We start from the raw sequence: 288,358 nt of genomic DNA, 5'->3' as shown, positions 1-288,358 counted from the left end.
TTTGCAACAGAAGAAATCAAAAATGTTTTGTGTTTAGATCTCTTAACACCTATTGTTAAGTATCTTATCAGCACATAGGCAAGAATATGCAAATAATTTGAATCTTCCCTACAAGAAATACTTGTTTTAATAGTAAAAAAAATATACATGCCTACATGGGCACAAATAGATTTCCTTATCCTTAAAGCATGTTTAAGTGTAAAGTTTTTCAGCTGAAAAGGACATCTTAGAAAAAACATTAATGTCTAAGGATTTTACACTAACATAGACTTTTAATATCAATTTACTTTTGATTTACAGTCTTGCAAGCTAAATGTGGGTAGTTCCTACATGGATGACAACTATAATTTATATTTTCTCTTTATCCATTTCCCTGAACACACTTCAATGTGCACAGAAAGTACAAAGAACTTACTAGTTCAAGATGAGCTTTTGGACTCTTGAGGACACACGAAACTTTGTTTCCTTCAGCAACTGCAATTCCTCTAAAAGATTCCTCAAATTCAGCTTTCCGTTACAGTAAAGAAAAGTAAAAGCAACCTCCTGGTGCTAGTCTGGGTATTCACCAAAAGTTAACGTGATATACATTTATTTAAAAAAAAAAAAAAAAAATCTACCTGTGTACCCCAAAGGTGTGTTCTGGTTGCTATGGAAATGGTAATCATGAATTTCCTGACTAGAGTGTGATCAAAATCCTAACTTTCAACACTGCATTAATGTCGTTTTTCACACTTGCAAGATACTGATTATAGCTGTAGTTGAGGCATTCCCAAATGGAATAAGCTCCTTTCCCTGACATTTTGCTAGGATGTTAAATGAAATAAACAAAGAAACCCCAACAACGACCAAAAAGAAAACAACAGCAAATTTTTAAAAAAGCTTTTAAAAAATAATAGTCACATACAGATGAAACCCTCACAGTGTTACCTTCAACATTCCCAACAAACCCCCACCAGTTTCCATTCAAACTGGTGGCTCAATGTACCTGAGACAGCTAATTAAAAAAGGAAGTGGTCAAAGTCATGCTTCTTTTTTTTTTTTTTGTAAACTTCAAAGGTGATCCCTCTCCTTCCTCCTCTTTACATTTTACTGTCTGGCTCTCTGCCCATCCTGCAGCTGTTGGCTGAGCCTGTGTTTCATGGCGTCAAACCTGCCTCCTCACGGTCCATAAAGTTACAGCAGGGATCATGATACGCAGGTGTGGAAAAGCCAGAAGTGCAAGATGGGCCCGTTAATGATTTTTCTGGCACCCCATGCTGAGCTGCTGAAAAAAAGAGAGCAGCCTGCAGAAGGCAAGGGACTCTTTGTTTGCGAAGGTATTTGAGATCGTATTACTTCTCCCACAGCAAAGGTGTTGGGTTTTCACTTTAAGGGCTGTTTACAGAAATGATTCACCTTTTATACAGCTTTTAAAAAATGCTTTGAGGCTTTAATTGGACACAGGATTTGCATCACACCAGTATGAAAACTCTTACTTTTCATTTAACCACCCATTAAATCATTCAATGATCTTACTCAATGATAAGCAGCCAGCTCCCGTTATATGGACTTAACAGAGGAAAACAAAAAGTCAAATCATTAGGGGTTCATAAGCTTTATATCATAAGCTTTAATCTGGGAATTTCTGTAGCCATTTACATTTGGACAATTAAGGTAAAGGGAACCAACTGCTGGGAAACAAACAAACAACAACACAAAACAGGAAAAAGTACAACAAATTGCTGTTCTTGAAATAATTGAACAATTATATCTTAAATTCTTAGCTTATAAAAATCACTTGAAACTCTGCTTTGTTTTAAACATTGCTCGAGCTGTGATCTGAACTGTGCCCAAACAACAACTTTACACAACTTCAATTTTTAGAAATGGGTGCCTGAAAATAATAGCCTACAGGAACCATTTTCCAGAACACACAAGTGATATGTGATATTCTCCACCACTCAGAATCAATAGGACTTAAATTTGCAGATCATCCGAACACGAAGGCATGGTCCAATTTTCACAACTTGAACTAGTGTCCCTATCTCCTACTAGGAGAGAGAGCCTGAACAGTTGCATTTAGGCAACCGTCCCCAAGCCCCTAGTTACATGTGGGACGCTAGCAGTTCTGCAACCTCTAGGTCCTAGATTCTCTAGCACCCCAATCTTTAGGCACCTATATTTTAATGCTGGCCTTTTGCATCAGTGTTTTAAAGCTGGGCAGTATTTTGGTGCTAACAAAGAATAAGCCGTTAAGGACCGAGAGGAGCAGCTAGTGAGGAACATATCATGTGGGAATGGGAAGTTTAAGAGGAGCTACTGATGCAGAAAAGTGTGAGCTGCACTGTCGTCTCTGCTGTTCATCCATACACCATTTACTTATATCAAAAGTTAGCTCAGTAAGGATTTGTCTATGCATAATTCTGTAAAAGAGTTATAATTTCTGTTGCTACAACTCCTAAAGACACAGAGCTGCTGGGCACTGTTTAAAGGCCAAAGATATAAGTTCAATTCTGGAACTGTATATCTATTTAGACCTACATCATGGATATGCCTGCTCTGACAAGCAGCAGTAGATGAATTTCAGGTTCCTGACCTGCTCACACATAATCCTCCTAATATTTTATTTCCCTGAACAACCATTTCTGATGCGTTGTTTCCTAGAAACTCAAACCAGGACTGGGAGCAATCACAAACCTGAAGAAAAGCAGTGTCAACCACAGACAAGGCAGAACCAAGAGCATTATGCTTTCACTACCACTTCAGCTTTTGTTTGTGTTACTGAGCATCATTTGAAGCTGTGAGATAGCAGGACATCTCTTTAAGAAAGGCCAGTGGGAACCAGAATGGACCTTATTGTCTGCAACAGTGAAGAATGCAGTGTGGTTTTCTCTATGCCTGCAGTTATCACTTGCTCAGAACTGGCATGGCATGGCTTTGCTGACAAACAAATGAATCAGGTGGCCTTTCTGAGGACATAAAGGAATAATGTGCATGTGTTTCATGCTTCTCCTAAGTCCACTTCTGACAACAGAATTTCAAGGGTACTTGGTACACACGTAAAACCCTGTCTCTCCTCTCTTCCATTGACTGCTGTGGAACCTGTGCCAATACCTTCAGCATGGAAATAAGACCAGAGTTGGTCATACCAGGACTCCACAAACAAAAACACAACCAAAGCTCAAAAACCTAACTCAGGAACAGAACTGTCAGAGTATCCACATACAGTAGGGAAACAGAGAAAAAGCTATTGAGAAGGTAACAACTCTCTGTATTTTTCCTTGAAAATTATTTCCGAGCTGTCAGAAAGAAGAGTAAGGCAAGCTCATGAATAATTGCTTTTGCTGGTTACCTCAACCACCAGACTAATCTTTAGCTTTTCGTCCTGCAGCAGTCTGTAATGACCTTCCCATTTGTGTCAGCAGATATAGTTTAACAGCAAAGCACAGAAAACAAAATATTATTTTAAACTCAACAAATCCCAATAGCATTTGTGCCCCACCCACAAACCACCTAAATTACATGGACTGGCCTTTTTCATTATGTTTGTGATGCTGAAAAATGTCTTCGCAACTGTATGTTACATAGTTCATGAAATCCAACCTGCCATCAGCTTTTCAAGAAGCAAGCTCTCACCTTGCAGCTCTGGTGGGTGATCAGCCAGTCTTCTGTGCTCCCAAAAGAAAATACATTTTTAAAGAAGCCTCTTAGAAACTTAAAAGCTGAAGGACACTGGGCATGGTGAGTGGATGCTGCAGAAAGCTATTGTAAATTATCTGCTCTGCCATGGGAGTCTTCAAGGGCCACAGGCATGCTGTACAGTCTTTTTGCATCACAACTCCTTTCTCTGATGTTGACAGCAGCACAACCCTCCTCGCACAATGAGAAGTTGCAATGAAACAAGCAAACAATCTTAAGGGTTGTGAGGTGCTGAAATGTAAAAATAATTGAGAGAATAGATTTATTTCAGACTGATTTTTAGGTCCTGCCTTTTCTAGGCTCCTGTAGGATTCTTTAGTCCAAGATTCCCAACCTTCTTTTTTATGTATACTGCCAGCAACAGTGAGTGCCATGAGCAGCATCCTGATTTTTGCTGCCTTACACATCCCCTTTGAAATGCAATAAATCACAGTTTGGTAAAGCCAGCTATAAGCCTCATGGAGTAAGTATCTCACCTCCAGGTGTAGTCACCTGTTCTTTATGGGTAATTAAGGACTCTGTCTGGCTTCAGCTGCTGAGCATCCTACTGTGACAGTGCTATTGGGTTTTCTCTGCCAGCCTCAGCTCTGCCCTCCACAGCACAGCTGGGGCGGTAGCAACTGCAGCTCTCAGCCACATGCTATACTGAGACAACTTGTATGCCACAAGTGACACGTACCACAGCAGGGTATCCCATGCTTTACTAAATCCTATAGGCTACTTTAAACACATAATGGTTATCATCGTTGCACACTGGCAAAATAGTTTTTGCAGACCACTGTTGCCATCTCTGCTCAGGATCAGTGTAGTGGTGGGATATATTTTGATTTTAAAAAGTACCTTTACAGTATCTAACTCTGATTTCTACAAGTTTATCTGTCCAACGTTTAATGTGATGTCATTATGACATGCTCCTCCTTTCTTTGAAATCAAAGGTACTAACCCTAAAGCTGAACGAGGCACAGCACAATGCAGTGAAAGGTTAAATCCCCTATTTGAACCTGGAGCTGTCCTGCTGCTTATAACCCTGCTAACTTACTCAGAGAATAAGAAGTCTCCAGTAAACCCTGATTTTCCCAGACTTGTTCACAAATTTTTCAATTAAAACTATTCAGGATTTGCAATTTTTCTTGAATTCTGATTGGCCAGCTTATAACAACTGAAACAAGTGTAAGTTATAGCCAAGTCTATGTGCGTTTATTTTTTAATTGAAATATTGTTTTCAAACAGTAACAATTTCAAAACTATTAAAATGCTAAAAGTGTGTGAAATTTAAGCCAAATAAAATACACTGGAGTTCAAACATATAACAATTTCCCATTTCTAAATTTCTCCCCTTTTCAGCCAATTCTAATCAAAGAAACACTGAAGAACATTACAACTTGATAAATCCATGATAATATAACAAGGGCTAAACCTTGTCTGATCTGGCAACCGAGAGGAAGGTGGAGGGAATCCTGAGGGAACAGCTGGAGTGAGAAGTGAAACTGCAAGATCATGAGATGGTGATCAAAGGGAATGAGGATTCCCAGGCACAGTGAGAAAAAGCGTTACTGTCCTGGAGAGATTAAGGAAGAAAATCTGTAAAAAACAGGATCCTCTGTGCTGCAGTTCCCCCAGCACTGTTCAGAAGAGTTGATTTTTACATGTTACGTTAACCCAATTCAGATAATTTCATTAGCTTCCTTAAATTTCCCTTATTTCAAATAATGTCCCAAGCTCTAGAGTGCACTTCACTGTGCACTGGGTGCAAACACACCACCAGATATGACCACATTTTTGGAACTATCCAGCCAACTGGATGTCCAAAGGCTTAATAAGCTGATGTTTGAAAAATGTGTCATCTACAAATCTTGAAAGGCAAACAATAGTACAGCACCATGTAACAAATACATCAAGCAAAAAAACTTTCAGACTCAGGAGATCATTGTGTTTTAAAGCAATAGTTAATGCTATTCATATTTATCTTAGATATGAAATGACCTTTATTACAACAGTAAGGGTTTTTTTGAGGCATTTTCTACTGTCAGTTGGAGCATACCCCTTCAGGTATGGTACAGGCAGATATCAAAGCAATGGTAGGGAAACCATGTAAATTAAAAAACAAACAAGCACACAAAAAACATCCCAAAAAACCCAAACAGTAAACCAGTCTGCTCCTTAAATCTGAAGTCCTGATACTGGCCATTTTTTCAAGGTGACACACCTCAGTGTTGCCCCTTAGTTCTCATTCATATAATTTTTTTCCTGGTGTTCAATGTAGTAAAGATACAATTTCTGAGAACATAAAATATTTTAGATAACAGAATAGGATCATGGTGAGGAAGGGGAAAAACTGTATTTTTTAGTAAAGAATTAAAAGGCATTTTGGAAGACTTGATCACTTACAGCTGGAGCTGAAATTTAAAATACTCTTAAGATTCTATTTTCTTTTCTGCTCCTGACTAAAGTAGCCATCTGTTTCTATGAGTAACATTTCTGGTTTGTGTATAGTAGTTTCTACGTAGCAATAATTGTTTTTGATGTTCAAGAAGGAGCTCTACCTCTCAAGTTGGTCAAGAGATGGAAACACAGAAAGAAATCAGTGAAAGGAAAGAAAAAACTTATAGAGGGCTTTGAGACCTGCTCCAATCTGGACAGCTAGGTGGGCTATTAGAATGACCATGGTCTGGGCACTGGATGAGCTCAGAGAACTTGTGCAATGTTTAGGCAGCAACATACAGGCAGCAGTGGAGAAGAAGAAAATAGCTGAGGATATTAAGAAAGCAAGGCAATATGAGGTACTGTAATGGAAAATAAGAGCTTTAAGGAGCTTTGAAGATAAGAAAATGTGGGGATCCAGTGAAGGATCCTCCCATGGGAATGGCACAACTTAAGCAATAGGCCAATAACTTCTTTTTGCTATTATGCTCTGAAGGATGGAAGTAGCTGTTGTAAAGGAGAGGAAGGGCTAAGCATAATTTTATTATCGAGGTGGGACTAAATATACCTGAACAAAGGTCCAGTATGACAAAGAGATGACCTCAGCAGCAAGGAAGAAGAAGGACAGCCACAATGGTTTAAAACCAGTATATGCACAACATTTAGAACTAGTGATATAAAATGTATTTTTAAAAGTTTTTATTTATTTATTGAGACCACTAGAATGGGGACACTAATTGGAAAGCTTGGAGGAGGGGAAACAGTATAGTGACCACTTGAAATCCCTCCTTGTGTACAAAGCACAGGCAAGACCTTCACAACTCGTGATACACTGGCCTCATGTTATGAATGGCTGGACTACTCCTCTTCACCTTATGGGTATATGAATAAAGCATGATTAAAGCAAAAAAAAATATGCTTTGAATGACTTGGTAAGATTATTTTTTTAATTATTTTTTTAAAAACACGCCAGAGATATATTAAAATTAGAATTTAAAAAAACATCGTTACCATATAACTGCCTCTTCAACATGTGGGGTTTGACAAGTTATGAATATTTTCCTTTTTAATTTGGATAACTTTTTACAGCAATGAAATCAGCTCTTGAGTGCTTTGAAGCCAAGCAAAACCAAACCACCCACTGACTTATGAATAACTCTGTAGAAATGGCTACTAAGTGCAACTCCGGTAAGGCCACTGGAAAAAGCTGCTGACATACACGGCCTTTACTTCATACACTCAGCTTATTATAGAGGGAAATTCAGCTGAAAGGACCCAGCGAGGGCTGGGATTTTCACACTTGCTTTAGGAAATATTTGCTCAGTTTCTTTTTGGGGTTTTGTGTGTTTATGACGACGAGGCGGACGTTGGCAGCGTGTCGGCCCCCACACTCTGCCTGGGCGCTCTGGGCAGAAGAAAGAAAATGAAGTCAGAAGGATGTGTTTTCTAAATGGAATATTCAACCCACAATAGTGTATTTGCCCCCGATGTGTCATCCTAAAGTGCATCTTCACCTGGAGAAAAGTAACTAACATAACAAGCAGGACTGTTTTAGAGATTATATTTTCCTTATTCAAGCCAGTCTTCATTTCTCTGAAAGAAAACAAGACTTCTGAACAGGACCACATCCTGGTTTACCTTACTTCACTCTTTTTATCCTACATATTTTCTTTCCATTGGTCTGTATTCTGCTCTCATTTATCTTCAGTGGAAGAAGAGAATAAATGCCCTACTATCAGCAAAATGGGTCCAGTTTTACATGGGCATAGCTGAAGTAGCCCTTCAGTGCTCTCTGTCAGCTGAAACAAGTAGAGGTTACCAGCTAAAGGAGGTCCTGTCCTCCTCCTTCTAGTATTTTTACCGCTAGGTAGTAAGCTGTATCAGGAAACCAGCTCAAAAATAACCTGAATTAAAAATAGGGAGCAGAACAGGGAGATGATTTTCCTTCAGGCTGGCACCAAGATCTGCCTCCCAACACAGGTGGCCTGAGTTCCAGCGGTAGCACAAGCAGAGAACAGCTGGGGTGACACCTTCGTTTTGCACAGCACACTTACATCAATCCAAAATTATTGTGAAACTACAGTCCTGGCTTAGTTCAAAATTAAGGAAGGCAAATCAGTAGAAAGAACAAAGAAACACTCATTGTTTTATTTTAGTTTGACCTCTGTGAGTTGGCTCACTTTAGTGTCAGGCAAGCACTAGCAGGAGACCAAGGACAGGAAGGGGAGGGGAGCAGACTTGGCAGCAGTAGCTGTTCTATCAACTCAGCTGTAAGCACCAACCCATCACAGCATCTGTGGTAAGCTGATTGTTAACAACAGCAAAACCTCAAACTCTTGAAAAGGGTTTTTTTTTTTTTTTCCTTACCAGCTAGGAAGTTACAGTGGTTCTTTCTGAGGTCTTTTAGAAAAGGCATGAAGATACAAGATCTGGCTCAGAAACCAGAAACTGTAACTGTAGAGTTTGGAAACAGATTTAAAGCCTTTTTCAGGCCACCTACACCTCTTTCAATAGAAAAAGGGGAGCAGAGGGAAAGTACCTTATTAATCTTTGTGCAAAGGCTGTTCTGATGAGACTTTAAACACAGTCATTTTACGCCAAGTGCTTATTACACTTCTATGAGACCTACAGCAGTGCAATTGCATTGGTTCACTGTTGCCATCGCTTCCTCCATCTGCCGCAAATCACTGTTGATCAAGTGGCTGCTACCTGCAGCTCTCAGAAGCAGCATACAAGCACACTGCACTGACATTCCAGAAATGCCAGGATCTGGCTCTGCTGGAAGCAGCGTTAGTGTAAGCTATTTGCACATTTTCACTTCAAAGCGCAAGCCAGAGGTGCAAAGGTTCATGGCTGAGGAAGCAAAGGAAACCTCAGCCATGAAGCAAGTTTAATTTGGATCAGCTGATGGCAAGTTTCATACAAAAGTTCATGTCAATGACTCAAACCATTTACAGACTCTTAGATGAAAGAGTTTATTACAATGATTTACTAAATAAAAGCATAATGATTGGAGTCAGTATATTTTCATTTTTTGACAAGTTAGGCTGCTTCACTTGAGTATCTTTACCAAGAACATTTACAAATAAATAGCTGAAGTAATTACCAAAACCAAATGCCTCTCTGGACTGCCTGCTTTGGCCAAACACGAGTCACTGCCCTGTATGTGTGACAGCTGGGTGAAATCTAACGGACCCTTGAACTGAAGACAGGGTCAATAATCAGTTGGGCCCTCCTGGTCTTAAAATGAATAAAGACAGGATTAGATGAAGAGATGTTGGGGAGAAAACACCCTTTGAAGTTGAGTTAGCATTCTTCAAACTACAAGATTATTAGTCTTAGCCTGGCAGAGTTTGTGTGCCTCTGAGACCATCTCCTTTTTCCCGCTGGGCTAATTAAAGGAACGTACAAACAGTCTTGTCTGTGTCTTTCTGACCACACAGTACAACACAAGCTGCTACTGAGAGGGAAAGTAACTACAAACATCCCAGTGACAGCAGGCAGATTAGGCAGGAGGCCAGCTGAGCAAAGAGGAGGCAGCGGACCAGCCTCCTGGCCCGGGTGCCAGAGGTTAGTTATGTATTGTGCTTTGCAAACAACACCGGCCTTGTAGTTCTCTTCTTGCAGAAACCCCATGCAGCCTGCAAACGAGAGTTAAAGTAAGAAAGCGGACTTATTTCCAGCAACCTCCACAAGCATGTGCATCCCATAGCTCTTTGTCAGATGCACACTTGGCCTTAACTCTGAGACATTCATTGCTTTAACTGGGTGTGTTCATTTTGACAAAAGGAAAAAGTTAAAGAAAGGTCAGTCTCAGAGCAAAGATATTCGTTATAACTTCTCTAGTCTTCTTTAATATCTTAGGAGCTCAACTTCAATTTCAGTCCTGTGAAAAAATAAAAATCAAAATCTTACCCAAATGCATAACTTATACTCTAAAAAAATTGCTAAGTGTTTGGAACACAAGTAACACCTATATTTCCTGCATGCAGGAAACAAGGGGGAAAACAAGACATCTAAAGAGGGAAAGGCTCAGGCATTCTATCCAGCCTCCTGAAAAGAGGACTATGAGTGAGAACTGATCTTTACGCTGCTTGCTGCGTGGTCCGTCAAGTCAACGCTGATCCCCACTTCTTGCTTCAGATCCGTTTCGGGAGAGATTTTGCACTCAGCAGGCAAAGTGTGCCAGCACTGGAGTGAGCAGTGTTATCTGGTGTTAGCTGCAGCACTCTGATACATCCTTGAGAACTAGCACATCATTAGGGATACTTTCACAATGGAATGTGTGGGTCTTAGGTCCATATGTCAGACAAAAGTGAGGATGCTTTTAAGAAAGAATTTAAAAAAACCTCAACAACAAATAACTTTAATTAACTGTTCCTTTAAATGTTCCTTTTGTATTTGATTTCAGCACTGTTACTGAGGTTCTCAAAATGCCGTTTTGATAGTGTGTCTGTATGCTTTTCTGTAAAAGAAACAAACAAACAAAAACTAAACCAAATCCCCCAGCGTCATCTCCCTTCCCCCCCAAAAAAAAGCCATCACAAGATGTAGCTATTTGTTTTAAAAGAGCTCTGGAAGATAAATTAACAGGGAACATATATTGCAGTGCAATACCAGGTATTACAGATACAAAATCTGATTCTCTCATCTCTGCACCTTGGTCAGTCATTGCCACCTCCCTGAATTAGCAGCAGTTTACACCTACTTGCACTGATATAAATGACAACCCAAGAGCAAGGTGATAAAAAACAGGTCTGCAATGTGTAGCCTCAGCCAAACACACCTGCAACCCTTTTACAGAGCAACGTATATACTGTTCTATGTCTAACTGTCAGTATGTGACAATACTATTAATAATAAGTTATATGGAACTACATAAAACATAAATGGCACATTATATACACTGGACTTTTAAGAGATTTAGTAATGACTGATACACATGCAAACAGTAAAATGCCCCGTTGAGGTTACAGTCCAAGCACATTTCAAAATAAATTGGGATTTGTTCTCTGGCACAGCTGAAGCAGGACCTGCTCCCCCAGCAACCACCTTGATGAAGAAAACAGTGAGAGTTCACACTGACCAAGGACTTGGCAGCTCAAGGCATCACAGTTCCTAGAGGTCACTTCCAATTCCCACGAGCAAGTACGTGCCCCAGTGACACAGCTTCAAGAGCACACCACAGACAGTTATGAGATTAAATACGAAACTCAGTGACCACACTGGCATATTACCTCAGCCATTACTATTTGTAAACTACATGGCTGATTAACTCCAGGTTTTCTAAGAAAGAAGTGATACTGTAGATTGCTTTTTCACTGTGAGGTTGCTGAAAAACATGAAGACCTGTGGTGTTCTCCAGCCTTCTTTACCCAGGCTGCTGAAAATGAACTAGCACAGGTCTCCCATTCTTCACATAAGTCATCCCTGCTGGGGTGTCCCTGAGATCACTAATACCATATCCGAGACTCTTCCACCTATGGAAACATTTGTGGTTTACAACTCTAGACTTTTTTCCTGATTATCAAATTTTACTCCAGACATAACTGAAAATACTCATTTTGAAATAATGTCTATATTACAGAATAGCTATTCAGATTATCTCCCTGTATTAGCCTTGCATAAAGAAGCTTATTCCTTAACAGTCCCAAGCACGTAAAAGGAAACCCACTGTCAGAAAAGTCATCCGTGTATTCACAACATACCAGCTACCTTGTACCAATTTCCATATGGATTGTTTTCCCTCCATAATCCATTATGAGTAGTTTCTGACTATCAGCAACTGCTTTTCAGAAATTTCTGTACCAAAAAATGAAAGAGAATTTGGGTGACAAGGCTGGTCCTCAGAAAAGGCAGTTCTTCAAAAGCTATGCTACACCAAGAGGGGCTGCACCAAGGGGCCAGACCCCACCATCTGCAGACTGCCTCCTCTGAAGACAGAGGCGTTTCAGTGATATCCAAGAGGAAGAAAAGCCAGGGGCTTTTTCAGGACCAGAGGGACTGTGCACATGTAGAGTGGTACTGTTCTGGGAAAGGAAGGCTGCCTGAAGCATGCAATGTCTGGGTTTTTATTTAGTCGTGATTAGAAACAGGAGTGGGAAGGGAGAGGGGAGCTGTAGTCTTTGTCTACTAACGTTCAAGTACATTGTAGCAGCCATCAGATACATACACAAAACCCCAGGTGCCAGGCCTTTCTTGGTATTTAAATTTCTGCCTCACCCCTCCAAAGCCCAATATCCCAGCTGACAACCAATGCCTCTTCCTTGACTGATCCTGGCTTCTTCCTTTTCACCTCTATGGATCAGTTTTGCTGAATCCTGCATGCATCTCACTCAGTTTTGTCCCCTTCTCAGCCCTGTGACAGCCTGCACTATATTTCTTCTTCCTGGGTTCCACCTTTCCTTGTCACCCTTTTTGTCCTTTAAAACTCACCTTGACTTTGGCCCCTAGTTTTTCAGTTGTGTCTGTCCTGTAAGGAAGAAATATCTGTTCTATTTTTAACAGACAAGCTCAAACACCCCTAAGCCAGATCTAGGCTCCAAGGAGCAAGCCATGGGCACTTCTGATGCCCCACGGATATATCAAAACTCTTTGAGCATTGCAGCCCAGCACATATATGGATTTCTCATCACCCTCTAACAGCTTCTCATTTTCCTCTGTCTCTTGACCCCTGTCTGTAAGAACTCTTCAAAGCTCTATCTTGGGTCTCATCTTCTGTATCTTATTCTCAGGGAGCCTCCTCTATTCACACTGATATAATTATTACCTTTAGGTAAATGGCTCACAAATTTACATTTCAATGCCAAACTGATCTCCCTCAGTTTAGCCCTACACATCTAATAACACTTCTGATCTGTTGCCCCGGAAGGATGACTTATTAGTCTAATACTAAACTTTGCAGCTTGTATTTTTTCTTTTTATGTTATTTCTTTTTCTCCATTGCTATTAGCAGGAACATCCCTCCCATTTCTAAAACTTCAATATTTCAAGTTTTGCTATGTCTGCCTACCAATGCTGACATATTTTCTGCCTTTCGGGTCCTCCTCCACAAGAAAACAAATAAATCCGGACAACATGCTGGTTAAAGTCTTGGTCATCTCGATCTACTATAAGTATTTCCCTCTTCTGTTCTTCATTGCTTCTGTTTTTCTGGACCTGTGATTGAACGAATGATATATACGCATCACACTCCCAGGACCCGGTGTACTTAGATATATTAAGTTAATCAGTCCACAGCAACTTTAGTTACATTAAAAATAAAATGCGGTAGCGATAACAAAAATACTTGTTTCATATCCTCTATTACTTCCATTTTGTTTCTGTTTATCCATAAATTCTATGCCAAGAGCTGGATAAAAGGTTGCACTTGCTGGTTCCCCACAGTGCGTGTGCTGAACATGCCCACAAAGTGACAGCAAAAAAAGGCAAGGCAACTTAAACTTGCACTGAAATCTCTCCTTCAAATTTGTGCCTGACGTGTTCCTGTTCCTAGATACCAATTTTCAGAAACCTTTTCAGAACCTTTAGATGAAACTGGTTGGTATGTTCAAAACTCCCTGAAAGAGGCAGTAGGCAGAAAGAGGGACAGACAGACAGCAAAATTACAAACAACCTTACTTCCTTAGAATAAGAGACTGAAGAAATTATTTACTTACTTATTTAATTTAACCCATTCATTTTGTGCCAATCTTGTATCTTCAGCTTTAATGTAGCATGGGGTTTTGTGTTGATAGCCCATACAAAATGTTTCCAGCTCAGAATAAGGACCAGGCCACCAAACAAAGGGCTTCTGGCTAATCAGCAAAAACGGAGATCACCACCCACTCTCAAGCCCTCTGAGAGCTCGTGCAGTACTTTAGAACAGTGTGACATGAGCAGGCTTCTTCAGTTAAAATAATTCCAGCGAAAGAGGCAACAATTGTTAAACTGTCAACCTTATACTTCAGGTCTTCTGAGAGGAATGAAACAAAGGCTACTGATTCAGAATATATCACTGTTTCAGAGCTGATGCACACCTGTTCATTCTCAGCATTTTCACTGCTTTCTTCACACATCAGACTACATTACTTAGGGGCTGCTGATGCTCTACCAACTCTAGTTAATCAAGTGTGCTGAGAGAAGCTTTCTAGCACAGAAGCCAAGCAGCATGAAGCAGCTGGTGCTTATGTCAGGAAGATCTCTCAGCCTTCAAGCCATGGTGGCTTCCTGGAGCACCGCAGCCATTGCTTTCCACAGCAGGACTGCCCAGCATGTTCCAGTCTCCACAAATGTACAGCTTAATGTGGGTGTCTTTACCCAAACAAATATTACAGACTGCAATTCTAAGCCCAAGATGGATCTTATTAAAACTCCAGCTTTCAACAGTTAAATACATACAGTTCTGCTTAGACATAAGCAGTGTTCTAAGTAACAGCTGAAAATAGAATCTATTTTCTTGCTTAGGACGAGAGGAAATGGCCTCAAACTGTGTCAGGGGTGGTTTAGATTGGATATTAGGAAAAAAAAAAATCTTCATGGAAAGGGATGTCAGACATTGGAACAGGCTGCCCAGGGAAGTGGTGCAGTCACCATCCCTGGAGGTGTTCAAAAGGCATTTAGCCGAGATCCTTAGGGACATGGTTTAGTGCTGGAGTTAGGTTATGGTTGGACTTGATGATCCTGAGGGTTTATTCCAACTGAAATGATTCTATGATATTCAGCTAGATGTCATTCACTTCCAGAGTTTACTATGCATAATGGCATCATGCAAAAAAAAAAAAAAAAAAAGAAAAGAAAAAAAAAAGTCTCATTGCCTTAATTTTAATTGCTTTAATAGCTACAATTTGGGACAAATTTGCAAGAATTATAGTTTATTTGTAAAATATTTTGCATACTGATTTTTTTTTTTTAGCATAGTTATAGGCAGTCGAACTAGATCATGGGAGGTGCCTTTCAACTGAACTATTCTATTCTATTTTGTATTCTATTTTAATAATCAGCAAAACTATTAAAATGTTAAAACTAAATTTTGAAAAGAAATGACATGATGCATTAAAGACTCTGGATCTGGTCCTCCTCTATTCTAGGGTTGCTCCCTACAGCAAGTCCATAAAAATGTTCCTTTCTCAGAGAAACAGGAAGTTGACCTTGCTGTAAACCAAAGTCAGAGCTGGAGAACAAGAACTGCAGAGGAAAATAACTTTAAAGAGGATCTTCATCTAACCTATAGCTGAAGCGCACAGTTGAACCAAATGAAAAATTAAAGAAGATTTGGCTGTCTTTGTATGATGGGAGCAGGGAATTAAAGGAAAGTGCAACGGCACTAACATTTATAAAGATTTGCACTGTGAACATAAGCACCTAAGCAAACGAGCAAATTTTAATACAGGGGTTGAATATACATATCTCTAACCCTAGTGGGCAGGAATACAAAATGCTCTAGGCGGTGTCTATGTAAAACCCACATCAATTGTCTGTATCAGTTACTAAACACAGATACATTTAAATTAGTGCTTGTTTAGGAGCAGACATAGCCTTGGATTGAAAGCCATTTGCATTTCATGGAGAAAAATGAAACCTTTCTGGGACTGACTCTCCATAGGCTTACACCCAAGTGGCTACCTATATACTTACATGGCACAGGTTTATGGTTATCACTGTAGAATTGCTCAGTATTATAACTAGTTTCGACTCCTACGCAACTAGAAATACATTCCTAAAATGCAAACTACTAGGGGGAAAGAAATCAAGCATCCAGAAGCCAGTCTGCATGTGTGCCATTTTATGCTTTTGCTTTTCTTTCCCTTCCCCACCCTCAGGATGCCAAAACGAGCCCCTGTAAACTCCTGACCTGAACTTTCTATTTTCCATAGAGTATAAATCTTCTAAAATTCTTCTAAAAATACTTTGACTGCACTTCGTTGTCTCTTCTTATCATTCTGCCAATATAATAGCTTGGAATTTTGGGAGTTTTGGAGTTATTTTCAAGTGGCATTTTCCCCTTTTCATGCATAAAAGGCTGGTCCTTCATTTCTTTATTTTTCTCTCACATATTTGTGAACAATCACTTCTGCTCCAGTCAAGCATACAGAAACGAGCACTGAGCCAAGACATATTTGCCTTGGGTCAGGTAAACAGGGCCCATGTGGCCCACCCTTAGCCTGGGGCAGGATGAAAGGCCAACCAGGCCTCCTCACGGTTTGGTGACATCTGAGCTAATCTTCCCTTCGTTTGGGAACAATTACAGAAAGTCACCTGAAAGTATCTGCAAATAAACCTCTTTCCAAAAGCTAAGAGAGAGTGATTCTTCACCTCCAGCACTTATGACCTATTTTCTGTCCACTGACACTGGTAGGAGCCCCAGGTGCCTTCACTGAGTGAAATAATCTAGGACTTTCTCTTGAGTGCACAAGTGGGTTTCCTTGCAGTTAATCCAGACTAGATAGTAGTTCAAACATGCTTTTTTTTTTTTCTCCTGAAAGAATGATACAAATGGTAGTTGTGTGATTTCACTTTCACTTTGCTTATAGTGTAAACTTCACCTTTCTTTCATGCTGCTTTTTGCCAGATCCACACTCTGCATACAAGTTAATCTAAATCCTCCTAAAGCTCTCAGCTGGTGGCTAAATCCTATGCATAGGGAATTTTAAGATTAGACAAAACTGTGGTTTATAGAAGCAACATCTACCCGTATGGTAAAGACAGAAAAGAGCTTGGCCTCAAAGCTACTTTTAATGGGAATGGAATAAATCAGTTTTCATCATATATGGCTGCCCAAGTAAGCCTTCTTGTGAGCCTACACAAAACCATAAAGCCTGCCCTAGACCCACTGTTCTGCATAGGATGTCTGCTCATTGGAAGCGGTTCACCGTAAACTACTTCTGGGTTCGGCTTGAAGAGTGTAGCTGTCATATAAAAAGAGAAAGCAGAGTGAAATTTGTTTACCCATGCCCTTTTCCAGCCTACAGCCAAAAGATACCATTTGGTATCTTCCAGCATACAGTGGGCCAAAGGCAGCAAGTCCACATTAGAGCCAAAGCAGTGCTCTAACAAAACCTGAGTTCCAATGCGAAATCCTACCCACAGCTCAAATAACTCTTCATTTATTTATTAAAGTTCATTTATATAAAGTTCATTTATTATTTTCCAGAGCATGTTGTTACCTGCATGGGGCAATACTTGCGATAACCAGATATTTTCCCATCTTATAGTGAGTTACAGTGCTACCTAGGAAAGGCAGTTGATACTAGGGAAGAGGACGGACAGTCAAAAGAAATAACAGGGTTATCGCCCTTTCCCTCATCTACAGACACCCACTTTTCAAAAGCCAATGCAGTGCTTCACTCTGAAGTTCCCCATTACCCCTGTGGTGGTGGCTGTGAAGGCAGCCAAGGTGGCTGAGGGATCCTCCACACCAGGTGATGCTATAGAGGGGATCCTGCCACAGGGAACTACAGCTGGGAGGGGATGGAAGCATCACACAGCTGTTGTGCAGTGCTGGCATTTCTTTCCATCCCTGGAGATGCTAAAAGGAAACCCTATTGTACTGAAAGTAGTATAGGGGTGAGTTGTCAGCCTCACACCTGAGAAGCAGTAGATGGCAAGAGTGAACTAACAGGAGAAGCCAAGTCTCTCTTCACCACCCTTCCTCTTCTTTCTGTCTGCACTCAGGTAAACCCACACCTGACAATGATACCTTCTTCCATTTTCAATCTAACAGAGGACACCTACACAACTTCAGGGCTATCAGAACTTCAACTTGTAAAGTCTACACTGTACATATTTCTCTAGTCTAACTGGGAGGAGAGAAGCTGTATCTTAAGCTGGACAACAGGCTGAAGACCTCTTTTGATCAGAAGAAAAGTTTTCATCATATCAAATGAGTCAGCTCTTCCCCTCACATAAGAGGCCACCTTCAATGCCTCAGCATTATTGCTTAAATCTCTTAACTAAAATCTATCTTGCCACAGGAAGAATGTGCTGCCTTGACAATGACAGCAACTGCCAGAGATCCAGATGAAGTTGTACAAGGAAATAGCTGGAGGTTGGCAGGTCCATTTTTCACTGCTGGACATACAATCATAGAATACCTCAAGTTGGAAGTGACCCATAAGGATCATAGAGTCCCACTCTCTGTTCCTCATAGGACTACCTAAAATTAAATCATGTGACTTAAAGCATTGTCCAGACGTTCCTTGAACTCTGACAAGCTTGGTGCTGTGACCACTTCACTGGTGAGCCTGTTCCAGCAACCAACCACCCTCTCAGTGAAGAACCTTTTCCTAACATCCAATCTGAACTCCCCCTGGCGCAGCTTCATGACAAAGGTGGACCAGCATCAGGGCTCAGTGTGTCTGCCACTCCTCTGGGATGGAAACATATATTCATAGCTTCTCTCTTCAGTCAAAATAGAAAGAAACCAACACTATATGAGTGAGTGGTAGGGGGAGAGAAGTCCTCTATACAAACGCTATTGCAATTGCTGATGTTGTAACTCTAGACTTTTTTCCTGATTATCAAATTTTACTCCAGACATAACTGAAAATACTCATTTTGAAATAATGTCTTAAGGGTCTATATTACAGAATAGCTATTCAGATTATCTCCCTGTATTAGCCTTGCATAAAGAAGCTTATTCCTTAACAGTCCCAAGCACGTAAAAGGAAACCCACTGTCAGAAAAGTCATCCGTGTATTCACAACATACCAGCTACCAGCTACCTTGTACCAATTTCCATATGGATTGTTTTCCCTCCATAATCCATTATGAGTAGTTTCTGACTATCAGCATCTGCTTTTCAGAAATTTCTGTACCAAAAAATGAAAGAGTATTTGGGTGACAAGGCTGGCTATTGCAATTGCTGATGTTGTAACCATCACCTGGGCAGCAGTGATGAACACACTAGGAGTCTGGAGAGATGGAAAAAGTTGTTTTGATGATCAGCTACTACAGTGTCTGGTTTCAGTTGTTCTGAGAAGAGGAAAAAAAGCTGTATCGTATCACTTAAGAACATCTGCCTCATGTTAAGAAGACCCAGAAGAATATTTTAAAATTAAACCAAAAGATGGTTGAAGTTCCATCTGAAAACATTCCCTAGCCTTTTTTTTTTTCTTTCAAGCCAAATAACCTTATTCAGAAGAAAATTCACTTCCATCACTGGAACCAGGAAAAGAAAGAAAAAAAGAAAAAAAAAAGAGGTAGAGAAATAAGATCAAAATATCAAAATCTCATCTTCTCTTACAGTAAAACGGCCTTAGCAGACCAGATATACCACTCTTCAGTTTCCTCATTTACACAGTTATTCTTTACCTTGTAGTAACATTGTCAGAATCCACCAATGGTGACTCCTTCAGAGTTGTTAAAAGTAGTGTAATACACTTTGTGTATGTGCAAATAAAACTTCAAGCCATATAGTCAACTATACAGGATAATTCCTCATTTTTTATTCTAGAATTCCCAAACCAAAAGCACACATCTTCTCTCTTAATTCCAACTGTTTCATTGCCTAGGTTATCATTTGGTGAATAGGCTCTAAATTTGTAAAACACATTAAACAAAATATTTAATATGGAGCTGTGTATCTAATTTATATAGCAAACATAGGAATGTATACAGTAAATTATATGCCCCAAACAGGTAAATTCAGGCACAAAATGACCACACGTATATCTATATGCAATAAAAAGATCTGGATTTAAGATTAGAATATTCAGTCTGGCAGGAAGAGACTGAGGCTCAACACATTTTTCATTCCTCTAGAAATGGGATGTTATTTTTGTCCCTTGCAATATAAATGAGCTTAGTGTGAAATACCTTTTGGACAGAACTGACTTTATTAAACTGAAAGACAGATGGATGGAACTGTTGATTTCATAATCATACGACTGCTTTTGACTTCTCTCCCGAGCATACAGTACTTAGGAAAAGAATGCAAACTGCAAATGAAACCCTCAGTTATCCTCAGACACCTGACAGTCTGGCCTAAGAAATATTGCTAAGTTTGGCAGATGGGGAGAGCATCGCACAGAGGTGTGAAGAACGCAGCCCACCCCAGCTCATTTCGCAGGGCACAGCTGGTGAACTGTACACAGAGGGGAAGAAAGCAGGTTTGAGGGGAGGAGGTGAGAAGTGGCCTGAAGTAAAAACAGGAGATATTTTTGCTTCCCTTCGTATCCTGCTACTGTTTCAGCCATGCACTTTTCATTACCAGCTTATTGGAAAAGTGTTTTCTACTCAGTTTTTGGACTGCAGAATCAATTTACCTGATTAATATAATTGGAACTAAGAGTGCTATCAAGTCTCTTCAGGTGCTCTTCATTGCTGTCCTTTAAACATGCCCTTTTTGCATTTTCAGTCTGCAGCACCTTCACACAGGACACCTGGCAATAATGAGCTGGAAGGTAAGGTGTTCTACTAAGAAGATGGGGGCAAATACCAGTAAAGCTGCTTCTTAGGATTTGCACCCTCCTTTTCTCTGTGTCATTCCTCTTCGCTTTATATACCCTCAAACTCCCTCCCTGCCTCTGTACCACTTAAGTATTGTGTGAGGCATCAAAAAACTTGGATGCTTTCACCAAGTCTCTTTTCTTTAGCTCTCTTCTTTCTCCCTAACAGCAGCAGCAGGTCTGTGAATCTGGCAGAGAACTTGCCCAGCCAGGAAACATTGCCTGTATAATTAATATTTCTCTATTCTAATGTCTTATGGTCCCTTCTCACCATAAAGCACAGTGTTATTCTTGTGGTATGCAGGTGGACGTGAATTCACTCTCAAATTTGCAGTAAAACGAAAGCCTTCCAAGAAAAAGACAAGGGTGGTAATTCTCATTCTTTACAACTGGGAAGTTACAAAGAACAGAGAGGCCTGATGAGCATGTTCTTACAGCTAGGTCCACATTTTAAACCTTGCCAGGCAAGAATACTGCAGGGAAGGCAGGGAGCAGTTCTACTACGGTGGGACACAACTGCTCTAGCAAAACCATGGTCAAGACACAGCTTGACAGGCAAAAATGCTGTTCTGCAGGAGAAGCTTATTCTCTCCGGGGAATATCTATCAGCAAAAGAATTATTTTGCCTGTGTAAGCATTTGAAGCAGGGAGGCAAGTCTTTGACAGGGATTGAGGCAGAGCAGACCTGCCGACAGTAGCTGCCTTTGTTGTTTTCCTTTACCAAGCACAGCTCAGACACAGAGAGAAATTACTTTGGATTATGTAATTTCAGTCTGAGTAGCACTGTTTGAAAGGACAAGTGTTTTGTTTAATTATAGTATAAACTGCTTACTTCTTTTTTCAGCTGTCCACATCTTTGGCTTAGACAAATGACAGCTGGCTGCTCCATATGGGTTCTTACAAAGGCACAGGAAGGCAAAGTTTTGGAAGCAATCACTGTAAAGTCAAAGCAAAACCATGATCAGAAGTATACTGCTGGCTTGTGAAACAAGCAATAATGGTACAATCATAACAGTTTTTTAACTCTTGGGTACTCAGTTTACAGACTGGCATCTCCCTCTATTATTTTTTAATATCATAGCAACCACATATTTGTTTAAGATATTTCATGCCATAACCAGAATGTAAGTGCGAAGCAATCTATGCTTCACGTCTATAGACATCTCTATAGAAATCAAGGGATCAGTATGGATTAAGTAATACTCTCTTAATTCATAGAACTGGCAGTCTTGACTCAACAGCCAAGTTTAGATTAATGAAATAGCTACAGTGAACCAAGTACATATTTGCAGAATCATAGCAAAAATTAAGGTACAAAATAACATAAGGGTATAAAATAAATAGGGAAAGATTAAGAGAGGAGCAATGTAGCAAAGACTGAGAACTGAATATGCATATTTCAATGACTTTTAAGAGGATCAAAATGAGCAAGTGACATAAATTATCACAATCAAAAGTCAAGGTATTTCTCATCCAAGCCCAAAGATTACTGTACATGAATAATCAGTTTAATACTGTATTGCAGTCAATAATGAAAGCCACTTGTTCAAAACACATATTGGGCAAACTAATCAGACTTTCTACATACTCTGGCATACAGGCTTCATTTTTATTAAAATAACTGAAAGAATATCACTTTGGATTTTATTGTTTTGTATCTCTATTTGAAATGTATTTCAGTTTTCCTTTTTCTAGAGCCTGGGATATTTTTTCTTTAACAAGCAGAAAAAAAAATGTGATAGAGAGAAGAATTAATCTAAAGAGATAACTCCACATTTCTGGGCTTGATTCTCAGGTGACACAAATGAGCACAGTTGCATTGATTTTAATGAGTTACACACTCCTCCAGCATTTAAAGGTCTGGCTTCTTTTCTTGCTGACATTTTTTACAATCAGTTTTCATTTGGGGCAAGTATCTAAAAGTTCTTCTTTAAACAGAGATAAGCAGAATAAGAATTAATTGCTAAATTGGGACCTAGGTATTTTTTCTCAAAAGTCTGTAGTCCTCTCTAGGATTACTGAAACTAATTCTCCCTTGACATCAGTCAAACAAAAAACCCAGCCCCACAACCCAGTGTAAGAGGTAGAGGAGATGCAAGATTATAGGATTAGGATGTTTTCACTAATTCTAACTCTTTCTTGATCAGTAGTGTGTGTACATGGTTATTCACCACAAACTATTTGGTGGCCTAGCTAAAAATAGCAGTTTCACTCTTTTTTCCTAGCAGGGAGGTGTTCACACCGTAGCTGGCACTAATAAGCCATCTGGTTAAGGAAACCAAGGACAAAGCAAGTGAGGGATCTGAAACATTGACCTGGATAGTTTTTATTTAGTTCCTTTGGATTTGAACAGGAAAAAAAAATAAAAATCCAACACTAAACCAGTGTCTGTGTTATATGTGAGAACTTTTTTGTAGGTAAGTTCTGAACATGCAAAGTTTCATTCTTCCTTATCTTTCACGGACCACTTACAGATATCCCACAAAAATTGAGATTTATGGGAGAAATAGACATTTTAGGAAAACAGAAGCTTAAAAATAGACTGGTAGTAGCTGAGATATTTTTAGATGTTTAACCATGCAGAGCTTTGCAGTAGACAGAGCCCCAGACATTCGTATTGTATATTTTTCTTGGTTATATAGTTAATATAGTGTAATAAATCAGATCATTTTCTAAATTCCAAAACAATATCCAAAGCAAATGTAACATTTGAAGCATACCAGATAATGACAGGACCGAGGAACAGACTTGAGGTACTTAACGTCATGGGACAATTTGCAGTGCAGCACTTGGATGTTCAGGGATGTCCACTTAAAAGCAAAATAAAGTTTTGGTCAGTATTTTTTTTCCTTCCAGTAGCTGGGAAACAAAGCACAAAACAAATGACAAGTAAACATTCAGCCACAGGAAGCCATTAACAACAGTGGGCACCAATTAGGCCCCAGCAGGTATCCTTTACACCGCCTGGTGCTCTAGCTCCTCCTCAAATACTTTGGCATAACACTCAGAAACTCAGGCTTAGGAAACAACAGGCTGTTTCATTTACTCAGCAATTTGTAGCCACATATTCCTGCTGATAGGCCCATAAACCTGTTTGTAGTCTTCTTGTGTTTCCCTTCAAGTTTGTGTCATTGGAAACTGCAATTACTGTCTGTCCAAAGAGAATACTTTTCAGGAAAGAAAATAAAATTGAGATACTATGATCCTTTTCCCCTTTGTGTCTCTCTCCTTTTCAACTTCTTTTTCGGAGGAGAATGCACAACACAATGGCTGAGGTCAGGAAAATGGGCTCACCGGGAAAATATTTGTGAATTCTCAGATTCTGCAACAAGGACTTTATTTTTTCAAAGCAATTATTTTTCCTGTTTGGGAGAATGAAGCAAAAAGGATATTGATCTTAAAATTAAGCCAAGGCCCTAAATAATTAATAAAGAACCACAGAAAAATATATTCTACCTCAGTCACAAAATTCCACAAAACATATGCAATTTTGAGATCCTTATAATCCACTGTAAGTTATTTTGTATCTGCTATCCAAAGAACCTCAATAAATTATCCAAGCCTTTTAAAGTCACTCACAGGAAGTACAGAGTTTTATTGCCATGTTACACAAAATAAGATTCTTACTTTTGCATCTTATGATTGTAAAATAAATTAAAAAAAAAAAAAAAAAGGAAGGTTGGATCTCCCAAACCAAGATTTTGCCACTATTTTGCCAAAATGAAGAAGTACTTTTGCAGCATTATACCACTGCAAAAAACAGAGGAAAGTCATAATCCAGCACAGAGAAGTAAGAGCTCTCTTTAGTTTCTGTCATGATACAATGTGATGTGGGTGGAACAATCCATTAAATTAACCTTGTCTTATCAACCACCCACAGCTGAGGTGCTCTCATGTGCCATTTCTGCTTCCATCATTGCTGCTAGATGAAACTTAGCCAAAACATCATCAGCTGATGTTTGATCATTTCTCGATGCTTTTGGAACTACAAGAAAACAAGGAAAGTGGACCATTATTGTGCTAGTTTGGAGCTCTCCATGTTTCTTTAATTTTCCTTCATTTTTAATAATTCCCCTGCCCCAACCCTGCCATTTCAAAAAAAAAAAAAATCAAAGCCCCACGGACTGTTGGCAGAGCTGTGCCCATCCCCGAGCTCCCTGTGACAGCTCTGCCAACAGTTCTCACCAAGGCTCCCAACTCCAGCTCCTCTGACAGCCTGCAGGAGCCATTCATGTGCAGCCTCTGCATGCAACGACCCCACAACCTGCACTCAAAATCATCAGTGACAGTGGGATGAACTCTGCAACAGAGCTTCCAAGACACCTGCCTGATGAGTTTCAAAGAACAGCCAGCTGTATGCCTGAAACCTTGTGACATGCGCCTCAGTACTGCCATGCAGGTACGTGGTGCAGAGGTGCCCTTATGGTTACCAGATATTGGCAGCCTAGAATTCAGAAAGATAATTCAGGAAAACCCAGCAGTTCCTGTGTGCATCCGTAACTCCCCTGGCCAGTGCTCAGGTCATGGGAAGTGTCTGGCAACACCAAACTTTTTCTGCTGCTGCTTTGCAGTTCACCTCTTCAAGGAGACCATGTAGCCACCAAGGCAGAAAAATTCAGTACCTGATCTGTTCCTCTCACCTCAGCAAGGAACCAAGTGCTCAAAGGTCTGCATCACTGTTGCCTGGCAGGTTGGAGGACAGAAGCTCTGAGGGTTAGGATACTGAAACTATCCAGACATGGGGGTTTCTCAGCAATACAAAAAAACAACACACATGAGGAAAGACAGGTACAGAAAGCCTAACCAGTTTGCCTGTTGCCATAGATCTAGACTTACAACAGAATTGAACTAAGATGTGCTCTGCTAATGTGCTGCCCCATGAATACATGCGAGCTCAGACATCCTCCTCCACAGCTGAAAGGATACGACTGTGGTGGACATCTACTGAAGTTTCAGAATGAGGTTTATTTATTCCACTTGAGATCAGACTTTCCCATGTGCCAAACTGGTGGGAGTTTCACTCATTACAGTGAGAGCTGCCCTGTTCCATGATGGAAAGGGAGCTACCATGTCTGCATAATTGTATCTGCAAGCACATATTTCAGTTTTGTCTTGTTACATATAAAAAAGAAATCTGGGGCTAACTCACACAAAATTATATGCTTAAGTACTGATCACTTAAGTGTACACAAATCCATACACAAACCACCGATTAATAAGAAAAGTGCTATTATTTGTATAACTATGTGCATGTGTGTGTATGCATACATATATAAGCAATCCTTTCAGCACTAAGAAAACACCAAAAAGATCAAAAGAGGTAGCCTCCCCTGTCAAGAGCCACCTACAAATCAGGTAGCTCGTCAAAGCCAGTCATCTAGGCTCCTTCTGTAGTAAAGCAAGAGAGATAAGTGCCTCCAGATTGCCATTTATCCCATTCTAGGATAGGTGAGTAAAACAGGTGAGATCACTGTGGCATTGCTATCGGCCATATGGGGGAGGAGGTGTTTTATATCACTAGTTTAGGAGAGATACTTAACTTGTAGCAGCTAATGTTAAGAGAAATCCCATGCTACGAGATTGGGGAGAATTATACAGAATGACACACTTGTGAAAAGATCACATTATATTTGAGTGAAGAAGAAAGTAAAGCTATAAATTGCCTATGAAAAGAGTCATCCTACAGTCTCCATCACTCAAGCTATAGGTCACTGAATCCATTGCAGACAGTTGTTTCTCTTTTCTTTCTCTTTTCTTTCTCTTTTCTTTCTCTTTTCTTTCTCTTTTCTTTCTCTTTTCTTTCTCTTTTCTTTCTCTTTTCTTTCTCTTTTCTTTTCTTGCATGTTTTTCTAAAGAAATATGGTTCATACTGTTCTGCTTTCCCAGAAAAATGAGGTTCACATTCTGGGTGTTAAGAAATTATTTGCTGCAAATCTGTTAGCTGATTTCACCTAAATATGACAGGGATAATTAAAAAAAAAAAAAAATAAAAAAATCACCAAAACCACAAATTAAACATTTTGTGGGAGCGGGTTACCAAGTAAAGGACAATTCTGTCAGTGCTGGCCAAAGGGGAAAGGCGGGAACATGGCATCACCCCAGAGAAGAAGCCAACAGAGCCGTCTTGAGGCACAAACCCACAGGAGGAACTTGTTCAGCTCACTGCCCCTATTCATCCAGCACCATGGTGTCAATTAGGCACAAGTCTTTCACATCAGTTGTTCTTCAGCAGTGCAAGATTTCTGTTTAGCATAATATTCATGCAAACAGTAAAACCAGCTTTTGTTAGTAGCAGCTCTCAATTGTACCTCTTGCACTACTGAAACAGATAGCACAGTTTATTTGTCTCCATGCTAGCTGAGTATATGCCACCATTTACCACTTATAAATGTAGGTAAAAGTCCACACAAACAATAACCTCAGAGGAAAATACTACTCAGGTCAACTGGACACTGATTTTCTTCTACTTCCTTTAGTTTGCAAGTTGCTTTAAACCACTAATATTTATTTTAAATAGGGAAATATGTTTAATACTTTGATGAAATTCACACCTGGCATACTTGCAAGGCTAGCTGTCAAAGGAATTTAAAAATTCAGATTTGTGCCAGTAACATACATAATCTTCAGTCATCAGGTGCCCAGTTTCTCCCTGCATAGGAAAGGCAATATGCTGCTTCATAAGCCCTGAATTAACTAAACTCAAAACCGGGTTGAGAAAGGGGCAAACAGTGCATTTACTGGTTTTCTCTGTTAATTTCCTACCACCTACGTGTTCAGGATTTTCTCATGTCAATTATTTGCAAAATGGAGAGAAAGCTTAAAAATGTGATTAAGTGAGCACCTGACTGAAAATGGCTATCAATTCTGGAAGTCAGAGCCTGGTCTCACAAAGCAAGTAAAATGTAGACATGCCATTTGCCTTTCACTGCATTACTGTGGCTGGTTGAAAACCTTCGCAGATACCTACCAGCACTATATTGATATTTAAGCATTAATAAATAACTGTCATGGTCACAGCTAAAACAACGGCCTACATACAGTATTTCAGATTTTGTGTTTCTGTAAACATAGCTATAACCCTGTCATGCTAATAATCCTAATGAAACCCCAAATGGTTGAGGAGAGGAGCAAAAGCTTTGATTTCCTTGTTAGTTTATAACCATTTCACCTGCCTTATCCCTAAGCCTGGTGCTGCACTCCAGTAATTCAAGCACTGGGAAGTCTACAGAGATGTAAAAGGAACATAAAACAGAAACATTGAGAAACACCATGGAGATCAACAGCTCAGAGGCTACAGTTTCACAGCTCCAGTTTCCGACGGTGCAAGCTCACAGACAGCCCCAGCCTGGGCATCTGCAGGCAGCGAGCGCAGCAAAGCAGCGTCTGCGCTGTTTACACCCACTTCTTTCCGCTCTCCATAACCTGTTACATATACACATTCCTATGCAGAGCAACTGTGAGGTTTGGGTTCAGAAAGGTAGTGAACTTGAAGCATTAAAGCACATATTTAAATGCCTTGCTTCACTGCAGACATACTTTGTGAGGGTTTTCTCGTAATACCCACTACAACCAGAGAAACAGCTACTGCCAGGTCCTCTACTAGAGCAGAACCCTACACTCAGTTTCCCCTGCAATCAGTTTTTCCACTTCCTCCTCAATATTCCCCCTTTTTTTTTTCTTCTGAAGAAAACACCTGAGGAAAAAATTCCAAAGTTACCATCCTTTGCTCCTATAGACTTTTATTTTTTTCTAACACAAAGTGGCACAACCAAGCCTGTAGTGTAGGTTATTTTATTTGCTCAAAGTAAATATGTGCCAAGATTAAAAATGACTGATTATTTGGTCATGTATCAATGTATCACACATCCAAATTAGAGATTTTAAGTCCTAATACAGTTTTACAGAGTCCATCTTTACAAATGACTGAACAGGACCAAGAGTTTCACACCTCCTAAGATGCACTGCAGACACTTTAAAAGCAATGAAATTAGCAGATTCTGGGTACACATCTCTGGCTATGTCTACATTAGCACAGCACAGTGGAAGCTGAACCTCCAGAATGAAAGTCAGTGCTGAGGACCCAACATCTGCTTTGGGATTTTCACTTTGGGCTACCCCCAATCTGGATCTACGGACAGAAACACCCTCTAGCAGGTGGCATGCATGAGGTGAAGCACATCCTCCACCCATCTGACTTCAACCCCGCTCTGTGATGTGAGCTGCCAAGTGCCAAGGGGGGACAACTGGAGGCTCACTTCAAAGTACATTGAAAGTCTGAAATAATTAGCTCTAAATACTTTTGCTATGTAAATATTAGTATTTTAATGTATCCCAAGTATTTCCAGTTTTAAATGGTAGGGATAAAACTGATTTGAAGTTTGTCAGCAACCATAGTCACTTATTTAAATAAGCTTATTTTCATCACCACTGCTGTTTTCCTGCTCTGTACCCAAAACCATCCAGGGCCCCCCATGTCCATGCAGACATGCTTGTCAATGAACAGAAGTGCAATTAGACACATACAGGCCTTTACAACACCTTACTTACTTACACCTACTCACCTCTACAAATGTGGTCTACTCCATAGATAGCTCTTGAGCAGGAAAAAAAAGAAGTGTGATTTGTTTTGTTTTTAATTTCATTTTATTTCCATATTAGTCTGATGGTGAGATATTGATGCATACAGCTCACTGTGGAAAATATTCACTTTAAACAAGCTTAAGACGGTGGAAGAGAAAAAAAACTTGAGCTAATGTTTTTTTAGACTTCAAGGCCCCCATGACATTGTTGACAAGGCTACAAGTTCAACCATTTTGTATATGCAGTCCCAGGCAGAGGAAGCCTATATTTCCCGGTCACCCACGTATTTATTTGACATTAACATACAGTGGGAAACAGCAACATGAAGCCCTGAGTAATAACGTGTGAGGAACTCCTGTAAAAAGAAGCATTAGCATACTTTCACAAATCCGAATTACAACTTCGTAATTGGATACAGTGACTTTTCCACGCAGGCTTCCAGAGCCATTGGCACACTGGTGTGGGAAGAGCTTCCCTGGAGGCTGCTCACACTGGTTCTGCAGCACAGTCACCAGCAGCTACCAGGCCGCAGGCAATGCAGGGGACACTTTCACTGGCAGCTGCAAGTGAGGGAAATGAAGGGGAAAATGTTTATTTAAAAAAAAAGAATTTGAAGAACATACAAAAATAGATTTTGGGTGGTTTTTGGAAACTGTTTCTGAAATGTTAAATGAAATGTTTAAATGAAATAAATCAGTGGTCTGATTTTAAAGGCACACACTTCACCTTCCATTACCAAATGTATTTTCTCTCAACCCTCAAGCTTTAACAGAATTCCCTATTTTTTTTAAAACAATTCCTAATAGTGCATGAGACACGCTTGAGATTTTGCCATGCACCAGATAAAATAGCCTGTGCAAGGATCCATCCTACCCGCTCCCCACCTGCAACTCTCAACTTGCTTTGCACAAATGCCATCCTGGATACGATTCTCATTCTGGCCACACCATGCATAGAGCACCACAATTCCTGACAGTTCATCCAGATGGTTCTGGAGCCCAGGCCAGGCTCTCAGGCACAACTTCTCAAGCCAGCTTGGGCCAAGAACAGTTAGGAAATGCACTTTTCCACAGCCAGCTGCCACTGGACTCCTACAACATCACAGGTTAAAAAATAGTAATAGTCAAGTGGGAGTCTGACTGCTAGTGCAGGGAAAAATGTTATAAGAGATGCGTATAAGCTGACAAAAACATGCTTACCAGATTTCCAAAATGCAATGTGAATATAAAAGAGTCAGTAGTCGGAAAGTATTTTTTCTTTTCTGCCTGACAAAATTAACAGGGTGTTTCTGCGTCTGCCTGGGAAAAAGACAGTGCTTAACCAGCATCAGACTGCAGTCTGCATGACTTTACAACTGTAACAGCCTCTGTCTGAGCACCAAGCTGTGCTGGTTTAGAAAACACTTAAAGAGTGAATTTTAAACTTGTATAAATCTCTTACTTTGGTTTGATAGTGACTTACACTAATTCAGTCTAAATCAACTGCTTACTAACAGAAGCTACACGGAAGTAATTTTAAATGGCAAAGAGTGTTAAATACGCATTTTTTCCACTGCGTTATCTAAGTTGGTATTAAACCAATCTGAGTTTTAGAAGTAATTTTGCAGTATATATAAAGCACTAAAGTACTCAGAAACAAGTATGCTGCTATTGTTTACTTAAATGAAATTTGTAAAAATGCAGTCTTTACAGTCCTCTCATTACAAACATTTGATAAAATACAAGTAAATATATTCTCTACTCAACATGTCCCTAAATTTTTCCTACAAAGAAAAAAGCCCCAGATCGTTCAATACTTTTTGAAGTGATTAATATTTTACACAAGTCAAAATTAAGATTCATATGTCATGATTAAAACAATTCTCTCTAAATGGTGACTGTGTCGCTCCAAAAATAATTCAATGCAGTATTCCACTGTTAAGTATGGAGGAAAGTGTTTCCTTTAGAAGAGGAAATTCTCTTAAGGAAGTTGTTTTAAGATAAATAAAAGTTCAGGATGAAGCCAGCAAAAGGTGTGAAGGATTTCTCTTTGATTTCCCAGCTTGTGTATTTGGGCTCAGACACAGACTACATTTTATGCACATATTAATAGGATGCTAATAAGCCTACAACTCTACTTTAACAGGGACCTGTAGAGACAACCTGATATGTGGCACCAGATATATTAGCCCTCTTAAGCAGAAGATTTATTTCCCTCTCGCACAAGGAGAGAATCAGAGTAAGTATTTTTAATTAAAAGTTCAGACAAAAATGTCTTGCAAAGTTAGACTATTATTTTTGTCAGTGTTTCTCAAAGTAACCTTCAAAACATCAAGATGGAAGCTAAGCCTTTCTGAGTAACTAGGAGAAGCTTTTACTCTTCACTGGTAATCTTATATGCAAAATAAGGCCACTCAGTTGCAAACGTGCTTAAATTACTAGGACATGAAAACAAACCTGGTATCAAAGTCATGGAGCACAGAAATTGGCAGCATGTATTTCAATAGCTTGCTACATCTCATGGAAATCTTTGAGAGAGGTCTTATTTATTTGTAAACTTCAAAGATATTTTGAAGTTAAATCTTTAGGTTTCATATAAATGACACCTGCAAAACTTACAAAAGAAAAACAAAGAGGAAAAAAAAAAAGTAGGTAAGACTAATCTCAACCATGTATATATCCTAGTTTACAGTTACCATAAAAAAATTCCAGAAATTACATGTAGTAGCATCTTAAGAATTAAACCACACATTCAAACAAGTATTCTATACATCATCTCCCTCCAAACAACTTTGTTTTTCACCATTTCAACTTTCTTTTTCATATTTCTTGAACAACAAAAATAGATTAGAACAACTTTACTTTCATAATCAGCCACTAAAAAAAAAATAGTCTTCTACTTACAAATCACAGATGAGAGAGAAAGGGAGAAGAAAAAAGGAAAAAAGAAAAAAAAAGAAAAAACAGGGAAAAAAAAAAGAAAAAAAAACACAAGTGATTTCCATTTGAACTTGAACTAAAAATCCTGGAAAGTACTGACTTTTCTTAACCTGTTGACACAGAAATATCGTCCTTTTATTAAGTGTTGTTTTAATGCAACTTAAAAAAACCAAACAAACAAACAAAAAAAAAACAACAAACCAACAAAAAAACAAACCAAAACAAGGATTTTTGTGTTATTAAAAAAAACAAAAACAAAAACAAAAAACAAAAACGTGTGATTTAAGCATTTTACAACTTTTTTTTTTTTTAATATACATTCATATTTCCAGCCTGGTCAATTGGCCACCACGTATGTGCCCCAACACTAGTAAAACTGTGTTAAACACCTCCTCATATCCTGGGAAGGTTCTCAGCTTTAAACTTGTTTTTATCATCCCAAGGCTGTACTGACAATAGTTAGTCCATTTGATTGTGCATCATCAGTTACTCTTATTTGTCAGCTTGAAGAAAGTCTGGCAGCCTTTCCATTTTTGATGCAAAATCCAATAAATGAGCATAGTTCTGAAATTACAAAGCAGTTTATTAATTTGAATGTTGGCTAATGATGGATTCCCCTCCCCTTCCCCACCATTTCTACAGGGCAAGTTTCATCTGTTCACCCAAGCCTGCCATCTTCAGAGCATGAGAAGAGCAGAAGCAAAGTGCCACCCAAAGGTGTCCCATGACTGCATTGCAAATGATTCAAAATGCCCTTGTGTCCATGTAAATGGCTTCAAATGATTCTCATAAAAGTAATGAAGTGTTCTCTGAAATGAGGCACCAGCACTACTACAGAGATGCTGTTCCTCGTGTATATACTGTAGCCATCATGGCACAACAGCTTACACAAAGTTGTTCTGTTTCAAATCTCACTCGCTCACATGACCACAGTGCTGGTGAGAAGCCTCTCACCTTCCTCCAGGTATTTTATGCAGTGTCTAGATTTTAAAATCTGGAGAACAGAAGAGGAAGGAAGCACTCTTCGTTATTTACAAATATAACCACCTTCTGTTTGGAGACCTTATTTCTCTGGTTTTACTTCAATTTTATTTTTCAAAGGAGTTTCAATCTAACACTCAACCAGAAAACCAAATCCCAACTTTTCAATCTATTCATTTGTCTTACCATGCCCCGTACAAGTTAAGCATTCTATACTGACCACTGTAAGGTTTGCCTATGAGAGCTCATGCGCTTTGTCTGTCTTGCCCTACACTGACCATCATTCCTTTGATGTTTCAATTCCCCCTGTCAGGACTAGGCTTATCTGAAGATACAAACAGCAACAGATATCCTGCAAACTGGGAGGGAAAGTCAAAGCATAAGAAAGGTGAGAGAAGCTGCTGGTCTTCATGGTCTTGAAATGAAAGAGATGAAATTATTAGAACAGGAAGCTGAAAATGAACATTCACAGCTTCAACACAAATGACCTCCATTGCTAGGTTTATATTTCTGATATTAAATCTATAATATATCGCATCATTAAGAATGTGGCCAGACCAAAACCAGCAGGAAAAATAATTAGCAGAGTCTGAATTAGGAATGTGCCACATAAAGAGCTCTATTTATGCAGGATTTGGAATGCATGCTGAATGTCAGGTCTATAGGCATCACTGCCCAGAGCAGGTATACTGTCCCTTCCTGAGCTGAGGCCAGAATGATTTCTCAAAAGGCTCAGTAAAGATGCACAGACAAATACTTGCACTTCTGGCAGCAAATGCTCTCTTGACGTCTCCATTATTTTAAAGAGTAAGTATCATCACATATCAGTTTTGGTTTACTTTTTTTTTTTCTTCAGAGTCCTCATGTTGATTGGTTATATTTGATGTTACAACAATTCACCTAAAATTTCCAAACAAAAGAAATACTTATTTTTTAAAAAGGTATGTATGATGCACATAGGCTTAAAAATAAAGATTAGTTGATGCCTATGAGGAGATTATAAATGTTTGGAAGAACTTGTACTTCAAACTAACACAATTTACTGAGTTAATTTTTTCCTTTTTTATTTGCCATAATAATCCATGTAGTTATTTTGAACTTAAGTTTCATTTTTAATGTAAGAATATAATGGAATTAAGAATTTCCATCTAAAAACCAAAGATTACTCCAGATCTTTTGAGAACCATGTAATCACATGTTTAAAACCCTCCTACTCAATGAAAGGATCACTCAGATTCACACATTTTTCCACCCTGCTTTGTGTTGCATACAGTACTGCAAAGAATTGTAAGAATATCACACACAAAAAAAACAAAACTGAAAAAATCAAATAATCCTGAAGCCCACAGGCTACACCCAAAATGCTTTCAGAGTAAGCAGGAGATACTCTCAAGTGGCCTGTAACATTGAGGAAAATATCCACTTACACTCTGCATTAGTTTTTGGGAGCAAGCCTCCAAATTCTTGGATGTGGGGTTTGACTGTTCTGGTAATGCCAGAAAAATACTTCATACATGACGGGTGGGCTTTGCTGAAGCATGATTGGAGAGACAGAAGAGCTTTGCTGAAGTGTTAGTCAAAGAAGAGCCTGTGGAAGCGGTGAGCAACAGATGAGCCACCTGCAGAAAAACCATGTTAACAAGAGTAGGACAGTAAACTGCAAAGTCCTGCAAAGTAAGTGGCAGGTAAAAAAGGAACAAGGAAGATAATTATCGCATGCTGGTGATCCAACATCTGTAGTAGGAATGGAATATGCAAATGGAGTTCAAGGCACGTGTCCACGCCATTTTAGTCAGCACTGTTTTGACTAAGGTATAAAAACAGAATCAGAAACCATGTAAGCTTTGTATCAGTGAAACGGCACCTTTTGGATGTGCCAAGACCCTTTCACAGGTACACCTGCTGCGTCTGCCAGGTCACATGTGCACAGAGGATCAAGTTGGCAGAGGCATTGCCAGTGAAGCCAGCCCAGGGTCATTTTCTGGGACACGAATGTTATCACCCTGGAGCCTCTGAACAGGAGAGCCACCACCCCAATGGACCCACTACCACAAAAGACAACAACCATCAACACCAACTGAAGGTCCATTTCATGTGGTCACAAGAGCAGAACTCAGCTTGCCGCTTTCCATTGCAACCCACCAAGTACCCAAAACACAAATAACGCTGCAGATATACAAGCAATACTGCAACACCACACTTCCCAGCACAGGGAATGCCCCTTGCCTCCTCTACTAGAGTAGTTCAGCTCTTACCTACTTTGCAGTGCTCAGGTGTCTGTGAACCCTCCAAAGGCTCAGTGCAAAATTATTCAGACAGAATAACCACATGGTACAACATACCAGCTCCTCCCCACAATGAGATGGCACAGCTGTGGTTTGGCCACAGCACTTTGTTATCAAAATGCTTGTCCCACACTGTTCAGGCTGCTACTGCAACACGCCAGGCTGCTGAAAGCTGTCTGCAGGATGAGAAATACCCAACAAAGGCCGAAGAGTTTACCCTGGGGTAAAACATAAATACTTGCTATGATATTATCCATTAATAAATGATAAGCCATAGTACTACCTTAATGATTCTTCCCTTCCCTCCCTAAGTGACTTGCAAGGATCATTCAGGAACTGGTATTTCTCATCTATGTTTCAAAATATTGCTTATGTAGTTTATGTCTTGGGAAAACTGTAGTAGTCCTCCAGAACAAAGTCTCCACTTCAAGTAACAGCACACAAATTGATTAACACACTATTCACCTACAGAGACAAATTTAATTTTCAGTTTAAGACAAAATTGAGATAGCAAGAATAAGAAAATAATAATAATAATCTGCATACTTTTAGTTATACTCTCTAAAGAAGTGTGTTTTAGCAGTCATCTGCAGCAATTGCTTAGAACATCACATCCCATACTCAAGAGCAAGTTTTGAAAGGGGAAGATGCAAGGTAGGGAGTGAAAAGTCCGATGGAAGAAGCTTGAAAACTAAACATGGTGTTTGGGGTTGCCTTTTTTTGTTGAGGCTTTTTTGGGTTTGTCTGTTTGTTTGTTTTTAGTAAAATAAATCCCTCCCACCAAACCAAATCTAAGAACAATAATAGATACAATAAACCTCAAACCCAAATGCTTGGCTTGGCACAGGAGTACTGAGTTTGGATGCTACAGTATCCATAGGCTTTGTATGAGGCTGTTCAGTGAAGCTGCTGCTCACACTGGTCAAACTTTTTGTTGCAGGTTTCCTTAAACACTGTGACTAAAGTCTGGGTTATAAAAGAAAAAAAAGAAAAAAAAATAAAAAAAAAAAAAAAGAAAAGAAAAAAAGGTGTAATAGCTTTGGACACCTAGTTAAGCAGCCTGTTTCCCAAAAGTGCTGATGACCCAGGAGCTCCTATTCACTTCAAAGCATAGGATTTGGGGATGTTTGCTGCATTAAGATTTATGGTCTCCCTACATCCTAACTGAGGGATTAAAGAAATTACAACTAGTAGCTCATCTCCATTAAAATTAGAATGAAGTGCTAGACTGATTTGTGGCATCTGTTCCAGAGGCCAACGTGTTCACGGCTTCACAGACCCTGATGGAGGAATAACTAGTGTGAAGAAACAAGGATACCCCAGAGAAAACTTTGCTAAGGGGCAACAGGGCATCTCACTGCAAAACCCACAAGCTGACAGAAGCAGCAGCAGCACATGAGAAAGAGGAAAGGACAAGAGCTGTTTCTGCCTGCAGGCTAGTACTAAATGAACAAAATATTGTTCTGCTCACTGCTCTGACTATATTCCTGTCAGCGAGCCAGCTTAACAAGATTTCGTAAAAACAGAATCACAGCCTGGGCAATAACAGTCCAGGGCAGCATGTGGAAATTCATAGCTAAACAAAATAATACCGTCAGGAGCAAAAATCTTGATACCTACAAAGGGCAGGCGGGAGGTGGGGTGCAGGAGGGAATTCTTACCACGTAACAAAGCTGTTACACAGCCAAGCTGATAGACCAAACCTACCAAACTTATACAAACCCCCTAACATTTATGTATTTGTCCTGGTTTTGTTAAAAACAAGACCAGTTCTCTTTTAGTGAATTTTTCCTTTCAGCTAAGTTCTTCTAAGTACCTTCTAAGTAACTGCATGTTTTCTCAGACACTGTGTTCCGGACTGATAAGAGCGACCAGTGGAATGCAGGAGAGGCTCATGTTTAGATTTATTGCTATAACAACTAAGAATTCTGATAACATCCCATAATTAAGAGGGGTCTATGTGCAAGGAGGGGTGAACAGAACAGGTGGCTAAAACTGACCAATTGAGTATTCCATGCCATCCACATCATACACCCTATAAAAGAGTGAGATCACGAGGGTCTCACTCTCTTCAGCCATGGCCAGCATCTGATGAGGACCCTGCCAGTTGTCCCTACAAATCCCAGGCTTACTTCCAGGCCCTGCATCCCTGAATCCAGTTCCAGTTTGCTGTGAAGTCCTGCCCAGGACTTTGGGGTGCCTGCCCTGCAGCCGCTGGAGTTATGCCAACTCCACATCAGGCAAAGCTGCTCTACCCCAGGACATTTAAGATTGGGTTTGTATATTTTGTATCATTTTCTCTATTTATTAGTAGCATTAGAAAAGCCTTTAAAACCTTTCTAACTTGAAGCCTCTCTTCCTTATAACTTTTTCCTATCTAAGTACAGGGTGGAAGGGGATTAACAGAGAGCATCTGCCACAGTGTATTGTCACCTTGTAATTAAACCTTGACAATATTGATATCCACTGGGATTTTGGGGACTGTCAAACCCCTCAAATAAATGTGTTATTTCACTCAAGGAAGGATTGTTCCCCAATGCTTCCTGAAAATATGGCATGCTCCACCATGAAAATTTTGGAGGGCTTTCTTCTCCTCTGAGGAAGAAAAATGTAGCAACTACGAAGGAGTAAGAGTCCATAAAAGGCTGCCAGCATTATCAGCCTGAGTGACAGACAGGAAGGAGATTTCCACAATTGGCACTTGGTGAATTGCAAGCTATAAAAACTGTTTGGAAATTGCTGGGTTGTCTGCAGTTTCTAGGCAGAACAGTTTAATTCTGCCTGTTACTAAAATATCTTAGTTTATTTAAAAGATTTATTTCAGAATTTCCTTGTATACTGTATTAAAGAAAAAAAGAAAAAAACCCAACAAGTTACACTCCTCACTCTTAGAAGGTTACATTTTCAATGACTGCATATCTAGAAAAGTGGTTTAATAACTCACATATCTTCACATCTATCGTTGGAAAAAATAGTTACTGTTACAAGCTGCCTTCCCTTTGGCCAATTTACTTTGCTTTTATTGTGCTTGGGTGTTGTATACAGTCACTTTTTTCTGCTTTTAAATTTGCTTAGCCTTCATTATTAAGGCATAAAATGCCAAAACATGTAAGCACCTATGATGAACTCATACCTTAATAATCCTGGCCCTCGGTGCCAATTTGTCTATTTGAACTGAACTGGAGATAGACAATCCTTTCCTGCACCAAAAAAAAAAAAAAATTCAGACAAAACCAGAAGTCTTTCTGAAAACAAATTTATTCTCCTAATGTGAATAATTTCATACATCTGTTGCAGTGGAGTTAGGGAAGAGGTTTGCACCTTCTCTTCAGTCAGCACAAAGTCATTTTGTAAGAACAGACAAAAATCTTGAGAAACACAAATGGATTTTTAAGGCTTAACTTTAGGCATTAGAAAACAAGGTAAAAATAAACAAACTGTTTTCTTTGTTGTTTTTCTGGGGCTGTTAAGTGATATAGCTCCACCTCCACCCTGCCAGGGAATCCTTCTGCAAGGCAATGCCCAGCCATCCCAGTCAGACCAAGAGTCATGAGTACAAGTGTCACTGCTCTCTTTCTGTCAAAGGAAACACCTGTCTGACCACACATCAGCTCTGCTTAACTGCTGACAACTCTACAAAGGCAGGTTTTTGACATCTGTGTTCAAACTGGCTCTCTTAATGGGATTTCTCAGTCTTCTGGGCTATTTTCTTTCTTGTAACAAACTGGTTTTCCAACAGAGTCAAATCACTAGAAAAAAAAAAAAAAAAAAAAAAAGTAATGATTTCCAGTAACAGAAAATATGTGGATCCTTCCATGAATACACCAATCTTATTAAAAGGAATAAATATTGGCTACAGCATTCCTGCCATGTTACCCCCTCTGCTAACATCCTCATACCCCTCAACTTCATTTTTTTCTTTTTCTTTCTTTTTTTTTTCCTGTTCAAGATTTTGTTTGACCCTAAAATGAGACATGGGAATATGACTTCTCTGCTTTTGAACTTCCCTGTTCAGCAAGTCCCTGTCACAAGCATATATAGCATTTTTCTGCCTGTAGAGATCCTTACACACTTTAAGGTGGCACTGGGCGAGGAGGAGGGAAAGTCTCATTAACTAATTTATACTTGGCAGGTTTTTTGTTAAATAAATGTATTTTTCATCTTTTGTCAACACATATATCCTGGGTAGGTGGAAGATGAAAAGCTGAAGGAGCTTGTGTAGCTTAGCAAATTGAAATTGTTTAAATTATAAAAGGCCTTTGAAAAGTCATTTCACATAGTTGTTTTATTGTGTCTTTAAAAGGGAAGACTAAGGCTGATATGTGACATATACCCAAGAAATACATCTGCATTATATATTAAAAGAAACTAGTTAATGCATCTAAGAAGATGACACCTAACTTTCCTCATAGGTTATGAGGCTCTTAGAAGCAGATACATACTAACACTTCCATTTCTTATAACCACCGGTTAGCCAAACTGGAGATTGAGATGTTCTGTGCACAGAGCAGGTGAACATGAGCAAAACCACCTCATATAGAATACTTTACAAAAAAGACATATAGACGAGTTGCAGTAACCGCTTGTCCATAGCGGTGGTGTGATTGTTTGTGTTTTGTTTGTTTTTGTTTTGTTTCTCTGTTTTGGGGTTTTTTGTTGTTTGCTTGTTTTTTCTCCTGGGGGGAGGGGAAGGCACCAGCAGGTTTATCTCACGAACTCTTTTCCTTCTCCAGTTTCTGGGAGCCTCTATTCTCTAAACTCCACTAGAAAAGACTTCGGCAGAAGGTTTTTCTTTTTCAGGTGGGGATATACTGCTAGCTTGTATCTGTATCACACTATTATCTGTATACTTCCAAGCTCCAGATTGTAAGTATCAGAAAGTTGTATTTTCCAGCTACACACCGCGGGCAACTCCTGCCGTTCCCCAGTAGATGGCAACGTTGATCTGACTGTCACTCAATAACACCTGCTGCCCACCCTCCTGCCCATGAAAAATTTATCCACAGCAGCACTTCTCTCCTTTGAGCTTCAGACACCTGCATGCCTTGGAACCCACTTCCACGCCATACATGTGTCTTTTGAGTAACATTTATGGCTTGTTTCTATACGCTACCAGAGTCTCTCTGAGTTGGGACTATTAACTGCCTTAATATAGGTGTTCCTGTATGTTACATATCCCCAAAGAAAATGTAGAGAGAAGTGATTCCTGCTACCTAAGTGCTAAATAGCAATGTATACTCAGAGATACAGTAAAAGCAGGAAAAGAAAAGCCATGGGACTTTGCTTTCTGAAAGAAAAGTACATTCAAACTTACAACTGACTAAAAGGTGTCTTTTCAACTGTGTACAACTGCAGTCTCTGGCATTCCATAATTCTAGCTGTTACATTACTGCACGCCACTGTCATGCAAATGACGTGATGATAACTTGAAGGCAAATCTCTTTTAGTTATCAGCAAGGAATGAGTCGAGATAGGAAAGTCAGCTGCAGACTTCTCGCCATGTTCTGCTGGAGGAAGCGCTAGAAGTGAGCATTAAGCACAAGAAAACTTTGACAGTATCCCACAACACTGACTACAAAAGGCTTTTTAAAACATCTTCTGACATACCATGTTTGCATATGCCATTATGCAAAGAAATACTGATGGATACCATCCGTCCAATCTCTAAGTTACTCAAGGTCAGCTATCATTTGATGCTCACAGGTGAATATTCTGAAAATGACCAAATAACCCCTTACCAGCCTTTCTCTGCAGACTCTTGTCTGCTAGCTGTTGAAAACAGCACTGCAGCACAGTAAGAGCAAAGTAGCACAACCAAAAGTTTCATTTCCCTTTGAATGTAGGTACAGCAGTTTTTAAGACCATCTTCAGCATTAGGATATATAGTCCAATATTTCTCTTTCTCACACAGACATAAGCAAAGAATAAAAATAAACAAATTAATTAAAGATACAGGTAGAATAACCAAAACTGATATCAGAATCCATTCTGTTACTAGTTAAACCAAAGAATTACCTCAGTGCTCCACCAATACAGAAAATGTTTTGGCATCTGGGTGCTAAACAGGGAGCTCCAGCCCCCGAGCAACAGGGGCCATTGCATTGCTACTTAATCAGAACTCTTGAAACCCAGTACTGTCAGTTGTCAGATAACCTGCTATAATGGCATTATCTGATCCATCATGGCTTGTTCTATCATACCTTCCTCATCTTCCTCACCAACTGCTGATTCACTGTTTCTTCTCTTTGCCTCTGCTTGTGGTTATTCCATACAAAGATAAATCAGTGTCAAAAAAGAGGGGTTGTGCAATTGTGGTAATGGATACCTGCTGGGATGCTTGTCTCTGCCCATGTACTAATATAATTCAGACCTTGCTAAAACACAGGTAATTCGTGCACATGTTTGAGCACGTAGGTTTTATTTCATAAATACTTTTCACTTTGCTACTATGAAGCAAAGACACAGGCTAATGAACTACATCAAAATACAAAGAACTAGTGTGAGCACGGTGTTTCCAAGGCTTTGAGTAACCAACTCAACATGTGTGCCTGGTTTGCTACCCCCAATTATGAAACTCAGGGCTAACTTCATCCAATAACCAGAATGAAGCTAGAATACAGGGGGTCATAATACTCTTTTCCACACTACCTAGACTTCCAAAACCAAGAGCCTGTTTCTAGTTCTCAGACATCTCTAGTGAACTGGCCTTGAAGTTATGCATACTTATTTACAAGTTGTCATACTCAGCAGACACACTTCGGACAGAACTGGGCAGTCAAAATCCTGCAGGTTGCACCAGGAAATCACAAATATGTCTTCGTACATGTCCTATAGATCCTGCTAAAATGCAAGGCTTCTTGTGCCATGTGTGATGCAATCAGTACATCAGGGCCATCCATACTGGGTAGGCAGGGATGACCCAGGACTTGCATGACAGAGGCAACAGCCAGTGGTCTGGAGGGATATCCTGGGGCAGTAAAACAGCTCTGGTGCCTCACAGGTAGGCAAGGCTTGCTCGAAGTCTTGATGTAAACCATGTTAGTTGGTTGAGTGTCTGTTGCACATTTTGAAAAGCAGAATTTTATCACAATATCAAAGAGTCAAAGTGTTTCTTAGAGTGCATATATAAAAAAAAAAAAAAAAAAAAAGCAACACACAACAAAAAAAACCCAAAACCCACACAACACAAAAAAAAAAAACCACAAACAAACAAACATGAGCTCTTAAAAATGTTTTGTTAATGTCTCACTAAAACTAGACTACTCTGGAAGAGTTGTACTACCTGAATGAAAAACGTATCTGTGAAACCTTCTCTAAGCTTCAGAAAATGACAAACATTCCAGGCAAGAACAACATGCAAGTTCAAAGTAAGCCCCTGACGTGCTTTCATTTTTGAGGTCTGGTTGGAATGGGTTGTTTAATGGCAGGATTGCAAAGCAGGTCAGATCTTTGTCCTGCACTGATCTGTGATCTCAGCTCTGGTTTGAAGAATGAAAGTACTCACATACCAGACACAGGAAAATCTGCTGTTATTTAGGCAATCCTGTCTGTGACATGTTGTTTTTTCTTGATTTATTCTAAACTGCCTACAGTTCAGCATTGAGCTCTAGCTAACCCTGATACTTTCCAGGGCTCACCAAATTTCTAAGTGTCATTCCAAGAAACAGATCCTTCAGAAAATATCCTCTCATCTCAAATCATACATGCCACAGCTTTTGTGGCAATGCTCCACAGATCAGTGGTCAAGAAGAAATATAGACCAGTTAAGAACACCTACATTCACTTGCCCCAAGCAAGTGCTATTTGAGACGAAGTGTGAACACACCTTTCTTGTTTGCAGGAGACTGGCATCTGCAAGGAAAATAGTTACCATCTCACAGAAATACCTGGAATTACTGAAAATATTCCCACATAACTTCGCTTCTCTCACTAGTACAATTTGTTGCTTTGAAATCTCAAGAATGCCAGTGATTGATATTGAAATTGGGTGAATATCTGATGTGTATCTAATAAGCAGCAAAATGAGGCAGATGTGACAACAAGCAAAAAGACAGTAAAATAAAAATGACTGATATATAAAAAGAAACTTTGTTTTGTTAAAAAAAAAAAAACACACACACAAACAAAAAGCATCACTACTTCCTCCTCACACTTATTTGCAAAATCTGTCTCACTGACTAAACACTAAAGGCACACTCAATAGGCACACTGCTCGCAGTGAGAAGAATCTCACTTGCATTGTAAGTAATCCTTTGCTACCAAGGATACGAGCAAACATGCACAGTCCTGGCGGTTCCCACCCTGCAGAAAGGCCTGCAGGCACCCCTGTGCTGAGAAGGGTGGAAGCAGTCTTGGCACCCACCTCGCAGCCCTCACCTGCCAAAGTATGAGGCAGCAACAGTGCCTGGAGTGAAGAAACACAGCAGTGATACCTTATAGTACTGGCAGAATCTTGTAAGCGAACAGGTTAAAAAGATAAACTTAATAGCAGTAATTCCACCCCTGCCTGTTCTCATCTCATTTTTGAATCCAACATTTGAAGGATCCTGAGCAGTAAAGCAAAGCAAATCCTTACAGTCCCGTTAAGGGGAATAAACACTGATTACACTATGGATTCAGAAGAACATACTCCCACACTGAGTTAACACTGAACAACACAGGGATCTCCTGCCTCAGAGAGGACAAGGCTGACAGATGGTGCAGACGCTTGTGTTCTCCAGAGGCAAGATGATGCTACTAAGAACCATGTGGACAGTACAAGATTTATGAGAGAGAAATGGAACCATGCCATAAACTGAGGTATTTTGTTGTTGTGCCGTGTCTCTAAACTCCTGCCTACTCTTCTTCACAACAAGTCTATTTTTTCATTTCCCTCATCTCCATCTTGCAGCAGCTCGCTGGTGACATCCCATTTGCCTCTTCCCACACACAGGTTCCCAGCAGCACCACTCTGAGACAATTCTGTAAGCTTCCTAGAGCTGAACTCACGTCTGTAGTCTACAGTGGACACTGACATACAGAACAAACATATAGATTAACTTTGATGAAAAGGGACTGTTTAGAGTCTGTTGCTATTCACCTATTCCCTGCCAACACAGTTTTGAAGTTTATTTCTGATCCAGCATCAAAGGGGCTTGAATGTACTGCAACAAAAATGCAGAACACTAAACGAAGAAGCAATTAAACCACCATGAGAAAACGTTTTGGAACAAGACAGCCTAAGATTCCTTTAAAGCTCATGCAACTCCCCACCTGCAATGGTGAAGATTTTGTATGCTCTATATCTTTTACCATAAGTTTCCATACCTCCTGCAGCATCAGCTGAGGGTAATTCAGCTTCAAGATAGGGGAGGAACAAGTCAGTGGGTGGTTGTTGGAAGAAGAGGAAGTAACATGAGCAATACAGGGCTGGCATCACACAAAGGTGAGTGCAGCATCCTGGCGTGTACACCAGGAAAAGCAGAAAAAGTATTCAGCAGATGAATAATCAAATATATGCATACATACCTGTCCTTCCCTTATGTAATCCAAATTTTGCCTCATGTAAACACAGCTACTGAGAAGACACTGTACATGTACTGTTAAATCCAAGTATGAATCTGCCTCTAATGTTCTTAACTGGTTAGTAATGTGTTGGATGAATTGCTGGCTGTACATAAAATACCATGTTGAATTCACACAAACCAACAGTGCCCTGTGTCAACACTACTTCTTTCTTCTGTAAGGTGATACATTGTCTACCTTTTCTAAAGAATTTAAACAAAGCTCCATAGGAAGTACATGTTATAGTCCTAACCTCAGTACTTTATCATTTTGTCACACACACAAAAAAATTTGTTGTGCAAAACCACCTGAATCACAACTCATATAAATTAATGCAAGAGCCTGAAACCAAAAAAAAGAGAGGGTCAAAAGAGGCATACATTTGCAGTGAGGCAGCACTTGGCATTGCCCCATCTAGTTTTAAGGTATTCAGCTCACAGACTGGCATTCATGAGTCCAAGTCAGACATCAAAACCCACATCAATAGTGTCTGAGAGAGCCTGGGGCTTAAGTGCTGAAGATTTGCCATCTCACAGGTGCATTGACATTTTTCATGCCCTGGCTGCAGAGGGGGCAGGAATAATTTAAAAAATCTTAAAGTGACAAAGAAATACTCAGGAATAATGTTGCTCAAATCTACGCTCAGAAGTTTCACTAAAAATTATTTTAGCTACAATTAGCTACTCAGCCATCTATAGAAGCCTGAGCTCCCTCAGAAGCAGCAGCATTTCCCTATCATCTCTCCAAAGGTGAAAACTGTCCTATGAAATGGCAAATTTTGAGTAGTAGGCTAGTAGTAGTGACCTCACTCACTGCCTCTGCATGAAGGAGTTTCTACTCCCATCTCCTCACCTTTGAAGAGAGCGATGTAACAAACCGGCTGTTGACTACACTGAGGGAGAATATTTTACTTCTCTTCTGAGCCTACTAGACAAGGGAAAGAGGACACACATGAAGCAATAACTCTTCCCTAAGACAGGGACATGAAACAAGAAGGGAGGAATCCTACCCTTCGTTTACTTCTAAAACTAGTTGCTTTTTGTTTTAATTATGGTAATCTGACAAGAAACAATAACCCACAAATAAATTTTCCCTCTTCCAAATCCTAGTTTCCTACCTCCACACAAACGAAACTTAAGGTCTCCACAAGTCAGATAGGACGTGGTCTCACAGAGGAAGAAAAAAAAAGTATTTACTACTCACAGACAAGTAATAAAAATACCCTTCAGGCAACTGTTCCAACTGTGAAAAGAGACCAAATCACATGATCTCTATTTGTTCCCTTCACACACACTGACTCCCCAGCAGATGAAACACAGGAAAGCCCCCATTAGTATGCTCAGGAGGCAAATGCTTGGGTTTGCCAGCCTTTTACCAGGCAACATGGTCAACACCAACCAGAACACATCAACAAGCAGCACAACAGGCTGCATAATTACATGAGTTCTGGCATCTTCCAGTCGCTGGTGCAGGGAGCTGTTGTAAAACCTACCACAGCAAGGCATAATGAACTCCTAGAGGCACAACTGCGCTGCATGAGGAAGGGCAAATCTGAACCAGTAAGTAATGTTGGGATCACTTATAAAAAAGCCTATATGAACACATAAATAAAGGGGGATGGATTAGTTACTTCATACCTAACTGTAGCGTGCTTGACCCCATAACCATGGTGTGCATGTGGCTTCCCAGGGAGCTCTTTTCAAAGAGGAAAAAGCAAGTGCCAACCTTCCTCCTGCCTTCTCAAAGCAATGGCACCACCTGTGTCCCCTTGCCTGCCCTGCCAGCACAGGTGGGACTGTCCGAGTGCCAGCACAGAGCTGAGAGAATAAAGCAGCTCCATCTGTGGAGCCACTTTGTCATCTGCTACTTGAGTCAACCTTGGGAGAAGCTGGGACAGATAATTTACCTTTGGTTTTCAAGGGGACTTGTCAGCACTCAAGTCAGTCCCTGCTTCTGCCAGCTCCACCAGTGACAGTCTCTAGCAATCACTGGGGCTTCCCATCCTTTCAGCCTGTCTCTGACCTGAATCTCTACCATTTCCCCAGGCACCTGAGGACAGATCACTTTCCCCAGATCTGTTGCCTCCAGCTCTTGTCCTTCTTGTGTTTTAATCCAAAGCAGAGGTGTCATAGGCTGGCAGAGAGTTCTCATGGTGTAAGAAAAGCTGTTCCAGTGGCTGCTTCCTACCTCCTCGTCCCAGGAGGCAGCCACAGCTGCTAGCAAAGTTCTGCTCCATGCTTCAAGCCTTCATTTTAAACACAATTCAGGCAGAAAAAGCCTTCAGGAAAAACTAACTTTTAAATTAATAAAGTCTTTGAGAGTATGTGCCAAGTAACATATTTTCTTTTTAACCCATCAAATATAGACAACATATTTTTTTTGTTTGTTTCTTTAGGAAAAGCTCTTATCAGACACAGAAATACAACAAGTTAAATGTCAAATTCTTGCTGAGAAGCCCACAGAAGTTACACTAGTAGTAGTGCACTGAAATGGGTGCACTTTTTTGTTCTTGAGTTTTACTCTTTAGAGTGACCCAAACTGGTTTTTTTCCACAGAAATTCCAAAGATACAGATTTTTACCTGATAAACACACCTGGAACAGAATTTCTTCCTCTCTGGAGGTTGTTTAATGGTTAAAAAAACAGTACCAGGATCTAGAAAACATCACGCAAGCCTAAATACATAAAATACTTTACCCGCTTGTACTTTAATCCGGATTAGAACATAGCCAGGCAATGCTGTCGTACAAATATTTGCCAATAACCAGAGCCAACCACCATGCCAGAAATATATTAGGCAGAAAAAAAAAAAAAAGAAAAAAAGAGAGCTGTTCATCTCATGTAAATTTAATGTCAGAATATATTAGCTGTGACTGCACTTCACAACTCAGCATGGCTTTGTGTGGAAGATAAAACACTCAGATTTACAGCATTATAAATGTTTGCTAAATGCCTTAATTGCCCTCTCTTCTTTCAAAACAGCACTTTATTATTAGCTTACAAAGTGTTCTGTGTAAGGCAGATCATTTTTACCTAATTCCTTATTGACACCTTAGAAATCTGTATTTTACTAATATTCCTTTGAATAAAAAGAGTATCTGCTTTACCTTGGCATCCAGTGATGAACAGCCACATTCAACTGCTCGTTACTATGGCAATATTACGTAGGAGGTACAGACACAGACTGATGCTTTTATCTTCTCCCTTTGTACTTAGAATATACTCTCTTCCCCTCCTTTATTTTTGAACAAAAACAGCCACAAAGGGGGATGGTGAGTCATTCAGTGAATCAAAACAAAGGTCGTTTTATTAACTTTGTTGTTATATTATCTAAGGATAAATTGCAGGACTATGAATGAGATATAAACACCAAAGACCTTAAGATATGATATTGCAAAGTATTTTCTTTCTTTTCACGAAAAAAACCGAAGCACCACTGACACTCTGCTTGCTTCTCAAGCAAAACCAAAGCCCTTTGCTGTTTAGCAGTGCCCAGGCAGTAGTGAGAGCAAGGATCACTCATACAACTTTTGGTTTCCCCTGGAAACAACTAAAACAGTAATTGTAGACAAATTTGTGAGAGTCAGGTGGGATGGAACCCTACTTCTTATGTGCCAAGAGGCAATGGAAATAGGCTGTTGCATAACTGCTGAAAACACCTTCCCTGGATTCATTTGCTTCTAACTAGCAGTGGTTTAAAGGCCCCTCCAAAATCATGGAATACAGGGTAAACTCTTCAGGTGGTCAATGCAATAATCATAGAATCATAGAATAGTTTGGACTGGAAGGGAACTTCAAAGGTCATCTAGTCCAATCCCCCTGCAATAAGCAGGGACATCTTCAACCAGATCAGGTTGCAAGTATTCAGTCCTGCTGGGTGTAATCAAGAGATGTATAGCAAAACATCTCATTTCCAACTATTGACTCAGCCACTGACAGAAGTTTTCTCTCGTTATATCAGTCAAAGCAAACCAGATGAGCAAATGTCCCCAGGTGAGGCCAGCCTGGATGTGGTGGCTTAGGGAGCAGGCAAACTTGGCCACAGCTGGAGATCCGTCTGCAGAGCAGGTTTGATATGCTCTTCCTGTTCTGCTTACAGTCTATATTCATCCATCAGAGGTTAGTGATACAGTAGTTGCCTGCAAATTTATTTTTGGATTCATCACTTTGAAGTTTGGAGAGAAAAGAAAAATAGCAGAATTCCACACCCACACTCACCTCATTAAAAGAAAAAAAAACAAAGAAAAATACCCCAACAAAACCCAAACAAACAAAAACCCCAACAGCAAACCCTTATGCACAAACCAAAAAAAACCCACACAACCTCTTCAAATTCAAGGAAGGTATGTTTTAGGACTCCTGACTTGATACACTACAAAAGCGTACTAGCACCACAGTTCTTCAGTTGCTTGTGTAGAGAACAGGCCCATTTGGCAGATGACTTTTTGTAGTCCACGACTCTGCTTCCACTTCAGCACTGCCCTAGACAACCCATTTTTCTTTCTTCTTTGCCCCACAAGGTCTGTAGTTTTGACAGCTATGCATTCTTCATGTATGTTCCTGCAGCTTTCAGCCTTTTCTAAATAGCTTGCCAGTAGAGGTAGAGGTTCCTGATTACCAGGTTTAAGCCTCTGTGCCATTGCTTACTCTACTTTCAGAACTTTCATTAGAACTCTCAGAAATAACCTGCAGATTCCAAGTAATCCTCAAACTTCAGTTTTTTTAACTCCTGTTGGTATCCAAACCAGAGTTTATTTTGCCATATTACTGTAAGTAAATGCAGGGGGAAAAAATAGCAGAAAGTGGACAGGAAGTGGTTAATCTTAACTTTGCAGCAAGGCATTCCACATGGGCAGCAGGGAGCACTGTAGAGATTTATATTTCATAAGAACATCAGAAAAAGAAAACAAGAAAGACACCCCCCAACACTAAACTGTTAGTATGCCCCATAATGAGGTTAGCAACAGGGATGTGAATGTCATACCTTACACAATAATCTTTCCCAAAAATGCCAGGAATGGAAAACCAGTCCAAAAGGTATTGTAAGCATCAAAAGGAATTCAATATTTGCTATTTCACAGTAATTCCTCCCTGCAATATTGCCAGTTTTAAACTAAAGATATCATGGTGATCACTAACAGTATCTGGGTCAGACTATTCCCCATTTTGACAAAAGCTTGTTGTGGGAAAAATTAGGGAGCCGTGAAACCGAAAGTGGTGGATTAATATTTTTCTTTTATTTGTAATTTAAAGGAATCACTTACTAATGGCATCTTGTGTCTCAACCTCTAGATACATCTGCCAAAACAAATTATTTCTACTGTAAAATGACCTGTGTGAAGTCTGCACACATTTTCCTAGAAGTTAAAAGCAGTGGATACTTATGAATTGAAGAAAAAAAAAAAAATCATTCTCAGTAGAACAAATGGTTGAATACAATGACTAGTACAAAATATCTTCATAACAAGTACTTAACACCAGGGCATCGTAGTGTTCCTTTTTAATGACATTTGTAGAGAGCATTTGCTCAGTAATTGCAAACTGACATGGAGAAGGCATGTGAACGTGCAAGACATGTTAGAGTAATGAAATTCACTCTCAAGAGCTGTTCAGCATTTCACACGGTGGTAAGACTATAAATCCTAATGACACACAGCCCCACACAACAGCCTTCCAGAAACATTCATTCAACAGTTTACTCTTTTTCTCTTTACTTTGAAACTTCGCACCGCGGAGGCTGAGTAGGAGCACGGGGAGATGTGTTTAGCTCACCATCAGGAACTGTACGTGAAGTTACAACGGTGGTTACCACAGGGAAAAAAAAAAAAAAAAAGGGGGGGGGGGGGTGGATTGTATATGAGCTATTAAAATGGTTGGAACTCTGACAAGACCTTCAGATACTAGGCAGTAAGTAAGTAAATAAAAGTGTTTTCAAAGAACATAACCATAATTACTATAAACATTGTGCTTTCATTAAAAACAAAACAAAAGTGACTTCAGCTTCTTACTGAGCACTATTGCCTGTTCCTTGAGACGAAACTGGTAACGAAACTGGTAACTACCCAGAGCCGGAGGATTCGCCCTCTGGGTAGTGCCGTGAGGCACTGTCATAACCATTCCTTTCCTTACTCTTCTGTCAAGAGAAAGCGGAGAGACGGACAAGACCGCCCCAGTACAGGACCGAACCGCCCCATCCCGCGGGGTGCGAGCAGCCCCGCCACAGCCCCCCCCTCAGGCACACTGAGTGTCTCCACGGCCCCGCACTGCCCTTGCCCTGGGCCCTCGCCCACCGCTCCGCCCGCCGGCCCGCAGCCACCTCCCCTCCCCTCCCGTCGGCGGCACCGGAGGGCTCGGTCCCGCTCCCGGGTACCCGCGTTCCTGCCTCCCGCGGGCGCGGCTCGGCGTCCGCCGCGGAGCCTCCGCACCCCGGGCTCCCTTCCAGCCACCCGTCAAAGCCTGACAGCTTTCACAGTATCACAGTATCACAGTATGTTTGGGATTGGAGGGGACCTCAAAAGATCATCTAGTCCAATCCCCCTGCTGGAGCAGGAACGCCTAGGTGAGGTCGCACAGGAACATGTCCAGGCGGGTTTTGAATGTCTCCAGAGAAGGAGACTCCACAACTTCCCTGGGCAGCCTGTTCCAGTGCTCTGTCACCCTTACTGAGAAGAAGTTTCTTCTCAAATTTAAGTGGAAACTTTCTTCCTTGTTGGCTGCAATCAGGTGCTTCACGCACCTAGCGCCATCTCTTGAGAATCTGGCTTTTATTTGCTCCTACTTCTGCTCTAGTCGTCAATAGTCTCTGTTAGTATTTAAAGTACCGGGGGTTTGGTCGCTTAGCCTTGTCCAAGTCGGGTTTTGCTATTCAGACAATACCCTGCAAAGAAGTGCTGCGAATCACTTCCGACTCCCTCACTACTTGATAAACCCGATCGGCTGTTGGTACTGCACTGACTGGTAAAAATTCAGAAATCCATGCAAACGCTTAAAAATCCATGAAAACGCTAATTTATTTTTATGCTTAATTTGGAACTTTTTTTTTTTCTTTTCATGCAAAGCTCAGCTTTTACCAGTACTCAGAAGTGTGATAATGACAGGGAAAATGATGAAACTGTTAGTTTCCTTTACTCAGAGTGCTGAACATCAGTTGACCTTTACTCAACAGTTAATTTAACCACAACGTTAAAGTAATTCAGGGAGTGGAAGTAATTCTTAAAGATTTTATTACACCTAGCACTTCCACCCAAGATGTGAGCACTCACAGTAAGGATGACCTGAGGTCATTATCTCAAGCCACCTTACTGAGAAACACAGACTGGATGTTTCTGGTATCTTCAGTTTTACAAAAGCAAACCAATCAAGACAAGTTTAAGCCATTCCAGAGCTCTCAAGTCTCCATCATACGTGAAAGAAGGAAAGGAAATGGAAGAAGAGGAAAAAATGACTTAAAATACCGTCCTTCAAAAAAAAAAAAAAAACAAAAAACAAAACAACAACAACAAACCCTTTAACAATACTCAGTAAAATTAAAAGGGGCCAAAAGCCCTTATTTCATCATCTATGCACTCATCTTACCGTTACCACTGGAGGCCAGCTTCTTTCTCATGAAGACCCTCCTCCCCACATCACGTCCATTTGCTGGCTTGCTCTTGAAGCTGGGTGGAGGTTCAGTTTGAGCCTATATTCTCAAAAGTAGCAAGAGCATCTTTGAATAACAAACTACCAGCACTATTTCGAGAGACTGTTGCTTCCGGTATTCCTTCCTGGGAAGGGAAAAGAAAGGTTCGTGGCTTTCTCAGAGTCCAGCTACTGAGCTGGGCAGAAGCGCTGGGTAATCCACCTGGTGACAAAGATGCCAGCTGGGAGCTCTCACATGGCTGTAACTGGTCCTTGCAAAATAGTGATTTGTCTTTCAGGAAGTACCAAAGCCAAACCTTTTCAAAAGCTCTTCCTCTCTTTATAAAACCACTGCTTAAGAGAGGCTTTTCTTGAGAGAAAACAGAATGCGCCTTAAAGTACCTTACAAAAACAGAGAAACCACCTCCCCAACTGGAAGGAGAGTGGCTGCTCATGACAGACACTACTCCATTACCCTCCTTGGGGAGCAGCTGACAAATGCTGCCCACCCCCCACTGTGAGGGGCTTCACCAGGCACAGCTGGGGAGAGCAGCTGGGGCTGTGTGACCCAGCTCATTGGGAACACACTTCTCTGGGCTTCACAAGCGTTCTGGTGAGGAAACACACGAGATAACATAAGAGCTGGGCAACAATGTGCTCTCCCCTCAACTTTGAGAAGACAGTGCAAATCATGTCAGTGAGGAGGGAATGTTAAGATTCTGGCTAGAATCTGGGAGCAAACTCAGCAATGCATGGGGCTGGGGTTGTTCGGTTAGAGAAACATGGGCTTCACCTGTCTCTGGCTCCTCCAGGCTTCGTCAGAAACAACAGTAAGGCTGACACCATTTATTTAAAAAAAAAAGACATGTGGTGTGTTGGGTTTTTGTTTTTTGTCTGATTATTTTCTTTTTTCCACCATGTCATACTGATGTGTTTGGAGGAAGAAGGGAAGCTACCTACCCTGAAGCAAGTATCAATTATTTTAAGCATCCATAGCACCAGCTGCTCATAACTCTCTTTCACCAGCTAAGAGGGCTATGAGTGGGAGCCTTAGGTTGAGGCACTCTGAAAATGGCTAATACACCACAAAAAGCAAACGTAGTGATTTCCAAGGTGCTTGTTGGTTCTTATTGCAAAAGCAGATCTGTCCCGCTGCGAAAGTATTCCTTGAGCACATCTAATGTGTTCACCAGTACAGAAGAGCAGTTCTCACTTACTTCAATACTTACAGTGGGGGGTATAGACAGCTCCAGAGGCTGAGAACGAGGGTGGAAGCTCCCCTGGCCTGGGCTAAGCACAGGGGCAGCAGAAGAGATGCTGTTTCACAGCATCCCGCTTGTGTTCTCCAGTTGTGCTGACTGCACCCTGCCCTGAACCCGTCTCAAGAGGAGGAAGGCTCGGGCTGACTGGGGACCAGTGGGATGGGGGTGCTGTGGTGGGAAGTTTCAGTTCTCAGCACTTCAGAGAGCTCCTGCTATTTAAGTAAGAAATGGAACCATGATCGCTTCATGATATATTGACATTTAATTACGTAATGGTTCTTAGCAGTAGTGATGCTACACAAAGGCCAACACGGTGACTTATTTGAGGGTTTTCACTGCTGTCTGAATCTCCACAAGCACTTTTGTCTTTTGAAGCCTGCCACTGGGCTCAGACATCTATTATACATCTTAAGGAAGTAAATTAGCAGTTTTATTATGTTTATTTTACCTACAATTTTTGGATACTAGAATCTATCAGTTTTCTTTTCAACAGAAAAAATACCAAGATGTAAGCTACATGGAAAATTAACCGAAGTTACTGTTTGTAGGAAGTAAACTCCTCTGTCTTGCCTAATATCACTTGTAAGATTTATGGGCATTTCACATGAAAGTATTCAGAACACTAGGGGCATCATTTATAGTTAAAAGACAGCAGCAATGATAGCAAATACTGAAAACAACAAATCTTGATGGTAACATTTAGTAAAGGATGTACTGTTCTAAGCAGACAACAGTTCCATGGCTCCGGAGAGTCCAGTGGCTGTTAACATCCAGCCCAAAACCAGGACTGCATATCCCGATCTCAGGGTGAGCCTATCTCAGGCCCACTTCCCATTACTTTGTACAATGACTTATCGAACACAAAAGATCTTAGCTGCATCATCTATGGGTAGTTTTGTTCAAAATAATTCTTTAGGAAAAAAATATATCCGGGCAGCTCCTGAGTTCTCCAGTTCTTCTTTCTAGTGTACTTTGAACAAATTCCTCCTTTGTTTGCCTTGGCAGTCCTCTTCAATTCCCCACTCCCCCTCCAAGTCCTACTGTATTTGCTGCTGTTGTGCACTCAAATTTATTGATTTTTTTTTCTGCACTTCAGATCTGAAAAAAGCAGCTTTCAGCCTCGCAAGTAAGCTTTATGATACTGAAGCCCTTTATGCGTGAATCACTTTTTTGTTGCAGTTTAAGATAGTGATTATAGTTGATATGAAAGCATGGAGCAGTTCCATGGAACAAGATTTGTGAACATCCAGGATGCTTCCTTATAAGCTCACATTCCCAAAAGAGATGCAAGAGGAAAACTCAGCTATAGCTCAGCCACTACTGTTTTGCTCACTGTCAGAAGAGTCTTGCGGGGGGAAGACAGTCTGACATCAATCCAGCATAAATTAAATTTGGCACCAAAATTGCAATTGTTAAGGAAGATCTGTTTGAAGATGCTACTGAAAATTGCTGAATATGGCAGAACAACGTGCAAACTCCGTTAAAATGACATGAATACATGTGTTTCATAGCTAGCACTACAAATGACTCTACATTTTCTTAAACAGAATTACTATCCATATATTCTCACGCACCATGCTTTTCTCTCTGGCTTTCAGGATTGCTATTTTACATCTGTATTATATTGGTTCATTATTTTTTCAATGGCTGCATCAATGCATTTAATAAATAAATATTTTCTCCATGCATATCCCTGTCATTCCTGAAGTTTCTGGGAAAAAAAATGGAAAAAAATTACTTGAAGAAGCGTGGAGCAAAAGCAATACTGTACAAAACATTGCACATCACTACGGTATGAACTAATCTACAGAAAGGTTTCTATCCTGTAATTTAATGCAACAGTCAACACAGACATCACTTGGTGTAAATAACTGACATTCATATAAAATGTGAAATTCCCAACTTGTGGCACTAAACTGTGTTTTACTCTGCCAAGTAAGTTCAACTTCAAATTTTCCTACATGCTCAAACATTCATTTGCTGAACGTTTGCCACACCATAATAAATATTTAGGTCTTTTGTTCTGGGAGGTTGGATAACAACAACACGAGAGTGGCAGTAGGTGGCCGAGACAACAGCTGTGAGCATATTAAGCCTTTTGCTTTCCAGTAATTTTTATACACTTGGCCAGTCCCAGCACACACAGCTCTGACGACCATCCGCCACGGAACGGGGGGAGGGGGAGAGCTCCGCACGTCCCGGGGGTGGGAGGCCGGGGACCCGCCGGGGGACGCTGACAAAGGATTCTGCCTCTGCGCTTCCCGCTCGTTCCTCCACCTCGTAAGGTCGGATGTACCTGGGAAGCGGCTGAAATCACGCAGTCCACGCACACACCCACCCTCTCTCCTCTCGTTTACCGGCGCAAACGCGGCCCCGGGCGCAGGGGAGCGGAGCAGCCCCTGCTCACGCCGCTGCCGCGCACAATCCTCCCGTTCTCTGGAAGTCCCCCCGGCACCGCCACGATGTCCCTCCGCCAGGGCCTGGCCGGGAGGGGCTCGCCCCCTCCGCTCGTTGTCTTGCCTTCTGCCGCCGCGCAGGGTCGTTCGTCTCGCTGAATCTCCGGCACTACCCTTCTTTGAAGAGGCATCCTCCGGCTTCACCAGTTTAGGGTTTTGTTTGGAGGCGAGTTGTCGGTGACTGTATCACCAGCATCCTAAACAAGCAAATATTTGCACTGCACCCGCTCTCCGTAGTGTTAACCGCCCGCCATCCTTGGCTTGAGGACACCTAGACAACAATGCACACTCTAGCAGTCACAGACAGCCCAACACGAAGCTAAGGCACTAAGGCTACTGCATCACAAAAAATGGGTCATTTATTCAAATAAATAAAAATGAGCTTTTATATACAAATATACAAAATCATTACGCACACCTTACAAAGTAGTCAGAAATCTTTTAAAAAAAAAAAAAGAAAATAGGGGGCGAGGAAAGGCGCCCACAGCCGGCCCCTATCGCTCCCAGCACCCGGGCACTGGCGGGCGGAGGCCGCCGCTCCTTTGTCCCTCGCCCCAACGGCGGCGCTACTCCGGGCATCGGCTCCGGGCCGTGGGCCCCGCGCCCAGCCCTCACCGTCACCCGCCGAGTCTTCCCGGCGCGGACAACACCACAAAGGACACAACGGCTACGGATAACGGATAGCGCCGCCACCGCCCCCTCCCCGGACCCCACCGCCCGTTTCGGCGGCGGCAGCCGTGCCGCTCCCCGGAGCCCGCGGCGGGTCTCAGAGGGTGCCCAGGTGCGGCAACGTCTCCAGCCTTTCGGGTCCGTCCCGCCCGGCAGCGCTCTCCACGCCGCGCAGCCACTCGGTGCACTTCCGCACCAGCCCCTCGTCCACCGCAGCCACCGCCGTCTCCTCCTCCTCGTACTCCTCGTCGTCGTAGCGGTGCCTGTCGTTGAGCAGCGAAATCTTCAGCAGGGCGCGCAAGTCGCCAGCGCCCGCCCGAGCACCGCGCCGCGCCGGAGTCGCTCTGCCGCCGGGGGATGGGGCGGGCTGCCCCCGTTGCCGCTCCAGGCTGCGGCGCTGCAGCAGCCGGACGGCCTCCGGCGGCAGGCTCAGCGAGAGGCGCAGCGCCGTCTCCCCCGCCGCCCCGCTGAGGCTTTCGCACGGGCGGCTGCCCGCCCCCGGTGCCTCTGGGCGCCCCCGCGGCTGCGAAGGGGCGGGCTGGGGCCGCGACCCCCGCTCTGCCGGCGGCCTTCGCGGCGGCTGCCGCTGCAGGGAGGAGCAGGGCCAGGAGCTAGAGAGGGGACCCGCCCGCTCCGGGGGTGTCCCCCGCGCCTTCCTCGTCGTTTTATCCTCCGCGGGCCGAGGCGCTGGCTTCTTGGGGACCGCCAGCGGCTTCTTGGGCTGCACCCGGGCGGCGACAGGAGAAGCAGCGGCGACGGGGGCCGGCAGGATGGGCGGCAGGGACGCGGTGCGGCCGGGAGCTCCGTCTGTCTCCTCGTTGCGAGCCCAGGCAGCCGTGGTGCGCGCCCCGGGCAGGGCGGCGCATCTCCCCGCGGGCGGACAGGGCCCCGCTGCGCGCCGGGGCTGCAGCCCCATGGCGAGACACGAACCGAGACCCCCACCCGCCGGCCGCAGCACGGAGTATGGGCTTCGTCTGCACCAACAGCCGCTGCTTTTCCCCCTCGATAACCCGCCCCCCTTCCCGCCCTTCGCCCGCCCCGGCAACACCCTTTCGCCGGCGCGGGGTGGGCGTGCGGGCGGGGACGGGGGCTTGCCCGGTGCTACTCGCCCTTCCCGGACAAGCCGCGCTGGTCGCGTACGCCGGCGCCTTTCCCCGCGTGTCTCCGGCCCGGCCCCCAGCAGAACCGAAGGAAACGCCCGGCGGGGCTCATGTCCCCGCGGGCAGGAAGGCTCTGAATTCCTCCCCCAGTCCTCAGCTGCCTGAGTGTGAAAAGGCAGGCGTTTAATGTCACGTTAAACTAGCACCCCCTTGCTGCCTTCAAACATCAATGATATTTTGAGCTCCTAGACTGGTTGAGTTACTATGAATAAGGGCAGGCAGACAGGACAAAGAGCGTACTTTCAGCCAAGAGCTAGCAGACTTCACCTAATGTGAAACTCCAAAATACACAAGCTGCTTAAGGACAAGAGGCTTGGTAATGAACAGCATAGTCCAGAGATCCTTCTTCCCAGCCTCAGTTCCTACGGTGACTAAGGGTAAGCACAGTGCTCAACACTGAGTTGTTGATTTTTTTTTTTTTTTTTTAAATTTTAATTTTTGGAGGCAAGGTTACTACCACACTCAAAATTTTGTCTAAAAAAGTCTTGGCATATAATTTCTATAGATTCTACTTCAAAGTACTGTTTTAATTATGGTACCAGAATTTTAGCAGAAGTAGGTATGATGTATGCAATCCAGAGTTATAGAGATCTTCACATCTGTGGTTTCACACTGTCATAAAAGCGTATCATACAAGGAGGATGCATCGACTGTGAACTTTTGGAATATTAATAAACAGCAAAGACAGGATCTGAAGGAGCAAAAGATACCGACAAAAGAACACAGTGTGTGCACTCTATGCAGATGAAGTAAGGGAATCCTCTAACGTTCAGGAGAGAAAACAAGAAAGCACACAATATATTATAACAGACCCAAGTGCATATAAAAGCATACCAGTACACGGAACTTTCAGACTTAAGTGCTTCAACCCATTTTTGTTCTGGGGATCTAATACTAAGTTTTAACTGATGAGAGTTGTTATTTACCACAGCACATAAACAAAGAAAATCCAAATGATTAATACTATTCTAATTGAAGATTACAGTGATGGTGATGATGTACCAGAACTGGTGGTTGGGCAAAACCAGCTCTGGAGCAAACAACCGCCCAGTTCTGAACAACCAACTAGGGGGATGGGATCTTTCCAGTGCCCATTATGGTCAGTAGCAGCAACTGGGGAAGGGGCAGAGACAGTCATTTCCAGGATGACACCCAGCACCATTGACACACATACTAGTTCATTTTTAGTGCAAACTGAAAACTAAGAGGAACCAAAAATTCACTTCTGGGTCCCCCCAGCCCCTGGGGCTGTGGTGGGCAGAGAAGGAGAGGTAGTCACTGCACCGTGCAGCACTAACAGCCCAGGAGCTGGCCGCAGTGAAGGATGCTCACTAGCAGTTTGTTACTAATCCATTAAAAGGTATGGCTTGGTTGGCAGTTTAGCTGCAAAATGGTGCACTCATCCTTTATACAGCTTCCCCAAAGATGCTGCTTTTTGTGCAACATACGCTACAATTTAACAGGAATGTACTGCGGTTTGTCTCTTTAGCCTGAACCCTGAACACCAAAAGACTGGGGTTTTTCCCCTTCCTGATGCTGCACCTCACATCTTTTCAAATCTATTCTTTCTATTTGTGGATTAGTGGGGAAAAAACATAAAATCAGAAACAACTGGGGTTTAGAATGCAAGTAATCAAGCACATTCATCCTGTGCTTAAAGAGAACTTCCTGTAACATGCTATCAGCCACCAAACATTAAGGATTTAACTTTGATCCCAAATAACTGGATAGGTCTTAGCGTCAAAAAAATAGAAATGAGAACATCTTATTGAAGCTCGGTAAAGTATTAGATTATTTCACTTCTATCTGTTAAGAGTTTAATTTAGAATGAACAGCTTGTCTAAATACAAACACAAAGCTTTAAAGTGACTTCTGCAAATCTAAGAACCAAATTTTGATATAGTCATATACATATCCCTCTTTTTAATATATTTTCATATTTATTCAAGTGTAATGCTAAAATTTTCATCCCTCTATAACAGACTGCTAAATAAAAATAGTTTAGGCACCTTTAAAACTAGTTTATTTCACAAATCTCATTTATACATCAGCCATAAGTTTGTTTAGTAAAAAGTATTTAAGTAAAAAATCATTTAAAATATAGCTTTTTAGTACAATCCAACAAGTTTTAAGCAGACCTTTCACATATTCTCATTAAGCTTCTTCTGTAAGGCACGTATAGACATTTCAAAGAAGTAGTTAATTATAACTTACCAAATCTTTACAATGTTTATAAAACTCTGTCTTTGGAAATGCATACAATGAATCATATACAAACATAAACAGCATATTGCAAGTTTTAGACAGAACTGTAAATGAAATCTTTATGCATACTACCCAGATCTCAGTGGTCTGCCTCCACTGGGGAATAACCTGCGTCACCGGATGCAAAGTAGTTTCAAGACTACTCTGCTCAAAGTATTTAAATGTACTTTTTTTTGTTGTTAAAAAATCCTAAAAGTTCCAGGGTAAAGACAAACAGTTCACCTAATTTATTTTAAAAACGGTTTCAAGTAAAAATTACTTAGTCCCCAGATGCAAAAGGCAAGCAAAACACTAAATTGTTACCGGGTATTTCAGGAGTGAAAAAGTATAGTTTTCCAAGCAAAATTCACAGAGGAATAGAAGTTGGCTTTTAAAGCATACAGTGGTTCCTGGTTTTAATTTACTCTAAACAGGCTGAGAAGCATTTAATCACAGCATCCCTTTAAAAAGAAAAAAAAAAAGAGAGTCAGTTAAGATATTTTTTTCTTCACATACATACCAACCATTACATATTTAAAAGCAGAAATATTACATAAAGACAAAAATCAATAGTTTATCAAATGCAGGACCTTAACAACGATCGTTGAGTACATCTACAGCAGCAGCAAAAGCAAAGGCTCGAGCCCACTCTGAAGCTCAACTCAGCTCTGCCCATATTGCCAAAGTCTTCCTCACTGTTTACACTCAAACAGATGCTAAAATGCGGAGACAGTGTTAAAAATGGTTCTGCAGCACACTTGGTGGCTCAGCAAAGGTCACAGCTTTATTTCACTGAGGCTGGCCAGCAAGGGCAGGGCTGAGGATGCTCAGCCCACGCAGTCAGCAGCACACAAGGTGCTCGGTGCCCAGGCTGTGCTGGAGTTAGACCATCACGGTGCAGGGAAAAAAAGCCCAGGCTGAAGGCTTTGAAGTGCCTGTGCTTACAGCACAGGATGAGGAGCTGGCTCAGCCTTAAGGTCTGAAAGATCTGAAGGGGTCTTTTTCTTTAACCTACAATAAAACAAACTGTTTACTGACTATTCTACTTACATCACTCACTTTAGTCTCCTTTATTTTTCATTTTCTCAAAAATGTAACAACTTGTTAAGGAGTGGAGTTTGTATTCTGTTGTTAGCCAATTGGAAAAATGAAGAAAAAGACTATCATTACTCAAAGTCACTGGATGCATGCCTTTTTTTTTTTTTATGCCAGCAGGAGAGCCACAATTAATAAAAAAAACCCCAAACAAACAAAACCCCCAAACAAACAAAAAAACCCACAAACAAAAAAAAACAACCCCAAAACCAATAAAAGACAAAACACAAATGAGTAAATTGTTTTCAAGAGTAAACCATTAACAGAGTTAAATCAAGTAATGACATTTTTGTTGAAATAAAGATAAATGTGTACTTTAAACAAATTACATAGTACTGTTCCCTGGCACTTAACATGGTTTCCACTGTTTCCATAAGAAAGGCAGCCTATGTAAAAAAATTTATGATAGCATTCCACATAAGCAAATTACCAAATAATCCCTGAAGAAATCACTGTACTACTAAAAGCAGCCTGTGTAAAATTCAGTTCCTTGGCTCAGAAAATCTCATAGACAAATAAAAACAAAGAAATTAAGTGATGCATGTAACCTAATGTTTTTCTGACCAGAACTTAAAGTACTGTTGGTAGGGAAGAAAAGATCAGTGACCAGTAGCTCAACTTGTTTTCTCTGCAGAGCAGAACATAAAAAGTGACCCAACTGAAACTGTCACGTGGCCACAGGAACTACAAGAATTCAGAACACTACTTTTGACTGGTTAGCTTGAGATGTCAGAAATATTCAGATGATAATTTGAAGCCTGAGTACAGTTAAAGTATTTAAACCATTGCAATTATCAACTACTATATTAAAAAAAAAAAAAAAACAAAACACAACAACATAATATGGCTTAATTCTCCCTAGATCAAATCTGAAGCTTAAAAAAAAATCCATAGTACAGAGTTTTTGGCAAAGTTACAGAAACATTCCAGGAAGCTATGAGATGAAAGGGATAGACAATACTTCATGTTCTTCTCTCCCCCCTCCCCTCTCTTCCACTACAGAGAATCCTCATTAAGTAATATACAGACATAGAAGCACTTTATTTAAAAACTATACAAATAAATACAGGGCTGAAAGACCAAACTGCATTTTAGGTGAAACATTATAGAAAAAAAAAGATTCTTCAGTTTGTTTACTTCCATGGGGTTTCACTATGTATTTGGCCAGCTTTTGTGCCATTTTTGTACACAAAAGAGTGAAAAGGAAGACAGAAGCTTGCCAAAATGAAAACTAACATGAAGCATTGCCTGAAAGTGACAGAGGAATTCAGAAGTAGACTTAGCAGCTGAAACTACGTTTTTGTTTGTTTGCTTTTAACTAAAACCTCAGATCTATAAGTTATCTTTAATATAAGTACTAGAAAAGTCACTATTGCATCAATGCATTTTTTAATTACTGGAGAGCTTCAACAAAAACTCAATTTATTTTCAGCTATTAAAATTAAAATGAGATTTAACAAACAGAATTACTATGCACTTTACACGTATTTAAAGCTTAATATTAAGCATTTCTTTGAATTCAGCTATATAATTTTCTAAAAATTAAAAGGGAGGTTATGTTTTTTCAGAGAGTTAATTTAAGGACTTCTCCCCCTGACAAGCATAAAGATAACTGATTTTTGTTAAGATGGAAGTAATTATGCAGACTCACCTTGCAAAAGGAATATATGACAGACTATACCTGAAAAAGAGAGGAAAAAAGTCTATTTGACAGTGTTCATGTTTCTCCTAGAACCCAATTATTTCACTACACTCCAGCAGTAATAAAAGCAATCCATTGTAACAAAACTTTAATAAGATTACCTATTCAATTGAATGCTTACCTGAGAGAAGATGACACTCTTGGATAATAACTAAACATACTGCTAAGGATTTCCTGGTTTACTTTATACTTACTGTTTTTTTGTTATTGTTGTTAAATATAGTTTGTAACTTCTATTGCACATAAACTTAAAAAACAGATTTGCTATCAACAGATTCAAATTGAATGAAGACTTCTGGGAAAACTAACTGTTCTTCAAGATGAGAGAGACAACTTTTACCAGTTTATAAGACAATATACATTACTATGCAAATATACATCTAATTGTATTATTTATGTAACCCTAAGTACAGATATATGCTGTACTATGAATAATACACAACAATTGTGACACTCAAACAGCTGATAATTCTATTATCCTCTGAAACTTGCTTCTCACAAGCCTCCAGGCTGTTTTGTTCTCATGCCCAGCCTGATGAAGCTCTAAGACCCTGAACAGATGTGACGCTGTCTGCTGCGGACATGCGGAACGCATTTTGAGTCAGTGGTCTTCCCTCTACCTGGTATCAAGCATTTACCTGGACCCAGCACGATGCCCAACAGCCCCTGTCCTGAACAAATGCTTATTTGTCCTCAGATCCAAGTTCAGCATAGACACTGTGTATTCAAGGCATGTTCAAACAAGAACTGTGGTAAACTTGGATCACCTAAGAGTTAGTACCAAGTAATTCATCTGGGACAAGGAGACCGAGTATGTTCTGTTGTATCTCCATGGAGAAAGCTGTAACTTCTGAAACTTCTGCCAGACTTACAAGCAACTCACCCAACTGTGCTCACACATTCTCAAGCCCAGACCTTGAGCACATCTGGATGGTCAGCACTGTACCTGCTGCACTAAATTTACCCTCTCACATCCACCCACTCTTCCCCCAGTGCTGCTGAATATTCTTGGGGCAGCATGCATCCTATGAAAATGTTATTTAGTTTCTTCCACTTCAAAAATCAAAATTTAGTTAGAACTCAAAAAAAAGAGACAGTAATCAAATGTAGAGCATATTAGTATACAGTTACTTTCATAACAAAGGCATGAGATTTTTTTTTTGCATATATATCCCTCTCATAATGCCTCAAATAAGTTCACACATTGCAGAATATAGTTAAAATGATCACTTTTGCAAGATGACTGCATACAGATCTCACTGAAGTTATACAACCTAGCTTAGAAAAACAGATTGAGGCTAGCATTTGCACACACTTATGCTATCCAAAGCATTTATATATAGATTTATAATATAATCACGCGGGTGTAGGGACACAGCGAAGAAGTTAAAATGAATTTTAAGGATCTTACCAGGTCATTGCCAAGAACTGCAATATGCAGAATAACACCGCCAAGCCTTTTTTGTTCCACTAAGTAAAAATAATACAAATAATGCAAGTTAGTTCATTTTCCACCAGCCTATACTGTAAACTATTTCAACAGCCTATTCAGCCAAAAATTTAATTAAGTTAAGACAAGGAAATTTAGGCATCATCAGTTAATTTGCTACTCCTTTCCACTCTAACAGCTTTCCATTCACTTTGTTCATCACTCCATTAGCATCATGCTATGAAAACCTTCTCTAGCTTTGAAAACAGTTAACTGCACCACTGCTAACACCTTCCCTTTCATTCATGATACTGTACTGCTGCAAATATGGAAGTTCACTTCAACTACATATTACTTCTATGGAACATAACTACAGCTAGTTTTTCAATCAAGATGTCTGAGGGTAGCTGTTCTCTCTCCCCCTTCATCTTAATCAGTTTAATGTTCTTGTATCCATGGTTTCTAAAGATGACTACATATTCTCTGACATAAGTACATGTTACTAAGATGAAAGTATATTTTAAATTGCTTTTCTTAGTTCTCAGTCCAGAGGTCTGCTGGCTGAACCTGATGCTATAGATTTTGTATTCTCATCTACATGACATGCAGGTGCAATGCTGCGTTCACTTTGTAGCCAGCAGGCTAACCCCTCCACCTAAGCTCAACTGCAGCTGAAAACACAAATATGACACAGACAAGCTCATCTTTCCTCTACAACTGAACTGTATGTTAAAGCCATAATACAATTAATAAACTAACCAAACTACAGAGGAACAAAGTATTCTCACTTACCCAGAATACAGCACACAGAGTCAATATTAGGCAAAGCTGGTGGGAGATGAAAGGAGAAAGAAAAAAAGAATGAATACTCAAATTCACAATAAAGAAAAAACAGTAACTGTTTTCATGTTTTCAATGGGTAACCAGCATTTTCAGAATTGAGTCATGAAATAAGCGGAGCCAAAGGCTGTCACTCAAGTGACTATATGCTGAACTTTATGTAAAGTGGTATTTTCCGAAGCACAGCATGATGTGCTCCAGGGCCAGAAGGGCTGGGACAAATCTTAGAAGAGGAGGCAGAAACTGACTTGAGGAACTAGGAGTTTAACCAAGTCTGTGTAGCCTTATGTCCTAGGTCTGTTAAGAGGTGAGCTTAGATGACAAAGCTTGCTTGAAAGTAACCAAGCAGTTTGGGAACTGCTATTCTATTATTTCAGTACATAGTATCATTTTGGATCTAGTACTCATAACATCAATATCTGACAAGGATGGTATGTGCATCACTATTAACAACCCGTTATTAAAAACACTCACTCACTATTATGGTATTTGGCAAACACAGGCTCTGCTGCTTCTGCCAGTGTTTCCTCATCTTCTGACAGTAATTAAGAGCCCACCGAGGAGCAGCAGCCTCATACACAGTGAAAAAGCTCACATGAAGGTTTATTCAAACTACTTACACACCTTTGATGGAACATTACAATTATATGGTTTACTATGCCAAATTAATCACACCATTTGTACAAGCAAAACCCTCACTGAACTTCTCCACTGAATCTTGTCTGGCTCCCTCCATTTGTCATTACACATACTAGAAAACAGAACAAAATTCTAATTTAAGTTTCACTGGAAAAATTTTGTTGGCGCTTCACTGAAGGAAACAAAAATAACAGACTCTCTTAAAATTTTCCAAACATATTTGTGACTCCAGAGTTGCCTACAATTCTAGCTTTGTGTTAGAATGGGGAAGAAAACAGTAAAATTCATCAAAAGTTTTCTAAACTTCAGAAGTTTTCCAGCTCTTCTCCATATTACTGACATTTTCCCTCCTAGCAGCCCTAGCTCTCAGCCCATGTTCCTGTTTTCTGTTAGATGAAACCTTTTGTTCTGTCTTTTCCTAACCTGGTTGATAGTTTCTCTGCACAGGTAGGTATGTCCATGGTATTTTTTCCACTTTCTGTTTTCCTTCCATTTCCCTGATGGGTCTTGTGTCCACAGCCTTCAAAGCAATTTATTTTCTTTGCCACCATGTCTGAGCACAGTGATAGGATAACAGAGCCAATAATTTTTCTGCTGACTGTTTCAGTGTCTGGCTTAGGCTCTCAGCTTGACCGGAAAAAGCCCACCAGCTATAATGTGTTGGAGAAATCATTCTCAGCAAATACAGACTCTTAAAAACATGGATATATTCTTGGACGTTTTTACTGCAGACCTATGAAACATAACTTCCCTAGGATCTATAACTTGGTATGATTTGTAAGAGATGGGAAAAAGTAATTTCTTTAACAAAGCCTGGAGTCCAAGAAAGGATCAAGTCACTTCTCTGAAAGATGTGGGCAAACATGAACTTCTCAGATGAGATTGTAACTTTATTTTTTTTATTTTTTAAAAATTTTTTTAATGTGGGTGTGTGGGAGAAAGAATATACAACCCATATGACAACCACACAAAAATAATTCATAAAGGGTTTCTTATCCACATCACCTGTAATCAACTAGAAAGCTACATGACAGCGAGAATAGGAAGTCAACTACATCTCAAAAATAAAAGTTGAAACAAATTAGGAAGAACAAGAGAGAAATTCAGTACAAAACAGAGAAGCAGCAAGGGCAGAATCTTGTGCGTATCCACCTAATATGGAGTTTTGGGACAGGAATTCTGAGTTTGGGGACAGGGCTGGTTTTTTCCATCCTTCTGGAAGAAGAAATGGTGGTCATGGAAGTAAGAGAGCCAAAATCCTCACAATGGAGGAGAGTGACGCAGAACATGAGGCTTCCTGGATTTTGGGGACAGAAATCAATTTTCTTCATTGCTTTGGATGTGCTGAACCACTAAGCTAATACAAACAGAGCTGCAGCCAACAAACTGTCAAGCCAGACTTGGTAACCACTGACTTTTCATGGCAGCTGGAAAATATCTTTAGCCTTGTTCTTGAAGAAATTGTTTTAGAATACAAGTTAAAAATAATCAACCTAGTATTAGCGTTTACTAAGAAACATCTAGTGAATAACATTTTACTCCAAATGTTTAATTTAAAAAAACATCAGCAACAAAAACACAGGCTCACAGAAAGGAGTTAGATAATCTTTGATACACAAAGCTAATCAGCTTGACTGTCACTCCTCAGTAAAAAGAAACAGTGAACTGAGAAATAACCTCTCTTTAGTAAAGCCTCAGATTTAGCTTTGAGGTTAAACTTTTTAGCAAAAGGAAGTAAAGGTAGTATATTTACCAACATCACAACTGTAGCTATTAATCTTTTTGGCTCAAACATTGTTTTCAATTGCTTCACTGGCCCCATCAGGAAACATGTACTAATAGGAGGGAAAAACAAAACAAATGGTAAATCACTTTAAAATAAATATTTGCAAAAGACACTAGGTAATTAACCAGTTTTTCAAACAGTTAGATGCGTACAAAGGCTTTTAAAAAAGGCATCTCAGTGTTTAGCAACAAAGACCCACTAGAAAGGTGAAATATTCAATTAATTTAGTCTTGGAAACAGCTTATGTATTGAGTCACCCTTGGTCATGAATTTCCTTCCAAACCATTACCATTTACAGCACAGTGTTGTCAAGTTGAAATCTAGTGAATTTCATGTTGAGGCTGTTCCAAGAAATGACTTGCCAAAAGAATGCAAAGAATACAAAGACCAAACTTCTGTAGAAAATTTCTGTTTAACAACAAACTTCTTACCCAGGCAGTGTGTCAGTAGCTACAATCAAGGTTACAGGGAAGCTCTAACTCTTTCCCAAACTCAGCAAGCAAACAAAGAAGGAAAATGTTCGGTAGTTTGTGTTAAATTCTCCTGCCCCCTTCTACCTTGTAGTTAACTTGACGAAAATGAAAACCATCGGCAGTGCTATGCTCTGCCTGTTCATGCAAAGAAATGTGATGTGAACCAAGAATTCACAATTGTAGGAGTGGTTATCTTGCTTCAAATATTCTGAGATAAGTCTCCTCTTTCCCTGTCACTGAAACCATTCTGCTTTGTAGAAAACATTTATTGAGAGAGTGAGAATGTCTGTAACCTTGTGTTGGTCTGAATGCTTTACTCAGAGCAGGAAAAACCTAGATTAACTCATTTTCTAGTTAATATTTATTTCTATAAAATGAAACAATCAGTAGCAGGCAAGAGTTTGGCTCCCTCCTGAAATCAGTCACAGGCCTGGTGAAGCATGCATCTTCTAAGATAGAAGAAAAAGGGGAACCCACATCCCAAACAGTAAACTAAACCCATGATCTCCCAGATCCAGATGTTCCTACTTGGAACTTTGTATATATATACACCCCTTGTCTCCACATATTTTTTCTCCTTTAAGTTGCATGCACAGACCTCAAAAGTCAATACTAAATGGAGAGAAAATGTTTTCTCAAATTAGTAGAAAAAAAAGTGTTAAATTCACTGTAATCCAAACTAACATTTTTTTCCCCGTATTTTTTAAATCTTGGCTGGGCCATAAAATTAGATTAAGACCAAAAAAAAAAAAAAAACCACAAAACAACCACCAAACCTGAAGAACTAGAATAAAAAATTAGTTAGCTAGTGGAAGGATATGGATGATGAAAATATGGTTGTAAAAATGAGGGAGGTTCAGGCCACATAAAATAGGCAAAAAAAATATAGAAAGCAAAATACATTGATTCCAGTCTGATTAGCACTGAAGGACAGACATTCTCTAGAGATGTGAGAGAACCCATAGTAAGCAGAAAGGCCAGAAAAAAAATCTAGAGTTCCTTCACGTAGACAGGATTTTTCTTATATACAACACATTCTGTAGAATCACAGAATGTGCGGGATTGGAAGGGACCTCAAAAGATCATCTAGTCCAATCCCCCTGCCAGAGCAGGAACACCTAGATGAGGCTACACAGGAATGTGTCCAAGCGGGTTTTGAATGTCTCCGGAGTAGGAGACTCCAAAACACCCCTGGGCAGCCTGTTCCAGTGTTCTGTCACCCTCACTGAGAAGAAGTTTCTTCTCAAATTTAAGTGAACCTCTTGTGTTCCAGTTTGTACCCATTACCCTTGTCCTACCATTGGTTGTCACCGAGAAGAGCCTGGCTCCATCCTCATGACACTCACCCTTTATATATTTGTAAACATTAATGAGGTCACCCCTCAGTCTCCTTCAAGCTAAAGAGACCCAGCTCCCTCAGCCTTTCCTCATAAGGGAGATGCTCCACTCCATCATCTTTGTTGCCCTGTGCTGGACTCTCTCCAGCAGTTCCCTGTACTTCTTGAACTGAGGGGTCCAGAACTGGACACAATATTCCCGATGTGGTCTCACCAGGGCAGAGTAGAGGGGAAGGAGAACCTCTCTCGACCTACTAACCACCCCGCTTCTAGTACACCCCAGGATGCCATTGACCTTCCTGGCCACAAGGGCACAGTGCTGACTCATGGTCATTATGACAGAGAAGAATCAAATAAGTAATTGTTTTCATGTTTGTGGCTAGAAAATCATCGTAAAAACAGGCTAGACAGGACTATTTAATAAGGGTGGTTTCTGCATTTGTTTCAAATACAAACTTGCAAACAAAAATGAAAAAGTTTAAGTCTTCTTGTCAATTTGGGACTTTTTCATCATTTCCTACTGTTCTTAGAACACAGTTGCCTGTTGTTTATATCTAAAAGGGCTACTGAAGGGGAAGGGGGCCTCTTTTTACTTCTAATTTTAGTTGGGAGTCCAAACTGAAGTTTTTCAGCATTCTCCTAAAAGAAATATCAGTCTGTAAAAGTTTTAGTCTTAGTTCACTGACAATTAGACTTGATTAGTATCAAGTTTCTAAAATGCTAATTTAATTTGAAGCAGTATTAACTTTTCATCTTGTTTTAGTACAAGACGAAATAGTTATACAAATATACAATAGTTATACAAACTCCAGTATAACCATTTTTGCCTTCTAGCAAATTTGTTGAGGAAACGCAGTACACCATCACATTTCTCAAATGTTAATATCACATTTCCTTACTTTTAACAGATTAACAATGCTTTGACTCAAGAGCTAAGTGACTTGACTAAAGTCATGGAGTCCATCACAGTCAACACCAGATTTCAAGGGTTCTGAGTCCCATGACCATGTTTCAACTATGCTAAGAGAAGGAGGACAAACAGAAACTGAAAACACTTTATCAACATTAAGTTGTTTCTTACATATCTTTTGAACAGCGAAATAAGAGTTTTAGATCCTAGGAGGTCCACTCTGCAAACCTTTTAAAGCCAGCTGCTATGGAAAACAATGCAAAGAACCAAGCAGAGTTTAAAAATACACTGTGAATGATTTTTAGATTCTGCCTGGCCTTACAGTCAAAACAAAGATTTCCTGAACCTCTTCCCTTTCAAACAATTTTCCTAGAGACAGGATCAACTTGCTCTTAAAAGCAAAAAGCTCCTTCCAGTAACAAAGTATACACACAGTGGGCAGACTACCAGCTTGTCCCTGAAACTGAGGTACCCCTGCACTTGGTGTAATGACTTAGCTGCAAAAAGCACAAAATTCAGCAAGCAATTTGTTATTCATACTTCAGATAGCATTTGTGATGTGTCTACAAAACCATCACATAAGGCATTATAATGGGGCAATAAAAAGTGAATAACTGATATTCACTAATTATGACAATTTTAATAGCATAAATTCTTGTCCTACAGTTTTAGCATTTAAATATGAAAATTATGTTGCTTCTACACAATATAAACAGATACCATCCTAGAATAATAGCAAATGCAGATGAAGAGAAGAGCACTTTTCTAATAACAATAATTAAGAAATCATACCTGGCTAATGCAGCAATATTTCCCAGGGTGTAAAACACTGCAAAAAGTTTGACCCCCTTTGGGAGCCATAGCAATGCTGTTCCCTATAAAAGAGAGATTATTCGTATGTTTGTAATTAGTTAATTCAATTTATTTAGATTTTATAGTTTATAAATATATTTTCAAACTATGAAGAGTGTCATTCTAACATATACCAGCACAGTATATTGTTCTCAGATTTGTAGTAGTCAATATTCAGCAAACTTCTGTTGCCACCTACTGGCAAAATAATGTATTGATATAGTATATTTTACAATGTTTTTACAACTAGACAATGTTTGTTTATAACATTTATTTGTACTGTTTATATTCTATTTATGACACTTTCAGTTTTGTTATAATGCCTCACTATACATCATACACCTCGGCATAAAAGGAAAAAAACATCATAAAGCCAAACTAGTATCCAGCACCTCCTTTCTCCTCCAGTCAACCATCTGGACTTGCAGCCTAGATATGCACTGAGGCCCAATAGAAATATTATAGAACTCTTACTTCCAGACATCTCTTATTTCCACTAAACACAAAAAAAGCCAAAGTCTGTGACAATCAGGAAAAAACACAGCCAAAATGAGAAGAAAAACATGGGTTTTTTTTTAGTTTGTTTGATTTTTCCTTTTAAGAAGGAGGGAAAAAAAAGCAGCTGTGATGTGGTCACAGTGCCCTAAAAGAAAAAAAAAAAAAAAAAAAAAAAAGGCAAAACCCCAAATATATTCTACCCAATTGCAATTTTGCAATTTCAGTGGGAATCTGTGGCGTCAGTTTGCACAGACCACAGTACAAGCAACCATGGAAAGCTTCAAAGCCGCAAGAGTGTAATTGCATACTACACAGAAAGCCAATGGACAATTTGCAAAGACTAGGTTAAAGGAAAAACATCTGCAATATTGTCCAACCAAGAACATAACAAATATACCAGGCTGCAGATATATGAGATCTAAAAGTCAGGTACACACCCGTAAGGGAGAACTTGAGTGGTTCTATGAGTGTCTCTCTAACGCTGCAGCAAAAGCTCCCTAACCTGAAGCAGAAGGCAGAGTTGCCAGCTCTCACGTTTCTGTGGCAAAGCTTGGCTATGGAGCTGCCTCCAAACTCTCCAAAATACGAAGTCCACAACCACACCAGCAGAGTTTTGACTCCTATCTATCAAGATAACTCAAGGAAACCAAGATCCTAAAGCTGCTTTTTCCTGTCATTACATGCGTCTCCTCGGTTTAAAAACTTTTCATGGTGAATGAAAGAGCAGCAGCAGTCACTTAAATAATAGCAGAAACCAGAAACTAAGGCACACAGGACATGTTTCTCCATCCTGCTACCAGAATGCATTAAGAGTCAAGACAATCTGCCTGACAGCCTCCACAAAAACTGCAAACATCATCCACACACATTAGCCAATTGCTGCTGACTAGCTTACATCAAAAGTGTGTGAAGAACCAACATCCTACTGCATAATGAAAAAAAAACCAAAACCAAACAAACACAAAAAGAAAACCAAACAAAAAAACCCCACCCAACAAAACAAACCAAACCAAACCATCAGCAGTCTGGCTGCTTCTGCAACATTGTTTCACCTGTTTCTGGGACTTCCCATGCATATAAAGAACTGCTTTGCACTGCCAGTTACATGTGTCAGATTTTGGTAGACCCACTCAATTAACAGATTTCAGGTTTTAACTGCAGGCTTGAGTCTCCTGCCAACACCTCAAGTTCAAGAATGAACAAGTGATTTGCTGGCCATAAGATCAATAGGAGTGCAAGAGGTTTTTCAAGTGTCAACACGCTCCCATAGTCATCAGCTACCGATTTGTGAGAGACAGGTTCCACTTGCGGTTTCTTAGCCTTTAAAAACCTTTCAAGCTTCCCCCCTTTTTTTTCTGTTTTATGGGAGAGACTAAAAAATCAGATGGGTACACACTGAAAAACAGCAAAAGCTCTTTCCTAGTATACCACTCACAAATCTAAGTTAAAAACATAGCATTTTTTCAGTGTTCAAGCCTTTTAGTATGAAGTTTTATTACACTACAATAAAAATGCTCTCTGCTGTGAATGGAAGAAAGATGGTCAACATTATAATTTACAGAATAAAAGCCACTACATGCTAATTTTAAGTGTAATGTCCAGTTAAATTTATGGATACAAAATTTAGGAGACAGGATAAACCAAACACAGCATTACATATGAAGCATGAATATGAATCAGGTTCTACTGTAGAACATTAATAAAATACAGGGGGGGGAAAAAAAGTACTTACAAGAATAGAACACACAATGCCAGCAATAAAACATATGGCAAACCATCTGAGTCGAGTACCAAAGCTGAGTGTTGAGGCATCGAGGACCTTAATAAGAGAAAAAAAAAAAAGCATATTACAAACCCAGCTCTGAACAATCCAATGGACACTTTTTTCCTTACTATCAAAATCCTTTTTCTCAAACAAAATAATTTTTTAGCCAGAAACAACTATTTTACTTTGCTTAACAGCTGCTTTGCATACTAATTATTTCAGTTTAAGAAATTATATTAGCAATGTGGAAACATATTTCCAAAACAAACAAACAAGACAAAAGATGCGAAGGTATATCCTGGCACTCAAGTAATACTGCTCTACTTTCATAAACTTCCTTTTCACCATGCAATTACAATTGAAAATTCTCACAGTTGTACCAAAGCAGAAGAATGAATGGACCTTCCAGCAATTTGCAGAAGAACATTTATCTATTTGTGCAGCACTGTATGTTCCCAGAGATATTACAACATTTTTCTTTTACTAGACAGAATCCATTATACATATGAATACAAGTATCCACCGCAAACCTTATGATTCCCCTTCAATTACTGTTCCTTACAGGGTGAAGGTGTAGGAGATTAACACAGCTTGTCTCACGAGACATCTAACTTGCCAAAAGGGATCATTTTACTTCCTGCTTCTCCAGTGTGACTCCAGAACCTGTGAGATCCACTAATGAGCTCAGCTGGCTTATACAACTCACCAAGTGGGTAGAGAACAAGTGTTCTTCCTATTCTGATGACTTAGTTCTGTGTTAGACTAACAAGCCAAACCAGCTCAGCAAGATGTCAGCAAAGCGGTGGGGCTGATACAAGGAACAAGGCAGGGCCACAGAGCTGGCAGAAGAACAGCCCCTTTCTGCAGAAGTGACTTGCTAGATATGCTCAGCTCATCTCCACCCATGCTGTAAAAACAACATATTTCAGCTTCCTACAGGTCACTAAACTTAAAGATACTTTCTATTCTAAACTGGCCTATTGGGTAAGCTGAAGCAACACTTAAGATGACTATAAAAAGCTAACTTTCCTATTTGTTCAGGTGACACAAGAAAACTTGCCCTCTTGTTATCTCTTCTACAGATATTTTCAAGCAAGTATAATTAACCAAATACACAAGTTAGGGCTTCCCCAACCTATTAGTTTGATGTTTCTTCTACTCTCTTGAGAAATTTCTCTTTCAGGCAGTGGTAAGTGAATGAAATTTGGTTACTACTGAAAATTTTGCATCTGTACAAATGAAGAATCCATACCTAGTTTAATAAAAAATGGCCACACACAAGTACACATTTATGTGCTGTGATGAATCAGTGTCTGAACACATGTCAACAAAAAATAGCTTGGACTGTTTTCTACTTAGACAAAAATTAATAACCTTATTTAATCAAATTAAATGCTTTAAATATTTACTTAAGAAGGGACATCAGAATACTAAAATTAATCTTTTACACTTGCATACTGTCTGAGCAGACATGGAGCTGGGATACAATGATATTGTGAGTTTTCTTTCCCCTTCTCTGTGTTCAGCAGTAAAGATGGAACTTCCCAAAGGTCAGAAGATGTAGCTTACCTTGTTGGGTCCAACTCTTTATCCTTATGCATGCATTAAAAAAATAGACAAAAAACAGTAACTGAAAGATGGTTTAGTATTTGAAATCATATTTGCTAGTCATATTCCTGAATGCCTATACATGTTAGAAGTGGAGGTAGAGCTGGTAGGACATAACTGAAGATACTCATTTGAATCGTGCTTTTAGTTACACCTATTCATGCAAGTAATCACATGTTCACAAAAAAGTAAAAATCCTTTCCACCCCTGCTCAGACGTGAAGTGTGGATGGGCCAATCCAATACTATTACTACACCCAACACGTGCATTTCAGATTGCCTAGAAGACAGGAAAAGCATGAAGGCAAATAATTTCTTCAGGTGTATCAGGCACACTGCTGCCACTTAATGCTATTCTACTTCTAGTCTTAATATCTGATGGTATTCTTGAAACAACTACTGAGAAATTTCATTTTTTATATAAATTTGAAAATAGCTTTATCTTCATTTAATCTCTAACAGTTAGTAGGTGGAAAAAAATAACACCACCATAAATAAGTCAGTCACACAAAGGCTCAGAACAAAAAAGGCCACAAAATTTAAAATATTATTTTAAAACTAGTTTAATACATTTTATGGATTTAATTCTTAAAATCTTAGATTGAAAATACATTCACATGAACTACAGGAAGATAAGCTATGGCATGAGGGCTGCCAGAGCACCATAACAAAGCCTTCACTGTAATAATAAAACTAAATAAATTAAATGGCATTAAAACGAAGGCTGATCCTCCAACCATCCAATTTATGTTATCAAGCTGAACCTACTTCATGCAATGTTTGAAATAATGAAACTGGTGATCTGATAATGCATTTTCTTAGTCCCTGATACCCAAGCCTTTTTAAGTTTCATGGAAAAAATGGAACAGGTCACCTTTCTGAGACACCTGTTTCACCCCTGTAGTGAAGCACCTTGTAGCAGCAGTTGAGTAACAGGTACATAGTTCAACTACTTAACCCAGAGAAGTTCAGCTTGTGCTAAAATGTCTGTAAAAGTTGAGGACCTGACACCAGCGCCTGCCTATTCTGCTCTATGTGCTGCAAAAGCAGTCATTTCTATAAGAGCTGCTGTGAGACACCCTGAAGTAGCAGCTTACTTTCTTACACCTACACCCAGAGACTATGAACCAGAACCCTAAGAAAAAAAAAATAGTAAAGTCTGAGCTGCCTATGCAACAAAAGCAGAAAAACAACATAAGGGTGATTAGGAATTTTTTTATTGTCTGACATAAGCCATACAGCTAATCCTAGATTTCAGATAAAAAGAGCTGGCATTGCATTCTACCGTATTTGCATTAGCAGAAGCTTTCACTTAGAAGACTGAAAAAACAGCCATGAAACTTCTACATCTGGGGAAAGATTCATATGGAGAACTGTGCAGTGGCGGCAGCAAAGGAGTTCCTGTAAAACATACCCTTGTCGCTACACTGCTTATCACCTTGTTTCTATGCAATAAGAAGAAATAAGAAAGAGAAATCAACAGAGACCCTCAGTTTTCTATAGCTAAGCTTTAATATCAAACTCCTGGGTAAGAAGCAAAGATTTTTATTCACAGAGTATTCCAAGAAAATATTACACCAAAGAAACAACCAAGACATCCAGAAATCAAGTGGAAACTGGAACCCGGAAGGCAGATTTCCTGAAACACATGGAATGGTCTTGCAATACACAAGTTGCAAATATAACAGACAACAGTGTCTTTACTGAACAGATCGGCATGGACATCTAATAAATCACATGAATGACAATCTGCACGACTGCCTTTGTTCAAAAATATTTACTGTGGTTTTGAACATCCACCTAGGCTCTCTCCATAGATTAATTATCTTATAAAGGTTTTCCATGTGGGCAAGGAAGGAAAAGAGAATCACCTTCTTTTACAGCTTTTAAGAAAGTAAATTTAAGAATATGCAAGTAATGGAGAAAACTGAATTTCAAAGAAATGTTGAGTACGCTTTCAGAATTTAGTTCCTAAGCAATATTTCAAAAAACATTTATAGAGACACATCTTCCCTAAGAGGTTTCTATCAACACTTCAGACTAAAATATAAGAAATCTAAATATCTCGTCTATTTCTCCTTGCTAAAATATTGTTGAATGCTTTAAGCAGTTGTCAATCAACAACTATCATGAAACTACAGTCAGAAAACAAGCCAATCTGTCAAATGGACTGATTTTATATTAGTTTTGCTGTTGATAAAACTAAAGAGCATAATGCTGCCCTGACAACATCATTACACTGGTATATTTGCAATTCATTACTGCCTTTTTTTAATAAATTCCTTTAGCTAATTTTTACATTTAGAATTATTTTTTAAGTTTAGGATAATTGATCTAATTGCAGCAAGAAGTGATGGTCATCTGAAGAGTTTAGTGCAGAAAGACTACATTGACTCATAACACAATTGTCTCACTATATACCACTACTTTACTTAACAGGAATTGCTTCTGACTTCGTGGTAAAGGTTCTGCAAAAATCAAGGAGCAGAATACAGAGACATCTATGAACACAAACCATATGGTGGCTATTACACAACTATCAGCTAATCCAAAGAGAGGGTCATTGTTTTTAACCAAACACATGACCCAGTTTCAAAAGGTCACCAAAAACAGTTGAAGATTTTACACACAAAATGCATAACTGAGCCTGTGCAGGCAGCTCAGATCCAAGCTGCTCTATGTTCCAGCTTCCTCCACCATGCTCCAGCATCCTGCAGCACACAGGATCAAGATACTCCATGATATGGGGCATTCTCACCTGCAGTCACATCAGTTAAAAGAGAGCTGATGCTATAAATCATTCTTTATAAGCACGCACAGCTTTGCTTTAGGCTAAAAGTCTCAGGAATGTATGGTGTTCAAATCCAGTAAAGAAACATAACTGACAATGAGGAAGATGATGGAGAGGAAACAGAAAAATTGAATTGCACCTGAGCAGGGGGAAAAAAAAAAAAAAAGAACATCAGCACAATACACTCAAAACGATCAACGATCTCTATCTAGAGAAAGTCTTTCAGAGGTTTTACAAATACAGGAGTATAAGGAAATATAGAAGTGATATAGAAAGAAAACCTACTGTTTAATTGATGAGCAAGTCAGGAGGAACTGAGTACACATAAGAAGGACGAAGAGTACACACAAGACAAGGAGACCCTGTTATCTCGAAGCAGCTAGTGGAAAATGAAACCAAAGGACCCTAAATCACCAACACAACAAAGTGTTTCTCTACACATCGAAAATTCGCCAAAACTCTTACTCCCGGGCAGGGCCTGCTGCCCACAAACCTCGTCTTTCGGCACATGCAGCAAACTTTCGTCTCTCCGTTGCCTCCCCGCCTCTCCCCGTTACTGACGCGGCCGGGCGTGCGGCCAGACACCGTGTGCAGGCCAGGGAGTGCGGGAACGCGACGGCACCTGAGGCCGCGGACACCGGAGCGACCCTGTGGCAGGGAGGCTTCAGCGGCCCCATCACAGCGATTCTCAGCCCCCGCTGTCGCCGCGTGGGAGGGGGCGCCAGCCCTGGAGCCGCAGCTCGGTGGCCGTTAGCGGCGGCCGTCAGGCGTAGGGTGCGGGCAGGGGGAAGAACAAGAACGGGTCCCCGCGGGGAGGTACCTGCGCCGTCAGTCCCTGCTCCTCGTCGTCCTGCCCGCTCAGCACCCGCCGCAGCTTCTCCATGCTCGGGCCGGGCCAGAGGGGAAGGGACGGGACTGACCCTCACTCCCCTGCCCGGCCGCTGGGGCAACCGGAAGTTACGTGCAGGCTTCGCCCCTTGGCGGTAGGCAGCGCGGCGTCGGGAGGGAGGTCCGGCGCCTGCGCGCTTGGGCAGCGGGCGGTGCGGTTGTCGTGGCGGTGGTGGCAGCGACGGGGACGCTCCGGGCCGCTTCCCCGGGAACCACTGTAGAGTGTCGCCGTGTCACGCAGGTGAGGGAGAGGCGGGTGCCTGTGCAGGCCTCTGTGGAGAGGAAGAAGGGCTTTTTCAGTGTTCCCCGGCTCCATCTCTTGCTGGGGGACTGGCTTATATCGATACGGGCAGAAACTGATTTGGGTGAGGTGGGCAGTATGACTTGGCGATTAAATGAAGCCTTTTGTGTAGGTACTGAATGGCAGCACCGTGATCACACACGGCCCTGCTAGAACCGCAGCCTGGGGTGCACTGGCGCTGCAGAGGGAAGGGCCCGGGGCTCTGGCAGGGGCTGCCTCCCCCGGGTGTCTGTAGCGGCGGGGCCGTCACTGCATCAGCCCTGGTTGTGCCATGGGAGCCGTGCCCGTGGGCCGAGTGTGTGGTCGTGCAGCTACCAGATGGTAGTTGTGCTGCAAACACCGTGTAAGCAGCCTCGCTGCTCCTTGAATTAGGGGTGCTGTTGCACCCTGCACATCTGCGAGCAAGCCAGATGGTTTTCCAGCTATGAATTGGCGGGGCAGAGAGAAATGGGATTAGCCATTAAGACTTTCTTCAATGAGTAAATGTAACACATGTATTAACACAGAGATCTGCAGTATGGCTCTGTGCTGACTGTTGACCTCTGCCCCTGGGAGAAAGGGTATGGTGGAGGCCATCGTGCTGCCCCCATGGCTGCTTTGCCTGCTAGGTCCCAGCAGCACTCTAACCTCCATCCCTTCTGTTCAAGCACAGTCACTCCCCATAACTCTGTCCTGGTCTGTTCAGACACTGCCCACCATGTGCTCTTCAGCCTGTTCCTTTGTCTTGGCATGTGGCTCCGCTGTGTGACCAGCCCTCAGACAAGCACCACAGCTCTGGCTGAGTGGTTTGCAGGGGGAACAAGGCTGGTGGCTTGGGTGAAATACTTGGACACAGGCTGTACCTTTCCAGCCTCATGAGAGGCCATCAGCATCTCAGGAAGCTTTGCGTTAAGGCCAAGAGTCTAAATGGAAGAAACACCTGCAGACATGGATGTGTGAAAATAGTCAAACACAGCAAAATATCACCCCCCTGAGCTGGCCAGCATAGCCGTTACCTTGCAAGGACCTGAGCAGGGAAGGGAGTGTGTAAGGGAACAACATGACTGTAACACAGGGGAGGAGAAATGAGAAAAGGGGTGGGGGGAGAGGGCTGATGGCTTTCAGAGTATTTGTGTGTGCAACACCACTGCCACATCATCATCCCTAACCCGCTGTGTTTGGGGAGGAGAGAGGACAGTGCAGCAGCTCCATGCAGAGGCTGGGGGGGCTGTGCACAAGATGCGTTTAACCCACATGCTGGGACCCTAGTCCCTAACATGGGTCATGGGGCATGCTCCGAGTATGTGTTCTCTGCCTTTGCTAGCTGCTAGATGCCATAGATCCCCAGGGAACATATTTTTAAAGACCTTTGTGGTAGTACCAGTGATGTATGTCACCTCTCTATAGCTCTGAGACCGACACAAGAAGCTTCACACCCCTGTTCTTCCCCATCTTGCCTGCCCATGTATTTACAGAAAGGCAGTACCTTTTTGTTCAAATTGGACACTGACATACTAATACCAAGAATTACTGAGGCAGGCTGTGGTGGGGAGCAGGCCAGAGAGGTGTCACTGGTTGTGCCTTCACAAAAGTCTTCTGTGGTGTCCAGGCATAGGAATCCAGCATAATGCCAGAGAGCACATTCTCCTCTGGACTCACCCTCAGTGCAATGCCAGGACTCAGAAATGTCCAAGCAGGCACTAGATCCCATCTGATAATCTGTCCAAGACCTTCATAACAGGGGCACATCTCCTGTGCTACCTCCAACCAGCAGTTTGGTTTTCAACACCACAGCCACCTTCTTCAAGGCTTTAATTTTCATTTATTGTATTAAATTTAATGAGATGCAGCCAAAAAACCCCTAAAATTTAGAGCAATTTTCTGGATTGCTACAGTCTGTGGAGCAAGAGTGTCACTTTCAGGGGGCAGTTCTCATCTAAGGCAGTTATTTTAGTGAAGGAGAGATTGCCTTCTGCTCTCCAGTGACTGTAGAGGAAGCATGGAAGACTAGGTCAGACCAGACACTTAAGTTTCAGTCTGATGAATCAGGGTGATGAACCGCAGCATTATCTATTTTACATATAAGGCAAGATCAGCCTTCATATATAATTTGTTTACTTTTATAAAAACCTATGTATAGTAAGCATGATAGGACTGCTACTTTAAGCAATGGAAAGGTATGGTGTGGTCTGCTTAGAAACTTAATTGATTCTTTAGCTCACTAGTTTGCATGTATCCACATCTAAATATGAAGCTAGCTAGAAAATCTGCTAAGTAATGTTGTCTTCCTGAAAAACACATTAATTCAGCCAACTTGCTGAATTTATGCAGTTGGTGGCATAGTTTAAACATACACAGAACTGTGTCTGTACCCTTCAGTCTCATACCTCTATCAGCTGGAAACCTGTAAACCCCTATTCTGTTCTATTCTCCAAAAATAAGACAGGGTCTTACATTATTTTTTGCTCCAAAACTTACTATTTTTTTACATGTATAATAATTAACATGTTTATATATAAGCATGGGTTAAATGCTTTAAATAATATTAAATACTTTCAAAATTTTAAGCAGCTTGCTTTGTACCTTTATATATTTCTACATAGTGGACCAAATAGAGCCATCACATAAGTACTGGCAAGTGCTACCATAATTGGCACTGCTTTCTCTTGCACCAAGGGCTGAGTTTGGGCCGGTTATCCCCATACAGTAGTTTCACTTAATGTGAAAGACTTGACCCACATTTCAGACTAAAGGAATAAGATTAAAATTCTCAGGCTTGTTGCCATAGTTACTTGAAACCCATTGTTAAAAAAAGGGAGAAGGAGAAAATGTAGAAAGAGAGCAATATCATGGTCAGGGTCAGGCCATGTGATAAAGAGAGGCAGTGATCTTGAAGGAGCAGGATCTTGGTGACGACACTAAGAGCAGGTTATCCAGGAAGCCAGTAGTTCTGCCTTCTGTTTCCTATTGGGTTGGTTCTCTGGACATTGGTTATTTGTAAGTGGTTACCACAGCAACTAAATGCAACACAGTGGCAGCTATCAGATCAGCAAAAGCAGAAAGGGATTGGGTAGGGAGGGACAGACTTGGCCCTCATTTAATAAAGAAATTGCCTCAGTTTAGATCACCAGACTGCTTGCTTTTCCACTTGACAAAAGACAGTGAAACTTGCAGCAATGTCTTACTCAACCAGAACAAACTTTTTAGGTTCTGCATAAGATGACAGCAGAAATACTCTAGCTTTATAGAAGCAGAACTGCAGACATATTACATTAGGTAGTTAGCACTGTTCTTCCCCAAAAGCAGACAGGATCAAAGTATCTTGTGAGACACAGGCAGAAAACCTGAGAGCTGATAACTGTCCTTGTGACTCTTTCATATATTACCATTTAATATTGTTGACAGTCTGCCATGTTAGCATGAATAAACCAGCCTTATTCATAAAGGGCTTCCTTTCTTATAATTGGCATGTAAAGCAATAACATGTGTCTGCCAGTAAATACAGATTCACATACACTGGAAACATCCACAGCTGAAGTAAATGCATGTAACTGCTCTACATATTAGTTAGGCCATAATGCAATTAGCATCTGCATTCAAGAACGGAGCACTGGAGTAGCTGGAGGACTGCTCTGTCCTAATCCAGGACTGCATTTTCTAAACACTTCTATGTTAAAACCTGTCTTGAACCCAGTGAACAAACCCTCTCTTGCTGCCTGCTCAGTCTGTAACCTTATTGAGACTTTCATCCTTCTCCCCCGCCCCCTCAAAGTCCTCTGCATTGCTGTCCTTGCGCAGATGGCACCATTGTGCTTTGTATTGAGGACAAGATAACCCATACCACTATGGAGAACTACATTTTACTAGGAATGGGTTTTCTCTGAGAGCTGGTAGATTTATTTGCAGAGCTCTGGCTAAAGGGAGTTTTCTGCTGGTTTTAGAGTAGGGAGAACTCACTTCTGCATACAGAAGTATTAGAAGCAAAAAAACCCAAAAATAGTATATACCATACACAGCAGCATTAGCTGAAATTATGTAGCATGAGACACTTGTGGAAGGTTGAACAAAATTCAGTATAGGTAGCCGTTCTTACCCTAATTAAAGAAGCCTTCCAAGTAATTTCTTCTGTTTTGACTCCACCATTATGGTTACTGCTTTTTTTGCTATTTATTATTGTGCTACCAAATGACCTCCACATTTTAATCATAAATCAGCAAGCTTCCAGACACCTATTCTTGCAACAACAGAAAAGATTGTGAGCTACTGTAATGCCATAGTAAGTTATTGTCTGTTTTCTCTTTAAGAAGTGGGTCAAGAGATCAAGCTCAAACTAGGGGAAGAGGGGAACAACAGAGACTGAGAGCTTAGCTGGTACTGTTTCCCACTTGAGTCCCTGAGGGCATCACATTCTCTAACAGCAGCCTAGCAGCACTTGCTCAGGAAGGTGAGAAATTCTTTTCTGTTTGAACAAGAAAGAAAGCAGGACCAGCCACGGCAGCAGGACAGGAACGGCTATGTGGTTCCCAGTCTTACTGTGGTTGTGGAACAGGAGCAGTATGCACAGGACGGTGTGTGGGACCAGAGCAGGACCAATTTCCAGTGGAACTGAGAAGTTATTAGGATTAAAGCAAGCTGTGGAATTAAAAACAAATACCTATTCCGGAACGACAGCATGTAGAGACAAGCCTTCTAGTCTTAAGTCAAATGCAAATACTGAGCTCTAATTTTGCATTATTATTAATCAGTTAAGCTGGCATAAACCAATTATTTTATCCAATGCTATCTGAATTAGAAAAAAAAAAGCAAGTCGTTAGCTCCATTAAGGTATTCAGACTCAAGAACATAAAAATCTTCAGCATCTCTTTAAAATGTTCTATTTTGGGTTACCACAGCACCATCTCAAAATGGCCATATGCCAGCATGTCTCAGGATTCTGTGCTAGAGAAACTGGGTGCAGATTAACTACACAATTATTTATAGAAACAATTCCTCATTTCTGTTTAAGGTTTGTTTGATGGTATTTTTGTTTCTTCTCTCCTCAAGCACCAGTATTTAAATAGAGAAATAGTAGGTAAATGGCTTGATAAATAACACTCTGAAGGACACCAGTCACAAGCCACTTGGTAGCAGTCTGCCCATACAAAATATTTTGTCACTAGGCGGATTGACAGGCTGTGGAACATCCATTCCAGCCCCAAGCTCCCCATCTCAGACTGCGCTTTATCCCTTCAAGTCCCATTAAAGATGCTTTTTTCCACTCCTTCCCCTTTTTGTCGAAGCCCGTATGGACTGCAGGAAGCATCACTGGTTTAAAACCTAATCAAAGCATATCAGAGCGCACTTTCCACCTGCAATTCACTCTTGTGCTATTCCAGTATGAAAGAACTTGAGCTTTGTCACAGTGAACAGATAGGAGGAAGAAAAGAGAAAGGCAGACAGAAACACATGAGAAAATACAGTGCAGGCAACTATCAGCAAAATGAAGGACAATAAAAATCTTGTAAATGGTATTCCCTAGTTATGGAAGCTAAGACAATCAACAGCTAGTGAACAGTGCTGAAAGCACTGAGTGAGAGTACAGTACAGTACTCCAGTAAGCTTTGCTCAAGAGCAGCCCAAAACACTACATTTCATAACTATGAAGAACAGACTCACCTATAAGTTATTTTATCTCCAGAAACAAGATAAACTATAAGGTGCTAAACTATAAGGTAACTATACTTACTGCTTGTATCTCAGTACTCATTTATACAGAAGTTTAAGGCTTTTTTTATTCCAAGAGACAGGGAAGTAGAGAAGATGACTACTTTTATGACAAGACAGCAGTACTGAAGAAGCAGCTTTATGGATTAACTTTTCTCAAGCAATGAGGAGCAATCAGTACTAGTTTTATCTATCCAGTAGGACATGCCCTATAAACCTCTTTCTTGTACACCTGTTAACAAAATTTAGCTATCATGTAATAGGGAACACAATATCAGCCCAGGATTAAAGCTGGTCTTTTAATTGACTAGCCTATAATTGCTAGAAGACAATATGTAATATTTACGCAGCTGCATAGCGAAAGCCTATTTGACCCTGCCTACCATGACTGAGAATGAATATTCCTGCTAAGTACCCACACCCCTTTTTCCTTGGCCAAGGCAGAGAAAGAAGTGCTAGGTATTAGAATTGAGAGGACAGTTGTCTGAAATCAGTACATACAAAGGATAATACCATTTACTTTTCCAACCTGTTTTTCTTCATGTTATTACAGTAATAGAATTACACTCCATGCTAAAATTTCACTTCAGGATCTGGTATCACAATATAATAAACAAAACTTTTCAAAATGTTGAAGGGATTTGCCATTTGGGACATGTTTATTGTTCAAAAACACTGCACTGAAAATCCATCACATACATTCTTTGTCATCTGTATCTTTACATCAATGTAATTTTCAGGCAGGTCATGCAGGAAAACCACTCTCCCAATGAAGTCAAAAACTACTGAAAGGCACCTTGTGTCCTTCAGATCTTAGGCTCCAGACAAGTCAAGTTTTTGCCTGTGTAAGGATTACATACACCTGGAACAACTCAACCAATAGGAAAAAAAAAAAAAAAGTAAAATCCATTTAGAACTTCCTAAAGAACAGTATTAGACTTCGTTGTCTTCCTTCAATCGGTGCTATGATTTTGTTTTTCCAAGTCTTCTTTAAATAATGTGCGACTCAAAAAGGTATATTAATGAAGTCTCCTTATTGAGACAAGGCATGCAATAAGGGAAGAGGGAAAGCTGATAACTTCCAGCCTGCCTATCTACACATTTGTTCCTGTAGGTTAGCAAGTCACTGCTTGAGTTAAAAAGGAGGCAGAATAGGAACAAATGCACCCTGGTTAAATGGCTTTTAAGAATGTTAATACATAGAACAATGATACCAACTACAGTTCTGCTTACTGGCCTCTGTTCATGTTGATCTGAAAATAAGTTTTGTCAAACCATCATGGGCCACTTTTAGACTGTTAGATTAAAAGAAGTTGGCTTTCAAATATTGCTTGTTATTTGTATGACTAACTCTTTATAAAAACAGTAGTTACTAAGGACCTGTAAGGCAGCAAGTCTTTAAATACATTGCTGAATAGTACTTTTCAAAAGGCAAGATAAAAAATTAGTAGGAGGATTCTTGATGGGGTTAGATTCATAACAGGTCTTTGTTTTATCTTTAAATGTTTTATCTGTAGATGGCAAGTCTTCCTTGGTTGTCACTTGGGATGAACACATTCCCTGGCTTATTTCGAGTTAGATATTTATTTATTCTCCATCCTGCCAAGAGAAGAACAGCTTTTGTAAGAGTGAATATTGAAATGCAATTACTATAAAAAAATCTGGGTAAGTATATAACTTTAGGCATGAAGAACATTTGGACAGCAAAGGCAGGTCCACTTGCTGTTTTGCTCGGTCTCATTTTTTTTAATTTATAGTTCAGGAGGCTTCATCTTCCCATTGCTCCACATAGATTTCTTGGAGCAGAAGATAAAAAAAGCCAGAATCCTGACTCATCAGGATTGCTTGGGGCAGTGTCTGCACTACTTGCTACACAAAGAGGGTGTGAGACTGCTTGCAGTCTGTTTCTCATTCACACTCAGTTGGATCTACCCCATATACAGAACAGTCAGCTTAGAGAGGTATTGCTTGATTTTTCTTTCAGATGTACCACCTCTTCCCAGTTTTATAGATGTTTCCATCTCAGGAGTTACTTACAGAGACGGACACATGTGGGCTAATCAACATAATACATGAAACAAATCCCAAAATAGCCAGCAGCTGCTGAAAGCCCTGTCTACATCCATGACTATAACAGTTTTCAGCTTTTTCTATGTACACCCCCTGAGAAGCTTTAAAGGAGGTACAAGACAACAAGTCATAGTCAGCCTCCTGACAAAAAGCTTGTTGATCTTTGCAGAAGGTATTGAAGTTAAACAAGTTGCACCACAGATAAAAGCCACCAGAGTATTCCAAGAACCATCAGTTTGACTTCCCCTTTTTAAAGCGTGACTTGCCTGTGTTTGATCAGTCGTGCTCCTTGACCAAGCTGTGCAATTTCATTAGTGAAATGGCATGCAAAAAGTAGCCAGTTCCTTGGCTGCACTTTGTAGGCAAATCTCATGAAAGTCAAGGAGTAACAACACAGTGCTGCAAAACATAATAGTTATTGTTAGTAGATTATTTAATATCTGCTTTTTATTGAGGCTTAATTTTCATACTAGTGGAATGTAATAAGTATAACGCTTATCACTGCTTTTGATTTTTCCAATAATCCTACAAATTAGCCCACTTTGAGGATCCAATGCAGGAAAATATGTAACAGTGCTAATTTTTGCTACACAAGAAAAATCTGCAGAGCAGCAGCTTTCCACAAAAACTCATTTTCCTCATACACTTTCCTGTGATGAAACAGAAGCCTTTTTAGTTTATTGCCTAAACTATCTCAGCCAGAGAGTAAGAGTTAAGCCCAGTGAGACACGGCCTATCTTGTACAAGTCTGACAATTTCTAGGACAGAGTATTTTTAAACACACTAATTACTTACAGTTCTTATTTGGAACATTCTAAAATGGACTTTAGGAGAAAAGAAGTTTCCATCCCCAGGAAACCATGAACATTCAGGAGCATAAAGCTTTGTTACCTGCTTTCCAGGAAGACAAGAAAATTGTAATCTACTCTCCTGCCATAAGTGCATATAAATACAGGAAATTACAACTTGAGTCACAAGTTTTGCAAAGTTCATTTTTAGCTTACTGACAGGCTTAAAGAAAGAAAAAATATCAGGAAACTAATTGTTCAAGAAAACAGCCTTTTTAAAGGTACAGAGCCTAAAAGATAGGAGCAATCCATTTGTACACACACCATCATATGTATACTTACTAAAATTTAAAAAGTATCTTAACTTTATGGAGCTGGGTAGCTGCCACCAAAGCGCTATTTGCAAAACTATACTAGAGACTATTCAAACTGGTCTTTCATCCCTAGGAAGCTGTTTAAGAGGCTGAATTAGTCTAACCAGAACCTACTGAGCATGAGGCTGTAAGTTTCCTTAACCCAACAGTATTTTGCTTTAGGGAGAACGATTAGTCAGAATTAAGTTATTAACTGAGTTAAGGAAGAGACATAATGCCAAAATTAAGCTAATAAATTAAAGCTATGAGATTTATAATCCTCGAGAAGTATCTGAACAATGAAATACAGACATAGTCATCTAGGCAAAAGCTATACATGTTCCAAAAAAGGTGGAAAAAATACTGCTTATGCATTTAAAAAGAAATTCTCACAATATTCCATTAGAAGTCATACTAGCCTCTCACAAGCAACTACTTTGCAAGGAGTTAACCTCCCTCAGCTGCTTTTTGCACCCTGCAGACCAAGCGTTACCATTTCTTCACTTTATCAGTGTTGCTATTCAAGTCTCACACTATGCACAAGGGATCATTGTTTTTGATACAAAGAATAAAGTTGTGTAGAGATGCATTCTGAACCAGTATATGCGGTAGTATAACACCAAAAGACCAATACTTTAGAAGTGTGTCTGGTGATTGAAACTGCTCAAGACCCACCTCCCTCCCCAAGAATTACTGGTAAGCCCTCTGAAAGAAAGCTCTGCAACTTTTCAGTACCTCAATTTTTAAGTGGCCTCTAAAGTTATATAACAAGATATTTGATATCTGTATCTGCTTTGATCACAATTTTGCAAGCAACTAAAGCAACTAAGCAACAACTAAAAACATATCACCGCCTGAAGGACAGGATCTGTGTTCTGTAGTCAGTTTACTGACAAGAAGTTTGTCTCAGGTCTTACCAAATGTCATTCGGCCACTAATGATTTCTGGAGATTTCTTCATGTCATTAAAAGCAGCAATAGGAAGTCCCCAGTTGGCAACTGGACCCCAAAAGTGCTGTAAAGAGGCAAAAAAATAACGTTATACAGAAACTCAGACTTCCTGCAATGTTCATACAGGCTCCCTTAGCCATGCAAAGCTTAAGAGGATGGGATTAAGGGTAAGATTCCAAGTTAAGGCAGAGACTACTGTTGATGTAAGGGAGAAAAACTAAACCCTTCTTTTAGCAGGATCTAGTCTTCAGGAGGGAAGGAAAAGGAACCCACTCTGCATCTTCCTGCAACTGGAAAGGAACTATTGTGTTAAAAAGCAGCTTTGTGTAATTATGCCTCAACCATCATTAAGCAGTCTGATTGGTATAGTCATATAATAACCTCAGTTTTACAGCTCAATTCTGTGCAGAGAATTAGTATTCATCTTTCAAATAAGGTTCCTCAAAAACGTAATTAAGCACAAGGACTTGCTGAAGTGAAGAACTGGAACTGTTTTCATGTTATGGTTAGAATGAAGAAATGCTCAGCAAGTGTCTTCTTCCGTGTGCTTCCACCATCTCTTTGAAATTGTTACCTAGAGCTTCATTTGCAATTGCTGAAACAACTTAGTGACTATCTAAAGCTCAGTGATTAGACAGGTAAAGAGTAGAGCAGTTAGGCACAGGTGTGTACACAGATAGAAACAGAAACAAAAAGTGGAAAGAAGTCAGAAAAACTGATGAGAGCTCCATTTGATGAGTATCATCTAAGAGACTCCAAACTGAAGCAAATAGTGTCATTAAATCTAATTTCCCCTACTGTTAGAAGTAACAAGGCTTCAGTGGAAAGAACTCTTTCCGCACAAGATGCATGCAGTACTTGGGTCAGCTTCTCCTAATGGGAAACTAAGGATGATCAAAAGTAATTTGGCTAGATACAGCAAGAGACACATTTTGCAACAAAAAAGCTTTGCAGATACCAACTATACCCATTATTTTTATACTTCCCCTAACTATAATACTGCAGATATTACAATGATTTGGAATTGTCAGGGGATGCTTAAGTTTCAAGTTTCTTGCAATTTTAATTCTAAGATACTCTTGCTAGCCTGGATACTAGCTTGTAACACTACAATAAAATTAAAGTCACACTTGTTTCCTGCAGATTTGGGTTGCAATACAAGAAAATGAACTAAAAAAAAGTTGAGATTAAGTTGTACACACTGTTTGTTAGTTCAACCATAGTGCAATATGTGAAATAATGTAGTATTTACGCAAATGTCTACAGAATGTGCATTTTATCCAAACTCAGATTTATATTAAGAGCATTTTGAAGAGTACAATAAATGCATTTACTATATTCCTACTGATAGGGAAATTGACATCTGTAATGCTTAGAGCCTTCAAGCACATCAGAGAGATTATGGCATAACTGAAAAGAATTGCATAACTACATGGTATTTACATTGTACAGCTACAGTTAGCATAAAGAAATGTACCTATAATGCCACTTACACACAAGATGTTGCAATACAACAATAACATTCACAGAAACTGAAGTCAGTACCGTACGTGATATTGTGTGGCTTTAATGAAGCTATTTAAATAGTTCTAAAGGACAATAAGACCAGAAACAAAATTCTAGTCACATAACCATGACTATGTGCACAGTAAGACAGCAAGCATAACCACACTGAAGCAGACTGCAAAAGGTAACTGGTGAGGCAGTACATGTACTTGGTGAGGCTTTTACAGCCATTTCAGGAATCTCATTTAAACAACTGTAGTTTTAGAAAAATAAATATTTGAGGCTCTAAATGTGTTGATTTTTATGAATCTATGAAACAATTACAGCTTTGAGAGTTTTAGTGGTGACTTCTGTTTTGAAAGGTAAATCAGGTCAACTTGGCATTTTTACTTAATTCACCTGCCATTAGAACATGAACAAATGGTACACTATAGACTAGGGACTGCTTCAGGCTGGTCAAGCTGAAGAATCATCTCCCACCCCAGCAGTGCTGCAGCAGCAACTTTCCTCTTCTGACCAAGGAGGTAGATTTGGAACCTTCCCACTTGAGATGTTTATCAAGTTTTAAGTGCCTCCAGGCATGCAGCCCTTTCAAGTCTCCACACACAAGAATTAAACTACACTACACAGTTTGTCTTTGGTCTACATAGAAGAGCAAGTCTCCCACAACATTATGATTCACAATATTGTGAAATAAAATACCCACTGTCAGTTTCAGCAGTAAACCAAGGCTGAAGGAAAGAAGAGTCTGTAACGTGAGTTACATAGTACCGTTAATTGCCTGAAGTAAAGCTAATTAAAAATAAGAGTTCAGTTATGTACCAGTATTGTTGCTATGCAGAAGAAGGGTCCCAGATTGATCTGATCTCCTTAGCAAAGAGTATCTGAGGGGTGGGGGGGAAATGAAGGCCTGTTAATTTTGTAGTGATTACTTTGCATGGCATTCTGAAGGAGCTAATGTTTGTCCACCCTTAGCCTCAGACTTGTGAATAAATATTACTAGTGCATCACCCCTGGAGGTTCCTAGCATGCTTTTCAGATGCAGGCAAGGTCACAACAGTGCTGAGGCAAAAAGATTGCAAGTTACTGAAGTTAGGGAGAAAGTCCCCTCCCCTCAAGAAGTCCCCTCCCTTGTCTTACCGTACTGTTTGAGTGAACCGTCATTTTCCATTCAGAAAGCACATGGAAGAAAAAAGAAAAGAAAAATGTTCATTTCTTTCATAATTGACATGAAGAAGCATACCACAAAGACAGGCAGAAGTCAGGAAATTGCTGTGGCATTAACCTTGATTAATGTAACAGTATTAAAAATGCTGTTTCCTTCAAGAGCTGTCATTGTGACAAGTGTTGGCTGCTCAAGTACCTTTTTCCTAGCAAGATAAAAATCCTAATATGGTCTGTGGAAGACATTCATCCCCTGTAGACTTCAGAGCATCCAAGATTGCACATCAGCTAGTTTAAAAGGATGTCAAAAGCAATGAAGGTTTGCCCATGACAAAGCTAAACAGCTACAGTTACTCAGTGGAGGCTTTGAAGAAATCTCTTGGAATTCTTTGTACACCCACATAAGTAGGTCAAACCAAACACTGCCAGAGATGTTACTGTCACTAAGCTCAGGCCAACTGTGGCTGTACCAAAAATGAGCTAATGCATTTTCTGTAATGTAACATGCAATTACACTCTGGTTGTGGATAGGGTTCATTTAAGTGATCATATGGGTACCAATTTATTTACAGAATAAGTTAGCCATCTATGCATGAAAGCTAGACAACAGCTTATCTATAAGATAGTTTGCTATTATACCTTTTAAAATGCCTCAGAACTTTTAAAACTTCTCTTTCTAACAAAGATACTGATAGGACTCAGTTCTGAATTATGACTGACAAGAATCTAGGTACTAACAGGAAGCCTACTGCTGAATGATTGCTGCTCACCTACCACTGCCCCAAGCTGCAGAACACTTCCTAGCAGTCACTTCCCCTCACACTGATTTCCATCTTCTTAGAGAACTGTTTTACAAATAACAGGAACAGTCAGGTCTAGTTAGGAAATTGCACTGGATGTGCATTTCAGTGAGCCTTTGTTACAATCCACAGGCTCGTTCAAGATGCTTTGTTAGGGCATCCTTGACTAGTCTAAAAACTTCCTTTGTTTTCTTATTAACTAAACTGCAGCAATAACTGAAATTCACAAGACAAGTGCACACCGCAATTTTTCCATAAAACCTTAACTAAACAAGTTCAAATGTGTCTCTTGGCACAATGTTTTTGTGCCAACAGAAATTAGCCGTCATTTTTAAAGTGTAAGGTGTTTTCAGGCAAGCCAAAGCCTAAAATAGAATCAAACTGCTGCTGTTTTAACACAGTAGACAGCTCTGGCTGACTGGAACAATTATTATGCTCCTATAAGAGTGTAGATCAAGGTCATTCAGATGCTTCCAGAAGCAAGCATCCAGCCCCAAATCTCTGCAGCCAATACAGCTGCAACAAATGCACTGTATTTAATAGTAAGGATACCATGGCAAGTGCATGCATCTGTTCCTGAAGTGACACCACTCCAAATTAGGAGTTTCCAAGAACGTTTTGGTTTTTTTCCAATCCCTTGACAAAGTAAACACTTTGTATTAAACTTCCCAGAACTGTGGACAACAGTTGTTGGATTTACTTCTGTGTAAGTATCTAGACACCAGAAGAGGAACCATCAGCTGATCAATACCATGTTTCTACTACAATGCATTTAAAAAAGGTGATATTGGGGAAGATTTATTTTTCCAAATTTTTTGCAGGTGTTTTCTTCATACCAGCAATAAGGATATTAATAGGCCAGAGAAAATTCTGCAAATATAGATGAACTGTTACTACTTGCTTCCCCCACACTGCCATCCCCTAAATGGAAAGAGTATTACCCTTCTGCAAGAGGCAGATCATTCAGTTCTTGGAGCATACAGAAAAAAACCCAGAAGGTACTGTGTTCTTCAATCTCTGGCACAAACCAGTAGAGGACTTTTTTTAAAGTTCTTACGTCCTTCTGTTTAAAAATTTACTAATGAAGAGAACTAAAGATCAGCTAATTCTAGTTATACTACTGATGCTACCTCTTTTCAAGTGCATGTCAATTAAAAGGAAGGTCCTAGACAGCTTACTTCAACATAACTGCTCAGGCTTTACAAGGAATGAACTATGTATTTCAAAGCCATCTACATTAACAGGGTCAGTACATTTGCATTACTGCTGAGTCATCAGGAAGAGACATTTCAGAAGTGCCCCAAAAGGTGGCAGTCTCCATCCCTATTTTTCTATTACCAGAAGATTTTGGGACACCTTGGGATTCATTATGTGACTAAAGTAATTCAGATTACTTCTGAAGAGGATGCCAGAACTTGTCATGAGTGGCCTATAGGCTTTCTCAAGAGAGGAGAAAGCTGTTTTACTAGATATTTTTCAGAAGATATTGTTTTAAATCTTTAGGATAGGAAGTAAGAGGACGACTCAGTTGCCTACTATCAGTGGTTCAGATAATACAACTTCAGTGATATTACAGCTGACATTTTTAGGTTATACAAAAAAAATTATGCAACTTCAAGTTCACAATGTATATAGCTACCAACCTTTCATATGCTAGTCAGCTAGTTTTAAATTAAAATTATTGCTGCATTTTAAACAAAGCAGGAAAAGTCTACCTATCACTTACATTCTTACAATGCTCACTTTAAAACATTGAGACATGGTTAGGGTAAATCTATACTTACAGGATTTACAGTTACTCAGACCCTATTAATTACCATTGAAAGAAGCCAAATGTGAAAAACTGGCAACACATTTAATTATTTATGACAGTTTTTAAAGTAATTTATCTTGTTTCTTTGTGCAAGATCCGAAAGCTAACATTTGATGTAATGCAATCCTAATGCCAGATATAACCACCTGAGAAGAACAACATGCATTCATGATGCTTGCTTTCATGTTTTCAAGTTCTGAAGCTGAAACTACTTATTCCGACAGATGTCTGCAAATTCTGATTGCTCCAAGTAATAACAATAGAACACTCAATTCCACCATTTTGGGTAACTTCAGTTATTCTACTTAGGGTTAAGCAATTTAAAACACAACACTGGTATCACAAACAACATCTAAATTCGACCTTCCCCCACAAACAATTTTAACTTCTATAAAGCCTTGCTTCACTGCGGTGATTAGATGCTGATTTTCTGAACAGATACCCTAGTCTCAGAGCTTTGAGAAAACTCTTAGTCTGTGAGCAAGGCAAGAAGGGAATCTTCTTTAGGAGAGAGTTCTGCAGCCTGGGGAAACAAGAGCCTACAGGAAAGGATGTGAAGAGATATAACTCTAAAAAAGAACTCCAAGCCAACAACTTAGACACTCATCTCCTAGTAAGACAGGAACAATGCTGAAAGGCCATACCAGATGGAGCAGCTGACTTCAGCCCTTCATGACAAACCCAGTAACAGAAATATAAATAAGCAGGTAACTTTGTACATAACAAAGCAGAACCCATCCCACAAAAGTATTATCCTGGGGAATGCTCTTTTTAGATAGCTTATTTCAATACTAGAATTAGGATGAAATACAGCTGAAAAAGCTACCTTTTCAGTCTTTAGTAAAGAGATACTTCCTACAAGTAACTGGTGGTGTTAGGAAGCAGTTGTTATCTCCTCCAGATTTTTCTTTGCTTTTCTAATTAAGAAGCTGATTGCTGTTTCACTGGCCATTTATATGTTCCACATGAATTCTGGTACAATAAGCTAAATGTTAGCATTAAAATGCATCTATCAAACTTAAACAGTATCTTCAAAACTTTCAAAAGGAATCCACATAGAGTCCTGCTCTGACCTTTCATCATTTCACTTCAAGGATATTCTCTTCCTTCTCAGATTTTACTCATCTTTTTGCCCCATGATTTCTGTGGGACTTGATTTTGCAAATGCCAAAAAAAAACCTTCTGCTTCCCAAGTCTTTATATTACAATCCCTCCTCCATGTAGGCTTACACCATCTCCTGCTACCTTAACAAAGACTAAGTTTCTCAGATAAACAGATGTCCTCCTACTTGCTTGCTCAACATAAAACATCAGTTGCAATAGATGTAGGTAGAATAGCAAGCAACAGCTGTAATGAAAAGTTGCTCAACAACCTTTATTAGAAGCACCCATTTTTATTTGTCTAGTTTTGTCAAGCTGCTTGCCAGCCAAGACAACTTCAACCTGCCTACTTGAGACAGTTCCTATATAAAAGCAGTTCAACCAGATTTAAGCAAGTGTGCCACAATTGTATCTTTGAAGCATTCTTGTGATTTCAGTTCAAGGTGCCATACCCCTTAGCACAGCACACAAACTTGAAGCTTGAAAGAAGTATTGAGCTGTCTGGAAGGTGCCTTGAGCCACATTCCCATGACAGTGTGGCTTTAACAAGCCTCTGAGAAAAGTACCTATTTAAATATCTGAGGACGTTTAAGTAAGTGATCTTAAGACTGCATCTGTCACCAAGCTCGCTTCCGCCTACAACCGAACAAAGCTCTTTCTGCCCTTGTTGCAGGCAGCGGTCAGAGTGTCCGTGCCCCCGGCTCCTGTGGCTGCTGCCACTGCTGCCCCCTCAGCGAGCACCCGCCTGCCGGGGGGCAGCGCTCCGGGCTGGGACAGGCCGCAGGCCATCACAGCCGTCAGAAGGCACGGGAAGGTCAGCGAGAGGCGCAGCTGCCGCGGCAGTTTCAAACCGCGTGGCTTCGCTTCAAGGTCAAGCCCGGTCTCCCCGGGGTGGGGCGGGCGTGAGACTGACAGCCCTGACAGCCTCAGGCCTCGCCGCCCTTGGTACCTCCTTGGCATCTCCGGGCCAGCCTCCTCCTCGCCCAGGGGCTCCTCGCCCCGCCCCCCCAACCGCTGGCGAGAACGAGCCCGGCAGAGACCATAAAAATCACAGAATGTTCTGAGTTGGAAGGGACCCACAAGGATCATCAAGCCCAACTCCTGCCCCTGCATATGACAACCCACACCATGTGTCTGAGGGCCTTGTCCAGTCTCTTCTTGAACACTGTCAGGCTTGGGGCCGTGACGCCTCCCTGGGGAGCCTGTTCCAGTGCTCCCCCACCCTCTGGGTGAAGAACCTTTTCCTAATGTCCAACCCAAACCTCCCCTGGCACATCTTTCTGCCATTCCCTCGGGTTCTGTCCTTGGTCACTAAAGAGTTCGGTGCCTGCCCTTCCTCCTCTTGTCAGGAAGCCGCAGACACCGCCGTCCCAGGCGCCCCGAGACTGAGTGGACGGGCGGTTGGGGAAGGGACGCCCGGTCCCGGCAGCCTCCCCGGTCAGCGCGGCGGGAGGGGCCCCCCGAGGCACAGGTGGGTGCGGCAACTGGCGACGGCCCCCACCCGGCGCTCACCTCATCAAGTAGTCCCTGAAATCCTTGCTGCGCAAATAGTCCACGGCCTTGCGGACCACCGACCCCGCCATGGCGGCCCTCGGCGGCAGGAACGCCCAGCCCACCCGCCTCGCACACCGACGCTACCGGCGCCGCTGACAATTCCTTCGCGCCGCCGCCCGTCGCCCACTTTACGGCAGCGCACGCACCACCGCCCACTCCGTCAGAAGGGCGCTCTCGGCGCCTATTGGTCGCGGCGGCCCCGCCTCCCTCCTCACGCGCCTCGAAACCGAAGAGCTGGTTGTGGGGATGGGGAAAGGCAGACTGCCGTAAACCAAGGCGGCGGGAGCAGGGGGGGGCAAATTGTCGCAAAGCGCGACGAGGAGTCGCCATCGGCTGAGCTGCCAGCATTCCTCTGCAGCCTGCAGATGGGAGCCGCGCGGCGGCTTTGCCAGCCGCCATTGGCCGCAGGACGGCGGCTTTTGGTTTCCCATTGGCCGCTGCGGGGCGCTTCCCGCCCACCCCGCCACGGTGTCTCGCTCTGCCCCTATCAGTGGCGCGTGTCAGGGGCGCCGGGGGGGCTGGGCTGCGGGCGGGGTGTGCGGCGTCCGGGAGGGGTGTGCGGCCGCAGCCCCCGGCACGCTCTGCCTGTGTGCGGCACAGCCTGCGTGGGGTCGGCCTTGTGCAGGGCGGGTGCCCGTTCAGGGCCGGTGCCGAGCAGCGCCGATCTCGGCAGTTAAATCCGTGAGGACGGGGCGGAATGGGGTCCCTTGCCAGCTGCTGCCAGTCCAACGGCAGACTTGTGTCTGCCCCGCCGTTCGCCTTCAGCCGGAGCCCCGCGGGAAGTGAAGGGGCGAGTCTCTGCTTCCTCTCCAACGAACGGTGTTTTCCTCATGGTGGCTGAGATGGCCGAAGAAACAAAAATACCTCAATAGCGCATGGAGCAGAAGCATGAGGTCCCACAGTTGTTTCAGTGATTTTTTTTTCTTTTTTTAATAAAAATCCTATGGGGTTTTGAAGAGTCCAGAGCCTCGTATTTTTGGAGTTGTGACTACAGGGTTATGACAGGGCACTGCAACAGTTCAACCTTTACCTCTGTACCTGGAGTGGTACAAGATCTCATTTCTTTGTAGTACTTTCTATTTCGTACCTGAGCAGAGGTTGCTTATTTAGAAGGGAAGATAAACTCTAAGCCTACTAATACCATCTTCATAAAATTTGGGCCGTACAAACAAACACCTACATGTGAATTACTTCTTTTATCTTCGCTCAGTGCGCTAGAGATAGTGAAAATTGGTGGTTATCTCTTCTGCCTTCCAAAGACTTGCAGCCTCAGTTTTTACAGTCTAGAACTGGGCTGAGAGTGCAGCCTGGGACATATATACGCTGCCAGAAGTCCTGGAGGGCACAGCTGCTTCATTTCCTTCTGATTCCCTCCTCCCTGCAGGATCTTGGGTTAAAAAAAAAAAAAAAAAAAAAAGTAAGAGCTCTGCACCCTTCTTCTGATTGCTTGCTCAGAGAGCAGCAGGTTTGCACTGTGTATAGACATCCTCTCCTTTGTCTGCAGCATATGATGTGACACCCCACAACTACCCCCAGCTTTTCTGTGTAGGGAAAGGAGTTTTAATCCCTTTGGTATAGTGCATTATGGAAAGCCAAAATGCAGCCTAACGTATTTCTGTGGCCTTTTTAGCATCCTTATTTAAAAACAGCAATGTGAATCTGAACGAGGTCTCAAAGAATAATTTTTTCTAGTTGATTCAACTTCCACCAACAGAAGCAAGGTCTATGGAAATAATTTCTGTAGGTTCATCCAAAATATATTTTCCACAAAATATATATTCCACATATCCTATATGGCCAGGCTCAGTCACTAATATTATAGCTATAGTTTTACCTAGAGGTATAGCCTGATTCTCCTTTACTGAAAATTCACCATTTTTTTTTCTTTAATCTATGTATGGAGAAAAGAAAAAAACTCTTTTGTCTTCATTGGAAGGCATTGTTCTTTCAGCGTTTTCTCACAGGCTATACCTTTTAAATCTTTTAACCTTTGCCTTACTCCATTTTTGTTCACAGCTTTTTTAAGGCATAGCCCTGTCAAAGGTCATAATGTCTCAGTCAAAGCCTTGCCAGCAGAGCAGTGCCCTTCTCTAGTTTTGAGAGTATCCAACTTTGTTTTTGAAGTAGTTAATGGAAAAATCATTAGCTAGAAATGCACCCAGAAGAAACCAGTCACATGTGGCAGGCCCCACCAGTTACACAACAAAAACAGCTAGCAATGATTTGAAGTTTCGTTTCGCTGCAGTTCTGTAGGTATTTATAGTGGTTTTATTTGCATACCACTTCTTAGGTTTCTTATAAGGATATCAAAAGCCATACAAAAGACCCCTTCAATTTATCCACTTCCCTTTTAACCCTTTAGCCTGTTCAATAGTGAAATTTGACTGGATTTGCCATGAGTTGCTCCTGACAAGTCCATGTTAGGTGTGCTTTTAAGCATGTTGTTCCTTGAGTGAACATTATCTGTTTGTTTAGTAAATTATTCTAGCAATTTTTTGGGGATATCAGAATTAGGCAAATAGACTTGTAATTTGCTAGGTTGTTGTTAACCCCTTCTCTTCAGACACGTGCTCTTCTCCAGTGCTAGACTGCCCTGTCCTCTCCATGAGCTGGAGGATAATCACCAATTAGGTCCTGCCACACGTTTTTTCTAAAATACATTTCATCTGTTCTTTTCCTGGTCTGAACTATGCTTCTATCAATTTTTCACACTGAATTTAGACCTATTTTGATCTATTTTTATCATACTTCTTCCTTTACCTGTTGTGGACTCTTTCTGCATTAATACATGACTACAATTTCTTTTAATTTCTAATGCTTTTATCAAACTTTAGTTGTCTTTTATGTTCCATGATAGCTGAAAGTGATTTCATGCCTTAACCTTTCTGATTCTATCTGCAGGCTGACACCATTTCTTTATTTTCATCTATTCATATGTCCTTTTGTCTATTTACTGTATGTTCGCTTTCGATTTTTAGGTGCTTGTGAATAAGCCAAGCCCCATATGTCTAAGGATGGCTCCTGTGTTTCTTCCAGTCAGAACAGGTAATTGTACCTGGCATGGTCTTCAAAGAGACAGAATCCCTGCAGTCTTTTATGCCTTAAATTATCTTCACAAAACTCCTACCTGCCATTTCCTGGGATTTTTTTTCCTGGAATTTCTGTTGCTTTTGCTTATCATTAGCCTTTTGCTTCCGATTATCAAGCCGGTACGCTTGAATTCCCTTCCTTGTTTTTAGCAGGTAGACTCTAGGGTTGTCCAGCAGTTACTCTACATGAGATGCTCTCTAAAAACAGAGGCTTTATGTAGATACTTCTTCTGCAGCTCATCATCCCTTGCTACCAGCACACATCTGCGCTCTCCTGAACTGCTGCCTGCAGCTGGGGGGGATGGAGAAGAGCATCCCTGGCTCCTTCAGCCTTGGTTCCACAACTCCTCAGTACTACCACACCTAGCGCTGGCATTTTTGGCCACAAGGACAGGTACCTAAGGTAGCCAAGGCTGGGTGAGCCTTAGTAATTTTTCACAGTATCTTGAATTTTGTCTCTGTGAGCAGGTGAGCTGTTGGACGATGGGTCTGTTTAGCAAATGAATACTGTGTCTCCCCCAGCAGGGAGTCTTCATATCCAACATTCCCCATTTCTCTGTCCAGCTGTGGGAGAATTATGGCCCTTCCAGTTCCCCACATCCCAGAACTGTAGATCAGGACTTGGCTTCAGATCCAGCTGTTGAGTAAAGCAGTAGAGCAGTCTGCAATTATTCTCCTTTTAGGTCATCTCTTTCTTCCTCTTGACATGCCTTTGCAGGCACATGCATGATGACATGTCCCCATCAAGGAAAGAGTGATGTACTACCTGTCTGGCAATAAAACCAGTGAAGAGAAATGTGTTACGGACGTTGCAGAACAATCTACTTGTGCTATGCAGTAGTTATGCTTCTGGCATAAGACATGAAGTCAGTTCTAAAGGATGTATCTGATATAACTGTTAACAAACATCTGCAGGGGAAAATGATGTTACCTTTTCTCAGCTGTGAAAAGAACTGCAGGAAAACATTATTTGGAGTGTTGTATGACAGACAAGAGAGCAACAATTAAACAAGATGTTCAAGAAACTATGTCCTCAGGACAGAAGTAGTTATTATTTCCCTGCTGTTGCAGAAAAATAGGAAGAGAAGATGTATTGCTATAACAACCTCCTTATACCTTGTAATGAAATACCTGTTCATTAAAGCGGACACAAAACATCTGGTAGGTAGATGAGAAGATTGAGTAGAGCCATTGACTATGACATTTAGTCAGCCATCAATATCAAATGGACCCAAGCAAGAGCACAGTTTGATGTGACACATTTATTTTTGCATCTTTGATTACAGATTTATTATCCCTAGGTGATGGCACGATGTTTGAGGAGTTTTATTCCATGCGGAGCACACAGCAGTAATGAAGTAGATTGAACACCTGAGAATACAAACTCGGGAAGCTGCCTTATGTAAATAATGAACAATCTCTGTAAACTGCATGGTTAGCCCTGACATGTTTGTAGAGATATCCTAGTAGAAATATGAATTTAGTATGATATTAGTCTAAAGAAGACTGAAATAAATGCATAACAACTAAATCTCTCTAGAAGGAGCTAAAATGCAGAAATACTTTTCTCAGTGCTGAAAAATAGAACAACTAAGCAGGTAACAGTTCTGAAACTGACTGAGGAGCTGGCACACTATCACACAAGATCAGCATGTATAATTTGTGAAATTAATAGTTTCTATGTAAAATCTGATCAGTTAGGATAAATTATTACATTATAGAGCTAGAGGCATTTCATCATCTGCAGTTCTCAGTAGGATCTGGAGTAGGATCAAGCATCAAAACAAAAACATGTATTTCCAGCTGAAGACCTGCAAATAAGGCAATGGTGTAATATTTATAAAACCACAAGAAAAACTCAGACTCTCCTCTATTAATGGCCAGAGGAACACTATGTTACAGGGATTATAATGGACAAAGTCAATAAGTGAAAAGTAAAATAGATGCAAAATGGATCTGGAAAAAAATTGGATTGCTGAGACATAAATACTGGCAAATTAGCAGCTACTGCAATTAACAATCGTCGTTGGCAAGCCAAACAACACCTGGGCAGCAGGAACTGAAGTGAGAGGTGCTACCTGTAACAAAGAAAAAGTATTTTGTCAGCATAGAAGACAGCATTCCAGACAATTGTTGAAATTATCACTGCTTCTCCCTGCCTTACACGCAGAAGGGGCTGCCTGTCATGATTAGATTACAGTCGGGTGGGTCTGAACTCGTGAAGCTTTTGCTAACGTAGTTGTTCCTTTTATTCTAACCTCTATATGTAGGAGTCACACAAGCTCTGGCCCAACATGGTCTACAGCATATGTGCAGATAGCCCTGTGCTCTGAAAAGCATATAATGCCTGAAGTCAGGGAAGCAGAGAGCAACACTCTGGCAGAGTGGTGCCCGGGTGTGCAGTGGGGTGTGCGGGTGCAGTCTCTGCGTGCCCAGGACATGGCCTGGCTGAGCTGGGGCCACTGCTGCAGGGTGGGAGCAGCACCCCACTGCTGGGCTGGCTATAAGCTCCAGGCCCTGAAAGGGCAAAACCAACCCAAACCAACAAAAAAAAACCCACCCCAAACCAGTATCTTCACCTATTTAAGCTTACAGTACAACTATTCCTAAGGGTGTGTTTTCTCACCACAGTGGTGATGGCTGTATCCTCCTGTGTTTTTACTGTCATGAAGACTGAATGAATTTCAAGTGTTTTAAGATCTTTTTCTGGGCTGAAGCTCATCTCTACAGTTTACATATTTAATAATGCTTCAAATGAAATTATTTTAGATTCTGTTTTTAAATATAACACCATATTGCTAGGGCTGTTTAAATGAGTATTTACAACACGGGGAAAAAATCCAATTAATGGGTTTATTCACAAGTTACTTATATTTCCAGTTGGTAATGCAGATATAGATGCTGGGCTACAAGAGCATAGTGATTAAAATAGACCTTTATAACAGTATTTGGCATTTAACTTATAAAATTTTCTTAAGTAAAGAAATTATTATAATAAATGATCGCTTTTTAATAATCATGCCCCCACATCCTTGTGAGAAGAAGCACCAGCTGCTGTTTCTGGTATTACACCACTGCATTGCTGGAATCCTTGAAGCAATTGTTGATGATTATCTTGTTTGGGAAGGAAGGGATGAGGCTGCTTGTTCAGTCAGGTGAACTCTGTACTTTAGATTGCTAAATCGGGTCAGCTGGGGTTAGAGAGCCTCTTATTGTAACACCGCCTTACAAAATTCTCCTCTACTCAGTTAGGAAAATATTCTTTTACAGTTAAATGGCATATATGCAATTGCTGTAATTTTTACCTCCAGAGTAGGAGGGCTGGTAGTGCTCACTTGACAGGCTGCACCTCCTAGCAGGTGTTGAAGTGGGCTGCAACACAGGCTTGGTTTCCTCACTATAGAAAACCTGCCTTGGCAATGAATCCAAAAGGATTTTTAAAATGTATAAATAGTTTTCTATTCTATTTTGAAAAATTGTTTCCTTTTTCTGCATAAGGAGGATCAATGATGTGGCATGAACATCTCAAGTAAGGTTTTGAGGAGGCTTACTTCTTCCACTACTGTCTTGCAAAGTGTGTGCTGAAACCCTTGTATTGCTTGAGGAGAGCTAGTCACAAAGTTTTCTGTGTCCTTCTTAAAGTGTTTTATACAAAAAAATGTCACACGGGTTTAAGGAAGAGCCTAAAATCAAGGTTCTGACTGATGGCAGAAAGTGAAGGGGTCAAAGTTGAAACACACTGTTAATTAATGACAGTCATTTTAGCTATGTAAGCCTTTCTCAGGACTCATGGGCCTTCATTGAGCTGAATAAATATAAATTTAGTAGAATATGACAAAAATATAGGCTCCTGGCATGTTTCAGTACTAATACATTCACTTATCATATTTAAATATACTTTTTCTTGGTACCTTGGCTCTCTCCAGCCTAAATAACCCAAGTGAGGCTGGAGGATGGCCAGGAGTGGGGGGATCGTTCCTGGCAGAAAAGTACAATTCTGTGCTTCTCTCATCTTCTAGACTGTTAAAGAACAACTACCCAAACTATGGCCACTGGAAAACCTTGAACATAAATATTGGTAGGCTAGATTTAGAAAAAAAAAAAGCAGATTAGCATGCTTAAGCCAGAAAGCCTGATTATACCAGGGCTTACTTTGGTCTAATTACAGTATTGACAGTGGTGTCAAATCTGCTTAAGTTAGGATCAGTCTTTCTGGACTGAGAGTGGACTGAGATTTCTCCCACTCACTGAGTACCCCTGACTTACAAGAGGAAGCCAAAGGTTGTCTTTGATCAAATTGGTGATGCATATTCAGGTAGGGACCCTGAAATCACCTTTGGCCTATTTCTTTACCTAAAAGAAACAGTGGAATTTTCAGTAGACTACAGTGGATAAACAAACTGTGGGCATACAAGATGAGTAAGGAAGGTAAACATGCCAAAGTCCCTTCCAAAGCTACAGGGATCAGAGTGAAATAAACAATAGGTCCTGGTGGACTTCTACAAGGCCATTCAGGACTGAACAGGGAGTCATTTGGGTTTAGACAAGTTCTAACAGGAAAAAAACAAAGTACTGATTCAAGTGTGTGTACTTTTAAAAAAATAGATGCATTTTACTCATGTACCCAAATGTGCACGTGCAAAAGGGAGATGGGTGGTTAAAAACAACTTCCAAAGTCTGTAGTGAGGGTCCTTTTCTTATCAGAAATATTTGAAATACTGTGCCCCACAGACTTCTGAGGCCATCTTTTGTGTGGGTATTCATCTTTCCAATAAACTTTAATGTTAGGTGGTGATGCTACAGCTTCAGTTCATGGGGACTATCTTGTTTTTTACAAGAGATATCTTATTTTTCACACTGAGAGCCCTATCAGTTAAATACGCGAGCCTATATCTAAAAGCCGTGCAGCACCTAGCTGCTGAACCTTGGCACCTGGAGCGGGCTGCAGCATCTGCTTGGCACACCCAGCTTGGCTGTGTGGGTGAGGAGGCAAGGGCGAGCCCTGCCAGCGTGGGAGCCAGACCTTTCGCACTGAGCAGGAAGCTCAACAAAACCTAACCAAGAGGGCACTTGGAGTAGAGATTCTTATTTCTGCCAAGAGTGTCCCTCCTGAAGGCTGTGCAGAAGTACGTTTTTACACCCTGTGGAGAGCAGCTCCTTCCTCTCTGTAGAAATCTCAGGACGAGGCAGTGTGATCATAATCTCTGCATCATGTGAAAACCCTGTGGTCCCAGTACTTGCCAAGGGTGTTGCAGATCAGAGCAGGGAACTCCATTAGCTCCTTCCTCAGACTGGTCTTGGTCAGACCCAGACATCCCACCTCTCAGGAGCATGACACAAGGTTCCAACTGTGTAAGCTCTTGAAGGCTCTTTGGGCTAAAAAGAGAGACTGTCACTCTGCAACAGGTCACCCTGACGGGAGTGGCTATGCAGCACTTCCATACTGAGCGGCTGCTCAGCACAAATCTCTGCCACATCAGACCTCAGGGAAGCTGCTCCAGCAATGTTTGTCACAGAAGTGGAACAACTCTCACTAGATGTGATCTTCAGTGTTTAGGATTTACCAAAACTAGTTCCTATGGGAATTGCTAACATTTACAACCTTGAAGCTGAGGAGGAAATGGGGTGGTGTTTTCCCTGGAAAAGCACCTTCTTCCGTTGTTGCTATGCATTATTATGAACAGCATTTGTTATTGATAATTTACTTCCTGTTTTTCTTTTTTTTTTTTTTCTTTAATACTCAGCATACTGTGATTAGGATCTTGCAGCCTCTCTATCTATCTTGGGGTACATCTTACGGATGTGCAGAAGCTGCATGAAGTCAGTTCACAAGTCATCACTCAGCTCCAGGCCTTGAAAATTTTAAGAATTCAAGGTTTTGTGGTCTAATTTTCACCCTTTTAAAGCTTAATACTGATTGGAGATCTTATTGAAGATTAAAACGTTCTTTATCTTTTTGTACTGGAAAGTTTCACTCGTGTTTGACATCTGCTTGTTTAAAGCCCTCCTGTGGTTCACAGGATTAGTGCACTGGTAATGCTGTTAGTAACCTATTTTGGTTTTAAAGCAGTGAGTTGTTTACTTTTTTTGAGGTAACACCATTTACCCAGTCTTGCTACAAGTTTTAACAATATTGCACCAATGGTGTGAAACAGGTTTTTCTAAATTAACATTATAGATAGTCGTAAATATCATAAAATTTCAGAGGGGTATTCTATATTGTCGAAGACAGCAAAGGTTGTCCACGTGTACCACAGTAAAGATACAGATTTAAACAGAGAAGTTGATTATTCCAGTTGTTTGTGGCCTAACAATATTCAAATTAATCTCAGGAGTTCATCCATCAATCCGATGGAAACCTGATCTGTTCACTCGCTGCTGACTACTTGTGGTAGGGTGATATAAATATGTGTCATATTTCAGACAAAAAGAGATCATCATAGAATTTAAATTTATTTCCAGATTACTGAAGACTATTGTCTTCCACTTGCTTCTGTACTAACCTTTTGTCTCTTATGGTGTATCTACTGAAAGTGACTGAGAGGAACAGAAAACTCCTCTTTTGATGGTATTGTTCCGACGAATAACCAGCTTCACTTTTAAAACTGCAGTTGGAGCTGTGTGGACTTTGCACCCAGACATCTGCTCATTTTTGTGCTCCGATCTGTCTCTCTGTGCTTCCAGAACCTGGGATTTCTCTCCCTGTGAAGATTCTTGCAGGCAATAATCAAGTTGTCTCTCTGTCATCTCCAGGCTGAGCTCAACAGATCAGGGTGTTTAGTCATCTCCATGGCAGGCGTTTTGTGTTTTTCCCTGCATCTGAACTCTGAACCCTCGAAGTATATTCAGTGACATTAGTTGGTGCATTTTAAAAATGGCTCTTGAGGCCTGAATGATGGGGTTTGCATGACATTTTCTTACCTTTGACATATACTGCCTAAACTCTTCTTCCACTTTCCTTTAAAAGCCAGAGATGAAGCATCCAGCTACATTGATGAAGTTTTTCTTGTAATTCTTATAGATCAATTTTTGAAAGTGTTAAGTGCTTGTTGGTGGTACTGACTGAAAGTATCAAGAATACTTGAAGCACTGGCATTTAAGTACAGGATATGGCCAATGGCAATGGATCATCCCCAGTTAGCCATCCTACTTGAAATGAAGCATAATCTGGAAGAAAGCTTCTGTGACCTAGGGAGCCACCCAGCCTGTCTCAGGCTGTTTTCAGCTGTTCACTGTATCACAGTGGAGATATTCTTGACTTTATTTGCTATTAACGTTATAAAAACATACCGAGTTTAAAGGTCATGTTAGTGTAAGACCAATGATTTCCGCATGTGTTGGTGAATGTACTAATGTATAACTCACCTTGGTTCAAATGCCAGTGCTGTATTTTTCCTCACAGACTATTGGATGGCAGAAAAACATGGGGCCCCTTGGAGACTTCCTGGAACTGGAGATTGTGCAAGTTGTGTGAATGTGTGTGCTGGATATCTGACATGCGCTTCACAGAAGGTTGCTGTCATTCCTGGGCTTAAGGAAGTAATAACAAATTTGCACTTGAATTGCAGAATAAATAATCCTCACCTTTGCTACAGATGGCAGAAGAACAGAGGTCCAAATAGCAAAAGATCAGCACTATCAAGAGTGTTTAAAAGTTGATGGGTCCTCTGTAGTGAAATGGTTATTTCTGTTCTCTGTGTTTAAGAGTCCATTTTAACAGCTAATCTTCCTAAAGGTTAATTGTTTTACTACCAACAGGTGAAATAAATTTAGGCTTCTAGCAAAAGTCTCATATGCTTAAATTTAATAACATTATTTTCTCAGTATGTTAGTTCTCAAGGGGACATGGTTACTAGCATTAGGGGATGACCTCCCTGCTGTGTCTGACTCAGTTGAGGTCAATATAGATAATATAATAGCAGTTAGTGGAGATTCACATCTGAAATCCCCCCACTTGTCCAAGTCAAATGCTAAGGTAAAACACACCTTGACACTTCACACTGACTATACCATTGGAGAAGCAGCTAGCCTGAATGGACAAGTAAAGCAAATAACTGATTATAACAGAGTTTGCAATAGAGAGAAGAGCCCAGACAGTAACATGACAATTGGAAAGTCTGGGTAAATATGCTGGGAATCACTGACTCTTCATTTGCCTGCCTTAGCAAGGAGATTATAATTAAAATTGAAGCTTTCTTCCTGCAGTAGGGAAAGTGTGAGGCACTGTGACTGTGGCTATTTTTACCAGTGACTGGAGAACCTGAAGGATGGGAAGAACCAGTTATGCAGGAGTGTGCCAAGCCAAAACAACACCCAGCCTCACCACAGAGGGTGAGTCACCAGCCTTTTAATAAACTAATTTCCTCAACAAAGAATGGAATTGAGCTCAGGCCAGCTTTGGTTGTTTAGAAAACAGTGAAAGCACCACAAATAGCTCTCCAGTCCATCTGGATGAATGGACAGAGATGCCCTTCTTCCATCTTGCATCCAGATAGTGGGAGCACAGCATCTTTAGCAGCCAGTGCGCTGCAAAGTTATCTATGCTTAACGTGAATAGCTGGGCATAGCCAAAAATCCTTGTCTTCAGCTCTTCTTCATAGATTTTAATGCAAAATCTCTGCTTCTTATGAGCTTCAGACATTAGCCATTATTGTTACTGCCTATTATTTGCCTTGCTGTAGTGCCTGAGGTGCCCAGCCAGCAGTTTGGCTGCCCTTGAAAAAGATGCTGTTCAGGCATGTAAGACTTTCTGAGTCTCAGGGACAATTCTCATGGTACACATGGTATGCAAAAAGGAGATGAAGAAGCCAAAGGTAAACTGGGATGGGATAAAGAAATAAGAAAGAAATTAATATTAACTAAAGAGCAGAATTACAAGAGGGAGAGGAGTGGTTTTACAAATGCATTTTTCTCCATCCAGTGAAAAAAAACCAAACCGGTTACTTATCAGTAAGTGCAGAGATTTAAGATGGTTGCTGATGCATATTTCCTAAAAGAGCTGTGTCTTCTATCAGGCACTTGAACATATTCTGGAAAACCTTCCTCTTAGACATCTCGTTTATTTTTTTTTTTCTGGAGTTGGAGGGAAAGACTCACATCTGCCTGCCCAGGACCTGGTGTGCCACAGGGCTTCATGACCAGATCCTCTGAAAAGTTATGTATGTCCAACAGTGGCTGAACTTGGCTCATTCCTCATCATAGTCATGTAAAAGAAGGAACAGAAAGAGAGGGAAAAGAAAGCCTGTGTTTGCTTGTTTTGGGGTTTTGTTGGTTTATTTGCTTTTGTTTTGTGGTTTGGTTTTGTTTTGTTGCCCACCCCTTCCCCCAGTTTTCCCATTTGGATTTTTTTGTGTATGATTAAGATTCTTCAGAAAAGCCTCCTTTTTAACCACTGGACCTATAAAGATGTGTACAGAAGTCATTGTCCTGCCTGTCAGAGGAGGCTATAAAAAACATGAGATGGACATGTGGGAAAGGAGCTTGGTAAGGGAAAGGAGGAATAATTTGTGGTAGGTACTGGGATGCAGAGGAAGAGGATGGAGAGGGACATACGTGTGTCCTATTGATGAAAACCCATGAAGACTAAAGGAACAGGAAGGGTCATTTCTTTTAGGGATAGAGAAAATAGATGAAGGACAGGAGTAGGAGAAGAACAGGAGCAGCTGGCAGGAGAACAGAGGCATGAGACTACCTATGGTCAGACCAGAAATCCTATGAGTAGTGTATCTGAAGTCCAAGTTTGCTTGATTATGCTCGCTTGGACCTGAATCACGTGCAGTTTCTCCATATCTGGTACCACATGCTGTTTCTGCGGGAAGGCTGAGCTGGACTCACCATCTTTGCAATGCTGCCGGGGCTGATGAAAATCCACAGACGTGAATGCCTGTGTAATGGTGCACAGGCTCAGACGTGGTAACAGCAGGGAAGCAGAAACAATCCTTCAAAGTAGGAGATGTTGATTTTGCTTTTGTGGTCACTGGTCAGTTGAAGAAGCAGAGAAGGCTCTGCAGGTTGTTTGCCAGCAACCAGCAGTTTCCAGGAGAACTGCACCTCAGAAGATCTCTAAGGAGCAAGGGAAATCTATGCCAGGCAGCTTGTGTGAAAGTGCTTGTTTGTCTGGCAGTGAAATCCTTAATTTGTCTGGTGAGTGAGCTTGTCTGATCTATGGGGATTTAAAGGTTTACTTGTTGCTTCTCAAACCAGAGGTCTGAGTATTCAGGCTGCAGAGAGGTAACAGCTCCAGGTATAATTTGAAAAGGTAACTGTGTGCTTTTACTGCGACCAACACACAGCATTCACACATGGCCAGTGCTTGGTGACTAGAAAGGAATTATGCAAAAACAAGCAGGATCCTTTTTTAATTTTTTTTTTTTTTATTTCTGTATAAAGAAAGGAAAGGATGGGCATGCCAAGCCAAAATGGTGGAGTACAGACAAAAGTGAGCACTGAGGATTTTCTTTGGGGGCTATCCACAGTAAACTCTTGCCCTGGCAGAGTTACAGCTCCCCATCCCTGCTATGGGGAGGGACCCCGCAGGCAGCCAGCCCTTCAGCACAATCACAGCTCTTTGAAGTTAGTTTGAACAGTTTCACAATACCATCAGCCCACGTCACGGTGGGGTGGCAGCAGCTGAAGCCAGCAACAGTAGCAGCAACACTGAATACAGTGCACAGAAAAAAGGGAGCAAAGAGCTTATTTGCAAACAATTGTAGGTAACAATATAGAAAGTCCAAAGATCATCATTCTGCTATAAAAATATTACACTTCATAAAACCATGTACTATAAAAAAAATCTATTCAGAAACGCTGGTAAACATAATAAATATCTGTACACTGGCTGCCCTTTTCATACAGGAAATGTAAAAAGCGTGAGCCTCCGAAGTCATCGTTTGTAAACATGAATATGGAGCCTGTAAACAAAGTGCTAGATCATGGTTCATATTTTGTCAAATTCATTTAATATTACCCAAGTAAACCGCTTGCACACATCATCACACCTAATGGTCAGACTCCACTACTGCCACTGGAAAGAGGCCCCTGCTCTGAGCTGTTGCTCTCGTTTCATTGAAAGTGCACACATCTTAAGGAACCAGTATATAGGTGAGGCAGGCAAGATTTGGTTCTCAGTAGCAGATCAGAAACAATCTTTTAGCAACTGGTTTTAATTTTCTGAACTTCAAAATGCTTATTTTCAGACTCTCATTTCAAAATTTGCATTTATTAAAGAGGGCATGCATTCTCCTTATTTTCCTTACAGGCTATGATGTCTCTGAAACTATGGCCATAACATCCATTTAGGAGACATAATGGAGCACAAATTTACTCCATAACTACATATACCAAAGGAAGGAGTAGTGGTTGTACAGTTCAACACTGAACATCATGGTTTACACAACACAGGCTGATTCAAATGGCTAAAATCTTAAATTTAGACTCTAAACGTTGGGCTGCAAAACATGTCCATGTGCAAGTCTGTACTGACATGCAGGCTCAGGTTCCTGGTTAGCTGGCCGATGTGCATGTGTTGTCACCTAGCTGCACACGGAAATGCAACATTTAGGCTCAAAACACTTACGAATAGACTTACTTTTCTCTGTAACATTCTTGTTCTGCACGGGCTTCTATCCACCCCTCAACTAAAAACTGAGCAATTTAGTTCTGTATGCAGTGAGAACTTTGCTTTTAACTTCACTTTAACTTCTGAGTTTAAACACTCAAATTTTTGGTAACTTTCAGAATACGAGAGGATGCGCAATTGTTGCTTGTGTCTGTTGTGGGAGACACGGAACGGGGGTGTGGGACTGTGCTCACAGAAGAACCGAGGTACCAGAAGCAGCTTAGCCGCGATGTCTTGGGGCAATACAGGGTTTTAGGAGCAGGGTCAGCTAGGAGGTAATAACACATTTCTAAGGGATTATGATGTATACTTCAAAAGATGAAAAGAAAATGGGCTTGCACTTTTTTTTTTTTAAATGAACTATTAAATAACCTTATTAACATTATTTTAGGCCTTTTAATTTTAATGTAAGGTGAGATGGTTTGCCCACTTGTGCTGTGTGCCTGTCTTTTGGGATTCAGATTCGTGACACTGGAGCTCACGTGGCTTTAGTTTAAAGGCGCCATCTGTAGATGTTCAACAAGATAACCTTGCTTCTAAATATTTGCTTTGGCATTTTTGCTACACGTGTCTGAACACAGAGCTTCAAAACACCTGATTGAAAATAATTTTCCAGTGAAAACTAAGTTACCTCCTTTTCTGCTATGATAATCCAGTTTATCTTCCATGTTTGTCTGCCCTACTCCTACTAGAGATCTAGAAAGCTGTAGCAGTCCACAGAATTAGGAATTTCCTCTGTAAATCTGGTGATTTAAAACCAAACCCCAAGATTTTTTCTATTCTCTTTATAAACTCAATGGTGACAAAAATATGCAGAGTCAATATTATGTCCCCATGGCATGTAATCTGTGGCCCTATACCTTCTAGTTACAGGGAGTTTATATGAACTTGTGGCAAATTTTCAGAAGCCTGGACTTGTTCTTCCTCTGTGTGTGCACAGCTTGGCACCGGTAACCTGCTGCTGTACAAGCATCCCATCATCTATCGTCCTGACGCTGAGCCACATCTGGGCTCAGCTCAGCATAACTCAGAAACAGAGGGACAGAGGTGACAATGAAATTGTAGCCACACCAATGTGTTGACAGCATTGCTGGCAAAAAAGATGCTGTTGCTTTCCTGCTGTCTGCAGCCACTTGTTCTGATGCACAAACATTTGCTTTGCCCCGTGTGACCTGGATAAGGGAGGTGCAAAAGGACAGATGAGCATCTGAGGTCAAGAGAAAGTGAGTGCCTGCCTTTTTTAGCACCAGGACTTGCATATTCTGGCATAAGCTCTGTGGACTGGTGGCGTAAGAAATCTCTGTGGCACTCCTGCCTCGGGCAGTGATGCAAGCCCTGGCATACTTCATATATAGACACACAGCAATTGCTATACTGAGCCAAGGTTCAGATATATTTGGATGTACCAAAGCCGGGTACAAGTTGTTGGAGAGAGCATTGCACTACGCAGATAAAACCAGTCTGTCACTTAAAGATCTGCATGCTGATTTCTAATAGAGTCTGATCTACCCTGTGAGCCAACAGATTTATTGTCTTTTTCAAACTCAGCCCCAAACCAATTCAACCGTAAATCTGGCTGAAAAGAGTCCCAGTACACACAACTTGTACTTTGTAGGAGTGTGGCACACAATATCACTTCACAATGTAATGTCATGTTACTCAAGATGTGCTTCTCCCCATTCTCTGTGTTCAGGTTATCACCGGTACCTGAGGCCACCTCAGGGAGCTGCTGCAGGTGATTTGCTGGAGAAGCAAACCAGAATCTATTGTCAGATAGACTTTTTTTTTTTGAGATGTAGAGATTAATTACAAAGTGTTTGTGAGGGTCACTTGTGGTTTGCTGAAAAGGCAAGGCTTTACAAATGCTACCTGCTGTTAAAACTTGCTTAGAAAAATCAAACAGATGTGGAATAAGTAAAAAATAATGGGGGACTATGGGCTGGGGTCAGCTCTCCCTCTGAGCAGCATCTCCCACACCTTTGCCATATACACAAGCTGTGGTGCTGTGTAGGAACTGGGGTAATTCTTCCCATGATATTCTTCATCAGGGCCATTTTTGCTTCTTCAAAATCCTTGAGCTACAGAGATGGGGTCCAGATCTGTGAAGTGTGGGGAGATGCCTCCTCCCTACTGTGCAGACTCCCCTCTTGCTGAACTGAATGACAGCTTTTGAAGTGATTCTCCAGATGAGCTGACTATGTATGTGACAGATGCACTTTAGTGTGCTTTGGATGGTCATAGCTTTGTGCACCTTGATGGTTCAGAAATCTAACTATACGATTTGTAATAGCCTAAGGCACTAGGTCACTTTGCAGACTAACAAGCTGCAAGATGGTATGATCTAATTCAAAGTGATTTTTAGGCTTTCAGGAGTAAAGCATGACATTTAGTAGAAGTCCCTTAAGATTAAAAAGAGAGAAAGAGAGAGGCTAAGCCTTTTTCAGTCAAGTTTTCATCTAGAAAGAATAAATGCTTATTGCTGAGCTATACTATAGCAAGGAGTCTGGAAAGGAGATGCTGGTTTAAAAGCAGCTGTAGCAGTAATTAGGCCACAGCCGTGCATCTTCACCTGGATCCCGCTGGTCCAGGGGAAGCAGTGGGTGCAATGAGTCTGAAATAACAAGTGCCAATGGCGCATTCCTCCTCTCTGCCAGGATGTGTCCCTTGGATTTGCTGATGGAGGCTCTTGCATTTCAGTCCAAGTAAGCTGGATCAGCAAGACTGACAGTGGAAATGGTTTAATTTGGTTCAGCTTGACTGAAACAGGTCAGAAAACCCTCACAAGAGCACCTCCCATGGCAAGCCTGGGGAGAGGGGGGCTGATCTGCCTTGGGGTGCATGGGGATGCACAGCTAGGAAAGGTGGAGACGAGACGGGACAGCTTCTTCCATGGATGGGCACAGCCACCCATCCACATCCAGAGTAACTGCTACTGTTTTCAATGACAGATTTTCAACAATGCAACAGACAAAACTCTTCTGTCATCTCAAGCACTGACTAAACTTCTGTTCTCATTTGGACAAGCTGAGACAGCACATTTTTTGTGTATGTATTTACATATACACACACATGCATACATCTGGATGCACTAGCAACAAAATCTTAATAAGCAAACCCCATTATGTATAAAGTAATTAATGAGCATCAACATGTATCATTCTGTATGTGGTCCAAACTTTGTATGGTTAATAGGGTGATAGCTGGTGGTTAGAAAGAACTACATCAGGAAGAGATTCAAACCATTAAACTTTGTGTAGAGCAACATCCTGTAAGCTTGGCCTTCAACAATGTTCAGGTGAAAAAAATGCTCAAAGAATTAAGACCAAGTGTATCAAGAGGGAATTAGACATTCCAATGGCTGTGCAGGGATGGCAAATCGAGCAATGAAACATGACTAGGAAATCTCAGGGGGCGAAAAAACCTTGTACATAATATTTACAACACTCCGCCTGCATACAATACATCTACACCAACCATCAGAAATATATTTTGTTGAAACAGCATAAATCAGCTGGCACCCCAGAAAACCCAGCCCTCCCTTCAGCATCCTTGCACTCACCGTGCCTTCTTCCAGGATAGAGGTCACCTCCGGGTAATAAAGGCCTGGCCAGGGCTTTTCTGCATCAGCCAGGATATCCCCTGCCTGTGGACTCGCCTCGCAGCGTGCCGCTAACAGAAATGTAAGAGACTTGACTTCTAACAAGAGGAAAAGTGTAAAGGCAGCAAAAAGCTGACACTGAGCACAGCTTAGCCGGTAGAAAGAATAAGGACTGCTGCATGTATAACCATAGACACACACACACCTGCATGTTTGCGCACACCAGTCTCAGCCAACTCAGCCACAGTGTGAAGTTTCACAGCATTGTTTATTCTAGAAAAGAGAAGGGCTTCAAGGAGAGCTGCTTTGCAGCACTCCTCTGTGCACAGCACATAAACCTGAACATTAAATATAGCTTTAAATTATTAAGAATAAATTTAAATTTAAAAATAGGCTAATGCAAACAAACAAATTTCAGTCAACATTGGAACAAAGCTAGTTTTAGGAAGCATATTGCTACAGCAAATACAATTCCTTGTTCCCTCGGACACTCTGAGGCAATGATCTCATAATTCCAGTTCAGCACTGAGATGCACATACTACCCAGCAAAGAAAAATTACCATCTCTAGCATAGGAAGCTCCATGTTCATATTTTGCCCCTTTTTTTTTTTTTTTCCCATCACAACAGAAAAAAAGCGAACATAGCACATTAGCTTTTCCCACAAAGCATGTGAGGTGACAAAACTTACTTGGAAAAATTAATAAAAGCAGTACAAAGAAGAATCCTGATCAGCTTTTGACCACCGTAAGACAAGATGGGTAAGAAAAAGAATAAAAAAATAGTTCACATCCGACACCACAAACCTTGCTCATTTTTTTGAGATCAGGGAATAAGAAAAAAGGTCCATTTTGCTGAGACCATTTCAACAAAGTTTTATATCCCTGAACCAGGAAAATCCAGGTATTAGGGTACAGAACTTTTGTTTTATAAGTATATAAATACACATGTACATATTTATATAAATATAAAAGCAGAGCATCCTCCCATTTCTCCTGATAATTTATTATTATTAAAGCTTGTAACAGAGTTAGCTGGACTCTTCAGAAGTGGGTACTCTCCGTACACACGTGGCACAGGGAGTTTAGCTCTGCTAGAGCGGAACAGCCAGGCAGGGACATGAGACATCGGTAACTGAGGCAGGTTGGGGTGAGCAGCCAGGGAAGGGCAGGGAGCGATGATTGGAGTGGCCTGGCTTGCTCCAGGGTGGCACTCTGGCCCACCAGAGCCGGGCTCCATGAGCAGATTTGGTGACGACGTGGGGGGACAGCTGCACTGACCCACCCAGCCCTCGGCTGCCCAGTCGCCTACCCACCCTGTTCTGTACCAGTCACCAAAAAGGGACTGTCCCTCGCTTCTAAAGAGAGTCCCAGTTTGCCCCCTAAGCATGTGCACACTGGTTCCCTTCAGCAGTACTCCCACCATGCTGCCAGGGGTCTTTTTTCTTACTGTCCTCAAAGTTGCCCACGCCATTCCCTGCTGTTGCTTGGTTCCCCAGCCCCCTCACCTCATCTTCCGAGACCTCCTGGTTGCTGGCCGAGACCAGACACCTCTTTTTCCCCTGGTCCACAGGCTCCTACTCACACTGTTTTATGTAAATGCTTTCCCAATCTCGTAAGACCCAATAATCTCCTCAAAGCACCGAGTTTCTCAGAGCTTTTCTGCTCTTGGAGACCTCCAAGTAAGTCAGGGCTGGTGACACACACTCCTTGAGTGGTGTGGACTTCATTTCAGAGAGGGCAGGGGCAAAGTGCAAAAGAATTCTTGAAATCAGAAGGTATTTCTACCACCAGCAGCAATCTCTCCTTCATGTTGTATAGCACATGCTTCAAGTAAGGTATTATTCATTTGTCTCTGCAGCCTTCACTCTTCCTGGCGTGCGTGGACATCAGTAGGTGTTTACTGGTTATCAGCCGAGCCGCTTAATCGTGACACCTCCTGGAACAGCTGAAAACATTCAAACCTCTCTGAGTTCTTCGTAGCAAAAAGTGCTTTTCTTGAGAAACAAAATGAAACAGTGTTCCCATGGAACATCTTAAGGACTCAAAAATAGTATTTCCTAGGGTGGGGAGGATGGAGCGCACCTACTTTATTTGGCTTTATCTCAGTAAGGAAATGGAGCTACTGGCAAAATTGGCACATATTTGTGAAGCTGTTAAACTCAGGACCCTCGCTGGAATGTGAAAGAAATGATGGAGCAAAGAAGAACTTTGCCTTATGCTGGGCTTTTGCTAGTTCTGGCAATTTCATGTGCAGTGGTCCAAAAAAGTTCTGCTAGCCAAGTAAAGATGAATCGCTCAAATAATAAACTGTGGGTTTTCAAAGAGGCCTTTTGGGGGTGCTGCTACAACCTGGTAGAGGTAAGTCTCTTCATGCCTCGCCGCTGAGCCAGATTGGAGGACAATACAGGCTCCAGCCTTGGTGCCTGAGGTGCTCGGTTTAAAGCAAAATAAGTGGCTGCCATTGCGCCCTGTAAAATGGAGAAAGAGTAAAGGTAATTATTTTTCTCAGAAAAAGGAAGTGCTGGGCTGAAATTCAGTTCTTTGATGCTTTTTTCTTTCATTATTCAGTCCTCTGAAAAAATGGATGTATATGGATGATTTCCAGGAAATGATAACAATGTTTAGGCTGACAGGCAGCTGGAGTGTTCCTGATTCAAAGCACTGGGTAGCTGTATGTGCACACCAAGCCACTACAATACAGATGGAAGTTAAATATATTGAGCAGGTAACAGGTCAAAAATCTCTACTGTTAATACAGTGGCATGTTAGATTTGCCCTCCGTGGCAAATCGTCTTCTCCTCTATCACTTTCCAGAATATTCACACAAATGACAGCTTATTCTGCAAGGAAGGAAGAGATGAGGGGGTAGGATGTACCTTCACCAGGTGAACGTCCTGTCTGATGAGTTGGTTTTGAGACAGATACTCCCTGTTCACTATCCATGGATGTCTTAGGACTTGGACTGCTGTGAGGCGCTGATGAGGGTCTACATGAAGCATCTTTGACACAATGTCCTGGGTTTAAAAGAAAGAAAACAGTAAAAGAAAAAAGTAATTAACAGTAGTATGGGCTTTGCTAAGGTCTTCCTGGTGGTGGTGTCATCACCAGCATGTCCAAGGAAGAGGAACATGCGCTTTAGATATGTGTCATATTGTTAAAGTGTAAAGTCTGATCTTCAGAATTTTCAAGTGTAATGTTCAACTCTCATCTGATAATCCAGTCAAATGATAACGTGGAGAGTATTCAGTTTATTGAGTGTTAATTCTGGTGACCTTGTAGGGGTGATAAACTCCACCTAGGGAGGATGCCATCTGGAGGCATTTCCTCACTGACTCCAAAGCATGCTTACAAGAGAAGCTTAGAAGAGAGATCTAACATTGATTAAAATTCAATGAGATCCGTTCTACCATGTCTGAATGTTTTAATTTCAAAACTGAACATCTGATAAAAAATTCATTGTGAGGTTCATAGGTGTTGGTGGCAAGATGAATATGTTACCAGGATTGCTTGCAGTTTTGTGGTGGGATATATCAATGTTCTTCCATTGCATAGTACCAGTTGCTAAAACTGAAATATCTTGCAAGAATCTCTAAATCCTGTCCAAGTTTCTGCTTAATGCCAGGGAACTGGAAGCTTGCCAGCTTTCCTGCCTGCCTACCTGTCTCATAGACCAGGGCACAGCTGCATGCCCAAAAGTCTCAGCACTAGTTAAATTTTATCTCCTAGGGTTTCCATGCTTTGTGGTAGATTGGCAGCCTAAAATGTGAACTGTACAGGAGATAAAAATGCTAGTTTGTAAACTGCCTGCTCCTGTTTTACTCTAAAGAGCAGAAAGGTGATTTGCATATAGACCATGAATTTGTGGCATTGACTACCCCACACTTCTTTTAAAAGTTCTGTTACACCAAAAAAGTTCTGTGGTATTTTAGTGCCAGGAGGATTCGCAATTGATGGTGCTATATTATGCCCTAGATTAATGAAATAAATTACCAAAATTCCTAACACACTATTTTGTGCAGAGTGGTAGAAACATAAAGAAGCAAGCTTTTACTTCATAAGGAACTGAGAAATAATCCTTCTGACTATCTCCCTCTTAAGTTTGTTACAACTGTGGACTGCAAGCTCATTTCAGAGAACAAGAAAAAGTCTGAGAAAGCATTCACTGACCTTTGCAGTATCGGATACTGAATCCCAGTTTCCTCCTGTAAGTGCATATTTACCACTGCCAATCCTGGCTAGAATCTCCTCCGGGGTGTCATCTGGTCCATTTGCAAAAGGAGTAAACCTATTTAAAGAAACAGGAAAAAAATACAGTGTAATTTGCAACTATATGTTTCTAGGATCTAGTGCTAACTGCCACCAACTACAACAGGGGTTTGGTTCCAGATTGGACCACAGACATCGCTGCTTCATTTTCACTCTAATTTTACAGTCTGGTGGTTCCTCATATTAAGTTGTTCTGCAGAGGAAAAGACTGATTCCTTACCTTTTTTTTTTTTTTTTTTTTTTTTTTTTTTTTTTTTTTTTTTAATTTTGTTCTGTTCTTTTTCCAGGAAAAAGATATTATTTTTAAAAAATTGACAGGTTTTTACCTCTTTAATTATTTTACCTCTGCTTTATTGCCAATAGTAATACCTTGATAATGCCAAGAAAGGATTAAAATAATAAAGGAGGAAAATTAGGAACTGAAGGAGAAAAAAAAAAAAAAGAAAATAAAAAATAACTGTTTATAACCTATTTTGCAATGCTTTCTTAACCATAATGTGCAAGTCTGTTGGGCAAAATAAATGATTTGCAACAGGTTACTTCCTGATCTAGTGAGCCAGAAATTACTAGTAACACGCACCCAGCTTTACAAAATTAGTGTCACCTGCAGAGGACATACTTTTTGTCTTCATAAAATGCCAAGTGACAAGATTTTTGAAGCTAACTAAAATCTACCCGGCCAAATTCTGCTCTGTAATCTTGAACAGCTGTGTAGGTTTAGAAGAAGGGTGTATCTGGGATTTTTATTCTTTTCCTTCCATCTGTCTTTTCTCTTCTGAAAGCTTGCCAGGGTGGTTTTTAGATCACTAGACAGTTGGCTTGGCCACAGCTTCCTATCCCACCTGGTTTCTAATAGCACATTCAATTCTTCACACTGTATTTTCTAATTTTCAAAAACATGTCAGATTTCACAGAAGTTCAGCCCAAAAAGATACATAATATTATTGCAATCTATAGCTAGAAAGAGGGATGCACTAAGAGTTAATGACTGGCTAAAGATCCAAATTCTGTCACTACCTGCATGAATAGGATCTCAGGATTGTGCTCTAGTCCTGAGTGTCTGGGCCCTCTCTGCTCACAGGAATGATTGAAGGAGAATAAAATTCTGGTTGCAAATACTGATCAGTTCATATTAACTCTCCTCTTATGAGAAAAAAACAAGACCATCCCTAAACGCAGTGATGGCACCTAAAAAGTCAGCACTTCTCAACTGTTTGCATTACTCTTATTTTCTCTCGCAAGTGCAGGAAAAAAGTGAGATACAAGTTAATAGCACCTGTCGGCAAATTTAACATCCACTAAGCTGTGCAATATGTATTTCAGATTCAAATATATCTTTTTCCACATTTAAAAAAGAAGCATTGTAAATATAAGCAGCTAAACAACTGGGATTGTGAGTAATGTGTTGGTTTTTATTGTACTGATTCTGGCTGTGTATCACTGCAAATCTGTAGCATTAGCCAAAGAGAAACAGATTTTTAGAGATCCTAGCAGCCTGGAAAACTGCCCTTGAAAGTCACAATATATTTCAGCTCATGGTGAACGCAATTGTACTCAGGAACAAAATAGATGGAACAGAAACTCCTGGCACCTTTTCTGCAATCCACAAGGCAAGAGACACAAAAGGTAGGGTCCAACTCTTTGTTTTCTGTATAAATGTAGGAATGAATCCAAGCTTCTTGCCACAGCTGAATGATAATGAAGCAGACTAAAGAGTTATGAGAGGTCACTGAAAAGTTTCAAGCTGAACTTAGGTACAATAGATGTGCATATACTGTACCCTGAGAAATGAAACTCAGGGGCCTGGTAACTCCAAATTGGGTTTACATGCTGTGTTTCCCGTTCACCCCAAAATATTTTATTCCTATCCTTTACTGCTTATTTCAATCTGTCTTTTTTTCTGGGTCTTGTGTCCACATTTCACTTTGGTCAACAGGTTGTTAGGGGTATTTTTGCCAAGTAACCCCCAAAAGGTCCTGCTTCCTGTTGCTGTTCTTGCTGCTCTGTTAATTTATTATACTTTCTGTCCTGTCTTCAGCATATTTTTCAAATAGCATCTGAAAACTGTGTTTTATTATTTTTTTTTTAGCCTTTGAAGGTGATCAGATACCTTGATAACAACAGTAGAAGAAGAATGAAGCTGAAGAGAATACATGTATTAATAGAAATTAATGAACATCCTCTTATGGATAAGGTGAACGTGCTATGACTCTTCATACTGCTATGTTTCTCTCCTAGTGTAAAACTTCCATGCTGTTTAAGTGATGAGCAAGCCTTTTAGGAGTTTAGGTCTCAGTGCATGCTTATGGGCACAGGCTGTTAAAAATGTAAACAACCTGCACAATGTTGAAGATAGTTATGCATTCTGGAAAAACACGTTCTAATTCTAGGTCTTGGCATCTATTTTCTTGCCTCATACAACTGCGTGCATTTCTCAAAGGAGGCTGGACAGTTTGCTGTCTCTGTCTGCGACTCCTTTCTGGCTCAATCAGCGCTGAAGTGCTGAGCCCACTGGGGACCGCTGCTCTCCAAAAGCCTCTGCACTCACCCTGCCAGCATGGTGTACAGGAGGATCCCCAAACTCCAGATGTCACAGGCTGCATCGTAACCTTGGCGTTTAAGGACCTATGTGAAGGAAAGAAAGAGACAAAAAAAATGTTAATCTGTATTCCTGAATTTTTAGCTTCTGATCTTCAAAAAACACTGGTTAGTGCTTCTATCTGCTGACATTTCCATGGATTAACAGCACATCTGGTTTGAACAGGTGGCTGCTTCAGAAGCAAAATGTTCAGTAGTGGATGGAGTGAGGTGAAGGCCCAGGCTGGCATGAGCTGGTTAGTGTTCAAGCCCAGCAGGGGTGTCACCTCCACAGTGACAGAGATATGTGCAGTTTGTTGGAGGCTCTGGGAAGCTCTCTGACTTTCTAAAACACAGCATAGCAGAACAATCTCCTCTGCTTATCTTAGCATTTAAAAATCTTTCTAATCTTTCTTAAAAAAAGCTAGTTAATACTTTGAAACATATCCTCCTAACATAAAGGTTACCAAGGGCACTGTGGATGCTATAAGCGTAGAGCTGAGTGACAGCGGTAAGAATGTCTGATATAGTTTGGATTTGATACAACAAATGGATGCACATTAATGCATATCTTATGTCAGACTAGTAAAGAAGCATGAGAACTGCAAAGAAAGGTAAAAAGCTTATTCTCTTCTTACTTATGTATTAAGAAAAGGGGCCACATTTAGGCTGGACTTAGCATATAATAGGCTAAAACTTGATCTCTTCTTCCCTGTGGGGAAAACAAGACCCATGGTATTCAGGAGAGATCTGACCTGTATGTTCAACGTTGGTACAGGATGGCGAGTTATAGCAGTAAGGATAAAATCTGGATTTCACTTATGATAACGTGTACCAGAAGAAATGCCTATTTGAGTCAGTGAAGGTCCAAGTGAAAGTGAAGTCACCAACTGAGGTAGCGTTGCTGAGACTAGGGGAAAAACTTTGTTTCTGTTTGCTCAGGAAGGCTCAAGGACCACCTTCAGATCTCTCACTTGCTCATAAAAGCAAACTACCCTTCTGTTTATTCAGTTCTGACACACAAGGAGAGTTTTGTTCCCTTCTGATGGATCAGTAGATACATTAATTTTTTGCGAAGCACATAAAAAAGGAATGTACATATTCAGTAAGTTTCTCCCTGACCTGCAGCCTTATTACCTGGGAGTGATTCCAGCTATCTGAAGTTTGACACAGAAAAGATCAAGCACTGCTAGGAAAAAACAGTTTCAGAAAATGTTGCCTCAACAGATTTTACAAATGATGAGTGGTAAAGCAACCATCTGCCAGGTGTGCTGCTGAGCGAACATTTGCTACCTGGAAAAAAAACAAGTGAAGAAAAAGCCACATTTCCTCTTGTTGACAAAGCTGGTAAAATCCTGCTTATGTCTTTCTCTCCTGCACATCATATATACACTCTCTGGCTGTTTTAATTGTTTCTCTTTCTTTAGTTCCTGCATTCATTCCCCCTCAATGTTAGATTTTAATAGGAAAACCTGCTTTGCTATTTGACAAACTCAGTTGCTTCTTGCTTCATCTGTGAGACTGAATACTCAACATTCATCTCTTGGTGTGGCCATTCTTGCTGCTTTTTGAACGGTTACATTTTTTATTGACATTGCTGTCTTTCTCCAATAACCAAGGACAATCAGGTCCAAGGCAAATGGGGCGGTGATATTATTTAGTGGAGCAGAAAACGATGGGCAGCTGTCGCTGTGTGCTGTCATTCAGTTTGCAAGAATGCTGGTAGGTAACAGGGACTCTGTGCCACTGTCCAGGGACATTTCACTGTCAATTACCGTTTATGGACAGCAACTTCACCCCTCAGATAACAACAGGATCTAGTGAGAGTTATCAGTTAGTGTCACTGCTATTTGTGTCTCCAGCAGGTCTGTGGCTAAAGTGACAATATGGAGGGGGGGACACCTTGGTCAAAAAGATTGGTGTTTGATCTAGGGGACAGTTGTTATCACAAACAATAACAGGCATGTGTCTTAGAAACTAATGAGTCAGGAAAAGAGCTTTGCAAAAGATGCAGTGGTGTCCTGCTTTAATGGATGCTGAAGAATTTACCACCCATGGAAGGGGTCTAGGTAACCTTGAGAATTTGGTGGTGCGCAAAAACAAGATGAGAGGCAACAAGGACAGACTGAAACATAGGAGGTTCCATCTGAATATGAATAAAAGCTTATTTAAATTGAGGGTACCAAAGGGAACAGGCTGCCCAGAGAGGCTGTGGAGTCTCCTTCTCTTGAGACATTCCAGACCCATCTGGACACATTCCTGTGCAAGCTGCTCTGGGTGAACCTGCTTTAGCAGGTGGGTTGGACTAGGCAATTTCCAGAGGTCCCTTCCAACCACAACCATTCTGTGATTCTGTGATCTGAAACACAGGCACAAGCCCCACACATGGCAGGGCATTGTGGTGATAAGGAACAAACTTCCCCTGGGTTCATCCAATTCTGATCATGGCTCAGATATTTATCCAACCCCCTATTATTTCTATAGGCTTTGATTTATTTGATTAACAATGTTGAGAATATAGGCTTTTCTCAGTTGTGACTCAAGCAAGGATGAATATGGGTATGAAAGCTAATAAAAAATCTGATCATTCCAACTGCCAAAACAGCAGTTCTTCACGGATTTAGGAGGAAAACTGCAGAATGAAATGTCTTTATCCCAAAGAGCCCTACAACATCATCAGGGAAGCAGCAGGCTGTGCTTTCCCCGCTGACCCAGCCAGGCTCTTCTCTCGCTGCACACAGCGTGGCTCGCTGTAGGTGGCAGCGTGCGTCTTCCTCTTAGCCTTCATCCCTGCTCAAGTTCTCATCTAACCCCTGAATTAAATGTTTCCAAAATAAAGGGAGATCCAAGTGGGCAAACGTATCGTCCTTTCTCTGTCACTGTCCCCTCGAGTCATCAGCTCAAGTGACCTTCTGCTGCCTTGTTTAGTTTCCTGGGCTAGTGGTAGACGTCGCAGCAGGGCTCAGACACGGAATGTGAAAGTCAGGTCTAGGCTGCAGGGTGGCATTATATCACAGGCAAAATGTAAAAGCACTTAAGGCTTTATGTAAGCTCTCTGCCAGTTCTGGTAATGTTTCTATTAATCTCCAACATTTCCTGCATTAACAGGACCTTTCTTACTCATCACAAATGTCTTGGGAGTGTGGTTTCTGCTTTCAGTCTGATCTGAAACTGTATTGGGCTGGCAATGTTTATGGTTACAGACACTATACAAAATAGCCCATCATGAAAAATAGTTACACCTATTTTAAGTGCACCGTATGTTGGAGAAAATCTGAGTGCTTTGAATCTTGAAAGCATGATTATTTTTTTGGTTTAGAAATTGAACTGCTGTGGTGCCACAGAACATTTTTCACATATTTTGATAAATTTTAAACAGCTTATTCCAGTTTCCAAAATGAAACCCCAACCAAACAGCAACAAAATAACAAAGCAATTTGTCTCGACAATGGAGGATTTTTTGCTGAAAAAAATCTGCTTTGAATTGATACTGCCCCAGCAATTTAACAAATTCACCTTCTGATGCTGGAAGGCTGTGATTTCTGTAACTTTTGGTATCATGGAAGGAACTTGTACAGAAAGATCATCCTGTTTTTCTCTTCACAGTTGAATACCATGCAGATGAAAATTGAATGGAAGACAGTTATGGGGAAGAAAAGATTGCTGAATGGTATCAACTGAGAGTCAGTGGTATTTGACAGTATAGATGAAGCATTGAAAGGCAATAGTTTTGTATTTTTCTTATAAGGACCATAACAAGGAGAGACAGACATTTCAAGTTGTGTACTGCAAAAACCAAAAGTGCTGATAATCACCACTCCAAGAAATAGACAATTACCCAGGAAATTAACCTCTTTCTCCTTCATTGGAAGTAAGCAGCTATGAACATCTCATGGGTCAAGTACAGCAAACAGCCCAAACCATTCAAACATGTTGCTGTGGGACCTAAACCCAGTCCCCTGGGGCTGCATGAAAGGAACAGCACTTGCCAGCGATGCAGAGCCACCTCTCCTCACGCTTGGGGCAAGCTGTTTGGTTTTCACCCATTTCCCTGTCTGTAAAAAATGGGAAAGCAGCCCTTTTCCTACATCCCCCATAACAGGGGGGATTTGTACGAGGAAAGCCCAAAAGGATACATGTTTCTTTATCTCAGTGAAGTCAACAGTAAAGCTCCTACTGAGTCCAGGGTGGTAAGGAATTAATTGATGGATTTTTGTTTTGAGTCTTATTCCTGACATTAAGATTTCCCTCTTAAGTCTTATCCCATTCTGACACAGTGCACTACAGGGGAAGCAGTCTGAGCAGAAGCAGCTGGAGAAAAAACAGTACTTATCCTGGTAACTAGCCAAAGCATTGTGTGTGTCAGTCCAAGACAGACACTGGCTTCTGTCAGGAGAAAAACAACTGCCCTGACAAGACCAGGAATAGGAAAGATATGGTAACAGAGGCTGTGCAAGTGCTGGTAGCCTGGTTTGTGACGTACTCCTCTTGTAAAGGCAGCGAGGAGAAGGGAGAGAGGGAGGGAGGGAGGGACGGAGGACTGCTTCCTAGGACACGCTCATTATTCACAGCTTTGAAATGCAATCCTACCTCAGGGGCGACAAAGTTGGCTGTGTAGCAGGGAGTCATGAGCAGCCCGTTCTCCGCTCTCAGTTGCTTGGCAAACCCAAAGTCACAGATCCTGATGGAGTCTGGGTTTCCTGACTCATCCATGTAGAGGATATTACTAGGCTTGAGATCTCGGTGCACCACCTTAACGAGAAAGCAGTGAGTAACAAGTGAGGAGAGGAGGTCAGGGAGCGTCCAGCACTGGCTGCCATTTCTGGTCTGCTGGTTGAGGTAGGTCAAGAGCTCATGCTGAAAATATTTAAGTTTTGGAGAAAAGTTGCCTTGGGCAAATGAAGGGAAGAAAAAAAAAAAAGGTTAAAGTCTCTTAAAATCAGAAAGAACATGTTTTACATCCTCTGCTGGTGTATTAAGGTGGAGGCTGCTGCTCTGAGAGGGGACATTTTTCCTGAGGGTGGTCAGAGAGGGTTGCTGTACAAATACCTGGATGTCAGAGTGTCCTGGAACCTGATGGCCCTAAATATTCACCTGAAAGGAGGAAAGTGTGTAAGGGTCTTCTTGCGACTGTCCATGTGAGTGGCTCACACCTGAAGGGAGGGATTATTTTTTTCCTCATTTCAAAATGTATTCAGAAAAATCCTCTCTGTAGGCATGCTACTTCAAGTAGCTGCATGGGAAAACAGCCTTTATTTCTTGTAACAAGACTGAAAAACTATCATGGAAACATAAAAGCTCAAGTACAAAATGCACTTGTTTTAACCATGAAACAGAAAAAGCAGCGAATATTTGACTAGTCATCCAAACTGCTTGTACCCGAAAAGCATAAAAAGAGAGATTTTCGAACTGCTGTATATAGAAAGCTTAGATTTTAAAAGCCATCTCTTCAACAGCATGTCAGAAGTCTTTCCCATCAGCCGCTCAAACTGCCACTTCATATTGAAAGCTGAGCACTTGATTTTCTAACTGTCTGCTGACTCAACTACACTATTGGAAATTCTCTTAAAAGATCAGGTACTGCAACAATGACTGTGATAAAAAGTAAGCAAGTAATATCTCAACAAGGTACATGAACTTGAAAATCAGTGTAGTTTGGGAATTAAAACACCACTTCAAGACACTACAGTTCATTTGGGAAATGACTAAAAAGCCTATGACTATTTCACGAACAAAATGTGTTTATAAATATGGAGAAAATTTGTGGGTTTTTGGGGGGGTGGAAATGCATTTACATTTCAGAGAAGCAAAATCACAGCTATTTGTTTTTTCTAAAAGTCATATTTTAAGAAAGTTGATGTGGATAGCCAAAGAAGCAATGCTTACGCCCTGAGAGTGCAGGTAGTCCACTGTTCTGGTGATGGTGCACAGCACAGCACTGGCCTCCCGCTCCGAGAAACACTTCTGTCGAAGAATGCGGTCCAGGAGCTCACCTCCCCGCATCAGCTCCATCACTAGGTACACATATTTCCCGTCATCATAGACCTGGAAGAGTAATAGAATAAATATATGTTTTGGACCTATCCACTTGGTAAAGGTTGGTCCTTTAATCACAGTGTCGGTTTGCTTGTGTGAGATGTTGCTAGAAGAAAATGTCAGCTAGTATGTGGGAAATTTGCTTATTATGCTTGAAAACAAAAAAGGTGACAAAATGACTTAGTCATTACTTTTTTCTTATGTCTGCAGTGACTTGCTGATTTGTCAACACAGAAATATAGCTTTCTTGATCTGCTATCATGTCAGCAGAGCAGACCAAGCTGCTACAAGCAGCACCACTTCACACAGCCTAAAATGTCTGCTGGCTCTCACCCAAGCCTCCTTCTCAGTAGCGTTCTCTCTTTCCACTTCTACAGGGTAACATTTGCCATTTCAAATATCAATATTTCCCTGTGACTCGTGATCAGCTAAATGAACTGTATTATACTGTCGGCCAAGACCTGCTTCCAATAATATATAGTTTATATTTGCAGTTCCAGTCAATACATGGTTGACATCAGCCGCAAGATGTTTTTACCTTCAACATCAATTACAAGGGGTAAAAGACATTTTTTGTCTAAATTGGAAGACAACCATTTTCATGTCATAATCCTTTATCTGGACTGCAATAATATGTGGTGTTATAGTCATGAATGCTACATGTTTTTGGTAAGGAATATAGAACCTTTTTTGCACAGATTTTACTCTTTAACATTTAGGAATTAGGTGAGACTTTCCTGAGGGCACATTATTACAAGTTTTTATATACTTCTCTAAGGCCTGAACCACAACATACTGGCCACTGACACCAGCAGGGTTTTGTTCTGTAAACTCTGAATGTGACACGGTGTGGACAATCCTAGGTGAGACTGCAGGCAGCATAAGTAAAACATCTCTGATTGAAGGTTGTTACCGCATGTAAGCATAGTGAAGGCTATTCTTCATATGAAATGCTGAAGAAAGATACCTTCATGTCTTGTCAGGCTGCTTGAGTAGAAGGTAAATACTCCCTGACATTAAGACACTATTGGGGCAAACCCCAGTGACTTTGCAAGCTCTCCTCCTCCCGACAAAGCAGATACCACAGGCTGCATGGGGAAGGCTGCTGCTCGCGAAAGAGCATCCCGTGTCCTGCAGCACCACTGCATGTGCTCAGCAACTTGCTCTGAAACACCCAGCTAGGGACATCTCACTTCCAAAAAGTGCTGCAAAACCAAACACATTTTGTTGTTCTCCAGCACTGTGAGCCTCTGGTTTTATTTACAGTTGGTTAGACAGTAGCTGGAGAATGTATAACCTGACCAGTCTTTCCAACTGCTATCCAGGAATCTGTTAAGTCACCTTTTTTTCTTTGGTTTCGATGGGTCTGGCTTCGGCTCTGACTTCAACTGAAGAGTTTTCCAGACATGGATGAGTAGGTGAGCCTACCCATAAGGTGAAAGTCATTTAATGCTGAAGTGCTCAAAGACTACTCACATCTTTCAGAGTAATGATGTTTGGATGCTGTCCATATCGCAAGAGGATCTCAATTTCTTCAGAGGGGTCTCTCTTGCTCTTATCAATTATCTGGAATCAATGAAGCACAGTGTAGTAAGATACCAGCTAGCAGCACTAAGCACAAACAAAACGATTTCTACAGTTTAAACAAATTAATATTTAAAATTATTCTATTAATCATTATTCTAGGAGATGGCAACTCAAACCCTGTGCAAATGAGAGCTGTGCTGACTATATGCCAAAACTAGATGGAACAATAATTAGTTTAGGTTCTGAGGGGGTAGGCCCTCTTTTTAATGCTTACAGTTTTGTTTGCCTGAAAATAATGGCAGCTATAAGAAGTATCATATAGAAATCAAAAAACTGGAGAGTTTTAAAATAATGAGTTTTAAAATTACCTCTTTGACATTAAAAAGGGTTACATTTGTAGTATTGGCATATGTTTGTATATCTGCTGATTAATTAATAGAAATTACTTATCGGGGGAGTTGTCAGAAATGAAAATGCATATACGTTTACTGTCAGGGGACATCTGAGTTGAAGCTTTTAGAATCACTTGGCTCTTTGGGCCATACTCTTGCAACGAACAAGAGAGTAGCCAGAGTTTGCATTTGGCCATGTAACCAAACTCTGCCCATTCCTAAGCTAGAAAGAAATCTGTTCTATATATCACTTTCCTGTATTCAGCATTTTTTGCCTTATTAGAGAGTAGAGTGATACATGAAAACTTTTTAGTTTTATAGCAGAAGGTCTGAGAAAAACATAACACCTGCTGCTTAGAGACCATCATAGAGCACACATTTAAAACTGCTGTTTGTAGGAAAGCAAATTTTCAAAAATCACTTTTGTTAATGAGGATGAATGCCTGGCTCCTTTTGTGTGCATTTTTTATGACTTAATTACGGTGATACACATTTAAGTACAGGTCTAGAATTTTATGCATCAGTTATAATAGTGCATACTTGAATATACATTAGAGGTTTCATAGTCATAATGACTGGCATGAATTTGCAATGATAATGACTGTCAGTAGTTTTCCATGGTTGAGGTATGCATTTGAAGGCGTATCAGTGATTTGATTCTGAATTAATAGCAGTGTAGCATGTGAAAGTTCAACATGGAGCTGATACAAGCAGATGGCTGTTGTCCACATTTGAATAAACAAAGGAAACACCTCAAAAATGGGTGAGTGGAAAAAATTCTACTACCCATTTCCCCTTACCAATTTCCTTGGCTAAGTTAATACAGCTGTTGTCACGTTAATGGAGTTCCACACGTGTGCACCTGTTAAGATCTGCCTGCCTAGTACAAACCAGCAGTATTCAGTGCAGTAAGTATTACTACCACTTTGTGAAGTACTACTATCACTATGGGACTGTAGCAAGCAATATATCCTAGATTCCTTTTCTGTTGCATTTTCTTGTGAAAGGAAATATCCAGAGCTGTGGAAAATTTTAAGCAACTATTAATAGTGCAGGACTATAAATATATATATATATATATAGCCTAAAAAAATGCAAACCAAAAATAGTCTCAGCTATTGACACAAAACTCAAAATAACATAACCCGTAGCAGTCTGCTACTGATTTAGTAGCGACAGCAGTATATGATACGTAATGCTTCTATTTCACAATATAATATATAAATATAGATCACAAGACAGTCCCTCTAGATGTGCATGCTTTTTGCTTTAATGTGTGCATAAGCTGTAACACAGTGATTAAATGGACAAGCTGACCCAAACCACACAACAAATCACTGACAGATCTGTGAAGGGACCTGTCAACTGTCTCGGTCCCTGGGTAATCTGGTTGGACAGACCAGAACAAGATTTTTTCTGACGGTGTCCCTCTTCAGTGTGCCTGTGACTTACACTTGGCCCACAACTGATAAAGCAGTAAAGGAGGTAGATGCTGCAATTTTAGCCGAAATCTCTCTTCAGTTCAGACCAGATGCAGTCTGCAAGGTTTCTTTATTTACCTGCTGCAATGGCCACAGCAGCCTCGTAAATATTCCCCACAGCTCCCTGGTGATACTCGATTCTCTTGGTCTTCCTCTTCAGAAAGTGTTTTGCTGTGTTGTTGAATCCATGCCAGACTTTCCAAAGACAAAAGCTGCCATGTCAGGGTGGTTCGCCTGGTGGATGCTGCCTCATTTTGCACCCAGAGATGTCTGCATCACAACATGAGGTGCTGCATCCCCAGAACGCATCAACATTTTGCCCGAGCTTAGTGCCAAAATGAGCTGCAGTAACATGCAGGCCCAGTGCTCCTTATTGAACACAGGAGCTAAGGATAATATGTCTAGTGATACTCATAAGTAGTTCTGAGATTTTCAAAACGTATCAGATTAAATGAATTAAATTACTTAAGTGAAAAGGCAGTGGTTTCGCTACACAGGTGTTCAATAAGTGGTTTTTGTGCAGCTGTACTTTCTGATTATCCATGGGAGTGTTGCTGTATATAACATGGAGGAAAAGCATGGTCTGAACACCTTGTGCAGATGGAGCAGGAGAGGGGCAGGATGGGGACAGCCTTGGCACAACCACCTCTGCACACTCTCCCTACGCTCGCCAGCCAGCCGCTGCGATGCTCGGCCTCTTGCCGCACTTGTGCAGTGACCACTTTCTTCTCCAAGCAGCAACACCCAGGCTGCTGGGCACAGAGTCCAAAATCACCGTGAACACCTCATCCACAATCCTACATGCTTATCTACACACACATCCCCCTTTCTGGAGTGGGTCAATGCCAAGATTTATGAAGCGGCCTCGACTGTAATTTGAAAAGCATTCACTAAGTCAGACTTAGCAATTGCCAGAGAAGGTGAGGGAAGCATTACAAATTCTAACCATGGTTGTACTCTGCCTCCTGGAAACAAACAAAAGTGTTCTTCTTGCTAATCCTTTCCAGGGGAGACCCGGCAAACATCTTCTGGATCCTTGGGGTTGCATATCCACTGCACTGAGCTCTTGTGCCCCTGGTGCCCTCCCAGGCTGGGGACAAGGATGTTCTCTACAGTGGGCTTTGACTGGCAGTGAACCACCACCAGACGAGACACCCATACCAGGCACTTGGCTTTCCATTTCTGTGTTAATGTTTATTCCTCCTGCTCCTGCTTTGGACTTTAATTGCCTTTAATTATTAAAGATGAGCTATATTGCTAGTCTACCGGTGTGTGTGGAAAGGTTTTAGCTTTGTCGACTGAATTCAACCAGGGCAAATTGTGTAGACCAGATAACAACGTATGCATCACTTCACACCCAACCAATGTAGCAGTTAGGTATGGCCTTCAAATCAGTTTTAACACATCATCTCTCAGAGCTCTCCTTTCAGGCTTGCTCAGAAAGACCCCCACAAGGACAGCCTATTGTTGGCTGCCCTGCTCCAGCGAGGACCAAAGGCTCTGCATTGTTTCCTATCTATATAAAGGAAGCGGCAATGCTAGAAAGAAAAAAGGCATTTAATGTTACAGATTTGGATGTGGGAACTGCCGTTCTCTCATCAGACTTCCTACCTGAGACCACACATGGCTACAGCATGTGGCATAGAGTCTGCTCTTGTTATTATAGATATTTTTAAGAAAATATTTTATTTTTATTTGCTATCTAGTAGCTTGCAAGCTCTGCTGGCAAGGTAAATACATCTATCTGAATTTGAGATGGGCAATGACACTCTCAAACTCTGATTAAAAGCTGAGCAAAACTATGTAACTTCTGAATATTTGTTGTGGTAACAAAGAGCATTTGCCACTCTGGTCGCTGTTTCCTCTGAGACATTTGTTTTTTAAATGAAGACAGACTCATCTCTATTCCTCTCTGTGACAGCCCATGAACCTCCTGCAGCTCTTCCTGTGCAAGGACTGATGTCTGTTCTTTAGGAAATGTGTTCTGATTTGAACTCAGCCAGAATGTATACACAAACACCCTTTGTTACAGAATTAAGGGAAGATTTTCTCTGCTACCAGTCCTGGGGCTACTTTTCTATTTATCTTTGTTGATGTGTGATGAAGAACAACTCCGAAAGCCATCATAACTTAACTGAAAGTGTAACGAACTCTATTGTACTTTGGCAGAGAAGAGCTATGAAGCACAGGGGTCTTCTGTTGTCCTTCAGAAAAATAAAAAACTGAGCCATACAACAAATAGACTTTTCTCTATGTATTGGGCACCCAGAGATTGCTTAGAAACTCAGTTGTTTTAAACAGCAGATGAAACAAATCTAGAGTAAATGGGCTTAGCCACTGTTCTTTGTTCTAATAGGGTTCTTGTTTGTCTTTTTGCTATCACATCCTTTGTGTATTTCACTGACCAGCTGAAAGAAAAGGTGTATTTTCTTCAGCGAAAATTAGGGTAAGAACCTCATGATATTTTAAAATGAGTCAAGCTCCATCAAGGGACAATACTGAACTCTTTCCCTATCAAGGAAGAAAGGATTAGGAAAGAATATTTTCAAAATCCTAATTAATGCATCTGGCCAGTTTTTTCAAGTCTTTTTCATGGAAAAAAAATCACCTGATTCTCCCTTACTAATGGGTTTTCAATGTCTTCAGCATTGCCAGGGTGGACTGATGAGTATAAAAGAGGGAATCGATACAGTTCTGTGTGGGTGGAGCCTTGCTGAAATTGGTACAGCAGCTATACAGACAGTATATATTTATATTTGCTTGGTGCAGTTTTGTGAAGGTATTTGCATGCCTCCAACTGTGTAGATAAATTTCTTCTTCTGGATCCAGTTATGCCATTAGCAGATGTTATAGCCCTCAGCTGTTTGATACCAGCCACCAGCTGGGATTTACAGCCTTCACAGCCCTGCCAAAGAAATGGTATGTGTGAACACTCCCTAATCTGCTTTGGGCAGAATTAGCCCTACTAATACAAATTGCCTTTTGAAACTGCTGAAATTAGCCTGGGTAACCTTGCATGAGGAGGATGGCTGTGTTTCTCACACAGAGTTTTCCATCACTACAGTTGTGAGATTGGAAAAAGGCAAAAGGTAGGAGGTGACAATTTAACTGTCTCTGCTGTCTGGAAAATGAACAGCCTAAAAGAAAGGGTGAGAGAACAGTAGCAGGGTGAGAAAGAAGACAGAAAAGAAACATGAGATGCCCTGATGGGACGAGCAGTGATACGGGCCTGAGGAGAAAGCATGGGGCTCTGGCCAGGTTAAGCTGGAGCTAGCAGTGAGGAAACTGCTGTCTGGTGTTGGGTCTTCCTGTGCTGGGGAGAAAGGACTTGGTGCATCTTCAATGAACAAAGATGATTGCATTTAAACATTTTCTTGGCTCTGACTTGATTTTTTCCCCATAAGTGAAACAGGATGCAAAAGCTCTATCTAATCATCAGTTGAAATGGGCAATGGTAGCCATCTCCCTTCTTGGGAAAGTTGAATGTACCAAACACTGGCCCTCTGTTTTAACCTGTAACACTCTGGTGTGTGCCACTACCATGAACTGCAGCAAAAATTCTCTGTTTTATTTTAGTGGATTCATTCCACAACAAGAACCACGAACATTGTGAAGCATTAAAGGTACACCCTACAGCACAGGCACAGATAAAAAGTAGGTTGTGGGGCTTTGACTGAAGAGCTGTAGTGGGTCATGGTGGAGGGGCATGAGACACAGTTCTTTTTACCCCCAGTCCCAAATTGGACCAGCATCTTCCTCACCTTCAGCTGCCTCAAGTGACCTTTCCTGGCAGCTGAAACTGAGATTGAAGAGTGTGAACTGGAGCAGCAGAGCCTCCGGTACAGTCCTGATCTGCTGCTCTGGTTACAGCCACTGGAAATCCAGGAGGAGCTCAGCACAGACACCTGAGCACTGCGATACCTGAAGCAGCCACAGCTGAGGCTGTCCGGTGTTTAGGCAGTGGGACTACATAAAGTTTTTGACCAGCATTAGGGAACTTTAGGTGGTTTAGTGGAAAAAAGCATGGAGGAGGAAGAGAGCTCTATACACTTTTTAAAGCTACTTTATTTTCTGTTATACTTTGAAGTATTCTCTGTTTCGAGTGTAAGCATGGACTAATCAAGTTTAAGAAGAGATTCATGTAATACAGTCTCATGTGATACTCCCTGTAGAAATCCTTTCCTTTTCTGGGAGGGGAAGGATGAGCAAAGGGAGAATTAATTTTGCGTCCCTTTGCACATTATGTCTACACCATATCTATGATATATTTGAAAATTCAGGGTAGCATTGGTGGAACTGATTATAGGTGGCGTTTACATCTCTTCTGAAGAGAAGAGGTGCAACAGTATGCAGAGATTTTAACCTGACAGTTTCATCTACAATATTAATTCCAATCGAAGTGTCATGGAGAGAGAGAGAGTTCTGCTGTTCTGTGCTGCTGGAAAATGTACAGGTTTCCATTTCAGTAATATTTCCTTCTAAAAATAAGCCCTACTCATGCCAAGCATCTGTTTTAATTTGGTTCCTTTTTTGATGTCAAATTACTCAAGCTGGATGAAAATCACTGCAGAAAGGCTAACATTATTTAAAAGGATATGGTATAATTTTACATTTAAGATGTCTCCAAGGACAACTATTCCAAGCCTAATAGTTTCTGAGGGACTATTTGCTGTGCTATTAGTTTTGATTAGCTCCAGAAATTCATTCCCCTCATCCATACTTAAGTCTTGCAGAAAAACAGTGAAATGCATATTAGGAGAAACAGGCCTAATTAGCAATACTTTTCTGAAATAAGCACTGGCCACCAGATCAAGCTGTGCGGGTGAGACATTAAACTTTCTGCACGCAGATCATGCCCACTTGCTGCCACTGTTTGCTGACTTAGCACTCCTAAGCTGCCAATTGGAACTGTAGTACTTATTAATTAGCATTTGTACAGTAGCACATCTTTTCTAAGCATGCAGACACATTAACAAATTTGTTCCAATAGCACCTGTGAAACAGAGAAGCTTATTTTAGAGAGAAGGCTGCAGTTTTGGAGGCAGAAGAGCCCAGTGGGAAAGGCTCCGCTCTGTGTTTTAATCTGCTCTGCTCAGCCCAAGCACACGTCCTTGGATCAGACTGATGGATTTTCAGTCCATAAAATGACTGCAGTGCTACTCCCACCTTCTTTTACAGAAAGCTTCAGGGATGGAAACAAGTATATCATATCCAGATCTTATAAAAGGGAAAAATTATTGCATCAATATGGAAGACAAATACAAGAAACAGAGTTTAAATGGCCCCAAAAGAGAAACATAGCCGCAGAGGACTACATTCTGTCCAAAATACTTAGGTATTTGGCAAGCAAGCTAGAGAAGAGAAACATGATATTACTAAGCTGTAGGAAAACTGCTGCCTGATCCTAGGTCTCAGAAAAGATGTAGTTAGCAGTGAGAAATACCATCATCTCGCATTCTTCAGAAGCTCACCCATGCCAAGGAGAGAGGCCCTCTGAACTTCATGACCAAATGGGAAGAAGGCTGCAGGTATCCTTACACCAGAGGGGATGTACAACCACTGCACATCTAAGATTTCCTCTGAAGCACAGTTTAAGGGGTGGTCTGCACATATTTCTGTATTTCTATCTGCCTCCTCTGTCAATTTTGTTGAGCCTTAAGCCTTGATCCCATCTACCCAAAAAGCCATAAGCTAGCAATGGCTCTCACTGCCACAAACAAGCTTGCACTCAAATCAAAACAGCAGAAAAGTGAAGTTTTGTAGGTATTTAACTAAACTAAAATCTTAAACAATGAGGACAGCATATAAAATATGCTATGTTGCTTCCTGCTGTGGTAAGTGAAATTGAACACAGTGGTCCTGGTCCAGTGTGGAAGTCAGGTCCTTTGATAAGTTCTTTGGAAATGGAAAACCAAGAAAACCTTCAAAAATCCTCTCACAGATCAGACACAAGATCCTCATAGACAACTTTCTCCACCACTCCTTTGCTACTTCATCCATTATACTGTAAAAAATTTTGTCTTTCCATCGTATCTAGAGGACACTCATCCATATGGTTTGTAATCACTCCTACCATATCCACCATGGATCCCAGTTGTAGTCTAGGGCTCTTCACGCTAGTTTCTTTGCAGAACACTCTGGAAAACAGCCCTATGCAAATCCAAGGCAGCATGGAGATTTGTGCCTACATCTGCTCTGAAGCCTGTATCTCCCACATGGCACCCTGTAGCTTACTGAATCTGGTGCCACACTACCAGCTTCAGTATCCTTCAGACAGTGAAAAACCATCTTTTAGTGAAGTGTCTAGACAACAGGATTTCCTGAATCCCAGCTTTATAAGTCAAATTTCATGGGAGAACACGTTAAGTGTTCTCTGTACTTTATCAAGGTAAGAAGGGGTCTTATACCTCTGACCCTGCATTCTGTAAGTCTATATTTCCACTAATATGACAGATCCAACTTCTTTGTGTGTGAGGGGGAGGACGTCTCGGTCATCTCCTTGAAGAGTCTGTTTTACCAGCTGCTGTTACCATCAGATTTTTTTTTCCTGAAACTCCTTTTTTAGCTTCAAGACACTCTGTCTTGTCTTGCTGTCTTTAGCAGCCAAATGGTTGTCATCCATCATTTATATCACCTTAGAGATATTTATAGATTTTGATCGCATCCCACTGGACTCTTGTCTGTCTTACATCATTTATATTTGTAGCTCTCTTGATAGAGCTTGCCTTGTAATTCTTGCATTTTTTCTGCTATAGATTTTCTCTATTTTGTTTATATTCTGTCTTAAACCATGGATACCAAAGTAGAACATAGTCTCACAGGGCTTAGTAGCCCTACCCAAGTACAACAGGCAAAATTCACTTACTTATATGCATGCATGTTAGTATGACAGAAATCTATAGATTTGTTTTTCAATTTTATTGATAAAACTAACCACACTAGCAACACATTTATGCCATGCTTGTCTGATGCTAGTATTCAAATCCTCTTATTTCCATCCTATGAATTAGTTGAGTCTATTGAACAGCTTAATTATGTATCTTTCAGGGAATGAAAGAAAATAGGAATGAAATTTTCTGGGAAGACTGCAGTCATTTTCTCAATAAAGTATTGGAAAGTGTCTTTCTGAATCATCAGTATGATCATGCAGAGGCAAGAGATATGCTCTTCGCAGATAATTTGATAAACCATCTTGAGGAAGAGCAAGGACAGTTAGAGGTTTATGGAAGCACAGATATCACTTCCATTTCCCTTCAGTTGGGTATCAGGTTTTTTAATGAGGTCTTTTTACATCACATTATATTCTTCCTGATGCCATTTTACCCTGAGTGTGAGGTGTGATAGACCCATACTCATCCCTGCAAACCTTATTGTGAGAGCCACCCAGCAAAGTCAAGAGGAGTTTGCATGATGAGGGATCGAATGAGAACTGAGAGAGGACCTCAGCATCTGATCCATGCCCACTCAGCCCATCCTCTCCCTTGCAGAACCCTGTTACTGCTCTGCTCCAGCAGCAGGTAACTCCTGCTAAATTTCAAAGCTAAATTCAAAGGGGTTGTATTCACCAATGGCTCTGACTTGGAGATTCTCTGCATATAACCTGGGAGGGGCAGTGGACGGGCACCTGCTGGTGCTGACAAGCTGGCAGGCCCAGGGCCAAGAAATCTGAGGTTATCCAGCAAACTCTCCCTTGACTTGCCTGTTAAAATCCTGATGTATTTATCCATGTTCCACCAGATACTAGGTACCTCCCAGACAAATAGAAATAGACACAAACCCTTGCCTGAAAATTTCAGTCTGTTTCACTTTAGGGGAAAGTCATCTTAGTGACTTTCTATGGTTAAAGAAAAACAAATCTGTCTAGATCTACAGACACCTTAACTGTTAAGGAGATTTGATGACTTTTGGATTGATTTTTTTTTTTTTCCCCTATTTCAATAAATAAAGCTACATGTATTTGGGATTCCCATTTTATTTAGAAGAACTGCAAGAAATTGAGAGATTGAGTCAATCTGAGAAGACTACTTTTTTTTTCTTTTTTCTTTTTTTTTGTTATTCATGCTTTCTGCATTTAGCACTAAACTCTTGATATAACTATACGATAGATTACAGAGAAAATGTTACAGAGCCAACTAAATATCACCATATAACCTTCTGCCTTCAGATTAGCGTAATATTGCATGTGCTTACACCAACCACCTAAAAACAACCAAACCAAGACTGCAAGGATCACTAGGAGGAGAAAATGAAGTTTAAAGAAATTATGAAACAACTCTGGAATTCATACAGCTTTGGTGACCAGGTCACTCACTGTTATTAACAAATAAATAGAGGTATAGAGTAACTTTGATTACATAGATCTGCTAAAAACAGCTCTCACAAATTACTGACTTCTATTTATCGATAGCATGTTGGCATGACTTCTCCACTGGTACTGCATTTTTATAGGTAATTAAAATACACCTTCTCCCCAGTCTGCACATACCAAAACATGCTGAGATAGATGTACTTTCAGTGCTTCATAATTGCCAGAATTTTATTTGAACTGGAGGATTTATTAGGACTCTAGCATAAACTAACCTGTATCCCAGAGGAAGAAACAGATTGCAAAATTTGGTTTTGCTCGCAGCTGTGGAATGCTGAGAGCCAAATAGTTGGTTAGTACATTACAGAGATAGAAAAAAGTAATGAAATTCACTTGTTTTGAGATCCAAATTCCACTGTAATTTTGGCATCTGCAAAACTGGACTTCCTATTTGGGACTATCTCTATTGTATGTTTTTCTTATTCAAAGGAGGGAGAAAGGTATACCCTGTCCTTTTACCCAGTTGTTCACCCTGGCTTTAACAGCATGGAAGGAATAAAAATCCATTAGACTTAACCAGTTAGTCTTTTGACCTGGAGAAGAAAACAATTGGCACAAGCTGTTGAAGGTGGTCCTGATACCACCAACCTCTGCAATGTTTGCCTTATTGGGAGTAGAACAGACTACAGCAGCAGCAGTTTCTACTTGGCTGTTATCCACCAGTAATCTCTCCTGGGGGTAAGAAGTCAATCTCAATAGTGAAATCTTTAAAAAAAGGGGGATTCAATCATGTCCTTTGCAAACTTACTTAATCTGGCATCATTAAGAAGAACATCTGAAAATCCAGCTTGAAAGCTTCACTACAAATAGGCATCCAAGCCTGAAACTAGTGCAACAGTTTTAAGTAAATAAAAAACTTTGGAATATACTCATTGCATCAAAACTCTGGCAGGTTTTGAAAAATTTCATTCACCAAGAACTCTGAACTGTAGCATTTGCTTTGTTTACCAAGCAAGAGCTCTTAATCTGTTTAGGCTCCATTGCAGATTTTCTTCCATCCACAGAAATCCGTCCCATCTGCTCTAGCATCATTCTTTTATTTAATTGACTTATTTTCTCTAGATACTGATGTGACCAAAATAGTTTGATCTGATTTTCCTTTGATTCTGACCTCATTGTTTATGCCCACGTGAAGCTTGTAACTGTGATTGACAATACCAGTTCCCTTTGCTATTAAAAATCATTATGCCTGCTGTAGTCAGGATGAACAATGTTATAGCAGAAGAATCTGAAACATGTTGGAGGTCTGTCAGAGGAGAAATATTTTTTTTTCCCATCTCTCTTCTTTCTGCCAGAGTCTTATAAAGCATTCAGAAGAATGAACAATATCCTTACTTGTATTTCATAACTTTAAATTTTTTTTCACTTGGGAATAAGATGGAAACAAAGTCTAAGAGTAAAATTTTAAAAGTGCCTCAGAATATGTACATACAGTAGAATACGATACAAAGACTTGCTAAACCAACATCTACCTGCACTGACCCAGGTAGGTGGCTGCTAGTTTCAGAGCAGACCTAGTTTGCAGGAAATCTGGCTGTCTACAAGTTTTTCTCTTGCATGGTATTGAAATGCTCTCAGAAGTGGAAATAGAAGTATGGGCTCTTAAATATTGCATTTAGAAGCCTGAGGGCACATCTAAAATAGATTTAGAGCTTAGTATTAGCATTTCATTTTTACAGATGACATGAAAGAAGAGGGAATAGGTTGCAAGAAAATTCTCTTCTTCTGCAGGTTCAGTGACTGGCTTTGCAAAGGCAGTTAGATGCCTACAGGTGCAGAGAGGTGTCTAGGGGGACTTCCAAAAGCACCTCAGTGAGTGATGTGCCTAGTCTCACTGAACTCTGAAATGAGTGAAATCCCAGATCTGTTCAATGCTTTTACAACACCAGCAAAAAACTCCTTTGCACTGCTAGATATCTAATTATCTCTATAAGATGACCCCCAATTAATTGCAGATGGCCAGCAAGACAAAAAGGGATAAAATGTTTTGCATCCAAATAAATATATTCTGCTTCTGGGATAGGAAAGGTTTTGGTTTTCTGAGTGGATTTTCCATCTGTAGCCCCAACTCAAGTTACTGTGGCTCGGTACTCTGCTCTCTCAGTGTGGCACCACACAGGAATAGTAAATAAGGCCTGGTGAGTGGCAGTCCCCATGGAGGGATTATTTACCAAGTGACATGACGTGTGTCTTCCCATGGTGATGCCACCACGTCATTTTCTTAACTCCTTCCCTATCACCACCTTCCCCTGGGGAGACGGGATGATGATCTCTGATGTGTCGGCAGTTCATCTTAAAGAGGGAGCTTTTAATGAGGTAGTGCCAGGGAAATGGGGCTGATGCCTGTCATACAAACTATCACTGCAGATGTTTTTTCCTGTGAATGTTACATATGAGGGAACACTGAGAAAATTATACTTACTGAAAGAAATCAAAAGAGTCTAATTACAGTGATTTTTACAGAGAGAGTTAAAGGATGCATGTCAAAAGCGACTGATATATAATTATGATAATATCAGTTGCAACTCCTGTGCTATCTAATTACTTGAAATGGGTGGCATTGTGCAATGTTTATGAAAGCGGGCTACTTTGATAACAAAATTATATAATCTTAATAGAAAATAAAAATATAATTGAAAGGAAAGTAAAATGAATATATTGGTAGGAATAATAATCAAGGAGGCAGCACTCAATGTGCTGGCAAGACAGTACAAACAGAAGCCCACTGTCTCCAGCCCCAAATCTATGTTGCACATTTGACTCACACTGTGTCAGAAATTGAGATACTGCGCATGTTGCCTAAATTGATACTCAAAATCGAGATACATCAGCATGACAAGAAAAGAGTTGTAAGAAATGGAGGAAGAAAGGAATAAAAAGAGGAAAGAGTAATAAAAATGGGAAAGAGCATAAACCTAGCAATCAAAGTATTAAACTCTTCTGGAGTTTTGAGTGTCTCCAGATGTTGAGTTTGCTCTGGATCCTGTGAGGTGCCGCAAGCCCCCAGCTGCTGAGTAAGTGCTGGACCCTCTTGGATTCAGACACTCAGACACTTTGAGGACTGAGGTCTTTCTATTTTGGTTTCATGCTGGATGTATAACATTGATAAAATTGTCAGCAATACTTGATACAAATAAATTATTAAAGTTATTACTTTAACGTAAATTTTGTTCATGACAGATGTAATTTAATCACACAGAACCCATGCCTACTATAACATGATGCCATCTGTTGACAAATGACCTGGACGCTGGAAAAATCTAGTTTTTCTGTTCATTAAAAATGAAAATCCTAGCATGTTCATGTGCAAGCCCACGGACCTGCTGGTAGGTCCGTGCTCCTAATCATAGTATAGCCTAGGAACTGTTATTTCAACGGTAACATCAACAGCTTGTCAGCTGTTAATGGTTTCCAGGTTTTTGTGGCCACCATGGGGAGACACCAAAACTTCACTGGACTTTCATGGATACTACGTTATCATCAGTCTTGTAATGGAAGACTGTAAAAAAGGCTTAATAATACTCTATTGACCACCAGCAGCTTATTTATCTCATGGACTGCAGTTTAGATCACTTCTTTCAGCTCTCATAATCTCATTTAATACCAAAGACACAATCTCATTTATAAGCTAAGTTTACATATATTTTCTAAAATTTTTAAAATAAGAAGAGAGGCAATTGGCTAGAACCCCTCGTTTACTGTAGGTTTGGTAAATACATTTCTCTATGTACCGATTTCAAGGAGCTACTTTTTGTCTTACACTCATTTAAGCAATCTGTTCCCATTATATCATACAGAATGAAAGGATCTGACTTAACTGTTTATATATTTTTCAATTCATTATACTAATTCCTCATTTAATCCAATCTTGTTTCTTTTTGGTACGAGAACAAAAACATTAAATACTTTACTGTCATACAAACGTTTTAATTGCTACACTTTTTTCTTCAAGAAAATGGAATGCTTGGAACTCTTCCTCTGAGCTGTAACCTCACAACCACTTGCCAGATACATTGGTATGTTCTGCCCTCTGTAATAGCTGCATACCGTTTATTCAATATAATTTAATAGAGATTGTGACTTAGTCCACTAAGCATGACCTTCCAAAGCAGTTCTACTGAAGTTCTTCCGTATCAGGAAAGGTTCCCTCATACCTACATCCTCGCAGCTTCCCAGCCTCTGCGGTTGCGGTGACTTTTATGTGGTGTTGCTTGACCAGCTCTGAAGTTCACTGACTTGTCTTTAATATCCCACTAAATGCTACTGAACTAATACTTTACATCTTTCCTGAAGATTGCCTTCTGCTCCTTTTTGTAGCATGTTGGTGTTGAATGTCAAGGAGACAAAAGGTAATCTAAGTTTTTGAAGGTGATTGGGGTTTTCACTGACAAATCATCTAACAACAATAAAAAATGTCAGAACTAAATAACTTGAGAAAGAAGAATACAGTGCTATTTCAATTTTGCAATCATTTTACATGTTATTTTGTTTATTTATGATGATCCAATGTAGGATCTGTTAAAGTGCTATATAGTTTACAAGAAGCATGGCTGAAATGATTAGCAGGATTTCCAAACAAAACCATAAAGGTTTTTTCCATCCAGGAATTTTACTTAATAATATAAGGTGTGAGAAATAATATAAGGCTTATCATGAAACCTGTCATCTTCCAAAAGAAAAAAAAAAAAATCAAACAAAAAACCCCAATAAAACCAAAACCAAGCAATGTCATCCCACAAGAAACAAGCCAACAAAATATCCCCTGACTGCACTGCTGCTCGAGCTGGTAGAACAGTCTCAACCACATTTCTGACATCTACCAGATGGCTTTCTTACCTTCACTGCAAACTCTGTTTCTGTAGCTTTATGAACACATCTCTTGCACACAGAATAGGAGCCAATTCCTATGTCCTCTTTGATCTCATATCCATCTGTAAAGTGAATGTTGTTCCCATGTAACTGCTGTAGGAAAAGACGAAACAAGGTAATCAGGAAATGGGTATGTAAAAACAAGGACTAACTAGTCTCGGCTTAATAAAAGCAGTGCTTGATCTCATCTCCTTCACAGAGCTCTCTTGTATGTAGCATTTTTCTAAGTTCAGTTAAAAAAATCTGAAGCTCTTTATCTTAACAAGTGTCTCCCCTCACTTTTTACCTTTTTCCAGTCTGTAAGAGGGAGTTGTCTATGTAGAAGTAAAGACAAAAAAGAAGCGATTTCCTAAACTGTTTATGGGATGCAGATAACTGCCTCCTATTAGAAATTCAGAAGAAACTATGGGCCCAAATCCCATGACAAAGCCACATATCTTGACAATATAAATTTATTTCTAATTACTAGGGGGCTAGATAACTTATAAACTACTAATAGCTTCACAGTCTTCAAAAACAGATAGCCCACATATGAAGTGTGCCTCCAGAGCACTAGAGGTCTTGTCCAGGATATATTTAATTGCGATTTCTGTGTGAGAGAAAAGTTACTATTTTAAGCCAATTTAAATTTAAAAAGCATATTACTAGTGATAATAGCAGGAAAAGACTTCAAAATTTCCAATTTTATTTATTGAAGGGTATGGAGTGAACTATGGCATCATTAGTTCATAAGCCCTTTGGAAAACCTCTGGGCAGGTGGACTGGTTAGATGGTGCAACCCAAATCTGAGGCCTTGATGCAAATTCTACCCCAGAACTCAAGAAATGACCTACAGCTCTAAAAATCCTCTAGGATCCTCTGTCTAAAAATGTAACCTCACTAGCAAACTCCACACAGAACCTTCTAAATTATAATACATGCTTGTGTTAACATTTAGTACATTTTTACAAAGGAAACCACAGGAATATATATAACATTTCTGGGATGTAATTGCTTGGGTAACATTTCGCTTACTGATGCATAATAGAATCTTTAAGAATATGAGATATTCCACTGTAAATTATTAAAATAAGGAAGAAACCTATTAAAACCTATGAAAACCACGGGCAGGGGCTCTCCCTTTGAGGTCCGTATGCCTCCAGGCTGTGGGTAGGAGAGGAACTTTGTGGGAAAATTTGCTGCATCTTTGAGCACTCCACTTCTTTCTCCTGATTCACTGTCTATCTCATTTATTAAGCCATTTGTAGCAATTAATTTTTAGTTTAAATTGCAATGACTGGAAAGCATGTTGTAGAGGAATGGTAGCAAAGAACCAAGTGTTTGGCAAGTGTCCTTCCTCCATCAAGCCCCCTTGGGTTGTGTGAGTAGAGCTAGGCTCTTGTGCAAGAGCATCAGGAACATGGTGGCCTCTTACACTCAGGAGCTTGGGCTCTGTGTCTGTGGGAGCCTAAAGCATTGAGCCCCTTTGCTGTACTGTATAATCCAAGACAAAACTGTTGAGAATGACAGGCATTCACTGAAGAAACAACATTTTGTTACCTGCCCTGTCTGCACAATTGAAATAGTCTTTCAGGTATTCAGAAGTACTTTTCATTTCAGTTGTGATAAGGTGCAATTCCTGTTTCCTTTGTGAAGGCTGTGGAGAATGTGAACTTACAGATAAAAGCCTTGGGGAAAATACTATAATTTTCCACCTCCTTCATGGTGTGTGTAAACACCTCCTACCTATGCTGGGTAGCAATGAAAATGCTGAGGCATTTTAAATACACTCTGCACATATGTATTTGCTCATCAAATGTGAAGTGTAACATCAGTATCAATACCTGCACAATTGGATGGACGGTGATTTTGTGCACATCTTGCTGTGCAGGCTCCTGCACCAAGTTAGAGGCAACAAAGCTGAACCCTCTGAAAAGATGATGAGCATTGGCACTTGGAGGAACACCTGGGGAATCTGTAGGAGAGGGAAAAAAATAGTCTCATGACCTGCACAGAAAATTAAGAAAGTAATAGCACAGCACCTGCAACAGAAAATGTCATCCCTGCCAGTTAACAGCAGATCCTGCTGACCTGGCAGACGTGTGAAAATAATCCACCTCCATATCAAGGCTGTGGTGTGCCTTCTCCATCCCTTTCCTCTGGATCTGAACAGTGCAATGGTATTATTTGCAAGGATCTCCCCTCTTGGATACAGAGGTTTTTTTCATAGTGCATGTTCATTCTTAGGCAAAGCACTGCTTGTGCCAGGAGTCCACACAGAGAGAGAAGGCACAGGATGGAGAAGCTGGGAGAAAGATGGGTGGCTCAAGGCAGGGCACCCCTTTGGCTTAGCAAAGGTTCTCCAGGGAGTGGAAAAAAGCTGCAAGATGCCAGATCTGTCCTTCGCAGCACACATTGACTACAAAAATTACAAAGGCTAAAGTGCTTTCCGGGTAATGTGATATGTTGTGTGGGTCAGGAGAATGTAGAGAAGATGGGACCTGAAAGCAGGTGTAAAAGCATGATGTTCCAGTAGTGGTGGTTTGCCGCCTTGTAACAATCTTTCTGCAGCAGTTTTAGGAGCTGGGACCTATTCCAGGGAAGATGCTGGTTGACTTGTCCTCAGATGAACAAAATAGCTAGAACTGCTTTAACTAACCTTTTTGGAGATTTTCTCTCCACTCCTTCCCCTGACATGACAAATCCAAGGCAGAGCCATGAATTATTCTGCCTTTGGAATGAAGTAACTAGAGAGCAGTTCCCCATACCTGTGCCACTGCTCAGTGAGAGTAACAGCCTGCCAAACATAGAAGAGTTGCACTTCACTTAAAATTCTGAAAAGCTTTAAGGAGATCTTTCTCACCACTTAGATTTGGTCCCACGTATTTTCACAAGCATGAGTTGCATTGCAAGCCATCCCTGGGTAGCTGGCTGGGTATTATAGGACCTATAAGATGATGAAGGGAGTGGAGCATCTCCCTTATGAGAAAAGGCTGAGGTAGCTAGGTCTCTTTAGCTTGGAGAAGAGGAGACTGTTTACAAATATATAAAGGGTGAGTGTCACGAGGATGGAGCCAGGCTCTTCTCAGTGACAACCAACGGTAGGACAAGGGGCAATGGGTACAAACTGGAACACAAGAGGTTCCACTTAAATTTGAGAAGAAACAACTTCTCAGTAAGGGTAACAGAACACTGGAACAGGCTGTGCAGGGGGGTTGTGGAGTGTCTTACTTTGGAGATATTCAAAACCCGCCTGGACACATTCCTGTGTAACCTCATCTAGGTGTTCCTGCTCCGGCAGGGGGATTGGAGTAGATGATCTTTTGAGGTCCCTTCCAATCCCTAACATTCTGTGATTCTGTGATTCTATAGTACTCAAATTTGCTCACCCTCTATTTGTTCATTTTTCATCCTGCTCCACCCCCCTTCACATTTCTTTCAGTGCAACATGTGGTTTACCATGACAAGGTTACAAATCTGAGCTTCCTTTAGAAAGCTATCTCCCTATATGACTCTGTAAACACCCAGTTTCACTAGAATAAATAAAATACATCCCCACTGGACCTTATATCTGACTCACCTCCCTACACCTTCAGCACCACCCATTAGTGGGAAAGGCAATGGCATGGAACATGCAGTACTGCTTGAGGTCCTGAAAATATGCATTTCGTTGTGGGGACACTCCCTGTATAAATCTATTGGTCAGCTGAACAGAGGATCTGAAAACAGAACATGGTAAAACCAAATTATCTGCTCAGAAATAAACAAAACTGAGACTGCAGCTAATTCTGTATCTCATTATAAAGCTGTGTCAGCCTAACAGGAGTCAGAAATAAACAGAGCAAGTCAGTCTTTACTGCCAAGTATGTGGAGAAACTTGTCTTTTGGTAAAATGTCATGGGCTATTTGTTTGTCTCAGTGTATTGATGGGCACTCTCCTTGCAAATACATGGATGAATCACACCAGACCTCTTGCATCACTGGATACTTCTTACAATGGCACATATACAACAGTGATTTTCCAAGAGGGATTAACTAACAGGAAATAATGTTTGTTTTAAAAGATGAATGACAATAATTCAAATCTGAACACTCCTGAACTTAGAAAATATATGATCCAGCTCCAAGACATATTTGAAAATAATGGTTCCTTCATAATTCACTGCCAAGTCAACCAGGCTTCCATGCAGTGGGAGAGGAGCATCAGAACATGACTAACATATACTGGAGACAGGTGGATGTTCCAGTTGGACCCAAATAACCAGAGTGTAATATTATTATAGCTTGTGAAAGTGAGAACATCCTTGCCAAAGAAACTACAAAGAAAGACTGATTAAAGATTTTAATTAGATACCACTATTTCATACCCCATGAAAGGAGGTTTGAGCCAGGCTTAGAGTAGAGGTTTGGGCTAGTTTTTAGGAAAAGGCTGAAATGTATGATAACCCTGAACAAAAACTACAGGAAGTCTCAGCTCTGATTCATCATGTGCTATAATGCAGGTGTTTTTGTAATGAAGGCTCATATCTTTGACTCTCATTGCAACAATTCTGGGCCAATTTGAGGGCTGAAGCTTGAAACCTTATATTTGGTCATTACAACAATACTGTGTGATATTTGCAGCACTTACCATCTTCAAAGTCTTTTACAATCAACAGTTAATTAAATGTTTACATTTCAGACCATGTAAATAGATACTTCTTTACACAGGAATATCACAGACAGAAATGTAATGTAGTTTATCCATTAAGGCAACATTATAAATTGGATTACCACTCTGACATTACTGACTTTCTTGCTTTCAACTTGAATAGTGGAAAGATGGTGTTTTGCACAACAGTCACCTTCACAGATGCATGGTGTTTCAAAAAGATGGGACCAATAGAGAGATGTTTGGGACAAATTCAACTATCATCTCGATGTTGTCCGTACAGCAGATGGAAGGAACATAGAGCATTTATAAAAAGGTTACTAAAACTTGATAACTCATTAAACCATTTGTAAATTTTTCTGTAATTGTAACATGTCATCATTGTGAAATTGGGTCTGTCTTTTTGAAACGCCCTGCATAATGCACAAAATGTGATATTCCTGTTAGGAAATAGAACCTATAGGATGACATTCTCATTGCAAGGATTTTCTAATTATTGTGGGCCAAATTTCCAGTTGGCACAACTCCACTAGTCTGAGAACTTGATGCTTCTTCATTACTGTTAACCATGTATTAACTTCCAACTGTCCATAGTCTATGGGATTTCATAATTAAAGAAAACATCTATGGAATATATAATCATACTAACTTGCAGAGATAATAGGTTCTTTGAAACTGAGGTAATTTAAAATAGTTAAATTCAGCTAATGTAAGCAATGATAAGAGTAACAAAAGAACAAATCATTATCTATTTTTCCTACTAAAAATGTGAAATCTGTCCTTCCTGAAGACAAATTAATGTGAAGCTGGTGAAATGCTTATGAGCTTCTTTTCTTGGAAATGCAAACCAGGCTTTGCTTCCTGCTGGATATTACAAAAACCAGTAATCCCACAGGCAATCAGACTTTTAGAATGGGGAGGGGAAAAATGAATTTACTCACTGAAAAGACACATGTCCCATGTGCCACCTTACTAACCTGTGGGGGTTCGAGACGTGAACTCTGGATCAAAATGAAAGGTGTCTTCTGGCCGTCCCACTGCAGGCTTGAAAGGCGGCTTGATTTCTTTCCGGTATAGTTTCTACAAGGAGAAGAACAGATCACAATCAACAACAATCTGTACACCTCCAGCATCTGCAGAGGGGCTCCCCGGCTTTGTTTAGGGTGTCCTCTCTCAGCTCTGTGCCATCCTTGCAGGACTGAAAAAAAAGATGGTGTGTCTGCAGCTCTGGCTCCTTTTGACTGTTTGGCTTAAAACATGTGCCCTGAATGGTCCCTGCACTTTCTAGTTACTGGCATCCAGAATATAAACACAGACGTTTCTGGCAAAGATTTACGCTGCAGACTGGCACAGTATTCCAGATGAGGCATCTGGAAATTCACTGTTCTCAAGGGCAAGACTGGAACGCGCAATGGTAACACCAGGAAACCGCCTGGGTGGGTTCAGCAGTGCAGCAATGGCACCGAGCACAAAGCACTGCTAGGAAGTGGTGGCTGGTTTAGCATTTGTTTTTTGTCAAGAACTAGCAATATGTTTGACACTCTGCCAGACTGAGCTGAGCAACAGGCCTGGCTGCCTGGTGCTCACAACCTAAACAAGAGACTTGTTCTTTTGACATATCTGGTAAAAGAGACGGGGCTCACAGCTGAGGATTAGGTGAAATTCCCATTGAAAGATGTTAAGAAGAAAGCACTGCAGATGGATGGGGAATTATGTTGAAGGCCTAAATGCGGCTTGAGCAGAGGAGCAAAACCAAGACATAAGGAAGAAGGTAAGCACTGCTAGGTGTGTGAGTTTGTGCTGGTGAGTGAGGTGGCACGTGAGGGATTGCATAAGTAAGTCACCATAAATGCATGTTAATGCACTGCCTTTATTCCAAGGGACTTCACGGCTTCCTTCCTCATACTTAGTGATCTGTAAAAAATTGCTTCACTGTGCCCCTTTGCAAGCATTCATACACACAGAGACACACACACTCTGGTAGATGAACAAACTGAGGTGTAGCATGTCTGGATCTGATCCAAAGCCTACAGAGGTTAATGGAAAGAGTCCTATTGATTTTGGTGATCTTTGCATCATCCATGCTTGAAATGGCCCAAACTGAACGTCATGCTGATGGTGGCATGGGGGACAGAGCTCCAGTTTGACTCCCTGCCCCGTGTCTCAGTCCCTAGACTGCATTCCCTTTCTAGCAATGCTTTTGTTCTCACATTTCAAAGGGCTGAATTAGAAGCCATGAACAGTGCCCAATAATTAACATGTCTGAGCATAAATATAATGTTTCATACAAACTTTCAAGTAATGATAAGAACTGGAGTGTTCACTTTTATGACTGTTTTAGTATGTATTTTCAGGTTAGCTCTTAAAACAACATAATGAGCTGATTTTTCAAAATATTTAATGGAAATTAATACATACTTTTTCAAGTCTTTTTATGCAGGAATATTAGTTTTAACTGTGGGTTTTGTGGTGAATTAACTTCTGTAATATAAAGCATGTGGTTAAACCTAAGATATATACACATCAACATAATTTGAACTTGATTTTGTATAGATGAATAAAGGTTATTGAGGCAGGACACTCTGTAGCATAATATTAGCATTAGCATAAAGCATATGTTTGTGGCTGAATTATAATTCCTTGGAAAAGTGGAATGATGAGGCTGGAAATGACTTTGCAATAATTAATGGCCATTTCACCACAAAAAGTTGCTGCTTGCGTAAAACTGCTCCGTATCTTCTTAAGAGAAAAATAGATGAATAATTGCTTTGAGCCACAATGGAAAGCCAGTCTTCCACATAATTAAAAGCCAATTGCAATCTTAAGCAGGAAGTGTCACTCATCAAATGAAAAGTATCAACCTAATAATTAACATATATCTTTTTTTCTGTCTGCTCAGAACTTTAAAAGAGAATTCCAAGCCTACTGAAGGTTTTTCTGTTGCTAGGATTTCACCTTGAGAAAGCTATTTGCTTTCAGCTTCCCTTCATTTGTCTTAATTCACAACTGCAGTCTTTCTACTACAGAAAGAAATATGGTCACATGCACATTCTTCCTCCTTGAATTAAATGTACCCATCATCCTGTGAGGTCCAAAAATTGGAGAACGTTTTAGAGTCGTACATCACGTGGGAACTGCGCTCTCTTTTGATTATCATGACCATATTTTCTCTGGCCTCTTTATTCCTCCTCCCATCTGTAGTTTCTTAACTGCTGTTGGAGCTACGTTTGTGTTTTGAATCCCTAACCCACATCCTCCACTACTAGGGAGGGATCTAAGATTCATCATGAGTCACACACCACCTAAAGATGTGTAATCACAAATCCGCTTGCTGCGAGGGGATGGAAACAAAGAAGTTGCGTGTGTGAGTGAAAGGCACCTCCTCTGAGCGCAACCCCGATGACTCCCTTTTTTATTTCCTTTTCCACTTTTGATAAAAATTATTTCTTGTGTTTCTGACTAGACAACTAGGAACAGAAAAAGGTAAACTGCCTAAAGCTTTTGAATCGGGCAGCTTAATGAAATCTTTGAGGAGCAAGAACAAGCAGAGCAGCGTCATCTGTGGGCTTTCCCATCCCACACTGGCTCCAGTTCTCCGAGTGAGCCACTACAACCAAAGCCAATTCTCTGAAACAAACTAAACCACAGGCAGCCCAACACAGTTAAACATGAAGGCTTGCTGCAGGCAGAATGCTTCCTCCTTTAAAAACCCGCATCCTGTAGACTACAAAACACAACACGACATAAGCTGATCTAAGAAAACAGCAAGAATCACAGCCATTGTTTTCTATACACACAGACAACAAATATCTTGGAGGATTTGAGAACCTTCTGGATTTTCCAATAATATTTCCAATTTTAGGTGAAATGTATTAACCTGTTACCTCTTACCATGGTCCCAAAATTATTTGGGGCTGATGGATCACCTTGATCTCTTTCAACAGAAACCAACCAGAGTGGCAAATCACATAAGAAGTTAAGTATCAAGTCTTGTATTTGCCTGTTTCTATCAGACTTCTCGTAAAATTTAAACAGTTTTCTAGATCTTAATTCATGGCAATCGTAGCTCTGTATGCAGAAGTCACTGGGAGTTTCATCACCTATTTTAATGGTAACAGGGTCTCAGCTGTCCCAGTTTAAATCCCAGTTTTCATATCCAAATTATTATTTTGGGGCATTTTATTAGGAATTTGAAAGAGACTTGTATATGTTACTGCTAACTGGAACATTTAAATTTCAGGTTGGGTGCTTAAGATCATTATAAGTGTGTTATTTTGCATGGGTATAAGAAGCTGAATATTTTTTTTTTCCTTCCATATTGCTTCCACATCCATAAAGGAGAAATGTATTCCTTGGCCCTGAATGTTTTATTGAGAATATAATTTCTCTCTCTTTCCAAGTAAAGAATAACTCCCACACCCCAGTCCCATTTTTTTTTAAACTGGTCACAGCATTGACTTATCACAGAAAAATGTGACTGGCAGGTATCAGGAATCACTGTGATCACACATGACTGTCAGACCCAGCGGCTGTGTGGAGGGAATGCATGATCCACAGAATGAGGGGGAGAAACTCCAAGGGGTGAAAGTACTGATTTAGGTACTCACACCTGGATACACTGGATACACACCCATGCTTCTGTCTACTTATCAACCCCTCACATCCTTCTGAGACTTTGATAATCAGAACCTTCAGATTAATAAGTACTTATGAATTAACTAGAACACGGTTATACAGCAGTTCGAGAAATTATGAGCTTCTATCAATGTCCGTTCTGATTTGGGACAAAACTTTTTCTTTTTTTTTTTTTTTTTTCAAAAGAGCTAATTTTCTCCCAGGTCCCAATTACCTTTCCTCAGTGTACGTTGCCAGATCCCTGATATGTGCTTCATCTGAACACCTCCTTGTCTGGGACTCCAGTCAATACATTAGGGAGACTAGGAACAAAATTCTGCGATGTGTCTGTCTGTTGTTATGTATTAGCAGTTAATTTTTCATCATCTTTACAAAAATGTACTCCTCAAAGCCCTAAGAGATGTAAATGCCCTGTACATGTGCCTGGCAAACATCAAGAAAAAGAAAATGGTATAAACTGATTAAAAACTATTTAGCAATTTCCTCAACTGAGTTTCTTTGATGAAGAATTTAATTATTCCTTAGACACTTTCTAGAAATAGAAAGATGCTACTCTCCACAGCGATGTGCTTGTAGTATGAGAATAAACTCCCTTGATACATATACCTGTCATGGAAAATCCAATAAGCAGACAAAAGGATGAACTACCTTCTAAAATGCTTGCCTTCTCCTAGATTATTGGCTCAGTATCATTGCCTGCAAATGGTAGAAAAGCTAGCAGAATTCAGACCTTGGGATCGATTCTTGCTGCTGGTAAAATCTGCAATTAAATATTTCACATTTTCAGTTTAGTTTGATCTTTGATTAATATTGAAGGAAATAGAACTTGAGTCCACTTTTTCCCCACTCCTTCCCTCAGCTGTATTTGACAGTTCATTTTCTAGTGTGTCATGTGCTCTAATTCCAATTTAGCCTGTCATCTAAACAAAAACTACTGTTTAAAGCCCACTTCTCTGACTGTAGTCTGCAAAAAAGGATTTCATTTTTTATTTTCAGTGAAAAGCCAGAAATTTTTTATCCATGACCTGGAAAGAAGAAGCAGTAATAAAAAAGTCAGGAACCAGACTGTGCTTTCTCAGAGAAAATGACTGAAATTATCTGAGGTAAGCGTGGTTTAGATCTGCTTGTCTTAGGTAGAAAAGGGTGTGCAAAGGTAGTAAGCAGATAACACTCAGAAGGAGCTTGACATCTAATCTTCTTTCTGTGAGACCCAGCCTTGATCACAAAAGACAGTCCATTCATTTAACAAAGGATCTATTGAATTTGTGTCACAGTGTCTACTAAATGCCTTAGAGCAGTAAGACATATTGCAGAAACCTTCATCTACTTTTCACCCCGGGAAGTGGGAATTTAGGATTTTGTTACTGGGTGACAATAGCTCTGAAAACAAGACTCTTACAGAGATAAGCTCATGCTGCAATTTAAGTTTGGGCATAAAACCTCTGTGTCAGGTTTTCCACACTTCATTTAGTGCTACTTGAACACCAGAAGTTAAACCAAGGGTGGCCGGAGACTCGTGCTGAAGAACGGCACCCTGGAATATGGGAATGGCATCTGGGAAAGGATGGGAGGACAGTGGTTCTCTGGCCACACTCGTGTTTTCCAGAATGGCATCTATTGCCTCTGGGTGCAGTGGCCATACACCACCAGCACTGCTGTGCATGGCAGGAGCATCTGCAGTATCATAGCAGGGGCTTTTTTTTTCCACCAGGTCTGTTGTTTCCACTGTGTTTGCTGCCTTCATCTGAACTAGACACTGTGTCTGGTTGTGTCTGTTTGAAGACAGTGAAAGATGGGAAACAAGCGGGAAATGACTGCTCTGACAGGTAAACACTTCAGCGATAGAGACAATAACCAAGCCCCAATCCAAAACCCGAGGGAACAGCTCTGACAGTACTCTGAAATGAAGGTCTGATTCATACATTTCTGTCTGCGATTCTAATGACTTCATCACTGCGATATCTAGACTTCACACACAACTTGGAAGGAAGCAGCTATCTCATTTCTGGTTTGAATCTCTTTTTAAAATTAGGTGAAGCAACTTCATGGTTTGTTTCTGGTTATCATGTCACTCTGGTAGGAAAAAATCTTGCTTTAAAAAAAAACTATTTCACACTGGCTTTCTAGAAGACACTGACGCATTCTGGCGCTTCATGATAAGGGGGCTCTTGATGGAGGATCATTTTACTACAGTCGCTGAATGTTTCTATGCTGTCAGTAGCAGCAGCTCTGTCTGTCACAGCTGCCAAGTCTGTACAGAAGCTCTCCAAAAGAGCTTGCCTCTTGCTCTCTGAGGTCTTTATAATACCAAGGTATAAAATAAATCAACATTAATGTCCTGCCCCAACAATGTTGTTTGCTGACTGCCTGCAAACTGATGTGAGACATTCTGTATACGTGATGGGAGAACAAAATGAGGGCACCAGGGTCTCTTTTCCTGCAGCTGTACAGAGACTAGCACAAAACATCTGTGTCTGATCCATTTCTGTTCTCTGACTCTGCTCTGTTTTTGTCCATGAAGAACACGTTAATGGCTGGATCATCATCACAAGACAAAGTCCCAGCTTCAACTCAGGGCCAGGCTGGCTCACACTGCTCTGGAATGCATACAATATCGCTGCTGTAACTAGATAAGCCTCCCAAGATCTACAGGAGTGAAAGTCAAATTAAGATTAAATGAGCAAATATATTACAAAGATGATAGCTGATCTGTGTAGTAATGATCCATCTGTCTCAAAGAGAGAGCAATAAGCACTAATTATGTTGGATTAAAATGGATCTTTACAGAAAAGTTACAGGGCTAGATAAGACATCAAAGGGCAATTAAATCCACCTTTATCTCTAGCTCCAAGTCATGTTCAAGCATACCTAGCCTCTTCATTGTAGGTATTTCCCTAACCTGCCCATAAGAACTTTTTCAAATGATGGAGGACTATATAATTTCCTTAAGACAGGCATGAAATTGTTCCCTAAAGGACTGAGCTTGAAACAATCACCAATCACCATGAGAGAAGGTGGTCTCGAGGAGTCTTACAGTCCAGAACTGACTTTGCTGAAAACCCTTCCAAGATCTGGACCCTCACTTCTCTGTAAAGAGTAACTAGGCTGCTGCACTAGCAAACACAGAAGGAGAAACCCTTTCTCTGTTCCAGTGCTCCTTATTACGTAAAGACTTAATACCTGACCTGTATTTTGATTGCAAACCTGAGGACTGTGGAGATTTCAGAAGAATACAGAAAATAATAATAGTAAAGAACCCAACTCTCCAGGATTCACTATTTTTTTTCTTTCCACTTAATGTTTTCATAAATGTTAAGCCTTCATTCAGAATTTCGTGATTAGTAATAAGCAGAAGAGCAAAGAGAAGCTAGACTCCAGAACATGTAATGGGACTAAAAGTCAGCTGAACCATAAATGATAATCTCAAACTCCACTTTCACTGATTGCCTCTTAACATGCTTATGGGTCATGCCAACCCTTCAACATGCAATTCAAATTAGATTAATGAGTTTTTCCAAAATACGTGACCTTTCAAAGGTCACCTGGGCACCCCAAAATGTGTTTCCACAGAGGAATTAGCTTTACTGTAAAGCCTTGGGCAGCAGTTTGGCAATGGCTCTGTCACATACATCAATGCTGTTTTACCAGGACTTATAGTGTGAACTGCATCAATGTGACCTGTTACACTAGCATTCAGGAGTGAATTCAGATCAAGTATTAAAGATGCATAACAATACCATAACACAGGTTAGACAAAATTTAACTAGAAAATTCTAGAGGATGTGGCAAACAGGAGCTCTGATGCACTGGCAGATGTCCAGATCAAGAATGAAAAGTGTTTGCCTCCAGGTTTGTCTAAAAATAAGTTGATGTGAACACATATGATGCTGAAAATTTGAGGAAGTTTAACCTGTTGCAAGTCTAAATTGAAGTCGCCTAATCTCTACTTCCAGCTTTATGAGCCATAGCTGATAGCAGTAAAATAAATCCTTGTTTACCATTCTGTGAATCATGCCCGACATGTCTTATTTAAACTATGCTGCATTTGATCAAATGTTTGCTGTTCCAATTTTGAGTGCTGACGTTAAATTAATGACTCACCTCAATAAAACATCAACTAGTTGTAAGAGGAGTTGCTGTTTTCTGTTCTGGCTTGTTGACTTGTATACTCAGTGATGTAAAATCCCTCTTCTGAAAATCCATCTATGTCATGCTTTTCTGTAACCTCCATTGCAATATAGCAGAAGGGCCAGATCCTGTCCTATGGTCACTTAGGCCAAAGGGACAAGAGGCAGTAAACAAAGCTATCCTGTTGGAAGATTTGTGATTCCCCTGCACAGAGTAGCACAACCTGCTGTACTCATTCTACCAATACACAGCCAGTTCCAGCAGCACCACACTGTGTTAGGGAAAAGGGTCCGCCTGGAGGTCTAGGAGCTTCTTGGAGCTGCTGGCAACAGGTATATGTAAGAACAGACCTAGGGCTGCTCTGAATAATCTTAAGAGAGAAAATGATTCCTGGAAGTCCCTGATATTGGAAAGAATAAAACAAGCATTTAGTCCGGCTTGACAGATCCAGTGAGAAAGCTCGAGTGTTTCAATATGGAACATAAAAGTAGAAAGATGGAGGGACCTGGAACATCAGACTGCTTCCCTCTGGAGTATCTCTTTCAAGCCCAGTCCGTTGGCTCTTTTTTCTTTTGCAACTGAAAAATCACAGGAATTCTTTAATTTAATGCTGCTCATTTTCACTCCAGTCCAGCTCCCACAATCAATGCATCATGTTTATTAGAGCTGAAAGTGGAAATTATTCTGCAGAATGCTGCAAATAGCCTCAGGTAGTATCATGATAAGCCAGAGCAGCAGACAAAACAGAGACAAGCAGTTAGAAAAAACTGGCAATGCTGAAAGCAGCTATTTCGTTCATTTGTGGGTATGTGAGCAAATGTATATCCAGAATCATAGAATCACTTGGGTTGGAAAAGACCTTTAAGATCATTGAGTCCAACCATAAACCTGACACTGCCAAATACATATGCAAGAGACGTGGGCACCCACTTAAAAGGTTCTAGCTCCTGGGATCTGTACGCTAGAGTTCACTCCATCTTTTTCCTAAGCATGGCAGTCTGTCTTCAAAAATTCAGCTATGAAAAATAATTAAAAAAAAAATAGAATGAAATGCTGCTCCACTTACATTCCAGTCAATAGTAACAAAGAAAGGGTGACGTTTAATTTCTTCCACTCCATCGAATCCAGCACCTGCCAAGAGAATGAAAGGATCAAAATGAATTCATGCTTAGAAGAGTGATGAATGACATCTTTTCACCAGCCTTTCTCCTCAGCCCCTTTTCTTCTGACAAAGTCACATCTAAATATTTCTTCTAGTCTAGGAACCCTGAACAATATAACTGCCATAAAAGTATAAACTACTGTAAATACAGACAAGGACACTTCATTAATGAAAATCTGATGGCTGAGATTTTTTTATTTTCTCTAATTGAGGCTGGTGCCAGGGCTGAATAGCTGCTCTCTTCAGGCTTCAGATGAGATGCAAGGTTTTGGCCGCAGCAGGGCACATGCACTAGTGAGGCCAGGAGATGTCTTGAGATGTCCTGATACCATGGCAAGGCCACTGCTGCTTCCTCCCACCAGCAGCAACTCTTCTATCTGCACTGACTTTCAAATCTTGCCTAATTACCCATTCTGCATGGGCAGGGAAAGCTACACTACAAATATGTTCAGACTCAAAATACCGAAAGGCTTCAAATGATTTGAAATAAGCCAGGGTTTTAATTTCCTACTCTCCAAATACCTTCTTCAAATTTGTGTACAAAAATCATCACTCTCAGTGGTATGTTTCCTTCACTATTAAATTTCTGTTACATTACTACAGGAAATTTAGGGAAACCCTTCTGAGATCTGGTAATGGATCTAATTCCTTCCTTTTGCCTTATGTCTTCACTGAAGATTGCCTTTTTCATCCTTTAGCTCAATGTATTTGCTTCAGTGCTATCGCAACACCCAACAGGTGCTCAGCAATAATTAAACAACTGTCAGAGATGATTTAGCATGCCATTTTGAAGGTTGATTTGACTTTATTAATAGCACCTTTCATTTTCCAGTAGGAGAAATAACACCTGGAAGCAAGGGCTTTGCATTGCAATTTTCTTTTCAAGGATACTGAGCATCCTTGTGTACAAGACATTACTGATGTTTGACAAAACACACTGATCAGGAGCAGCTTCCTACAGTCTGCCTAACATCCACTAATGAATGGATACGAAAAGCAAACACTTTGTGAACATAACATGCAGAATTGTCTGTCAGGCCTGCTGGATAATAACACAAGATGATCCCACCCTGGTAATCTTACAGTATAGGCTAATGTAAATGACGCACATGAGAATAAACAATCCTAGCCCACCATAAAAAAGTATATACTTAAAGGTGATCAACCCCACAGAGGACTGAGATGTTTGGGTTATGACAGACAGACAGTTCTAGGCAAACACAACATGAAATCAAATCTTAGAAAGAGAAAAGAGGACAAAAGGTAGAACATAATTATATTGTCACTGTAAAAGTCTGTTGTGCACCTACAACTTGAGTATGGAATGTGGTTGACATTCTCACCTGTAAAAGGCAATACGTATTAAAAAGGTAGGAAAAATCAAAGAAGGGCAACAAGGAATGGTATGGAATGACAGAGTAGGCCAGGACTTTTCAACTTGGAAACAGACAACTGAGGTCATTTACAATAGGTCATTAAATGATGCTAGCAGGAACTGGATTCAGAACAACCTAGAGATGTTTCTTCAGGCAACAGATAGTTGTGTGACATAGAATTCCTTGGAAAAATTGATATGGGTGAAAAATATTTATATGGGTCCAGGGAGAGGCCAGAAAAGTATGTTGAAAAGGAATCTGTTGAAGATTACTTCATCGACAAATCACAAGAGATTTGGGAAACCCCTTGCTTGAGCTTAAAGTGGATGTAGACTGGGAGAGAGTTTGGGTGAAGTATCACATATGCTTACCGTATTCTTACTTTTCCCTGGGCAGTTGTTTATGGCCCATGTGTATTCAACAAGAAAATACTAAGACTTAGATAGTAGTAAGATTTGCTCTGTGTCTTCCCTAGCATGTTTCCTTCTCAATGCACAGTCTGAAGTCTGCACTAGATTCCCTTGGCAGATTCATTCTGCTTTCAGCAATACCAACAGAAACACGAAACCAACACAGTTACTCTGAAGAGAATTACATTAGGCAACTCTTCAGGGAAGAAATATCTGTGAAAAATGTTTTGTGTTCATTAGCAGAGACTGGAAATTTTGTAATGTGCAGTAGATGTTCTTTGCTACATAAGGATCAAGTCCAAGTGCCAAACTGATTTTGAAGGACTGGGATAAATGCTACAGACACTGAAAGCTACTGATAGCATCCCCAAGACTGAGGATAACTGTTAATGCATTCAATCTTCTCTGCTCTGTCCCTTCCCCACTGTTTCCTTTTTCCTTCCTCTGTAGGCTCATGGATGCATCAAAGTGTGATGGGAATGACCCACCTTTTTCAGATGATCTATTTGAAAGCCACACTTTTTGCTACTGTTGTCATTCTTTTTTTCCACAAAAACACAGAAATCAGGACCAAGGAAAAAGCTCACCCATTGCTACTTCTGTTAGTGGGAGACTGCAGTGTGCAGTAGAGTAATGCAGTGTGCAGTTGACAGAGGCATTTGTTTGAAAAATTGCTGTTTCCCACTTGGGGCCACCTCAGAGCTCTGGCACTGAATAAGTACATGGTTAGGAGTGCCAGGGCTTCACTCCGTCTCTGATTAGCTTAATGTACTGAGGACATTTTGGATGGTAATAGCCTAACTTTGTGAAGAGTGAAGGACTTGTAATTCCCAGCAGTCAGTTTTACACCATGGAGAAGGTTCAGTGCCTCCTGCAGTTTTTGTTTCCTGACCTCCCCTGCCATGAGACCTGCTGGCATAGCCCATGGCTCCCTCTTGGGCTGCCTGTATGGCTGCAGGCAGCAGCGTGTGGCCTGGTTCGTTCCTCAGCTGGAGGAGGGAGGTGGCCCAAGGGCACATCCAGGAACAGCTCTGGGAGCCCCAAGAGGCAACCCTGACCCCATTGCAGAGGTCCATGGGAGAGTTTAGGTACTGGTGCTCATGGTGGAGGCTCTCTGGATTTGCTCAGCCTGTTTCAGCCATTCATTTCCTGTCTGCAAATCTAAAAGTTGTACTGGGAAGTGATGTGCTTTCATGGAGAAAAGAGAAGCACTGGAGAGGTCGTAAATGGAAAGCCCCGTTTCATGGGGAAGGACATTTTTCATCATAGAGAGGGGTATTTAGCAAACTGCTGAAGTGCAGCACACAATGGCACACCACATAACGATAAATCTTCCTCTAGGTTTCTAGTTTTCTTTTTTTAACTTCACTTTAACTTCAATTTAGTAATCAAACTTATCTGTAAAGAATAATCAGCACAATCAAACCTACTACCTGTAAATGTTCCTATGTGCCATCCAGCTCCATGAGGGTCAGAGAAGATAAATAAACCTTTCAGATCAAATTGCCAGTTTAAACACATTTTAGAGTGCAAGGATTTGTATAAAAGCAGCTTCATGTTAATAAGTGAGAACTTGATTACCTAAGATTGTTTTACACCTGTAATAAAAGTGTCTATGAGCAGTAACAGTAGAATATTTTATTTGTAATGGGTTTTGACTGTTGAATCATTGTGGACAATATAAAGGGAAAAAGGGAGACCTATGAAATTTGAAAGTTGATTATTTGGATATCCAAAATGAGTGGAAAGCATTTCCAGATTTTCAGTTTCTGCTAATAAAATTATAGTGTCTCTGCGGCTTCAGAATCTTTTCAGTGGTCTAGATTTTTTGAAATGTGTTCCTAAGGTTTACAAGAAAGATGTACAGTCACTCTGACAAAGGTGAAACTTGTTTTTTAAAACTCATAATCTTATAAAATTGAAAACCAAAGTTTTCTATGTGCCAAAGCAGAATGTGTCTTCTCTGAGAACAAGGGATTAAGAAAATAATATTTCTTTGTTTTTTACTCTGAATCTGCTGGCACATGCTTTTACTCTATACTTTCTTGGCCAAGATTCTCAAACATAAGGACTCTGGAACCTTTATACTGATCAGCAATGTAGGGAGTTCCTGAAATGTTCTTTACATTCATTTACCTGCCTGAGTAGATCCAGACCTTCGGGCAAGTACAAATTAGTCCCTTGCCTAAATTCCTGGCAATTAACACCTTAATCATATGATTTCCTTTCCAAGATGCTTACTCCTTGTTTGCCTGGATATTCCAGTTAGTTTCTTTTAACAATTTAAAATTATGCTTGTCCATAATCTGACGTTTGTTGTACTTAATCAGTGCAACACAACCAAAGCAGTGCTGTGCAGACTCTTTGTACAACAGAGTGTATAAGCTCAGAAAAGGACAGTGCTCATAACAAGGGAAGCCAAAGGAAGGAATACTTTCCATTCCTTATAATTTTGTTCTAAAGTATTAATGTGGGCACCAGACTTAAAAACAGAATCAGGTAAACTGGATTACTAAATTTTTAATTTGCCTGAGTGTCTCCCTTCAACTCTAGTATTTTCCTTTAATAATCCAAAGCTTCAAAACACAGTTTCAAAGCAAAATTTTAGAATACATCATCAATCTTTACTTCTATGTGTTAAGATATCAAAATCAAATGGGAAAAAGCAAGATGGTAGTCAGAATAGAATGATTTTTTTAAGCTCAACATCCTTCATCTTGTGAACATTAAAACCACTTCGGAAGTAAATACACTTTCCAGATTTGCAAACTTCTGAAACAATGGCTGAAAACAAGTGTTTGATCCATAATATGGTTCATATATTTTCACATGCTTCAGTAATTTTCCAAAGATTTTTCAAAACAGGATGTCTAAGCCTACTTTTCTTTTAGCTTCAGACTATTATTCCTTTCCCAGAAAAAGCTAAAATCCGCAAAATTGAAGCAGTCCTTTTATCTACTGACTTCTGTTCAGTATGTAGGCCAACCATTTAAGTATTGCTTCTTTCGTAACCAACAAGTCTGTTTTCATGGTCCTGTGTGCTGATTCTCAATCAGTTAAAACAGAGTGCCTTCAGAAGCTTTCCACTGCTATGCCTGAAATGCTGAGATCTATTTTTCTGTTACTCTTTTAGATTTTATTTCCTTGGATGTTTGTGTTAGAAATAATTTCTTCCTTTCTCCCAGACTTCACAGTATTTCAATAAACCTCAGGCTTAAAACCGTGACCCTTAGCAATCCCCCATTATTAAAAGGGAGACGATATGGTGGCTAGAATTGTCATAACTAAAACTAAGCAACTTTGCTTATTTTGGTGAGTAGCTTTTTATTTAAGGACCGGTATCCAAAAACTCCCACTGACTTCACTGGAGCCCGATTTTGGACAGATAGCAGCTTGTGGAAAGCCACAGAATGAGCAGAACAGAACAAAACCAGGAGATGAAAACAGGGAGGAAACACCAGAAAGGAGCAGAGGAAGGGAATGGGAAGAAGTTTATATTTGCTGCAGCATCTTATTTTTCTGAACATAGATTAAACCTGGAAATCCCAAGACTCTAATTTTCTCTAATGTCAGGCAAATTGCTTGTGAGCAATTGAATCCTGCTGAGAAAATGTGTGTTTCCACTACCATTTCTGCAGTGTATCAGACTACAAGAGCTATGATTTAGGTCAAGATGCAAAACCTATGGGAGGGCATTCCCTCCACGTGCTGTGCAGGCATTCCCCAGAGAGGAGAGAAGCCACAACAGCCTGCTAAGGGACTGGCTCCCCATCCATGTGGGAGCTCGGGGTGCCCCCTGGTCCCTTTGTGGAGCAAGGGCTCTGGCTCCTGCTGTGTCCAGTGGTCACAGGGAGAGGCAGCCTGCTCCATACTGTCCTTGTCTTTGTGCAACCATGTCTGACCTCTGCAGGAGGTGGGAGCTCTGGCTGAGTTGCTGCAGCCAGGTAGAAAACATCCATTCACCTAAAATATGACAGTCTGATAGCACTCAGCATAAAGCAGAGGGCTGGAGAAGCCCACACGCTGCCCCACCTGGAGCAAGGGACAGAGCTACTGGAGCATGAAAAGGTCAAGCAGAAGCTCAAGGGCAGGGACCAGAGTGTCCATTTTCCACCTGTGTGCGTGTACACCCACGTGTGCCTATCTGTAACTGTGGGAGCCATCGCTCAGGCAGATGGGGATGGACGTGGGGCTGTCCGGCGTTTTGCACTCTGTCGCCTGTCTGGCTCCTGATGCTGTGACTGCAACCCTGAGGACCAAAAGCACAACACAGCAGACCTTCCACAGCACCACCGCCAGCATTTGAGAATGAGTGTGAGTACTGTAAGAAGGAAAGAGAGGAACCTTTGTTGCATGTCTGGCTTTTTCCACATCTCAGAAAAAAGTAATTTAGTAATTTGGCTTTCTCTTTCTAAGTTTACATCTCCAATCTGAAATAATTGTAGAAGCATAAACAGTTGCAAGAGAGAACAGCAAATTGCTTTTGACAGGTCTCAATATTTAACCAGTCTATGTCATTGTCTAAAACACAAGTCATTTATTAGCTGTCGGAACTCCCATGGATGGCAATGACAATCAACTACATATTTAAATATGACCTGCCAGGTCTCTTGTGATACAGTTCACAGAATCGAAGGATTAAATTCTTGGCCTTAAGGTCACAAAAAAAACCATCAGAGGTATGAGGGAAAGGTTACAGTGGTATTATCTTCATATCATTCACTTGATAAGACTGTTCTTATTTTTCCATGTAAAAAAAGGACCAAACGTGCCATGGAAACCATGCACCAGGCATTGTCCATAATCTCACCAAATGCAATGGTTTTCTTAATAAAACTCCCAAACAATTGTCCAGATGGCATAAGATACATCCTTCTAGTTTATCAGAATTTAAATAGGATTTTTAACAAAGGGTGAAACCACATTAATAAGAAAGGAGATAATAGATTTAAGGTAACAAAGAAGAATGGCTACTGTGGTATTATCATATGCAGCAGTTATCTTAAATCCTTCACAAATGTTGTTGGTTTACTCTCCCTCTTCACTGGAAAAATAAAATACAGACTAATATCATGTTTTAGATTCCAACGGTTTGCCTGTGCTCATTGCGAATTTCTCTTGTAACGCTCAAGGTTTAATGCACCCAGGGAAGGAATGCATAATGCTGCATAACAAAGAGGATAACTATCAGGGAAGATGCACTGAGAGAAATGATCACCACCTGAGAAGACAGAGCACACATAACAAATGCCCCGATCAAATGCAGACGCGTACCTAATCTGTTGGAGGGGTTCCTTTTGAAGAGGGCTCGCAGCAGGCTCTGGGCTTCTGTGCTCAAGAACTGCGGCATTCCCAGCTTGGCTCTGAAAGAATACAACACTTGAACAGAAAATAGATTTTTCAGAAATTTTCTCCACCCCACTGTGGTTTAAAAAGTGGAATTGTAGTAGTCAGGACAGAGAAACGAACTTGGTGACCAAAAGCTACCTAAACAAAATGCAATACAAAGTGAGGACCTGATGTTGTTCTGTTGAAGTTAAAGAAGATTTTACCACTGGCTTTGCCAGAGGTGGAGTAGATCTAATCAACCTCATAACACCTTTACCAATCTAAACAAACAATTTTCCTGTAGAAATTTTTTCCTTTTTTTTTCTTGCTGAAATAAATATGGGAATCAAGAGGAATTCAAACAAACAAAACTTCATGAAAATAATTATACTAAACCACATATTAATTAAAAAAAAATGAAAATTTTCCTTGACAATTCACTGCTACAGAGAAAAAAAAAAGTAATACTGAACAAAGATAAGCTTCAAATATGTATGTCTGCACTTAACATCACATTAACTGGAAACTTGCAAAGAAAACTATTTGAAACTTAGCAACAACAAAACATGACATAACCTGTCCTGCAGACTGTTACTACTCTTGTGTGTATAAAGACATTCTTTATTGGAGAAAGAAAGGTACATTGCTTTTGTAAGGCCCTCTCAGTGATTCACTTCCTACTATTTATTCTGAAGGCAATTTTAGAGCCACATGCAGTCATCAGCTGTGTGTGCCTTACCAAATTAATGTCTTACATAGCTTTGAAAAACTCATTATGCATATTATTATTCTCTATCCCTCATATACTTAGGACCTATAGGCAGCCTGGAGGGTACAGTTAACTCACAGTTAGAGAAAGGAAAGTGGTTTCGGTACTCACTTGAGAATGAGTGCCATCGTCTCCTTCCTGTCTTTTCCCTGGAAGGGTAATGATCCCGTCAGCATCTCAAACTGTGGAGTAACAACAAAATGGTAAATCAAATGAGTGTTGAGATGGTCTCCATAGCTGATAGGCACCACACCCACCTTCTGTTTCCAAAACAACTTGAAACTTGAGGAAAATAAATGGTCCAACAAGCTCTACTTCAGTAAAAAATGACACAGCAAGTCGGGATTATGCATAACATGAAGGACCAACATGAGTGTTTTGTTCAAGAGTCCTGTTACAAACTATTTATACTGATACTTGGGGTCAAGTTTTGGTATGTTTGGGAAGAAGTGTCATATATGCTGCTTCCTCTGGCACCTGTTTTATGGCCGATGCTGGAGATGAGATATTTGACTGGAGTGACCATTAGTCTAAACGGGCATGGCTGTTCTTAGGTGTTCGGCATAGACTGTGGTACCAGGACAATGGGTTCAACGTGCCACTCCCCATCTTTCTAGCTTGAATTGACACACCTTTTTGACTGTATAGTTGCACCATTTAGAGATGCCACTACTATACTTTGCACTACTTTATACTTTGCACTGCTTTATACTTTGCACTACTATACTTTGCATATACATGCACAAACTCCATGTTCTCAAGACATTTGAGCTTGCTTTTTTCTCTCTCCTGTTTTGGTTCTCCTGTCTGTATCCAGTGATGAATTTCTCAACTGTTACATTTAATTGAACTCATATCTCAAAGCAAAACTCAGCAATCATCATCAATTATTTGCCTAACTCACAAATAAAAGCATCAATCAGTTATGGTTCCTTTGAAACAGATTAGTGCTTTCAGTAAAATTGACAGAAATTTGACATTTGCAACAAAAAACCCTTAGAAACCCAGCCAAACAAGCTCACCTAATATGGACTAGGTCTTTCACACAGCTCTTGCCCCAGTGTTTCATGAGGGTATGAGTGGTGGCTGACTAAGGGATGATGAAGGTTATGCATCACTAAACAGAGACACCAAGAACATGATTCAGCCCAGGCACAAAGGAGGACCCCCACTGAGGGTAAGAGCTGTTCCTTGCTTATGTCTGTGTCTCTGGCTTTGGATCTCTTTTACTATAACACATACCTATTAATTAATTTTCATAATTAAATATGTGTTAGGGCAGGACAGGTTCTGCAGTCCTTATAACAGTTTTTGTACCGTGTCACACAAGTAGCTTCACTGCTCTCAGGAAGCACACTGGTGCAAAAAAGGATCCTTTCATTACCAAAACCTGTGTCAGACTTCCCCACAGCCTGACTCTTTCTTTTTTTCCAGATTCAAGATAGCAATACCATAAAAAAATATAAAAAAAAACCATAAGAAAACTGTAACTGTTATGCTGGTTTTGAGAGGAGGGCAGAGGAGAGGTTTAGAAGTACCAGGTAATGAATTGACTAAAATAAATTGAAGGATTAATCTGCATTAGTAACAAATTACCTGAAGGCAATAAAACACATAGTAGAAACATGGAAAAAAACCCCAACACTTTAAAAAAGTATGTATGGCTGACAAATATAAACAAGATTTGGAAAACACAAATGTGTTAACTCCTGCTTGGTCTGTAACAGTCAAGAGAAGAGTTGTCAGGTAGAGCTGGAGGAAAGCAGCTTGTCTTCTAGAGAGAAACATGATGGGGGAGAATTTTTAAAACTGTCTAAATGACACGGGAGCTCAAGTACTGTTTTCAAAGTAATTCTGACCTATTAGACCCTTAGTCCTGATAAAAGTGTTCATATACACAGGGAATAAGAGGCAGAGAACATTGCTTCCCAGGGCAGCAGCAGAAGTGGCACGTACTGTACAAAACCCTCCTCATGATTTCTAAAGAGTTGACGTTCAGGGTAAGTACCTAATGTTCAATTACGCTTACTCATGTTATTTTGTTGTTACAATAAATCTAATTTAACAGCACCAACAATGACTGCTGCAGCTCATTTATTTTGGCAGAAATGGGCTTGACACTGGTGATGCAGATGACACAGATATAAGCAACCGCTGAGGCAATGACTGCGTGGGAAAAAGATGACTGTAGTTCCTACCCACCACGATATCACAGAAAGATCTGCAAATGCACCATGGCTGCAAGGGGCCAAGAAATCCCAAGGAAAGAAAATTCTGATGTAGTATCCAAGAAGGAAGAAAGGAAGGAAAGACATTTAAGTTGCAGGAGGGGCAGGGGAAATGACCATACTAGAGGCTGCAGGGAATATTCACTGCGCTGCTCTAATGACTAGCACTTCGTTACCATGTCTCCAGTTACACAGTTCTAATGTTGAGATTAATCCAGATTCAAAAGAAATGCACTTGGCATCTAAATATTAAGGGAAAGGCAGCTACATGAGTTAAATGTACCAGAGCTTTTTACTTCAATGAACTCAACTAAGCAGCAGCTGGAAGAAAGCACGGGTTTCTCAATTACAGTCATGATTAAATCTGCTGAAGGTTAAAAATGAAATAACCAGACTGAAGAAAAAAGTGTAAATCAAAATAGTTCATCTCATCAGTTAAAGCTACTGCTTTAGCATACAAACTGTTTTCCTGCTTATTTTTTCAAAAAATCAAAAATCTTCCTAAACCTAAACATGCAAACAGAAGTGAGCACTTGCTGCTAATACCCTTTCACATAAACACAGAGTCGTATAGGTCACAGCAGGTTGACAAGGAGCTGAGCCTACATGTGAGGAAACTGTAGTATTTTTGGCTATTAAAGCAGATCCTGTAGTTTTGCTGGGAGACTCGGTTTTCACTCTCCCCACGTCCTTATCTGTATAAACCATCTGTTTGCTCCTTGCCTCCCCATGATTCACTTCCAGGACATTCTGGAGGGCCACCTTCTGTTAGCCAGTACTTCAGAAGGCTGTGCCTCCCTCCAGCCTTGAGTTCCTTTCTGTACCAATGTTCAGCAAGAAAGGCAAATATTCCCTGTTCCTGTTCAGTGACCTATTAAGAGAACCACAGAATTAAAGCTCAATGGGAAGAAGTCTCTAGAGTCACCTAATCCAGTCCCTGCTTAGGTCTCAACACACTCTGCAGCACTTCCTTTCTCTAGTTTTCAGGGCAATTTGTCCAGTCATGATAAACCACATAAATTCACCAGCACAATATTTTAACTGGGTCCCACTCATCATCACATCTCAATCATTATAACATACTACATGAGAGGCAGGTAATGTCTTTTGGAATGCTTGGAAAGGATGAACTTCAAGATTTGCGTAACAATACCCATTGGCACGTATTAAGCTACCATGAAACAATCAAAACTGAGCAGCAAACGAACAGAGAAGGTAACAGCTTTAGTTCTGTGGCCTGTGTCAAAGACCGAGCTGGGTATAAATGAAGTTTTACTGGTGTTGATAGTAAAACTCCTACTGAATAAGAATTAATAAAATCCTTAATAACATAATTAATTAACAAGTCAAGACCAGAATTTAGCCTTTTTCAGATAATTTTGTTTTGTTATTAATAATCACAACATGCCACATTCAAGGTTGTCTTCAAACATCATTCAGTTTCATTCTAGCCTGTGCCCTGCTCAGTGCAGTTTGGCGAGCAGCTGGTAGCACAACCCGACACTTCACACTGTAGCATTAATCCCTCGTCACAGAACAAAACAAAACAGACAGGAGGTTGTGTGGTTACTCTTCTGATGGCTAGGTTACAGGTCATTTTATCACTACCTGCCTCATATGTTCTATCTTTCAATCAAATTTTTAGGTATGAAAATTACACTATCATATTAACTTCCCTTCAGTCTATGCATATTTCACCAACTGGTATATTTTCTTTGTATAGTTCCTATCATACTGCAAATTACTTACAGAGAAATGCTAATGAATCATGTGAATACTATTTAATTCTCCTCAGTTTTTCAGACTGGCAGAAAACCAGCTTCCCTGATAGAACATACAAGTGACAGAACAATGAAAACAAGGAGAAATGAGCAAAGTGAAAGACAGAATCAGAAAATCCTCCTGCACTTTTACTGTATGGAAATACTGCTTTTCTGCCCCAGCCCGTTCAGTGTTAAAAACAAGAAAAGATTGAACCAATTAGAACTATTTTTCTCTAATGTGTCTGGTAGCACTCAAAGGCTTAACGCATTAGCTTACAGTAAAAAGATTTTACTCTCTTTAACTCAACTCATTTGATATGGATTCTTATCTTTTCTAATTCTAATGCACTGAATCCCTGGGGAAGAGGATGAAAAAAGAGATGGAGGGGGAAAAAAAAAGCAGCAATCCTAGGCAAAAACAGGTGGTAAGGAGCTAAGTTCATTAGCAGGTAAAAGAAAAACAATCTGTACAGCAAATACCTTGTCATTTAACTGGAGGCAGATAGTGAGAAGGCACAACTATCCTCCAAAACTGAATAAATAAGTAAAAAATTTAAAGGGTTGGGACATATTTAGTATATGAGACATAACCTATTGATTTTCCTGAATAAACTTATATGGTTTAGAAGTGCTGAGCATCCACAAATGGATTTGTGGCCATAGGAGATGAGGATGATCTTTTACATTCAGGTAATAAATTACAATATTTACTGAGATTAGCTGCTGTCAACCAGCCAGATCAGTGATGTAGGCCCTCCCCACCCCAATTTTTCACTAGTTTTCACATTACTTCCTATCCTTAACTTCTTCGGTGGCATCAGTTGTCTACTTAGATGGATTGTCATATGTCCTGTAACCTATAGCTACATAAAATAGTTTCCACACCATAGGAAATGCAGCTGTATTAGAAGAGCACATTGCTACATTAATTTATGCTTCTGCCCTGGTTCTGCAGGGGAGCCACAGCAACCATGGCAAGGCGCAATGTGAGCCACAGCTGCAGTGCTGTGCTGCCTGTGGTGGCCGTGCACCAAGCACTGCGGTAGACCTGCAGCCTGCACGCTTCAGGTGACAGCAGCATTATCTGAACACATCCCTGCGAGAGTAATAAATGCATGGTGCCTGTGCTCAAGAGACAGTGCTATGCTTGATAAAACAACACTGGGAATAATCACTTCAAAAAAAAAAAACGGTAGCATTCATACAGCTTTTAAAAAAACAGAGTGTCACAAACCAACTTCTTCTTCATCTTCTCTCCATCTTCCTCAGCAGCAACGGCACCATAGGCTGAAGAGGCTGGATGGGTGTAGGAGGGAGCAGGTTAAAGCCTAAACACCTAATTTTTGATGGCTGGATTGAGGAACATTCAATACCTCTCTGAAAAGCTTTTCTGACACTGCATCCCAGTGTCAAATACTGCAGCGCTCAGGAGGATGTTACTGGGTCCTTCTCATAAACCAAGCAGCTCCACTGTAGTCAGACATCTCTTGCAAAGCTCTTCTTGGAAAGCGATTCCCAGGGTCTTACTTCTTAAGCAGCTGAGAGCTTTCTTCTGCTTTCCAGGCTAACTACATTTCACAGTGAGTTTATTCCTACCTGCTCTTGGGGCAACATTACTCTTCAGCTGAGACAGCTCCTTTCTCTCTGGTGTTTTTCCCTGTAATGCATCCATAGATGCTATAGGTACTATACCACCTGTGGACTATTACTGGACTAATAATCCTCTACAATTAATGAATTTCCCCTGCAACACTGTATCAAATACTTTATTATTATGGAGGCACATGAGATCCACTTCATTTACTTTGTTTAGAAAAGTATGACTATCTCATTAAATAAAATATCAGATTAATATAGCATGACTGATTTTTGGTAAACTCATGTTGCACTTTAACTAACTTTTCATTAACTTCCATGTATAAAAAATGAATTAGCACAGTTTCTCATATTGATTCCATTTAAACTATCTCCAGAATAGCTTGCAGGACTCTTAAATGTTGAGCAACAGTGGGGAAAAATAGCAACTTTTGTGTAGTTAATCCAATGCAAAGACGCGTAAGAAAAAGATGAATTCCTAACTATTCCTCAGTGCCAACTGATACATTTGTGTTTATTTCTGGTGTTTCCCCCCTGTGAAGAGCAGTTATTTTAAAACTGTTTCACATACATAATTTCAAAACCAGCTTCAGCATGCACTCAGGACAATGCAAACACTCTAAAATAGTCATAATCAAGACATGGAAAAACGGTGCAAAAGAAGAAAGGAGGATGGCACGAGGCACATATGCATTTGTTTTCTTTTCCCACCAGGAGTAAAGACACGGTTTTGGGTGACAGTCTCCCACCAGCTGATACAATTACAGGAAATCCACCGCCAGTCTAAAAACTATCCGAATCTCATTAGTACAACAAGAGTCAGCAACGCTGAAGTAAAAAAGACAGATGAATGGCAAAAAAAACACTGGTGTCCTGTGAAACATTCAGAATGCCCTCTAAAATATGTCCTTCTCAATCTGTATTTTGCCAAAAAAAGAATAAATTTCTGAGTTTCTCTAAGAGGATGTCCCTAACATCTGAAAATTGCTGCTTGGGGAATTGTTTCCTAACATAGGAACCAGGTTAATAACTATGCAGATGTTTCTTCTGAAATGCTTGCACACTGCTGAGCTTGCCCTACCCTGTTTCTGTGCAGCAGAAACATTCACAGCTCACAGTAACCAACTGAAACAGCAAAGGACTGTGAGAAAGAACAGAGACAATCTGGAGCCAAATGCTACCTCATATACTGCCAGGACCAGCTGGTTTGCTATCACTGATACAATGAAAATGATCAAGCAATAGCAGCACATCTACTTTTTTATCAACTCCTAATTACTGAAAGTGGTACTTTTTATCTGAGGGATCTGATCACTCCTACAGCCACCTCTCCAACAAACAAACACAACTTTTCCATTACCATGAGCACACCGAAGGACCACCAATCTGCACTCTGTGTGTGCCCTCGTCGGTTGACCACCTCTGGGGCCATATACTCTATTGTCCCACAGAATGAATACGCTCTTTTGTCATGGTCGATGGCTTCTTTACTCAGACCAAAATCTAAATAAATAGAAACAAAAAAGACTTGTCAGGTCTATAAAAATGATTATTTACACTTTTGTTCACTTAAACTGTTCAAATAAAACACACCAACCAGCTGATGAAGCACCCATCTGTCTGCATGGAGGAAGGCCACAGGCACATGTGTGCCAAAGCTCTACCTACATGGAGCGCCTGGCTGGCATTTGTTAATACATCCTGAAAGTAGGTGTATCATTTTATCTGTTCAGAATTATGTCCTGGCCCAAAGCAGAAGAGAGAGTTTCAATAGACAGAAATACACAATTCAGTTTTGGTAAAGACAATGCTGGTGAGGACTCTTGCTCAGATAACCAAAGCATTAGGAATAATAATCCCAGATGGACAACAGTGAAAAGGATGTCCAGAGACCACCTCCAAGGTGGCAAAGGAATGTCTTTCCAGGTGTTCTCTGCACAATGATAATACAGATAATTTAATCTGTAGTAAAGAATCTCACTGGAAACATCTTTCCATCCATGTTGGTAGGCAGAGCATTCTGCACACTTCACATCAGTGAATTTTACTAAGAAAACACTATGTTCTCCGTGTGCTGTACAACACTGGTGCTTGACAAATTGTCAGAGAAGAGAAGCCCAATACTCAAACTCTTCTTGCTTCTGAGTTTTTGCAAGCAAACTCTTTCCAAAACAAGACCAACATGCATGGAACATACTGCAGGGGAAAAAAAAAAAAAGGCGCCATGTTGTAGACATTAAGTTTTCCATTCCTCATATACCTGTGATCTTAATGTGGCCCTCTTCATCAAGAAGAATGCTGTAAAGCAAAAAAGGAAACATTCATTCATTAGGCAGGCACAGAATGCAGTTAACAAACATGAGTAAAACAAGTTTAAGACAGGTAAGGAGATATGCAAGACTCAAATACATGTGTAAACAAACCCTCACTGGATTATATATCCCCAGAAAGAAAAATTATCCTCAAAGGTCTGTCTAATCTCATGTTTGAAGCATGCATGGCCTGCAGCAGTTGCAGAGTGAGCCTCCTCTTTACTCCATAGCGTGCTCAGGGTGGGCACACAAACTGAGCTCAGAAAGAACAGGGTGTGCAAAGACAACTACTGCAAAGTATGCGCTTCCAGCAGGAGAAGGAGCTACAAGTTTTCTGCTCTTCTCATAATAATAAAGCCAAGCACACAAATAATCAGGGCTTTGACTCACTGGATTAAAATTAACTCCAAAGGTAGGCTTGTTCATACTGAAGTAATAAAAATGATAGCTGAGCATAAAGACTAGTCACAGCCCAACTGCATGGATCTCAGCCCCTGCTAATTTATTCTGTTTGTAATCATAAATGAAAATTCAGCCTGCCACCCAAGTTCAACCATTCTCACGTTTGCCACCTGCCAACATATTTTATTCTCACAAAGGCACTCCAGCACTTCTGTGAGAAAAATGACTGTAATTCACAAAGGGCATTACTAGTTTTTATGGAAACAAGAAGGAACACTGAAACTGAAAAATAATTATTTGTTGTAACTTTTCTGCCTATAAATACCAACACAAAAAAGAAGGTGGTGTTTCTTCAGTTCTAATTAGATTTAGTACATTTCTCTTTTCAAAATGGTCTAGTGAGGTGTCAGCTATTTTTATGTTCCCCTTCTCATAGAAAGACACTTTAGTCCAATTATTCAGGAAGAAAATAAGACAGAAGTGAAATGAACACATTGGGCTATACTTTTGCAAAAGGTTGTCTTTGTACTGAAACATAATTGAAAAGAGATGATCTTCTGTCACTTGCTTGTGTGTTTAGAACAGACTGTTATTGTGTAATTCATCAAACAAAGGCCAGCAGCTGAGTCACTACTATGTCTTCAATAACTAAAGCTTTTTCTTCTTGATGAAAGCGTTTTTACTTCTATTCTTTCTCTCTGGACTTCTCGGAGAGGCATAATTTTTAAGTACTAGCCTATAACAGGCATGTTTAAATGTAATTTTGTGACTGCAATCTCTAAACAAGAGGCTTGTGCTTCAGAAAAGAATAAAATACCTGCCAGTGTGGAAGAGAAGTGAAAGTATGAGTGCTACAGAAATGGCTCTGGAAGAACAACAAGAGGGAGTCCAGGTCACAGAAACCACCTACAATTCTGCCCCACACCCAGGAAGCCCCTGTGAATAACAACACAATTCAAAGGGTGTGGGACTTTCCCAGAAACATCAGATTTATATTTCATTGATTTCCTAATGAAAATCCATGCTGCTTTTCTGTGTATGCAATATATGGTTTTCATTCCTTTGCCCTCATTAGGAGGTTCATACCTTACCCTCATTAAAGGCATGGAGGAAATACCTACACAGCTATCAGACTAATAATACTGTTTTAGATTAAGTGAGCCTAAGCCGTACAACAGATTTTCTCACACTGAGTGCATGAGAAGAAAGATGAACAGATCCTGGTCTCCTACAGATGTGCATCCTATATTCCCTAAAACCTGATATACAGTTCCCTCCTCTGTCTTGTGATCCCTGATCACCCCTACATTATGCCCTCAGCTGCCTGCAGCTTCCCCAGGGCCTCTGGCAGCACCCTTTGGACAGCTGGGTCTTTCCGCATTTGTCATTTGCCAACACATACAGTGCTATTGTTATGAACGAAAATTACATTTGATGTAAAAAGAAATCAATATGCTAACAGTGACAAAAAGATAATTGTTGCACTGAATTAGTTTTAAGGCACATTAAGAACAACAATGTACGTGCTCCTAAGCACCCAGATTACAACAGACAAATGTTTTTCCTTTGACTGTGGAAGCAAACTTATTTTCTGCTCATACTTTGTCTTCTCTTTTTATCTTTATCACTTTGCAGTTCCTTTTTATTCCACACTGTCAGTAGTAGAAAATCTATTGTGACAATCACAATTACTTTAGCTATGGTTTGTAGGATCAGCTATTCTGAAATAAACTAGTATTATTTGGCAGAAGGGAAAAAACCAAACCAAAACAAAACAAAAAACCAAACAAAACACCAGAAGTTGTTAATTTGATTCAGGCTTGAGAAAAATCTTTCTTCTAAATCAATGTTTTGAAATTATAAAAAAAAAAAGTAGACTACTTTTAAATGTGAAACTACACAATAAACCTATTGAGGGATAACCTTTCACTACAATTTTTTTCCATTTTAGTTGCTCAGTTTAAGGTTTGAGCATGTTTACAAGATACTATCATTGTCAACTTGTTATTTATTTCAAGACAATAACATTTTAGCCTCAGGGCTGTCCCACAAACATTCAAACGGCTTTCACTGACCTCAGTTTAAAAGTATGGCTTGAGAAAATAAAGGCTGAAAATCTCCACATTAGAGGCTGGGAAGCTAAACTAGTAGTAAGGGAATGACATACTCCAAGTTACAGGAGCTCATAGTAGCGCTAGGGCTGCAATCTCCTTAGTATTTTTTTATTTTTCCTGCAGTTTTAGTACAGGGATAATGAGCCTTTGTTATTAATTGTTCAGTTTATTTTACCGTGACTCTTAAATCAAGGCCATAGCAATTCTCTCCCATTTCTCTCTATTTTTAGTTTGGAGTAATGTCTTTTCAGATTCACTTTGAACTCCAATATAGCGAAATCATAATGAAGTTCTGCCAAATCTATTAAAGCTGGAACCCTGAGGGTTTTTTTGATGATTTAAGTTTCTTTCCAAGTCAGCTCAGTTGTGCAGAAAATTCAACCCATGCTTTATGTTTTTCAGAAATTCAGAAATTTCAGAACTTCAGGTTGGAAAGAAAACCTGAAACTTCATAAAGAGTGTTTAATTTGGTTGCAGGCTTTGCTATGAAAGTACCAGACAGAGTGAAGTGTTCAAATATCTCTGAAACAGATGAAGATTTTCACAAACCTCCTAGCAGTTTGGGGAACTTCTGGAGGACAGCAAAAGCACTGAACAAAGAGAGGTCAAATGCAGTACCTGTCTTTTAACAAAGGTGGGGAGAGAGAATTAGGAAATTAGGAACGAATTAATTTACCTCCAGTTCTGCAAATCTGACAGAGTAAACCTTGTGCTCTAATCAGGCTGGTAAAATTTCTCCTGAAGATGCAGGTGTAATTCTGCACATTGAACTTCAGATGAGATATGGATCAAAAGAAACCAAAGGGGAGGAATGAGGATCATGAAACACCTAGAATGACTGAGTGGTGAAGAAGAGTTCAGTAGCTGGATTGTTTAGGGTACAGAAGAGGGGTCTGAGGACACAGACATGCTCACAGTCACTCGAGGCTGCTGCTCAGGGCAGAACGAGCTGGCTGGGGAGTCGAGGAGGACAGAGCAAGGAGTAATGGCCTGTGACTGCAGCAAAGAAATTTCAGATTAGCTATTAGGAGCAACTTTCTAGATGTACAACTGGTGTAGCACTGCCAAGAGGCCTCCTATGGAGACCATGGGGTCCCCACCAGCTATTTTAAAAATAGGTTATCAACACACCTGCAATGACCTTCATATATTTCACCCTGGCCAGGGCAGGATGAGAACATCCTGAGATGGTTTTAGTTTTCTTTTATTGTCTTATTTAAAGAGCTATCCTTTCCCAGATGCAACTTAAAAATATATCCTTTTTTTCCCCCTTCAGAATGATTTTTTTTTTTTTCTGCACCTGTATTTTTTACTCTAAAACTAAAGTTCCAGTGAAATCATAAGCTGTCACACTTTGTTGTCCTAGGCATGGCTACACATAAGATTTTCACTTATAAATCTACTTTTAAAGGATTCAGTTTTCAGTCAAACAGATGCCTTGATTTGTCTCCACGTATGAACTTGAGTTATACCATTCTAGATGAATCCCTTGCCTGTACAGCAGTAGTTACAATATATTAATGTAATTTTATACTATGACAGTTGTATCCAGATTCAACTGTATCACTGGTATCTATTTAACTATACATCAAAACCCATAAACCATACACTAGTAAGTCTGGAAATATCAGAATGAGGGCTGCCACCTTAACTTTACACAGTGATCTCACCCTGTAAAGGTCTTTAGTAACATGATGATACTTTTGTTTTCTTCCAGAGAACTCCTGCCTCAGTTGGCAGAATGGTTAATACTCAGGGATTCTAGCAGACCAGTTACAGTGAAGGGGATGGCTGGCTGGTCTCAGGTCAAATGAAAATGCACAGATAACTGGGTTCCATCTTTGCCTTTTTGACATGTTTCTGTGTGACAATGGCAAATCAGTGACACCTTCTTTTCTTAGGTGAGCTCTAACTCCTCAGTTCACTGATCCCTGATTTGAGACACTGCAGTTTGTTCTGCAGAAACTTTAAGTTCTTTCAGCTGCAACTGAAGTCAGTGAGAGATGTGCCTTGAACCACAAAGTGGCACACAATGTTGAGAACTCTGAAAAATCAGGTTCTTAGTATCTCAAACATAGTGAATAGTTTTGACATGTACTTAATTTTCTTCTCAGTTTCTAACTTCTCCTAAAGCAAAGAATTACTACATGTGTCTATAAACATAATAGCACTGTGACTTACATTTGAATATACGGCTCATATTTGGATACCTTCTAATAGCAGCTCCATATATCATGTGTTAGTTTGAAAAACAGCTTCATCTAACATCAGAAAGAAAAGTAGTGCATGATTCATACTAATGCTCACTAGAAATGAAGTTTAAAACTGAAAACCTATAAATGAAGCTGTTCTATAATGTGCAGGTTTGTTGATGCTGAATGAATAAAACAGAAATCTAAAACAACGTTGAAACTGAAGAGCTGCTGTCAGAGGAAGCAACAGTATGTGACAGTGGCAGCAATGGTGTGACCGCTGCCTACCTATGTGACAAACTGGTACCTTCATCCCTCCACTGGTTTAATTTGGAGGATGACTTCCTGTATTTGCCAAATACTCTGGTCTTCTGTTTTGGTTCCATAAACAAGCAAGACTGCAAATTTCTAGCCCAAAGGACTGACAGCTCTGGCTATGTACATCTGTGTATAGTACTACCACTATAACATTGAATTTACAGTACAAATCACATATTACAGTGTTGTAGATAGTTTCCTTCCCTTCAAATTCTCACCTACAAAGTTCACCTTCTATTACTTTTAGTCTCTTATTTTTTCCTTGTGTGTGAAAGCAATAATACTCCATGGTAAAGGAAGAGCTGCATATTTTTGAACTTCATGTCACAGAAGGAAAAGGCTGATCTGCTGTTGTAAGGAAGTGTAAACAACAGCCAAGCAGACTGCTCTCGGTGGTCACCCTTTTAAAATTATGGTGACCATTACACTAAAAAGGCTAGTAACTTTGAAATGTTGCAGCCTGTTTTATTGGAGCTGTCACAGAAGATGCAGGCAAAGCACTAGGCAAGAGGAATGGAAGAAAAACAACACGTTGTCACTCCCAGTGATGGCACTGGGGGCGTCATTTAGTCTGCTGATGTACTGCAAAGAAAAAAGTGAAAGGAAAATCCTCTATAGCACCACATTAGGAACAGGAAAAAGCTACAATGGTAAGCAAGAGTTGTTTTGGGGGAAATATTTTGGATAATGAATAGAAGTGGTTTTCAGATCCTGATTACTGTGTCTCTCCTGAGCTAATATGCACACTAATTTTCAGAGATGTTCTTTTACTTTAAACAATGGCTACAATAAAACTGAATGGTATCACGATGTATTTTGTACGAGCTGGAAATGCAGCTGCTCTGAGCAGTTCATACCACACCAAGAGGAAGGCCAGAATAAAGGCTGCAAATGGAGAACAGTGCTACTGAAGTCAAAGGCACCGAGATCTGAATCTCATTTTGAGATCAGTCACTAAACTGAAGGCCAGGCACACCCATCATATTGGAACAGAGTCGAAGTATTTGGCCTTATGCTGAAATGATGTGATAGGAAGACTCTGCTCCTGAGGGTGAGGGTCTCATGTACAGAGTCTCACATAGAAGAAGGCAGGCAGAGCCTCTGGCACCTTTTGACTTACTGGCATGACAAGGAACAGGAACGACCTAAAAGCTCAGGTATTTATGTTTCAGTTCGCTCATTCTCATTAACTTACTTTTCTGGTTTTAGATCTCTGTAAATAATTCCAAGACCGTGGAGGTGGTCTAATGCCAAGGCCAGCTCAGCTAAGTAGAACTTGACATCTTCTTCTGTAAACATCACCTAGAGAGAAGGAAGAGAAGAACACATCTATTTACTGGGCAATGGTGGGCTGGCTTGCATTAAACAGACATGGGGAAGGAATTGCCTAACTTGGGAATGCTAGAAGACCCATCATATCGGGTTCAATTTTCCATAATTTGTCTCAGCCCACAATAACAAGTCTTACCAGATTCTCCTCATAAAACAAAACTCAACCTGTTGAGTACTTCTGTTTTTTAAAACATGCTCCTCTCATTCATTTGTTTGATCTGTTTAGATGACATCACGTCGTAATAATACAAACAAAGTTCTAACTCCTTAGCTTTTGGAAATGAATGGCAAAATTCAATATGTTCAGTTCAGCCCTTATTGCTTTCATATATTTGAATTTGCTAAACTCTTGGTATCAAATTCTCACAAAATGATATGGGGTAACCTCTTTGGGGAAGTGAAACGCTTCAAAATTTTAGCAGAATACATAGCATGAAGAGACTCAGAGATGGATTTAAACCCCTGTGCATCCAGGGTTCAAGGAATCTCAGTGTAGATGCCCTAAGCAGTGATGGGTTGTCTAACATCCAGGGGCTGATGAGGTCTAAACTGAGGGCAGTTGTTTCCTTTTCATACTTGATATTGATACCTGTAACACTGAAAGCTCTGTTTTGGGTGGGAAGAAACTTCTGCAATCAAAAAAACCCACTAAGCTCAGAAAAACTGAGATGGCAAGAAATCCTTTGGTTCAATTTTTGTTATATTCCAGAGGTTATTAATTTCTCTTCAATTGAATTTCAATATGTACAGTGATAATAATGCAGAAGGAAAAGCTGATGTATCAGATACACAACTGTGAATACTATGTATGACAGAAGTAAAATGAGTCAGCTCAATACAAATTCACGTGTCATATGTAAATGTAAATATCTACAGTAGACGTTGCCGAGCTTATTTTTAAAATTAAGTCTCTGCTCTTGGGAAGGGGTAGTCACAATACTTGGGTACACTGAGAAGCTGCAGAAGGCTGAGAGCAAGAACAGAGGATTCACAGAACAGATGTCACGTAATTTAATTAAGAATAACACTGCAAAGGCTAGAAAGAAAAAAGATACACAGGCAAAAACTCTGACTAAAAAATTAATTGGTCTGAACATAAAAATTGCATTAATTATAAAAATAAATTTAAAATATTTGTAAGGTTTGAAATAAATAACATAGGCAAGAGATTAAATCAATGGAATCAGGGAAAATCTAATCTATATAGATATACCTAAAGTCAGATGTCTCAGAAAGACAGAACAAGAAAGAGACAAGCTGTGCGTGCAAGCATGCTTTAATATATGGGATCTGACTGAAAGTCCATGAAATCAATACCGTTGGACCAAGTCCATAAGTAACAAATTACAAGCAGTGCAAGATTTCCCATAACTTCTTCCGTTATGATACCTTGCTACTAAACAGCTGCAAAGTATGGATGGGCAAGATGAGTGACAAACACTAAAAAAAAGAAGTACGTAAAAGGGCTGTCAAGTTAAGAGCATGTGCTCTTGATAGCATAAAGCAGATAAATCAGCAGATTGCATTGGAAAAGCTTAGGGGAAAATGTGAAATTTTAAAGGAGTACCAAATCTGAGTTGTTCTCTTTAACTTCTGAGTTCCCTTATTGTGGAGAATGGGTAGGTGCCCTCTGTAGGCAAGAACCACTTCTTCTCTCTTGTCTCATGAAACGAGAGAAGCCCTTGCTAAGGAAACATGCTGCCTCGCAAAAAAAGCCTGAGTTCATGACAAACAGCAGAAAGATATTTTTATTTTCTTTAGTCTTTTTGTTCATATTAAAAATAACTGCTGCCATTTGCTAAGTATCACAGTATCACAGTATGTTTGGGATTGGAAGGGACCTCAGAAGATCACCTAGTCCAATCCTCCTGCCAGAGCAGGAACGCCTAAGTGAGGTCGCACAGGAACATGTCCAGGCGGGTTTTGAATGTCTTCAGAGAAGGAGACTCCACAACCCCCCTGGGCAATCTGTTCCAGTGCACTGTCACCCTTACTGAGAAGAAGTTTCTTCTCAAATTTAAGTGGAACCTCTTGTGTTCCAGCTTGATCCCATTACCCCTTGTCCTATCATTGTTTGCCACCGAGAAGAGCCTGGCTCCATCCTCATGGCACTCACCCTTTATATATTTATAAACATTAATAAGGTCCCCCCTTAGTCTCCTCCAAACTAAAGAGACCCAGCTCCCTCAGCCTTTCTTCATAAGTACTTACAGGAGTATCATTACTCAGTGATGTAATTAACCTGTTGCTAATGTCTTCTTGTATTAGCAAACAAGCCTTGAAAGCAAATACTTGGAGTCCCAAGCTGCAGTGCACATAGCAGTTTGCAGCATATCATTGAACCAGGAATTGGATGGAAAAACAAACAAACAAACAGCTAGGGAACTTTTGAATGAAAGTAATTTTTTTCACAGCATTTAGTCCATCAGTTATGCCCCAAACCAAGAAGGGCAAACAGAATTCCTCTCAAGGTGGTATTTGAAAGATCCCAATTTTATCTTCAAAGATTGTGTGTTAGGTAGATGCTGGCACTCCTGTTCCTGCAGCCCAGAAAGAGACCAAGGCTGGGGACATCATGGGGACATCTCTGTCATCAGACAGAGAACGTCAGGGCACAGACAAGCCCTGGAGCAGCAGGGCTGCCTCGCTGGAGCCTCCTGTACTGCCCACAGGACCCTCTCTGAGCCTAAATGTGCTTCAAGCAAGGCAGGCAGCTGGCTTGAGGGGACACTGGGACATGCATGCAAGTGCTAAATGAACCTAGAAAGCCTGTTGCTGCTGCTCTCTTCAGGCACCAGGGAGACTCAAGTTTGGACCATTTCCTGGCTGCCTTTGTCCTCAGCAGCGGCACCTCTCCAGGAGCAGGTGCTGCAGAGGGCAGGGAAGGGATGGGAGCCCAGGAGACAGGGAGGCAGCAGCTGCAACAGGAGGCAGGAGAGCAGGAGAGGGCTGAGACAGCCACCGTCTGAGCCCCGGGTGGTGCATGGGCTCTAACCTGCTCCCAGCAGCTGCTGCAGGAGATGATTATTCTTTTCCCTCTTGCTGGCTGAGTCCCACTGTTGGCTCACCTGCTGCTGGGGGCGGCCCGTGACCTATGGTCATCTCTTCTTCCTGCTGACTGATAATGAAGGGAGTGGAACATCTCCCATATGACGAAAGGCTGACGGAGCTGGGTCTCTTTAGCTTGGAGAAGACTGAGGGGTGACCTCATTAATGTTTATAAATATGTAAAAGGTGAGTGTCACGAGGAGGAAGCCAGGCTCTTCTTGGTGACAATCAATTATAGGACAAGGGGCAATGGATACAAACTAGAACACAGGAGGTTCCACTTAAATATGAGAAGAAACTTCTTCTCAGTGAGGGTGCCGGAGCACTGGCACAGGCTGCCCAGGGCGGGTTGTGGAGTCTCCTTCTCTGGAAACATTCAAAACCCACCTGGACACATTCCTGTGTAACCTTATCTAGGTGTTCCTGCTCCGGTGGGGGGATTAGACTAGATGATCTTTTGAGGTCCCTTCCAATTCCCAACATTCTGTGATTCTGTGACAGTGATTTTGTTTTTCCAGAGGTTCTGTGCACATGTCCAAGGCAAACTGTATCGGGGATTGATTTCTCAGACTGTTTCTCATCACATCCAAGGTATATTTTGTGAGCAATGAGTCTGGGGCTATTTTGCCACAGGAATGACTTAGTAATAGTGGAGTTTTCTACAACGGTGGTGATTCCATGCTATCTGCCATATTACCCATGGCATAATTCAAATAAAATTACTAAGAACCTACTTAAACATGCAAGATGATACAGCTCTGTTACATATATATATATATATATCTATATATATATATACACACATATATAGCAGGACTTTTCCCAAGGCCATTTTTCCTTCTCACCAAATTAATGCAAGTCCTGGAAACGCAGGACAGTCATTTCTAAGTTAAAAATCTATCAGCTTACCTCTTTGGAGAGTCTTGTGAAAAGGTCCCCTCCCCGCAGGAAATCCAGTATTAGATACAACTTTCCCTCTGTTTGAAATGCTGCATCAGAAAAAGATGGAGATGTTGGAAGTTTGAATCAAGATAAAATCTCCAAAGAGTCAATCTTGTTGACTAGCAGTGTATCATTCATGTAATTAGCTTCCGTGTCATTTTAGCACTTTGGGAACAGAAAAATGTAATTTCTATATAGAAGTAAGCAATCAAGCTTAGACTACGGGAAAAAATGGTATCAGCTGATAGAAAGCAATGCATCACTAATACATTCTTTTTTCATATTTAGCACCTATGAATTAATATTGCTTTCCATTGCACAATATACCAGGAGTCACTGAGGGTTAGCCATAGAGAGAAGCTCCCAGATTTGTGTGAGAGGAGAGCCCACACTATCCAAAATGTCCTCAGAAGACCCTTTACAATAATAATAGGGCTGCGCAGGGAGCTGGTGAGGCAGAGGAAGGCAACTCCAGCAAGACACCACACTCATATGCACACATATACAAATTTGGACTGGTGCTGATTATTAAAAACAGTTTGTATTTAGATTCTCTGGTTTTCTAAATGATACCTGACAGCAGGTGAGGGGGTTGGCAGATGCATACTCACCACTTATCCCACTAGCACAATCTATCATGTTAGGCTTTATGAAAAATGTATTTTGATGGTGGAATGGCTAAATCCTACTTATACTGAAATTCTCATTCAGCATAAATGAATAATTTCACACAGGTAGCCTCTAAGATTTTGTTAGAAGCAGAGCCATTAGTAGGCAGGGGGGTATCTGTATGAAAATATAACATATCCAGTTACAATTCCCCAACCAATTTAAGAACAAACATGAATTATATTTTATTATAGTTACCATAATGAAGCTTGACTATGAAAGGATGATTCACTTCTGCCAAAATATCTCTCTCCATTTTTGATCGTACCCGATCCCGAACTATAAAGAAAGAACAATAAGAACAGGAGCACATTAAGAGGCAGTATGGTCGTGGGATACAGTACTGGCATGAGGTTCAGGTGATTTGGATTCTGCTTCTCACTCTGCTGATGGCTTGTGGTGTGACCTTCGGCAGATCATGCCACACTCTACTGTCCCCGTTTTCTGCTTTCCTTGTCTGTGCAAAAAAAGTAAGCTCTTCAGGAAGGCACCACATCTTCCTCTGTAGACAAGAGCCCTAACTAAAAGGACTACAGTATCACAAACAACAGGATAGTAATTACGCTTTGCAGAAAATAATGTTAATGTAAAAATTTAAACTATATAAAATTAATGAATCTGTCTCATTTAAGATTAAACAGAATGTACCAGTCCCAGAGCTGGTTGGGTTAACCTTGTTCAAATTCACCTTCTGTGTTTTGCTGATGCTAGCAATTTTTATGAGATATCACTGAATAGCACTCTCTGGAAGTGATTTATATAAAATACTTTAAGCTTCCAATAAACCACACAAACAATCAGTAATAAAAAAAAAAGGCTGATGAAAAATAGTAAAAACCTCTTTTTATATGTAGAGATAAATTCTTGTGTGATGTGAGTGAGAAAAATACTTTTTGTGGTTGAGATTAAGTGTGAGAGAAAAAATAGTTACAGAGGTGAGCTGGGTTCAAACTAATCAAAGCAAATGCTGAAGATTTCATAGCAAGCACATTGAGCAGAATGTTCAGACACTGAGGAGGATTCAAGTCCCCACATTATCAGCTCTTAAACTTACAGATTCATTATTCAGTCAATCACAGTTTCACAAAATCCACAATGAAAGCACTGAAATTTTCTTCTTCTTTCTCTGCATTACACAATGCCAATATGCTTTTCAGCTGAAAGCATCTACAAGAGATGGGTAGTAAAGCCTGAGATCTCAGTGAGATTCTGTCACTGCCTGCATGTGTTGTGGACTCACTGAGAAGCAGCAGTACTCTCAACACCCAAGTAATGAACATGCCATAATGAAACCACATATTCTGTTGCTGTACATCAAGAACTGATGCTCAGAAATAGGTCCAAAACAGCTGACCTGAAACCCTTAAATAGGAGTGGAGGAACACTTTGACTTCTTGCTGTTTTGGTGCTTTTCCTAGGTCAATAGCAACGTAAGCTTTACTAGCTCATTCAACCTAAGCTACCTTGTAGCTAAAAATCAAAACAAACGGAATCTCAAAATCTTAATCTTATCGCATGAATAAAAACCAGACATCATACACTCACAAATGCTTTGCCTACATGAAGGCAGATCATTTGTCATGCTGTGTCTTTGCTTTGTCTTGTCTGGGGATCAGTGAACATGTATCACCATGAATTTATCCATTCACTTCCAAAATGGAAATCTGGATGTTTGACAAGGACCTGTTTCTATGGATTCCTTTCCAAGTGAATCTCTTTCACAGCACCAGAGCTCAGAAGGTTCAGAGCAGATGACTGAGAGGCTCAGTTCAGCATCACTCAGCACAGAGATGGGTGTTCCCCAACACCGACACCTGCCCAGTGCTGTGTAACAGCCTCTCCTCCTGCAAATAACTCAGCTGCCCCATCCTCATTTTGACCATCTGCAGGGGCCTCAGTGCAGCACACAGGTGGCTTGGGCAGGTAATGCTTACACCAGCCATTCACCTATAGGAGTAAAATGCTCAATAGAAATAGTTCTCATCTGCTGAACTCTTGCCCTTTCTATCTAGTACTGAATTTGGTTTGAAAGGCAGGGTTTGCCACTTATCTTTAAATTATGTGTCAGACTGAGGCAGAGAATATAACCTGGTGCAATAAGCACAAAGACATTAAGATTGCTTGCATGATCTTGTACAAATTACCTCTCCCTGAAATAATCCCTAGTGTCATGAGACAGAAGAGACCAGACTGGTAGAGGCTGTGATAGCAGAGGAAGCACCTGCTACTCTGAAATAAGAACAATTCCCATTTCCAGGTATTAATGTGGTACGAAAAAGAAGTAGAGGCAGCTGAGGATACATGCAAGTAAATAGAGCTTATCCACTTCAGTCTGTCCCATTCTGAACATCAAAGAGAAGGATGTTACTGCTTCCTTTATTTAACACTGTTTATGGAGAGGGTTTTATTTAAGGTATGAATTTTTACTTGGGCTGTTTTAATTTTAATAACCATGAAATACAGAAGGGAAAGGGGAAAAGGGAAAAGTATATTGAGAGCATCTTCCAAGGAGAGAAAAAATGTTTCTTACGAAAAATGGACTAGCTGTATGTTTTCTGAAGAAGAAAATAAAACCATAATCCTGCTTTCACCTTTGAAGCTCTCATGATTTCAGCTTTGGTTGAGATTTAAATATAAATTAAATTTCAGCCAATAAACTTCTTGTCTATATGTCTCACTTAAAAACTGGAAGTCATTACAGCTCTAGTTATGTACACTATCAAGTAAGCATGATCTAGGCACATCCCTTGATGTACATACAATAACATCATATCAGTTCATCAGGATGTTGAGCCAACCCAATGAGAACTTTTATTAGTGAAACCCTGGCCTACAGGAGCTGTAAAGGGGAGTTTATAGAGGAGACACTAATTAATTCACTGTAATAATAATTAAAACATATAATTCACGTATCTATCACATATTTAGTTACTGGATAGCTGAGCTGAAGTCACAGCTCTGTGAAGTTAAACAGCGTTCAGCTGCTGGTTTCAGTAGAGTCAGAGTATTGCTTCTGGGATCTCTTTGTCCAAAGAATAGCTTCCAAACATTTTTATTTAATAGCACCATTCTCACTGCTGCCCAAAGCAATTCTTAGTTCTACAAAAAGAAATCATCCTGAAGCTGTCTTCTAAATTTGTGTGTAATACTGGTCTTTTCTCTGTCATCAGACTTGCCTGAAGTAAAAGTAGCTGTTTCTATATTACTTCAAGAAAAGTAATTTTCAATTTAAGTTACAGTGTGGTTTTGCTTTTTGTATATAGATTTGGTGTTACAAGGCATGAGGGTTTTACCCACAGCCTTGCACAAGCTAATACATGCATCAAATTTAAAATGGTATTAATTCAATTTCCACGCGTCAAATAAAAGTGAAATAGCTTTTTCTTCTGCCCTCCTCCGTGGCCTGAGACCCACCTGGTATCCTTCCTGTGTCCCACACCACACTTCCCTTGGTGCCAGCTGGATCCTGGGCACAGATTCTTTAAGTTAGCGTTCCCATGACTGATATAATTTCCACTTACAGCTTTCCTGTTTAAAAGATTTCACAGAGAAACATCCAGCAAGGGGGCATGTTTTACAGAAACCGTAATGGACTGCCTTGGCTAAGGGCACTGAGCTGCACATCAGACTTGATAAAAAACAAAATCTTCAGTGCCGTGAAACCCATCTCGGGCTCCTTCATGGGAGGAACCATGGTGTGGTGCATCAGACAGGAGCTGAGACATGTATCTGTGCGAAGGAGCAGTGCAGAGCAAGGGAGCATGTCTGCCTCCATCCTGCCTGTTCTGGGGAGCAGCAACAATGCAGGGAGCCAGGCTTCGCCTGCCCATGCAGATGGTGATGTATATGATATATTCCGACTTCCTGCATAGGTGCCGAACTTGGGTGCTACTCTCACCTCTGTTGGTCAACAGCATGGGGACCCAGAGTCTCATGGGTGAAATATTTTCTGTACTTATTAGCTGAGGTCCAGCACAATTCTGCTTTGCTGATGACTGGAGTCATTTGTGTGCTCAAGCCCTGTGAATGTCTCTGACTTATTGATGCAGCCTTGCAAATGCAAGCGAAGTGCTTGGATCCTCCAGTATACTTCTAGAAATAATTAAATGACTTCTAGCCGAAATCGTGTTTTAAAAAGGGGATGGAGATAAATTTTGTGAGCTCTGCAAGGCATCTAATGCTGAAGATGGTTCTACTACTCTTTAACAGCACTAAAATGATAACTCTTATTTTTCGTAAGTCGATGTTAGGTGCATAGATCCTTTTATAACTCCAGTCCCAGTGTGAATGGTTGCTGGTTGCCTGGAGGCACAGGGGCCTGGTCCCTCTCCAGAGCCCTCTGGAGGTGGCTCAGGGCAGGACCTGCTGCTCTGGTTGCCTCTGTGTTGGCCAGTCTCTCTCCATCGATTTTGGAGGCAAACTTCTTGGTGTCACTAGGCTGAAAATGGCATTTGAAAGCCTAATTTTCTTTTGGAACTAGGAATGGGTTGTCAGATGATAGGTTTGGTGCCTCAGTGACTTGTCCTTATGGCCTTTTGAGCTTTTTCACAATTTTACCTGAAGTTCTGCTTAATCACCTGACCTGCAACACCAGGGAGAGAAGCCCCCCATGTGTCTGACATCAATTACCCTCCTCACATCCCTAAAGCTCAGCACCATGCCATGAGTGGAACACAACCAAAATATAACTCAGAGTCAAATAACACACACCTCAGTTTCAGATTCTTCACACAGCACTGGTACATGCCAGTGATACAGAAAATGGAATCTATACATAAAATGATGTACAACATCAGTTTCAATTCTATTTCTGTTATTTTCATCTGTTTTTAATACTGGCTATTGTAGACAAAAGCAAAGAGAGACTCTAATTTCAAATCCACACTGTGTATGCCTAAAAGACAAAGTACTTGTGTGATGAGTAATTACTCAAGATATGGAGAAATGCAGGCTTTCCAAAAAAGATCATAATCTGTCTTCTATGGCTCTGCTGGGAAATATGATTTGCATTACTGTGTTTCTGCTCCACACGGTGTTACACTCAAATCTTCTAAAGAACAGCCTTTTACACTGTACCTTATCAGCAGAGCATTATGACAATACAAAACCAGAAAAAAGTCTTCTTGACACCTGAATGTAGAAGTATACCAATAACGTCACTTACAGATTTTCTGCACATTTCTTTTGAAATGCATATAATTTCATGAAGGTTATTTTTCTGGAGGAAAGATCCAAATATGGAACCTTTTAGAAATGGAGAAAGAGCCATAAAAAGCAGAGCTTTACCACTCAGCCCTAGTGCTGCTGCAGCAAAGGAAAGAAAGCAGATCCACAAAGCAGGAGACACTCCTTTGTAGAAGGGCCCTCTGAAAAATCAATACAAAGGCAAACTGTTTTTTAGGAGTCTGGGGTCTGGAGGAGGTCATTTTATCTCCTCCTGCCTCCTTTTTCTTCCCCTTTTACATGAGACAACACACTTGGCTTTGAAAAAAATCAAAGACTTTCCTTTGATTTTTTTTCTTTCCTTAAAAAGTAGCTTGGATGCTTCAATGTTGAGAGTCAGAATTAGAGATGTCTCTAAATTAATGCTCTTTTGAGTTTCCACTTATATTATTTATTAATTATTCATTATTCTCTCAAAATGTTTGGAAAAGTTAACTACATCTTACAATATCCCTCTGAAGTACCTCTGCTCAATTTTCCAGCAAGAAGAATGAAACGACAGATTGACGCTAAAAAAAAATAATTTTTGAAAAAAAAATTTATATGAGAGTTGTCAGGAGCAAACACGGGTTCCTAGGGTCTGCAGAAAACAAATCTTCAGAGCAGTAGCCTGAGCTCTCCCCCCATCTTTGTGCCACCCTGGCCCGGGACGGAGCAGCCACAGATGCTGCAGTGGGTCTGAGCTCTGGGGGTGTGCTCCCTGGGCTCCATCCTGCACCATGCAGGCCCTGGTGGCTGCGACCTCCTGCTTTTTCCCCACTGGAACGTGAACTTGGATATCTCTCCCAGACCAAAAAAATCCAACAGACGCTGCAGGAGCTTTAGTGTGTTTTAGAATTTTGGCTGAAATTAGCCCGTGGGTTCAACCCCGTCATTAGAGAAGTACTGACCAACAGACCAGTGGCTTGATCATATAAACCTTGTGTCCTTATGCAGAGGTGAAATTTGAATTTTTGTGTATTTTTGAACAGAACTGGACCAACTGAATATGCACAAATGTGCTTGTGGCCAGGTAAACCCATCCCCCATGGCAAGGTCTGTGAGCAGCAGATGTGCAATGATATCCAATAAGTCAAATCCTGTGCTGATGTACAACAGGAAAGTCAGAATCACACCCCTTACAGCCGCATAAATCGCTTCTAGCTAACGTTGTTAAAAACCAACTGAATAAACGGCTTGATGAAGAGCAGAGAAAGGTGCCAGCTGCTAGTATGGTACTTCCTTGAAAAAACCCAAAACCTACAGCTGGAAATACATCTGTCTGTGACTTGTGCAAAACTGAAAGCCTTTAACATCTCTGCATAGCTGCACCTGGGTCATCTTTATTTTTGATGTAAAGCATATGTTTGATATAAATTTATTTACCTTACCAGATGTGAGATCCTGTCAAATGATCCATGAGGTGATACATTTGCTTCTTGAATTCTACTGTAACGTACTCCTATTTTTTATTATATTTGCTTCAGCCGAACAGATGTATAATTATTATTATTACTATTGCAGGGAATAGCAAAATTTCAATATTAACTCTTACTGACAGACAATAATTACCTATGCTTTAGGAATAGCTATAATTTCAAAATGACAAAGCAATAAGAGGGCTAGCCTTGGAATTCAGAGGTCCCAGTAAACACCATTAATCAGTACCTCTGGAAATTATGATGACCTAAAGGGAGAAACTGATGGCTGTTCCATGTAGTTTTGCAATAAAGAAAAATTATTTAGAACTGTTATGAAACAGCTGGCCTTTCCCCCTTCACAAAATAGACATTTAAAATTTAGTTTCAACTTACAAGAAGCCATCAGAGAAAAGATACACAGGTACACATCGTCCTCAATCCTACTCTTAAATAGAGTCCAAAGAGGGCTGAATTTTCTCCATGAAACATCTCTGGTATCACTGTTTCTCCTGTCAGACTCTAATTCCCTCGCAGCCCCAGCCCTGCTGTAGCACCAGTTAACTTGCATGCAGCTGCACAGGAGAGGCAGCTCCAAGCATCATGTTTCCTACCTGTGAGGCATTTCAGTATTAAAAAAGCATTTGCCTTGTGTTTTCTATTGTGATGTTGCTAAGTCAACAAGATCAATGAAGAAATTATTTTTCTCTTGTTCTGCTTGAGATGGAGATGATCCAGAGGTCCAGGAACTGCCAGGACTCTCAGGGCAAGAAGTTTCACCACTTGCCTTTAAAGCTTAAACTCCAGTGTGGCTTAATCAACTGTTGCCACTCTTTGCTCTTAAGACACACCTGTTTTGTGGCTTTCATAGGCAGAGCTGAATGAATTTTGCAGGTTACTTTACTCTGAGAATGTGAGAACTGTCTGTGCTTTGGTATTCACCACAAATATGTTGTGCAGCATATCATGAAAGGCAAAAATACAGAACACTAGCTCAGCAGCGAAACTGCAAAAATATCCCCTATTATGCCAGTCTTCTACAGAGAAAAAAAATTGTTCCCTTTATTTATTCTTTCCAGGCCTAAAAAGCCAGTTTTACTGAATGAGAAGTTTCTTCTCCTCAGGATCTTTGAGCAACTACCAATTCACCTGCAAAGCCTGGCAGATGTGGAAGGGGGTGAAGGTGGCACTGGAGCTCCCCAGGGAACTCCTTGCCACACTAACTCAGAACAAAGTGCCCCTGTGTGAGAGGAATTTAAAGCCCCTACTATTTTGTTTAATGGCATGGTATGGAACCTTCTCCCTGGTCCAGTTGGGATGTTTATGGACAACACCAACAATCTTTTGTATAATATTAAGTGAGAAATCCTGTAAGGAGTAGAAATGTGGTATTATCCCTCTGTGGAGAATGTATGTACTAAGATGCTGTCATTTGCCACCAGGGCAGTTTTGCTCATAGGCTGAAAGGATCTTGGAAAATGTTTTATGTGTTGCTGCTTGAAACTTGTAATTTTGGACATTTTCAAAGATGTTTTTACTGTGGGTTTTGTTCTGAATTGGAACAAAATGCCTAAATTCAGCAAGTTTTGCCAAAATTAAATTGTGAAAAGTGGTTTTAGGTGCATCAGAGTACTGTTTTATGAAGTAATGTTTTTATGACTGGCCTAATGGGAGAGTAGTTTGCAGCTTCATTCTGATACAGGTAACGCAAGGCAGCAGCTGGACAGTGAGGTGCTTTTCTCAGAATGCAGGGTTTGGATGTATCGGTCATGGAGCACAAGACAAATGTTAATATTCTCTCCAAGCTATGCAGAGCCCTGGCCACAGCTGAACTAGGCTGACTTCCCACTCTAAACACTTCTTCCATTAGGCTGCTTGGATGTGGTAAACAGAGAGCCGATCCAACCTGACTTGTTCTAACAAAAAGTTTTGGACAAGCATTTTAGCTACTGAATTCCAAATATTTTGGTTTGTGAAATGTGTAACCAGTATATTTAAGGAAACACTGAAGAAGCTGGGCTAGTGGCTTATCATCCAAAACCAAGGACACTCAGTTGATTTAGGAGATATGAAGCTCTGAGACAGCTTCTATTTGTAAACTATGCAGGACAAGGTTTATCAGGTTGCTTGCAATCCAGCCCTCTGAGCTACTTGCACACAAAATAGATGGGAATTTAGAACTCAAATATTTCAAGAAAATTGTGGCATTTAATGTCAATACCCAGGCAAACTAAACTTTTATTCTGCCCAGGCCCTGATACACTATGCAGACATGCTTAATATAGCTCTGTTGATATATTTGCCTCATAAAAATAAATAAGCATCTGTGAGACAGCTGTCTGTCACTGAAGAAGCCTCCAGTCCCATCAGCAACTATGGTGTGAAGTCAAGGCAAGGTCAGTTCCTAAATTAGAGCATAAGGAAAAGCCTGGTGTCATGTTGTCACTGACACATTGACTAAAGCTTTGCAACCAGCAAACCTTGGCCACCCAAACAACAAGAAAAATCTGAGCTAGTGTTCTCTCATACGAGAAGAGAAACACAGCATTCAAACAAATGCAAATTATTTTTCAGCCTGGACTCAACTACTGTGTAGGAATCCTTGTGGAAGATATGACTAAGTTCAGAGAGTCTCTGGGTGAAATCATGGCCCTAAAACAAGTCAGTAGTAAAACTGCAGTTGACATTAATAGGATCTTGCCATCTACATCTCAGTCCCTGTATACAGTGTTGAAAATATACATAGCTGGTTGAACTCTAAAAGAATACATAACTGAAGAGGAAATTTTCTTTTTTCTTATGTCATTGGGTAACTGCCAAGAGCTAAACATAAACCGTACTAAGCAATGACTAAAAGGAGACAGGAGGAGAGCAGATAAATATTTAAACAATATAAACATGGAAGACAGAGAAGACTTATTTATCAAAATAAAAGAAGAGAATATAAATAGGAGGAGGTAAGTGAAACAGAAAAAGAGGAAATGGAAGCTGTGTTGGGTGAACTGTAACTGGATGAACCCCTATGGAAAAGAGTGAAGGGCTGGGATTGCACCCTCATCACTTGATATATTTTAAAACAAAATGGAACAGAAAAAGTTAAATAATAATTTAATAAGAAGGCAGCATATTCTGGCTGCAGAGGAATGAGATTGCATCTTTCACTATGTGCTGTTTTGCTGCATTGACTCCACCTCAACAAAGCATGTTTTAAAATTTAAAAAAAATCTAGGTTTCACTGCTATGCACAACTGTTTGGGAGACTGACTGAAACACAGTATTTGTACCAGGATTTATGTCTATAACATTATGTTAGAATACTACAGCAAAGGGGAAAAAAACAAACAGAAACTAAAAATTTGTATTGGGAATGGACTTCAATATCCTGTGAAGAATAACCATGTGAAGTTGATCTTCCACACTGCTTTTAATTCTGAGATCTCAACTTTACCAAGAGCCTTGGATCATTATGGCTGTTACCCTGTAGGGGGTAGCTGAGGGTAATGAAGCTCCTCTGGGGCCACCAATCACAGTGGCCACCAGCCCTGTGACAACCCTTCCAGTGACTGCTCTGCAAACCATACTCCTCACACATAGAGTGAAAACTTTCGGGCTTCCTCAAAGCTTTGTTATGGAACTTGCTTCCTTTGTTCTGCTTTTGAAAAAGTGCTCTCAAACCTTCTCGTGTGACAAACTGTCTATAGCAAACTGTCATAACAAGTCAAACTAATATACAAGTCATAACAGCATGACACGGTTTCTGCATATTTCTAATGAAGATGCATGTAAAGAGTCCTCTGACACTGGCAAATCTCATGCAGTGAGGTCAAGTCTTACACTTCATGAGCACCTCCTGTTTGCTCCATCGGTCTCACCTATAGCCACCCTTCAAATCCCTTCCATCCCTGCCCCAGTTCCAGGGCTGAACAGTTTGGCTCCTGCTGTTTCCCTTCTCTGCCCAGGGAAGCCACCAGGCACCCACTCTGTCAGTGCTGGAGCTGAGCAGCCCTCTTTCCTCACAGCCTCCTCTCAGGTCCCAAGCAGAAAAAGGCAGGCAGGAGGAGTGAGGATGGTCTGGAGAAGATGGCAGACAGCTATCACCTGCTTCCCAAAGTTGCAGTAGCTCTGGCCCTGTCTCATTCCCACTGCAAAGCCTGGACTTCTGCTTGAAACAACACCTGAAGCAAATGCTGCCCATGATCCATGACCCTCTCTCTTGCTGACCCTCCACTTCTTCACTAGCAGTTTTGCCCTTCCTATTGTCTTTCCCTTGGCTCCACACACCAGATGACACCTCCAAGCCCGCTGCTACCCCTGATGCTTGGCACGGGGGATGGTAGCTTTCTGCTGTCCCAGAAAGCTGCCCTTGGGAATCTGAGAAGCACCAGCTCACCTGGGGACAGCTGAAGGCCTTCTGGAAAACTGGGATGTCCAGATTTCAGTAGGGTGGCACGTCATCTAAATAAAGGCTGTGCATTTAGTGGGATGGTCTAGGAAGAGCCTCTTGGCTTCTTTGTTACCAAAGTCAAAATGTCCTGCCTAAGAAACTATCCTCTGCATAAAAGTCTGCTGCTGGGGGCTCACTGGAGCTGCTGAGCAAACCCACTGGTTATTTTTCTGAACAAAGCAGGAGAGCAGACACAAACTGGGGGCCCATCGTTTTCCCTTTATGTGGAAAGTTTTCTAGGAGACAGAGAGAGGTGAGATAAAGGTGATCCAAATGCAGGGAACACCATGTAAAACAAAAATACAAAGTAGTCCGTCTAAATATACATTTGAAAATTTTTCTTTCTTATGAAAACACGCAAGGGTTAAGTTAGTACCTGTATCCATTTACATCCTACCTAGATGTATGACGTTAATATTTATTGTAATAATAATGAAACAAAATTGAGTTGATTAGCATTGACAAAACCTGTAAAGCAGTACAATTCCATAAACCTGAAACTCCCTCACAGCATGAAAGACAGCTCTGGTTTAACAGTGTTGATGATGACAGTTGCCCACTAAATGGCAACTATGTCACAGCACAAACAAAGTCTGAAAGATGACAGGGGACACAGCACAATCATCTGAGTAATTCACTCATTGACTAAATTTACAAAATTTGGGAAAAGCCTGAATTATTACAAAGGCACTGCTAAGAAAATGTCAGTTAAATTACTGCACCATGGAAACCTCTCTAGAGTGTCAATAACAGTCGCATGCAGATAGAAAATGCTGTAGACAAAACAGAGATGCTGACGTTGATGCTGATTGCTGGTCTCCCTTTGAATATCATCAAAACCTTCAACTTGGACCAAATGCCGCAGCCAAGAGGAAGCTGTAACTGACATGTGTAACCCACATGAAGAGTATAAAAACACAGAGAATAATTTTGTCTCCGCTGAAGCAAATCCCAGATGGCAGTCTCCCACACTGGGCCATCAAATTGTTATAGAGTGCCAGCTGAGTGCTAGCACACCTCCAGCAGCAGCTGTGAACAGAACACCTGGCCAGCTGTTTGGTGAAGGGTTACAAGCTGCAATGCTGTGAGGAAAACCACCACCAGCGCAATTGAGCCCCTGCCCTCTGGCACCACTCTGACTTAAAATGCTATTGAGAGGCAGTGCTGACCTCTCTGTTAATCTGTCCTCATGCTTGAAAGGAAATAACATTTTTCTATTGTATTATGGGAACCAGTAAAAGCAGTGGGATGCAACTTGCAGAGGATGCTTATGGTTTCCAAACAAATATAAACGCACTCCAGTTGCAGGCAGCTGAAATTGGTTAAATAGCAATTATGTCGGATGCTCCAACTGGTGCAACTTATTCAGTGAACAGAACAAACAAATGCTTTTCATATAGATAATGGATTTGTATCACAGCCAAAGACTTGCAGAGTCCATTACAGAGGTTAAAAATCCTGGGAATATGTAGCTATTTGATTTCCAGTTTAGCTTTCCACTACAGCTACAAATTTATGCAAAAGTAAAGTTGATTATTTCAAATAGTCAATGCATTATACAGAATAGACATTTCCTAGCAATTTCTTGTTTTGGATTATTTAGCCATTAAATTCCATATTGCAGCAGATTACACTAAAGTAGGGAGGAGTGTTAATAACATCTCCATTAATATCTGACTATTACTTTTCATAAGGACATTAAGCACTGTGAAGAGGAGGCTGGCATAACTAGGTTAACATTACAGATATGGAAACTGAGAAGAAGAGCACCAGTAATAGCAGCTGGTTTATGTTCATGCAGCAAGCTGGTGGCAGAGGTATGAGCAGAGTCAAAGTCTTGTAACTCATAAACTGAGGTACCAGCTCCTATACTAATTACAGCTTGCCATGAAAGAATAGACTACATGACATAAATTCAAAGGAGATGAAGGCTAAATGCATTTGAGCCTGTATTTGCCAAAAGAGCAATTTTTCTCTTCCTGTAATTCATGTAGCCTCCTAGTGAAAACAACAAGCTCTTGGACATTGGGTAGGATTAAAAATTTCCCAGTGGTCCCTTCATGTGCTGCACAACTGACTTGATGGGTTACCAGCAATAGTGTCTCTTTTTCAGCAGTGGCTTTCTTGAAATTAGAAGCATTACAAGCAAACAGAAAGCTTACAAAGCTCCTTAAAGACAGCACAAGATAAGCAATACACAAAATATCCAAACCCCAAGACCAAGCCAAAAGAAGACCAGAAAAGTAGACTTTCACTTGAGGATTCCTATTTTGCCTATGGGACACCAGCCAGAAAGGCAGAAGACGAAGGGCAGCAGGCAAGGTAAACCAGTGACCAGTTTTATGTTTTCACTAGTAAAGCCAGACTGGCCTGGGTACGTCCTGCCCACTGATGTTCTGCTTGAGAGATGGGGAATGGAGGTTGACAGCTGTGGTCAGCCATGAAGAACTGAAAATAACCTCCAGAAATGCTGCTGTCTCAACCTTCTATACAAAGAAAAGCTGTATTACAAATACTTATTTGTATTTGGCTTTTCCTAGGAGCTTTCTCTACGTGGGACTTCTCAAAGGAACAGACATTCAACTTCTCAACAATATGACCACCATCTGTCTTTTCTCTCCTCAATTAAAAAACCTGAATGCTCAATAATCTTCTTGGTAGAGTGGGGGCATTGCTACTACTGTAGTTACAAAGCATTCACAGAGGACTTGACATCTGGAGCATACAGCCACAGCAGACCACATTTTGTTTAACAGACACCTTTGACTTACCTAGCGCTAGCAAAACTAAATCTTCTAACCCAGACACCTACAAAAAATAATTCTGAGGAAGGAAAGGAAGATCAAAGATTCTCGGTCTATAGAAAATGGAGGCTAAACATGATAACAGTCTTCAAGATGTGGAAAAAAAAATGCAGAGAGGAAACTTCTCAGCAGAGAGGATGTGAACTAATGGCTTCAGCTGTGGCAAGGCAGATACAGGACAGATGTTAGGAAGTGTTTTATAATAGTAGATATAGTGACAGTTTAAGAACAAATTAGGCAAATATCTGTCAGGAATGACAAAAGCATAGCTGTATCACCTCAGGTCACAGAGATCAGCAGCAGGACTTCTTCAGACGCCTTCTAGCCAATACTTCAGTAGCAATGAAAGGCATAGGGTGCCCTCCGACAGCCCCACACTTGTGGGGTTACCTGGCACAGGCCTGGGCAGGGGAACAAATTAGATTCCCAAAGCAGAACCACTGAGCTCCTACAGTTGTCCTGGGGACTCGCCAGTCCTCACTCCCAGGTACTCATCCCAGGCAAAGCACGTGGTGCCCATCTCACTCCAGTTGTCCTGTTGTCCTTTTCTCTCCTCTTGCTGTACTTCCCACCTACTGCTGATGAGAGGTGTGAGAGCTGACAAAGGCCGTTGCACCTCCCAGTAAAAGTTGGCTTTCTACAGATAAAATGGAATTGCATAACAGTTGACAAACTGGATAAACATTTCACTCATGGCTCCAGGAGAACTGTCTACGTAGTCTCTCAGTTCCTGAAACTACACCAAAAGAAACTAACAGCAATCTGATACTTGACAATAAAAGATATCTAATGTAGTCTTTTCCATAAAGTGAAAACCAATTTAGAAATAACTGCAAATAGCTGTCATTAGATACACAGTGCAATGAGTACAACAAAAAGAATAATCCAGGGGAAAGCAAGCAGCAGTGAAAGCCCTTGATCAAGTCTACTGTGGAGACTTTGAAGAATGAATTTCAGTCTGAAAGTGTTTTACTGACGGTCTCCACAGGGGCTGCAGTTTCAAGAATCTCCATTGCTACTGATTCACTGTATCAAGCCCAGCAGGATCAATCAAAACTTTAAGGAAGTAAATGGCAAGCTGACTCAAAATTACAAGGTGATTTGGAAAATTGCTTTTTACTATCAAAAATGAAATTAGTATGATGGACTACTCATTCCTGAGAAAAACAGCCACCGTTACTTGACTTGCTGGAATAGCCAGAGGATATGTTCAAATGCAACTTGCAAGAGCTGCCACTTCTTTAGAAACTTTAAAGAAGTCATTCTTTCCATATTTCATTGACAGAAGAGTATGACTCAACAAACATTTAGAACAAGCTTGTATAATTTGATCACAGGTGAAGAACATATCCTTTCTGCCAAAGAAATCAGTAGACTTTTCAGTGCTCTCTCCCTCTGACTTCAGATTTGAATCTCCTTTGTGCTCTCCAGGGAATCATAATATGAGCACCTGAATAATCCAAGACTTTCAGCTGCTGCTAATGGGGCCCATGTAACTGCTTAAGGATTAGAAGTTAAGGGCATGTGCACTCTCAAACTGCTGTGCCCAGCAAACCAAGGAACAGCAAATGGCAATGATGGGAAGAATTGCTTCAAAAGCCTGGTCCAAGCCAAAGCATCTATGTTTTCAGATGCTAGGACTCTCATCACAGTTTCTACTACACCACTGAACTTCTTGTGGAAAAAGCTGGGGTTTGCTTATGCGTCCTGTCCTGTGCTCTCTTTGAGGAGAATAAAATGGAGCTATTTCAGGCAGCAACATACTACTGAAGCTGCATTCCAAATAAACATACAACCATGCAGCAAGCCATATTTTGATATTACATTTTGATATGTTATTTCAGAGTGGTACTGGAATAAATGTGTGGACAGAAAAGGACCTGGCGATATTGCTGCATTTAACTATGGCATGTATGACAAGTACAGAAGTGTGTCCTCCTATGTGAATCAGTCTGGCTGAATGACAGGGAGAAAGACAGGGAGATTGATTATAATTTTTACCAGTATTTAGGCAAAGACTTCATAATTCTGCCCTCCTTAGGAAAACAGGAAGAATATGCTGTCTAGCAACCTGAGCAACACTTTTAACAAGGTGACCCTATACAGAGCTCAACAATCAAAATTTTCATGAAGACAAACATGAATTTTCTTTGGCACTAAGGAAATGCTCCATGAGGAACAACAGGCTTTTGTGTAAAAGTAAATTAGCCAAAATGTGCCCTTGCTACAAAGCAGAGAGCATGTTTAACATCCAGAGTTCATTTGTTGAATATCTTAATTGTAGGTATTTTTGATTGATAATAGGACCTTCACAATGCACTTGGCATTGTAAAGAGGCTATAAGTTAATTTAATTGGGACTTCATAGAATGAGAAGTCTCACACAGCTTGAATAGAAAGAGGTAATCTTTAAGTGATGCATGCTCAGGTTATACATGTAGGCAAAAGTTTTCCCTTCTCAACCAAACATGAATCCAAACACCATACAGAATCACTAAAGAGTATTAAGTATCTAACCCAGAAGCTACAATCTCAATGAACGTAGGGTTTGAACGTAGATCAATGAACGTAGGTCAATGCTCTTTAGCAAACATTATCGAAATAAACTTCCAGCAATGCTCTTTGTCATTTTTGACCTGTCCGGTCTTCCTTATATTCAGGCTGGGATGCTCTATAATATTTGCTGACACACGAGCTGGTTTCCTAACCACAGTTCATTTTCTTTGTAATATATGAACACATTATTCTCCACAGTCCATTAGAAACAACCTAAGTGAGCTCTCTCAAATGTACTGTACCCTTTCCTCCTTCAGAAAGCAAGCCCTAGATAAGCTAACTTTTAGAGGAGGAAGAAAGAGGTTGTCTGATTAAAAAAGCCTTGCAAAGGCACAGTAAAGCCACAGCCCAATGGTGACATCTGAGCATTGAGAGCTGAATATCTTCCAGGTTTCATTTTCAAAACTCTCACAGGACGAAAGAAAGCTCTGCTTCCTTGGATGACAGCTATTAATTCTGGCTTGCTCCTAAATTTTGACGGGCAAGGTTGGCATGTTCTGCAGCTCAGCATGCAGCTGGAGATCTTCTTCTTGACTCCTCGTCCACAAAGTTCGCATGTGACTTGGCAAGGTCCAGATGGTGACCCAAGACCATTGCTGCATGGCTGAGCACACACCAACTAGGCTGATCCTCACATTTTAGAGCCAATTGTGAAATATATAGAGGAAGCAAACGTCATCGTGTTTGTGCACACAGAAGTTGCTGTTTCCTTCCCAGATTTTCCTCTCTCCATCGAAAATTTAGTGTATGGCTATCTGCAGAGAGGGGTGAGTCCTTGTCTTGGCTGGATCTTTACGGGAACTTTCAGGTCCAGCAATGTTTTTTTCTAGTTCAGAGCCGTAACATTTGGAGAGTTACAATTCTCAGAGTGAAAAAGCCATATGTGGGCAGCAGTTCCTGAGGATGTCGAGCATGCAGCCTTTCCTCCAAACAGCAGGGCAAGGGAATCTCTGCTGTGGGGTCTGAACTCACAGGAAACCGGATGTGTCGTCAAAGATTTCCCTGGTGAATTGTTTAGAAAAGGCTAATAAGAGGCTCAGAAGAATATAAAAAAGATGGAAGAACAGTTTAAGAAAAGATAATAACCCAAAATTTAAAGGGTGAACCTGAGTGAATAAATGGGCCTCAGTGAAATAGGACAAGACACCTTGAAAACATCAGCACCTGGGTTTATCTGAGATGAAGGTTCTTCCCTGTCTTATAAGGGTAAATTGTCCTCAGTTTTTTGTTTTGCTGGATTTTTGTCCCCTTCAAACCAGAGGGAAACCACTGGGAGTTCAATATCTTAGATCTAAACACCACAATCGTTGCAGAGAAACTGAGTCACATATAGCTGAAAACTAAAGAAGGCACTTCAGTTGGTATCCAAAGAGGAAAGCTACTACTACAATTTTATCAGTGGTTTAGATGGAAATCACAGTCCAGCTGATGACATCTAAGTTAGGTGTTCAATTTAGTGTATAATTAATATAAATGACCCAACATTCCCAAGAACACCACAAGCTCTCTATGAGTCACTAAAGCCACGCTCACCGCTTACTGCATCTATAACCATCACACGCACTCAGAACAACTGTAAACCCATAAGCCTACTGGCTAAGACTGAGGGGATCATAAACTGCAAAGCACTTCAGAGCTTTTGACAAAACAGATTATCATTTCTATACCACATAGGCAGAAACAGGTAGACTTTCTCTGTTGTGATATGAATAGCTTCCAGTGCTGAGATTTACACAGTTCATTACCAACAAGATAGGCAGATATAAACTACCTCCTTGTGACCCAATCACATGACCTTCACTAGATTATCACTGTAATGTTTACAAAGTTCATAAACATTATGTCAGTGAATTATGGCTTCATGCTGCTTTCTCTAAGATACCATGAGAGATGGGTCTTTGATTTTCAAGCTCCAAAGGTAGCCCTTATGCTCCAGCACAGAAGCCTTGTGGTGGGTTGACCCTGTTTGAATGCCAGGTGCCTGCCAAAGCCACTTTATCACTTTCATCCTCAGCTGAAGAAAATATACTGAAAGGCTCATGGGTCAAGACAGAGACAGAAAGAGATCATTCTCCAATTGCCATCATGGCCAAAACATACTTGACTCGGGGAAATTATTTTAATTTATTATCAGTCAAATCAGAGGAAGATGATGAGAAATAACACCAGATTTTAAAACACCCTCCCCCCCGCCCTCTCTTCTTCCCAAGCTTAACTTTACTCCTGAATTCTTTACCTCCTTCCCCTCCTGGAGCAGCACAGGGGGATGGGGAATGTGGGTCATGGTCAGTTCACCACATGTTGTCTCAGCTGCTCCTTCCTCCTCAGGGGAAGGACTCCTCACACTATTCCTCTGCTTGAGCATGGGGTTTCTCCCACATGTGACACTACTCCATTTACTTCTCCAAAGTGAGTCCCTCCCATGGGCTGTAGTTCTTCATTAACTGCTCCAGTGTGTGTCCCTTCCATGCGGTGCAGTCCTCCAGGCACAGACTGCTCCAGCATGGGCTTCCCATGGGGTCACAGCCTCCTCCGGGAATCTACCTGTGCCACCATGGGGTCTTCCACGGGCTGTAGGTGGAGACCTGCTCCATCATGGACCTCCGTGCCTGCAGGGGGACAGTCAGCCTTGCCATGGTCCGCACGGGACTCTGTTCCAGCGCCTAGAGCACGTCTTCCCCTCCTTTTTCACTGACCTTGGCATCTGCAGAGTTGTTTATCTCACAAATTCTCACTCCTCTCTCCTGGCTGTAACTGCTGTTGTGCAGCAGCTTTTTCCCCTTAAATATGTTATCCAGAGGTGCTACCACTGTTGTTAATGGCCTCAGCCTTGGCCAGCCGTGGGTTCAACTTGGAGCCAGCTGGCACGGGCTCTATCAGATATGGGGAAAGCTTCTAGCAGCTTCTAGAAGCCATCTTTGTAGCCCCCCTGTTACCAAAACTTTGCCACACAAACTCAGTACAAAACTGTTGGGGATTTATGGGCACTTCACAGGTGTTTAATGAGGCTTACACTGTAAGCGTTCTAAACAGCTCTTGTTCACAGAAACCTGAAGCACATCCAGTAAAGCCAATGGAGCCTGAGACACCTCGATAGAAATATTGAGTGGATCAAAATAATCAGCCTGCCCTTTCCTTCTGTCCCAGCTTTGCTGGTGTATACAAGGCACACCTATACACAGAACAAAGAGTCTTGTTTTCTTGCTGTTTCCTCTGTCTCGTGGTGCATTGGGGCCTGGCAGTCAAGACTCATTGATATACATCTATAAGCTTTTAAACATTTAGATCAATTTTATTCTCTTTCATTTTTTTAATCTAAAAATCTGATTTTCAAGAAAAAAAAAGTTGTATGTATTGAATATATGAAAGCATAATTTTAAAATGGTATTTAATAGTATTATCCAATGACACTCTGAAAGGCAGAAGTCTCATTCTCAGAAGGTATTTAAGTACCTAAATCTCTTTGAGCACCTGGACGCCCTCAAAAAGGTCTGTATTTGCAAATTTTTTAGGGTTCAACATTCAATGCTATTCAATAAATAGCATTTCAAAGTCAGGTGAGTTATACATACATGCAGCCTTGAATCTGATGTATTTGCCATTTGGCACCTAACAGACATTAATATTCTCAAACATTTTGGACAAGGTTTTCCTAAATATAATAATTAGAATGAAATACTTGTGTTTCTTCAGAAAGTTCTCGGCTTTAAAAAAATGATACCCACAAGGTCCTTCAAAAGCAAATGAGGTATGAAGTAAAGAAACTTCTGTGCGATACTGTTGTTTACAACTGAGAGGAGCAGTGATTTTCTCACTTTGAAGGATCTATGCTGTTATAAGTGCTTATTCAGATATACTGTACATTTAATATAAACCTTCAAGAGGTAACAATTAATTTCATTTTCACAAATGTTTGTGTGTACAGCATATGCCTCTGCAAAATTTTACAATCTAAACCAGAATATTTTGGAGTCTACTTCTCTCTTCACAGCAGGAGCAGTTCTGCTGTTTAGCAGATCTTTTTCAAACTTAAATCTACAAATGTAATTGATCTACAAAGTCTCTTTTGTATCAAACAACTTTTCTGAGCTGAAAATGCTTGAAGAGTGTTGCTGGTGGTTGCTGCACCCTTCTTCTACTACCCTTTGCTGTTGGTGAAGTTGAGATCACGCCAACACAGGATGATCACCCTGGAAAGAAGTAGGAGGCAGCAGAATCACTGGAGGAAGCACTGTTTTGGACTTTTGCTTCTTAGACTTTACCAGCCAGCCACAGCCAGAGTCCAGCTCCTGGGACAGGAAACCCTTTGGCAGGATCCACTATGGCTGCTCTTCAGAGCAAGGTACAAAGCTCTTTTTAACCAATCACTCCTGAAGGCTTCCTCACATTCTTATTTATCCAGGCTTTCATTTTTCAGACTAGTTCAGAAAAGAAAAAACAGTTACCCTTTTCTTTCCCTTCCCCTTTCCTCCATTTTATACATTTTGAAAATCTGTTTCACTGAAGAAAATAACTGCTATGCTATTTAGGGCGTCATGGCCATGTCAGTGGCACTGGCACCAAGAGCTTTGACTTTCCTGCTCCATGCTGTAGTGTGCAGCACAGGTTAGGAAGCAAAAGCATTCAGAAATTTGTCTCGTATCATGCCTTTTCTCAGTAAATACTGAATGCGGTGCTAACAAATACTTATGGCTTTGCTCCCATTACTTGACATGGTAATAAATACTTCACCTAGGAGTGACTTCAAGCCTTTTTGAGTATAGGAAGGCAGTGGCAATTCAGCACTCTCACTTAAAAGATGAAATTATGCTGTCAGAAATACTATCTCTGTGCCAAAAGTAACATGGAAGCTCAATGACAGCAATCCTCATAGTTGCTCTTCTCACTTGCACTGTGCCAATGGTGTTTTGCCTTCATTTTTGTACTCTGAGTTAATTAGCTGTCAAGTTTAACTTGTAGAAACTACTGTGGACAAATCAGTTCCTACTGATGTGCTAGTTATCTTCAGGTTAATGGGAAATCCAGAGCTACTAGTCAGAGGGGTAAATATGCTGAATGGGAGAGAAATGCAATCCAACAAAACCACAAAGCAGCCTCAACTTTTGGATTTTGAGGCCCTTGCTTAAGAAAACAATAAATAGCCCACTGTAACAGCCAAGGGAGGAGAGAAACAGTGATTCTGTGGTATAACAAACTGAGGAACTGCAAACACAAAGGTGGCTGGTCTTGACAGAACAGAAATTTGATGGAACACTTTTGGTAGTTTAACATCACCATCTAAATTTTCAGATTTCCTAAAATACTAACATAATGTGTATTTGTTGCTGTTGGTTTTTGTTTGTTTGTTTGTTTTCATAGTGGAATCTTAACATTACAGATTTAGCTATCAACTACTGAGTAATAATAATGTGTTTGGGGATGCAGGAGAAACCCTCCCCTTCTCCAAGCTTTTTCTGCTCAACACACCTCAGAGTTATACAGAAGAAGAGGGAATACCCAATTTTAACCTTGAGTGAAAAGTTCTGGGTTGTCAAAAGAAACAGAAACCAGTTTCTGGTACATGTTGACATCAGAGAGGTCACACAGTCCTTCCTCAGATGCCGTGCCTGGCAGAAGACAGCTTTCCTTGATTGGGAAGGCTCTGGGAGATCGGTTGAGTTTGGTTTGGGCACTTCACGGTCCTACTCTTGGTTGAGAAGTCAGAGAATCACTCTATTATACGTATTGTACACACAGGCCTGACCTTTTACTTTTATGTATTACACCAAGTACTATTTAAGTGGTTATTTACACCATGCTGTCCTGCCAGAACAAACTTTCCCATCTACATTCCAAACAAAAAGATCAGCACGCCAGCATCACTTCAAACTAACATTTCTTTGAAAAGGCTTCCTTACGGGAAAGGACTGTGTAAATACCTGATTTACTACTTCCCCATTTTGACTAGTTCTCAGAAGAGGTGCAGCGTCTGCCTGCCATCACCTGCTCTACCTTGCAATTACAGGCAGCTTCATTCTTCTTTTGGTTCCCCAAATTGAGGTGTGCTGAAGCAATTTGGATTTTTGAAGTCATCAGGCCTATCTCAAAATGATCTCTCTTCAGATTAGGGTAGAAATTTAGGTACTATACTGCATTGTGCAAACCCACACTGTCCAAGGAAGGAAAGAGCTGCTTTGGGCAAAATGAATGCTGTCTGCCTCATCTGCAAAAAGTGTCAGGCTTTTAAGAGGAAAAAACAGAGTACAGTGCTGGGTCAGGGAAAGAGGAAGACACCTGGGTCTTCCTGACTCTGGGCAGCAACAAATGGTAAGTATTTCAGCTGAGACCAAACTTACTCTCTTTGCTTTTCAGTCCTACGCTTTACTAGAAATTTCTTTTTGGTCTGAGTGATGCTGTAGCAGCCAATGGCTCCAGAAGAGGATGACCAGCTTCAGTCATCAGTCATTTGGCCTCAGCCTACTGGACACCATGCACTGACTGGTCTTGAGCTGGGAAACAGCATGATATCAATGACCTTAGAACGATTCGTTGCACTTGAAAATGTGCTTCAATGAATTTTCAGGCATATATAGAGAAGTACCAGTTGGAAAGCCTTTCTAGCCAGTAGGAGTCATGTTTTACTTCAGCAATGTACTAATTTAAAAATACATAAGTTTATTTCAGCAACAGACTGGGACTGCTACTGCAATGTGAATAAATATATACCAAATAAAAGTCCTATAAAAAACACCAAGAAGTGAAGAAAGCATGCAGCTAGAAAACTCCGAAGCCCTGTTTTCCTGCACCCACAATGTATGTAGGCAATGTTTTTTGTCTATGTTTTTTTAAAACAGTTACTATAGTGAGGAAGAATTTTGGAGGGTAGCAAAAACATATTTGTGCACTCTTATATACCATGAGACAGCGGCAATGTAAAAAAAATGACAAAAGCCGTCAATGACAAAGTAGCACAGAAACAGAGACTGCAGCCACTGTCCCAATCCTTACCTTTCAGAGTTGCCTTCTTAAGTACCTTCATAGCATAAAGCTGACCTGCATCAGATCCTTTGATTTTCCTCACCAGAAATACCTGTAAAAAGTAGATATCTTGTGTAGATCAGTATTGAACTTCCAGTTACAAGCCTTTCTGCATTTGATAGAGGAACAGATTCAGAAATCCTAGTGAAAACTATTAGCTGAAAGTTGTTTGTATCTATTTCACCTGCAATTGGTTGAACTAGCTCTGGAAAGCTTCATTTTTAAGCCTTTATTCCCTCACAAAGAAACTACGTCCAACATTATTAATTACCCTTACCCATTCAATCAGTATGTGCATATCTCTCCATATTCTGAACAGCTTTACATGAAAAAAGTTATGTCTCTCCATATGCTTAGGAAGGTGCAGTGTCTCAAAACTATTACCATCAACTAAATCAAGGTGAAAAAATAATTTGGTTTAATTTATGCTGTAAGCCATGAATGGTGACTAGACTAAGTTGTGTTATAACTGAAGCAAAATGTTCATACAGCTGAAAATCTGGTTGTGCATACTTAAAAAAAAAAAAAAGTAAGACTTTTAATTAACAAATAGCTTATTATAATAAAGACAATTTTCGCTGTTGTAGTTACCTATGTTACGTCTTCTGACAGTGTAAAAATTTGTCATTGAAATAAAATAAAATTGTAGCTAAAATTGTGATCTTTTTTGTCTTACTCTGCAGCTATTTCTTTTCTGCTCCTGAGTGCATCTGAACACTAGAGGATTAGTGAACAAAGGAATCAGTAATTCAGTTTGGTCTTTATAAGACTTTCAGTATTTTAATAACTGAAAGTAAAATAAAGAAAACTTCTAGCTGATTCCTAGGACTCACTCTACTGAGGTCAGAAATACCAGAGAAGAGTGTCTCTCTTTTATTTCAGCACTTTGCTACTGGACAGAAGCATGAAGAGAAGCCAAATACAAAAAGAAATGTAAGGTCACATATGTAGCATATACATATAACAAGATAAATTGTCAAAGCCTAGCTAAAGTAACATAACTAATGAAAGCCTAAATGGATTACAAAAATCTGTGGCAATTATTTTATTCCTTGTGTGTTCAGGAACCATGCAGCTTTCTTAACTGCCTCCACCCAAAATATAAAAAGACAAAAAAAGAACAGAGGAAGTCTGTTTCTAGCACATTATTTGCAAGTTGAAAGACTCTTCCTTCTGCAAAAAATAATAGCTGTAAAGAGATTATAATTAATTTTCTGAAACAACCCATAAGGAAATGTTTGTGGGGAGAGAGAACAACTTTTAACAACCAGCTAGAGAAGCTGGGAAAAAAAAAAAAAAAAGCTAAATTATCTTTGAACACCTCAACCAGGGCTCTTACATCTGCACAGCATAACAGCTACACCACTTTTACAATACGATCTGATACCTTTTTGGTGAGACTTTCCTTTCCAAGATGTTTCCTGTGCATAAAAGATATGCACAGTTCCTCAGCTGAGCTGCCCTAACTGGCTGAGCTCAGGCACATGTTGCTTGTTCCCACCTCCTGTTTCCCAGTTCAATGAACACACATATCTCTGGTACTCACAACTGTAGGAACAAATGATGAAATCTGGATGCATCAGGAACACATAAGAATTTCTGCAGTGTTTTTCATTAACTTTCATGGATAAATTAAACTCAGCTGCTCCAGCATTAACAGGAAGTCAAGTCATTTAGAAGTTTGGCTAGACAGAGAAAAGTTGGGATATTTTTCTATCTAGACTAAGTAAAAGATTTAATTTTTGCATTACATTGAAAGAAAGAAAGAAGAAAGTCAAAGGCAAGCTTGCCCAAACATTAGATTTTCAGTTGTATTATTATTCTTTAAAAATGGTTATATCTCAAAAAAACAAACCCTTAAGATTTTAAGCTGTACTGCACATAGAACAGCACAGCATGCTGCACCTGCAAAAATATTGGACTACAGTTCTATAAATATCTGCCGTGTAATCTTGCAAAGCTTGTGATACCCATATTGCAGTAATAAGCAAAATTATCAATTTATGTTACTAGTCACTAGTCAGCTGCTCCCTGTAGCAGAGGATAGAGCACTTGTCTGCATTCCCTCCAAAACAGATGAGTCAAGAACACTGTGTGCTGTTTCAGAGGACATCAAAATAATCATCAAACCAAAAAGGAAACAGAACAAATGAAAATGCACTGTATTGCAAAATGAAGTTTTCCTTCTGATTATTCTTAAAGTCACATTGTGACCACTAAGTGGTTTTGGAGTGATTACTTGACTGGTTACATCAGCTATACCAGACTAGTTTGCCAGAATAGAACAGGCATGTGGCTGTTCAATTCTCAGCATGACTTTCAATTCTCCAGTTTAACAGGCATGCAAATGCCTCAGGTTAGTAATACCTGAACTACCAAAACTCCCTTAGCTGGATAACAGGTACACCACCTAAATCCTAACCTAGAAAGCTGACACCAAAGACATCTTCTCTGAGCCTGCAAGAAATTGTTTAGGCCTCAGGTGAACAACTTGTAAACCAACTGGTTTCCACCCCCAGAGACTTATGGATTTGAGTAATTGGCTCACCTACACAAATGCACAAGAAACACAGTGCAGACTTCCCTTCTTTGTGTCTTTTCTGCTCTGGGTAGTTTACTGACCTGTTTCAAATATGATATGGAAAGTGATTTGTAATCACAACCAGCTCCAAACAGGTGTAATGTCCACACACACATTCTGATCCCCCAAGTGAAATGGGTGGAACATGTCCCAGAAATCAAATCTCCTTTTGGGATGGTGACAAAGACTAGGCATTTTACTTATAAGATGTTTAAAGTTAGAAGGTCAAATCTGACAATAACAAAATACATCAATACAATCTGAAACAGCCAAAGAACCATTTCTATACATTTTCTACATGAATATGAAAACTGGCCATTCTATGTCAGTTACTTTTGCAAAAGACTATTTCTTCACTTATTATTCTCCTTCTTGTATTGAATCATACACTAAATCTATTTTTGAGTTGTCTGACTTTTCATATGTCTTTAATATTTAAAACTCAAATATCATTATTGTACTCTCAAGCAATTCTCTAGATCAAAACTTGGAAGCGAATGCTAACCTTCCTAATTTCTCTCATCTCAGGGAACTTCTAACAGACTTATTTATCAATACAATCCTGGGATAGTCAGGAAGTTGATAAATACTCCCAATATAGCTTCTTTCAGGAATAAAACTAAAGGCCCCGGCTCATTGTTAGAATGCTCACTTTTGTGCTGACTACCTCAGCAGATTTTAGGTGTGAGTCAGTTCCTCAGGTCAGACAGAATGATCCACCATGGCAGGCTGGGAAATATTTTTTTAAAACCTGACAAAATAATATATCTAAAAGGATAAGGACCTCCATAGAATCATAGAATACTTTGGGTTAGAAGGGTCCAACCCCCTGCGATGAGCAGAGACATCTTCAACTAGATCAGGTTGCTCAGAGCCCCATCCAGTTCCACAGAGCTGCTCTCAACCCCTTCATGCTCCAACCTGTATTGATACTTGGGGTTGTCCCAACCCAGGTGTAGGACCTTGCATTTGGCCTTGTTAGACCTCATGAGGTTCACATGGGCCCACTTTTGGAGCTTGTCCAGGTCCCTCTGGATGGCATCCCATCCCTCAGGTGTGTCAACTGTACCATTCAGCTTGGTCTCGCCTGCTTGGTTTAAATTAGGCTCACTGTTCCACAGGGTTCAAAGTCTTATATATTTAAACTATGGAAAGAGGTTAAGTCTGAATTGATTCCTCCCTATTTCTGTCTTTCCTTCCTATTCCTATTTCTAACTAACACACCACACTGAAGAACTGCCTTTGTGATTAAGAAAAGCCCAGACTTCAGATAAAAATGTTGTTTCTACACAAATTACCTTGTGGTCATAAAGGCAGGTACTTTTTCCACCACTCCCCCCGCCCTGGCCCTGCCATGCTCTAGCCACAATGATTCCTCTCTTCAGCACTAGTATTTGACTCCACAATCTTTTTAGCAAAACATATGGGCCTCTGAGTGTGACTTAAAGAGCAGTCTGGGACTTCAAAATGTGCTTGGAATTCCATCTGTCCTCACCATGAATTGAGCAGCTCAATTCTTTAAGCCATTACATCTTCCACCCAAGCAGCACTAGCACAGTCACCTCCCTGGTGGATAGGTCAGAAAAAGGGAGCGAGGGGTGTAATTTTATAAAGTGATGCTTACTAACGCTCACTTGTGTTCATTAGCCCAGGTCCAGAGCCATAAGCACTGCTTCCTAAGCTGTTTTATATAGAGGAATCCAGCTAAAAGACAAAAGTGCAATTAAAATGAAGACAGAAGGGGTTTAGGTCTGCTTATCTGCTTTTACAATATAATTTATATGTGGGCAATGTTACCAGTGTAAATGAACTCAGAAAAAGGACATGACATTTTCGATGTTGCTCTAGGTGATTAGATGACATTAAAAATTACCTTTCCATATGAACCTTGTCCTAATACTTTCAGCAGCTCAAACTGAGAAGGATCTGCTTTTTCAAAACCTTCTTTCACATGATGACTAATGTCTATTTCCTTCACGATACCTTCTTCCTGCAAAGGAAAAACCAAAATTCCCAAATTAGAGCTGTTATCCTAAGGAAACATGTTGCTTATTAAAATCTCATCTTCTGTGATGCTACACATCATGTACACAATCATGAATGAAATTTTGAAAACAGAAACAAATGCTTGTCCAAATATTCCATATGCCTGTTACTGGCTGGGGAGGGTAATGTCAGGGCATCCAGGCCTGCAGATTCTGTTTATTGAGCCTCAAGACATGACTAGGTAAAGACAGAATATGCAAGCTGAAACACAGAAATACACTGCAGAGCTCAGTGTGCCTATCAGAGACCTTGGTAGCAGAGTGGCATGTACTCAAATCCATATTAGAAAGGCTCCAGAACACTTCTTTCCACATACTGTCTCATTCTCCCTCAAAGCATAATTTAAATCCATCTTAAGAAGCTCCCTTAGTTTAAAGCAGTGATTCTTCTCATAAGCAGGCAATAAAAAAAAGGCATTGCTAAAAGGGGCTCTCCCTATTTACCTCAAAGAATGGGAAGTTACTACCTGTAACCTTCTAAACAGAAAACAAATTAATGATCTAGATGTGAAAATGGAGTGTTGGTAGAAGGAAGAATGACACACACTTCCTTGCTTGCAGGAATTAGCTTTAAACACTTTGGCTTTTCCAGGTTCTTTTGTTAAAATATTTCCATTGCACATTCTTCCAAGACACCCCTTGAACCAGGACTTTTCTCTCACAAGCTGTAACATATGGCATTTTGTTTAGTTGTTTGTTTTATGTTACTATGGCATGTTCCTCTAAAAGGAGAGTGACTGGATCATGTGAGACCCAGAGGGAGAACACAAAGTTTGCAGCAACCCAGAAAGTCATCGGGCTGAAAAGAAACCTGGAAGGAAGGATCTGCTCTTCAAGGACATAGTGGTGAAGGAAGATAATATTTACTTGCCCTTTTATTTCTGTAGTGTTTTTACACCTAAATTTGAGCTTTTTTTTTTTTTTTCTACTCAAACTATTTGTTCTGACTTCTCTACAGCTAAAACAAGGACTTTGAGTTAAAAAAAAAAAATTGTTTAATCTCCCTAAAGTACAAGAATTTCTTACGTAGGAACAGGTTTGAGTATTTTTGCAGCCAACAGAAATAATTGGGATCTCAGAAACATCAGTTCTAAATGGAATTTTGCTGCAACTGCCATTTTTCCCTGAGAAAATATGTTGACAAAACCTGGAAGTATAATATTTGTTTATCATTCTTAAAAATTAATGTGAGGAAAATAGAAATGACATCCTAAAAAGAAAGTGCATTCACAGAAACATTTGGCCAAACCGCATTCATTTACTAAGCAAGAACAAACTGGATTCCCTTCTCCTCCATAAAAATTGTTGCCACTTTCTACCAGTTGTAATTTTTCCTATGCATGGCTAACACTACCCCGATTGCTCTCTATACTGTAGCTCCATCCCTCCTCTTTCTTATCCTGCCTCTTTACACTAATGTGCTTTGGAACAGGGACTATGTCCTCTTCTTGGTTTAAAAAGTTTCCTCTACTTTGTGAATGCTTCAAAAATAATGGAAAATAATAATCATCTGACAACAGCTCATTCTTCTCATCCTTCTTCTTCTGATTTAAGGTTTGCCTGAAAGGAAATGCTCAAAACCAATGATCAGTTTGCACAGAGATATTCACAGGTTTTTGAAGTATATAACTGCCAGGATTGCTCCTCTTGTTTTTCTGGCTTTAATTGCTGTGAGACACAGAATATCTTTCTGATATTGAAAACATTCATTTTTTTTTAAATTTTTTCTACCTGACAGAAACAAGAGTAAAGTGATACAAATTCAATACACTGCATTAGCTGTTTTCTAAGGAAACCAGGAATAACCCACATGCTGTTATCAAAAGCTTGACCAAGTTCTGAAGTGATGAACTTTCATACTGAGGGACACCCATTTCTGTGTAAACTGCCTGTAGCTGAGAGACTTGCACACTGGTGAGAACATTAGTCTGAGATTAGCCTGCACTGTCACACCACAGCTTAGGTAAAGTACCTGGACTGCAGGTCTCACCACCCATCTTGTTCAGTGGTTACTCACTAAGGCTAAAAATGCCTCCCCATGGAGTCAGGGTCCTGCCAAATTTTACAATGCATTTGGTGAACAAAGCTCTGAAAAAGAAGAAACTTACCACAATTTTATATACAGCAGATATGTCCCCCAGATTTACTTATCCTTTGAGCTGACACCTCAATCTCAAAAACTGTGGATGACATCTGCCACCTTAAGTGAACAGTAAAACCCTTTTTAATTCAGTTGGGTTTTATTTCAGCCTGAACCGTGGAATCATTTCAGCTCCATTTGCAAGCTTAAATGATGAGTGAATTTCAATTTATCCATTCATACTAGTCTTTGAAGTCACAGGCCTACAACCTTAAGAATCTTTCTCACTGTATAATTAAATTTAATATAACATGTTTAGGTTAATGGAATGTGTTCAGTTACAGCAATATATTGGAAGTATTAAAGTGATAATTCAACTTGCTGGAAGAATGCTTAAAAAATGCTAGCCTTCCCACAGAATAGCATAATTAATTCATAACTTGCAATAAAAACAACACTTTAATTACACGCATCTTCAATTAAAATCTCAGGAAAATATTAGGTAAAAAGAATGGGACTGAATAAAAGGCCTAGGAGTGTTTATCAGAGAAGCACACCATTTAAAGATGGAAAAACATTTTTAGATTATGTGACTTCATAAAAATATAAAAATGTTGGTTAGAAGGGGATTCTAGGGATCATATAGTTCAACACTCCTACCCAAAATATCACCAACACTTGGTCAGGCCAGCTGGGTTTTGTCCACTGTGGTTCTCAGTGTCTCAAACAATGAGGTTCGAACTACTTCCTACAAAAGATGATTCTCTCTTCGATTTGCCCAGCTCAGAAATGCCCACAGTAATGTTGAGCTGCCTGCTCCATGGGTCCTTAGAAGGAAGCAGGATATTTTTCTATGAAGACAGGATTTCCCATGGATTTCCTGTGGTCTCCTCACTAGAAAGAAATAGCAATGCAGCACTGAAGAAAAGCATGCCAGACGGTTCTTTTTTCACCAATTGCCCCTACACTGGCCTTGTGAACAAAGAGGTAGACAGCATTTTAAGCTGGTATGACAAACTGGGGCAAAAAGCCAGACTGTCAGTACTTGAGACTGAAGATGGACACAGCCCCTAAAAGGAAATACACACTGATGTGTTTGCACATGTGCATCCATTTTTCTTGCACATATTTCTATATTCTCTTTACTTATTTTGTTGCATGAATTCTGGAATTACTTCTGTTTGTTTGCTTTACATTACTAGAAAAACAAAACAAAAAACCCCCCCAAAAAATGATCAAAACAGTTTTATGGTTCCCTTTTAATATTCTTACTTATTTGGCATTTTCCCCTATCATTTATATCTTTTGAAATTTCCCTGTTTTAAACTAACATGGAATGTGGCATTTTTCTCAGGTACTGATGATCAGTGTGAAACACAAACTATCAGTGCATAAGCATTGTGGGTAGATCTACCCACTATTTTTGCTCTGAGCTGCGCCCTAGGGATTTTTTTCAGTGGTCCAGCAAGTGCAGCATATCTGCATTAGCAATCTGCATAACAACAATAAAACTGAGGCAAGAGATTCACAACAGAGATGAAGCCTCCACACTGAATAAGCTGTTTTGATGGAGAGGATTTCACTCTGGGAAAAACCATGAGCCAACTTCCAAAATGGTTTTGATCAGAGAAGTTGGTGGAGTCAAAAATGAATGTTCCACAGTTTGGTCTTGCAACAGCTGCACACAGCAACCCAGGCTCTTGCTCCCTGCTCACTTGGCCTGATGCTGCATATAGCAGGGGTGCTTGACTTGATGAAGTTTAATCTTTCGTAAACTTCTCTAAATATTTATGTTTGCACAAAAAGCATTGTCCTGTGACAAAAGTGAGATGGATGTTCTTGGTGGCTTGAAGAAAGCATGTGGTCAAGCAGCACAGACTAGGGGAGGGAGGGCAGTGAACTGGAATACACAATGAAAAAAGCAATGGAGAGTGCTTCTCTGTGCTGATACAAGAAAGACCTGGTACATATGTGTCGAGGATTAAGATTGCGGGGTGACAATAAAACCCTGGCAGATGTATTGTTAACCTCCTCTCCCCCCCCCCCACTTCCCCCTTTTTGCCCCTCCCTCTCCCCCCTTCCCACTCAGGACAGGCGATCGGGAGGGAAAGAAGGACAGAGAGAAGAGAGTTGGAAAAATTAAAGATGTTTTACTAATGCTACTAATAAGAATAGAGAAAATACAAAATATACAAAACCAATCTTGAAAGTCTCAGCAACTGCAGAGCCGGCACCCAAAGTCCTGGATTAGACTCTGCAGCCAAGCGGAGCTGGATTCAGTCTCTCACTAGGCCTCAGTTCTCAGGGACAACCAGCAAGATCCTCTCCTAAGGTCGGCCATAAGCAGAAGGGAAAAGTGACGAGATCCTCATGATCTCCCACTTTTATATGAAGTATTCACGTGAATGGAATGTTATACACAGTTGGTCAGTTTCTTAGTCACTTGTTTCTCGTTGCCCCTCTCGCGAGATGTCCATCCATGCTTATCAATAAGTTTGCATTCCATTGCTAGGTTTACCAAAACATGGGTCTGGTTCTCCAGGAAAATGCAGTTAATATGAAGGCTTTAGCTGACAGGCAAAATTCACTGAAACAGAAACTTGTTTTTAACAAAACCAGGACAATATGCAATGCAATATAGCATGACACTATATTGCATTGTTCACTCAAAGGCTTTCCCTCCAGCCCTCCAAGTTGGAAGAAGTTTTGGACATACAAATAACCTAGTATTTGAATGGAAAGGCGATTTCGATCTCATTTCCTTTGGGAAATAGGAGAACAGAGGCTCTGTTCTCACCCTATGACTGTGGATGGCACAGACACATCTGTTTTGGTGCTTCCTAGAGGCAGCTGCTCCCTGTGGCACTGATCTCACCTCAGTTCCAAGATTTCCTCACACAGATCTTGGGAGAGGGAGATGCACTAATGGTCCATGGCTGCCCAAGAGCAACCACAGAAAACTCTTCCAACTGCGACGATACTTCCTAACTCACTGTCACGTGTCTGACCAGAATCGGAAAGTGTAAGGGTATAGACCTAGGAATGGGGTATCAGCTATACAGCTTCTTATCTTGTCTGCTCCACAGCCTCTCAGCAAACATTATGGAAATACTATTTCCTAGAAAAATGAGAAGAATAAACCCTTTTGGAGCCTGGTCTGGCTCTTCCCCAACAGGTTTCTGAAGGAGCAGATATAAGGTCATCCTCAAATCCAGAGACTGCCTTATTTCTGCCTAATATATTTCAATCACATACAAAAACTTCCCTCATCAAGACTTCCTGAAAGGATCTGAAACATCTGGAGAGGGCGTCATTCCAGAATCAGCTACTTTTAGCAACAGACAATTTTATGCAACCATATCACATGTTCAAAAAGTTATGGTGTTAACGTAAGATGATTATTTTTTATTCCTTGCCTGGCTATCTGCTCACTAGCATAGGATCAAGACTGCCATGCAGGTATGGCCATAAGGAAGGGTAAGCTTCATTTTCCAATAAAATTATATGCAGTTTTGATATGCAAGTTCTCCAGTATTCAGATTTGTTGGGCTTTCATGCTTTAGAGATTTAGGTCAATGAAGAAATGAATGCAAATGTGGCAAGAGGAAATAATAAATAATTGCAACTCTAAAGAGAATTTATTTTTGTTGGAGAGAATCATTATTCATCTACAGCATATGCTCAAGATATAGACCTTATTTTGTTACCAGTCTCTCCATTTGGCAGGTTATCACCTAACATAAACACAAATTACAACTATTTAACTTTCAAGTATCACAGACAACACAACATTCCAAAATAACATGGTTCATTAGGAAAGCATGTTTAAAACTCCAATATGGGAATAGTTAGTACAGGATATGTCTGATAAAAATGAGGCCACATTTCCACCTCTGTTTCACAGGTTTTTATCTGTTCAACCCATAGGAGAGTAATTTTCGTCAAGATATAATAGGCTATTCAAATGTTGCCTAGCACAGGAAATGAATTGCTGGCCTGTGTTCTGTTCTTTGAGGATAAGCATCCACATTAAAAAAAAAAAAAAAAAAGTATAGCAGCATTTTCATTAGCCTCTTCCCAAGCCAGTGTCCAGCAGCCGGAATAAAATTAGAAAAAGAAATCTTTAATTTTAAATGGTTTGTAATCCAAGTTCTGCCTTCTGTTGTGATCTAGATAGATGTAAACTAAGCAATAATACCTTAAATAGGTCTGTTTCTTTTGTCCTCTACTGTGAAATTACCATTTGCTTTAGCAACAACAGATTGGACTTACTGAGCCCTTATAGAAGTATGTGGAACTGGACATTGTACCAGGTCTGTATTTGGCCTTCAAGCATAAGGTCACCTACCTTCTCAGAAGGTCATATATAGGTAAACAATACCAAAAAATTTTTAGCAAGGTTGGGATTTATTTCCCAGACCTTTCACAAATGTGAACAAGAAGTGTTATCACACTACTGGAAAACAAAAACCTTAAAGTATTTTCTGTAGAGTGCAACATTATCAGTCTCTCATAAAGGCACCAGACATATTTCCAAAGAGAAAACATATTACACTTTCTTTAGCGCATCTCTCCAGCTCTACTTTTTACCATTCATTTTTTTTTCTTTCTTCTCCCTAATGCATGTCTCTACAGTTCGGGTTTGGCTGAAATCAAACAAACTAAATGTGAAGAGAGGAATCACAGAGAGCAAAAGAAGTGGATACAATCTACTGGATAAATTGGTGAAGTCCATAGTGGTTTGAGTATTTGGGAAAATTGGGTTCAATTTGTTTTGCTACCAGATCTCCTATGTATTTTAATTAATCACTTAGGGTTGGACTCAACTAAATAAATTTATAGCACAGAAGACAATGTTTTGAAGGCAGGCACTTCACAAATAAAAGAGGTCAGACAAAGTCACATCCTAAAAGCACACATTTCTCTCTGCTGACTCTGAGAAAAGCCTGAGATAACTTGCTGGGATGGGGCTTCTTCAGTTCCATGAGATGAATTAATGCTTACTGTAAACTTTTGAAAAACACTTAATTAGAGTAGTATTGTGGCCAGATTTTTAATGGCATTACAAGAGAGACAATTGCAGTTACACACCCTGGAAATTTTAACACAAATTGTATAGAAATGAAATATTTTTTCAAAACAACTTAGATACTTGAAACATCCAGGCACTTAAAAAATACTCTAAGGTGCTGGGAGTAAGCCAGGTATCAGGATTTTGCAGCTCTGGTAAGTGAGGCATTATTTCTACTTCCTTCCAACCTGAAAAATAAGGATAGTTGTTTTTTATTATCTTGTGGGAGTAGTGTGAGAATTAACTGAGAAAAAAAAGTGAAATTATCTCATACTGCTGTAATGGATAGACAAAACATCTGAAATGCATCTGGTAACACATAATTCAGATGGCCTAAAACTGGATTCTCCTTTAGCTCAGATTGAGGCATCTTGTTTTTGAATACTGGCTCTCTTTATCTGATTACTATAGTGTCTTTGCAGGCTCTGTGTCTGACTAGGTCAAATATATACAATATGACTGTGAAGATCCATGAGGAGAACTACCTTCCTATTCAAAGTCCAGATATACATGGTGCAGACGGAGAGACCAGTTCTTGCTCTAACTTCCAACACTGGACTGAAATCGTTAGCCAGGGTAACTAATTTTTTGTGTTAATTCTCGTACAAACTGCAAAGGTTTATGTGGAATAGTGAGTAGAAAGAGTTTATAAAAACCCCTATTGAAGCAAGGGGTTAAAAAAAGCAGAACAAAAGCAGAACCATCTGATCACAAAAAAATACAAACAGTTGGCCAGCCTTACTCATACAGCAGCACTCTACAAATATTCAAATACATTTGTGAACTTTAACAGAAACAGTCTCAAAATGAGTCACACCATTAAAGGACAACAAACTCAGTTATATTACTCCGAGATCTAATAAATGAGAGGAGGAACATTTTCATCAACATCCTACTTGGCATGGTTTACAGGTGTGCCTTTAGCCTTTATATCTCTAAAGAGCTGTAAGGTCCAGTACTGACTGATTGTTTCTGCTAGTGAACAGGCAGCAGAACACTTGCTGCTCATTCACCAAGGAATCAACTGCAAGTAAGTCTGGATCCAGTGCCTAAAAGAAATTGTTGTTACTCCTAGAAAGATAAGTGCTCTTGTTTCCTTAGGATGATGCTACGTCACCACTAAACAAGGTTTTGAAGATTACATGCAATAGTAGGGGACAGCATACATCAACACGTTTTAAAAAAAAAAAAAAAAAAAAATCACTTTATAGAGAAGGCTTTTTATTTTTACCCTCCACTACAGCTTAAATCCTGCTCCCAGGTCAGTGATCTGTCCTGCATGCTCCGGTCTGAACTACTCACAAACCCTCTGTGAGACTCTTGGGTGGCTCCTGGTGGACACTCCTCCAGGGGTGCCACCAACTCCCACCTCTGCAGTCTGCTCACCAGAGCTGCCTGGCAGCTGCTGCAGTGTACCAGCCCTCATGGGTAAGCCTGAATGACAGTCCTGATGTGATGGCAACCCATCGTTCATGCACTTCAGCTATAGGGTACAGATAGCCTCCATATACCTCTGTGTCCCAGCTTTCCACCTGTAAAAGGCAAGTGAGGCCATCTTCCTTTTTCATGGTGTTATTGGAGTATAAGGGCACTGGAAAGACTATGAAATGATCAGATGCTATGATATTAGGCTCAGATAAAAATTAAGGCAGACGAAAAGGTTTATCTGCTCAGGGTACTATTCCAGAAATAAATACTTACTAAAGGACTCCTGTTCCCTTATTGCTGTACTCAGCTGCTTCACAAACTAGAAAAAGTGCCTGATGTTTTACCATTACATTTGAATGTGAAATAAAAACTCCAGCTGCACTAGGAAGACAAACTGTTTAAGCAAAACATATTTGCAACTATTTCCTCAACATTTCTCAAGTGATCCAAATAAAAAACTGCTCACCATAGCAGTGTAAATGTGACCACAGCACAGTAAGTAGAAATTACTATAACAAAGCCCCGGTGCATTTGCATGGTGATTTTAAGGAACTGCATCATCTTTAATATGCATATTAAAGGAAAAATATCAGGTTTCATCTCAAAATGTGTGGCAGAGTGGACAAAAGGCTGTAATAAGAGATAATCAAATTACTAAAGTGTTGGATTAGTCAGTTTAGGAAAAATACCAGTCTGCTATTTACAAATCACTTGTAGGGTTTGATAATTATAATTTTCTCTCCAAGAGGAATACTAGTCTGCTACCACATTTTGCGTCCTCCCATTAATTAAATTAAGCATCAGTCAAGGGTTTGACCAGCTTGTACTTCACAAACTGGAATAATATTGCTATTAGGTTACAAAAAAATGTGTTGTAATGAGGTTTGTTATCTCAGTGGCATTTTACAGGCAGAGTATTAATAGGGAAATGGACTAATATGAGGTCATTATGGAATAAAGGCAAATACAAATCAGTGTTAATGCTATTTTTCACAGCTTGAAGTGCCAGTGAAGGCACTGAAGGAGAGAGGTGGAGCTAAATCAGATAGAGAGAAAATGGAAAAGAGAAATTCTACAGAGAAAATGTGACAAGATTTAGCAATAACATGGACTGAGGAATAAGACTTGGAGAGCAGAGAGAAAAGGGAGTATCCAAAAGGACACAGGACTTACAAGTCAATGGCAACTGTGGTTTGTGCCTATGCCAACAGAGAAGTCAACTGATAGAGGACTCGGCAAAAATTTTGACTTTGCAAACTATCATAACTGTAATATAAACCAACTTGAAATGCAACTTTTCCCCTTTTTATGCAGCAGATTAATCCTGTTTAACCTAGCCATCTGCCTGGGCTAAGGTGAGAGAGTGCAGGCAGGCATGCACGTACTGGAGCAATCTGATGGAGAAGCTGGTAAGCAGCCCTGGTACACTCAGAACTGCTTCCATGAGAAAGGGTGAGAGCACCAGGGTCAGGCTTTGCTACACAGCCAGCTAAGAGCTCTGGGCATCCAGGCTTACCCAGTAACTCAACTGGGCTGTCAAAGTGCAGATGAATGCTGTGGATCCAGGCTCTGCTTTTTATGTAGACTGTGGCTTTCGTTCTTTAACATACGCAAAAAGTGCACAGATAAAACAAAAGATTTACGCAAAGTACCTGACAATACCTCATCTCATGCTGGGCTGCAGTTTCATGGACAAATATTTAACAATGGATACTAGAACTGCATATTTATCCCTTCAGCTGGGTACTTCTATTACATCCATGGCTAAGACCCAGGTCAAAAGTACACATTTCAGTGCCTAGAGACCGTTACCACACACAAGTACCTATGTAAATAGATCTTCAGCAGTCTACTGGAAATCTGGCCCAGGAAAAGGCCCATTACATTTTGTGGTTTTGTGAACTACTAAGAAGCCTCTAGTTTAGTTCATGCCCTTCAAAGATTCAGATGGTGGATCTCCAGGGAATGAGCTGCTAACTGGTTATCACACATCTTCTTTTCTTTGAAGACAAAAATTGTTTACAATTACAATGTTATACAGTACCAAACAGAAGTATATCTTATGTATATACACCACACTGAAAATATGTGTATTTTAGGAATGAGAGTAAGCAAAACACATAAAAACCATCTGGATGCAAATAAATACCTTTGCAACATCGTTTGGAAGACTCCCACATTTCAAGGAGGTCAAACTGCTGCACCAGTCTTGCCCTTTTGTGTGTGGTAAATTTGACAGTTCTCAGCTGATTGGTATCTTAATGAGCTAATTATTACAGCTTCACAGCTGCAAAAATCAAAACGTTTGCATATAACACTGTAATGCCAAATTCCTAAATACCACCAGACAATTTTTTTTTAATTGTTATTATTATTTATAAAACAACTATGTATATACAAGTGTGGAAAAAAGTCATTAAATGAATATGCTCAAATACAGAAATGGTTTCACAACTCTTCAGCCAGAGTTGACCCACAGTCTACCAAAGTCTGGAAAGATTTCCAGAGTAGGATTCACCCAAACATATGTCTCTTTTCTGAGGTAGCTGGTTAAAATTCTGTACAGCTGACAGAGAAATCAGTGCTTTTAGGCTTTGATTTCTATCAAACAAAAGAATGCCTCTAAAACAGGACTTAGTAAATGTACCCCTTTCTCTCTGCTGACTGTAAGGGAAGGCTGTGCTGATCAGTTCAGATATAAATTAATTCTCCCTTCCCGCATCCCTTTAGCACTGGATGAAGCATATAGACTTTTCAGAAGAAATATGCTGCATTATACTGCATATTTCAAGGCTAGCCTTTGACAGACCCGCCTTTTTCACTATGGATTTTCTACAGCCTCCAGCAGTCAATGTGAGATGCTCCCATCATTTCATCTTTCTGGCCTGATATATGCTTGTACCAACTATTGCAACATCCTCTGCAGTGATATCCTCACCCTGCCTGGCTACTGCCATGATCTGCCACTGCAGATCAGAGAAATCAAGGCTCTTCTTAGATGTGAAACTGGAAGCAAAAGCACAACACTGTCATCGGACATCATGCCAAACTTTCACACTGGGGGAAACTTCAACAAATATGGGAAAACACTGGTTTCATCAGGCTCATAATTTAAAATACATTTTACTCTTTATCACAATCCTTGCAGTATTTGGCCCATTAGATCCCCTTAACATGAGTTAGAAGACAGTCAAGACAACTTAAAACTGAGCCCAGTAACAGTGCTCATCACCACATGCCTGCAGACTGTGAGATGTGGCTTTCAGCTGCCCTGCAGCTTTTTTACTGTCGTAGCCATGTAAAGGGATGTTTACATCAAGTACTCTTGGTTGTCATCTTCTGACACTTTCTTCACAAAAACCCTATTGAAAGTAAAGGTACACGATGATGAAGAAAGGCAGTGGAAAGGAGCTCTTTTGGTTTAATCAATTTCTTTGCAGAAGCCTCTAGGGGTTTAAAGTATTGAAGATACCAATCTTAAAGCAAATTCACTGCTCTAGCTTCCTTTCTACAAGTATTTTCTTTTTTAACGTGTATGCAAACATGCAGAAGGTCAAACTGAAATTACCAAGATCCTGCCAGGTATTTTTTATTGACCTGTGGCTACTCCATATTTTCCTGTTCTCAATGAAAACTGTTACAACAAATCTACATGGTATCTTAACAGGTAAAGGGTTGTTTAAAAAATAAAAGATGATCCAAATGGGCTTACTGAAACTGACGATTGGCCTAGACTCATACACATTTTTCTGACAACATACAGCACATCTTCACAGTAAAATAATGATGCAAAGAGATTTACTGTGAAAGTCGACGGTTCTGTGTTGTAAGCAGCAAACTCAGAGCCCCAATCTGTTCAGGCCTGCCAGCATCAGCAGATATGTGGGACAGTCTCCTTTTGGCCCACTAAGGCAATCCAGTCCCAAAGGATAAGTGGACTCTGCTGTCCCCTTTGCTGCACACTGTAAATAGACAAGGCAGTGAGAGAAGACCAGCCCATGTCTACTATCCTACCCAAAAGACAGATTTGCTCATGAGTGATTACAGAACTACACCTACAAAAAGCAGAGCACAGATAAAGATCTTTAGCATATTTGAGCCATCAAAAGAAAGGGTGCATAGTACAGCTTCATGACCTCTCCTGTAAGTGCATCCCCAACTAGGAGTTAAAGGCTATTGTGCAGTAAACTCTGAAGGATTGTTCCTGCTCTCAAAGCAGCCACTAAGCTGTTTGGGACTCCTGGAAGAGGCTAACCTCCCATTCAGAGAAAACTGGATGGGCACAGACTAAAGGAGTTCTTCCTATTCTACTTTTAACTTTCATTTCAAATATAGATTCAGTTAGTAACCTGAACAAAGACAAATGAACAACAAAATACAATGCCGCACTTCACACACACATAATCTGATTTTTTAATATCAAGCTAATAAAACAAAAATGCTTTTTGATGCTCTATATGGTGGATGCTATCACATAGATAGTCAAAATCACCAGCTGGCTCCACTGGGCCACAATGTCAGTGAAATCCTTAACGCAGCTGGGACACAAAATTCTGAAGAAGAAACTGATGCAACAGTATAATCACTGAGCTTTTTTTTTCCCACATTAAAAAAAAACGGAAACCCACTTGAACTCAGTAATCCTGTATGGAACACAGGACACCAGGCAACATCTATTTCTGTTCCTTTACAGATAAGGCACTTATTACGCTCCTCAGTGAATCCTAGGGAATTGTGTCTACAGTAGATTATAGCCTTTACACCGAGTCTTATTTTTAACCCTAGCCAACTAGCCATATCTGCACCACTTTTTATTATATTAATGTTTTATAAATAATAGCACAAAGACAACTAAATGGTAAGTGAAGTAGTTCAATCAGTAAGTAACAAAGCTAAAACTAATATTATGGGAAAAAAAACTAGATGACACAATCAGAAGATGACAAGTGAAAGCCAAAGAGGAAAGCTGAAACCACACAAAAGTTTTACTTCAAAGAAGTGTTTAATCGAAAACACAAGTCCAGTGCTCATTTGTTTTCCCCATTTGCCTTGTCATAAACAAAGAGCAATCCCACAGTTTTTCCAAGAAGCCATAGGAGGTAAAGTTTCTGTAAAATAAGCCAACACTGTAAGGAAAAAAAATCTTTAATAAAAAACACTAAAAAGCTGATTATGAATTTGCCACAAATTTTGCATTCTTTGTATTCTTAACTTTATTTACATTTAAAACTGTTCTTTTTCATTGTCTACTACAAAGCAGGGTCCTGCTGTGCCAAAGCAGAGCTCTAGATTGCTTTGTTACACGCTTAATTTTCTCAAAAACATTATTTTTGGACGGCATTTTTTCTGATTGGTTTTCAATGTTTGAAATGTTTCTTCATCCACAAATGCTGAGTAAATTGACATCTGCTATCCTTAAACTTACTAACTGAAACTTTTTGTACAGGGCAATATCAAAATCTTTAGTCCTCATAGAACTCCTCATGCTTGTGAAGATACACATGGATGTTATCAGTGAGTTTACATTAAGCTATGTTACTGGATCCATCTGAAAAGTAAAGTAACATAAGAAATACAGCCCTGCACAGCTGCAATATCTAAATTTCCAGTTATATGAAGTAGCAAGTAAAGCTAGGTGACAGAAAACACTGCTGAATAAACAGTCTTCATTTGGAGGCAAGAGTAAAGAGAAGTAAAAATTCATACCAGCTTCTCTTTTCTGTAACTACTTTTACGCCAACAAGCTGTAACTGTTTTAAGGACACTGAAGGCTGAGTAGGTGCATTTATAACTAAGATTCCTGGAACAGCAGAAGAGCAATCTAAGCCATGTCTTCTCACAGAGATGGGTGCTGAAAACAGAGCCAGCCATTTGTACACAGGATGCAAGTTGACTCAGCACAACATATACTAAACATGGTAAGTATTATAGGAAACAAACGACATTATTTTCAAATATTAACAGGAAAATGTATGTGATATGTATACATGCATATACTGGGTTTTATCTGGAGCAAAATCAGCAGAAAAAAGTTCGTCTAAGGAGTTCATCACATACTAAACATTGCTTATCAGCCAAGTTAACTACTGAACGCCTCTCCCTCAGTAGTCACCAATGAAAGGCACATAATCCCTTGCAGTATTTTCTTCACTAACAAACAAACCAACCAACCAGGTTCCTTCTCTCCCCAGCTGAAAACCTTCTGCCTTCCTTCCAGTCATCCCATCTCAAAAGTTTGGGATGTATGCTGAGTCCAGGAGAGTGCTGCGAAGAGCAGCAGGTCTGGGCTGGGTGGGGTGCAGCCGCAGGTCTGCAGGAGCCATACCAACATCATGAAGGGCACAACTGGGAGATGAGCAGAGCAGCTGCCCCACAGCCCATTGGCAGCTCTCAACCCTGGATAGGCATCTCCTCAAGTAGGTCTTCAGCTGCTCCACAGTCAGGAAATTGCAAACAGTCTCTTAAATCCTGACTTGAAACCCAGCTGCAGGTGAGTAAGGTTGCAGCTCACATAACATATACCACCCCAGAGAAGCAGCATTAATGAAAGGTGCCAGGACGCGTTGTCATTGTGGTCTGCTGGGAGAGATGCAAGGCAAGACACTTGGGGCACGTTTCAGCAGTGTGGCCTCAAAGTGATGATGGAAGGGTTTGAGTTGTGAAAAGTCATGCTAAACAAAGCTGACATAATCTCACAGCCCACCACAGCCACACAACTGTACAACACTACAAGGTAATCCCTTGGCTATTATGAATGCCAGAGAAATGCTGAGCAAAGGCAATGAACAAGTTTGTAAACTGTGTGAACATTGCAGACAGGTACCAGGGAAGCTCTCAGAATTGGTCTTGCAACCACCTCCCAGCCCACTCTGGGACTTGGGAAAAACTAGTAACACTGCTGGTCTAAACTGGGTCTATTCTGCACCTTCTAATCTACTCATGGAAATTGCAAGCCCTAACCAAACCTGCTATCATGTCTACCTACACTAATTAACCAATTATGTGAGACTGGAGACATGCACCAAACCTCAATTATATTATGGATGAAGTCAGGAGCAATAAACCTAATCACAGCATGAAAGACTCAGGTTAGACATCAAGAAAAAACCTTCCCTGGCAAGGGCAGAGAAACACAAGAACAGATGCCACTTAGTGTGTAACCAGCTTGTATCCTACCTCCCTTCAACTGCCTCTTTTCTGCTTTATCCTATCTGATATTGCACTATTTTTTGTGTGTTTTTCAAGTGCTCATAGTGTGTGTGTATGCTGACAAATACAACAAATACTATGGTGGCTATTACAAGACTTACAGCAGATATTCAGGATCCACCTTACAAATTTAGGGCCCAGATGTAAAAAAAAAAGCTCACTGTATTAATAGGCATAATTCTGATTTATGCTTTTAGATCCATTACCGACAATGTAAGTAGATGTTTGAGAGGAAACAGCTCTTGTAATAGTTCTGCAGGATCAGGCCCTAAAAACTGAGGATACAGATGGTGAACACAAGATGCACACTGAGTGAAAACAACTCTCACTTTCCACGGTGGCAGAATGCCAGTTAGTTAGAGCTTGCTGATGACAGTACAAGACGAGGAGGAACTGTCATGCATATGTGCCAAATTTACTCATTTAAAAAGTGAATTGGGCATCACCGTCTGTTGCAGCTAATCAACAAAATGAGATAAGTGGGACAACAAATTATGCCCCTTTTGATCAACCAGCACTGTCATCTCCTTTGTAAACAGGGAGAGTTTCTAAATTTGTTTTTGATAAGTTTGGAGCAATAAAAGAAGATGGAAACATCCTGTTAGCAAATTACTCGCTCAATTCAAAGACCATCAAAGGACTTTTTACAGACTTTAGATCAGGATCAAAATAAATAAATAGCATCATGCTATGTAGGAAAGCCACGGATGAAGAGCAGATTCATCATTTGGGTTTTTAAAAAGTTATTTGAGAAAAGAACAATCCACAATCCTGATTGTGGATTTCCAACAATGTGACTACACTATATTGATGGAGGCCTAAAAGTTTGAAGCATTAGGCCTTTATTTCACTTGCTGCTTGGCTGCACCAGTTTAAACAACAACTAATATTATATTATTTCACTTCTTGTTGTAAAAGGCAGTAGAAGGAAATCCCAGATTTCCAGCAGCTTATCTCCCTTCAGAATGTAAGTCTTCTCTGAAAAAGAAAAATGTGCCACCAACTGTTTTGTTTATTCAGAAGGTGGTACATGGACCACATACTCCTGATGTGAACATCTGCAGGGGGTAATTCCCAGTGCTCCTGATACACCATCCCAGCACAAAGAGCTCCAGCACCATACCCATTCATATTTCAGCACTCAGTGCGAAAGAGTTCAGTTCCAGAATATAATGCTACACAAAGAGCAACTATAAACAAAATGGATTCAAAATAATCCCAGAAAATGGCCTAGGTATTTAAAAAAACTTTTCCTAAAGTGATACAGGTCTCAACAAATGATCAAAAGACTCCAGAAACGGCTAAGAAAAGCTAGGTTTTCATCCAGGTTTGAAAACTGCTTGCACAGGATGCCAATGGATGTTGCAGTCTCTACAAAAACATTTCTATAATATAAGGCTTTATCAAATCCAGTAATTAAAAATTAATTCAACTGACAGCCAAACGAGAGGCTGTATGGTTCACCTGGTTTATGAAAGACTCAGAACCTTTAGTAATCCAGTTAAAACGATTTGCCAAACAAAACTACTTGACTATAGAAGATGAATAAACAACCTTTGCTTATAAATGCATAAAAGAACTGCCCGAGGAACAACCCAGCATTGCATTAGTACCCCAATGTCCCTTCATTTTTGCTTTCCCTGTCTGTGAGAGAAAATAAAACTCTCTTAGGAGTTTTCACTGCCATTGAAAAACATTTCAGCTATCTGAATACAGGATTTACTCAGCTGACCACTAATGCCAAAGGCCTCAAAACCACTTACTCTGAAGGAAGATGAGTTTTGCAATTTGTACCTGCATCTATAAAGCAATGAAAAATTGATGGTTTCCTCTTGAATGCCATAGAAACGGTTGCTTTGTACATTTATTTCCTCAGGGAATCCATTGCTATAGTTTTCCATTGGAGAGTTTCTGTATTCCTGCATTGCTAAAGTGACTGTAATGCTGACCTAATTTGGGTCATCAAAAACCAAGGATTAATCACATATCTAAAAACAAACAAACAAACAAACAAAATCGTTACATAAGCCCACTTGCTTGATTATCTATTTCTACCACATACTATGCAGCATTCTTTAAAACGTTAAAACACCCAGGCTGTACATTCATTTTTCCATCTATAATAAATAGAGTAATCTACATTTTTTTCTGTGTTCTTACTATCAACAGCAAATGCACTGTGAACATCATCATTTGCAAAATGTCAAAGTAACAACAGAAACATTAATCTAGTCTCAGAAAACCCTGCAAGTTGGTTAAGTATTAACCTCAGACATCGTGAGGTTAAGCTGCTTGCCTCTGGTCACACAGTGAATTTGACAGGAGCAGGAATAAAGCTCACATTTCCTGATTCCCCAGGCCTATCACAAAACAACGATGTAATTTCTAAGTTTTAATTTAATGGTCTGGAGAATTCATATTTCTAGATCTCCAGAGTTTGTAACAAGCACCTATTAATGCTTTATCTAAGGTTCAAAAGTTCAAAATACACTAAAAGCTGTTCAGTGGAAATGAAATGGCCCATTCCAAAACACTGTTATTTAGAGCACACTTTAGAGCTTACAAAACTACCTGGAAATGTCAGGTATGCAGCTCTTGGGTTTGATTACTCCTGTCATCAGAGCTGGCGATGCCATGCTGGGATCAGCCTGGGATGTTTCCATGCAGCTTCTCTTTGTGTGAGGTGGGTGTCGCCTCGACACTGCCCTAGCAGGCACAGCTCCCTTCAGATGCCACAGGTTGGTCCCATCAGACGTTATAGGTCTTCAGCACATGATCACTAGGTGGGATAAGTACCACATGTGTGCTGGTACGCAACCTACCTTGCACGCAAAGGATATTCTGGTTTCCAAAAGATCAAACAGCAGCTCATTAGAGGAACTGTTACAAAATTCAGCTGCCTCTTCCACAGTCTCATTTCTGCTGATACAAGTGTGTGCCCAACACATCTCTCTGGAGAAACCCTAGGTTCTCTTTCTTCAGAGGTCCCAAGACCTCGCAAACATGAAGAGCCAAGATGAACTGCAGGTACCCAGTCTTTGGAAATTCACCATCTGCACAGGTCACAGAAGCAGCATGGAGAAACATACACAGTTGAGACCACCATTCAGTTGGGACAATCCTTTCTGTGTCCAGAAACTGCCATCAGTACTCACTCAAAACCCAAGTCTGTCACTCCAGAAAGTTTTGCATGTACAAAATACAAGTTCAAAACTTATTTTTAGCTTCTCTGTCTTCATTGTGCCTTCATCTCTGTTGCTGTCTGTCCCTTCCCCAGCTTTTTATGAAAAGTTGTCCCCTGACTTGCATGTTTTATTGGTCTTTCAGATCTTACTGGTCCTAGACATTTCATGGGTTAAGCAATATCTGCTTGGATAATTGGAAGAGATTAATAAGCCAGAGAACAGTCATTGCCTGCAGACATCCTGAAAATAGACATCTCCACAACTCCAACAGATGAAGCCATCAACTACAGTAATCCTAGAGGTAGACAGTATTTGCATAGAAAGAGTATTTTAACATCATAAGTAGAACCCACAGTGAAATAGTTTTCTCTGTTTCTAAAATTATCAATTCCAGTATTTCAGGAAATAAGCAGTGAAACTGGTGCTTTGAATGTCACTAAATGTAGATTGTGTCAAGCTTCTGGTGATTAACCAATTCTAGAATAAAAGTCTACTTAGCAAGAGGGAAAGAAAAACAAAACCACTTTACCAGTGACAGCTTCAGCTCTGACTGACAATCAGCTCTTCATGAATGTCTGGGACTACTTGCATGTACAATAGCATACATGTATTTAGTATTGGAGACAGAGGCATCCAGTTATCCCGGTGACTTGAATAATGCTAAAATAAAGATGTGCATTCTTGATGAACTTCAGATCAACTGTAATGTAAAAATGTTTTTTAACCTCTAACGGACTTTATCTTGCTTTATTTTGAATTTGAAGAAGCTACTTAATGGAAATAATATGGTACTCAACTAAGAATCTGTTGGAAATGTTAGTTAACTATCTTAAGTTTTGTTACAAAGTTCGCTTGATATATGTAGAAAACTAGAACTAGATTTTTTAAAGTCAAGCATGTTTTGAAAACAGATCTTGATGCTGTAAAACTTCATTTTCCTAATCTTAATGTGAAGGTAAGTTTAAAAATAAATAAGATGTTGCCTTTCAAGCACATTTCAAGACAAAATTTGAAAAAATATATAAAAAGAACACAATATAGATTTCAAACAAATATTCTGGGGAAGTGTTTATGAAATTAAAGCAACTTTAAAAACTGGAATACATGTTATGACCTGGTGACTTCAAAAAAACCCATGAAACCTAGTAAAACAAAAAGTGTCTGCATGGAAAACCATGTTAGCTAGGTAGCTTACTTTAAACTATGTGTTGCAGCAGTAAGCATGCCAGAGTAACAGGCGGAGACGTGGACAAGACTGAGATGAAAGGCATGCACATGCACAAGATCTTCCAGGCCTGTGGTTACCTCAAATGACATAATTTCATAGCACCTCTCTCCACATGGAGAACAGCACAGTACAGACCAGTTCATTCCCAAATTAGAAAAATAAGCCCAGAACAAACCACTTGCCCTGCCAGAGACCAGACTGATTATACCACTGGCAACACCTGAGGCCTCATGGTGTCCTCTGGATCATGCTGATGACTGAACACTTGTCCTGTGAAAGTTCACTGTGCAACACTGTGCAGCCACCCTGCAGTCAGGAAGACAGGTACCTTGTATGGACTTTAAAAAGGGATATCTTTCTCATATGCAGGGGTTTTCCCACAAAACCGATGTGGGGTCAATAGCCATTGCAAAAGGTACAGGCACTCTCTCCCTAATACTGAACGGGAGAACATGGAGCAGACTCAGAGCCTCCTCGTCCCCAGTTGAATGAGTTGGTCGGAGCTGGGGATCATGGGACCACACTCTGCTCCTTAGTCTTCGGTCAAGCAGAACATCCCTTTCTCAGTGTTTGCTCCCTCTTGGGCAGGGGCAAGCCCTGCTAGCACAGCAGAGAGGCAGAGCACCAATCAAGAAAACTAAGTGAGCTGTAAAGCACAAATACGTACAAGTGCCATCTGGCAACAATATAAGGAAAAAAAGCATTAAGTGGCTTATGTAAACCAATGCCATAAAACCCCTGTATAAAGTCAGCTAAGGACACCATCTATCCCAGCCTGAGGTGCTGCTGGCTGAGTACCGTGGAAAGAACAAAATTAAGTTTACGCAATGCCTCGCATTAGGCCCAAAATAAAGTCCATCAGGACTTGCATTCTGACAGCAATGTGAACCAAACAAAGCTTGTACTGCTGGGTAAAAGCCCTGAGCTCCTCACCATTGTCACGGAGAACTGGGATGGGTAGGAGATGAGCAGGGGCTGCTTTGGCCACAGGAGCTGCAGGCTGTGCTGGGACACACACAGACCTCCTGCTTCCTGTCACCTCCATCCAGGCCTCAAGAGGCAGGTCCTCCATGGTCCAGCTTACAGCATAGGCTCACCACAATAAGAAAAGTGCAGCTCTATTGGGGAATTGAGGCCTGAGCTGAAGTCAATCAATGGCCACAGTGCATTTTCAGTCAGTTCATTGTAGCTCTCTCTGCAGGGGTTAAAATCTCTGTGTCTCTGATCATCACCACCTTCTTTGCTGGGTTGCTCAGTGGGAGGAAAACCTCCATTGTTCCTGACTTTTATAGACTACAAAAATCAAAGATGAACACATTCACTCATTTCATACACTCAGTGTTTTCCAAACAATTCTGAAGACTGAGGAGATGGCAAGCAGACGTTCTCCTGCCTATGCTCTCCACAAAATCCCGTGGCTGCAGTTGTTCTGATGAATTTGCAACGTAGAGTTGCTCAGCCTTAGTAATAGTGCCACTTACTGTTCCAAGGGTTGTGTGCTATGGGCCTCTGGAGAAAAGTACCAAAGCTCACAGATGTGGAGGTGCTTCAAAAAAAAGTTTTATCCAAAAAGTAAATCACAGAATTCACCAACCTTTAAAACACACTACATGAAAATACTGCTAAAAATTTTTTTTTTTTTTTTTTTTTTTCCTTGGGTCATATTCTTGTTTAATTCTCCCCTTCAAATAACGTGGTTGGCCATTTGCAGGCCCTGTCACTGTTACCGCAGTCTGTGCTGGGAAGCTTGTAGTCCAGCCTCGTTTAGCAGATTCTGCTGCCTTGGTACTATGGAACCTTCCACATCAGCAGCCAAACAGAATGACAGAATCACAGAATGGCTGGGGTTGGAAGGGACCTCTAGAGATCATCTAGTTCAACCCACCTGCTAAAGCAGGTTCACCTACAGCAGATGGCACGGGAATGCGTCCAGGCAGGTTTTTAATGTCTCCAGGGACCTCCCCTCCTGTTACAGTTTACCATGAAGAAGAGCTTCCAACTCCCGAAGTGCTTCCATTCCCCCTCTCCCTCAACCCAGGATAACTTCAGTTCCAGATAATTAAGCTGTCAATTAGCAGAGCTGTGGGAATACTACCATTTTCAGAAGCACCCACAAAGGCTTTCCCAGGGAAAACTCCATCTTCCAAAACTGATGTCAAGGCCAGCACCAAGCATACCTGTGGTACATTCCCAGTGGAAGTCTTGACTCTCAGTCACATACGGTTCAGATTCCTCTAAGAAAAAGGGAAAGTTAGGCTACTTTGCTATAGGAAGGAATCTGGTGCAACACCTGTTTCTATGCAGTAGAGATTCTGAAACATTGAACTTTCTATTTTTCCTATAAGCAATATAATGTACAGAAAATAACATACAAGCAGATAGAAAGGCATAACACACATCTGAAGAATATTACTTTCTACATTTTGCTGCAAGTATTAGTTATACAAAGTCCATAGTGCTGTAACACTTTGGTTTTATCTATTGTAATCAATCACTAGCAAACCAATTCATCTTTACTTCTGGAAGAATTAAAGATTTTGGTAACTTTTCCATAAAATAACATTTAAATAACACACAAATGCCAATTTCATATTAACTTTCTTTTTAGGGAATTGAATTCAAGACCAAAAAAAAAAAAAAAAAAAAGGCTAATTAAAAAACTTCTACTGAGTTTTAAAAGCTCTATGCAGTTACTTCAGATGATTGCTCATAAATTCGGTAAAGCCCTAAAGATTAGTCACATCTAGCAGTGTTATCATCAAGGGCAAAGTAACTTTCTTTTCCCTTTTCCAGAGAAAATGGACTTTTATTATGCCGCTAATCACACCTACGCATTGAGTACCCATCAGAGTTGGAAACTGAAAGCTATGAGCGAGTTTTATTTCTCACTTTTAGAAGACTATTATCTTTTTGGTTCGCTCAATCAGACTTTAGAACCAGGGCTATGATTTTTTCCTAAGGGTATCTATTAGTTCAATATCAAGTGTCTTTAAGACCTTGTAAATTGCCTTTTTATTTAAAATTACACCCAATCTCAAATATATAGTAAGAATTTATAATTGCAACTGAAACTTCCAAAATCAAACCTGACATACAAACCCCACAGTATCATATTTGGGGATCATTCACATGGGTCGCTATCATTTCTAACATGAAATTCACTGCTGAAAATTTCTACTGCACATTCCAGAAATATATTGAAGAAATTAGAAGATCTATTAGATTTATCATAGCATAAGAATAAAAATGTTAACATTTGAATCCATAACCTTTATAACGGATAAAATTAAGAGGAAGTGAGCTCTTTGCTTTTTGTACCTGTATGATGTCTCTTAACCATTTACAATCCTTGGCCTCATTTTTCACCCACAAATTTTGACATAAAACATTGCAAAGCAGGCAGTTACCCTTTGCAGAGGAAACGCCTCAAATATCCCCCAAATTTGTTCTTATTACCGACACTCCTTACATGCTGTTATAAATGCTGGATGACTTTCAAAAGCTGTCAAGACTGAAAGAACATCACTTGCAAAGCAGAACAGTCCTCAAGCTCTTCTACAACTTTGGCAGCCCTCAACAGCATCACACACAGCCTGAACACGTCTAGCAATATTCAAGCCAGCCACAGATGAGGACAGTGTTAGGATGCAGAGGGTACAAATGAAAACATTTGTTTCTCTATTCTTGACCATCTACCCTTTCCTGAGAAAACTACCCAAACATGCCAGATGTCCTTTTTTTACCAAGGTTTTCATCTCCTTATTTATTCTCTAAAGGTCAAATATGTAAGTTTTCCCCATGTCCGGTCTAATATTTTCATTTTTTGTGTCATGTGCACTGTGTTTTGGAACAGTGTCAAGATTTAGTTAGTAGGAACTGACACAGAGGATGAATTAGGGTTATTAGAGGATGTATCAAACACCTACTTTATGGAAAGAAAAAAAAAAAAGGGGGGAAACAAAACTGTCCATCTTTAAGGTTACTGGCTGCTGAGGATGTTGCTTTTTAGTTTGCTCAGTTTTATCTCTTTGTTTCCTGGTACTCCTCTGTCTGCCATTGTGTCTGTCTGTCTTCTCTTGTTTACTACCATCTTGCACCTACCTGGCAAGATCCACAGGCAGGGTCATCTTCTGTCCCCTGTGGAGAGCCAGAGTAGAGGACCAGAGCTCCTGGCCAGGGATGCTGTTCATTTAGTGATACCTACAATAGGCAACAACAATGCTGGAAAATTCCATTCTCATTTGGTGCAACTAGTGACTATTAGTCTCCTGTGTTTATATTTGTCTTCTATCCCCAGGCAAAACCCTGCCCAAACCCCACAGTGCTACTCGTCAGAGTGCAGCTGAGGGGAGCGGGAAGGGAGAAGGTCCCTATGAAGAACTTGAGAGGCTGTGTTACTTCTTACTTATTCCCATCAAACGTCCTGGGCAACCCATTTGTGTTTTGCTGGGGCCCTGATCGTAAGAATTTGACTCCTATCATTGTGTTGAATGATTTAGCTTGCTGAAGTGTTCACTGGAAGTTGATAATGTGCCTATCGTGACCGATCTAAAAGTGGAAAATGGTCATGCACATTTTAAAAATAGTCTGTTTATCACACCATATATATTGATTACCGTTTGGAAACACACAAAGAGACATCATTCTCGAAGTCAATCTAAAATAAATATGACCTGAATTTATCCAGAACAGGTTGCATTAAGCCTTGTTACTAGGCACCTAGCTTTTTTTTTTTCCCCCCTCTGTATCAAATTGCACACATTTAAACAATATATAACTTTCTATATATTAATATAATAGCCTCCTGGCAATTATGAATCATTAAGCAGAATTTTAATGTAGTTTATTTCACATGTGTGCATTAGTATTTGAAAAAGTTCAGTTCCCATTCTTCGAGTACTGAAACACCTTTCAAAATCCTAAAGTTGTATCACTGAAGTGGCCTGGTATATGCACTGATCTGTCCCCAGCCATCTACCTGTGACCTGCCAGGAAAACAAACAAATGCTGTCACGCAGTATCAAACAGACTGCAGAAAGATGAAACATAAACAAAGGTATGATTGAAAACACCATGAGAGAGAAGATGCAAATCTGCAGCCCTGCTGCTAATAAAAATCTGTCACTCAACCTCAGCATCTGTCAGTAAACCAACTACAGCAAATTCTACCCAACTGAAGCTGGGACATGGAAGATGCAGTTGACTTTGGAACCAAGTTTCAGATTATTCAGTGCTTGAGAAAGGGTCTCAACCTTTTATTTCCATATAAAAGCAGCTGATTTCTAATTACTGTGTAAAATAATTGTTTCTAGGGTTGATTCCTACCACTATTTACTTCTACAACCTGAAGCAGTCAGGTTCTTTTGTTTAATATTTGAACATATTTATATCTTCCAGAAGTAGAGAGAATAGGCTTCATTTTCAGCAGTCTCCCTGAATGACTCTTCCTCACTGGAATGAACTACAGATACTATAGCCAGAAATTTCTTGTGCAAACAGAATTACATTATACACCTGCTTCATTATTGCTACTCAGGAATAAGGGTGAAATGTCAGGCAAAGGGTGGATGCTCTCTGAAGGAAAGGAATATAACTCTGGAATAACTGATTTCTGCAAGAAATAATTTATAACAAATTATTATAGGACTTACATTTTATGGAACATGAAACTAGTAGCATATTGTTACCTTATTGCAACTTAAGATCAAAAAGCTCTTCTCAATCCCCTCTTTCCTGCCCAGAGCTCAGACTCCATGCATAACGCAGCTCTTTGGACCTCCCTAAAGGACATCTGAGGCATGGGGCATTGTGCTGAGAAAGAGGCATGGCCCTGTCTCAATTCTGCTTTGATTTCCCTCTTGCCCACAAAAGTGACAAAGAGCATAATCTATTTTATACACTGGATCCAGGTAGCAACACTACGCTGCTGTGAGAGTAGGAGGACATCACTGTGATGTGAGAAGCCCTAATGCAGCTGTGTTGGCAGGCATAGCTCTATCATCTCCACATGCTGCCTTAAGACTAGAAAACATTCAACCCTTCTAAAATATCTCGTAGGTAACAACACACTCAGTTCTCATTTGCCCAAGCTGTAGTCTGGCACAGCAAGCAGCAGACTCAGAATCAGAAAGGCTTGTTTGTGGCTTCCTGAGCTGTAAGCACCATTTTTGGCAAAAAGGTGAGTAGCACCAGCAGAATAGCAATACCCTCTCCTTCCACCACATGTTCTGCCTCATCTTTTCTATTCCAGGACAGGAAAGAAGGGAATATTCTGTAGCAGAGAGCACTACATAGATGGAAATGACTCTAATAAGGAAGAGTTTTCCATAAGGATTTCCATGTCTTCAAAATTTGCTACATACCATGTTGTATCAAGAAGAGAAACTTGCTGGAGTGGAGTATGCAATCCACTATATTTAAAAATGTTGGTAAATTGAAAATGGATCATGCCACTTCACTCCTTCCTCCTCTTGTCCCCCCACACACCATGAATATATTTTGGAAAAGAAGAATACACCCACTACTTGAGCAGATTCTAAGTATTTCACAGATTATGCATGTAAGGAGGAAATAATAATATATAATTTGAGCAAATCTGCAGTGTTCCATGCCTATAGAAAACCTGCAGGTATTTTAGCAATGCAAACACTTGGACAGGAGGTAACCTTCCGCTGTGAAACAGGACCAAAGTGCAGCAATGGCTGAGACTTGCTGCGAATAATTAATAGTATTTTTTTCAGGCAATGACTTATGCCTGAATTCCTAAAGGGAATGGTCTACTTAAACTGGTTTATTAGAGCTGAATCCCGAGGAAAATCCAAACCCTGTTTAATGAAGCAATCTGAACAATTTGTGATGCATTTTCCCCTCTGTAGCTCTTCATGTGCTATTCAAACCCATACAGCACATAATTAAATCAAGGATGGCTAAAATATCTCACTTGCTAAATTACTATACATTTGCCTAATTGGTAATTACAACCCACTGTTGTCACAGACATTTGGTGAGTAATATCTCTGCTCCAGCATAGGCTTGAGCACAACTTCAGACAGCAACAACACACAAGAACTGCTATATAGTTAAATGCTTAACAAGCACTATGGATAAATCAAAAAGAGGGTCATAACTTCAAAGGAACCAGAGCTTTAATTTACAGTGCAGAGATTAACAATATAATTAATAGGAATTATAACAAAGCAAAGGAGAGAAATCACTGAAATCCTCTAAGCATGCAGCTTTGGGAAAAGCAAACAAACCCCAAACTTAAGCCAAATGTTATCTAAAACACTTTACTGGTGCACTGTGCTTCTGATCTGTGATCCACCCCCTTTCCACCTAGCCAGCCTCCTGTTAAAAAGAAAAAATTATTTCACACCAATTCCACACTTCAGAACACGATTTCAGGGAGCTTTTATTTTCCTGTGACACAGGGAACAAGCAACGATAAGATCAGACAAAAGCACATAATTAGATTAAGTCTCATTTAAAAACTCCTCTTGTGCTTCAAAGGCACTTAACTCTATTAGAGTTAAGACTGAGAACAGTACATACACCAACAAGCACAACACAGTCATGTGTGCAGAAGAGACCCTCCACTGCAGAAAGTGCATTTCTTGCCACAAAGAGAACAGTCACATCAAAAGTCAAACTACTTCTCTGAAACGCATGGATTTTATGAAACAAGATGATATTAGATGGGGTACTTGATGTGCCTTTCGTTGAAAGGCTTTCTAAACAGCTAAGAAGGAAACATTCAAAGGATGCGCCTGTAACACTCAGTGTATGTAATTGCTTTTTTGCAGTGAGCACTTGGTACGGCAGCAGCTCAGGGCACACACTTGCCACAAACCACTTCTTCAATAAATTGTCTGTCGGCATGGTAGACACGTGTTGCAGATACCGGATTTCAGTCTCAGAGGGCCAGCGGGGAAGGCTGCAGACCTGTTGCTGCCCTCGAGCACATGTGCAGCGCTCACCACTGCTGCCTGCATCCCACCCCTCTCCTGAGACTGCTGCACCTGGCTCTGTGGTGGACACGTCTCAGATGTTCCACAGGGACTGGAATTTCTGCCTTTCAGAACTAGAAGAATGAAATGCCTGACCTTTAAGAGAAGGCAGAAAAAACCACCCGCAAAACTTTTGCAGGAAAGACTAATTCAATTCTATCACATTAGATTTCTAGAATGAAAGAGAAATGTAGGGATTTAAACATAAATTTAGGTTATTACCAGAATTACTTTGAATTTAAAGATTAAATTATTTCCTTGAAAGAAATCAAGTAACTGTTATTGAAAATTTGATGCAAACCTGAATAAAATTATATTAATATACCTTTAATACTAGCACTGCAAATTAAGAAATTCAACAACTTCAGTGATGTATAGAAGGCTCAAATAAATCATATGCAGCTTTTCTGAACAAAAAAGTTCTTATTCTTTTGCTAAATCTATTACATTAGTCATACCTTTATAAATATCTTGATAGATACACATGCAAAGCTATAAAAATAATCACATTCGTATCAACTTGTCAATAGTTAATCTATTTTTTTTCTCTGTGAAAGATATAATTACTGGTTTTGTCAGCAAAATTCTTAAATTTCTGGGGAAATACACGATGCATAAAACATCCTTTAATTTTTGTTTCAAAGTTTTTATTACAAAAATCTTTATCTAAAATACTGAATTAATTCTCTAATGGACAATGTTCATTCTGATACTGTGAAGATGATTGATGAAATTATTTATTAGCAGTGAATCCTTAAGTGTGCAGTGCCATTCAGGTCAAATTTAGCTAGAGACTGACCCTAATCCTAAATCAGATTTTCTAGCTAGCCTCTCTTCTGCCAGCACAGAAAAGCTACAGATGGCAGAATGGAGGAATGCAACAATACCAAATAAGAACATCCCTTTTTAAAGACAACTTAAAAATAAATTTCTCATACAGATTTATTACTAAATTTGGTGCTAGGCAGAAGAAATATAAAATAAAACAAAACAAAAAGCTTCCTGGTGTGGAATATTGTTGAAAATATAGTGCTTCCACTGAAGCACTGAGGCCAGAGAGGGTTGCAGAGCAGAACAGGGATGATGTTGAGGGAAGTGCTGTAGGCAAGAGGACTTTGTTCATAAATTCTGCTCCTCCTTTCTCATTGTTAGCTTCTCAACTCCTCTGTTCAGTGCCATTTTTGATGGTACTTTTTTATTTTGTTTTGGTTTTGTTTGCTTGTTTGGGGGGAAGGGAGATCTGAGTATAAATGAAATTCAATATCTACAAGGATGTTTCTATCTCACAGCCAATGCTATTCCATTGTTTGCTTCATGTCACTTTGGAAATGTAAAAAGGCCTTGTAGCAGGAATACATTACATATATTCTCAGTATGGGCCCCTTCGAACTGTAACAGCAACGAACTCAGGAGTCAAGACCTACTATCTAAACTACAATTTCCATACAATAGCCTCTTATATATCTGGTAAAAGCATTTAGTTCTTAACATCCATCTTCCCAGTTTCATAGATTATTTACAGGGTACAGGAGCCCAGCATAAATAACATCACCTCTAATAATGAAATTAACAACACTCCCATGGATTATGCAACAGTACTTAAATCCAGACTGACTTTTTTCAGAGCTGTGTTTGCACCTTTAACAATGCCATTAAGATAAATTTAATTCAGTCAATACTTATTTCATGCATAAAAATGAATACAGCTAAACTTTAGATTTTTATTCCACCTATGTGAAAAGTTCCGCCACCTAAACTTTCTATAATGACAGACAAATAGTCCAGATGGAAATACCATAGTCACCAGGTGTCACAAGAAGACTTGGCCATGCTGTACAGGCAGAGTGCCAAAACTTTTCCAGAACCTTTTTCCACCAAAACCTGGGACACCAGTTACCATCCAACACAACAATAAAGCTAAATCCTTCTGGCAAGAGATCAAAAGACTTTGAGTGTCACCTTTCTCCAGAATATCCACCCTATCACCCACCTATCCCACAAACAACATACTGGGGAAACCTCCCAAACCTTTACTTAAGGTCTGCCCCTTTTTGAGGGCATGACCCCAGCCACGCAGCACACAAAAATTTGAACAAAGAGCTGTAATTAGTGAACCCCACCACACTAAAGTGCCATTGTCTGGATGTAAACGCCTCTGCTGCAGAAAATATTTCAGCTTATTTGTGGAGACTGGTAGTAAGGCTTTTACAGCATGACTTGGCCATCAGAATTTATAACCAGGAAGATGTTTGATCCAGCTTCATACAACGGCCATTTATTTTAGTAGTATAGCATATGGAAAACACACAACCAGTACTAACGTACTTGAAAATACCTTAAGTTCTCTGCTTCTCCTATTAGGACAGTAATTCACACTATAGCAGAATTAAAATCTGTTCAGCTATAAAAATGAGGCAATAACACATCTCTCATTAGAAACTCTCTCTTAGGAAAGCCTCTTTCCCTGACAAAAGTTCCATGAATGGTTTTCTAGTTTCTCTGCCTCGAGGGCTGGAAAGTCAGTCAGATCACCAAAAATACCCTCACAACTATATATATAAATACACACACAGTTCTTATGATTTTTGTGAGCCTAGCAGCCTGGCACCAGGGAAGGCAATACAATCCATTCCTAAGTACTGGGAGAGGCAAATTTATTTGGCCACTGCTGGAGAGCAGGAACCGTTTGCAATGGGGCAGGTTTTTTTGCCACTTCTGGGGGCATATTCTGCTAAAACCAGCTGGGTGGTAAAGCCCGGAAAAGCCAAACACTTCTGTGTCTGTGCACCAGTGCTGAACATCTGCAGTTTTCACTGTTGGTGTGAAGAACTGCTATGCAAAGTTTGATCCAAGAGGCCTTTTGGAAAAGAAAAAAAAGCCCTTCAGTTAGGAAGGCTCCATTCCCTCTAAGACAAGAGGACTGTGTGGCTCTTATCCTACCCCAAGGGTGGCTTTGCTGAAGCAGAGAAGCTCAGCCTATGCAGCTACAAAGAACAGCCACAAAATAGAAGCCTAAGAGCAAACATTGTGCCTTGAGGATCAGCAGCATAGGGCAGCAGCTCTGGTTCAGGGTCCCAGCAGAAGAGACAAACTAAACCTGGGATGGTTGTAGAGCCTCAAGAACTGAACCACCTGTTCCAGGGCGACAACTGGCCCACCAGAGAACCTTCTCTGAGGTGGACAATGAACCAGGAGCAAAGCAAACAGAAAGAGAAGCAAACCTCTGAGTCTCCTGCCTTCTGTGATTTTGGTGAGTGCATTTGGTACTTGGGCTTTTTACAGCCTCACAGCAGGACACAAGAGTTATCTCCTGAAAGGGGAGCCCACAATGGAGGTGGTCTCAAGGGAGTTCACAGCAGGGTCAGGTCTGACATTCAGGGTGGCAGCAGTGGCCACCAAAAAGATAGCAGCATCAAAGAAGCAGAAAGATAAGATCGGTATAGGATTGCAGCGACCTAGACGTGAGGCTGGAAAGGAATGCCAAGAGGAAGCTTGGCATTGGGAAGATGGTGCAGGTGGACAAGAATTTGGGACTGGCAGAGAAAACAGGGAGTAGAAGTACCTGAAAGGGATCTGCAACAGATGAGGTTGAGAGTGTGTGTGGCTCAAGTGGAAGGCTATTTGGAGCAGAGTAAGGACTATAAATAGGTCTGTGCTAGGATCAGTGGGGAACTCCAGAATGGGTGGAAGCATTGGGAGGCTCTGGGACTGGTGTGGAAACTTCTGAACTGTGTATGGGGGCTGGTGAGGACAAGGGACAAAAAGTACTCCAAGAGAAGGTGTTTGAGAATCTCATCTGAGCTTGACTGCAGCCAGTACCTCCTTCAGCTACTCCAGCTCAGAGGCAAGGGTGCACACCCAGGACTACTTTACTTCCCTGCAGAACTGTCCACTTTGGTTTTTGGTTTTGTGCAGGGCTGATGCAATGGGATCTGTGTCTGTGACTGGGGCTGTCTGGCAGAGGTGAGGAATTTTTTTATTGCAGAAGTCCAGAGAGGTGATTTAGACACCACTTTCATGCCCACATCAAAACAATCTTCAGCATATCCTGCAGTGAAAATAATGCAGTTGAGGCGACATTATACAAAGTTGAAGGCCTGAGAAAGATTTTATTGCAGCGTCTATGGTCCCTCACCTTCCTACCCCTAACTCTATGACAGCACAAGCAGTGAATAATACCGGGTACCCCCACCAAAACACCTGGGCTTGACTTACTAAGATGTCGAATACTTATGGATCCTGTTCAGTCTGAGTTGTGACTGACTACATGCTCTGAAAACTGACACTCCTCCTCCAGAGCACCCCTAACCAGGGACTTCTGAAAACATTAGCTCCACATCAACATTTCCTAAACTGATAGAGGGGCTATGGCCAGAAAAAAATCAATAAACCTGAACTAAATTGTGATTATGACTATTGTAAGATAGAATCAGATTTAGAGAGAGAAAGCGCATTCCTCAGGCATCGGTTTTAAAAATAAATAAATAAATTCAAACAAACAAACAAACAAACCAAACAAAACACTTAAATAACATACTTTTTGCTGCATGCAACAAAACATGTTTCATCCTGCAACCTTAGCAGCTTGTGTTAAACTGAAGCAGCCACAGCTGACCTTCCTCAGTCTCTCTGACAAGTCTATATTAGTTGTCCTCATTACATAAAGACAATCAATCAGAAATTGGAGAACAATGGCCTTATGAGCGTTCATAAAAAATGAATGCAAATCCTCTAAGCCACTCAGGGACAAATTATTCCCAGAGCTACAGACATACGTCTGCACCAAAGTCAACATAATTTTTTTCTGAGAAGGGACTGGACACAAGAAGGCAGCTAGCTGATGCCTCAGGAAGGACAACCACCAAAAAGCTGCTCATGTTTCCCTGTTCTGTGCAACTCCTTCATCCTCCCTCTCACCAGTGTGGCACAGAGCAGGAAAGGTATTTATACAAGTAACTGTTGCTCTTTTTTTTTTTTTTTTTTTTTAGTATTCTGGTATTATTCATATGTACATGCTTTATGCTAACATATTTAGCTAATTTATACACTAATTCAGTTTCAGCAAGTTCTTCATTACTAATTGGGTTTATCAGAGAGGAATTCAGAGCAAGGACACCTCCACTTTCTGTCCTCCAAAACTTCCTACCGCATGGCAGGCCAAGCTGGCTCAACATCACTGATTTCTAATGCAGAACGTACAGAGTACCACTGTCACACATGATTGAAACAAGCTAATACCTTCAATTTTCAAGGGAGATATAGAGCAGAAAAACAATTATCAAGGAAGAAATGAGATCCTGTGTGCTTAAGTCATGCAGGTCTAATAGAGGTCACCAGAACTGCAATTTCTCATATATCTTCAGAAGAAAAAATATGAGGTCTTGTTCAAAATAGTAATGGGCCACTGCATATCACATTTAGAACCCCAGATGCCTGCTAGAAATGTCAATAGCTGATAGTCAGGGATCCTGTTTGGTATACATGAAAAGCAGCTGTTCTTAATATACTTAGTTAACCCAACACCATTAAGCTTATGTTTGGTCATCAGTGGGTCAGTTATCCTTTTCGTCCTCCTCCCACAACCCTACACACTCCATTCCCAAAATAACACTCTCATAGCCCAAATCCTAGATGCACTTTATCAGAATTTGCATTGCTTAAAAACCATTTTACTGATTTGCTGTTTTCTCCCAATCCCATATACAGATTTAAATCAAGATGCAAGTGTTGGTTTTGGTCTCAACTTAATGGAACAAAAACTCAATATTTGAATAGAAAGTGTCATCCTGCAACTCCCTTAATAGGATTTTCTCCTCTAGCTATATTTTAAAAGTGAATGTACTTTTCAGAGCCTAAAACACTATGAGCTAAAATTTTCCAGTGATCAACAAATCTTAGAATAGTTCTTACTGTTCTACATTTACTTCTGTTGAGCTGATCTTCACTTGAAGCATTTAAAAAATAGGTTGTATTTAGCAATTTTGTCTGCTTTGGCCATTCAGTTTAACCAAGGTCCTTCACTAGGTACTCCTGGAATCCATCTAAACAACTGAAATGTCACAGACAAAACACTCCCAAACTTTTGACATTGCACACTGCATCTGTTAGTTTCTAGATCTTCCTCCACAGATGCAGATAAATATACCTGCACATCAGTGCTTCACATTTCTCCAAGGTAACCTAGAATCAAGTGCAGTCAGTTGATGAAACATTAATCTTGTTTTCACTCCCAAATGATAAGAAAGAAGTTAATACAGAAATGTGTATGTATGCATGTACAAACATATTTTCTGTTTGACAATAAAGTCAGTAAGTCTCCAAGTTTCAGACTGCCAACCAGCCAACAACCTTTGCGCCATCGCTGGTAGAGTCCAGATGGTCACAGTAGGTGATGTGGGCAAAGCTCTCTTGTCTCTGCTTTGATAAATAAGATATGCCCTATGACATCTAAAAAATATCATCCAAGTAAAGCATTACATTTCATGGTAAGCAAAAAAAACCCAAAACCTCACAACCTTGAAGACATTGGAAGTCTCCAATGTGTACTCTTTTCAGCTTCCATGGAAGCTGCTGACTTGTTAAGTTCTGCCCAAGTTCTCTGTTGTAAAGCAATCTCAAAGTATACAAACAAAACCTCATCTGTACTGGGGTGTCATAAAGAGCTCCTGAATTCTAGAGCTATAAGAGTTAAAACTGACTTGGTTCCAGGCCTCCACCTTTGACTGGGAAATTATGCCTCATACAATACTGCCAGGAAACTTCCTTTAACACACTGTAGCTGCACGTATAATAATAATGCAGAGTGAATAAACCACATAGGTGTATAGTAGCCACAGACACATTTCTAGAGAGTCAAAGAAATGATGATAACATTATCCAGACCTAACAGTTCCTCAGCAAAGATATATATGTAATTCCTGAGTCATGCACTTGGAAGCAAAGGTGAGTAGGGTAACATCAGCAAGCTAGTTTGAATTACTAAGAAATACTTGCAAATGCATTTGGCAAGCCAGTCCATAAAATGACCCAGTATTTTGACGATAAAGATTTCAAATACTTTAATTTTGTGAAGTAGAAGCTCCACCCTTTAAGCAAAATCTTTTCACAGGATTGTCATGCATGTTCACAGTCTCATATATAACTTCACTCCCCACTTCTCATGAGTGTGGGGAGGCGGGGAAAGAGGAAGCAATATGTTGTGCAACGCAGTATGTGTAGCCAAGCAAATATAAAATACATTTGACAACTAACTACATGGAGATACTGTTACTACTGTCAAATCTATCTTTAAACATGTGCCTAAATAAGGGGCTTGGAGTTTGTTTCACATGCTTGCTGAAGTCCAGGGGACCCTCTCTACTATTACGTGCTAGGAGCACCCAGGCTTGTACATAAGAAACAGAAGCAGGTACATTACACTGGACTACAACACACCACTATAAACTGGTCCTTAACACACATCTGCTCACTGCCCAAGCCGTGTTTTCAAGAGACGTGCAAATCACAGCAAAGCCTCATGGTATGGATGACACACAAACACATTCTTATAGTCCAACAGACAGCATAGAATAGGGCACAGTTTAAACCTTGAAGTTCGTGACTTCTACAGTTCAACTCTTTTTGAATTAGATGTGCCTTCTATTATACTGAAATTACTCATTCTGTCTCAAAATGTGGCCAGGTAGAAATCTGCAGCTGGAAAGGTATTAAAAAAAGAGTGGGAGGGGAGGGAAGGTTTTGGAATTGTAGCTTCAGAGGTGATGTTGGCACTGACTGACTAATACCTGGATTTCTGCTGCACTGAAGATTTTCAGATGGCTGTACATACTTCTATCAGCAAAAATAATGCTGTTTAAAAAAACATAGGAAAATATATCACATATACTTAAAATACAGCTGCACATTTGAGTTCAAATCAGATTTTTTGACAGATTCTATATCTTAGAGAAAGGGGAAAAGAATGGCAATGATGTGATTTGATATTTTTAAATACTTTTGGTCTTAAATACTGTGGCCCTTTTAACTCAATGTTGGAAAGATAGCCTTGGAAAGTAGTTTCACAGTAGGAATAGGACTATTTTAAGTAACAATAGATAACTTTAATTACTACAATTGAGCTTTTAAACTTGAAGACAAACAAAAAGGCCAACCTCCCAACTCCAAGTTTGCAGAGTAGGTAGTTTTCTTCAAGCTTTATGCAGTGGCTGGCTATCTGCTTGAGTCCCCTCATTTAGCTGACACTGATTTCCTTCTCCATCAAAATTTCCGTTAAAAAAAAAACAACCTGAAAATATTTCCAAGTCAGAACATGAAAATAAAATGTAAAAATTATACACACAGATAAACATATGTGCTATATTACATGCTTGAAAACCTCCAAGATTTAAATAGAATTAGAGGCTATAGTGACTTTTTACTCATGCTCCCCCCCCTCTCAACCCCAGCTAAAGGACATTAGTTTTTCTCCATTCCAATTTGAACTGAGCATCAACTGCATCAGCCAAAGGGATGTGAAAGTGCATGGCACGTAATTTGGATGGATTCTGGAAAGCCAGTACTTTGGTTGAAAGGATAATTCTGCACTCTCTGATCACATCCTCTCTGCAAACCAGGCTTAGTGCCTCCAGAGGGACAAGTTTGATTCTTCACCTCCCTGGCTGCCTCCTGGACCACGTGCGCTTCTGCATCTGTAGGCTGCAACAGCAAGTCCACCTGGGTCATCAGCTCTGTCCTTTCAGAGACTGCGATCAGTATGGAAAGGAGTAGAGAGAAAGACTTCCTGACACCAAGCTGTTGTTTCATCTTAACAGCAGAAATACAAATCAACAAGCAGTTTATGCATATACCTCTCTTATCCTGAAGTGGAACACTGGAAGGGTATATAAATCCAGTGAATATATGATATATGGATACGTGGTCATATGTGAACAGGTGATTCATGACCTGAAGAACTTGAGACCCTTAGAGAAGAGTCATGTGGAGGTTAGAATCAAAACTGACTTTTTTCTTTTCTTTTTTTTTTTTTTTTTTTAAGATTTTTCTTCCAAAAGCTCTTTAAGAAGACACGGGAAAAGACCAGAAAATGAGGAGGGACAGGAGGAGTTAGGCAAAATGTATTTTTGAAAACTGATAATCTGAAAAGCTCTTGAAATATGTAGTGAAGAAGCACAGATCTGCATGCAATTTTTATTACTTTTTTTCCATTCTGCATGTTCCTTCATGGCTCTTGCTGACTGCACAATGCACTATGATGGTTTCAGCTGGGAAAGAGTTAATTTTCTTTAGAGTGGCTAGCATGGGACTATGTTTTGGATTTGTGCTGGAAACAGTGTTGATAATGCAGGGGTGTTTTAGTTATTGCTGAGCAGGGATTGCACAGTGTCAAGGCCTTTTCTGCTCCTCACACCGCCCCACCAGCGAGCGGGCTGGGGGTGCACAAGAAACTGTGAGAGGAAACAGCTGGGACAGCTGACCCCAACTGACCAGAGGGATGTTCCAGAGCACAGGATGTCATACTCACCAATAAATCGAGGTGGGGCGGGGGGACAGCGCAGGGCACTTTTGGGAAATGGCCGGACATCGGTTGGTTGGTCGCGAGCAATTGCTTTACTTGTATTTCCTGGGTTTTATTTATCTTTGTCATTTGCCGTTTCATTACTATTTTTTATTATTTTATTTCAATTATTTTATTTCCATTATTAAGCTATTCTTATCTCAATCCATGAGTTTTCTCACTTTTACCCTTCCGATTCTCTTTCCTCCATCCGGCTGCAGGGTGACTGAGCGAGTGGCTGTGGGGTGCTTAGTTGCTGGCTGGGGTCAAACCATGACAACTACATGCTCCATGTCCCACATGGCTGAGCTCCCTCCAACAGCATAAGGACAGGTGTCCTGGCAATGGCACCCACAAAGGAGTCGCTGTAGTTGTAACCCTCATCAGGAAGGCTTGACCATTTCAGCTGCTTTACTACAAGGCTAATTTTCCTGGGCTACATTCTGCTACAGTCCTCACCAACAGTCTACTAAAAAAAAAAATAATCCTGCATTGTCTACTCTGACAATTATTGAAAATATTTATTCCTATCTAAGAGGAGCAAAGAGTGAATGTTAAAGAGTAGTTTTAAGATGATACTGTGAAGGATATTTAAGTTACTAGCACATAAGAGGACCAGGAAAAAAAAAAAAAAACAAACAATTCTTTTATCCTTTTGTTTTCCACTGTCCCCTGCATGAACAGAACTCAGTTACTGCATATCTGATTCTGGAAATAGTTTTCATTCCTGTAACTTACTTCTCTGCCCTTGTTGGCTTCCTTTTTCTCTCTCCTAATACTTCTGATATCTTCCAGAGTTCATCAGAGTACAGCAGAATTCAGGCATGTTCGTCAGCAGTATTTTGAGAAACGCAAATCAGAAACCAGCCTGAGTCCTCTTTATTTTTTCTGGCCTCGTATTCTTCCTTTAGACGGACTGATAATAAATATTGATTCATGTGCGTGCCACTCTCCTATTGGTTAAATACTTCAATTTTATTTTTTAAATACTAAACCAGGCACTTGTTCTATGCGTATTTTATCCAGAAGACAGAACTTGTACTGTTCTCTGCAGCCAGGCTCAGCTCTGCTCTATTCTGTAGATAGATCTATTTATTTACATCTCTCCCCCAACCCAATCCCACATTGTCATTATGACCCTGCAGTCCTGTAGGAAAAAGTGTATGTGATCTATTGTCTTTGCTGAATTACCAAATGAACTATTTTAAGAAAGATGAGTCACGGAAGACACATTGGAAAAACAAAAAATCAGATATAGAGTACAACAGCTTATAGAAATACAATGGCTAGGATTTTCAATAGAGTTAACTGAATCTTGTGGGTCCTCTGTGAATTCCAGGCAACATGTCTACTTATTGTAACTCATACATTTACTGCTTCAAATCTGCTGGTTTCCATTATCTTTCATATCTTTGAAAAATGCTTTGTAGGAAAATAAACCTATCAACTATTAACTATCAACTTCCTCTGTTGAAAACCTAATAACTAAACTCAAATATATTTTACAAATATTTGCTTGCCCATAAACCCACAAATGAAATTTAGAGAGCATTTTACACATACAGATTTGATTCAGACCACGAGAGTAAGTGAATCCCCATAATAACTTCCAATATAAAGGCTTAAACTACATTAATTTCCTCAATTTAATGCAGTCTGATGAAAAACCGTGTGTTTATTAAATAATATACCCATTGACCTCTCTCATCCAAGGACAGGCTAATATTTATGACCACTTTTACTGGAAGAAGGGAGCTGATGGAATTGCTGCTTTTTGCAATCCTATCTACAAAGGAAGAGCAGTCATACCAGGGGAGAAACTGTGCTTTGATTCCCGACCAGCAAGTACTCTCTACCAAGACGTTCTCCTGAGACCATGCAGAAAGTCCTGTCCAGCTTCTGAGGTGCCTCCTCCCTGAGCTTCCTTGTTTGCTTCTTCTCACACAGTCTCATTAGGCTTTGTTCTTTCCCCGAAGTTTAGGCAAATCATTTCAGACTGCTTTGCGTGTTTCCTGCATTTATGTTAGTAGTCCTTACTGTTGTATCTAAAAGCTCAGTGAAGGACCTTCTTTGCTTGCCTTTACCCTAAATGAGTGGTAAATTTGAAGCTCAGCAAGCTTTTACCCAGACCATCACTGAGTACACACTTGAAATCTTTATGGTGTGTCTCCACTGCCACATAGCATTGGGCACCACTACATTTTCAATCTGCATCTTGAGATACTATGAAAAGTTAAGGCCACCTGAAAGCTGACACAAACCCTCAGTCAGATCCCCAAACCTCCAGCCAAGTGTTTCTCACTTGCTAAAAGTGAATCAAAATTTTACATTCCTGAGATCACATCATGTTTCAATAAAAATTTGGTTTTTTCGAGGTAAGGTGATGTTTGCTTTAGTTAATTGGAGGGGCTAACCCTATGCATTCTGAAGGAATAGCTGCAATTTACTTGCCTGCGGAAGGGGCAGTAAAGACAGTCTGTCTCACATTACACTTGACTAAGCATTTGTACACCAGAGATGTATACCAGTCTTTGGGAGACAGAGTCCTCATATGTCCCTGGTTGAGTAGTTTGGTAAGAAACTGTTAGTATCTACTCACACTGTGCTTTAGCTCCAATGTGGGCAGAGAAGGAATTTCACATGTTTGAAATGTTCTGAATTGAACATTTTGAAGCAATTCGCAATGATCTGGAGTTCAAGTAGACAAGTCATCAGCATAAAGTTTCTTGTATGTCTGTAGTATTTGCAAATATTGAGGGCTTTCCTTTTAAAAGTCAGGAAGCATATGCTCTATACTGCTTATACCTGAAATGTATCTGAATGCTGACTTTGATTTGACCAATTTTTTTATATTTTTTTTCCTGGATAATTCTGGTATCTGCACTACTTATTTAGAACTATTAATATACAATATTAATTACTCTGTTCTAGTTCCCTGGCTACTGTAACAAATCTGAACATACTTTTTGCACTACAAGTAGATTTTTCAAGAAGCTATAAAGTATTAAAATTTTGTAATATGTGAAATGAATGGACAAAAGGCAACAATTTGAAAGTTCCTCCTCCCTTCAAAAATAGAAACCGAAGCACGACTCATGTAAACATTTATGCATATAATTATATATAAACACGCCTACTCATCTGCTACATCTGCATAAGTGTCTGCAGGATATGGGCCTAATTCCCAGTTTCCTTTCAATTCACTCGTATTTCCAATCCACACTTTGGAACAAAAGTAAATATAATAACTCCAGTCACTTACAGTACACCACACTTCCAAATTACTCTATGAACAATTATATGACAATTAAGGACATAAGTACCTCACATAACATGGAGCTAAACAGAGATTCCAGCTTGGGACCTGAAAAACATGAACCACATTATTGCAAACACTCTGCCAGACTCATTAATCCTGTCTCTATACAGGATTGCGCAACCCTGTGCTGATGATTTACAGCGTTCTTGAGACTCCAGCTAGTATAGGAACATGGCAACACACTGTGCTTTCTAGTATACATGCCTAAAAATATTTATCAATGTCTTGTAATAAAATGCCTAACTCCCAACTCCTCATCCACAACCTCAACAAGAGAGAAAAAAGAAAAAATAACAAAATTTGCATCATTGTTGCAACAAAACAAAGCCCTTGGATTTACTAGAATACATACTCAGAGGTACCCTATGTTCTTTCACCAAAAGTCTTTATTCTTTTCCACTGAAAAATGTTTTGTCTTTTAAATGTGATTTTCATGTGCGTCCAAGTTAATTTTCCAGCCTCACTGAAGAAAGCAATTGATTGCAAATCAAATGGTGGAGAAGAGTGTGATAGTATATTGTCCCATAAAAGGAATAGTAAGTACAGTCTTGAAGCAAGATATTAAAATACAGATCTGATAAATGGAAAGAAAATGTACTGGAGAAACTGTTCCACAATTCTGTCTAATTTGGTATAATGTATTTAAGAACCAGAAATGTCCATCACACCAAAATCTCATGAGGACTGAGTGGGTGATGCAGAGCTCAGCAGTTCCAACAAAGAATATCCCTAATCCCTGCATGCTCTAAGTAAATTGCTAAAAATCACTACTAAAACCAACATTTGAAAAAATTAAGTAAATACAATGAGTAAAATTCTGTCGTTGGTTCTGAGGGGCCACCTCCCATTTATCCTTCTCATCCATGGAACAGACCAGCAAAGAGCTGACATACACTTTTTCCATGACCTTTAAATTATTTTTCAGTGCTGTGATAAAGAATTCCAGTGACGCAAAAGGAAACTGAAGACACTTCTCTCCCCAGTTTTACGAATATGCTTGTCTAGTGGTTCACAGTTGGCTTATGTCGTTTCATCTTACTGCTCTTGCCCACATGAAAGATCTGTATTGCCACTTCTTTTTTTTCCTTTGGCTCCTCTGATGCTGAAGATAACAATCTTATTCATGGTCTGGAATCTCAACCATTTCATTGAAGAGCCACTAACAAGGGACAAAAAACAAGCCCAGATTTTGCACTCTGGCTACTGTTGCTCTGTGCTTGTGAGAATCATAGAATCACAGAATATCCTGAGTTAGAAGGGACCCACAAGGATCATTGAGCCCAACTCCTGTAGCAAAGAACAAAGGTGTTATGTCAGAGGTCACCATCAGCATATGACATCCCTTCAAAAGAGGACTGTTAATGAACTGCTATCTGTCCTGGACCCTCTGAAATGTAATTGCAATACCTTCAAGCTCTCAGGAAGGTAAAAAAAAAACCAAAACAAAACCACACCAAAGTCCCAGATGTTTCTGGGCAGCTGCCTCAAGGTGTGAAGCACTCTGTTCATAGTTTTCACGCAGCTTACCATAAGCAGCTGTTTTTTCACCAGATCATAGTAGAGGGGGGACAGTGACGTGTGAGAAAAGAAACAAAAAAGATGAGAAATTGAGAAAACAACTCTGAAAGAGTTCTAGTGCTTGCAAGATCATATTTTTCTGCTGCAGTTGCAGACTATTTGTGAGGCTCAAAACAAAACCCACCTCTCCAAATACAGAAAGGGTACTTTTTCTGGAAAAAAACAAGACTGAAAACTAAAGAGATCAAGGCTACAAAATTGACTGTTGAGATATTAATTTTATCATTCACTAAAATGCTGCCAGGTTGTAGTTATCAGAAGCAAACTAAGGTGTGTAAAAGACTTTTATGCTCTGCAATGTATTCCTCATAAATATGTGTGTTGAACACTGCTACCACATGCTGTATGATGGGCAGGAATATGACTGGGTATGAAAACTGAATTATTATCTTATCTTGTTTCTGTTAGATCTGAAGTGCACTGATCAAGTAGGAAAGGGATGCTTGATTCTGCCTTTCATAAACAAAAACACTTGTTGGTTTCCAAAGCTGCAACCCCATCAGTTTTCTTCCCCACACTAAATTCCTACAAAAATTGAACAGAACGATAACTGTTGATAAGGCTTTGGTAAACCTCTGGGAACAGCTGATGTAAGCTAAGGCAACTTGCAGCAACTTAACATCCTCCTTCTCTTGGAGGACACTCAGGTCAATTCAAAACATCCTGACATTCACCCACCACTTGCAGAAAACTGGAAAAGTTCAAGTTGCAGTTCCACCTTGCTGCTGTAGCTGTTGCAGTTCTTCAGTGCCCTTTACATGCCAGACATTTTGCAAGGCAGAGAAAAAGCCCCCAACACAAAAAGCTTGTTTTCTAAACTGCATGTATACCTGTGTATACAGGTCCTGTGCAAGTAATCCATTGACATGTGTGAACTTTGACAGGTGAGATATAGGCTGCCTCCTCTCCATTTTTCACTTGGCCTTACTATTTTCTTTGTTTAGCACACAAGATTCAGCCTGCTAACATGGGCACATGCAAGTCAGCCTGCGCATTTGTGCAAGGTCTCCTGTGTCCTGGATTCACTGAGGATGCTGCTTTCATGTGCCCAGACTCTGCACATGGGGCAACTGCTTGTCTGAAGTCACCTTTTTTTTTTTTTTTTAACCAAACATATGGTAGCTCCAGCTGTAAAACACATTACAAAGATGGGAGAGAGATAATACGCCAAAAAGTGGATGAAGAATGGAAAGGAAATTTCAAGAGTAGGCATCTCTTGTACTTTCCAATACGTTTTAATAGCTACATTCCCACTCCACTCCTTCACAGAACAATAGGCATGGCTTCTTAAAGGTACTCTTTATTTGAAAACCAAAGTTCTTTGACTGCCTACTCCACAGACTGCTGACCTCTTCCGATTTCCCAAGTGGTGTATTAAAGTGTTTTTCTGTGGAGAACTCCACATTGCATGTCAACACAGAGATCACAGCAAAGCACATGAGAACCAGAGGTAAAGTATTCCTGGATGAGAAGCCTGAGCTGTAAAACACATTTCTAGAGGGGATGAGGTCAAGTGGAATGAGTCCATCTATAAGGCACATCATAAGGCTCTCTCAGGCAGTTTTTCCATCACAATTTGTACCTGCTCTCCAGAAATGCCTCTCTACCTAAGCATAGCAGAAGAGTAGAAGGCTCCAGGCACACTTTGTCATGAAGGCATAATTTACTAGGCAAGTGCTTAGAGGCACACTTTTGACATGCTGCTGGAAACCCCTTGAACTACTAGAGAAGGAGAGAAAAAAACACCAGGATCTGACATTGAGACGTAAATCCCTTCTGTCAATCTCCCTTTTTTTAGCTGTTTCTAAAATTCAGCTTTATTTACATTCAGATTACAGTTTTACTGCCAAAATAAACTCTTCAGCTCTAGTTTTTTGCTACCTTGCTCAAAAACTCAGGAAGTTTAAGGCGAGTCTGTGTGACTACTGAAACCTGGGATGCTCTGATCAAAAAGAATTCTGGAAATTTCATGTCACTTATCGTACCTCAGTTGCATGATATGTTGTCAGTCTGTGCATAGTCATGGCTAGGGACAGGCTTTGAGGCAGACAGGGAGGCAGGTAGTGCGCTGTATCTCTTCAGCCTCATGACATAAATGAATTTGGGAGTAGAATGGATTAAGGGAGGCTGCTGCTTTGCATCTGCTTGTGTCCCTACAATAACTTCTCAAATATCTTCCATCCTCCGTTGCCCTACCTCACTGGCAATCATGGTATGGATGACAAGAAGCTTGCATATCACATGGGCAGCCACCCTGGCTTAACACTGTGTGCCTCCATGCAAGAGGGACATAATAGAGAGAAACTGACAGTGGTTAATGTACAGAGGACCATGCAGAACGCTGTATGGGAAGAAGACAAAGTAGACAAAGTAGGTAAGACAGCCTGAGGTCAACAAAAAAAAAACTAAGATGAAGCAGTGTGTGGTAGCAAGAAGTAAGAGTTACAGGACGTGCAGACCAACAATCTTTTTCCTTCTGAGAGCCAGCAAGCATTATTTAAGAGGAAGCTCATTCACTTTCCTGAAATAGTCAAAATTTTTGCAAAGAGCCAGTCACAGCTAAAACACATAGTGCTGTATTATCCATAAGCATTTTAACAGTCACTGCCCAGACTTGCCAAGCAATTGTGATTTGTATGACAAACACAGCAGTGTAACATCTGCATTATTTTCCTAGTATGCAATAAGCTATAACAATAATAATAAGCATGTAAATAACACTACAAGGTCACACATTGCTTTTCACAGTAAAACATACTTTCTGTCTCCCACTCACCCTCCAAAGAGCTTAAATACAGTTCAGATGATAATCCCAGCATAGGTGATATAAAATTCTATAATATGATGGGAAAATAAATTGGTTTGCCTTTCATAAAATTCTATAATATGATGGGAAAATAAATTGGTTTGCCTTTCTCATAAATTGCTCAATGAGTTGCATTTGACCCATGGCCACGGTTCCATACCTTCACTGCCCTGCTTGGACTTTTCAAATCTTTCCAGGAGGTCGAGGGGAAACTGAGCTTCAGGTCTTGTGTGCCCCCCAGAGCAAACAGTTTCCCTTGTATAATCCTTAAGAACGGCCTGCCACAACATACCCGTAAACCTGCAGTTATGGGAAAAGACCAAAGACGTCAGCTGGAGACACTGGCATAAATGTTAGGAGCCTTAACCATGATCAGTGCAAGAAGTAAAAAAAACAAGTGGAATCAGCATAAATTGCTTCAACAGAGACCAGTACAGGAACCATATTTAAGAAGGCAGAATCTCACTCTCTGCCTTCAGGTAAGTACAGATATTCAGCTCCATCTCATTCTATTTTAGAAGACAAACCAGGGCCTGTTTCTAAGATAAATTTATTCATATTTCTGCATGCTGGAGCTCAGTTATCCTTCCAGTTTGCTGCAGAAACAGATTACCATAGAAATATAAAACAAACTGCACCGCTCCTCAAGAGAAAGGTATATATCTACCCTATCTCAACTATTCTCTGAAAACAAAATAAGGAAGAAATTATATTCTAACCCCAGGAGACATTTTTACTAAGCTAAATCTACTGAAACTAGTTTTGCCTCCTGCTGCTGTTTAGTGTTAATAAATAGTTTGGGGGCAACACCTGCCCTTCCCAAAGCTGTAGCAGTAGTTTCATTGTTTAGATATCTATAGGCTGAAGGTTATTTTTACTACATCCTGTCAACAGTGAGGGGACAAAACTGTCAGGAAGAGGATACATTAGGCTTTTACATCAACTGGTAGTAAAACTAGCACCCAAGACAGCCTAAAAGCTGGACATTCACTTTCTGACACAAGTGTGCTGTGCATTACAGATTTGCATTACATTAATGCTTAATTTACATGACACTATAGATTTCACAATCTTACAGACTTAGAGGTCAAAGGAAGAGAATGACAGTTTGCTAAAAGCAATGAGGAAGATTTAGAAAAACCCAGCCCATGCTGCTTGCAGCAGTGAGCTCCCACACCAGCAGCCTTGAATCACTTGCCTGGGCAGCCCAGAGAACAACTGCACTGTAGCATGTAATTCCTACAGAAAATTATATTCTCTGTACACCTCATGCTCATAGAAAATAACTAATTCTTCTGACTTGTAGCTGGAAATGTTACTCAGCTCCACAGTACAATTTACTATCAGATGCTTATTGACTTGCATCCAACTGGAAATGCACTTTCATTGTAAGCACAGGACTGGGAACATGCATTTGTAGGTTGCTATCTCTATTTTATACAGTTTGTTAGTACTACACAGACACAACAGCAAGAAAAAAGTTCTCATCAGATGAAAACTTGACTATAGAGACCAACACATTGGTTCAAAAAGTCAGGGTCTCAGAGTGAATTTGTAATACGTAAGCTTTAGCTTTCGTTGTACTCTAAAGTATTACTTTTATAGTTCATGTTAAATAGAGCCTTGTCTCAGCAGGTAACGTTGGCTTAGGGCCTGAAAACGTATGTTATAATTTTAAATTCAAGACCTAAATTTTATGTTGAAGGCATTACTTAAACAAATTATCAAATGAAATTACATTAAAACATATTTTGAAGTAAAAGGAACTGGTTTTGAAAGGAGTAGTCTTACTTTTCAGAGTTATGGTGGTAATTTTAGTAAATGAAGTAATTATTAAAGAGTTAAATAGGGGATTTCTTTTTTACACATCTTTAATGCTTTGTAGTGATAGACCCACATAAATGTTTTTCTCTCTAGTCTTGTATACTCTGCAGAAATTAACACAGCATATTTTGAAAAAATGGCATAGTCCATATATTCTCAATAGCTAGTGACCTTGACAAATGAACATTTAAGTATCTAGGCCCATTTTTCCAATAAAATTAACACAGTGGACACTGACTGTAAAGAAACAAACAAATCACCACCACCATCACAACACCGAAATCTGTTGGCTTAGATTTGTTGTCCAAGCTTAGGAGAATTGTAAAATACATGAACCATGTAAAAAGTAAACTGCAAGTGAAATGTTGAGAATTATTTGCATTTTTGTATTACAGAATATTAAATATATAATCTAGAAAAAACATATGGCTAATAACCTAGTAACATCATGCTAGTGATATTTGCCAGATCATGACTACAGCCCCATGCACATGCATTGGATGTTATAAATGGCAGGTTCTTCTTTTAGTAAAGCACTTAAACAAAACCTTAAATGGCAGATTGCCAGTGATGCTCTACTGAATGCACTACAAACCAGCAAAATGTAACTTGGAAAAGATGTTATTGAAAATAGGAGATGAAGCTTGCTGGCCTTATGTCACTAGTGTTTTAAGTTTAACGTACAACATCAAACTTTTGCTGGCCTAGGTTAGTTATTTGTGAACATGAAAAAGAAATGTTGCCTGGTACACAGATGTAACTTTGACAAGCCACAATCCTTCTGCTGGGTTTACTTCCATCTTTCAGGGCTATGTTTTATTGTGTTCTCCTGTAGTACTGCAGATGCAAGCTGCATGTTTTTTGCTGGACTTTATTATGTTAGAAAAAGTGGAAGCCTGTGGATTATCTGTCACTCACAGGATTTCCAGCCAAAAACTGGAAACACCAGCGGATATTAGCTTTCCTCAGCTCAAACTCTGCATCTACAACAGGAGGAGTTACCAGTTGTGATTCACCACAGTGCACCTTGGGGAGGGTGTGGAGGGGCAAAATTTGCAGAGTATAAAACCAGCTGGCAGGAGCAGCTGCTGAAACAGTCAAAACAGTTTTGTTTTGTTTTGTTTTTTTCCAGACATCCAGCACTCTGTATGGTTCTGATGAGAGTTTCTCAGTCTTGTGCTGACTGTGACTGCTTGTTCTCTCCAACCCTCTCCACACTCTTGTTTGCCTTTTACTCCACTGCCTCTCCTTTCCTCTTTTGCCATACTCCTCTCTCCTCCCTTCTCCTCTTGTTTCAGATTTAGCCCTAAGTGAGCCTTCTTCCATTCCAGAAGCACTGCATCTCCATCAGTCCGAGTTTTGCTGAACTTCCCCTCTATGCTATAGCCCCTCACTTCAGCCCTGCCATCACATGCAGTATTGACAGAGTCCTCAGGGCATTGTCTATCTTCACAATCAAGGTACCCAGCAGAGCCATGTCCTGATCTCATTTAGCTGGCACGTACCACCACAAAATAGCCACAGTCATTGTAATGGCTCCTTTACTGAACTGAAAGTGCACTGCTCCTGTTGCACCTCTGGTGTAGAAAAATATCTTAAAAGTATTTGTAATCCCCCACTCCTTCCTCACACCCAGCCTCTTCTCAGGCATGCCCAAGGCTCAGGGCATGGACCAAATGGGTAAGGCTGTGATGGCTATGCCTCCCTAGGTGGGGACAGGCTGGAAAGTCTGTGAAATGAGCTGCCCAGAGCATTAACAAGTTAGGAAAGGCAGACGTATGTGTGCATGAATTTGTGTGCAAATACTCATGCACATCCAGGGACTGCAGCATGACTGCTGACGGCATCGGGAGCCAGACCTGGGGAAAGCAGGCAGGGGTCATGGAAAATCTGCAGTGCTGTATGTGTGTATGTTGGGTAAAGAAACTGAAAGCTTGAACTCATCACTACCTGATTGTCCATTTGAATTACAATCTCACACAAATAAAGAACATTTTAAGCTGCACAAGATATTATATACTTTTCGAATAAGAGCTAAATATGCAGAGCTCCAAAAATGCAGAGCTTCATTAGCAATACAAGAAGCTTTATTTGCCATATAGAAACTAGATTCTTGACCATTTACATTTTTGTTAACTCATGGTTATTTGTCTAACACAGATTACATGTATGTAACAAGCACTGCTGTTAAAGACGTTCAACATCAGAAATAGTGCCAATTAATACCACATTAGAAAATAATTTAAATTCTAGCTTAGATAATCTCCTTGATAAAAAGTCATGCAACAATCTGGAGTCTGTAGCAGGCCCACAGCTCTAAGGGACCAGTGGCATATTTCTCTTTGACACAGGATGGGTACAGCGCTCTGCAGCTTTCCCTGCACTGGTCCCCCTGCCAGGGCATCTTGGCATCTAGGGACAGAAGGGCTAAGTTTTGTTGTCTTTTGTTACTGTGCTCTAATCAGTCTAATCTTTTCAAACAGGAAGGCATCTGTTCTGATAGTCTGAAATCAGGAAATAAAACCAAAACCTTGTAGGTATGCCCATAGATTTTACCAGAGGGGAATATGGAGTGGAGTCAGCCTGCAGTATTTTGAAGACTACTGAACAAACTGTGTACATTGCCTTCGCTCCCTGTAATTTTCTACTGTAATATAAATGCAGTTACTGGTTCTTCCTCAACATTAAGCAGTATTTCAGACCAGTCAGATCAAAAAAGTAAACTCAGTCCAAAATATCTGACTATACATAACTTTGATTTTAAAGCCTAAGTGATTACAAGAGACTGTTTTAGACTTCAGACTATGTTAACAATGATCTTTGCAAATGTTTCTGCCATCAGAGAACTTAATCTTACCAATTTCTGTGTCCTTCTATATGGATTATGACAATGTTAAAATATTCCAAGACTGAAAACTAAAAAAAATTCAAAATTCATAAGTTCCTTACGATCACTTCCTGAAAAATTGAAGATTGAGGTATTTGGGTAAAACAATTAAAAGTACAAAGACTGTAGCTTTAATCCTGGAAAGATTTGTGCATATAAGATATAATCTCATGAAAGACAACATGCCTTTCCACAATCAGATTAATATCAGATTTAGCTTTCTGGTGCTTCAAATCCAACAATATTCATACAGATATATGTTTGGTTTGTAAAAAAATACATTAACTGTAAAATAATATTCTTCTAAACAAGCTAGTGATTAAAAAACAAAACAAAACACAACACAAAATAATAACAACTGAATTATTCCTCATTTTAGGAAAGATGAAAATGCTTTCTCATGATAAAATGTTATTACCTGTGCTGCTTGCTTTATTTCCAAAAAACCATGCCGCTTAAAGCTTTTGTATAAGGATCTTATTTTTTCTTATGCTTGATCAAACAAAAAAACTTTCCTTCAAATGAATATATGCCTCACCTCAATAATAAAATACAGGATGAAGAATGTTTCTAAACATTAAATGGGACATATGATGGCTATTTTCGGTCAGTATCTTTTTTTCCCAAATGTGTTTCTAAACAAGGGATATGAGTAATCGCAGACTTAAACATAGAAGAGTAAGCAAAACAGTATAAAATTGCTTGGCAATATAAAAAGCCCCATATAATCATCAGAGTTCCAAAAAGGGGCCATCAGCAACTATTGAGTTTAGCCTGTGCAGATTAGTTGGAAGCATACTGGGGAAGATAAAGACAGACAGCATGCACTTGTAGAGAAGTCACTTGAGCACAGAAAGCAGCAGCAGCAGGTTTTTAATTCAGCCCTAACTTACACAGATCCCTGGATGTCCTTCCACAAATGACCTGAGGCTTTAACCATCAGGGTTTGGCAGATTTAGCAGTGGCCAAAGACGTTTTCGCTTCCTGCCGTTCGCTTCATCTCCCTTGGAGATTAATGCCCCTGCGGTGGAGGCAGCAGAACAGAGAGTGCATCTGCCCATCACTGCCCTAGTTGGCAGCCTGGTGTGTCCGTGACAGCCCTGCTCCATCCATAACATGAGCCAGCACACCAAACAGTCGTCTGCAGAGGCACAGCCACCCATTCTCTCCTGCTGCCATTGGTGCGAGGCAGATAACCCACCTCAAGAGCACTTCGTCTTCCCAGTTTACAGAGGCACTCATAGCAATGCATGCCTGCTAAGAGATGCAGTGAGAGGTAACAGGAAATGCAGCTGGGTCCTGGAGCATGTGTGTAAGCACACAGCAATGTGCCACGGTCACATCCCAACTGGCTTGGGCAGGAAGAGTGAGAGCTGGGTAAGTGCAGCAGTGAGGAGAAGAAGAGATGTAAGCCCCTCTTTCTCCTCTGAATCAGTCTGCTGACTGGAGTCTCTTGGACTGCTCTGGGACAGCAACTTATATTAACACAGAAGAGAATAAAACTAAAACCAGTAAGAGACCAAGGCAGGTAGAGGTCTGAAATAGCACCTCACTAAATTTCTATGGTCTGCCATTCTATGGTCTGCCCACTGCTCCCTTCAAGCAGACTGCCCAGGAGGAGGTGGCTGTGGTACTGAGGACTGTTCTGCTGACCAGCTCGTGATCAAGGCAGCAGATACTTACAAAGGAAACAAGGTTCCAAGTCTGTTTTGGCCCCTGTTCTCTGGTCAGGCTAACCCAGTTAATTAGAGGCTGCTCCAGGGAACACAGGGGTGTTCAGTCCACCTCCTTGCTTCCATAGACCAGTTACACTGTGGGTAATTTTTTTTTTTTTAAATCTCTGTTATTCATTCTCAGGACTCTTTCCCTCTCCCTCCAGATTTCCTTTAGGCCTTACACCATCTGTCCAAGCACTCATTCTCTTTATGCACACTGCTGCATTCTATTCCTTCTCTGTCTGTGATCTATATTTAGTTGTTTTCCTGTTTATATACCCCTCCAGAGAGGAGTATTGTTGAATGTGACTAGTCAGGAAGAGAAACAATGCGGTTAGAGCACAAATCTTTTCAGAAGAGTAATTGGGATGAGAAGTTGTACAGGATTGGATAGGATATAAAACTTTTTTCCTAAGATTAATCAGAACCAGAAATGTGAATATAAATCCATAAAACTCTTTAGAGCAGCCTGATCAAAGCCAAAGAACACCTAAGTAGTGGAAGAAACAAAGGCAAGGAAACACATGCAAACTTTTTTCTTTTTTTTGACACTGCATTTTCTTTTTCCATAGGTAAGATAAAACGGTTTGGGTTTGGAAACCTTCCCATATCTGTTTCATTTTGCTCAAACTACCAGGAGCCCTGAATGTGAATCCAGAGTACATATATGATAAAAGCTCTGGGAAAAGTGCACTTGAAGACTGCTGGGGAGTTCAGTGTTGAGTTGGTCCAGAAACATTTAAAGTGTTTTAGTATAGGAGTAATAAGCACAAAGCTGGTTCTCAAGAAGTTGGCTTCAGCACAAGTGAAATCAGGACATATGAGAATGCATGGGCCCATCATGGTGGGACAGCAAAGAGCAACAATCCAGTGTTCGCACTACAAGGAGTGTCTATCTGGTCTGAAGGACACTTGCACAGCAAATAAACAGAATGTTTCCCACCTTCAAGTTTCTTACAATGATAAGTAGCTTGTGTACAGGGGGAGTGGAGGTAGGGATTGGTTGTGAAATACAACACACACGCACTAATACTGGGGAAGCTTGATAGCACGGGTATTTTCCATAAGAGCTATTTATCATTGTGAAATGGAGCCCTTCAGTGGAAAACACAGAAATCCATGACTTGAATCAAAAGGAATGTCTGGGATTCTGCTTTGGAGTTTTATCATTATAACTGTGCAAACAGTTTTGATTGTCATACAGAATCAATAACTCTGAAAGTCTCTAACATTACACTAGTAAATGCATTGGCCGCTAAGGGGGAGCATTGTGTGCAGGGTCATTAATTTCCCTGGTATCACTAACTATTGAAAGAAAAAGCGGGAGGACTTTGTAAAACATTACAGGTATTTAAAAAAAATTTTTTAAAAAAAGCTATGCAACAAGTGAATTCACATTTAATTTTGCTGAGTGAAAAACTCTGTGTGTCACTAGCATATGGTGAACATTGTAGAACAGAAAAATGCTCATGCAATGGTAAGAACATCCCTCAGTACTTAGGACTTAAATATGAACCTGGATTTGCCCTCAAGGACTAGCAGACATTCCCTGCCAAAGCAGGTCCACAGCCTTTGCTACAACACTAGAACGAAGGGAAAAGCTACAGGGTGGAAATTAAGATAGCAGAAGGATCACAGGAGTTTCAAGGAAAGGACACTTGCAGCATGACATACTTCATTGAGCTTGCTTGCTTCAGTTAGTGGTGAGAACTGGTGTTTATATGATATTTAAACAAGGAGAGGGAAGCGCCTTAGTTTACAGGATGGCTTTCAGCAGTGGAACAGAAAATGCGTCTGAAGCAACTGGGAAAAAGATGATTTCATTAGCAGCACTCTTCAGGGACAGGAAGAGCCTCTTGAAGACCAAAAGGGAAAAGCCTACACCTGTGGGGACGGGCGTTGATCTAGAAAAACGGCTCAGTCATGAGAACAAAAGGCAAGGAACAAGGTCAGAAATTGTTCAGTCATGCCCTGAAAAATCACCTTAAGAGGAGGGAAGATCCTGGAAAGAAGAAACAATTATTTTAAAATAAGTTACGCAATGCTGGTTTTGGGGAGAGATTTCCATGATTGGAACGGGGTGTTGGGGGGGGGAGGGAAGTAGTGAACTTTGTAGCAATTTTCAGTCCAAAAGGAATGTCAGCAGCAAAAACCTGAACTGCTAATCTGTTTTGTGTCCAGCAGAACTAAATAAACCTCCACTCTGAGTCAATGAGAGGTTACGTATGGTATTATGAGATCAAACTCTAATCCTCTTAGTAGCATTTTCCATGAAAAAACTGCCATGCTGTATGTATTTATGCTGTTACCTGCATTATTCATATAAATGCTGTATACATACACAAAAATATGGCTGGAATTATAATATATTCTTTTTATGTTGTATAAACTGAATCCCGTTCAGAAACTGCCCCAAAAAGGAGCCGAATCCCACTAAGCATTATTTGCTCATGTTCTCTTTATTGTGAACAAAAGAACAGACTGTGACAAAGAGATCTGTATAATCTGATTAGTGTAAAACACTTGTTATATGTGCCCACATAAGTCCCCTTCTCCCATGCAAAATATAAGGAAGCTGTACAAATCTGGTCAGTTTTAATTCCATATTTTAGGGCACAGGAATATAGCCAGGGCTTGGCTAAGAAATTTAGCAGCTCTACAGTGTCAGGAGGCAGAAATCTTGCTTTGCTACTTACACATCCTGCAATCATCAGAAAATGTTGAAAACTGATGCCCTTGACCATTCAGCATGCAAATGAGAGACATCAAACTACCTAAGTTATTTGGTAGTGTATGAAATACAGTCCTATGCACCAAATTTTTCTAGGAATTATTATGCATTATTTCAAGTAGATCACAAGCAAAAACCTATATTCTTCCCAGACTTACTTGCTCCAAAGATTCCTACCTGAGGACTCTTCATTGCACACTCCAAAGCCTGTCTTACTAGAAAGTCTAAATATCCACTTTTATCCAGCTATATTAATTATTCATGTCAGCAAAGCCAATATCAGCTAGAGAAACAGGAGGTTTCAAGAAAACACTGATGCTTTATTGTAATTCTGTAACAAGCATTCTAAAACCTTGTGATTTATTGTATTATGATAATTTTTCGGATAAATTCTTGCTTCAGTAGCCTACGCTTTCTATTAACATCTATAGTATTGTTAAAATAATTCTACTGATAAATCAGTCATTTGATGGTAAGTTCTGTGAGATTTTTTTTCTCCATAAATTATAGTACAAAGCCTCTTTTTCCCCCTAAGTACACCATATTATAAATAGCTCTAAAGATCTTTAATATATTTCAACACAAAAATGATCACTGGATTCTAAAGAGAAAAAAAACAGCCAGCATCATCCTATGTTTTCTCCCCTTTATATCAAAAGTGTCTCAGTAACCTTAACAAAATACAGTTACTAGTTACTCATTCTGCCTCACCCATTAGATTAGAAATAGGAATTGCTAAAACAAACAAACAAACAAACTAGTTTGTTTCACAGTATGGGAAAAACATTAGTAAAAGACTGCGCTATTATGATAAATAATCTCATTGGGGACTATAGTATTTCAAACCCCAAATATTTGTACAGGTAGATAGATGGACCCACTTCTTTCTCCAGCAAATCCAAATACACTTCTTACAAAAAAAACCCCACTTAGCTTGCTTTCTGGTTTTGAAGTACAGAAACTGTTCTGTAAACAGTGCAGTGATGAATCCCAGCTTCTTACAGAGTTCTCCCTCTGTCTCCTGCCATTTCCCTCTGTTTGGCTTCTTTGGTGGATAAGGAGTATTATTCCACTCTTGTTCCCCTTCTTCCTTCATTTCATGGTGCTGGTGGGGTCTCTTTCTCTAGCCCTTTATTTTCATGAATCTTGCATGAACATCATAGCATCATTTTGGTTGGGAGAAACCCTCAAGGTCATTGAGTCCAACCATAACCTACCTCTGGCTTATGTCTTTAAGAATGGTATTCTCCTTTCTCTGTTGAATTTGATAATGGTTTCAAAGCAAATGGCTAGAAAGGAGAGGAGGGATGTATAAAGCCTCCATTTCCTTAGGAAAATAGGCTAAAAATGAATCCAAATCAACAATTCAGTTTTTCAGTAATTTCCTGCGTTCACATAGAGACAATCCCCTTCAGATGACTGTGTCACAGACACGTAGCACACTCGCAGATCACCATTTCAGAAAAGTAAATGGGAAACAAGGTAAGACTGTGACATTTCAGTTTGCATACAGACAATCAGCCTCTGCTGGGCTAACAGAACTCCTAATCCATTCACTGCTGGTTGGGAACCTCAGCAGCTCAAAATTCACTTAGTTGGGTTTAAAAGTTTGCATGAATACAACAGTCCTGGTGCATACACATATCAAAGCGCCTGCCACCTAAAACTTGACTGTTTCTCCTATGCCTTGAAGGTTTTTCAGTTTAAAAGGAAAGAACAAGATGCTAAGATCCAGTCAGGCAACAGTTAGAATAACACCAAGAAAGGGGAGACTCCAGATTTGACAATCTCAGTATAATTTTTAGAGGCTTTCCTTTACATGTCCAGTTATGAGGACACTAGTTTTGTGCTAGCCCAGAAGTTGGTAATTATTTAAGAGGTACTTAAGTAGAAGGAGCTACTTAAGTAGAAACCAACATTTGTTTGGTGTAGTCCTTGTTGGCAACTTGAGGCCACCAACCAGGAGACAGACAGAATGCCAAGGAGGTTTACCTAGAGTAGGTTGTTAATGCATTCTGTTACATCTTGGCAGGGAGGAAGGAATTCTGCTATATCAACAATGATGCCAGTCTGATAATGTGTTAAGTGTCACAACAAAAGCAATACAAGTTTTCTTTTGGTTCAGATCTGATAACAATTCCAGGGGAAAAAAAAAAAAAACCCAAACCAAACAAACAACAAAACAACACACAAAAAGCCCCCCCCAATTAGATTTTATTTTCCTTTTGCTTTGAGTTGTGTAGGTTTGCACTGGTTTATGCTTTATAGCATTGTAAATTTAAAAGAAGTCGCCCTTAACTACCAGGGAAGGGAGTTTGAATGGAAGAGCTTTTTATCATATATGCCTAAATTAATGCAGGCCAGATTGAAATTTGTCATGAAAAGCCCAAGATGAACAACTACATGAGTTTACTCCTTTCAGCAAGCTGAAATGGACGATGACCAAGCAGAAACTGTATAAAGCCACCAGGCTTTGTGTGAGTGCATGTATCTGAAATGAGAATGGACCCAAGTTGGCAGCTGATTTTCACTTTAAGGTTTTTTGTTCAAAGTTCAGAAGAAAACCCAGAAGGTGAAAACATACAGACAAAACAGGAACGAATGTTGTCATGCAAAGCAAAATGGTTACACAGACAGCTTTATTTCACTATTTTCCAAGTGATTGTAGATGCCATAGTTACCGTGATTTAAAAACAGGGTACGGCGCTGTGAAAATGGTACTATACAGAGCTGAAATCCCAGACAGACGTTCACGCTCAGTTTGAAGCGAAGCTGAGTCATGGGTATGAAACCCTCAGCAATACCTTCGGAAGCCTGTGATGCAAAGGAACTCGGAGTTTTTCATCTGCTCTCCCTGAAAGAAAAGTGATCACAGGCCAGCTGAACTGTGGAAAGTCAGAATGCAGAGCCATTTGAAGAGAAATGGGTAAGGACTATGGTATACAGGGGGACATTTCTGAGATATGTAGCAAGCTCTGTATTTGAGCTTTGCTTCAGACCTATCTGACCACAGCTCAGCCTCGGAGCCGAGTGTCCCTTCTGAATCAGCACTTCCTCAAACAAATCTTTGTTTTTACTGATGACTCCCGAGTTACCTCAGTAAACTGAGGGTGGAAAGTACCAAAACAGAGGCAATACAAGAAAAGCACAAACATGTGACTCCCATTGTCTCAGTCTGAAGCATAAATTTAAAAAGCTGAATCAAATGAACGACAGAGCAAGAGAGAAGGAAAAAGCAAAACTTTTACCTTACAAGGGAAACATCTGAGAAGGCAAAGTGAGAGTTTTGGTAGACACCGCAACCCCAGAGCCTGCTCTCAGGGGCACAGTTTCCATGTGTGCAGAGCTCAGCGTTTCTGTGGTCCAGCCGTGGGAGTCTACACACCAGCACACTGTGCATTCGAATCCTCAACGTTTATTTATGAGAAGGAAGAAAAGCCTGAAGTCAAGAATAAAGAAATGTATCCCAGGAGGGCAGAACAACTTAATTTCTTCTCCTCAGTAGCTAGAAAATGGGAAGTTGATGCACCTCCCTGAAGAGATGATGCAAAATCCCAGGCAGCATCCCTCTGATCACCAGGAAGATAAATGAGTGCTTCTGGACCACCGTGGTACTCCACGGAGAGAGCTCTATTCTTATTTCTATCTCAGTCCCATGAATGTCACACCAGAGAAAGAATCTAAAAAGCAAGGGGAAAAGTGCAAACTTCATCTTGGTTGTGGTGTGTACAGTATGTTAAATGATCTCTAAGTCCCCGCTTCCCCAGGGGTGGGTTATAATCACCATGGCTGCGCATGTGGAAGACAACAGGGCAGAACAGATGAGCACAAAAGATGAAGCAGAGAAAAAAAAAACCTAAACCAAGTGATAAAAGAACAAGTGGTCAAGAGGGGAAGCAAAGGACTGAAACATTTTTCATAAATAAGTCTCTTTAAAAAGCTCTGGTTTTGAAATGACCTAGATTGTCTGCAGTAGAAAAGATTACATTTTTAATCAACTCATTTGACATGCATTATGAGAAAGATGGAAATACTAAATCAAAAACTTAAGACTTTCCTTACAACTCCAGGAAAAATCTTCCATATAGAGAAAGATGTCCAAGAATAACTCCTCCCATAACATCACAGATGTCTGCCTGTTGTACCATTTCTTTCAATATAAACATTACCCAAATCAACTTTATGGTTTCTTTTATAAGCCTGTTACAGAAGGAGAAAACACTTTTAAGTCAAGCAGGGGAAGAACAGGTACCTGGCACCATTTACACAATTGTCTTTTCCTAAGCAGACAATCTGATCATAGGTAACTTACAACCTTTCAAAGAGGAATATCGATTTCCAAAAGTAAATTGGCATGTAAACTTTATCCTCATGTTTGGAGGATATTTTCAAAAAGATGACTGGGATAAAATTAGTATTTTTTGGCAGATAACCCCTACAGGGTGTCCCTTCGAAAGTCCCAGAAGGGTTTTCCCGTTTGGTGGAGAGAAGGAAAAAAAAATAATAATAATATTACTAGATTCCAAAATCGCTCTTGTTGAGAAGACTTTTAGAAATTAATTTCATACCAGCAGGTAAAAGATGCCATTAGACTTCTTTTTTTTCAGCACATGGCCTTTTTCAAGGGAAAGTAAATACAGATTGAGTTTCTCTGCTGTGCAGGAAGGGATGCTATAACACCAGTGGCATTAACAGCCACAGGAAGAAAAAAGAGACCATATGGATGCTACTGTATTTGCACTGGTGCAACAGAGGGGAGTAAATATTATCTACACTTACTCTGCAGGCATAGTAAGCTCACCATCCTTAGAAGCATTCCTGTCTGATATATTATGATGTGACATTAACTTTTTCACAAAAATGTTGAAAAAAAAAAATGCAGGTGCATTTGAAGTATGCCTTTAGTAAGGATTTTTCAGTTCTGCAATTGCAGAACTGTGGGGGCTTTCCCACCTTTATACCACACAGCACTTTTTCTGTGTGGATTCACATAACACACTTCCACCCACTTCTCGAGTGAGTCTAAACATGTGGTCCTCCTTTGGAAGAAGATGAAGATAAGTTGACAGAATGCAGAAGTACAAGCTAAGATTCCACTACCACACTTTCCTCCTTTTGTGTCTATTTCACTGGTTGCCACATACAAAGAGGAAGGCAACTCCTGGGGTACCAGAATCTGGAAAACAAGGACAGATACGTCCTTTTCTTCAGAGCGGCATATATTCTTTCAAGTAAGGTACTACAATGTGTCTGAAATCAGCCGTAAAATGCCAACGCTTTGAAATTCCTTTGTATTGCTATCACATGAAACTCATTCACATTTGGAAAATGTCTTGGTTTAGCTATCTTGATAATGTTGATTTAATGAAATGTTAAGGAGTTCATTTTGGAAGAAAAATGAGTGATTTTACTTGCCAGGAAAAAGCTTCAAGTCTTTTCAACATCATGAAATGTTATTAGAAAACTTCTGAAGTATGTACTATTTAACATCTGCAGACGTTTAGTAATCAAAAATTCAAATTCAGTGATACAAAATGGTCTTGACTGTGTCATGGAAAAAATCTAATATAAAACCTCACTTTCACATTATAGTTTAGTAATAATTACAACACAATCATACAGGAATGAAGTAGATTCTGTGCAGAGTAGCTGATCCAGCAGGGTCTGAGATATTTAGACAGATGACTTTAAAATGTATGCAATTACAACATTCGCTTGCTGTTTCAGGCATTTCTTAGTCACAGATGGAGATTGTCTCATACAGGAAAGACTGACGTGGCGATGTACTAACACAAAAGTTAAAGGCAAAGATATCTGCCAAAGTCATAGGACCTGTCCACTATCATTGCACTCAACATGGAAGTGGAGAAGTCAAAGCTGAACTGCTGCAGGATTTTCTTTGTTACTCACTAGCAAAACAGCAGAAATTTCCACTAAAAGAAAAATCTCTCTCTGACCAAAAAAACAACCATCTACTCAAACCTTTTACTTATTTGTTAGGAAAATTACTTGCATAAGCATATATTATGGAGATTTTGTTTCAAATCATCGATCAGTGCTTGCCACTTTGCATATAAATTACACAGTGCATTGGGTCTCTTAGCAAGCAGCCAATGCAGTTACGTCTCCATCAGGATGCAGGACCAAAGTACAAACTTGTGGGATGCTGAGGCTTGACAAATGTTAAGAACACACCCTATTTCTCTAGAGTGTTACCACCCCCAAAAAAAGGCTCAATCCCAAAGCACATTCTACAATACAAAGATATTTCATATCAATGGGTTTGAACTCTTTCAAACATTTTGGAGCATTTTTCAATAGTTCTCACCATCACCTACTTCATTCACTCTTTATGGCATACAGAAGCCTGTGTCAAATATGCTAACTGAAGGAGTTACTGGATTCCTTCTTTCCTAGGTAAAGCTTTGAGTCTGGAATACAGCTTTGTGTTAATTTGCATAATATATGGAGATGTCTAAGGTTCATTCCTGTGATAGAAGGGGCTCATAAATTCAACACGGAGTTAAGTTTTCTTTGTAGTTTTTAAGGATGACCCTCTAATATTCCTCCGGAACTGAAATGTCATTCTTTATTGTGCTTTACATATTGTTTCATTATTTGTAGTAAAAACAGCAGCTTCCATGAAATTATGTAGTTTTAAAACTAAATTTACATATAAACTTTAAAAAATGTCTAATCATACCAGCTGTAGCCTTGTTGAGTTTTGCAGAACTTAAAAAAACCCTGCACAATATAAAATTCCAGACCCTGAACATGAATATATGTGTATAAAACATATCCCATATGTTTACATGAAATGAGAAAAAAAAAATTAAAAAAAAAATATTCTTTTCCTGCTTACCATCACCCTCAGCTCATCACTATTTTTTACTCAGAATGTATAGCAGGAACTGACACCACACAGCATTCAGATACCCCTAGAGCAGCCCCATGTTGCAGTACTGAGCTGACATTGGCCTACTGGGCAACACGAGAGGGTACCACAAACTTGTCTGGAGAATGGTGCTTCTGGGAACAAACAGGTCAGGGTAGACTCCATTGTGTGACAACAGATAAAGGTGAATTTTATAAGTAAAACCACACATTCATTTCCCCCCCCTTGTAAAGATTTCAGTTTATTCATAACAACTCTTGAAGAGAACCATTTACTGCTTTCTGCCAGTCATGCATAGGTCCAAATTTGGCCCTGTAGGAAAGAGGTGTGACAGTATTTAATTACACCTAGGGTTTATATGAGCTCATTTCTTTAAGTTTCATAAGATATCTGACATTTAGCCAATTATTATCATTACTTATCATCTGAAAGTACGCTAGCAGCCTGTATCTCCCCTTCTTGCCCACACACTGCTACTCAATGCCTAATAATATCACTGCAATCTGATAAAAACTTTTTCCTCATTGGAAACATCGCAGTTTTGCCTTCTACACTCTTAAAAGTGTGTGCTTCAGTATCTTTGAACTCCTGGCGCTCAGCTAGAAGAGACTCTCCTGGTTCCCACAGTAAAAACAGTTCTGCTGAAATACTGAAACCAGCAGCACATTTCAAAATAGTGAAAGAGATTTCACAGTCAAGGGATGACCACTCCCTTCAAAGTTTTCCAAAGCCATGTTGTGGCCAACCCTGTCACCATGCATGCAGCCACAGAAGGAACCTGCATCCCATACTGTTTCTTTGTGTGGGAATGGTAGCTGTGCTGTAAGGACCTCTAATAGAGGTATTGCTTGCTTCCTTACACATCCTTAGTCAGGAAGCTATTTTCAAGGCAGCTTCAGTGTTCCCCTCATTCTTTTCCATTTCCTGAGACTTTGTTCTCCAGGAAGAAAAGCTGTGCCCTGTAAGAGCTGATGGCATCACACACACACAGAGCATGTCCCCTGAGTGCAGAACTAACTGCTGCTTCCCTGCAGTACTTCAAGTCTATCTTAACAGCAAATACTTTTACCGAAACACTGCAGAACTACAACTCTAGGTCTTGTTAAGTGAATAAAAGAAACTGACTAGCAAATATTTAGATTTAAAGTATTTCTACTTGAGTAACTGGTAAATAAACATAAGGAGTTTTTTTGTTCTGATTTCTGTCTTACTTTAAAATATTTCCAGTTGCCTATGAGGACAGAAATGCAAAAAGTAAACACAAGAGGAGTACTTTCCTGAGATTAGCAGAAAAATGGATGGAGCAAATGCTATTGATAATAAAAATAGGTACAGGAGGGCTTAGCCCTCTGAGAACAGGCTTTTTTTGTGTCACAGGATCAGACAGGCCATGTTATGAGCTAAAACCTAGAATAAAACTATATGTTATCCACTGCATAAAACCAAGTTACTCCAAGTTACTGCTAGGCAGGGGCTCAGCTGCCCACAGGTCCCAATCAGTCCACCAGCTTCATCTCTGTCCTCCTGAATACCTGCACACAGATGCTTCAAGCTCAGAGAACCAGGGCATTACTTGGGCCACAGACACAGCGCAGGGGCATATGTCTTTCCATTTCATTCATCATTCGTTCACGATCATGACCAAACACGTGTCCACCACACCACTGTGACACCACCAGTCACAAGGTATGCATGTGAACGTCCTATCAGCTGATCAGACAGGCCCCATCCCACAACAAAATGAAGACCTCTTCTGTTGTGTGAGGATATCAGGTCCCTGCTTCATGCCCAAATGTGTGTGCCCTTGTTTGTGTTTAATCATATGATGTGTGTCAGAACTGTTCTGACATCAGAGCCCACAGATGGGGTTCCATCGGGTCTGTACTGGATGTCAAGTACCATCGAATCAAAGTATCATGCAGACATTTAGATGGTGGAAATGGAGCACAAAATGACAATTCAGACTGATCTTTGACAAAATAGGGTCCTTTGAAACAAAAGTGATTTTTACAATGGACCTTTAGCATCCAAATAAAGGAAGAGTTTCTCCCTAACAATGATGCTGTGACCGGCATGGGGTCATGCTCCTGAAAGTCCCAAACTTTCATGAAGAAGGAAGCCCATTTTTCCCACTCTACAGCAAAGACCGAGAAAGAGAAGCTGAAAAACTTTCATATGCGTAAAAATCCTGCTGCAAAGGAAGGGAAAGAATCTGGTTTTTGCAGTTACAAGGGGTAGGACAAGATGACAAAGGCTTAAATTGCTAGAAGAAAAATTTGGTTTAGACTTCTCAGATACTAAGGATGATATTATAAAATATACCTCATTAGGAAGGTTATGGGAATTTACTATTAGAGGTCTTTAAGAAGAAGTCGGAAAAACATCTTTGTTTGGTGAAATATTTTAGATATAGCTGATGCCACTTGAGGACGAGTCATCTAGATTAAGGGGTTTTTAGATCCCTCTCAGTTCTATTCTTTCTACAAATTTTCTGTGGACTAGTTATCCCTACATCTACCTGCTTAATTTTCTGTTTCTGTAGCTCTGCAGTTAATTTGAGGCTTGTGGAAAGGAGCACATACCACGCCTGAGGCGCAAAAGACTATTTGGGATAAAGTCAGAAGTACTTGGGGAACGACTTATTTATTACAAATGTGTACACATATGAGTAAGCTGTCTTACTAACAAAACCAATGTAAATAGGTAGAATAGTATCAAAGGACTTGAATATTCATCATAATATTCATTTTACAAATGGGGAATGTTAGGCACATAGGTCTGAACCATCTGTTATGACAAAGCAAGTTATAAAAGTGAGCCTGAAAATTGGATTCCCTGGCTCCTCAAGTGACGTGACTGACTACCTGCTCCTCCTGCTCTCCCCTCCCCTGCTCTGCCTCCCTTCCCCCCAGCAAACCATGCAAGACTACAAAGATTGCGGCATTTCCTCATGAGAGCCTTGCCTGCAGCTGGGAGAAGTCAGACTACAATAGTGTTGGTAACTTCTGTTGTAAAAAGGACACATATCACAAAGATTATCATTACCAAGGGAAAAAAAAAAAAAGAAAAAAAAAACCCACGCACAAAACTCAAAAGCTGCCTCAGTACTTGCACCTTGCAGAACTGATCTTGGGCTGCTAATCCTCATCTCCATTCTTCAGCTTGCCTCTTTCTGTCTAACCTTTGACAGAAAGAATATGTTCTTCTATCAAGTTATTATCTATAAAAATAAAAAAGAGAAGACAGACTAAAGGATTCAACTGATAAAAAACAGAGTTGTTCTTTACCTAAGCACAGAAGAGTTCACAAGCTTTTGCAAGTGAAGCGTTGCTCCAGTCCACTGTGCAAAAGGAACAGTCCAGCTCAGCATTTGCTGGCCACTTTACTAAAGCTTCTGTAACTTAAGCCTGTAGGAAATCAGAATCAGAGCCTAAGATAAGAACTGAAAACCTCTCATAACCAAGTATTATAGAGTCAGTAACAGTCCTTCTGCACTACTGCTTAGCAGACTGCATGGCCTTGCTTCCTTTTCCTACATGTCAGTGCTGGAACCCAAGGAGGACCCACACTTGAATCACCCACAGGAGGTCCTGTCTCTCTCATCTGACTACTCAGAGACGCACCACGCTCCAAATTAATTGTGAATTCATTTGCAAGAGCTCTGCTAGGCTCTAAGCCCCACACATAGACCAAACAGAATTTGGATTCACCATTACCAGCAAGACAAAACAAGAATTAGAAGAACTAAAGAAACAGCATAATGAATTAAAAATACATCAGGAATGCAAAAGTCAGAAACATCTCCAAAAAGAATCAAGGGCAATGTTTTAATTGGTCATTTTCTCAAAAAAATCCAAGAAAGGCTTCTGCGTCATTGGAATACACATAATCAAATTCTTTTCATGCTTTGGTCTTTCCTAGCTTATTCAAATGGCATATTTAACTTTTGATTTATAAATCGAGGGATTTTGCTCACTGCCATAAGATGCATTCCACTGGGGCTCAAAGTCTTTAGCAGATCCACACTGTACGTACTTTCTCCTGATGGTTTCATATTTATGTTCATCAACACTCAGCAAGAACCATAAACAAAGCCCTTCTCTTGGATGCACACATGCAGTTCTCACTGACTTTGCTGGTTTTTCAGCTGACTTCAATAAGAACTCTGTGTGCATGCAGAAGGGCAAAACTTGGCTCTGCACATTTAATAAAATTACATCACTAGATACCTTATAAATGAAGAGTAATGCAGGCCATACTGAAAAATAATATAAACTGAAAACCCCAAAGTGTAGCCAAATAAGTTCAAATTTCAGTCAGGTTTTCCCAGAATAATAAAAAGGACACACATTTTAGGCAAGATGAAACAAAATCCCAGTAATATCTCATTTACCAGAGTATTCACTGCTGCCTTTAACAGGACAAAGTGTGAAACCTAGCTATCTACATAAGGCAGTAATCCTGTTGTCTCAGATATAGCAATGATATTGGCATATGAAACAATTAAGTAAAGGTCAGGTTACAAGCTGTGATTTGCTAAGTCATTTTCTGCATCTGTATCCCTGCTCTGCAAGTTATGAAGCTCACTGCAACTGAATTTAAAGCATAGCAGAACACCACAGTAGAAAAAAAGTAATCGACCGTATAATATTAATAACTAGTATTTTTAATGTACTCTAATAGCAGTATTTAAAAGATATCAAAGTCTTAAACCCTTCCACCCTCTTTCCTTCTTGGCCAAAAGAATACCACAACAAAAATCCCACACAACCTAGGAACAATCCCCTTCCAAATTTCAAATGACATCTAACGACACATAACTTCTGCCAGGTACATTAGCTAACATACACTAAGCAGAGCAATGCTACATGTTTTCCCCAAATTTCTTCCCTTTATTTTACTTCTACTCATTCTATGATATAATAACCTGTGTCTTTTTACTGCCTCTTTAAAAATATCCACCTATTAAGATGAAGAATATTCTAACTTATAAAAATCCAACTACCAACAGACTTCCTTGCACTTTGGCTGACAAGCGCTCATTAGCCTGCAATTACGAATTTATACACAGAAGTACTCAGGCGTGGAAATCACAGAGAGGGCTTGATGTTCATGTTTGGTTTTTCCCCTCTAAGCGGGAACATCTCTGATGATTTTCACACTTAAACAGCAGAACAGATTTTATGAATCATTTTTTCTTCCTGGATGGAATAACCCCTATTCCCTGTTGCAAGATAATACTGAGTCACTTTGCATAAAGTTGGTCATTACTGCAAAGTCAAGGGAGTGAGGAGGGAAGTAGATAAAATGCTCTTGTGCAATAGGATACATACCAGTCTGCTTCTTGAAGCAAATTATTTAAAATCAGAAATACAAAAACAAAAGCCAACCAAACGAACAAACAAAATCACACACACACAAAACCCCAACAAACAAAAAAACCCCAACAACAACCAAACAAAAAAACCCAACATTACAAAACAACTCACATCACGGAAACTATTTCCTATGTGTTTAGGAAGTCCACTAAATCTAATGTAATAATGATGATCAAAGGGATTGTGAAGACTTTTTTTTTGTTTAATGAAGGCAGGGTTTGGTATGTTACAAATGCTGAGTTGTACTGGTCATTCATGCGAAATTACCCAGTAAACTAAGTAATTAGCATAGTGGAATCTGTTTCTCCTAAATTATGGCAATGTCAAAGGTCTGGTGGAGCTCTGCTGTCTCAAAATCACCTCCCCTCCTAACATCACACCCTGACACTGGCAGCCTGAGAAGACACTCCCCTGTCTCAGAACTCCTTCATGTAACTCAGTGACTCCAGATATACTTTCTGTTGGTTCTGGTGGATTTGCAGTGTGTTACAAGGATTTAAGCTCAGCTTTTGCATTTCTGGATTCACAACAGGGAAATAAAGGTTAGCCCCCTGGCTCCCATCAGTCCCTGAGGGTTAGGGTTGGTGCAAGGAGGGAGCTTTAACAACTTCCACTTACTAGTTTTTTAAATGCATAGCATGACTATTCGATGAGTGAAATCAAATTAGATACCATACATGACCACTTTGCAAGAAAGCTGATTTTAAAGAGTTAAGAAACAAACACACTGGCCAAAACCTCTGCTTTTCTGTATGGCCTGTTTAAGCAATGACACATGAAGAACTTAATGTTCAAACAATTACCTGGTACTTTAAATAGGACACCAAGGGAATAGCATTTTAAAATGTATTCGCACAGCACGACACTAACCCTCCTCCTGGGAATACCAGTGCAAATGAGAGTAACTTCTCGGAGGTCAATTGAAGTACACCAGCACAAAACTAATGTGAGGCAGAGGGGAATCAGGCCCCATCTACCTCTATTTTAATGCAGAGGTTGCAGATCATCTGCAATGATAAAGCGAACAACATAACTATAACTGACACCTATTTAATTGATTTCATATCCTAACGACTATTGACAGCTCCAAATATAGGGCTGAAGAACAATGGTTTGAGGATGGGAGGCAAAAATCCTGGTTCTACCCCATTCACACATTCCTATCTGCTAATACTTTGGACTTGAACTGCTTTTATCTCCCCACACTGCTAAACTGTTTTAGGTTTGATTTGATTTTGTTCCCCTGCTCCTGAAGAACAACTTCTCCTTACAACAAAATAAATAAATAAATAAAAATTACTGGGATGTGTGAGAGAAAAGACAAATGCAAAAATCTGTGTAACCATGAGAGCCTATGGACAAACAAGCAAAAAAACCCACCGTCTTACATATGATATATATATATATATATATATATAAAAGGCACTAGCAAATTAATTAATTATTTGGAAATCTAGCACTGAGAAAAAATGATATGTGCACAATGGAAGAGGGCTAAAATATGAGGCTATTACAAAGTATGGTGTAATGCGTGCTAATTTAAGTGGATCCGTAATTATTTCCTACAACTTCATGATGTCCTGAACCAGCTTCCTCCCCCCCACCAGGCTGACAAAAGGATCCTTAGCAACACACTAAACGTATTATGTAGCATATTGAGTACTACCGAGAAAAAGCGCTGAATTACACTGAAACAGAGAACATCAGGTGCAAACATCACCACCTCTAAGGAAAAATCACCTTTAACTATTTATCACATCAGTGAGCACAGGCATTCTCTTCTACCACTGTTACCAGCACCTAACAGTATCTGCTGCATTTGACTAAGTTAAGGCGGATTTTACCTCAAATCTACTTAGGCTGGAGCTCTTTGACCGAGACTTCTTGCGGAGATAGACCGAGAAGAACCGGCGCACTGTGAACTTCTTCATGTTCATGTCCATCGCCCCGTCCCGGCTGCGGCGCAGAGCACGGCGGAGCTGCGGTGCCGCCGGCGGCAGCCTAGCGCATCCTGACTGCCCCCTCTTTGTATCCACGGCCAGGAGATCCTCCGAAACGCCTGCTTCTCTTCATCAAGCCGGGCACCGCTAGACCCTCCCGGGGTAAATTGCCGGAGCCATAGGAGCCCGCAGCCGGCTCCTCGCTCTTCAGAGCATAAAGGCTTTATACTCCACTCCCTCTCGCTTTCCCGTGTTTACATTTCGGTGCGGCGAGCTGAACTCTCTCCCCGCTCCCTCTACCCCTCGCCTTAGGTCCTACTACACCCAATCAGGCTCTCTCTGGCTGCGTGCATAATCAGCCCCAGCAGATGACAGCTCCTGCATCCCAGGCGTAGCAGGTTTGCGATAAATATTAGATGTGTCTACTGCTTTGTGCTCCCCTCTCACTCAGGCTCTTTCCATTTCCTGGTTTCTGAATCACATGGGGAAAAGGCACATGCTGCACTTCTGTTTTTAGCTCGGAATTTCAACACTGCTATAATTACTGAGGACTACGGTGGTCAGATCTGAGGGAAAAAAAAAAAAATCAGCTCCTTCACAAGATTCTCTCCTAGGAGAAGGCTAAAAGATGCCATGGACCCACTGCCAGAGCAGAAGGGTCTGAACCACTTTTTATCCTGGGGACTATGCCAAATAACGTCAGGCCCCCACCCTGAAATCAAAAGCTTAAAATCCTGTTCACGGATTACCCGCCCACTTTACATTAAAAAACCTAACACCGGCACAGCTCTGAAAATAGAAAGCATAATCTAAATTGTAAGTATTACTATTCTTATTGTACTATAGCAGTGAGCTACAGCCCTTCTAAGAGGTTAAATATGTACATCTATTTACAGGCTGTAATTCTGAGCTGCACACTATACTGGAAGCATGCAGACTTACAGCTGCACCCCCACCCTCCCAACATAATCACATTTTTCAGCTTTTCTTCAAAAACTAATGAATCTCAATATGAGCCAGAGACTGAAGAGCTTTCTGTGCCTGCTGCACACAGCTTGGGCTCTGTGTCCTTGGCAGCTTTTCCTTTCTGACTACCAAGGAGCACCCAGACACGCCTTTCTCCCATAACCTCATATGGAAAGTGAATGGCTCTGATGACTTATTAATGACTCAGATAAATAAGCCCAGGGAGAGCTGACACTGCTCCAGCCTGAAAAGACTCTCTAAGGTTAAATGACAATACCATTCCAATCAATCTGCTCTAAAAGAGAAAGACATACTTTGGTTTAATTGCATGTCTGGACTCTGCCGTGAACTATGGTGGCTGGTCATGCCTGTCACTACCTGCTTTGTTCACAGGTTCTGTCCCTCTTTTCTGTCTAAAGCTCATCACAGTCTACATGTACCTGGAAAAGCATTTAAAAAAAAAATTAAAAGGGAAAACGAAAAAGAAAAATAATATTTTGTAGTTTATGGTTTCATTAAAAAGGAGTTCAGATTGGGAATCCTGTCATGAGTGCTGAGCTCTACAATCACCTACAGCCTCTGACTCTTGTGTGCCTGGACTATTGTTGTCTCCCCCATTCCAAGATAACTGTAGCACAGTGGCAGTCTGCTTTATCCCTTTCTCTTCTTAGCACCTCCTTCTGATCACTTCTACAATTCTTTTGTTTTGCAACAGAAGTATATCTTCTGGGGCTGCTTTCAAGGTGCTGCCCTGGTGTAAGCCATGTCAATGCTAGGAGCCCTTCACCATTACAGTTGCATTGGGTCCTGGCTAAAGATCCTGGAGTGAAGGCAACTGTCCAAGCAAAAACTAAGGTACCTATAGGTACACCAAAACCCTTTCCGCAAGAAAAACAATAAACAGGTGAGAAAGCAGTTTGATTGGTATAACTCACGACCTCACAGCGGTAAAATCCTAAGTGGCACAAAGGCCCCAGGCACTCACCTGATTACCTGACCCCCCCTCCCTTGCTCTGTCACACCGCACAGCTGCTGCTGTTTCTTCCCCATCCTGTGTCTGGCAAAGAGAGGTCCTGACACTAGTTAGGCTTTTTGCTGACAATGGCTTTTGACAGTCACTTTCCTACCTGCATAAGCCACTTGAGCATTAAATAGCAATCAGGCAAGTCCAGGGTAGCTCCCTGGACCCTTCCTACCACAGATACAACAGAATCCCACCTGGACACTGACATCTTTAATAAAGATGTCAAAATAAAGTGATGAAGAGGTGGCAGCTTCCCAGTTTTGAATACACAGTGGGTATACATGCAGCGCTGTGTAATAATAAGCAGTAGACGAGTGCCTGTTACTACTTATACTAGTAGATTTAGCACAGACTTGCCATCCCCTTCTGCATGTAGTGCTTTCACATATAAGGACACACATTCACCACTAAATGTCTCTTCTCTGTAATAAGCTTACAAGAAGATTACACAGGCGATGACTTAATACTTAACTATCAGGTACACTTATTACATTCAGAATTTTGTTCTTGACCAAAAAACCAAAATAATTTTAAAAAGTCAGTTACATGTATTGGCAATTTATTGTGAACATCAGACACCAGAGCAAAAGCTAGCCTTTGAAGCTAAAGGTTAAACTGTAACATGAACTGCATGCTCAGGCTAGGGAGCAAGTCTCTTACATCCCTGCCAGGGATGGAGATAGACATGATCTCTTTGTTTTCTTATTCTCCTTTCAATCAGGGATAAATACAGGAGGACAACCACCCATCAGTGTCAAGATACTGCTCTTCACCTACTGGGCAGCAGAGCAGCGATATGGCAGAGTTATCTTCCAACTGCAAGAAATAAGAGCAATCAAATTGCAAAAATGTACATAAAAAAAGGGTACAAATACAGAAATAAAACAAAATACGTAAGTATGTAAAACTAGAGATAGTTAACTGGCGAGCAAATTCTCCTACAGCTGCATTCATGTGTTATGCTTTAAGGCATAGAACTTAACTTTGCTTCACAAAAACAAAATAAGAAGAGGCCTCAGAAACATGAACTCAAACTTTCAGGTAGTCAGACAAAATCCACTTTTCCAAATGGCTCTAATAAAAAAGTGCAAGGCAAAAGAAAAAAAAAAGTTAAATTGGAACATTCATAGTTACATTTCTAAACATACAACTGTCAAATCAACCTACAATGTGAAAATTCATTGCACTTAGAAATTCATGGCTGTAAGTTATTTATCAGCTCCCCTCTGAGTGATTTTAACTGCTGAGAAACTCAATGGAAAAAGAAATCCACCAAATGTCTGTTTAAGGCAAGAATAAACAACAAACCTGGTAGAGGAGGCATATGATGCATTTGCATTAACCAGTAATGTGTATCCTGAAATATACTTTTTAAAACTAGAATTATATTTGCTGTAACACCGAATAAATACAAAACCACAGCTGTGCCTACTCCAAGTGAGCTTAATAGCAAAATGAAGTTCATTTCAAGTGGAAAAGGGCTTAAAAAAATGAAAAAAGAACAAAAAAAGCCAAAAACCAGGACTCAAGACAAACTGTCCAACAGTAACCACTTGAAATTACATATTACACAGCCCACGTTACAATTTTTAAAAGATAAATGGAGAATTACCTATTAATACCTAGTGAAAGCCAAAGGTCCTTCCCTCACGTGTACCTATCAAGAGTAGTAACAGACTGAAGGACGTAGACTTTGGAAATTCACATTGGGTGGCAAAGCAGCCTACACAGAACCTGAGCAAGAAGGAAGCCAGTGGCTGATGCTGGATCAATCATCAGTATCACCTGTCCTTCCTCAATAAGTTCATCAGAAAACCAGAAAAAAAATCTAAAGAGAGCAGAGGCACACACACCATAGACAGAACAAATGAGATTAGCACAAGACGGCAGGCAGAGAAAGTGAAAATGAGATTTCCACAATAGGGGCCCAAGAAACAATGCTGTAGAAAAGGTGAATTACACAGTACCATTTATGTTCTCATTAAAGAAAAGCAGGAGCAGCAGAAGATGTTTCCAAAAGACACTAATAAGCAGAATAAGAAACAACACTTTCCCGAAGGTGATTAGATGGTACATTCTCAGTGATTGCTGTTTCCTGATCTTGGATGCTGAACAAATTTCCATATGGCTTTTGTTTCCACAATGAAGAAGTGAGGTGACTATTTTTCTTATTCATGTTTCTTAAAAAAAACACAATGGGCTTTGCCCAATGAAATGCCTGGGCTTTGGTCTCATTAGACCAGCACACCAGTGTGGGTCCCAGCCTTTCCAGCTGCTGTACCTAATTAAATAACTTATCCAGTTTAACATGCCACTTACTTGACTGGAGCTTTATCTCTGTCAAAAAACAAACAAACAAACAAAAAGTATGCTGCCCTGTCAATACTGTGGAATACAAGCAGCAACTTGCCATCTCAAATGTTCTCACCACCAGTGAAAAGTGATCAACAATGTTGGCTGGAGGGGGATGTAAGAGAATAGACAGGAAATAAAGTGTTTATTCTCCATTTTCTCAACTCCTCCTGCTCCTGTCTATGTATCACAAGCTTCAGTAATTTTCAGTCTTTTCCATATCTGACCTATGAGAAGCTTCCAGTGGAGGTGCAGGCTCCTTCAGGCATTTTGAAAATTAAAATGACTGCTCAAAATGAAGAAGAAAACAGAACTTATGCCCACATATCTTTAATTCCTTAATTGCTAAAAGCACTGTCCAACACATTGTCAGTAATATGAAAGGTGACTAGTATAAATACAAATGCAGCAGTCACAGAAGAGAAAGAACAGGTCTTTGAAAAGACCAGTTTTGCTCAATATGGTGATATTCTGCTTAGTGGATTCCATTCAACAACTTCAAATGGTCTTAAAACTGGGCATCAAAGTAAGTTCTTGGTAGATTTGAAATCAATATTTTGTAGGGATACATGTAGCTTAGATGGAAAATCTTCTGTACTTTTCTCTCTAATAGACTACTTCAGCAGATGAGATTAAAAAAAATTACTTAGTGGCACGGAGAGGGCAAACCATGACTGTATGTGTCATGCTGGTGCAGAAAAGGTCTCCTCACTGCAGTCGGTTAAAAATTGACTTCCTCAATCCCTCCTAAATACCCAGTAGTCACATGATGTTGTGTAGGGAGAAGTGGGGCTGCTGCAGAAATAATAGCTCCAGGACAAGATAACAAGATTTGATCGAGTTTTCAGCAGATGACAGACATTTTAACTCTCACAAAACCATCTTGTGTTAGTGCTTGAGCATCAGATTGGCAAGTGTCACAACTGATGTATTGACTGCTCCCATATGTGCCTTGCTACTTATAGACTCATGTGAACACGCAACAGCATCTCTGGCCACGTTCATGTCAGTT

At 40.3% G+C, this 288,358-nt stretch overlaps 4 protein-coding genes across 6 annotated transcripts; all 4 read right to left on the bottom strand.

Annotated features, from left to right (window-relative positions):
- Nucleotides 1-56,507: 56,507 nt before the first annotated feature.
- On the bottom strand, nt 56,508-59,857 carry PRR18 (proline rich 18). The gene has a single exon (XM_082047476.1). It carries the CDS (start codon nt 57,749-57,751, stop codon nt 56,933-56,935), a length of 819 nt encoding a protein of 272 aa, XP_081903602.1. The 5' UTR covers nt 57,752-59,857; the 3' UTR covers nt 56,508-56,932.
- Nucleotides 59,858-60,003: 146 nt separating this feature from the next.
- On the bottom strand, nt 60,004-78,943 carry SFT2D1 (SFT2 domain containing 1). The gene is made up of 8 exons (XM_082047477.1): nt 78,784-78,943; nt 73,533-73,619; nt 71,243-71,325; nt 67,698-67,779; nt 65,258-65,293; nt 64,448-64,506; nt 62,986-63,015; nt 60,004-60,700 (listed from the first exon to the last, which is right to left on the bottom strand). The coding sequence occupies exons 1-8, from the start codon at nt 78,844-78,846 to the stop codon at nt 60,661-60,663; spliced, it is 480 nt and encodes a 159-aa protein (XP_081903603.1). The 5' UTR covers nt 78,847-78,943; the 3' UTR covers nt 60,004-60,660.
- Nucleotides 78,944-85,465: 6,522 nt separating this feature from the next.
- Nucleotides 85,466-97,083, bottom strand: MPC1 (mitochondrial pyruvate carrier 1). The gene is made up of 5 exons (XM_082047478.1): nt 96,892-97,083; nt 91,642-91,645; nt 88,963-89,059; nt 87,171-87,303; nt 85,466-86,433 (listed from the first exon to the last, which is right to left on the bottom strand). Exons 1-5 carry the CDS (start codon nt 96,960-96,962, stop codon nt 86,418-86,420), a joined length of 321 nt encoding a protein of 106 aa, XP_081903604.1. The 5' UTR covers nt 96,963-97,083; the 3' UTR covers nt 85,466-86,417.
- An 18,403-nt stretch (nt 97,084-115,486) lies between these two features.
- RPS6KA2 (ribosomal protein S6 kinase A2) lies at nt 115,487-283,437 on the bottom strand. 3 transcript variants are annotated; one of them, XR_014183519.1, is made up of 22 exons: nt 282,909-283,437; nt 214,000-214,116; nt 209,516-209,597; nt 186,304-186,384; nt 185,404-185,483; nt 181,310-181,416; nt 175,037-175,074; nt 174,137-174,279; nt 167,301-167,371; nt 166,367-166,455; nt 159,211-159,275; nt 150,359-150,461; nt 146,575-146,705; nt 144,719-144,844; nt 129,594-129,683; nt 127,968-128,126; nt 126,672-126,833; nt 122,053-122,129; nt 119,406-119,523; nt 118,115-118,252; nt 117,325-117,706; nt 115,487-117,183 (listed from the first exon to the last, which is right to left on the bottom strand). XR_014183519.1 is itself a non-coding variant. In XM_082047471.1 (21 exons), the coding sequence occupies exons 1-21, from the start codon at nt 283,005-283,007 to the stop codon at nt 117,581-117,583; spliced, it is 2,202 nt and encodes a 733-aa protein (XP_081903597.1). In that variant the 5' UTR covers nt 283,008-283,437; the 3' UTR covers nt 115,487-117,580. The 3 variants fall into 3 exon arrangements, 2 of the variants coding, with proteins under 2 accessions (XP_081903597.1, XP_081903598.1); XM_082047471.1 differs by having other exon boundaries at nt 115,487-117,706; XM_082047472.1 differs by lacking the exon at nt 214,000-214,116 and having other exon boundaries at nt 115,487-117,706.
- Nucleotides 283,438-288,358: the final 4,921 nt, after the last annotated feature.

The sequence above is a fragment of the Streptopelia decaocto genome, assembly GCF_964273445.1.
Source record: "Streptopelia decaocto genome assembly, chromosome: 3".
NCBI lineage: Eukaryota > Metazoa > Chordata > Aves > Columbiformes > Columbidae > Streptopelia > Streptopelia decaocto.
Note: the sequence above shows the minus strand (reverse complement) of the source record. Positions and strands in the feature narration are given on the sequence as shown.

Excerpts from the sequence above, each read along its gene's own strand:
- MPC1 (XM_082047478.1), bottom strand. The coding sequence starts at position 96,962 with ATGGCGGGGTCGGTGGTCCGCAAGGCCGTGGACTATTTGCGCAGCAAG. Across the intron at positions 87,304-88,962 it reads TAGTGGCCGAATGACATTTG|CACTGTGTTGTTACTCCTTG; the intron begins GTAAGACCTGAG and ends TATGTTTTGCAG.
- SFT2D1 (XM_082047477.1), bottom strand. The coding sequence starts at position 78,846 with ATGGAGAAGCTGCGGCGGGTGCTGAGCGGGCAGGACGACGAGGAGCAG. Across the intron at positions 73,620-78,783 it reads AGCAGGGACTGACGGCGCAG|GTCCTCGATGCCTCAACACT; the intron begins GTACCTCCCCGC and ends TCTCTTATTAAG. Across the intron at positions 60,701-62,985 it reads TCATATATTCCTTTTGCAAG|GGATGCTGTGATTAAATGCT; the intron begins GTGAGTCTGCAT and ends TTCTTTTTAAAG.
- RPS6KA2 (XM_082047471.1), bottom strand. The coding sequence starts at position 283,007 with ATGGACATGAACATGAAGAAGTTCACAGTGCGCCGGTTCTTCTCGGTC. Across the intron at positions 185,484-186,303 it reads CATAGTCAAGCTTCATTATG|CATTTCAAACAGAGGGAAAG; the intron begins GTAACTATAATA and ends TTTCTGATGCAG. Across the intron at positions 128,127-129,593 it reads ACATCATTACTCTGAAAGAT|GTCTATGATGACGGGAAATA; the intron begins GTGAGTAGTCTT and ends TTACTCTTCCAG.
- PRR18 (XM_082047476.1), bottom strand. The coding sequence starts at position 57,751 with ATGGGGCTGCAGCCCCGGCGCGCAGCGGGGCCCTGTCCGCCCGCGGGG.